The sequence below is a fragment of the Eulemur rufifrons genome, chromosome 7, assembly GCF_041146395.1.
Source record: "Eulemur rufifrons isolate Redbay chromosome 7, OSU_ERuf_1, whole genome shotgun sequence".
NCBI classification, from domain to species: Eukaryota; Metazoa; Chordata; class Mammalia; order Primates; family Lemuridae; genus Eulemur; species Eulemur rufifrons.
The window spans coordinates 67,425,653-67,657,075 of record NC_090989.1 but is presented as its reverse complement, the minus strand read 5'-3'; the positions used below and the strand labels follow the sequence as shown (position 1 = coordinate 67,657,075).

The 231,423-nt window shown below is 39.7% G+C and overlaps 2 protein-coding genes and 2 non-coding genes across 5 annotated transcripts; all 4 read left to right on the top strand.

Moving 5' to 3' along the window:
• The first annotated feature begins 7,764 nt into the window (after positions 1–7,764).
• Positions 7,765–7,869, top strand: LOC138388774 (U6 spliceosomal RNA). The gene has a single exon (XR_011234264.1). It is a non-coding gene; the product is annotated as a U6 spliceosomal RNA (small nuclear RNA).
• A 22,648-nt stretch (positions 7,870–30,517) lies between these two features.
• OSBPL11 (oxysterol binding protein like 11) lies at positions 30,518–109,449 on the top strand. Of its 2 annotated transcripts, XR_011233878.1 has the most exons (14): positions 30,518–31,436; positions 55,125–55,193; positions 62,018–62,193; positions 63,009–63,088; positions 64,601–64,777; positions 69,817–70,018; positions 73,463–73,608; positions 79,347–79,487; positions 85,651–86,149; positions 89,842–90,028; positions 99,210–99,392; positions 102,168–102,321; positions 107,718–107,996; positions 108,102–108,499. XR_011233878.1 is itself a non-coding variant. In XM_069472717.1 (13 exons), the coding sequence occupies exons 1-13, from the start codon at positions 31,237–31,239 to the stop codon at positions 107,781–107,783; spliced, it is 2,280 nt and encodes a 759-aa protein (XP_069328818.1). In that variant the 5' UTR covers positions 30,518–31,236; the 3' UTR covers positions 107,784–109,449. The 2 variants fall into 2 exon arrangements, 1 of the variants encoding a protein (XP_069328818.1); XM_069472717.1 differs by having other exon boundaries at positions 107,718–109,449.
• Positions 109,450–117,415: 7,966 nt separating this feature from the next.
• SNX4 (sorting nexin 4) lies at positions 117,416–175,824 on the top strand. The gene is made up of 14 exons (XM_069472716.1): positions 117,416–117,586; positions 128,691–128,812; positions 132,532–132,667; positions 132,745–132,894; positions 133,363–133,410; positions 141,437–141,492; positions 149,623–149,695; positions 157,722–157,783; positions 161,966–162,031; positions 166,276–166,365; positions 167,790–167,889; positions 170,114–170,259; positions 171,267–171,381; positions 174,651–175,824. Exons 1-14 carry the CDS (start codon positions 117,446–117,448, stop codon positions 174,696–174,698), a joined length of 1,353 nt encoding a protein of 450 aa, XP_069328817.1. The 5' UTR covers positions 117,416–117,445; the 3' UTR covers positions 174,699–175,824.
• Positions 175,825–202,541: 26,717 nt separating this feature from the next.
• On the top strand, positions 202,542–202,648 carry LOC138388760 (U6 spliceosomal RNA). The gene has a single exon (XR_011234250.1). It is a non-coding gene; the product is annotated as a U6 spliceosomal RNA (small nuclear RNA).
• Positions 202,649–231,423: the final 28,775 nt, after the last annotated feature.

Genomic DNA, 231,423 nt, shown 5'->3' with positions numbered 1-231,423 from the left:
CTGCTGGTCAGTTTGTTTCTCCTAGTAGACAAAGCATCTCCTAACATCTATTTCTCAATGGAAACCACCCTCCCGCCCCGACAAAACATCTGTTCTCCTTCCTCCTTGTCCCAGCCTAACAAGTTCTCCGTCATAAATTGTAGTGCGTGTGTCTTTGATCACCATGGGACAGGCTCCAGCAGCCATGTCTGCACGTGTCCCATTTCTCCTGGCTGCAGGACACCTTACCCAAGCCGGGACCTGGGGTCTGTGACCCAGACAACCCTGACTCAGAACTGTTTGAAACCACAGCCTCATTCTCTCAGGAGAGTTCAGTAGCCACATTCTGCCAGGCCAGGGAGAGGGAGGGGACAAGAACCAGCAGGCAGAGCAGGGAGATGTCACAGTGGTTTTGTGGTTCCCTGTTCTGGCCCCTTCTGCAGCTTTGCTGTATTCCTATCTTTGGATCCCATGAGATAGCTCTATACATATCCTCATAAAATTCTCAATTTTCCCTTTAGCCAACTTTAATTGAATTCTGGTATGAAGATTCAGCCTATTTAAAAATAAAGATCTTCAGGGATAGCAGGCTCCAGAATGAACCCAGGAGAAAAACCATTTAATATGAATGCTGTTGTGCACCCTCGCCTCTCCTTATCGCTGAGCCGGAGGCCTGAAGACTTTGATAACCAATGTCCTCCATCATCAAGCGCTTTCTCCCAGGAGGTCTGTGGAAAAGCAGGCAGCGTGGCCACTGCCAACATCAGGCCCTGACCGAAGCATCATGTCCTTTCTTCAAATGTATCCAGAGAAACAATGAGTTCAGGGTGTCCACAACCCTTGCCAAACTCGGGGCGGGGGGCAATAGAAATGATGTCCTTGAGGGTTATTTTCTTCCTTCCCCCCCCCTGCATGTTCTCACAGGCTGAAATTAGCCCAAAAAGAGACACTTTTCAGTGAAGATTCCCCGCCTCCCGCAATGGGTGCAGATGTTGCAAATGACTTGGGAGTTCTTGTTCCCCTGGACCAACTCCCTAAACCTACAGACATTGCGCAGCCAGTAGGAAAGGACCAATGAATCGGGATGGAAACTAAAGTGTGCCGAGGGCCCTTGCTGGCCAGGCACCTGTCTTCTGTTCTTCCTCACAGTCATCCAGGAGGCAGGTGGTGTTTTCCCCCTTCAACAGATGAAGAGCTAACGTTCAGAGAGGTCAAGTAACCCGTCCACTATCTCACAGGTAAAACGTGGTGGATTCCTTCTCATTCTAGAGCTTGCAGTTTTTTTTTTTAACCACACCAGGTTCAACCTTCAATTGCGAAGTGCCCTATTCCCAGAAAAAAGTTGTAAGGTTTTCCCAGCAGATTATAAAGCTCACCTGTGTCAGAGAAACGATCTGAATATTCAAATGATGGGCTTCCTGTGGAGCTGTTGCTCTGAATTCTGGGTTCTGCCCTCAGAGTTCATGCATCAGCGCCTGCTGAGGTGGTCAGTGAGAAGAGAAGAGGCAGTTAGATGGACAAGGCCTTGGGCTGGGGGGCACCCTAGTGTGGGGTTCCCATCTCTGCTTCTGACTTCTGTGCCTCTGTTGCCCGGTTCATAATGTGGAAATAATAATTCTTGTCCATCCCACGACCTCACAGAGGACAAAGAGGAGGGGAAGGCACTGCCAAAGGTGAGTCCCCTGGCAAGCCAGCACAAAGCATGGGTCCAAGGTCCCCGCTCACCCTCAGCAAGGCCCCTGCAATGGCAGAGGAAATGTGATAGATTAGGAAACTATGCAGATTCCTCCTCTGAGGTTCCTAGGCCTCCCATCTACCCTACATACCAGAAGAGGTGCCCTTCCCAGGGTGGCAGAGGGACCTGGCAAGACAAGCCAACCTGCCCAGTTTTATCCAGGTCTCCTCGAGCCAGGACAAGCAAGGCTTCTACCAGCTGTGTTTCCCTGAGCACAGGACCAAAGGACAGGGAAAAGATTAAGTTGCAGGGAGAAATGAATGGCTCCCCCGCCTTGTGGCCTCCCTTAGCACACTGCTGTCACTTACTGCTGTTTGTTTTCATGCCTGTCTCCCGCTGACAGATTGTGAGCAACTTGTAGCTAGGAATCTTTCCATGTTACATAAGAAAAGTTTGAATGCATTTTCCTTGTTAAAAAAAAAAAAAAAGAAATAAAAACATCGCAGAGAAAGTTGACGTCCTCTTTGCCCATCTTTCTGTCCCAGCACGCCCGATGTCTGTCCTCATCCTGGAGGTGACCTCCATTAGCAGGAAGAATGGAGATGTTTTTCTGTGTATTCACTGAATGGGTGTCATATACATATTTATTTGGCTTGCACAAATTCAATTTTAGCCCAAACAGAACAAAACGAAACCAACCCAGAGAGAGAAATAGCAGCTTAAATGCTGCCATTCTGTACAGAGTTGCTCGCCGGCCTGGAGAGCTGGGGCGAGTGGCATGCTCCCTCAGTCCGGACACAAGGCTCTCAGCTCTCCTCCTCGTCTCGGAGGGTAACCGTTTCACCACGCTTAGGGAGGATTTACAATACTTTCAAGGGTAACTCTGACAGTACTTGACTTTTGCCTTAACACTTTCTAACCCAACACCCAACGCCGGGTGGATCTGTATACATCCACCTGGGGGCCATGACATGCCGTGGAGCCCAGTGCAAGACCTGAAACATGGCCGGGCGTGGTGGCTCACGCCTGTAATCCTAGCACTCTGGGAGGCTGAGGTGGGAGGATCGCCTGAGGTCAGGGGTGGGAGACCAGCCTGAGAAAGATCAAGACCCTGTCTCTACTAAAAATATAAACAAAAAAATTAGCCAGGCAACATTTTTAGAAAAAAATTAGCCGGGCAACATTTTTAGAAAAAAATTAGCCGGGCATAGTGCCACACACCTATAGTTCCAGCTACTCGGGAGGCTGAGGCAGGAGGATCCCTTGAGCCCAGGAGTTTGAGGTTGCTGTGGGCTAGGCTGACGCCACGGCACTCTAGCTTGGGCCACAGAGCGAGATTCTGTATGAAGCAAAAAAAAAAAAAAAAAAAAAGACCTGAAACATAAGTATGCTCTGTAGCATTTCAGGACAGAGGAGAGGAAAGAACAAAGGATCCTGGAGTGGGTGGAATAAAAATCCTGGCTACAAATTGATCTGAATAATGGTATTTCTGACTTCGCTGAGCTGGTATTCAGAGGGAGCCACCACTCTGCTTATGTGTGATGTGGGTCTTAAACAGTGGTCATTTGGGGGCTGCCCTGTGGAGTAGAAAGCATAGACTTTCTATTCCGAACTTGGTGTCATGCTAATAAGGGCCTCCATCAGTGGGAAATACCAATTACCTGAGCCTGTCCTTGTCAATTTCATGATTCCAAAGTCTTTCTTTTTTGCTTTTTTTTTTAAATGCAGCCTAAAATGTCAAATGATTCCAAAGTCTGAATAGAGCCAGATGAACTTTCTTTTCCACAGATGCACTTTAAAGGGAATGGGCCTGGCGGTATTTTCTCAGGACCAGGGGACTTTGGGCCTCACTTTTCTCACTGCATTCTTGGGTATCTGGTCTCCTGGCAGGTCCTTGAGTTTTCATGGTTGCGGTTGATGTCACCATCAAATTTCTCCCACCCACCAGCCTTCCTTCACCCAGAGTTTCACTTTACTGTCAAATCTATTGTTTCTCTGGACATTTGGGCAATGATTCTTGCAATGCTGCATCCCTTGCAAAGAAGGAAAAGAAAAGTGAATGGCTGATTTTTATGATGTTAAAGGTCATCCTGGAGTTGGCACAATCAACTCAGACTGCCAGATAATTCCCCTTCTGGCCTGGCCATCTGAGGGAAACAGCTGCAGTAAGAGAACATCCGAGCCCCTGCCCAGCTGCTCCCAGGATGGTCAGGGCAGAGTGGAGACCAAGCTAAGTACCCATTGTGGGAGACTTTTAGCCCCAGCAAAGGCAGGAGAGCCAGAGCTGCTCATCTGTTCCAGCAGGATAGAAAGTGGAGATTGGAAGGGCCATTAGAAATAATCTAATCCAGCCATTGCATTTTAGATTTGTATTTTCAATTCCTTCAATTTACAAATGAGGAATCTGAGGCTTTGAAAGGGGAAGTGTCTGGTGCAAGATCATACATTTGCCTCAGGGCAGAGGGGAAATGAGAACTTGGATCTTCTTTTTTTTTTTTTTTTTTTTTTTTGAGACAGAGTCTCACTCTGTTGCCCAGGCTAGAGTGAGTGCCATGGCGTCAGCCTAGCTCACAGCAACCTCAAACTCCTGGGCTCAAGCAATCCTCCTGTCTCAGCCTCCCGAGTAGCTGGGACTACAGGCATGCACCACCATGCCCGGCTAATTTTTTCTATATATATTTTTAGCTGTCCATATAATTTCTTTCTATTTTTAGTAGAGATGGGGCCTCGCTCTTGCTCAGGCTGGTCTCGAACTCCTGAGCTCAAACGATCCGCCCACCTCGGCCTCCCAGAGAGCTAGGATTACAGGCGTGAGCCACCGCGCCCGGCCTGAGAACTTGGATCTTCTGACTTCTAATTTATTGTTAGTTCCTCAACTCTAGTATGTCCTAAACTGTGTCCAGCTGTGCTTTGGAAGCACGGGGTGCAACAAAGCTAAACAGTTTCACTATCACTAGACTTCTGGGCCTTCAGTATGCCAATATGCACATGTCTTTCTAAGAGGGGCATATTGTTTTCAGACTTTCCCAACTTCTTTGACCAGATTCTTTTTTAAATACTGTGTCTATTTATATTTTCTAGAAGAGGATTAAAGGATTCCTTATAACAGTTTAGGCTGTTATCGTTAAGTGCTGCACAAATAAATTACCTACACACAATCCCTACCATTCACGTTGTGCAGCACTGACGCTGAGACGTAGAGGATACTGGGGCGATGGGAAAGCATACTTGCCCATTTATGTTATGTGGTGGGGACGGGAATGTGGAAGGACACGGGTCACGGTCAGCTCTTCTCTAACATGCAGTCATCTCAGCAGGTCTGGGGTTTAAGGCTGGTCAGCCTTCGCTCAACATGCATTTACTGTGCTTCCATGATATGTCCTAGACCTCTGCCCTCAAGATCAGCCCAGTAGGGGAGCCAGGCATGTAGGGGAGTCATGCTCTGTGATAGATGTGATGACAGTGACAGGTACAAGGCAAGGTAGAGGTACTAAGGAGGGAGAGGGTGAAAGTTAGCCCTGGAGAAGGGGGGCAGGGCTAGAGTGACGTCCCAGAGGGTCCTCTTCTATCTGGTATTTAAGGCCTAGTAGGACCTTACCAGATGGCTGAGTGGGGTGAGGAAGAAAGAACAGCATGTACAAAGACAGAGGTGGGGCTGGACGCAGTGGCTCACGCCTGTAATCCTAGCACTCTGGGAGGCCAAGGTGAGAGGATCGGTTGAGGCCAGGAGTTCGAGACCAGCCTGAGCAAGGCAAGACCCCATCTCTACCAAAAATAAAAGAATTAGTGGGACATGGTGGCACACGCCTATAGTCCCAGCTACTTGGGAGGCTGAGGCAGGAGGATCCTTTGAGCCCAGGAGTTTGAGGTCGCTTTGAGCTATGATGATGCCACTGCACTCTACCCTGGGCAACAGAGTGAGACCGTATCTCAAAAAGGAAAAAAAGGCAGAGGTGGGGAAACACCATGGCATTTGGGGACAGTGTAGGTGATTGAATCTTGTTGGAGGGAAGGGGAGAGCATCCTGGGGGTAACAGGCAGGACTTGAGTGTGAAGAGCCTTTGGCACCACGCTGAGGAGTTGGACACTGCCTGTGAGGCCTGACGGAAGGAGTTAGTCCGGCGCAGCTGATTCGATGGCACTATAGTTCAACTAGGACACACTGTTCTGGGGGTCAAGACTCACACACTCAGCTGGGCGCAGTGGCTCATGCCTGTAAGCTCAGCCCTTTGTGAGGCCGAGGAGAGAGTGTTGCTTAAGGCCATGAGTTCAAGGCTCAGTGAGCCATGATCGTGCCACTGCACTCCAGCCTGGGAGACAGAGAGAGACCCTGTCCCCCCCCTCCCAAAAAAAAGACACATGCAGTTCATGTCAGTGATGACAGGCATCCCAGGCAAAGTTTGCGAAGGAACAGCAAAGACAAAGGGCAGAGCTGCACAGATAGTTGGGGGAGGATAGAGACAGACACAGAGCCAGAGTGGGAGGGAGGGGTCACTCGGGAGGCTGAACTTAACTGCTGCATCACAGCCGTGCTACCGGGGTGGGCTTCAGAGAGATCACCAAGGATCACATGCTGACTGTGTTGTTCCAGCTCTTCAGCTGCTGGTCTAGGTAGATACTTGCTCCTCTAGGAGATGGCCTAGGGGCCTATTAGAGGGAAAATAATTCTTTGGATTGCAACATGTCCTCTTCCCTCCCTAGATTACCTGTTTTAAACTTTCACGTAAGAATAACTATTCCATGTAATCTTTGGATTGTCATGGACTCTCTTCTTGATAGAGCACAGGCTTCAAGGGGAAGAGTGTGGGTCTCAGGAAAAGTGTGACCACAAGGTCTGTCACCACATGGCCCCTGCCTACCAGGCCAGCTTTGTCTCCCACCTGTGCTGATTCTGCGTCCTGACGGCTGCAGACTGCGGCGCTCACCGCGCTGCCGTCAGCTCCAGGCCTTTGCCTGTGCTGACCCGGCCCCACTGCTGGGCTGCCCTCTCCTGCCCTCTCCTGCCCTCCCACAGCTTAGTGCTCACGGGACCTCCAAGCTTCGTCTAGGGGGTCCTGTCCTCCAGGGTGCTCTCACTCTGTCTCTCAGGCTGTCCTTTCCTCACAGTGGCCACACCAGATTGTGGAATTGTTTAGAGGTCCATCTTTGTCTTTGGACGTGAACGCTTGAGTGCATGGCTACTTCTCATTCATGTCAGTATTTCCAGAGCTTATTGCAGTGCCTGGGACATGCTAGGGGCTAAATAAATGCTTTTTTTTAATTTTTTATTATTTTTTTGATACAATGTCTTGTTCTGTCACCTGGGCTAGAGTGCAGTGGCGTGATCATAGCTCGCTGTAACCTCAAACTCCTGGGCTCCAGCGATCTTCCTGCCTGAACCTCCCAAAGTATTGGGATTACAGTCATAAGCCATCACGCCTGGCCAATAAATACTTACTGAATGAGTGAGGTTTAACTGCCTGGGAACTATGTAACCTTGCCAAATCACTTAACCTTCTGGAGTCTAAGCTCTCCTTATCTGCACAATAAGGTAATAATACCTCCTCCCTAAGACTGTTGTGAGAACTAAATGAGATAATGTACATAAAAGCATTTAGCTTGGCACTTGGCTAATAGAAAGTGTCCAATAACTTTTTTAAGAGCTAACAGAGAATTCAAGAAGTTATCTGTTCCAGTGTCCTGCTTTTATCATCATAAAAAACAAAAGGCTGCAAAACAGTCTCCTCATGGTCGAAACTCTAAATACCTCTTTAGATTAAAGGAAGAAGACGGTGACCATGAGGTGCCTCCCTTTAGGGCTGTAGATTAGATTGGGTTTCAGTCCAAAGAACAACTTTCTCAAGGGCAAGGTCTCCAGAATGCATTCTGCCTGGGCCACACCTAAGTAGGTGAGCAGAGTTTGCAGATGAAACCAAGTCAAATGATCTTTTTACCGAGACTCCTGAAACAATAAATGCTCCAGACTTCCACCACTCTCTAAATCAGGAAATAAAAATGAAACGGAATCAATGGTCCCAGACTGATTATGTTCCAAGTTAGGATGTTATTTCTAAATTCTCACCCATCAATCCTTTTTACTTTCCACCCTCAAGACAATATCCATTTGCCGTGCTCACTTGGGCTGTGCATATACTAAAATTGGAACGATACAGAGAAGATTAGCATGGCCCCTGTGCGAGGATGGCACGCAAATTCGTGAAGCATTCCATATTTCTGTAACATTCATCGGGTGTCGAGCAGATGGGAGCGAGGGCGGAGGGGGGGGGCGGGGGGGGCGGGGGGGGGGCGGGGGGGATGGGTATATTCACACCTAATGGGTGTGGTGTGCACCGTCTGGGGGATGGACACGCTTGAAGCTCTGACTCGGGTGGGGCAAAGGCAATATATGTAACCTAAACATTTGTACCCCCGTAATAGGCTGAAATTAAAAAAAATAAATAAAAAGTAACATCCATTTGCCTTTGTAATTGAGCACAAGGAAGGGTGAAGGCACCACAGAGCGAAAGGGGATAGGCTGGATAAACTGGCTGTTTTTTCATTGTAATGACTCAAGTAAAATAAAATCAACATATCATATTAGTACCTTTGTTACCATAAATGTAAGCCAAAGAAGGCTTTAACATCTGGGCATCTGAGCCTCCTCAAGCATGTCAGCTCAAGAAAAAAAAAAAAAAAAAGAAATGAAAAAAGAAAGAAAGAAAAACAAAAAAGTCTCATTTAGGACTAGAGGTTTATAAACCGAAGGAAGCTGCCCAACCCGAGAGCACGGAGGGTCCATTCTCAAGAGTCATATCTCTGGAGAGCTCATTCAATCTGGTTCAACACACATTTTCTGCCTACTCCGGGCCAGGCACTGTGCTAAGAGCTGAGGACACCAATACCAGTAAGACATTGTGTCTGCTCTATTATTATCCTCATTTAACAGGTGAGAAAACTGATGCACAGACAGGTAAGTAACTTGCCAATTATCACACAGTAGAAAGAGGGAGGGCCAGGATTCAAAGCCGGGAGGAGAGGTCTACTTGCAGAGCCCAACCTGGTAACTACCAGGCTACCCTGCCTCTTAGAGAGGCTGGTCAAATGCTCTCTAGGCGCTAACAAGCACAGAACTGCTGGACTCAGAATAGAGGGTTCATTCAGAGACAGATTCCACTGGCTCAGACTTTAGGTTTGGCTAGAGACAGTTTATATTTTTGTCTTCAAACAAGAAAGGCTATGGTAGAAAGACCTGCTGGGTTTGCAAATATAAAGGCTGACATCACATGTAAACTATTTGGCAAAGAGTCTGACTCTTGAAAGCAACTCATCAGATACCAGAAATACAAGAGCCAGAGATCACTTGACTAAGCAGCTCAAGTCTCTCTGACTAAACAAGTACCGCAGGGAACATTATTAAAGTCACCGTCCATTTCCAAGATGATTCAGGCAGAGATTGAGGCACAGGTTTAAAATTTTTAAAAGAAAAGAAATCAGGCCGGGCGCGGTGGCTCACGCCTGTAATCCTAGCACTCTGGGAGGCCGAGGCGGGTGGATCGCTCGAGGTCAGGAGTTCGAGACCAGCCTGAGCAAGAGTGAGACCCCGTCTCTACTAAAAATAGAAAGAAATTATATGGACAACTAAAATATATATATACAAAAAATTAGCCGGGCATGGTGGTGCATGCCTGTAGTCCCAGCTACTCGGGAGGCTGAGGCAGGAGGATCGCTTAAGCCCAGGAGTTTGAGGTTGCTGTGAGCTAGGCTGACGCCACGGCACTCACTCTAGCCCGGGCAACAGAGTGAGACTCTGTCTCAAAAAAAAAAAAAAAAAAGAAAAGAAAAGAAATCAAACCTTAACTTACAAATGAGCCATATTAAAAGGTCTAACATTAGTAACACTCTTAGAACAGTGTCTGGCACCTAGTAAGCACTATGAATTGTCTGTTAAATAAATAAATACTGTTGGCCCTCTATATGTATCCACAAATTCAAACAACTGCAGATTGAAAATACAGTATTCAAAAAAATAAAATGCAAACAATAAAAATAACAATACAACAATAAAAATAATACAAATTTAAAAAACAATACAGTATAACAACTATTTAATTGTATTAGGTATTATAAATAAGTCCAGGCAGGGTGGCTCATGTCTGTAATCCTAGCACTTTGAAGGCCAAGGCGGGAGGATTGCTTGAGGCTGGGGATTCAAGACCAGCCTGAGCAAGAGCAAGACCCCATCTCTGCAAAAAATAGAAAAATTAGTTGGGCGTGGTGGCACGTGTCTGTAGTCCCAGCTACCTCCTGAGGCAGGAGGATCCGCTTGAGCTCAGGAGTTCAAGGTTGCAGTGAGCTATGATGACACTACTACACTCTAGTCCAGGAGACAAAGTAAGACCCTGTCTCAAAAAAAAAAAAAAAGTAATCTACAGGTGATTTAAAGAATATGAGAGGATGTGTGTAGGTTAGATGTAAACACTACGCCATTTTATATTAGGAACTTGCACATCCATGGATCTGGGTATCCACCAGGGAGGAAGGTCCTCAAACCAATGCCCATAGATGCTGAGGGATGACTGCTTATTTATTTATTTATTAACAAAGCTATAATGGCTTGAAACTACTGTATGAACGAGCAAATGTGGGAGATGGCCTCATGAAACACAGCCATGCTCAGGTGGCAGTTGAGCAATATACCCATTCACACCCATTCACATCTATTCCCCCAACTGACCTTAGAAAAAGTATTCATTTCTGAGCCTCAGTTTTCTTTCCTGTTAAATGAAAATTATAACAATGACTAACCTGAGTGTGTTGTGAGTACCAAATGAGACTAGAGAGATATTAGGATTGAAAAATGTCATTACTATTCCTATTAGTCCTTATTGGGAATGCGGGGAGTGACAGGACTGGAGCGATGCCCTGAGGCAGAGTTGAACTCCTGATCCTGCTGCCCAGGGTTCTCTGCCCTTCTCCCCAGCGCCCTTCCTGCCACGGCCCTAACCCTAGCCACTGGCCCAGCCAAGTAGGGAGTAGGCGAGAGCTGTGTCCCTGGCACCCGGAGTTGGAACACAAAGTTCCCTCTCTCGCTTTCAGAATCAAGGTTAAGAGTTACTGGCAGGAGCAGAACAGTACACCCAAAGCATCAGAGCAGCAACACTCTGGATTAGACAGACTCTTATGAACTAACTGCCTGAGGACCCGATGACCCAAGGTAACCTCATTTCTGTGGGAGCTGGCATTATGAGTTTTAAAAGTCTGGCTTTGTAAATATACCTCGGAATACGGAGGCTATTCCAGAAGTCAGGACTGCTTGTACAGACCAAAGAGAACTGCTAGAACTACCCACAAAACATTCCTTTTTCTTTTCACCCTTTTATTTTTTCCTTTGGGAGAGAGTCATAGTTACTCATTGATTTGTCTCTAGGATAAATCAAGGCAGAAAATGAAAGTGACTCAGCAAAAATATGTGAAAGGCAAAACTCCACGAAGTCCTGTGTAGGAAATTAGCTACCATAGAAGATAAAAAGCATAATAAAGCCATCAAGGAGAGACGCAGCTGAAAGGGAACGTGAGTTCAAGAGGAGAGCAGACACCTGCAGGCCGATGGCAACTCCTGTAAATACAGCTTTTAAGCAGCCTTCCAGTCTGCCATCAATAGCAGGGCTTGGATTAATTCTATCTAGAAGTATTTAGAACAGGTTTCTTTACCTGCAATAATGTCAGAAAGTAATCTAACATCAGATGTTATTTCATTTTCATGCCCTAAAACACCAGCAGGTGGGTCTTATTATCCCCATTTCATAGATAAGAGAACTGAGTCTTTGGGATGTTGTGTAGTTTGGCCAAGTTTATGCAACTATGAAATGGTAAAGCCATTTTAGAATCATTTGATTCTAGTCCGTGATCTTTCCACCACAGCATGTTGTCTCCACTACATACCCCTATGAAAGAGCCACACTGCTAAACTTCCAAAAGGTAGACAAGAAGAGCAAGAATCGGTTTGGAAAGTAGAATAACATTTGTTCTCATGCATTTAGAAGGGAAGTTCAGTTCACCTTGGAATGATACCTTTAGCTGTCTGACAACTGATGGATGTTTTATCTGGGAGATGCTGGTCTTTCTGGCTCACTCAGTTATAGAAAAATCATTCATTTATCCATATATATTGTATTTATTGTACTATGGATTTTTCTAGGTAGTAGGGATAGAAAGACAAGAAACACTGCTATGGTCCAAAACTTGCATGTATCTTCTTTTCTATGTATCAGTTATAGACAAAAGAAGCCTACCTGCTGGGGGCTTACTTTCCAGCGGGGCTGTAGGGGACTAATAGGAAGTGCACTACAGCGACTGCATGAGAAGTGTTGGGGGTCACAGAGGGGTCAGTGCTTCGGTCAGCTTGTGCAGCTACTCCTGAGGCAAGTTCACATACATATGAGGATATAGCATCCTAGAGGAATTCATTTTCACCATTTGGAATATTTTCACATTTCAAAATTGTTGTGGCAACAGATTTATACAATAGAGACCCCATATCTGTGCAGCCGAGGGCAAAACCAAATGAGATGAGCAAGGTGGACTGAGGATGGGATCAAATACTGAGATGGTTCCGATCCCCCCAAAACATAGACTATCCCCAGCTGAAGTTCTCCAAGGCACAAGACCACGTGAAGCTGAGGACCACAGATGGGTTTTATTACTGTGAGCAGGGCCAGGCCATCCCCAGGAGGGTTTGAGCCTAAGAGTGAACATTTTGCATGGGACCTCTGTTCTGCCAGCCCAGCATTTTTATATGTGTGAAATACGGTTTAAAGGATTGAGTACAGGCTAAAGCAAACAGAGGGAACTAGTAGATATAACCATTAGAAGAATTGTTCATACATTCATTTATTACTTTATTTATCCTTTCAACATTTAACCTCCAACAGAGTCCTTGCTTCAGTGGGGAATACAGAGATGAACACACCTCTCAGCTCGTAAGAACACACATTCTAGTGGGGAGACAGGTGGATTAGGTATGAATACAGACAGCTTTGTGCAGGTGAGCAGAGCCTAGAGGGGCTGTTGGAGTATATTAGGGTGGGCTTAACTTTGCTGGGGGTGGAGAGGGACAGTAATGCTTGAGTTTGATTTTGGAGAAGGAGGAAGAAGGTGCTGAAAGCAGAGAGCAAGGCAAGCGCAAAGCCCTGTAGCTGGAAAGAGGCCAACAGGTTGAGGATAGAGAAGGCAATGCGTGGTTGGAAAGCACATTCTGGGGGCGTGGGAGATGAGGCTGCAGAGGAGAGCACGGACAGATCTGAAGGGCTGTTGTGCACATTGAGGAGCCTGGAAGGTGATGAATAAACAATGAGGAACAAACCATGAAAAAGCTTTAGGTCTAGAAATGCCACCATCATATTTGCATCTTAATAGATCACTGAGAAAGCAGGGAGAACGATTATAAAAGGCAAAAACAACAGTGTGTGTGTGGGGGGACTTCTTAGAAAGCTACAGCAATAACTTGGCACAAGTAATGTGAAACATTTTTGTTATCAAAAATTTCAATAGTACAAATTCTTCCCAGCAAGAAAAAAAAATTTTTTTTTCAATAGTACAGAAGCTATTCCAGAAGTAACACATTATCTTACGAATGAATATTTAGGTTGTTCCTAGTTTTTTTTATTATAAACTATGAACATGCTTATATAGGTGCTCAATAAATTGCTTATGAAAAAGATGACTTTTTTGTTTTTATTTTATTTTTTTAGCAGTGGGGTCCCACTCTGTTGCCCAGGCTGGAGTACAGTGGCTATCGACAGGCATGATCACAGCTCACTGCAGCTTTGAACTGGCCTCAAGCAATCCTCCTGCCTCAGCCTCCTGAGTAGCTGGGACTAAAAGATGACTTTTAAAATGGTCTTTAAAAAGCTAGATGACCATCTTCTTGACATGACTAACAAGATGTTTAGTACTCTAAACTAGTCATGTAAAAAAAAAATCCGTTTATTTGAGAGAACAGAGGATTCATAAGAAGTGTCTTAAAACCATAGTGGTAGATCCATTTTTGACTTCTCTTTTCCTCCATTCTCAGGCAATACACAAGTAATATGAAAGCATGTCACCAGGCACAGGTGGGGAAGATATGGCTGGAACCTCCTTTACCAAGCAGCACTTAGGTAAGAAACTTCGTCACGGATATATGACACAAACGCCTTCCTTCTTGGCTCTCAGTGCTAAAGGAATGTGGCCATAGGAACTATAATAGCCATCTGGCCCAGTCTCCTGCCAGATCTGTCTTAAAGCCAGTCCATGCCAACTATAACAACCTTTCTGGGAAGGAGTTTTCACGGAGTCTGATTAAAACTGTTTGAAATGATTAACAGCCCATACTTAAAGAAAATATACTTTCTCCAATTTGGAGAAGAGAAAAATCATGGAAAGGAGATGTCATACTCCAAGCAGATTCAGCTAAAGAGGTTTAATCCATCTGCAGCTCTGTTCGTAAGTTTGGATCACGGACTGGTCACTCTGAAGCCCTCCCTTCTCATATTCCTTGTTCTCTCCACTGATGGAGAAGAGCATAGCCCAGTCCTCTTGACTGTGTATCAAGTGGATGTTTCTCATGTCTCCAAATAGACTGGGAGATTTTGGACAGCAGAAATCACAGCGATTCAGCTCAGCCACTAACTTGTTGGGTGATCCTTTAAAATTTAGGCCACTGGATGGTAGGGTAAGGGAAATGCTGTAGCCACAGGAGTTCAGCCAAATCTCTCATGATATCTTTTCAAATTGAGTGGAGAAATGTCAGCTGGGTGAGAATGGAGCCAATCTGCCACACGTCAGTGTTCTGATTGATTGGATGCACGAGAACCCAGAGGGAAGACTCTACGCAGGCTCTTGGTCAAAATTTTGCCCGTGACTTGGCTGAGTACAATGACAACCTGATGACTCTGCAGCTGACATGAAGCCAAAGGAGACAACGAATAGAGAGGATGGCAGAATCAGAATCCAAAGAGACCTCGACAGGCTGGAGCAATGGGGAGAATCCAGCAAGATAAAAGTTAACAGGAAATAAAAGGCAAGTATAGTGCACAGGCACTAGGTGGGCTTTTCAGAGTACACATGGAAGGGACTTAAGACTAGGTTAATGTGTGAGGACAGAGATGTGCTGAGATGATTACAGGCTGTATTTACAGAAGCATCATAATGTCAACAGTAAGGAAGGTGATTGATCTGACCCACTTTCTGCTAGTCTGGCCACATCTGAAGATTTGTTTCCTACACTAGGCACACCATTAAGAGAGCAAACGTATGGCTGGGCATGGCTCATGCCTGTAATCTCAGCACTTTAGGAGACTAAGGCAGGAGGATCACTTGAGGCCAAGAGTTCAAGACCAGCCTGGGCAACATAGTGAGACCCTGTCTCTAAAAAAAGAAAAAGAAAAAAAATTAGCCGGGCATGATGGCATGTTCCTGTAGTCCTAGCTACTCAGGAGACTAAGCCAGAAGGATTGTTTGAGCCCAGGAGTTTAAGGCTGCAGTGAGCTATGATTGTGCCACTGCACTCCAGCCTGGGTGACAGAGTGAGAGCCTGCCTTAAAAAAAAAAAAAAGAAAGAAAAGAAAGAAAGAAAAGGCATAGAGGTATGTACAGGACAGTGAAAGGGCTTGAAATCATGTTTTAAAAAGAATAGTTGAAGGAATTGAGGATTTTCCCTAGAATTGAGGATTAGAAGATGAAAATATTTATGGAAACATTTGTAGACCTGACAGGCAGACATGGAATGAAGCTGTGCCATTTGGCAGGGACTTTATAGAGGGAAGGCGTCCCTTGTAGAATGCTGGAATAGATGGCTGGGGCCCTTCCAGTTCAGAGGCTGAACTTATCCCTCTGGCATGTCACTGAGACCCTCTGTGTTTTAGTTTCCCTGTGATAAAATGATCTCTAAGTATAACTCTGATCTTGAAGCCCTTTTTCTGCTCTGACAATCTGTTTGTGTATCTCTTTTTCTTTGGATTCATCCACAGGGTTGTGTACATATGGATGTTAAGAAATACTTGTTGTCAGGTTACCTGGTTCCGTTAAATGAGAGGAATGGAAAGAGTGTACACTGCTCTAGGAGAGGCTAGATGAAGATGGACAGCCTGCGGTTATGGGTCAAATTGTAGCCATCCAAAATTCATATATGGAAATCCATATATTGAAACTAAGACACACAGGGTCTCAGTGACATGCCAGAGGGATAAGTTCAGCCTCTGAACTGGAAGGGCCCCAGCCATCTATTCTAGCATTCTACAAGGGACGCCTTCCCTCTATAATGTTCCTGCCAAATGGTACAGCTTCATTCCATGTCTGCCTGCCAGATCTGCAAATGTTTCAAGAAAGAGATAATGTTGCCCATGCTTCAGAATGTCACTTTATTTGTATAGAGTCTTTAAACAAGTAATTAAGTTAAAACAGGTCATTAGGGTGGGCCCTAATCCAATATGAGTGGTAGCCCTTGTTAAACAAAAATTATGGGGGGGGGGGGCATTGTTTTGAACTGAGCCCCTGCACTAGACCTCAACAGACCAGATTAAACCAAAATGGAGTCAGTCATGCTAAATGCCACGTAATCAAACTGAAACTTTAAGGAAGCAGATAGATCTCAAAACGGACCAGTTTTTCCTGAAAACAGGAGATTCCAGTCTATCTGAGTCAGCGTCATAAGGAAGTCCTCTCTGCTTTAACCTTTAAAAAAAGTAACCTGAAGTAATCTGATGTTAACCAATCAGTTCTGTTACCTTATTCCCACCTTACAAAACTTGCTGTTCTGACACTGCCCAGTGGGAACTCTCATTCTATTTTTTTTTGTTGTTGTTGTTGTTGTTATTTTGGTTTTTTTGAGACAGAGTCTTGCTCTGTTGCCTGGGCTAGAGTGCCGAGGTATCAGCCTGGATCATAGCAACCTCAGACTCCTGAGTTCAAGTGATCCTGCTGCCTCGGCCTCCCAAGTAGCTGGGACTACAGGCGCCCGCCACATTGCCCAGCTAATTTTTCTATTTTCAGTAGAGACGGGGTCTCGCTCTTGCTCAGGCTGGTCTTGAACTCCTGACCTCAAGTGATCCACCCGCCTCAGCCTCCCAGAGTGCTAGGATTACAGGCGTGAGCCACTGCGCCCGGCCTCATTCTATTTTGTGAAATGGAGGCTGCCCTGATTTATGAATTGCAAATAAAAGCCATTAGATCTATAACTAAATTTGCTAAAATTTTGTCTTTTGACACCTTAAAAGAAGGGGAAATTAGGGCACAGACAGGTACAAAGGGAAGACCCTGTGAAGACACAGGGAGAAGACGGCCATCTGCACGCCAAGGAGAGAGGCCTCAGAAGAAACCAACCCTGCCAACACCTTGGTCTTGGACTTCTAGCTCCAGAATTGTGAGAAAATAAATTTCTGTTGCTTGACCCTCCCAGTCTGTGGTACTTTGTCATAATAGCCCTAGAAAAATACACCTGCTATTTTCACCTCTCCTTTGCCCCTACATGTGTTTGAGGGAATAGGAATGGGAAGGTTTTGGTCATGAAACCCTCTTCTAAAAGAGCCCAACTATAAAAGACACTTCTAAGGTTTACATGTAGATGTTATCAGTCCCTCTCAGAAATATGATGCTTTTTCTCTGGTTGCATATTTTGCAACTAGAACAGACTCTAGATCAGAGATTCCAGGCTAGTACCCATCCATGGGTTGAATCTGGTTCACAAACATGTTTTTTTTTTTTTTCTTTTGGTCTCCACAAATATTAAAAATTCTTTTGAAATAGTGGTGAATATTTAAAACTTGAGGAGCTTTCACATTAACACCCAGATTTCTGGCTTCTCTTAGAAAATAAGATTTGTCTTCAGTAGGCCTTCCTGGCAACAGTCTGTGGGAATGAAGCAATGGTCCTCTCTTCAGAAGAGCCCTGCACCTAACCTATCGTCCCCACCTGGCCCACTGCATTTGTTTACCTGGCCCTGTTCAGTAGTTGTACCTGTGACTCTTGTTGACTAAAAAGACCAAAAATATGTTCTCCTCCACACTTTAGAAGGTCATCACAGAATGTCTTAATAGCAAGAGATATGGCAATTATGATTGTGATATTAACTTTGTATTTTATTCAACTAGCAATGCCTATACTACATTTGATTTCTCGTATCTTGATTAAAAGCTGAGCACAAAACTGGGAGTGCGATACCATAAGAAAGGGTCATTGAAGCATGGAGAGCTGAGGATTAGGGAAGACTGAAGACTGGAAATCGGAGGACTAGCTGAACTTGGCCTCTGGCAGCTGGACCAGAGGTTCCAAGCAATTAGCAGCTTGGTATGCAAGTACTGCATTTGCAAAGGATAATTTATATTGCCAAAACCAACAAGGAAATGTTGCCTGAAGTTCTCCAGGATTGAAAGCAGTAGAATCAGACACAGGGCATGGCCGAGGACACTGTCTCTCTGCCATGCTTCTCTGAGACGAACTGACACTACTAGGCTGCGGACTGCATGAAATGCCTTCATCTATTCTCTTTCTAGAGCACACAAAAAATTGATTTAAGATCTGATCAGTCAAATTCTAAAACATTAGGAATGGCTCAGAAGAGCTAAAATAGGCTTTGTTGCAGGTGAAAGGGCTATGCTTCGTGAGACATGAACAATCTTAATTACCACAAAAGGAATTTACGAGCTTACAAGGAAGCCAAAATCACCTCAAAAGATGGAAGGAAGGAGAATGTCCCTTCACACCACGTCCATTGTATTGAGCAACTTTTCACAAGGCACTATGGTAGTCTAATTCCACTTCAAATGCTGTAGCAATGGTAGGAGGAGAAGAAAGAATCAACTAGGAGAGAATTCACATGCTCCTTTCTGGTCAAAGGAAGAGTCAGGATATTGAGAAAACAGACCCTGAAGAGATCCATCACTTAGCTCTCTTACAGTGATCCAGAGAAGAGGACTTTCTTACTGGAACTTTCTGTTTGTATCTTATAGTTTGCAAGCCCTGGCAGTGAAACCAGGTGCCATTGTTCTACTTGAAATTCAGCAATGTGAAAAGAAAAACAAGTCTTCCCAAGAACCTAATTCAACCCAAATCTTGCAATGTAATTATTTCTCATGACGAGATTAGGGCTGTTTAATATACAAGAATTAGAATTTACTTAGAATCATTCTAGTGGCTCCTCTTGCACTTAGAAAAAAAGTACAATTTCTTGCCCTGGCATCTAACCATTGGCTACTTCCCTGAACTCATCTTTTGAATTCTGTATTCTGACCACCCTACTCTTCTTTAAGTTCCCCTTATACTGTTTCTCTCTCATCTTTGTGAAAGGGCTGGCCTTGCAAAAAATAACAGGAAAATACCTAATCCTACAATTTCTCCAGAAACAGTTAAAGATCAGTCCTATGAGTTCTCTCACTAACACGTACCCTGGCAGGAGTTCTGTCTTGCACAACTTCTGAAAAGAGCTGAATGAATGGAAAAGAGATTCTCTTTCAACATCGGTTTTTGAGAATCTGCTTTTACAGAGTTCCTGAGTAAACAGCAGGAGAACGAGTTACAGCCTCAACTATATCTCGAGGACAGTCACATCTCCTGTGATAATCCCTTCTCCAAGGAAGGCAGGAAACCAACTTTTGGACTTAGACATTCTTTTTTTTTTTTTTTTTTTTTTTTGAGACAGAGTCTCGCTTTGTTGCCCAGGCTAGAGTGAGTGCCATGGCGTCATCCTAGCTCACAGCAACCTCAAACTCCTGGGCTAAAGCAATTCTACGGCCTCAGCCTCCCGAGTAGCTGGGACTACAGGCATGCGCCACCATGCCCGGCTATTTTTTTTCTATATATATTTTAGTTGGCCAGATAATTTCTTTCTATTTTTAGTAGAGACGGGGTTTCACTCTTGCTCAGGCTGGTCTCGAACTCCTGACCTCGAGCGATCCACCCGCCTCGGCCTCCCAGAGTGCTAGGATTACAGGCGTGAGCCACCGCGCCCGGCCTGGACTTAGACATTCTTGCAACTTTTGTTATCTACTGAAAGCCATCACTATTTTCTCTTTGTCCCCTTTAAAATCAGCGAGCCACTTGGCCTCGCTGCTGGCATCTCCCTTCTCTTTCTTTGGGATGCCACGCCAACTCCCTGCTCTCTTCCCCTACCTTTCCCTTCTCTCTTTCTCCCCCTTTGTTTCTCTTTCTCTCTCACTCTCTCTCCACCCTCTCATTCTCTCTATCCTTCTGAGAAGATAAACTTTTTTTTACTTTTATATATCTTAATCTCTGCATGAGAAATCTTTCTCCACCTGCACCATGAGCATCTACTAGCTTTCCCCCCCAACGCTTTGGACATGTTCTTCCCTCTACGTAGAACATTGCCTTACTCTGCCTTTAACCATCCTTTCAGTTATCAGCTTAGATATCATTTTTCTCAAGAAGGGCTTCCCTGGCCGGGCGCGGTGGCTCACGCCTGTAATCCTAGTACTCCGGGAGGCCGAGGTGGGCGGATCGTTTGAGCTCAGGAGTTCGAGACCAGCCTGAGCAAGAGCGAGACCCCATCTCTACTAAAAATAGAAAGAAATTATATGGACAGCTAAAAATATATATAGAAAAAATTAGCCAGGCATGGTGGCGCATGCCTGTAGTCCCAGCTACTCGGGAGGCTGAGGCAGTAGGATCGCTTGAGCTCAGGAGTTTGAGGTTGCTGTGAGCTAGGCTGACGCCACGGCACTCACTCTAGCCCGGGCAACAGAGTGAGACTCTGTCTCAAAAAAAAAAAAAAAAAAAAGAAGGGCTTCCCTGTTCACTGTATCAGGTAAACAACCTTCCCCTCACCCACTCCTTTCTCCATGGGCTCCATACTACATGTCTCTTGACACTTTTCCCTCTTATTCTTAATTTCTTGTTTAATATCTGGCTTCTGGGCTCTATCCGTAGGCTTTGTGAGCAGAGACCATGTCTTGTTTACGGCTGTATCCTTTGCACCTAGCAGAGCACCTGGCATGTAATCCAGGTACAATAAATATTTACTTAATTAATGACCACAGAGAAGATTTTCAGAGAAGAAATAAAAAATAACATTCATGGGTTTTGAAAATCTGAGACCATCTTTTCTCTTTCTTTTGGGCAGACCTCATTTTAGTTCAAGAAGATGGGGATCTTTCTGTATCCTAAACTCCCCTAGGAAAGGAGAAACCATAGCTTTCTTGATAGTTTGGGCTCCACATAGGCAGGGCCAGCCTAGAAAACAACACACAGCTGAGGGCAAGGTGAATGCAGAGTCCTGCCCCAGTGCTGGGGGGAGATGCCAGGCCAGAGAAGGGAAGGGCTTATTTTGCTCTCTAAAGGATCCCACCATCCCTTCACTCACTTCATGCATTTACAGAGGCCTACTCTGCGCCAGGCTATATGTTAGTGCTAACATAGCAATGTCAATGGAAAAGAAGCCAAACTCTATAAAATGATTTAGAGAGTTTTATTCTGGGCCAAATTTGAGGCCCATGGCCTGGAGCCAAGCCCTAGAAACCTTGAGCAAGTGGGCTTGCTGTGGTTGAGTTACAGTTTGGTTTTATACATTTCAGGGAGACAGGAATTACAGGTAAGGTCATAAATCAATAAATGGAAGGCATACATTGGTTTGACCCAAAGAGGCAGGTCATCTCTAAGGGTGGGGGGCTTACAGGTTATAGGTGGGTTTAAAGACTCTGACTTGCAATTGGTTAAAGAAATGAAGCTTTGTCTAAAGGCTTGTAATGTTCTAAGTTAAGATAAAGAAGACTGTTAATCAGAGACAAGCTACTGGGGATATATTTGTTGTATAAATTGAGGACCTGAAGGTTTGTCTTGCATAGCCTTAGGCCTGTTAATGGGTTACAAAGGATCTTTGCAAGAAGGAAGGGGGGCATGATAAGGCGTGTCTGATCTCCCTTCTCATGGCTGGCAACTCAGTTTTAGGGTATCCCTTTGGCAAACAGGGGGTCCATTCAGTCAGCTGGTTGGGGGGAGCCTCAAGATTTGATTTTAGTTCACAGCACACAGATCTAGTGATCTGCCCTGGAGGAGCTCACAGCCTTGTTGTGGGGCAGGGAGGGAGGAGTTCTTATATGAAAGAGATACTGTAATTTCTGTTCTTGTGTTATCAAAGATTGACATTTCATGTGAATGCAAATATAGCCCCACATGAAACAGAGACATTAAGCATAGCACCCATAAGAGAAGATATTCAGCATCCCAGGGAAGAGAAGGACAAAAAGAGAGTCCCAGGGAAACCATCAAATAGGCAATGTTAGGGTGGAAAGGCTGGTGGGTCCTCATGGCACAGGTAGAGAAAGATTTCTCACGCAGAGATTAAGATATAAAAGTAAAAAGTTTATTTTATACTTTTAGAGGAGGGAGACAGAGAGAGAGAGAGAAAGAGACAAGGGAAGTGGGGGAAGAGAGCAGGGAGATAGCGTGGCATCCCAAGGAAAAAAAGGGGGTGCCAGCATTGAGGCCACGTGGCTCCCTGATTTTAAGGGGGATGAAGAGAAAAAAATAGCGATGACTGTCAGTTGATAACAAAAGCGGTGGCAGGTAGATAACAAAAACTGCAAGGATGTCAGAGTCCAAGAGTTGGTTTCCTGCCATTCCTTGGAGAAGGGATTATCACAGGAGATGTGCCTCTGTCTTTGAGATATAGCTGAGGCTCAGAGCTGGTTCTCCTGCTGTTTACTCAGAAACCATATGAAAGCAATTTCTCAAAGAAAACAATTTTTTTTTTTGAAAGAGAGAGATTTACATATCTTTTCCATCCATTCAGCTCTTTTCCAAAGTTGTGCAAGACAGAACTCCTGCCAGGGTACCTGTTAGGGAGAGAACTCATAGGATTAATCTTTAACTGTTACTGGGGAAATTGTGGGAATAGGTATTTTCCTGTTATTTTTGCAAAGCTGCCCTTACAGGCACCCCACCAAGCAAGTAGCCAACCTATTAATACTTCCAATTCCCTTTTGCCTTGAGCCTGTCTTCAATGACTGGTACCCATAGTTCCCTTCTTATTGCAAGTTTTCCACTATGCCACCATCCCGAATCTCCCCACAAATGGAAAACAGATTGCACTAAGTCCAGTTGTACCAGAGCAGAAGGGCAGCGGGTTCCTAGGACCCCAGGCAGGAAGGCATTTCTCTACCCAGTGAGCAGACTAGGTGGTGTTAGGCCCAGAGCCAAGAGAGAGACACGCGAAGCCTCATGTGTAGCAAAATGCTGTTTATTTTGAGCATCTGGGTGCAGATAGATGGAGGCTGAAAAAGGCGTCCACAAGAGAAAAGGGGAGAGCCTTGGGTTTTATAGGGAGTTTTTCCAGGGGGAGTAAATACATTCTTTTCAAATAACCAGGAATGATAAGGAAAGTAAGTTCCCCTCTTGCATTCCATTCCTTTATCTCCCTAAGGGCCTGGCAAAGGCTGCACGCCTAATAATACGCCCCTAGGAAGGGGAGAGCGGTGGGTTTTATAGGAGGTTTGGATGAAAGCTGGGGAGGGTGAATTCTTTAAGCCTAACATTGGCTGCTTAGCACACTAGCAGAGCACATTCCTCCCAAATACCTTAAGTTTGATATATGACATTTCAAAACAGTCTCTCATGGGAGAAATCAGAAATTTGTTGGGCTCCCTTTAATTTTTTGCAGGTTGGTGTTATTTTTATTTGGAATTACACGTGAGAAACACCAAGATCCTTTCACTGTTTCCAGCATCCCAAGGTGCAACTCCTTCCCTGCCTGGGGCACGTCCTCCTATCTCCCTTATGAAGAGTCAGGATGCACATTTGCATATTTAATCCTCCAAGAAGTTCTGCAACAAAGGAACAAGTCTAACTTAAAAAAAAATTATTTCGAGACCAGCCTGAGCAAGAGTCAGACCCCATCTCACCAGCCTGAGCAAGAGCAAGACCCCAGCTCTACAAAAAATAGAAAAATTAGCTGGGCATGGTGGTTCGCACCTGTGGTCTCAACTACTTGGGAAACTGAGACAGGACGATTGCTTGAGCTTAGGGGTTTGATGTTGCTGTGAGCTATGATGATGCCCCTGCACTCTAGCTGGGGCGACACAGTGAGATTCTGTCACACACACACACACACACAAAAACAAACAAACAAACAAATCAGTGTTTTTTTCAAATGTAACTAATCATATCAGAAAAAATTTTAAATGAAATAACAACTCTTAATGTCCGCAGTATTATGTGGAACACATATTGGAAAGTGCCACTGTGGTATTTGCTTTTCTTGGGAGGGGATGCAGTTTTTTCAAGAGCTATTGGCACATGTCCTCTCAAGTAAATCAATGTTCTCCTGTCAATTGACTCATTTCATGGAACAATACATTCACATGCCATTTGGGAAGCTGACCCACAGGAATGCTCCCCAGAATTCCTTCCCCTGTGATTGTATGCTAATAAGCATCAGTTGCCTTTTCTTTCTCTCCTTTCCCATGGCAACCCCTGGCATTCGCCACTTAATGCTCAAAAGGTCATGTGACTCCAGTTGAATGTGCATGTTTATGGACTTTTGTGAGCAAAGTAACTGCCTGCACTAGCCAAATGAGTCACAAAATGAACAAGATAAACATATCACATTGAAGGATCATGTGTTCTCATTTTGTTTTATATTTATTTATTTATAGTTTTTTCTTTTTTTTCTTTTTATATTTAATCTTTTGTAGCCACACACACTTGAGGTTGGTATGTGTTCTTATTCTGAAACGCAGTTTTAAGAGCTCTGTTGCCTGAGCTAAAGTGTGGAGCATAGTGGCACCATCATAGCTCACAGCAACCTCAAACTCCTGGGCTCAATCGATCCTCCTGCCTCAGCCTCCCATGTAACTGGAACTACAGGCACGCACCACCACACCTCACTAATTTTTGTATTTTTTGCAGAGACAGGTCTTGCTCAGGCTGGTCTCGAATTCCTGGTCTCAAGTGATCCTCCCACCTAGGCCTCCAAGAGTGCTGCAACTATGGCGTGAACTACTGTGCCCAGCCTTAAGTGAAGTATTTTTAAGTTCACTAGGGATTCAGGAGAAAGGCGTTGGGAAAAGCAAACAATGGGAGGAAAACATTTCATTTTATCAAAATTTGAGCAAAACACCTACTCCTTTTATTCCTTCCCCATCCTTCCTCTTCTCAAAAAAAAGCACCCACTGTGTCTATTTTTTTACTCCCACAACAAGCTTTGAGCTTGGCAGGGGAGTGTTTCCAGCAAAATGCTGCTCTCTTGGAGCCCTTTAGCTGAATCACCCCATTACAGTGGGAAATTGCTACAGGATTTCTGCCTAAACGGAGGCAGGGGTGAGCGGTGGGGGTGGAGGGACTCCGGATTAATTGAAACTGTTTCACCGAAGTTATAACATCTATTGTGAATGTGAACATTTCGTCTTCTCAGAATTTTTCCTCCCCACCCCCCCTTTTTTTTTTTTTTTAGGAATTGTGGGTTCACAGCCTTATTCTCATAGACAGTGGGAATATATATATATATATATATTTTTTTTTTTTTTTCTGGTTACATTCCTTCCTTTGTTGCCCTCTCATAGATCAGTACTATTCCCCACACCCCCGTCCCCAGTTTCTCTGTGGTCTGTCCTCTTGTTCATTCCAGCTCCCGCAGTTGCAGTCTCAGAGAGAAAGTAGATCTCCCGTCCTTCAGGGAAACAAATCACCCTTCCCTGCACATCGGGGTTAGAAAGAGAAAATAAAAATAGCCATTTGTTCAGTGCTTCCTAGACGCCAGACACTGTGCTAAACACTGTCTACGAGTTTTGTTATTTTCATCCTATTTCCATCTTACAGATGAGAAAACTGAGGCTCACCCGGGTAAGTAACTTGCCCACACACTAAGTGGCAGAGTCAGGATTTTGAAGGCTGATTCCAAAGTTCATGTTCTTAACCACTGTAGTAAATTCATTCACTCATTTAACAAATGTATCAAGCAATGTTCAAATATTGAGGATACCGGAATAGAAAAAAAGAATCAACTCTTTCCTTAGGGAGCTTGCATTATAGTAAGGAGACAGTGCACAGCAAAGCTTCTAATGTCAGGTGCTATGAATAAAACTAAAGCAGGATAAAGGGAGAGAGAGAGAGAGGGGAGAGGGATTGCTGCTCTGTATACAGTGGTCGGGGAAGGCCTCTAGGAGGAGATGACGTTGAAAAAGAGATGGCCCTAGGCACCTACCTGTACTGACTGACACCCACAAGCTAGTGGTTCCAGGTAACGTTCCTAGGACTCTACATTCACATAGTTACCCTGACAGGTCTCTTTTCATCGGAATACTGCTAGAATACTCCATTTCATTTGGACGACAAAGCTGGAATTCTCCCACAGAAATATGTTGAATGTCTTCAGAAATATGTTGGGTGGTGTGTCTTCAGAGCTGATCCGCAGAAGGGGGCCCTCACCAAACACATTCATTTGATTTGGCAGGTAAACTCTACCCTTCTTCTTCTTCTTTTTTTTTTTTTTTTTTTTTTTTCTTTTTTGAGACAGAGTTTCACTCTGTTGCCCAGGCTAGAGTGGCTTCCTCATAGCTCACTGCAACCTCAAACTCCTGGGCTCAAGCGATTCTCCTGCCTCAGCCTCCTGAGTAGCTGGGACTACAGGCATGCACCACCATGCCTAGCTAATTTTTTATTTTTGTAGAGATGGGGTTTTGCTCTTGCTCAGGCTGGTCTTGAACTCCTGGCCTCATGCAATCCTCCTGCGTCAGCCTCCCTGAGTGCTAGGATTATAGGCATGAGCCATCATGCCCAGCCTAAACCCTACCCTTCTAATAACAATGGCTAACAGTTGCTAAGCACTTACCATGTTATGTGTCAGACATGAGACTAAGTGCTTTAAATGACATGAGTCATTTCATTTAACGCTAACAACCACTCAAAGAGGGAGATTGTCTTAGTTAGCTAGCTCTGGCTGCTATAACAAAATACCATAGACTAGGTGGCTTAAATAACAGCAATTTATTTTCTCACAATCTGGAGGCTAGAAGTCCAAGATCAAGATGTCAGCATAATCAATTACTGGTGAGGCCTCTCTTCCTAGGTGCAGATAACCACTTTCTTAATGTGTCCTCACATGGCAGAGAGAGGGGGTAGGGGACTGCATGCTAGCTCTCTTGTATCTCTTCTTATAAGGACACTAATCCAATCATCAGGACTTCATCTAAACCTAATTATTTCCAAAATTCCCATCTCCATATACCATCGCATTGGAGGTTAGGGCTTCATCATATGAATTTTGGGGGGAACACAATTACTCCCATTTTACAGGTGAAGAAACATAGGCACAAAGAGGTTAGGTAACTTGGTTACATGGAGTGGAATCTGCATGTCAGTCTGACACTAGAACCCATGATCTTGACTATGATGCTACACAGCTTCTCTCCATAGGGAAGTATACACTAATCTGTCACCCAGCTGGACTGCAAGGGAAGGCACCTGAAACTCTCCACAAAGATGAGGGGCATGTCCTTCATTGAAGGCTTTCAGATATGTGCATTTCTTTATCTTTCTAATTCAAGTCAGACTCAGACTGTATTGTACAACAACAACAAAAAAGTTTTGGCTTTATATTATTATTTTAGTCCAAGCAAAATAGCTTCGGAAAGGTTTTTGCTTTAAAAAACAAAACAAAACATCCATCCAACCAACTCCCTTGGCTCTGATTCCAGCATCATATAAACTTCTGGTAAAAATTTAGTTTATCTTCTTGAGTTTCTTACACAGAATGTGCTGACACTCAAAGTTGAGTATTCAGACTGTATTTATGTTTTGGGGAACAGAGTCTCCATCTATCACCCAGGCTGGGATGCAGTGGTATGATTATAGCTCACTGTAGCCTTAAACTCCAGGCTCAAGCAATCCTCCCAACTCAGCCTCCCGAGTAGTTGGGACTATAGGTCCACCATATCCAGATAATTTTTTTTTAGAGACAGGGTCTCACTATGTTGTCCAAGCTGGTCTTGACTTTCTGGCCTCAAGCCAACCTCCCACCTTGGCCTCCCAAACTGCTGGGGTCACAGGTGTGAGCCTGGACTGTATTTTTCACTGTTAATTGACACCTGTCTTTCCAGTTGCTCCATCAGTCTGTTGTGAGTTTAGTTAGCATGAGCCATGCCCCAAGCCTTATTACCACTGGAGCAATGACAACATGGTTTCTGAGCCTCTACAGCTGAGGACTCCATGTTGTCCCTCATTCTTGGGTTGGAATGTTTCTCCATCAGACTTGCCATCATTCCAATGAAAACACACTCACAGTCTTTTTTTCCTTGATTGGAGTATGGATGATCATGGATTAGGGTGAGTTATTCTATGGCTGGCTGACCTCATTGATTTTATATATACAGATCTTCATCTAACTCAGCATTGGACTGTAAAAGGATAACTCTAAATCCTGTAGCCTCTACATATCACGGTTAGCTATTACAAAAGCCTCCATACCATTTTTTCTTGCATAGAGGAGTTTGGATTTATTCCTTAAATAATGAAAGTCTTTGGACAATTCTGAGTTTCACAGGGGCGCAATCAGAGTTGTGATCTGTGACATGCGTAGCACAGACTGGCAGTGGAGAGCCCCGTAAGAACATTACTGCATGATTGCAAATCCAGTCCATTTGCAGTAGTGTAGCCCCACCCCAGGCACAGCTTGGATCCATTTACTTCTCTCTGTCCCCACTGCCATCCCTCTAGTCCAAGCCACTATCATTTCTGACCTCATTTCCTCTAATAGCCTCCTAACTAGTTTCCCTGCTTCCTCCTTTTCTCCCACTAAAATCAGTTCTCTATGTGACAGCTAGACAACTTGTTTTTAAAAAATAGCTTTATTACAATATAATTGACCTACCATAAATTCACCCATTTAAAGTGTACAATTAAGTGGATTTTGGTATATTTATAAGATTGTACGACATCACCATTATCTAATTTTAAAACATTTTCATTAGGTTTGGAATGTGTTGCTTTAAAATTTTTTTTTCATTATCTGCCCCCCCCCCCAAAAACCCATACACATTAGCAGTCATTATCCATTCCCCCTTTCTCCTAGCCTCTAGCAACCACTAATTTACTTTCTGTCTCTATGGATTTGCATATTCTGGGCATTTCATATAAATAGAAACATACAATATGTGACTTTTTTGTGTCTTGTGTCTTTCATGTAGAATAATGCTTTCAGGCTGGGTGTGGTGGCTCATGCCTGTCATACCAGTACTTTGGGAGGCCAAGGCTCTTGGTTCCTTTTTTTTTTCTTTTGAGACAGAGTCTCACTCCGTTGCCCTGAGTTGAGTGCTGTGGTGTCAGCCTAGTTCACAGCAACTTCAAACTCTTGGGCTCAAGCGATCCTCCTGCCTCAGCCTCCGAGTAGCTGGGACTACAGGTGCGCGCCACCATGCCTGGCTAATTTTTCTATTTTTAGTAGAGATAGGGTCTCACTCTTGCTCACGCTGGTCTCTGACTCCTGAGCTCAAGCTATCCTCCGGCCTTGGCCTCCTGGAGTGCTAGGATTACAGGCATGAGCCACCTCACCCAGCCAACAAAGGGAAATCTAATGCTAGTAGGCTGAGGCGGGGATACTAGGAAGGCCTGTCTGTTCATTCTTCTTAGACTCTTGAAGCATTCTTTCCCTGAGGCAAGGCCCCTCTGGAATGCGGGTCTTATGACCTACTGTTGGACAAGAGTAGGTCAGAGAATTTCCTTATAGCCAGCTCCTAGATGGAAAGGCGGGGGAAAGTTAGAATAATAATTCTAGTTTTTATACCTGGCATTGGGAAAAAAGGGTTTCTATGACCCACCTTGAGGAAGAGGTATTCAGGTTTCTATGGCTCACTTCAGAGGAGAATGAGGGGTGAGAGACAGGAGGTTCTGAGGCTGCTTCTGAGGTCGTCCAACATCCTTTAGTTCAAAGTACTCAGCATGCCAAAGCACAATACTTTGGGGAATTGTTTTCTGAACCCAAACACTAGAATAAATAAAAATTGCTTTTTCTTAACTCCTTCATCTTTCATGTCTCACTTTAAATGTCATCTCCTCATAGATGGCTCTTCTAGGTTGTTCTCCTAAAGTAGGTTCTCCACACATCTCATTTATTTTCTATGTTATCCTCTTTTATTTTCTTCATAGCCTTAATTATATGTATGTCTGTATTTATTTCACTACTTTGTTTACTTTTTCAGCTTTGAGTAATACTTCCTTTCATGTCCTAATGTTTTGCATATAGTATACATTCAATTCACATGTCATCTTATTAGAAGGTAGAATTTACAATTAGAAGAGACTTGAGAAATCTCCTAGACAACCACACTTATTTTACAAATCCAAAACCAAGGTCTAAAGAAGGGTGCAAGTTTGGGGTTAGGAAGAGTACCTAGCTCCGATTTTGAGAGCTCTCTAATTTCCATGACAGCTTCTTTTTCATTTATAACAATGCTTTGCCTTACTCCAATGTCATGGGTTTTTTTGGTAAAATGACCAAAACGAAGAGGTGTGTTTTGTTTTTATGGTTTCTTATTTTTCTAAGCTTTCTTCCTAAAATGCATGGAATGGGCCCTCAAATGGAAGGAGAGGACCTGGTTAGGAATTGCCGGAAGTCACACACCCCAAGGGCACCATCTCCGGCAGCTCCCTCCTTTGTCTCTCCCTCCTGCACCGTCCCTGTTCCTCAAGCTCCTGCCGCGTCCTCCCTCTCCCTTTCTTTCCCCATCAGCCGCGGGGTTACCAGCCGGTTACCGCCACCCTCGAAGGCTCCGCCCCCTTCAGGGCCCGCCTGCCCTAATCCAAGATGGCGCCAGGCGCTTCGGCTCTGGGGGAAGTGAGCTCACGCTACTCCGGAAGGGAAGGTGGGGAGAGAACAAGGGGTGGGTGACCCGCTGTGTAAGCTGTGGGTGGGGCGGCGGCCGCGGGCCTGGCATTCACGCTTGAGTCTGGAGGCAGGAAGAGAGTCAGCTCCTGGGAACCCAGTCGAGGGCCCAGGGCCGGGGGCGCTGGAGGAAGTCGCCCCGAGCGGCTCGCCTCTGGCCCAAGGAGAGGCGGCCCTGGGAGCCGGCGTCCCGCCCCCGGCGGCCTCCTTCCCCGATCCTTCTCCTGGGTTGCGCGCGCCGGCCCTGGCTCTGTCTCGGGGGCTGCGGCGGGAACCGCCGAGCGGGCTGGACGGGACCCTGCCCCTGAGCACCAGCCGGAGGAAAAGAAGAGGGAACGCGGCGGGTCAGCACCTCAGCCCCGAGGTCGGGCCGCGGGTTCCCTGTCCGTGGTCCTCCGTCCTTCGCCCAGCCCTCCTGGCTAGAGAATCTACGACCTCCCCACGCTCCTGCTTCTCCTTTGAGTATGTCACCAAGCCCTCTAACCGGATGATTTTTCCTCCTTGCTTTTGCCAGGAAGGCGATATCCATATCTAAAGGATATCTGTCCTTGTCGCTACCCTTGCCCTCTTAAAAGTTTAACTTCAGTGGGAATGCGTATCCTCCTTTCTTGGACCATTTGACGGTTCCCACTCCAGCCGCCGTCTGATTTAGCAACTGGGATCACATTCAGATCAAATCTTTAAAAAAAAAAAAATCACCTATAAAGCTGCAGAGTTGTTCTCTCCCGCCCAAGAAGGGCAAATGGACTTTGGAGTTAAGATGCAGGGGGGTGAACCAGTGTCAACAATGAAAGTCTCCGAAAGCGAAGGAAAGCTGGAGGGCCTGGCCACAGCTGTGACCCCGAACAACAAGAACAGCGGCAACAGCAGCTGTAGGGGTGGAAGCAGCAGCAGCAGCAGCAGCAGTAGCCGCGGTGGCAGCGCAAAAGGCTGGCAGTACAGGTAAGGTATTTTCTCCAAGGTGATTTCCTGGGGTTGAGCTGGAGTGAGTCTCTGGAGTCTGCATTCCTGCAGTTGTTGAAAGGTAAAGTTTAGCCACTGGCTTCCAGAAGCAGCTGATACATCTCACTGGAACCTGGGACATTACCCAAGATTTAATTCATTCATTTGTTCATTCAACAGGTATTTATTGAAGGCCTTTTAGAGAATACAAGAAAGGTATCCCTGAACTTCCTCTACAGTTGGAGAGTTAGTTCTTCCTCTGATTTAATTCTGTAGTCACTTCTGTTTTTGCCTGTGTTGTAATTTCGTAATTTGTTTACAAGCCTGTCTTCTCTGATAGACTATGAGGGCAGGAACTGTTTAACTCCGCTCTCTCCAGAAGCTAGCAAATACGAGGTGCTCAACACTTATTCGTGGAGAGATCGGAGAAATTGAATCAGGAAAGATTTTTGCCCTCAGGGTGTTTGTGACTTAGGAAGGGGGATGTAAATGGGTAATTTGAATAGGAGGGTAAAGGTGCAGATACTAGTGCCTCTGATACTGTAAACCTGAGCCTGGAGATGTTTCCGTTTGAGTTGGTGAGGCTACTGCAATGCTCTGTCTTGACGAGAAATTCTACATTTGTTAATTTCCATTAATATGAATGAAAAACTTAACGGACAAGAAGGCAGTCCTGGAGAAGCAACAGAAGTTTTGTTTTTGTTTTTGGATATATGAAGTATAGGGGAAGTAATAACTATCCAGAATCTTAAGAATGAATGAAATCAGGACATCCTGTGGTATTGGAACTAAAGGGATGAATTTTTAAGTTTTAGTTGACTCTGTGCCTAACTGTAGTCCTTTTTGGCCCTTGCACTGTTTGTACTTGTGAAATTTACATGAAACTTGGAAGGGATTTCAGCCAAGATTTTGTGAAGGATATATATTTATCATGAATAATATTCACATATGTGAAACGAAGTGTAGAAGATTATAACTTTTTATTGCTAGTGTTCGTGTAGGACAGGAAAGTATATTTAGTTTCTCTGAGATGCCTAGGCTCACTTTTGGAATCAGTGTGGTCTTTTTTTTTTTTTTTTTTTTTTGTGGTTTGAGATTAACCATATAAGATTATCAATTACTTGGCAGGGATATTTTGATATAATTTACAGAAGCAAGATAAAGTAAAATTCCAGATAGTCAGAGGTCAATCTTCTAATATCCTCAGCTCTTTGAAACCTAGTCTCAAATTGAAAAGTGAAAACAGACTTCTTAGCACTGGGGAGAGTTGTCATAAAGCTTGCACTTCCATACTTTCATTCAGAGCCCAGTGATCTCTTATTTAGGGTATTATTTAATGGTTATATAATTTTCGAACTGGAATCTATTGGAAGCACAAATGAAAAAGGTTATTAGGGGAAATGTAACAGAGGAAATGGCAGCTGACAACAGGGCATTCAAAGAAGATTTGAAAAATTAACATGCAGATTCAGCTATATTACTTCCTAGTACAGTAATCATAGTCACAATAACTTTAATCCAGGAAAGCACACTGTTTACAAAGGCAGAGAACTGTGTGATTATAGTGGTGAACAATTTCAAAGGGAATAGCTAAAATTAAAAAAACAACAACACAACTCAAGTGTCTGGAAAATTCAGTTATGTAGAACTCTTCCCCAACGATGAAGATAAATAAGGCATTACTACATTTACATCCTGACATATATTTTGATTTTAATGTGGCTCGTCCAAGGTTAATCCTTCAACCTAGTTCTCTATCTGATTTATCCCTTTGTCCTCTAGGACATTGATCAGGCCAATTTCCCCATTGTCCTATGTATCTCCCTCTTCCTGGCTTCTTCTCCTGAGGCCCAAAGTTGCTAGATTTTTTTTCTTTTTTAGAGACAAGGTCTCATTCTGTTGCCCAGGCTGGAGTGCAGTGACACTATCAGCTCACTGCAGCCTCAAACTTCTGGGATCAAGCAATACTCTTGCCATAGCCTCCCTGCAGGCATGTGACACCACGCCCAGCTAATTAAAAACATTTTTTTTGTAGAGATAGGGCCTCAGTATATTGCCCAGGCTGGTCTTAAACTGCTGGCCTCAAGCAGTCCTCTCACCTTGCCCTTCCAAAGCTCTGGGATTACAGGATTGTGAGTCACCATACCAGCCATAGTCTCTAGACCTTTAAAAACAAAACAACAGTAATGACAAAAACCAACATAATCCTTTTTTCTTGAAAGCAGTTTATACGCACTGCCTCCATTTCCTTACTTCTTATTATTGCCCAACCCGTGGCAGTTGGCTCTGTCCTCACCAAGGATATGAGTGAAAAACAATGGATATGGATAGATTCTTTTTTTTTTTTTTTTTTTTGAGACAGAGTCTCACTCTGTTGCCCAGGCTAGAGTGAGTGCCGTGGCGTCAGCCTAGCTCACAGCAACCTCAAACTCCTGGGCTCAAGCGATCCTCCTGCCTCAGCCTCCCGAGTAGCTGGGACTACAGGCATGTGCCACCATGCCCGGCTAATTTTTTCTATATATATATTTTAGTTGGCCAGATAATTTTTTTCTATTTTTAGTAGAGACGAGGTCTCGCTCTTGCTCAGGCTGGTCTCGAACTCCTGAGCTCAAACGCTCCGCCCACCTTGGCCTCCCAGAGTGCTAGGATTACAGGCGTGAGCCACCACGCCCAGCCTGGATAGATTCTTAATCCAATTGATTTATCTGTAAGTATATGCTGTTAATTGTTTTGTCAACTTTTTTTTTGACACTACTTTCTTTTTTATTTTTCCTTTTCTTTTATAAATTTTTCCAAAACTTACAGTGTTGACAGACACTGCTTTCTCTTGGTTTCCCCTTAACTCCATCTAGTGTTCTCAGTTTCAGTGGTTGGCTCTTTTCTTTAAAGGCTGATGTGATAGATACTTCACTATCTTCTCAGGCTCTGTGCTTTTGTCTCATTCTCTTCTATAGCCTGAGCTAATAGGTTCTCAAGTCGGGAAACTTCTTTTTGGAACTCCAGAGCCATATATCCAAATGCCCATCTGAACATTTCTATTAGATATCCCATCAGTACCTTTAATTCTAATCTCTGCTGCAATTTACCACTTGAAATGGAGATTTCCGGTTATGTCTTAGTGGTTGAAATTTAGTGAAAACCTTGTAGTTCAGAACCTTGCCTTTGGCTTTGCAGACTTAGAAATTTAATTAACGTAATGTTTTCAAGGTTCATTAATATCGTATATATCATTACTTTGTTCCTTTTTATGGTCAAGTAATATTCTATTATATGAATATACCACATTTTATTTATCCATTCCTGGGTTAATGGACATGTGGGTTGTTTCCATTTTGTGGCTATCATGAATAATGCTGCTATGAACATTTGTATTGACATATATTTTCATTTCTTTTGGGTATATACCTAGAAATGGAATTGCTGGGTGATATAGTATTAATAACTTTATGTTTAACTTTTTAAGGAACTGTCAGACAGTTTTCCAAAGTAGAGGCAACATTTTATATTCTCACCAGCAATGTTGGAGGGTTGCAATTTCTCCACATCCTCACCATCACTTGTTATTGTCCATCTTTTTGATTTTAGCTGTCCTATATTCAGTGTGAAATGTTACCTCATTTTGGTTTTTGATTTGCATTCCTCTGATGACTAATGATGTTGAGAATCTTTTCATGTACTTATTGCTTACTGGCCATTTATATATCATCTGTTTGGAGAAATGTTTATTAAATCCTTTGGTTTTTTTTGAGACAAGGCGTTATTCTGTTGCTGGGGCTAGAGTGCAGTGGCATCATCATAGCTCACTGCAACCTTAAACTCCTAGGCTCAAGTGATCCTCTTGCCTTAGCCTCCTGAGTAGCTGGGACTACAGGTGTGCATCACCATACCTGGCTAATTTGACAAGGTTTCACTCTTGCTCCTGCCAGTCTCAATCTCCTGGCTTCAAGCAGTCCTCCCACCTCAGCCTGCCAAAGTGCTAGGATTTCAGGCATGAGCCACCTCGCTTGGCCCCTTTGCTCATTTTTGAATTGGGTTATTTATCTTTATTTATTATTGAGTTGTAAAAGTTCTTTATATATTTTGGATATAATTCTCTTATCAAATATATGATTTGCAAATATTTTCTCCAGTACTATGGGTTGTCTTTTCACTTTCTTGATGCTTTTGTAGCACAAAAGTTTTTAATTTTCATGAAGTCCAATCAGTTTTTTCTTCTGTTGCTTATACTTTTGTGTCCCATCTAAGAAACCTTTGCCAGGTCCAAGGTGAAAAAGATTTATATCTGTTTTTGCCTAAAGAGTTTTATGTTTTAGTGCTTACATTTAGGTCTCTGGTTCATTTTGAGTTTATTTTTCTTTATGATTAGCTGTATTTTTTTCTTGAATTATTTGCTTACATATTTTATTTGTTTTCCCATTAGATCTTAATATTTTTCTTGTTAAATGCTTGAGATCTCTTTTTAAAATATATATTAACATTTTAAAATATTAACTGATATTACTTTAAAAGTATTTTGTTGACTTTTTTTTTTTTTTTTGAATAGGTAAAAGGAGTATGTATATGCAGTGAAATATTTCCCTTGCATTCTTTCTCCAGCCACTTAGTTTCCCTCCCTGGAGGCACATTTACTGGTTTCTTGACTATAGTTCCAGAAAAGTTTGTATTGGTTCTTTAATAAATATATAACTACATGTAATATAGCTTAATTTTGTATAGTTAAATTCTTTGCTATACTTGCTGCAAAGATTTTCCTAGTCTTTGTATTTTAATTTAATAACATTTTTTCTGACATATATAAAAATTTTGTGTCAGAAGTCTTACTCTTATTTTTTCATTTCCCTTCTAATTATAAAGAGTTAGTTTTTTAAATCCTTATTTTCATGCAGTTTTAAAATGATTTGGTAGTTTTGTATTTAATTTTTTAATCTAACTGGAATTTATTTATTTATTTTTGAGACAGAGCTGCGCTTTGTCATCTGGGCTGGAGTGCAGTGGTGTCATCATAGCTCACTGCAACCTCAAACTCCTAGGCTTAAGCGATCCTTCTGCCTCAGCCTCCAAAGTAGCCAGGACTACAGGCTCTTGGCACTAAGCCCGGCTAATTTTCTGTTTTTTGTAGAGACGAGGTCTCACTCTTTCTCAAGCTGGTCTCGAACTCCTGACCTCAAGCAATCATCCTGCTTCGGCCTCCCAAAGTACTAAGATTACAGATGTGAGCCACCATGCCCAACCTGGAATTTATTTCGATATATGATGTGAGATATTGTGTTATGTATTACTGCATTACAAATTATTCCCAAATTTAATGTATTAAAACCTCAACATTTATTATTTCACACTGCCTGTGTGTCAGGAATCTCAGTGCAGCTTAACTGAGTCTTCTGGCTCTGGATCTTGCTCAGGGCTTGACTGGGAAGGATCCACTTCTTAGCTCATTCATGAGACTCTTGGCACAATTCAGTTCTTTGGCCCATTGGACAAAGACCTCAGTTGCTCATGAACCGATGGCTGGAGGCCTCCTTTGGTTCCTGGTCACATGGGCTCCTCCACACAGCATTTTATAACTTGCCAGCTTGTTTCATCAGAGTGAGGAAGTAAGAAGAGATTGCTAGTTAGAGAGACGTCACAGTCTTTTGTAACCTAAGCACTGAAGTGAAGTCACATCACTTTTTACTATTCATTAAGCAAGTCCTACACAAGTGTGTGAATATCAGCAGGTAGGAATCATTGGGAGCCATTCCAGAAAATGCCTAGACAGTTGTTAGTATAATGGACTCAAGATTGTCATCTGCCACTGAGATAGATTTAACTATTACACAATTGGAAATTTGTTTCTAAAGCGGAACGGTTGAGACTCACTTGATTTGATCAAACAAAATTTTTTTTTTTTTGAGACGGAGTCTTGCTGTTTCACCCAGGCTGGTCTTGAACTGCTGGCCTCAAGCCATCCTCCCATCTCAGCCTCCTGAGTAGCTGGGATTACAGATTCAAATTACCATGTCCAGCTCCAATCAAACAAATTTGATTTGATTGTTACGGCATAAGAGGCAGCTACTAGGAGATCAGTTGCAATGACCTAGAGATGAGATAGTAAAGAGAAAAGAAGGAAACCATTGGCCGGGCATGGGGGCTCATGCCTGTAATCCTAGCACTCTGGGAGGCCGAGGCGGGAGGATTGCTCGAGGTCAGGAGTTCGAGACCAGCCTGAGCAAGAGCGAAACCCTGTCTCTACTAAAAAAATAGAAAGAAATTAGCTGGACAACTAAAAATATATATAAAAAATTAGCTGGACATGGTGGCTCATGCCTGTAGTCCCAGCTATTTGGGAGGCTGAGGCAGAAGGATTGCTTGAGCCCAGGAGTTTGAGGTTGCTGTGAGCTAGGCTGACGCCATGGTACTCTAGCCAGGGCAAAAGGGCGAGACTCTGTCTCCAAAAAAATAAAATAAAATAAAATAAATAAATAAAGAAGGAAACCATTAAAGGAAGATTGACAGAACTTGGTGAATGGTTGGAGGGTGGTAATGAGGAAAGCAAATAAAGATTGACACTAGTCCAGATTTGAAATTCTGAAAAGTCTAGAGGAGAAACAGATTTGGGGAATCAAATTACATATTTGGTTTTAGTTATGTCCAGCTTAAGTTGCCAGAATGTTTCAGTTATATATCTAGTCATCCCTTAGAGATACATGCATTGGAAATGTAGATAAATTGTCTTTATAGTATCCAGAATGTTTTCGCTTCTGTTGCCACATTTAATTCTCGTAACTCTTGGAAGAAGGTGGGGCATCATTATCCTTATTTTGCAGTGAAGAAAACCTAAGTCAAAATGAGTTGGCCAAGGTTACATAGCTAGTAAGTGGACAAACTTTTTCTATTTCTAGGTAGTTATTTGCATAGTGGTATTAAAAGTATATAAGCCCTCTAAAGGAATGAATAATTATTGATAACTATAATACTTTAGTATGTGGTTGGTTTCATAGTGTTGTAACTCATGCAGTAAATTTTTGAGCTTCTTCTATGTGTGAAGCACTCAGTTAATTGCAAGTCATTGTGCACACCCAGAACCATGAAAGTAGGAACTCCAAGGCTTAGTTTGGGAGGATTATCAAAAGAATCAGGAAAAGGAAGTGCTACAGCTGTATTTCCAAAATAAGTTATGATGACCTTTTTAAAAATTAAAGTTAAGCATTGAATTTATTAGGTTAGCCTTAAATTTTCTTCTTTCCAGAATAATTTATATTCATATGATGTGGGCCTTCTTTACCATTAATACCAAAGATAGATTTCTTAATTCTGGATCTTTCCTTCCTTTTTCACAGTGAATGTTCATAGTTTATAAAATGTGCATGTTTCCATTATTTTTGTATTCTTCATGTCAGCTTCCAGGGAAATATATAAATCTGCAAATATGCCACCTGTTTATTAAAATGGGCACAAGAGAACTATGCAAAAGAGGAACTGGAAGACAAACCAGGGTATATGATGGGCCTGCTTTTTCTTATTTTGAGCTCTACACTGGTTAACCATTATTAACGAACAGGCACATCTCTTTTCCTCATGAGCAAATAGTTATTCTTTCAATAAATGGGTAGAAATCTGCAAATGTGTAGTATAGAAATAATTTGTGTGGTCAGACCTGGTATCTTCCACTGTAAATACTCTGTTACAAGGAAAAGTACCTGTTTGCAAATGGGAAAAAGAGATGGGCCTAAATATAACCTAATATTTACTGTCTTAGAGGTTTCATCTCTTGTTTTGAGGTTGATTTGAAGAAAAAGTCATCAGTGTTTGCTTTTTTTCTCTGCAGGGGTGAAAGGGAAATTGAATATATATTTCTGTACCCTAGTTTTTGTTTTCCCTGTCTGAAATCTGTTGTAGATGCTAGTAAAAAGAGGAGAAAGACAATTTATAGGCATATAATTGAAAACTATAAAGTATTGTTCCAAAATCTAGTGAGAACTCTACCAAGCTTTGAGGAGCAAGATTTGGCTTATTGTAGTGTGCCCTGATTTTTTAATTTCCTTACATTTTTTCACTGCATAGCTAAACACATCCTATTTAAGTTCATATTTTCCATAGAAGTTCTACTATATCAAAACTGTACAAACAGGTTAATATTAGAACATGCCAATTAGTCTTTTTAGTCCTTTTCAGATAAATCACATATTTTACGTCCTAGAGGAAATTGTTCATCAAAATAGACTTTTGGGGCTGGGCATGGTGGTTCACTCCTGTAATCCTCGAACTTTGGAAGGCCTAGGTGGCATGATAGCTTGAGGTCAGGAGTTTGAGACCAGCCTGAGCAAAAGTGAGACCCAGTCTCTACAATAAAATAGAAGGGAAAAAAAAAAAAAAGTTAGCCGGGCATGGCGTCATGTGCATGTAGTCCCAGCTACTTGGAAGGCTGAGGTAAGAGGATCTCTTGAGCCCAGAAGTTTGAGGTTTTAGTAAGCTATGATGATGCCACTGTACTCTAGCCTAAGCAACAGAGTTGAAATCCTGTCTCCAAAAAAAAAAAAAAAAAAAAAAAATTCTCATTATAAATAAATGAGATTTTAGCATAAAATTTTGAGTGGCATTTTATCCGCTTTTGCTATCATGGTAAGTAGTGATTTAACTAAAAACAGCAATTGGGAAGATTCTATATATAAAATATAGGACTTAAGCCTTTTGAAAAATAATTTTTTACTGTTTGATTCTTGGTAGCTCAGAGGTACGGTTTTCATTGTAGGGTATACCTTGTATATTTTAAAGTGATATTTTATTTTAAAATTTTCGGATAATTTTATGGTCCTACAAGATATGGAAGCATTTGATTATGCAGCTTTTGGTTTTTTTGTTTTGTGTTTGTTTGGTTGCTTTTTTTTTTTTTTTTTTTTTTTGAGACACAGTCTCTCTCTGTTGCCCAGGCTAGAGTGAGTGCCATGGCGTCAGCCTAGCTCACAGCAACCTCAAACTCCTGAGCTCAAGGGATCCTCCTGTCTCAGCCTCCCGAGTAGCTGGGACTACAGGCATGCACCACCATGCCCGGCTAATTTTTTCTATATATATTTTTAGCTGTCCATATAATTTCTTTCTATTTTTAGTAGAGATGGGGTCTCGCTCTTGCTCAGGCTGGTCTCGAACTCCTGAGCTCAAACGATCCGCCCACCTCGGCCTCCCAAAGTGCTAGGATTACAGGCATGAGCCACCACGCCCGGCCTTGTTTTGTTTTTTTTTTTTGAGACAGAGTCTTGCTTTGTTGCCCGGGCTAGAGTGAGTGCCGTGGCATCAGCCTAACTCACAGCAACCTCAAACTCCTGTGCTTAAGCGATCCTACTGCCTCAGCCTCCCAAGTAGCTGGGACTACAGGCATGCGCCACCATGCCTGGCTAATTTTTTCTATATATATTTTTAGTTGGCCAGATAATTTCTTTCTATTTTTAGTAGAGACGGGGTCTCGCTCTTGCTCAGGCTGGTCTCGAACTCCTGACCTTGAGCGATCCACCCACCTCGGCCTCCCAGAGTACTAGGATTACAGGTGTGAGCCACCGCGCCTGGCCTGGTTTTTTTTTTTTTTTTTTGAGACAAGAGTATCACTCTGTTGCCTGGGCTAGAGTGCTCAACCTCAAACTCCTGGGCTCAAGCAATCCACCTGCCTCAGCCTCCCGAGTAGCTGGGACTACAGGCATGCACCTCCACGCCTGGCTAATTTTTAATATATTTTTAGTTGTCCAGCTAATTTCTTTCTATTTTTTTAGTAGAGACTGAGGTCTCACTCTTGCTCAGGCTGGTCTTGAACTCCTGAGATCAAATGATCCGCCCGCCTTGGCTTCCCAGAGCGCTAGGATTACAGGCGTCAGCCACGGTGGCCGGCCTATGCAGCTTTTTTTTTTTTTTCATGTTATGCTGTTTATTTAACTTCAAAAACATTTCAGTATTCTAAATACAAAAAAATAACAGAACGTTGCAAATGTGTTTAAGTACAGAAGGTTCTTGAACTTTGATGCAGTGGCTTTTCCACTTTGCTGACAATGAAGAGTTCTACAGTTTGTTTTAAAACAGTTTAAAAACTACCTCACTTGACTAAAAAAAAAAAAAAGAATCCAAACACTTCTTATGCCAGTTGACCTTGCTTTGTCTACAGCTAAGAATGGCAGCAGAATGGTATGTCACTGTATACGAAAACAAGACAACCTGAAGCTAAATGGATGCCTGCTGCCATGTCAACAGGTCCAGCTCACAGTGCACACCCTGAGCTATGGCCACTCTAATGGGCATATTTCCCCATGGCCTCAATGCCAAGCAAGGAGCAGCAAGAGTTGGTCTTGGTGGTTTGGTTCTTTTTACAAACTATAGATATGTACAGTTGATAACTCAGGACTCCTAGCCAATAACCATACAATAGCCACCTTACAGATTTAAAAAATGCCAGAAACATCTTTAAATGCTTTGTTACACCAACAGCAAAGTGCACAGAGTGAGGAGAACAGAGAGTGTTATTTCATTTTAAAAATGTTTAGAAATATGTACAACTTTGATACAGTTTCAGGGTACTCCAGACACCCATGGCCACTGCATGTAAACCACTGAAACAATTTTTAGAGAACTTTGAGACTACAATATGATTGTGATCAAATTTTGTAATTAAATCTAATGAGGGCTATAGACATTTCTCAAATAAAAGATGTATTAATTATAGTCCTCTCCTACTCTAAGGTATTCACAAGGAGATAGATCAACAATTTTTTATTTCTCCTTCTCCTCTTTCTCCTCCTTCTCATCTTCATCTTCTTCTTCCACCTTTTCCCAGGCAACTTTAGCAGGACCCTTTGCACCATCAAACTTTCCTTTAGACTTATAGTCAGCAACATCCTTCAGCTTTGCAGCCTTAGTGATATAAGGCTGCTTTTCCCTATCACTTAAGTTATTCCACATGTCACCCAGCTTTTTTGCCACATCTCCATTAGAGATGCTAGGGTTTGTGGATTTGATCTTGGGGTGGAATTCCGAACAGAGCAGGAAGAATCGAGATGGTGGCCTTTTTGGGGACATTAGGGTCCTCCTCCTTTCCTCCCTTAGCTGGTCCATAATCCTTCATTTCCTGAACATAGAGGACTTTATCTGCCTTTGCCATTTCATCAAATTTGGACTTCTCTTTCCCAAACATTGTCTTCCATCTCTCAGAGCACTTATGGAAAATTCTGCAAAATTGACAAAAGGACCTCTGGGTTTCTCTTCATATGTTTTCCTCTGCATGTCTGCACAAAGAAGGCGTAAGTAGACATCTTGCCCTTTGGTTTCTTGGGATCACGTTTAGCCATCTTGACTGTATTTTTCACTAGTCCTTTTATGCAAATATTTGTATTTGTAATTGGGAGATGATCAGCTTCAATAGGGAACTTCAATAGTTGAAGAGTTTGAAGGTGTTATGTTTTGAAAGCAAAAATTATGATGAAAACTATTATTAAAAAATCCAACTCAAGAGGGTGAGGTGGGAGGATTGCTTGAGCCTTGGAGTTTGAGTGCAGCCTGGGAAACATAGTAAGACCCTGTCTCTTAAAAAAAAAAAATGCTTCAGAGATTTTTTTTTCTTTTATTTAAATAATAAAATGAGCTTTTTGTATTTTCTGTGTTGTTTTTTCAATAATTATTTATAGGGATTTTTAAGAAAAAATTTTTTTAAGAAAAAATTTAAGAAAAAATTTTTAAGAAAAAATTTATAGGGATTTTTAAGAAAAAATTTTTAAGAAAAAAAAATTTTTAAGAAAAATTTGGAATATGTTGTTACTTAGATCATAAATACGAAATTTTCAATAGACGAATTGACTCTTCAGTCAGGTAATAAATGTATGAAAATAAACATTGCCTAGTGCTTCATATGGGGTCTTCTCCTTTTTTTTTTTTCCTGTTTATTCAAATATGGGGGAAGGGAAATGCTTTTCTGCTTTTTCTTTTTACTTTGAATTTAGAAAGATTTAATCCAAAGGAATAAGACATTCTTTGTATTCAGTTCTTGGATTATGCTATTATAGACAAAAATTAAGTGTTACTGTAAGTGTATTTTGGAACAAAGTATGGTTTAAAGCCAGTGAGGTATATACAAAGGTAGAATAGACATTCAGATGAGGAAGGTGGCAGTGGGAGTTTTAGTGATCTGCTCTTTGTCTGTGGTGTCTTGGTCTCATTGAAATGGCTACTAGGAGGATGTTTTAGAGGTATATGGGGCATAAATAAATATTATGCCATTGAGATATTGTACTAGAAAAATATTTTCTACTTTTCTCTAAACATTTTTAATGTGAAATATGTTGCTCTTATTTTCAGACTTGACTTTTGAAATAACAGTTTTCTATTTAAAAAAAACTTTAGAATTTTGAGAGCTTTTTGCACACCTTTTAGGCTGAAAGGGGCGTCTAACTAACACAAGAGAAAACTGAGGCCCAGAAACGTGAAATGATTTGGCCAAGGTCACTCATGGAGCCAGTCAGTGAGAAAGTCAGAACTAGATCCTCTGTCCTGCTTAGGAACTCATTCCAGTAATACTGCCTCACACTTAAATTTTAGAAACTTAATTTTGGGCCGGGCGCGGTGGCTCACGCCTGTAATCCTAGCACTCTGGGAGGCCGAGGCGGGCGGATCATTTGAGCTCAGGAGTTTGAGACCAGCCTGAGCAAGAGCAAGACCCCATCTCTACTAAAAATAGAAAGAAATTATATGGACAGCTAAAAAAATATATATAGAGAAAAAATTAGCCAGGCATGGTGGCGCATGCCTGTAGTCCCAGCTACTCAGGAGGCTGAGACAGGAGGATCCTCTGAGCCCAGGAGTTTGAGGTTGCTGTGAGCTAGGCTGACGCCACGGCACTCACTCTAGCCTGGGCAACAGAGTGAGACTCTGTCTCAAAAAAAAGAAACTTAATTTTGAACTTATGGGATGTTGAAAAGCCTACTAGTAATGTCTAAAAGTTCTTGTTGATAGGTAAAAGCTACACCCTGTTTTTGTTGGCAAACAATTGCTGGTGTGAGGAAACAGGCCTCTTTTAAATTGAAGGGTAAGAGTTAAATGAGTGCAACCTCTTTGCAAAGTAGTTTAGCAACATCTGTAAAAACTAAAAATGTGTATACCTTTCACCTGGTAATTTCACTTTTAGCAAATGTACACAAAGATCTGTACAACTCGGTTTGTTACAGCATTGTTTGTAATAATAAAAGCCTGGAAACAAATGTCCATCAGTAGGGACTGGTTAAATATATAACTGCTATACGGCCATGCAGATGTTAAAGATGAATTAGATCCTTACGTGTTGAAATGAAACCATCCTTAAGAAAACTGTTTCTTAAGAAACCTTAAGAAGAACAAGGTGTAGAATACTATGTATAATTGGAACCATTTGTTTAAAAAACAAAATATGTGTGTGTTTTATATGCTTGTGATGCATAGAGTATCTTTAAAGAGATACACAAGAAATTGAGGGAAGTCATTGCCTCTAATATAAACTCAGCCAGACATTAGCTAAAGTGGTGAAAACAGATTTTATTCGGTAATTACTGACAGTAGGGGAAAGAGGTGAGCTCCATTCCAATTTGTGCAGAGGCGATTGGGTGTTTGGAAGGGAGTGTGAGGGAGAAGGGAGAGCAGAGCCTCCACAGAGTCAGAGAAATGAAAATTACAGATGGTTGGTCAGCGTAAATGTGATTAGCCCAGCTGTGTTTGCTGGCTGATGGTTACTGAAGTTAGGATTCTATCCTCTCATAGAGACTGGGAAATAGAGGCCCTATCCTTCCTCATGATTATATTTCAAAAGAATAGTTTTCAGATCCTTGAGAAAGATGCTTCTGAGTTTTAAGAGATACATACTCACAATTGTAAGCCCTTTTGAATAAATGTTCTAAGGCATCAGTCCCCAGCCTTTTTGGCACCAGGAACCAGTTTCATGGAAGACAATTTTTCCACGGACTGGGGTGGGGTGGGGTGGGGATGGTTTCGGGATGATTCAGTTGCATTACGTTTATTTTGTAGTCCAACCTCTCTGCTAATGATAATCTGTATCTGCAGCTGCTCCCCAGCGCTAGCGTCACTGCCTCAGCTCCACCTCAGATCATCAGGCATTAGATTCTCATGAGGAGTGTGCAGTCTAGATCCCTTGCATGCTCGGTTTACGGTAGGGTTTGTACTTCTATGAGAATCTAATGCCACCGCTGATCTGACAGGAGGCGGAGCTTATGTGGTTATACAGAGGTATGGGGAGTGGCTGTAAATACAGCTGAAGCTTTGCTTACTTGCCAGCCACTCACCTCCTGTTGTACGGCCCAGTTTTTAACAGGCCACAGGCCGGTACCGGTCCACGGCCCTGGGGATTGGGGACCACAGCTCTAAGGGATGTTAGGGGCCTATGGTCAGGTGTTGACTTGAGCACACAGTAAATTCTCCTGGCAGCATTGAGCTTTCTCAGGCAGGCATTTTAGTGGGAGGCTGCGGTCACGGCCGCGGTCAGGACGCGGCCTTATGTTGCTAGAAGCCATTGGAGAGTTTTGGTCAAGTCTCTTACTGCAGGGGTTTGGATGGAGTTGTTATGTGCCAAGAGTTCTGCAGGTCTTACCTCTGAACAGGAGGATTGATGGCTGGAGGACAGCGTTGGATAAGAGACTCTTCACTGGAATATGCATGTAATACTTGTTGAGAGAAAATTTTTCATGGCTCTCTCATATTCCTGCATGTTTTATTAGCAGAGATACTGGCTGCTCTTTGTTCCATACTATTTTTTCAAGAATGTTTGTATAGCAGACAGCCTTGGAAGTTAGAGATAGTGTCTCCCTCCTGAACCAAGGCTCAGCTCTTTCCCCTACTGTTAGTAGTTACTGAATAAAATCTGTTTTCACCACTTTACCTAATGTCTGGCTGAGTTTATATTAGACAGAGGCAAGGACTTCCCTGGATTTTTTTTTATCTCTTCAAAGTTAGAGATAGTATCTCCCTCCTGAACCAAGGTCAGGTTTATTTACTGTCCGGTATGATAAAGATAATATCTCCCTCTGACAGAGGCCAGGCAGACTGTGTTTATTACAATATTTGGGTTTCCTAAACTTGAAGTTCCTTTCCTGTAACACAACCCACTACTTATGTAGGCACTGCTCCTCTGCGTTGCCCTGTGTGATTGGGCTGATGATCTACTGCTATTGCTGTGAGTCTTTGCCTCTGACTCAGTAGTTTCATGTCTTCTGCCAGCATCTGTGAAACTGTGGCAGGCTAATTTGTAGGGTAAATCTCAGACCCTTTATAGTTGCTGACAAATACCTACTGGAAAAAATACAATAGTTATTTTTTTAAACAAAAGTAGTGGAAATCTCTGGGCCTTTTAGGTACCATTCTCATTTGAAAGTGTCAGGCTAACAAGGTATACAGAGACCACTGATCTAGAAAATGCGCCCTTTGCCTGCAGAGGCATTGACTTCATGGGGTGGGAGAGAACCAATATTTGTTGAGCGCTTACCATGTTGAAATATACTTTACATATATAGGGGTTGGAATATATTATCTCTTACTCTTTTTCCCCATTATAAGTCTGCAAGATAGATGTACTTATCCCCATTTACAGATGAGGAAACTTAGGTTCAGATGTTTTAAGGTCACCCTGGAATTCAAACCTCTATTTATCTGCTATTAAGCCCATGCTCTTTTCATTGTAGTTAACAGCTTCCTAACTTTGTGGAGATGTTAGAGGTGACTTTCTACTTTTCCATATAGGAGCTTCTTCCATCCTATCTTCATTCAGGCTTTATGGTCAAGTGGCGGGTTAGTTGTCTGCAAAAATTAGATTGTGTAGGATCTCTCTCTCTCTCTTTTTTTTTTTTTTTTTTTTTTGAGACAGAGTCTCACTCTGTTGCCCAGGCTAGAGTGAGTGCCGTGGCGTCAGCCTCACTCACAGCAACCTCAAACTCCTGGGCTCAAGCGATCCTCCTGCCTCAGCCTCCCAAGTAGCTGGGATTACAGGCATGCACCACCATGCCCGGCTAATTTTTTTTTTTTATATATATATATTTTTAGCTGTCCATATAATTTCTTTCTATTTTTAGTAGAGATGGGGTCTCGCTCTTGCTCAGGCTGGTCTCGAACTCCTGAGCTCAAACGATCCGCCCACCTCGGCCTCCCAGAGTGCTAGGATTACAGGCGTGAGCCACCGCGCCCGGCCTCTCTCTCTTTTTTTGATTGGCATAGGCAAACATAGTTCTGTTTCTTAAACTTTGTGAAATATCTCTAAAAGCATAAGACAATACAAGAGATCTAGTTTGTAGTTTAAGCAGCCCATAATTCATACCATTCTTGGAAGCTTTCTATGTCATCCTCAAAATACAAAAGAATTTCATATTCTACTCTGTAATATATTTTATGGGGTTTTTAAGAGGTTAATAAATAATATCCTAAGATCAGGACCAGTTGAGAGGACACAAATATCAGACAGGATACAATCAAATCGTCAGTTTTTAAAGTTGTGGTAAAATATACACAATAAAATTTACCACTTTAACCATTTTTAAGTGAATAGTTCAGTGGCATTCAGTGCATTCACATTGTGCTACCATCACCACTATTCATGTCCTGAATTTTTTATCATCCTCAAATGAAACTCTGCTATTTATGAAGTAATAACATCCCTCCTCTTGGCCCCTGGCAACTACTATTTTACCTTCTGCATCCATGAATTTGACTATTCTAAGTATGTCATATAAATGGACTCATATGATATTTGTCATTTTACATTTACATTTAGCTTATTTCACTTAGCATAATGATTTCAAGGTTAACCATGTTGTGCTTTTGTCAAAATTTCCTTCTTTTTGAAGGCTGAATAATATTCCATTGCATTGTACACTACATGGATATTTGAGTTGTTTCCACCTCTTAGCTATTGTGAATAATGCTGCTTTAAATATTGGTGTACGGATATCTCTGTTTGAGTACTTGCTTTTAGTACTTTTGTGTATATAAACAGAAGTGGAGTTGCTGGATCTTACGGTAATTCTCTGTCTCATTTTTTGAGGAACTGCCATACTGTTTTCTATACTGGCAGCACCATTTCACATTCCTACCATTGGTGCACAGATGTTCCTATTTTTCCACTTCCTCACCAATGCTTGTTATTGACTTTCTTTCTTTCTTTTTTTTTTTTTTTTAATAGAGAGACAGGGTCTCACTCTATCTGGCGTGATCATAACTCATTACAGCCTTGAACTCTTGGACTCAAGCAATGCTCCTGCCTCAGCCTCCCAGGTAGCTAGAACTTAGAGGTACCTGCTACCATATCCAGCTAATTTTTTCATTTTTTGTAGTAACAGGATCTCACTGTGTTGCCCAGGGTGGTCTTGAACTCCTGGCCTCAAGCAGTCATCCTGCCTAGAGGCCTCCCAGTGCTGGTATCATAGGCATGAGCCACTGTGCCCAGCCACTCCTATCTTTTGATGTAAGTTACTTTTTCCTCAGCTAAGCAAGCCACCCCCCGCCCCCTTCATCATGTTATTTGTCATCCAGGGAATGAGCCAAAGGTAAGCCTTTTTGGAGGACTTTTTGCCAAATATAACGTAGGGGTTTTGACTTGTGGCTTGATTGGCACCTCATTTTTATTGATTGCAGCTTACATAAATTGCTCTCTGTAGTTAAATATCTTAAGTTAGCTATATTAGGGTTCTCCAGGGAAATAGAACCAATAGGTAGATATTAATCTATAGAGAGAGAGATTATGAGGAATTGGGTCATGTGATTATGGAGGCTGAGAAATCTCACAGCTCTGCTGTCTGTAAGCTGGAAATGAAGGAAAACTGGTGGTGTAATTCCAGTCTGAGTCTGAAGGCCTGAGACCCAGCGGAGCCAATGGTTTAAATCCCAGTCCTAGGGCAGGAGAAGACCAATGTCCCAGCTCAAGCAGGCAAGCAGGAAGGGAATGAATCCTCCCTTCTGCCTTATTTTATCCACTATGGCCCAGTCAAGCTGACACAAAATGAACCATCACAGTGTCTAATTCCTTACCTCTCCCTCATTTCCCTCTGTCTTTCTCCTGAATATTGAGCCTCTTTCTTGTTTTACTCACTCCTTTGCATTAGGCACTTAGAATTGTCCTGTCTGAAGCCATCCAGCAGGGGTGGGGAACCTGCGGCCTTAAGGCCACATGTGGCCTTCTAGGTCCTTAACTGCGGCCTTTTGACCGAATCCAAATTTTACAGAACAAAACCTTTTATTAAAAGGATTAATTAAGCACCAGAATGTAAGGGCTAAAATCTTGTTATTTTATTTTATTAAGGAGCTCACTTATTCTTAAGGCTGCAGGTTCCCCACTCTGGGATGGCTTCAAATACCAGTTATTTGCTTATATACTGATGACTACCAAGTCTGTATCTCCAGCCCAAATCATGCCTGCCTTATTGGAGATCTCCCTGTATATGTCCTGCAGGTCCCTGAAATTCAACATGTGAAATTGGAACAAATCCAAAACTTCCTCTATGATCCCTATTTCACTGAAGACATTAGTTATTCACCCAGTTGTTCTAGCTGCAAATCTGGGTGTTGCCCTTGTCCCTTTTCTCTTATTCTTGTTCTCTCTCATGTCTCTGTCATCTCTCTTTCATCTTGCTCTCTTTCTCACTTCACATCTAATCAGTTATCAAATCCAGTCATTTCAACCTCCTCAGTCACTGCTGAATCCTGTGTTTATCTTTATTTATGTAATCCCATCGTGTCTCCCACTAGCAGGAAACACTTTTTATTGTCTGTCTTCAAGGAGATATATTTCTCATAGATTATAGATTTGAGATGGTATTCCCTTTATAATTTTTCCCGTCCTTTTCAGTGGGTTTTCAGAGTGCTTTGCATTTAGTAGGTGTCGAGTAATTGTGTTAAATTGAAATGAAAGGATTTGAGACTGTTCAAAAAGTAGCTTAATTTTAAAAGCTTCTATATATCTTAAATCTGTTAGAGAAGAGTTAAGAAATATGTGTTATAGTAATGGAGATTTAAGAATTGGAGTAATCATTATTAAGATATTTAGGACGAGATGAGTGTCAAACAAAATATAATAATGCCACTTGGCATAGTTCAGTTAATCAGCTATTTTTATATAGACTGTCAGCTTCCAGTACTAATTGCAATGAAACATTAACAAGTTTAAAAGATCAGAAATATACCCAATTTATTGAGCAATATAGTTGCTGAAGGACTGAAGAAGAAATTAACTTCTTCATGGCTTATTTTTCTTTTCTTCTTTTGGTGGGGAGGAGTTCAAACCCCTTTACTGAGGGGAAGTGGGGCTCGGCAAAGAAGCACTGAGGATGATGAGATCCACCATCCTCGCCGGGCCAGGACCTCCCAGGCTTTGCAGTCGAGGAAAGCCATGGCTTATTTTTCAACATACTAATTTTTTTGGACCTTCACTTCTAATTCATAGAACATGAAATAGTATAATATAATCAGATATGTGCTTGTTCCCACTTTAAGAATTAAATTTTATTCATATTGACAAGTACATTTAAAATCTTCTATAGATATTCACACATTTTAAATGGAAATAAAGCATGAGGGTTAGAGGTACTACATGGTAACTCAATTATAAGGAAGTAGAAGAAAAAATGTCTACCAAAGATGTTCAGTCACAAAGCTCTTTCTGCTGACCACCAGATGGCACAGTCGTTCCTCATCAGCTGGTTGCATTGAGTAGTGGCTAATTCTTGGAATATGTGGAAAAGAAAGGATGAGGGATGCAACCATCTATTCCAAAGAATAGGATGTTCTTAAGTTGATTCTTTGTAACCTGGAGACACTTGTTTTATATAGTAAAAACAGGCCAGCAGTCTATACTTGATTATTTAAGTTTCTAGTTCTTTTGAATCTGGCTTTATGCTATTATACTATCATATAAATCCATGTCATTCATTATCCCTCTTGTAATTTTTTTCATAAAGTTAACTCTTTTTAAATATGCAAGTCAACAAAATACAACATTAGAAAACTGAACACAAAACATTACGATATTATGAAATATGAAGATATACTTTGGGTTTTTTGCGAGGGTGGGGACAGTCTTTCTCTATTGCCTGGGCTAGAGTGCAGTGGCATCATAATAGCTCACTACAACCTCGAACTCCTGAGCTCAAGTGATATCCTCCTGCCTCAGCCTTCTGAGTAGCTGGGACTATAGGCACGCGCCACCAAACTTGGCTAATTTTTAAAACTTTTTTATAGGGTTGAGGTCTCGCTGTTGCCCAGGCTGGTCTCAAACTCCTGGCCTCAAGCATTCGTCCCACCTTGGCCTCCCCAAGTGCTAGTATTACAGGTGTGAGCCACTGTGTCCGGCCCACTTTGGATTTTTTTTTTAGTGAATGATGCTACTGAAATCGTACACTTTTAAAAATTCATTGGTAGCTATTAAATGACTGATATAAATAGCAGATATGAGCAAAATGAGAAATACCTCTAGCAATATGAAAATAGTGACTGAATAAAGGTAAAGGAGATGATGCATTTTCTTCGATGGCTTTGTAATGAAAATTTTATTGTTTTTCTCAGGTGTATAAATAGTATATGAGAAAGTTTTTTGTCACAGTTCACATGCATTTGAAAAATATATATAGTTTTAGAACCAGAGGACCGAACTATAATTGAGTTGTGATGTTTTTAGTACACGTTAATGGCTGTGGCTTGATACTTACCTAGTAATAGTAATGAAGGCTTGGTATAGAGAACGCAGATTAAAGAGGAATTCTCAAAATGATGAATTATGAACTATCTTGGTACTTTGAGAAAGTATTTCATTTAGGTTGTGTGCCACCTCAGGCCTTTTGTGGGTTGATGCAGAATGTAAATAAATATTTCAAATTTTAGAGCTATAGGACAGAATGGACAAAGAATTAAGTTTTGCAGTCAAGAACAGTTCAGGGAAGCTGAGCTGTGTGTTAAATACCTAAAACAGAGGAAGAATTCTTCGGGGCAGAGTCCAGGGGCATTGGGATTCCTATGGTCCCAAAGGGCTATTTAAGACTTAAGCCTGGGCCAGGCCGTGGCTCATGCCTGTAATCCTAACACTCTGGGAGATGAGGTGGGAGGATCGCTTGAGGTCAGGAGTTTGAGACCAGCTTGAGTAAGAGCGAGATCCCGTCTCTACCAAAAATAGAAAAATTAGCCAGGCATCATAGTGCACACCTGTAGTCTGAGCAGCGCAGGAGGCTGAGGCAAGGGGGATCGATCACCTGAGCCTAGGAGTTTGAGGTTGCTGTGAGCTAGGCTGACGCCATGGCCACTCTAGCCTGGGCGACAAAGTGAGACTGTTTCTCAAACCTTCCCCCCCCCAAACCAACAACAACAACAAAAACCTTAAGCCTGGGGAAGATGTGAAAGACAGACAAGAAAAGTCCCTCTCTGTTTTTCCAAGTACCAAAGGAACTGAAAAAAATAACTTGGTTGTGACCTGGGGCTGGGGCTATAGGAAGTGCATCAAAAATTCAAGAGGCTTTGTTTCTAGACAAGAATCCTTTCTTCTATTTGGGGGCTTTAGTAAATATTGAAATGAGAATTTAACTGGCGCTATAGTTTTAACACAACACAATATATAATATTTGATTATCAGAACTTTGGGTTGGCGTTTTAGAAGTTGACAACCTTTGTCTTCCTGAGATCAGTGGCCTAATGAAACCAAAAGGACTTGAACAACTTCACTTGATATTAATGAACAGTTTGCTTGCTAACCATGGAATAAGAGAAAAATGCAGAAAAAAATTAAATAACATTTACTCAGTCATGGGAGCAAATTTTTGTTTTGTTTTTTGAGACAGAGTCTCACTTTGTCACCCTGGGTAGAGTGCAGTGGCATCATCGTTGCTCACTGCAAAACCTCAAACTTCTAGGCTCAAGTGATCATCTTGCCTCAGCCTCTCAAGTAGCTGGGACTACAAGCTCTCGCCATGAGGCCTGGCTTATTTTTCTATTTTTGGGAAAGACGGGGTCTTGCTCTTGCTCAAGCTGGTCTCAAAACTCCTGAGCTCAAGCAATCTTCCTGCCTGGGCCTCCCACAGTGCTAGGATTATAGGCATGAGCCACGGTACCGGCTGGGATCAGTTCTTTATTTTCAGATTTGATCTTTATTTTCAAATACTCTGAAGAAACAAGATTAAAAAGGCACCAAACATTGAGTTTATTTTTGAGGCATCACCCTACTTGCACTCCAGTAATAGCTACTATAATTTTACAATCAAATTGGTCATTTTGTTTTCCTGAGAAAGTCTTTGTCTTCAGTTCTTTTCATTTCTCCTTAAGGTCAATCTAAACCTTGTTTGAACTTTGTTCTATTGATTATCAACTCTTCCCTGCCTTTGCCTTTGACATGCATGTTTTAAACATTGCCAATTGCCTTTCACTTTAAATTTCCTGGATGCTGGTTGGCTGAAATTTTACCAAATATCCTATGTGACTCAGGGATAGTAGAGAAAACATGTTTCATTCCCATTGCATTTTTTTTTTTTTTTTTTTTTGTTGAGACAGAGTCTCACTTTGTTGCCCAGGCTAGGGTGAGTGCCGTGGCGTCAGCTTAGCTCACAGCAACCTCAGACTCCTCGGCTTAAGCGATCCTACTGCCTCAGCCTCCCAAGTAGCTGGGACTACAGGCATGCGCCACTATGCCCGGCTAATTTTTTCTATATAGATTTTTAGTTGTTCATATAATGTTTCTACTTTTAGTAGAGATGGGGTCTCACTCTTGCTCAGGCTGGTCTCGAACTCCTGACCTCGAGCGATCCACCCGCCTCGGCCTCCCAGAGTGCTAGGATTACAGGCGTGAGCCACCGCGCCCGGCCCCCATTGCATTTTATAGTGTAAAGTTAAAAGACCAGAGTAGAATATGAATGGGAAAGGAATTCTTAATTTAAATGACAAAATGAAAAATGAAGCCTACATATAAGAAAGATACAGCAGTCTGGGTTTAGCTTTACTGTCTTTTCATAAGTAAAAGGAACCTTAAAACGTTAGAAAAGAAATATCAGTGAAATACTGCATTTCCTATGAACCACTTTAACAGAGCATACCTGTAATAAATGAAAAAAGGGGGCAGGAAGTAAAGAAACTCAGTTGTAGTAAGGCTAATGATACAGGTCCGGAATAAAGTCTTTCCAGTGGCAAGACTTGTAGTGAGCACTTTGCCTCATCCTATTTGGGATGAGGGAGTGGGAGCGAGCTGTCACACTCTCATCAAAAGCAGGATATTCATTTTAGAAACCAAGGAATCAGAGACATGACAGATTGGCTTCTTATGTGCCCCAGCGAGGAGGCACTGTTTTATCTAGAGGCCTTTTTTGGTTTATTCTCACATTATAAAACTGGTTTCTATTGTTTAAGTATTGAAAGAGTTATAAATAATATGCTTTTATTTATGGTATAATATACCTATAACACATTTGTTTTATATTTATATGATTTTATATTTGCATAATGATTTTACATTTGGAGTTTGTAATATGATTTATGGTGTATTACGCTTGTTTTGAGAAAATCTGATAAAGTGGAATTTTGGGGATTGAATGTCTCTGTTAACCTATAAATTTTACTTCTGAAGAAATTCGAGGCATTTATAGAAAATATATGTGTCTACATCTACGTTCCAAAGTGCATGGTTATCTTCCTGGAATTGCTCCTAATTTTCACTGACTTTGGCTCTTTCTGTTCTTTTTGAAACAGTGATCACATGGAAAATGTGTATGGTTATTTAATGAAGTACACCAACCTTGTCACTGGGTGGCAGTACAGGTAAGTGTGATTATTCCACATCTATCTCTCCTAGGGCTGATCATTTTATTTTCTGATACTACTGCAGACAAATATGGCTGGGAAACCTTTTAGAGAAGTATTTACCACATTTTCTAAAACTTGTGTGGTGCTTTTGTTCTTAGAGGGTGGGAAGAGTTGAGATCTGTCCAAGTGGCAGCCTCTAACTGCCTCAGAAGTTACCCTGCGGATTAAAATCACTTGTTCACCTGCCTTTGGTGTTTTATATTTGCAGGGGTTGGGCTCGTAGGGGAAGAGAAATAGGGGTTTGGAGACAGCAAACACATCTGTGTCAAGTGCCTGTTTTGTGCCAGATTCATAGTTTCTCTCGGATCTTGGAGAGGTTAAATAATCATCCCGAGGTCACACAAGCAGTCAGTAAGCAGGAAAACCAGCTATCTCAAATACTTTGTGGAATTGGTAGTTGCAGGACAGGGGTAGTAAACTTTATTTTTTTATTGTGATAAAATATACATAACATAAAATTTACCATTTTAACCGTTTCTAACTGTACAGTTCAGTGGCATCAAATACATTTTTACATTTTTGTACAACCATCCCCACCATCCATCTCTAGAACTTTTTTTATTTTCTCAAACTGAAACTCTGGGCCCATTATACAGTAACTTCCTCAGCCCCCGGCAACCACTGTTTTACCCCTGTCTGTATGAATTTGACTACTCCAGGTACCTCATATAAGTGGAATCATATAATATTTGTCCTTACCTGACTAGCTTATTTCACTTAGCATAATGTCTTCAAGCAAGGTTCATCCATGTGGTAGCATGTGTCAGAATTTCCTTCCTTTTTAAGGCTGAATATATATATATATAATATATGTGTGTGTGTGTGTGTGTGTGTATACACAAATATACCCACACGGATATGCACACCACATTTTGTATATGCATTCATGTTGATGGACATTTGGGTTTCTTTCACCTTTTGGCTATTGTGAATAATGCTGCTATGAATATTGGTGTATCAGTATCTGTTCGAGTCTCTGCTTTCACTTCTGTTGTGTCTATACCCAGAAGTAGAACGGTTGAATCATGTGGCAATCTTTATTTAATTTGGGGGGCAAATTCCACACTGTTTCCCATAGTTGTTGCACCATTTTGCATTCCTGCCAGCAATATGCAAAGGCTTTAATTTTCTCACATCCTCGCTAACATTTGTAATTTTGTTTGTTTTTTTTCTTTTATTATTATTTTTGTTTTGGTTTGGTTTTGAGACAAGGTGTTGCTCTGTCACCCAGGCTAGAGTGCAGTGGCATCATCTTAGCTCACTGTAACCTCAAACTCCTGGGCTCAAGCAATCCTTCTGCCTCAGCTTCCTAAGTACTACAGGTGTGCACCACCATGCCCAGCTAACTTTTTCTATTTTTTTTTTGTAGAGACGGGGTTATACCCTTGCTCAGGCTAGTCTGGATCTCTGGGCCTCAAGTAATACTCCAGCCTTGGACTCCCAAAGTGTTAGAATTACAAGCATGAGCTACCATGTCTGGCCTGCTTTTATTGTTATTTTTAATTGACACATAATAATTGTACATATTTATGGAGTACAATGCAATGTGATATTTTGATACATATATATAATGTGTAATGTTAAAAAATCAGGGTAATTAGCATATCTATCACTTCAAACATTTATCAATCATTTCTTTGTATTTGGAACATTCAAAATCTCCCCCCCAGCCCCTGCTTTTTTTTTTTTTTTTTTTTTGAGACAGGGTCTTATTCTGTCACCCAGAGGGTGGAGTGCAGTGGTGTGATCATAGCTCATTACTACCTCTGACTCTAACTCCTGGGCTCAAAGGATCCTCCTGCCTCTGCCTCCCGAGTAGCTAGGAGTACAGATACGTGCCACTGTACCCAAATACTTTTTAAATTTTTTTTGTAGAAATGAGGTTTTGCTGTCTCAAACTCCTGGCCTCAAGCAATCCTCCTGCCTTGGCCTCCCACAGTGCCGGGACTATACAGGCATGAGCCACCACACCTGGCCTTTTGGTTTTGTTTTCTTTTGGTTTTGTTTTAATAATAGCCATGCTAATGGGTGTGAAGTTGTATCTCTTTGTGGTTTTTTTTTCTTTGTGGTTTATAAACTTTTTAAAAAAGTGATAAAACTAGAATTTAAACCCAAATAATTCTGACACCAAAGTCTATGTTTATAGACAAAATTATGTTTGCAAAGTCTATGTATGTTATGTCTTGCTGTTTTTAGTTCACATGTTATTTGGAGACTTCTGCTTTTGGCCATGATGGAATCCAGGAGCTGGATTTGTCTTCCTACCATAAACAACTAGAAAACGGGACATAATGTATGAAAGAATGACTTTCAGACACTTTAAAGAATAGTAGAGGCACTAAAGAAAAATGTGATTTTTTTTAAAAAAGAGAAGGTGATTTGGGCCATGGCTAGTTTAAAGTAACTTTGGGGAATTTGAATAGGGATGATAGTGCAGGCAAGTTGCAGGTCATCTGAAGAGGTCAGAGCTGGATATGAAAACCGAGAAAGGAATCATTCCTGTTGAAGTGAAAAGGGCACTTCTCTAGGGGTCTCATTTTTTACTAAAAAAAAAGCAATGTCAAGGGAGCCTTTTCATTTTGCATTTTTTCACCTTAGTTTTTTGTCAGTTTTTGAAGACTTGTACATTCGAATGATATACGGAATTGATTGTTTGGTTTTTTTTTTTTTTTTGAGACAGAGTCTCACTCTGTTGCCTGGGCTAGAGTGCCATGACATCAGCCTAGCTCACAGCAACCTCAAACTCCTGGGCTCAAGCGATCCTCCTGCCTCAGCCTCCCGAGTAGCTGGGACTACAAGCATGCGCCATTATGCCTGACTACTTATTTCTATTTTTAGTTGCCTGGCTGAGTTTTTCTATTTTTAGTAGAGATGGAGTCTCGCTCTTGCTCAGGCTGGTCTCGAACTCCTGAGCTCAAACGATCTGCTCACCTCGGCCTCCCAGAGTGCTAGGATTACAGGTGTGAGCCACCGCACCCGGCCTTTTCTCTTTCTTAAAACTTTCATTCATATAATGTTATTGAATATTATTGAGAAAGTCTCACAAGTAGAATAGAATAAGAAAACCCCAAAACAGAACCAAGCATTTAAGACTTAGTATCCCAGCCTGGTCAATACAGCAAGACCCCCTCTCTAAAAATGTAAAAAATATTAGCTGGGCATGGAGGTGCATGTCCCAGCTACTCAGGAGGCTGAGGTAGGGGAGGATCTCTTGAGCCCAGGAGTTCAGGGCTGAAAGGAGAAATGATCGTGCCACTGCACTCCAGCCTCGGCGACAGAATGAGACCCTGTCTCAAAAAAAAAAAAAAAAAAAAAAAAGACTGAATATTATGTTTAGACAGCATTTCAGATCAGTAGCAATGTAAGATTGTGGGAAGAAGGGGAAGATGTTTGTATTATTGCATGAGGGAGGCTACAAAAAGATTCATTGAGCCACTGGTTGCCTGGGGAGTTAGCAGATCCAAGAGAATACTGCCTCTGCTGACTTGTTTCAAGAAACCAGTTTTATTAATAGCAGCACCAAAAAGTGTGGGGATGATGACAACCCATCCCTTTTTGCAACTGAGAACACAGAATGCTTTACCAACTTGCGCCATCAGAGAAGTCTCAGCTTGTTAGCTCAACTGCTGTAGGCCCACCTTAGAAAAAACTTCATCTTCTATTTTCTGTCAACCTAGCTGGAGGTCTTGTGGCATAGCACAGATACACTGGGTCCTCAACATGGAACATGTAGATTGAATGATGAGGGGAACAGAAAGGTTAAGAACGAGTTGAAGAGCCCTAGGTCTGTTAGCTTAATCTCTTAGGCTCACCTGGCCACTTTTGTCCAGGTGCTGCTGATGAAGCTTAACTAACAGAAGTACTTCATCTGTGCATCAAGACAATTTCCCTACAACCCATTTCTGTTTTGACTAAGGGCAACTTAGAGCAGTTTGGAGAAATCTGGCATGGATATTCTCTATAATGAATTGTTGAGCTGCGGTCATGCCTGTAGTTTCAACTACTTGGGAGGCTGAGGTGGGAGGTTCACTAAAGCCCAGGAGTTGGAGGCTGCAATGAGCTATAATTGTGCCACTGAACCCAGCCTGGATGACAGAGGGAGATGCTGTCTCTAAAAAGAAAAAAAAAAAAGAAAAGAAAAGAACTGCTTGCTCTGGAATGTAGTACCTTAGGAAACTGCACAAGACCGTCTCCTGGACCTACTTCCTTCCACTTTCAACTCTAATTCCTTAAGGTGAGATTGTTTCCTGTGGGCTTAGGAATTCTATGCACACTGAGCATTAAAGCCCTGGGATGGTCAGAACAAACTACATAGTTGCCTTTCCATCTAAAATTGCCACTAAAGTTTGTTTTTGTCATCATGATATATATTTCCAAGTCAGAATATTTTTTAGATTAAAGTTGCATTTGATGATACTTCACTAAAAGTGCAGGTTGTCCCAAAGATTACTTATTTCCCCAAACTGCCAGTCTTTCTTAATTTGAAATTTCAAAAAAAAAAAAAAAAATTAAACAATTATGTTAATCTTAACAAAATTTTCTTTTAACAACTTAGGTGAATTTTCTGCGTGTAAAAGTTTATGCCGAATCTTAAGTTTCCTTGTCATACCTACCCTTTGTTTCTTCATTTCTTTAGCTTATTGGTTAGGCCAACTTCTGGGTAAAATAGCTTTGTTGTTTCCTTATTATGTGAATTCTCTCTCTATCCCTGATGTACATGTCTTGTAAAATATCTCTACTTACAAGATATCCAGGGAGAACATTTGGATGAATCCATGTGTAATGAAAGACAGCCCAAAGTGCTATATTATTGCTAGTGGGTCCCTAGCATCATCTGAGTGGTGGAAAGATGATCATTTATTGGCTCCTTTCTATAATTTTACCAATCTCTTTTCAGCATTAGTATATATACTTTCTATATATCTAGGTGAGTGCTTCCCATGTTGTAAATTTGAGGTAATGCTTGTGGGATAAGAAATATATATTCACAGCAAACTTGAGATTTCCAAACATGTAGTACTTATAAATTGTCTCTGAATTAACTACCTTTAAGAGAAGACACTAGTTATTTTTCTTATCCTGTTTGAAATGAATTGTACTTATTACTTGGAACAGTGTGAAGAGATTTCTTTCTTTCATTCCTTCATTTATTAATACCTTTATTGAGATAGAATTCACATACCATACAATTCACCCATTGAAAGAGTACAACTCATTGGTTTTTAGTATATTCAAGATACTGCTTTCTTGCTGGCAGAGCCCTTCAGGTTTTTTGATGGGATTTTTTTGGTCAAAGATTCAAATGGGCCTTTAATTTAATTTAATTTAATTTAATTTATGGCTTTTAGAGACGGAGTCTTGCTGTATTTATTGCCCAGGCTGGACTCGAACTCCTGGGCTCAAGTGATCCTCCTGCCTCAGCCTCTTAAGTAGCTGGGACTTTAAGCATTCACCACTGTGCTGGCTCACATGGGCATTTTATTAAGGACGGGTCATATGTTTTAGAAATTTAAGATGATATCCATGGCTATCTTTTGTTAATTCAAAAAATCCTGTTAAATATGTGGAGAAATAAAGATAAGCAACCCTATTAAAAATGGGGTGAACTGAACAGTTTATGGTCAATAAACCATAAAAAGGTTTAACCTCACTAATAATAAAATGTAAATTAAAAGCTCTGGAAAAAAATTTAAATTAATTTATATTTTTATCAAAATATATAAATATAATTTTAAAAATCAGAAGCATGCTAAAAGACTTATGAGAAAAACAACATTCCTTTGCTTTTCAATCTCCCTCTTGGGTAACCACTTTCAACTGCTTTAGCTTTCTTCTTACCAGTTCTTTTTCTTTCTCTGAATAAAATGCTGATTCCATTTTGTTCCTGACTCAGTTTGACATGGTTGCCATGTTGCTTGAGACGATGACAATGCCCAGTTGTCTACCAGGTTCTATTATAAAACAGGCTAGCATGTAGAATGCCAAACTTCTCCAAAACCAAACATGAATTTTAAAAAATTGAAACTTTTTAGAGGTATTATTAGACTACTTAAATTGGGATCTGAATTAATGTATTTCCTTAAGTAGTTAATCTAGGACTAAATCAGAACATCAAATTCTTTTCCAAAGTGTATCAGTATTTCATCAAATTGTTTTCCAAAGTATATCAGTATTTCATCATTTAGTTTCAAGTTCCTTATGTTTCTGCTATCCAGTTGCAGCATTTTCATTTTTAAACGGGACAAGTTATCTTTAGTTGTGACCTATTTAGTGATACATTCAGAAAATCTTTCTCTCCTGATGCTGTTCTCATTATTTATTTCACTTATTAAATCTTAAATCAGATTCATGTCTTACCTAGCATTTAGTTAACCTCAGGGCTCATGTTTTAATTTATTTCCAGTGAATTTTAAATAAAAGTTCTCACTAGCATTTATCTTTGGGCAGTTTACTTTCGCTGTTAATGAATTCTGTAGATAAATCTTCTTGTGAAAGGATACTGTACCTTTGCTTCCTTTTGTGCATTAACTGGTATGCCTCTTCCCTATTAAATGCCTCACCTGAAGATTTTGTGTCTTTTATTAAACTCATTCAATTTTTCCATCATCTTTACTGTCAGGAAATTCAGTCTAGTGTTTCCAAGTACTTTTGAAATGCTTTTAAGCTTTATTTTTTTAATAGCAAAAACCTGAAGTGTATAAGTGATTAAAATTTGCTTGGCTTTAGTTTGCTTAGGGAAAATGTTTAAAAATTACAGTTTTTTTTTTTAATCATTACAGGTTTTTTGTTTTAAACAATGAAGCTGGGCTATTGGAGTACTTTGTGAATGAACAGTCTAGAAATCAAAAACCTAGAGGTACTTTGCAGCTTGCAGGAGCTGTGATATCACCCAGTGATGAGGATTCTCACACTTTCACTGTAAATGCTGCCAGTGGGGAACAGTATAAACTCAGAGGTATGATGGAGATATGAGAATTAATACTGTGATTTTCTTCTTCCTTTGAAAGTTGGTGTACTTACCTGCTTTTATTTGGGATTTGGAAACAGAAACTACTGTCATCAGTGGTGTAGATACAATATCCTAAATCTTGGTATTGTTTTGAAATCTTGATTTTATAAATAGCTTTTTTCAAAAGGGCCAATGAGCAAGTCTGTTTAGGATTGGCCCCTCTAAAATATTTGTGTAGATGAAACCTGGTTACTGAAAATCTAAAAACATAGAATTCTTTAAATGATATTTTTTATGACTGTCATGGAGACGTATTTTGCCCCTTTACTTGGTTTGGTTTGTATGCCCTTTTTGCAGTTTTCAGTGACTAGTGTATGTTATTGGGATTTATTAAAATATCCATATTCATTAAAATCTAACTTCTGTTTAGATTAATTTGTGTAGAAGTTTTTGCTTTTCATTTAATAAATACACAGTATAATATTAATCCTAACTGAACATGCTCCTACAGATCTGAAAGTATTGATTATATGTCAATTATCAGTTTTATTTCTTTAAGAACATATTTTTATGAGACACATAAGACATGTCAGTCTCATATCCTCACCTCATTGCATGTAATTTATCCTTTTTAGAAATATCAACATGCAGCTACTGTGTTCCCTGACAAAGCTGATGCTTTGTCCTCTTTCCTGCCTTCTTCTAGTCAGGGACATTTGCTCTAGTGGGAGAGAACCAGTGATCTATTCTTTATGTCCTAGACAATTAATTGTATTCCAAAATAAATAAATATAAAATAACTTTTGCATTCTTTTTGGCAGCCACAGATGCTAAAGAGCGACAACATTGGGTTAGCAGACTTCAGATATGTACACAACATCACACTGAAGCTATTGGAAAGGTATGTGGATTTCTATATGATATTAATGTACAAAAGTAAGAAAGGAATTTTTAAATTTTATTTTGGTTTTTTACATTTTAAAATTGAGAAACTATTCGCTTACCATAAAAATCACTTTTTTTTACAGTATATAATTCCGTGGTTTTTAATATATTTATAAGGTTGCACAACCATTGCAACTGTTTAATTCCAGAACATTTTCATTAACCCATACCCACCAGCAGTCACTGCCTGTTCTCCCCTTCCCAAGTCCCTGGCAAACAACTAATCTATTTTCTATTTCTATGGATTTGTCTATTGTGAGCATTTAATATGGCATATAAATGAAACCATGTGGTTTCTTGTGTCTGGCTTCTTTGATTTAGCATAATTTTTTCAGGGTTCATCCCTGTTGCATGTTAATCAAGATTTTATTCCTTTTTAAGACTGAATAATATTCCATTATATGGATATACTACTTTTTTATCCATTTATTAGTTGATGGACATTTGGCTTGTTTCCATTTTATAGATGTTATGAATAATGCTGCCATGAACATTTGTGTTTAATATTTTTTGTGTGAACATATGATCTCAGTTCTCTAGGGTATATATCTGGGAGTCAAATTTCTGGGTCATATGATAGTTCTATGTTTAACTTTTTGAGGAATTGCCAAACTGTTTTCCAAAGTGGCCACACCATTATACATTCCCATCAACAATGTGTGAAGGTTCCAGTTTCCCTACATCATTGCTAACACTTGCTGTTGTCCTTTAAAAAAAAAATTATTATGGCCATCCGAGTGGATATAAAGTGGAGTCTTCACAGGTGGAGCATCTTTTCATGTGCTTAATTGGTCAGTCATTTTTATATCTTCTTTGGACTTTTTTTATTTTTTAAGATGAAAAAGGGAGTCTTAGTACTTGAAATCTGAGGTTAGAGATGTCTAAAAAGTAATATATGGGCAGCATATTTTAAGGATTTCATGGTGCTAACTTGACTTTTACTATTTTTTGGTTCTTCCTGGTGGTTTTCCCCAAGTAAATTTCTAAAAATTGTTTGTAATTTAGGCCTATAGCATAGTCTACAGGAAATCCAGCACAGTAGCTTTTCTCATACTGCAAGGTTTTAGTCAATGTCAGTGATCAGAAAGTACTAGTTTGTTCCAACAAATACTTGCATGTTACATTAGGAAATGTATTATATTGCATATTGCTGAGTACATATTTTGCATTATGGTATTTAAGAAACTGAAATTACAAATTTTTAGTTATTCTAATATTTGTAAAATGTGAGATTTTTTTTGACAGCACAGCACAAAATAGGAAATTAATTTTCTAAATAAATTATCAGTTTGCTTTGGAATGTGTCAATACTTAAACTTTGACTATCTCAAATCTTATCAGAAATGCTCTTATAGTCAATTCTGAAGTTAATTTAATTTTAAAAACTGTATGTAAGCCTCAGTGTATGATAGTTTGATGGTTAGGGAACCTAAATTTTTAAAAAAGAATGATTTTCTTTGCCAAACAGAATAATCCTCCTCTGAAGTCACGAAGCTTCTCACTTGCGTCTAGTGGTAATTCTCCTATATCCCAGAGGAGACCAAGTCAGAATGCCATTTCTTTTTTTAATGTTGGACATTCCAAACTGCAGTCAGTGAGCAAAAGAGCTCACTTACCTCCAGACCATCTTGTGGAAGTCAGAGAAGTAAGTATGAATTGCAGTCGAGTTAAAATGCATAAAGTGGTATCTTACATGCTTGGTTTTATCACAAAATTTTTCTAAGTATTGTTTGTGTCTTTGGGGGCCCTCATTGTTTCCCATCTAGGATACTGAGATACTTTTTAAGTCAGAAAGATTCACTGACTATATATAGTTTCCTAAGTTTCATTATGTCTGTCAACTAGGTACCACTGTCAGTTTTCAAAAGTCTGTATCTATCTTTCAATTCACAAGTAAAAGTATAGATTCCTTTTATGTAAAATTTATGATCAAAAGGGTTATTAAGCCTGGTGGGAAAGCTATATAACCAAACAAATGATTTTTAAAAAATTGATATATATATAGAAAATTTTGAACCTACACAAAAATAGAATAGTTAAATCCTTGATGTTGCCTTTTATCACCATTTCTCTCGTTCTCTTTTAATGTGTACCAACTAATGCTAGTTAACAAAGGATATAGTTTGTTAAGTTCTAAATATTCCAAGCATTGTTTAGTGAGTTAAATTTGGTAGAGCTTATAGATAACTATGTAGTGGATTGGTAAAAATATCAAAAATGACACCCAAATGATTTAAGGCATGAGGCTAAGGAGAATGTATACTCTATCAAGTTATTTTGGGTTATGTTTATAGATGAGGAAATTGAAGTTTAGAGAAATAAAGTAAGCATGCTTGAGATACACAGACAATAGCTCTTGATTCACTTTCTAGTTCTGTTTATAAACAAGTTATAGTTATAAAAGACCCTATTCATAAAACAGTGTATTTTTAATGTTCATGACAATGGTATTCAATTTGTAGATAAATGTCAGTGTTTGTCTTTTAAGGAAACCAAGGTGCTTATGTCTTAATCTAGGGTGGAGGAAAAGGAAACATTAAAAATGGTTAAGACAAAAGGGATAGAATAAGTAAAAACATTTAGGGGCAGCCTTGTGTCTTAGTGTGTTCCTTAACCCTTAAAAACTAGGCAGTCATGAAATTCTTTTAACTCTTCAATCATGGCTAATGATGGAAGTTCAAGGGAGGCTTCTGGGATGCTGGTAATGTTCTGTTGTTAGGTCTGGGTGTTGGTTACATGGTATGTTTGGTTTATGAAAATTTGTTAAACCCATACACTTATGATATGTATGTCTGAACACTGTATGTCAGTATACTTTAGTAAAAAGTTAAAAACAAGCAGAAAGCATGTAGTTGAAGTTGTCATGTATTACAACACATTTTCAGGGGAAAGAGACCTTTTTGTGTTTGAGATTCTAGCCTCTGTAGGGACCTTCTGCTTGGTTGTACTTGAGTTTTTGTGACCTGTACTGAGACCATTGTCTTATCTCTGTAAGCTTCTCTTCAGTTGTGAAGGCTTTGATTAACCTTTTCTTTTTTTTCCATCTCTAATGATTGTTTTGGTGTTCTCACTGACCCAGTGGTAATTTCTTACAGTATTCTCACGTTCCATGTTTTTAAAATACACTTTTCATATCATTATGATAGCAAATATTTTACGTAACTCTGGTTCTTCTGTGTAGAGCGAGTGTGTCCCCAAAGTTTCACAACTACTTCTTTGGAAAGTACAGGTATTAATTTACAGAATTGACCAGTTTAATGGCAGTCTCTCCTTGAATTATGGCTCTAATAGTAATTCCAAGGTTTGGGTGGTGACCACTGTTTAGCAGTCCCTGTGCTACTGCCGCCCCTCTCCCCTGTGCGTTAAAAAAAGTCTTAGCTGTGTGTCTGTGTCTTTACTACATTGGCATTTTTGCATTTCAGAACATAGTAAGTCAAACTATAAGATTATGACTGTATGAGGAACGTTTCTGTGTTTCAGTGGAGTAATTCTATCTCTGAGAATCCTTTTGGAGTATTTAGACCATTTTTTTGTTGTCCAGACAAATATCTTCAGAACCACTTCTCACTTTAAAATTTAGCTTATTGCTGATTATTTAAAATCATCATAATCTAGTCTCTGGAGGCATATTGTTTCCTAGTCTTATTTATGATGCCACCTGTTTTAAGAATCTGGTTTCAATTTGTGGCTTAAATGTATTTCACTGTGGGAGCTACAAGCACTTTATGAACAAGTAAAGGCCTTTGGGAAAATTTCTAAGCCTTTCCAAAGCAGTTTTTATTGAAGCCAATGACTAGAAAGATTTGTGTTAAGCTAAAACCATAATTAAGTTTTCACTAGCTGAGAAAACTTTTAAAAAGCTTCTTATTTTGAGCTAATTTTAAATTTACAGAAAAATTGGAAAAACAGTGCAGGGTTCCTGTGTATCCCTCACCCAGTTTTCCGTGATGTTACTATCTTACATAACCAGAATATATAATTATCAAAATCAGGAAGTTGTATTGATAAAATACTATTAACTATAGTCCTTATTCAAATTTTAGCAGTTTTTCCATTAATGTTCTTTTTCTGGTTTTGGATCCTGTTCAAGAACCCACATTGCATTTAGTTATTTCTAGTTAGTCTCCTCCAGTGTGTAATTATACTTCAGTCTTTCCTTGCCTTTCGTGACTTGACATTTATGAAAATTATAGATTGTTTTATTGACTGATTGATTGAGGCAGAGTCTGGTTCTGTTGCCCGGGCTAGAGTGCTATGGCATCAGCCTGGCTCACAGCAACCTCAAACTCCTGGGCTCAAGGGATCCTCCTGCCTCAGCCCCCCGATTAGCTGGTACTACAGGTGTGCACCACCACACCCAGCTAATTTTTCTATTTTTAGTAGAGACGGGGGTCTTGCTCAGGCTGAGTCTTGAACTCCTGACCTCAAGCGATCCTCCCACCTCAGCCTCCCAGAGTGCTAGGATTACGGGCGTGAGCCACTGCTCCCAGTCAAGGAACTGGTTTTATAGTGTCAGGAACAATCACTAAGAGTTTCACAAATCAGTTTTCCATTTCTTTGAATATATGTGATTGACTAACTTGTTTTTTTGTTTTGGAGAAAGCCATTACCAAATTTTAACATTTACACTATAATTATATTTTAAAGTTTATTTTTTCTAGCCAAGAATAGCACTTTCTTAGACCTCTTCATTTCTAGCATCAGTGCTAGCAGGTGGCTTTTTTGGGCCTTTTGCACAAAGAAACACACTTTGTCAAGTGTTGTTACATTGTGACTTCTGATTTTGCTGTGAATATCTTAGGTAAGATTTTTTTTCCTTTATTAAACTTTGATTGGCTTATATAAAAAAGTACACAAATCCTAAGTGTATCTCTTTATGTAATTTCCATGTAATGTCTCCTGGATCAAGAAATTAAATGTTACCAATACCTTAGAAGATACTTTTGTAAGCCTCTCCATCACCACACCCTTCCTCCCTATCCTGACTTCTAACCTAATAGGGTTTTTTTTGCCTATTTTTGAAATTTCTAAAACTGGAATCATGTAATGTGTACTCCTTTGGGTATGGCTTCTTTTCAGTCCACAGTGTATGTTTGAGATTTACTTATGATGTTGAGTATAGCTGTTCTTTTCTTTTCATTGCTATATAATATTCCTTGTATGAGTATGCCATAATATTTTTTTTCCATTTTAGTGTTGATAGACATTTGAGTTGATGAACATATGTATGTATATCTGTTGGTTACATAACTGAGAGTGTAATAATTGTTGGACCATAAATTATATTTATTAGTATTTCAATTTAGTAGATATTACTAGATATTACAGTATTCCAAAGTGGTTGGACTTATTCCTAAATTTGGATTATTGAGAGGTAATCCCCAAATTTATATACAAAAACATTGACACACACACAAAGCACACATATGCATATATAGATACCTTCATATCCACACTTCTCTTTTAAAACCTTTTTTTTCTGAGAAAGGTAAACGTTTGATCCTTATCTATGGTGCATATTTTCAGGGGCTGTTTCATGTATGACACACTTCATTTGCTTGGTGGGATCATTTTGCATCTCTCTTTCACTAGCCATCGGATGAACTGTATTAAAAATCACCTGGAACAGAGCCTCTGAAAGCCAAGTCTGTCCGCTATAGAGTTTCTTTGTTTTTTTTTTTTTGAGACAGAAACTCACTCTGTCACAGAGGCTAGAGTGTGCTGTGTTGTCATCCTAGCTCATAGCAACCTCAAACTACTGGGCTCAAGATACCCTCCTGCCTCAGTCTCCCGAGTAGCTGTGCCACCACGCCTGGCTAATTTTTTCTATTTTTAGTAGAGACAGGGTCTCGCTCTTGCTCAGGCTGGTCTTGAACTCCTGAGCTCAAGCAATCCACCCAGCTCGGCCTCCCAGGGTGCTAGGAGCACATAGGCATGAGCCACCGTGCCTGGTTTGCTATAGAGTTTCTATGTGAATTAAACTAGTGTTCAAAGGATGGACAATTTAAGACCCTTCTGCTCACAACTGTGATTAAGCATCATACATACAGTTTTCATCTAAAAAAATTGGGTGGCTCATCAATGACTGTTATTCCATTGGCTCTATTAGGAAAAATAGACAGGGCTCCTAAACAAAGCAGAGTGTATTAAACTCTTCTAACCCGAAAAGCTTATATCCAGTACTTCCTCCAAAATCAGCCTGACAGGACCAGGAAGTTAGGTTAGGAAAGAGGAAGCAGGTAAACCATCCTGTTCTCAATGTAGGTTCAAATTGAGCCTGATAAAAGGTGTGCAAATAATAAAGTGGTTGAGAGCCCAGACTGGAAATTAATTTTACTTTCAAATGAAATATTTAATGCTGCTGTTAAAAGATGTCTTAGAAGGTTTATTTCTGATGATTTTTATAAATATAATACTGTTTAATACTGTTAATAAAAAGTGGCAAATCTTTTGAACTTTGTTGCTTCTAGAGAAAAATTGTAGCTGCCTAAGGTCACACTCTTTTGCTCAGTTGATAAGACCATTAAATGCTCACTAATTGAAAATAGCCAAATAAACTTAAGATAGATTTCTAAGCCTAATATGTCTTTAAAAATGCCTCAGAAGCTGAAATGGTAATTAAAATGGCAACTATATGTATATAGAAGTCATGAGTAGGACCCACAGAATTGTTGTTTTTCTTAGATGATGTCTCATGCTGAAGGACAACAAAGAGACTTAATTAGACGAATTGAATGCCTTCCTACTTCTGGCCATCTTAGTTCCTTGGACCAGGATCTCTTAATGCTCAAAGCTACTTCTATGGCAACTATGAACTGCTTAAATGACTGCTTTCATATTCTCCAGTTGCAGCATGCGTCACATCAGAAGGGCTCATTGCCTTCAGGTGAGTCATAGATTAAAGGTAGGACTTAACATGAGGGCCAAAACATGGAAAGGACTGCATTTGTTGTAATTCTAACTTCAGAAAATCTTAATTAAAAAAAAAAAAAAAATAGAAAACCGGTGAACCTCTTGGTTTTTAATTATCACATTAATGTACAAATTCATTCTAATTGTGTCCTTTTTTGAATCTAAAATGATTTTAGGACTAATATCTAACATCATTGAATGTTCCCTTAGAGACCTCAAATTGAACATGTCAAAAACTGAACTCAAAACCCAGATCTCTTGTATTTCTGTTAAAATTAGTGGCATCACTATCCATCTATCTATCCAATTGACCAGAGTAGAAATATTGGGATTATTTTTTGAGTTTTGGTTTAGTCTACTATTCATCATTATTCCATGTGTGTGTGTATAAATATACAAATATTTATAAATATATAAATATACACACATATATAACAGTCAATCGGTCACCTTTCAGTTTAAAAAATAATGTGTATATCTAGTATTTGAAAACACCTATTTGTTGAAATTAATTGTACTGGGGAAAAGAATGTTGTATAGGAGTACAAAAATGAATCTTTCTATAAATCAGATGAATACACTTATCACATTGTATTAATAGTAGTAACTTAGTATTTTACAACAACTTGTTCTTCTTTTATCCAACTAACTTCCCTTACTTATAAAAGGAAGATATTTTAGCAAGATATGTGAGTCTCTGCTCAGGAAAAAGTTTCCCTTAAATGGATATGGTATGGATCTCATCCTCATGTATGCCTAAATTCAACATTTTAAGCCAACAAACTATTTTCATTGGCAGTTATGGATGTAGATCAGGACAATATTGAAAGAGGACAATAAGTTATGTATGTTCCCCTTAAAGAACTCATAGTCCAGTTGGGGAGGAAATGTGTAAATAATAACTATAAAATAAATGTAAAGTGCTACTAACAATAGGAACAAAGTACTGTGGGAGAATATATGACTGGATAGAAAAAGGCCTGGGAAAGCTTTCTAGAGAGGCTATGAAGACCAATTAGTTTAAGAGTGAGAGGTAGAAAGGAGGCTATTCCAAAGAGATAGAAGAGCCTAAATTGTGAGTTATGAACTTGTGTTGGTGCCTTGTAGGAACTGTAAGTAGTCCAATATAAATTTTCTCCTGTTATAAAGCAACACACCAACTATAGAAAATTTAGAAAATACATAGAGTTGAAAGAAGAAACAAAAACATGCATTGTCCTACCAACCAGAAACCACCTCTGTTAATGTTATTAGTGTGCTCCCCCTCCCAGATTTTTCTCTTTTTTATTCTTAGTTTTTGTTTATTTTACCCTAGTGTTATTAGAATATACATGTTTGTATGTTTTTCACTTCATATCACAAATATTTTCTGATTATATGGACAATTTAAACATAATTTTTATTGGCTGCATTATATTCCTTTGAGGAGACAGATATACTTTGGTTTACTTATTTTCCTGTGTTAAATAGGAAAATAGAGTTACTCTGAGCTATGAAATTTGGGTTAATTCTAGTGTTGGTAATAATAATTTTGTTAGTAAAATGAAACAGAGTTTGTTTCCAGTTTATATTACTTAATTTTTAAAAGTACATCAAATAGCACAGTGCTAGATATTAGATGCTCAAAAAATGCTTGATTAATTAAATACTATGTAATTTTTAAAATTCTTAGAAATTTCATTTATGTGTTTTAAATTAATATATAATCTTAATCTTAAATGTTTGCTTCATGATTAGGGAAGCATGCATAGTATAAATTTGTATTTTTTAATTACAAAAGTGAAGCACATTGTAAACTTTACAGAAGTGTTTATAGTGAAAGTTGTTCTCTCATATCATTATTTTTTGGAGCACGGATTTGCAGGTATTAGGGGGAACCAATCGGCTGTCCTTGGTATTTCTCACTGTAAATAGCCTTGTTTCCCAGAGTAGGTCTATAGAAATTTATTCTTAAATCACTTGAGAATGAAAATGTAACTGTGGAAAGAAAAACTGAATTGCTTTCCCACTCAAATTTTGAGGTGACAAAAAAAAAAAAATGAAATCTAAATTCAAATTAGTGTTTAATAAGATCTTAATGTCTGTTATCCAAATGCTGATTAGAGATCACAGATTTAGAGGGGACCTGAGACTCATGATTGGCTTGAAAAGAGTTTTGTTATGATTTCCAGTCAGATAAGCAATCACTTTCATTTTATTTTATTTTATTTTTTTGAGACAGAGTCTCACTCTGTCACCCCCCTGGGCTGGAGTGCAATGGCGTCATCATAGCTCCTTGCAACCTCAAACTCCTATCCTTAAGCAATCCTCCTGCCTCAGCCTCCCAGAATGCTAGGATTACAGGGGTGAGCTACCGAGCCTATCTGAAATCTGGATATTGATATTAAAAATAAACATTTTGTTGTAGGAACAAAATGTTTTCATTTCTTTGAAATTTTAAAACAGTCCCTAGGAACTTATCCAAGGCATTCTCCCAATCACGAATTTCCCTAGTACCAAGTAAGACTGAACAAGGGAAAGTGCTCTGGTAGCCTGGCAAATACTTTTTAATTCATTTCTACGTGAAATCTGGGATTTTGTTACAGACTGAGTAAATTCCTTACTCTTTTAAATTTCTGCTGTAGTAGTCTGAGTATCCTTTATTATAGCCCTTTATAACCAAGCTTCTGTGAAACCTAGATCAGCCTCTGAAATCAAATGGAACATTTTCCATTATTGATTAGGCATAGAATCCACTTTGTTAAACTAGTTGAGGGTAACAAGAGACATTTGAATCATTAACTGAGAAGATGACAGGTCTGCAAATGTGACCGCTGTCTTCACTAGGTCAGTTATTATTTATTCAGTAGAAAAGTGTTTCAGTTTTAAAGTTATATGGGGCTTTTTTTTATGATTGCAAAAAAGAAGGACATATATGTGCAGTTCTTGATAGATTCAGGGGATTATTTTGATTGGTTAGAAGATGGCTGCTGAGAATAAGCTTCAATCCCAAACTGAAGCAAATTTTACTGTTTTATGGTCCCAGACTCCTCCTGTAGTTTTGACCCTCTAAAGCCTAATTTGCCTACTTTTTGATGACTAGAGGAACAGGGTTCATACAGAGAGGACAGCAAATCAACTATTAGGTTGGGAATATACGTCATGATTCACAGACTTGCCCAAGAAGTGAATTCAGTTCTAATAAGGGTTGATTTCTTTTAAATAGTATCTGATTGCATGTTGCAAGTTGCTGGGTTAAATATCCAATCATGGTGCTCATGCTAATGAGATACAAGTGGCTGTCTTGCAGGGTCTCTTAACAGGTTGAATTGCTTTTAGTCTTGTAGGGTCAAAACAAAATTGTTTCGTAAAATCCACATCTGCTGAACTTTCCAGATTATGAGCAAGTTTCAGCGAAAGTTTTCTCTTACTTCATCAGGAACGACAATCGAGTGGTTAGAACCAAAGATACCTTTATCAAATCACTATAAAAATGAAGCTGACCAGCCCTTTACAACTGAGCAGAGTAAGCCAGTGGCAGTCCCAGAAGAGCAGTCTGTTGCAGAATCTGGACTATTAGCAAGGGTAAGATAATATGAAAATATGGTTTTGATGTAAAAAATTAGGAATCACTGAAAACGATCAGCTCTCTTTTCATTGTCAGAGCATGCATGTTAACACCAAAGCAGCAGTCTTGAAGATTTCTAAACTTTGTTGTTCTACTTTAAACTGCATTTATTTTGGAAGATGTCTCTTGTACATGTGGCATTTTCCAGGTTAAATTATGTGCCCTTTTTAGTTTGGGTTTACTTTTGCTTGATAAAAATGTATTTTAAAAATTGACATTTGCATGTTTTTATTGTTCTAGAAAATAATAAGATTTATACAATGTTTATCTCTTACATTTCTTACCCCATTATCTTAATTTCACATTGTTTACTATTAAGTTTATTAGCTTAAAAGTTTGTTATTAAGTCTTTTTGATAGTAAGCACTTTACCAAACCAGTTGTTTCAAGTATTACTCTATTTAAAATAGCACATGATCTCAGGGTTAAATATTTTTATAAACCATTATTCATTCCAAATTTCTTAGAAGCTAAAGAGTATTACAGATCTGTCACTTTAACAAATCATACTTTTTTTTGCCTTTTGTGTTAATGTCTATTATTTTATGGCCATGATTACATAAATAATTTTATTTTAAACTGTTTTTACTTGGATACTCTCATAAGCATTTTTCTATGTTGTTCTGGCCCATATAATTAAAGTTTTAAAGGTTAAAATAGGCTATTGAGTTAAAGTCCCTGTTGTTGAGTAACTAGGTTGTTAGTTATTTTTTTTTATTATAAACAGCACTTTATTATCTTGTTTACTGTTTTTTTCTCCTTTTTCTTTGGATCATTTCTTTAGGTTATATTCCCAAGTAGAATTACTGAGTCAAGAGTAATGCACAGTTTATGGTTATTTATATACATATATATATTTATGTAACTAAGAAATATATGACACAAGGTCTTCCAAAGCTGGCAAAGGCATTGGCTTGATGAGGCAGTGGGTAGAGGCAGGGTTGGTAGAGGAGAAGAAAAAAAGGTAATATATGCAATCCTTTTTTCATATATTACTAGCTTTTTTTTAAAACTGGTTTTTGCTCAGAATATTACTAGCTTTTTGACTAGCTCATTTTTAGAGTCAAGCAGTTAGCAGTGTTTATTAAGTTATTTAGTATATTACAAGTCCAATGTTACGAATTGGAAGAGAAGCAAAAAATAGATGACATAGCACTTCCACTGAAGAGACTTATACTCTACTTGGAGTCACAACATGTGTACAGAAATAGTAAGATAATATAAAGCAGTATATTTTTTCTTAATTGATACAGTTTAGGCTATTGGGATGTGAACATTTAGAGAAAAGGGAGACTGAGTTGAGTGGATGAGAAATGCTTTGGAGAGAAAGTGAGATTGGAATTGGGCTTTGAAAGGAGACAGGATTTGAAGAGAGGAGGAGGAGTAATGGGGTCTCAAGGTAGAGGAGTAACATGAGCAGGGACACTGAGGCCATGTATATTTATTGAGGAGAAAGCTTGTCTGGTGGTTTGGAACCTAGGATGTACCATTTACCAACATGTCAGCCAGTTAACCACTGTCAGCTTCAATTTCCTCATCTGTAAATTAGGGCTAATAATACTTTGTAAGATTATTATGTTATGCTAAAATGAATTTAGCGGAGCATCTGACACTATTCATGTTGCACTCAATGTATTCTATAGATACTCCCTGGAGCACTACTCCATAGAATACTTTGTAAATTGTGCCCCCAAAGAACATAAAAATTTTGCAGAAGAGTTTAGTCTTAATGACAACAGCACCATGAGCATGGGGAAGGATGTAATATGTTTAAGGAGATTGGTACATGCAATGACTTGGAATTAAAATGTGAATAGGGTTGGGCACAGTGCCTCATGCCTGTAATCCCAGCAGAGATGGGAGGACTGCGTGACCCCAGGAGTTTGAGAACAGCTTGAGCAATATAGTGAGACCTCCATCTCTATAAAAAATAGAAAAATTAGCTGGGCATGGTAGCGCACGCCTCTAGGCCCAGCTATTCAAGAGGCTGAGGCAGGAGGATTGCTTGAGCCCAGGAGTTTGAGGTTGCAGTGAGCTATGATGATGCCACTGCTCTGTAGCCTGAGTGACCGAGCAAGACTCTGTCTCAAAACAAGACAAAACAAAACAAAAAACCCAAAAAACTGAATAGAAGGCTATGGAAGTAGAAATGAAGACAAATTAATAGTTAAGTGCATTTCAAATGAAAAATCATTTAGTAGTAAAACACAGGGGAAAAAACAAATGAAAAATCATTTGGACTTGTGATTAACTGGATATAGGGTTGGATCAAAGATGACTCCCAAGTTTTTGAGCCTAAATGACTAGATAAAATTGTGATGGCATTCACAAAGCTAGGAAAATTAGGAAGAAAGAGCCTTTGAGAGAAAATGTTTAGTATGGTTCATGTTAAATTTCACATGAGAGAAGGATATGTGATTATAATGTATATAAAAAGCAATTAAGATAATGTAGCCAAAGCTTTAGAGAGAAATCAGGGCTAGAAATAGAATTTGTAAGGGAAAAGTGATAAACTAAAAGTCAGATACTCCAACATCTTCACTCTTCTAAAAGAACACAGAGTATGTGGGAAGTCAGGATAGAGGCATATGTTAGAAATAGGACACAGGGTTAGGGAGGAGATGATTGCTACATTTCCAAATCTTGTGAAATGATGAGTAGACCAAGTTCATCACCTAGTATAAGTGGAAAACAAATAAGCACATAGATGTTTTTTAAAATTTCAGGATGTAAGACTCCACTCAAGCACACCAGAATAGACCTGAATTTTTCAAAAGTTTCTTAGATGCTTTCTTCGAAACATGCATTAATGCAAGCCAGAGACCTCTATTGTAGTAGTGGACATTTTGCTGCCAGGTGAGGGAGAAAATAAACCCCTGTGAGACTAGAATGAAGCCCATAGTTCCTTCATGCCCCAAGTCAGAAATCAGAAAGACAAAAGTGGAGTTAGTATGAATTTTGTGGAATATTGTGGTTTCTCTTTACCATGAAATCTCCAAATAGTATGAATTCCTAGAAACTCATCAGCTCTTGCTGCTGTATTTGCTAACCATTCTGGGTTTGTAAGGATTTTATGCATTTGAGCATGTTTATTTGAATTTTTTCTACTTTAATGTTTTAATTTGAATTTATTTATTTTTATTTTTTTATCTTCCCCTCCCTCCTAAATTTAAATAGTGTATTTTTACCGCAAGCTTTTCTTTAAGAAAGGCATGATGACTAAGAAGAGGTGTTTCAAAAAGAAAGCAGAGCTTCTAAATTCTCATTCACATCAAGATTTAGAATTAGTATTTAATTGTTAATATAATTTCTCTTTCAATTCTATTAATAAATGATTTAACTATTTTTATAAAAACAACAAAACTATTCTTTTAAATAGCTTTTCTACCAGGTAGATAAGTTTTATGTCTTTAATATTATTTTCACTGGAAGAAGTTCTAAACTATAAACTATAGTGTTAAAGCTATATTTACAGCTGGGCATGGTAACCCTAGCACTTTGGGAGACCTAGGTGGGAGGATGGCTTCAGGTCAGGAGTTCAAGACCAGCCTGAGCAAGAGCAAGACCCTATCTCTACAAAAAATACAAAAATTAGCTGGGTGTGGTGGCGTGTACCTGTAGTCCCAGCTAATCGGGAAGCTGAGACAGGAGGACTGTGTGAATCCAAGAGTGTGAGTTTGCAGTGAGCTATCATGATGCTACTGCACTCTATCCCAGACAACAGAGTGGAGACTCTGTCTCAAAAAGAAAAAAAAAAAGAAAGCTATATTTGCTACAACAATTATGTACCCATAATAATTAAAAATAAAAAATTTTAAAGCTTTATTTGCATTATTAATCTGTGTCCTAGGTTTTGACTTCAGATGTAGTGGTACATTTTCAGAGGACTGGAGAACATTATTTAATCAATGCCTAGCAGAGTTTTTTCTAAACATTTAATTTCATATAATTATTACATTAGGTATCTACATGTAGAGAAGAGGATGATCAACTTTTCTGTTTCATAATGAGTAGACATTAACAAGTACACTTAAACTATACTGTGCAGCTGATTTAGGTTCCATAGCAGGAAATACTTTCTGACAGACTGACGAGCCATTGGAAAGGGGAATCGAGAAAGCCTTTGGGTTCTCTTCTCAAGGACGTAAAAACAGAAGTAATTCTGATGTATACAAACATTAGTTGTCTGTGTGATCTGAAAGTAAGGAAATGAACTAGGCCTTTAATTGGTTTATCAGAATGTGAACTGGTACAGATTTTTTCCGTATAAAGGAGGAAGAAAAAGGAGAAAGATAAAGGCAAAAGAAAGACCAGAAACCCGTTATCCTTTAACTTCGTCATTGTATTTATGCACTTTTTTTTTTTGAATCAGTGTCTTGCTCTGTTGCTCTGGATTGAGTGCTACGGTGTCATCATAGCTCACTGCCAACCTCAAACTCCTGGGCTAAAGTGATCCTCCTGCCTCAGTCTCCTGAGTAGCTGGGAGTACAGGCATGTGCCACAAAGCCTGGCTAATTTTTCTGTTTTTAGTAGAGGTGGGATCTTGCTCTTGCTCATGCTGGTCTCGAACTCCTGAGCTGAAGGGATCCGCCCGCTTTGGCCTCCCAGAGTGCTAGGGTTATAGGCATGAGCCATCACGCCTGGCCTATTTTATATTTTGTTTTTAATATTTTGAGAACATTAAGTTCTTGATTTTGTACTTGATCAGGATTGGTTTTCTTTGGCTAGTTACATGGAGCAGGTGAGTTTCTTGTGATAGGATTTGATGTAGGAGGAGAAAATCAAAGACAGAAATATTAACAAAATCATTTCTTTTTTTTAAATCCTCATAACTCAAAATCTAATAGAATACCAAAAGATAGTATACTTATAAAGCTCTCTTGCACAAAGATTCTAACGAGCCATTCCATTGGGAGGGATGGTACACCACCCATACATAAACATGAAAAGTGACTTCAAACTGTTATTTGTTGCTTAAATAGGGATAAATATGAAATTAAGTTTCTCTTAACGAGTTATTAGGAGCTAGGAGCCTATTAAGATGAAAGTAAACATTTTTAGTTTTACATAGGGTTGTTTTATTGATTGGTTGACTGAAGAGAGGTATACAGGGAGCTTTTTGTGGTATTACATCTGCATGAGCAAGTACAAGGTTTTCCATACCTGTACCTAGCCTTCTCTTCAACCCAAAATTTTCTTCCTGGCAACTTCAAGAATGAGTGAATGTCAAAACGTAGGTTACAATAGTTAGACTTGACATGTTCAGTAAATTTAAAATTTTACTTTTATAGTTTTAGCTTAAGAAAAGGCAAATATTTATTCCACAAAATATCTTGAGCTTTAATTATAGGTGGTATCTCCAGGCAGGGCATTCAAAGCGTGCAAGACCTGAGATTCAGATGAGACATTCTTCACTCCTTTTGAAAAATGCTGTTTTTCAAAAAAAATGTATTTTATATGTGATATGTATGGCAAAACCACAATATGTTCAATATCAGCAATAACTGGCTCTTTGAAGGAAATTTATTTGATGGCCAAATGATGGAAGTTCAATTTTTGGAAAGATTGCTGCCCATACTCAGATTCATTTAGATCCAACATAAATGTCTTCAAATCTGATGCTTATACTTTTATTCTCAATGGATATTAGTAAGTAGTTATAACACTAGATTTTTACTTTGATTTACTACATCAAGGAACCTGAAGAGATAAATGCGGATGATGAGATAGAGGACACATGTGACAACAAGGAGGATGACTTGGGAGCTGTAGAAGAACAACGCAGTGTTATCCTACATCTCTTGTCACAGCTCAAGCTGGGCATGGATTTAACAAGAGTAAGTAATGGGATAATCTGGCTACGGAGATTGTTAGGTCAGGACTATACCTGTACTTGTTAATGTTGTCAGGGCTTTTTATTCTTTATGATTTGGTTTCTTAGTCTCTTGATCAGCATTTCTTATTTTCATAAAAAATGTAATGGTTTTACTTATGCAGCGGGAAGTTGTCTGGCAAATAAAGGCCTACAGTCTTCCTGTTTCTGTACAAAATAAAAGGGATCCATTGGTATACTGTACTAGAAAATGTAAAGAAAAGGACATAATCCTACAAAGCTATGAAAGGCATTGACACTTCTACTTTACTCTTACTTCCCATGTGTGGAGAATACAGTTGGGATATTATCTATAATAGGAGCCAGCAGACTTTTTCTGTAAAGAGCCAGATAGTAAATATTTCCATGTAGAGGGAAATATTTGTCTCAGTTGCAGCTACTCAACTCCACCTTTGTAGTATGGAAGCAGTCATAGACAATATGCTGGGTTGGGCGTGGCTGTGTTCCAACAAAACTTCATTTACCAAAACAGGAGGCCAGATCTGTCCCAAAGACTATAGTTTGCAGACCCTTGGCCTATAGCTTTGCTACCTTAAGTGTGTTCTGAAGACCAGTAGCATCACCGTCACCTGAGGACTTTTTAGAAATGTAGACTCTGAGACCCCAATCTTAGTGGACCAGAATCTGCATTTTAATAAGATCTCCAAGTGATTCATATTTACATTAAAGTTTGAGAAGCACGGATCTATAATTTTAAATTTTAGGCCAGTCCTCAATTTATCTTACTAGTGTGCTTAATTTGTTTTAACAATTAATCCATGACAATTTAAAAAGCAAATCAGGTTCAAGACCTATATATATCAAATATTTATTACTGTGAGATTATTTACTTTGAATTACTATTGACACAGTTTTGCATTAGAATGGAATTTCAAAATTGACTTTAGAAGGTAGGTTTCAAATTGAGATGTTTAATGCCATTGAAGATAGTGAAAGTATAGATTAAAAGATTGTTTCCAGTGAATTGGAACACTAATAATGTATTTTAATAGAAAGCATTTTGCCTTTAGCATTCACTCTGAAGCATTTAAAAATCAAAAACACATTTCTTTCTTTGCTTAGACTCACTGTGTTTTAAAGGAAGGTTTAATAGTAAATGGATTGAATCAAAAGCCTACTAAGAAGCAGACATTTGGGGAATTAATAAAGAAACCCATTAACCTTTCCTCTTTCATCTAGCTTCAATACTTCACCTGGGAATCATTTCTGTTCTAGAAATATTTTCATATTAATGGTTCAGAAAAGACTTTATTAGTTCTGATATTGGTAGTAGTCTTATGAGAGGTTGTTTGATATTAGTATGGTGTCTGTAGTGCCTTAATAGATTAGGTTTATAAGACCTAAGAATAGTGTGGGGGTTTATGAGGCATAAGAACATTTGAAAAGAATGTGCTATAATAGTAATCCACATGATAAAATTCTTTCTTGGCATGAATAACTGTGTATAATATACTTTTCCCATTTTTGTGCCTTGGTAATTAAAAAGCTATGTTACACACACACACACACACACACACACACACGTATTAACCAACTACAAATTTGAACATTCACACAACATTTAAAGGGATGATACTTTTCAAGCAATATTAAAGAACCTGGTGACTAAACTGCAGTTACAACTGCCTCTTATCTACAACTGCCTCTTATCTAACAGTAACACTGACTTAACAACTGATTTACTGAGCCCCTGTTACATTCCAGACACTGTGCTAGGTGCTGGGATAGCAACAAAGAAGATAACCACGGTCCTAGCCTTCATGCTGTGAATAAGTAATATACCTTTTCCCCACTGTTCATTTTGTTTCTTTTTAAATAATATTGTGAAAGTAGTATAATTAAACACTTCACAGAAAATTTTAGAAAATAAAAGAAAAAATCTATCATTATATCACCCTAACATAACACACTCTCATTTTGGTATTTCTGTCTAATCTTTCATCGTGTAATCATAGTTTATATGTAGTTTTATTTCCTTTTTTCAGTTAATATACCTCTTGTGAGATGTATTATATACACAGAAGACTAAATAGAATACATATAAACATTCAAAGGACAAAAGTCAATGAGTACCCATACACCCACCTCTGACATTGAGTTTGTAGAAGATTGCCACAGCTTGGAGGCTGTGAGTGCCCCTCCCATTGTAGTCTCCTCCTTTTGCCTAGATGTAACAACTTACTTGACTTTTGTAGTAATCATCCCTCTACTTTTCTGTATAGTTTTACTACCTATATTTGTACCCCGTAACAATGTTGTTTAGCTTAGGAAAAAGTGAATAGCCAACGCAAGCTTAACATAAGGAAAGGACTGTATTGCCATACATAAAAGGCAGCTCCCAGAAGATAAACTAAGTATTTGAGTCTCTGGCTTCAGCTACTGCTGCTTCCCTTTTTTTTTTTTTTTTGAGACGGGGTCTTGCTCTGTTTCCTGGGCTAAAGTGCAGTGGCGTCATCATAGCTTACTGAAACCTCAAACTCCTGGGCTCAAGTGATCCTCCTGCCTTAGCCTCCTGAGTAGCTGAGACTACAGGTGCATGCCACCATGCCCAGCTAATTTTTAAAAAAGTTTTTGTAGAGACAGGGTCTCACTATGTTGCCCAGGCTGATCTTGAACTTCTGGCTTCAAACAATCCTCCTGCCTCAGCCTCCCAAAGTACTAGGATTAAAGGCTTGAGCCACTGTGCCTGTCCGGCTTCTTATAAATTATTGAGAAAGTTTAGAAGAGCTTTTTCTGAAGAAATCAGAAGGCAAAGTTGTGAGTCCTGTGAGATATACATCTCTCAGAGTTAGAGCATTTGGTGAGAGCCAGCCACTGGACATCCAGCAGGAATGCGGGTAGGGGGAGTGAGCTGCTCAGTATTTTTTGCTTCTAAGCAAACTAAGAAATTCATCAGCAGATGGTCAACACAAGCCAAATACAGGTATATTAGAAACAATTTCACCAGGGCTTTCTATGCTCAGATTTGAAAAGACACAATGGCAGCATGAAATATGTAGATGACAGTCTACAATATGTCTGTCTTTCGAGTCATATCACTCTAAAATGGACCAGGATTTCCTTTGCCTTTCTTCTGTGCTAGATCCGTTTATGGTATTCCATTCTTTCTTGGTTGCCTCTCATTTTGTTGGAGCACATCCTCTAATTTCTGAGAAAATGCTATAGGAAGCAAATGTAAAAATGTGTGTCTGAAATGTCTTTATTTTGCCTTCATGTTTGATTGCTAGTTCGGATAGAATTTGTGACTTGTAAATAATTTTCCTTTAGGATATTGCCCCCTTGCTACAGGATTCTGGTGAAAAGATTGAAGTCATTTTGATTCCTCATCTTGTGTTTGTGACCTGTTTTGTTTGTTTTTCTCTCCGAAATTGTTTGGAATTGTCTCTTTGTCACATCTTGGTATTGTGACATATCTTGGTATAGGTTTCTTTTTGTCCATTGTACACTTGGTGGGTCTTTTCAGTGTCATAACTCATGTTTTTCAGTTCTCTGAAAATTTCTTGAATTATTTCATTGATTTTTTTTTCCTCTCTTCCATTTTTTTTCTGTTTTCTTTGAAACCCTTAGATAGTCATTGGATTTGTCTTCTATTTTTCTCTCTTCTTTTTTTTTCTCTCCCTGTCTTTTTCTCTCGTATGTTTTGGGAGATTTCCTCACCTTTATCTTTTAACTCTTCTCGAATTTAATTTTTGCTATCATGTTTTTTTAATTTTCTGATTTAAAAAAGGGATCCCTGTTTCATCCCTGTATGTAGTATCTTCTCAACTCTCTGAAGATATTATTTTTTATTTTTAAGATTTTTTTCCTCCTGTCAGGTCTCTGTTTCCTCCATTTCTTTTTTTTTTTTAATCTTTATATTCCTAATTAGAGGTTTTCTCAGAGATACAGTATTTCTTGAATTTCTACTCGCAATTAAGTTTAGAGAAACTAAAAACCTAATTTTAAGTTTTGAACATGTGGGTAGGGCCTATGTCTTTTATCGTCCAGTAATCTGGTTGGGCCATTTGTTGGGGATGTTGGTGTCAAAATCATTAGGTTTTTCTTCCAGGGTTAGTCAGATTTCCCAGAAGGAAATTTTTCTCATCTGCTACTTGGTGAGTAAAGGAACTAGGAGTTGAAGAAGAGAAGAGGACTGGGTGGGAGAGGGTGTCAGTAGCGAACATTTAATTTATATAGGGGTTATTTAATACCCTTTTTATAATTATGGTATCCATTTTCTTAGAAATCCCTGATGTTCTCCAATCTAGAGAATAAACCACTTTGTTTCTCTCTCTAGAGACTAAACCTCTAGACTTTGAGGTGCAAGAGGGGCAGTTACTAACAGTGTGGAGTTGGGGAGGGGATTTAGGCATCTCATTGCTTTGTATAGAGATTTCACTCAGTTGTTCTTACTGTAGCATTCCTCTAAACCCCCAGATCCTGAGCCTTTTCAGGAATCTATACATAGTGTAAACTACTGCCTAAGATTCAGCTTTTTAATTAACAGCTCCCAAAATTTTGTTGCTTTTTGTCTACTTTCCTGGTATCTCTGGGTTTGTCTTTGTATGAAATTTATTATAATTTTAATGTAATTGAATTAAGTAGAAGTGAATTAAGATGCGTGTGTTCAGTTCACCATCTGAATCTGCATCATCCAATGTCTTTTATGTTACTTGTGTCATCTTCGGAACCATCTTTTTAAGTGACTGGAATAGTCCATTAAGTGAAATTTCCATATTTAAGTAGGTAGAATCATAGTTTAAAATGTAGGTTGTTTTAATTATTTTTTCACATTCCTTTTCCTTCATTCATATTATTTATTTTGTAAGGCTAGGTTCCTGGATAAAAGTACTAGGCTTATCGGTACAAACACCTTGGGGCTCTTGAAACATATTGTCAGTTTGCTTTCTCAAACAGTTGGACTATTAATATTTTGCAGTGTCTCTCTAACTCTGCTTTAAGTAAAATATTTAATCTTACACTTACCTGGTTTTAGGTATCAAAATTTCTCTTCTTGGAAATACTTGTCTTGTACTTAAAATTAAATATACGTTAAAGTTTTTCCTTTGGTCTGTGATCTCTTCAGTCTGTTCTCAGAAGAGTCTCATGTCTTGATCATTCATCTATAATTTGTTCTTAACTTAGGAAAGAATAGGTGTAGCTAACATTGACTTTGACTTTTTTTTTTCTTGAAACAGAGTCTTGCTCTGTCACCCAGGCTAGAGTGCAGTGGCATTATCATAGTTCACTGCAACCTCAAACTCCTGGGCTCAAGCAATCCTCCTCCCTCAGCCTCCTGAGTAGCTAGGAGTACAGGTGCGCTGAACTATGCCAGGCTAATTTTTTCTATTTTTAGTAGAGACGGGGTCTAGCTCTTGATTAGGCAGATCTCAAACTCCTAAGCTCAAACAATCCTCCTGCCTTGGCCTCCCAGAGTGCTGGGATTACAGGCATGAGCCATCGCGCCATTACTTTGACTCTTAATACCATTTCCCTGATGATACTTTTATCCAGTTTAGGAGTTTGAGGACTTCTTAAAAAATTCCTTCTACCTGACTCTATTGAATTTGTGTTTAATCTTAACCACTTGGGTAGGCTTTCATTTCCTTTTAAGCATGCTTATTTTTTAATGAGTTCAAATACTTTTTCTTTGTGACTTTTTTTTTTTTTTTTTTTTTTGAGACAGAGTCTCTCTTTGTTGCCCGGGCTAGAGTGAGTGCCGTGGCATCAGCCTAGCTCACAGCAACCTCAAACTCCTGGGCTTAAGCGATCCTACTGCCTCAACCTCCTGAGTAGCTGGGACTACAGGCATGAGCTACCATGCCCAGCTAATTTTTTTCTATATATACTTTTAGTTGGCCAGATAATTTTTTTCTATTTTTAGTAGAGACAGGGTCTCGCTCTTGCTCAGGCTGGTCTCGAACTCCTGACCTCGAGCGATCCACCTGCCTCGGCCTCCCAGAGTGCTAGGATTACAGGCGTGAGCCACCACGCCCGGCCGTGACTTTGTTTTTAATACCCATCTAGAATGAAATGTTTTCAGAGAGATAAGAGTAGTTGTCTACAGATACACACGAAGATTTACTGTTCCCTCTTTGGTTGATTGATTGTTGTTGTTGTTATTTTAGGTGGTGCTTCCTACATTTATCCTAGAGAAACGTTCCTTGCTGGAAATGTATGCAGATTTTATGTCTCATCCAGACCTATTCATAGCCATCACTAATGGAGCCACAGCTGAGGACAGAATGATTCGCTTTGTTGAGTACTACCTTACCTCATTTCATGAAGGCCGCAAGGGAGCCATTGCTAAGAAACCGTACAATCCTATCATTGGAGAAACGTTTCACTGTTCCTGGAGGATGCCAAAAAGCGAGGTAGCATCCAGTGTTATTAGCAGCTCTTCCACCCAGGCAGTTACAAATCATGCTCCTCAATCAGAGGAGTCTTTGAGCCAGGTGGGATCAGACTGTTATACAGTCAGATTTGTTGCTGAGCAGGTTTCCCATCATCCTCCAGTCTCAGGATTTTATGCAGAATGTGCAGAGAGGAAGATGTGTGTAAATGCGCATGTCTGGACTAAGAGCAAGTTCTTAGGCATGTCGATAGGCGTGACAATGGTTGGAGAAGGTAAGTAGAAAAATTGTTCTCTGATTTTTAATATCAAACTACAATCTTAAATTTTGGGAACCTAGACGAATATTAATTATAAGTTTGAAATGCTATGAATACTACTTTTTTGTTCCAATTCCCAGTGTGTTCCAGGATGCTTTTTGGGAGCAGAGGAGTATATCTATGGACTAATGTAAATTCTCCTTTTAAATTATTTTTTTCTGATTTTAAATATTTATTGTTGAAAATTTAGAAAACTTGAAAGGTATAAAGGAGAAAATAAAAGCATCTCTAATTCCTGCATCTAGAGATAGATAATTTTAGTTAATATTTTAAATCTTTTCTATGTGTGTTGTGTATGTTCATACTTTTAGTTTTATAAAATTAGGATTAATTATATATATGTAAAGTTTTATGTCCTGCTTTTTTTTTTACTAAATATATTCATTTTCCCGTGTTATTGATAAAATATTTTAATGACTGCATAATCTATGAAATGCATTTGCCATCTTTTATTTAACCATTTAGACATTGAATTTGTTTCCAAATTTTTATTATAAAAATCACAAGAAATATTTTCTAGGTAAATCTTTATTGACATCTCTTATATTTTCTTAGGAGTTATTCATAGAATATTTTAAACATATACTGCCAAACTTTAATTCTACTTCATCAGAACGTTATGAAAAAACAATTTGAGAAAACACAGTGGTTTTTGCCAAGAATACAAAACAAAAGCAAAAACCTCCACAGAAATCATTGAAGAATTAATGAAAATATAACAGAAAAAACTACCATTTTAATGTTAATGGAAAACTCTGTACAAAGAATAATTTGTTCTGAATATAAACTTACAATGTAAGTGTAGCATAATTAAGCCTGTGACTCTAATAATTTGAGATTGTGTTATTGTAGCTGTGAAGAAAATATTTTATCCGCTTTTCCAGTTTTCCCCATTTTTAAGTTCTATTGTGGTATATCTTACCAATTTTCAGATAATATTTTAAGCTAATTCAAATTTTCATAACATTAGAAAGTACACGCATTTTATTAGTTAAAAAGAAAGTTTGCCACCTTCAGTGATAAGCTTTATAACATTAGCCTTAGGCTCTTCATAGACCACCTTATTTGTTTATTTTATAGATTAAAAAGCTAAAGTCTGGAGGTGATGAGACACGTCTAGGGTCATAAAAGTTAAGGCATAGCCAGATTTAGGACCTTATTATTCTTTGATACTCTCTCCTCAAGGACAGTTCTTCTTACCAGTTCATGTAACAGAAAGACTCTGGTAATGGTAGCCTCTCACACTCCAAGAAAGAAAATACCTCAGGAAATAAGGAAAAGCCTTAATATCTTAACCATGCTTTACTCATGAAAGAAGAATATAAGTTAATTTTTGATCAATTAAGTGCCATTATATGTTCGTGGATTGCCTTTTGCAAATTAAATTGTTATTGGTACCCACAACAGAAAGTAAATAAAATCAGGGAATGGGATTTGTGACAATTCAATTTTGCTCTTATTACCAATGTTTTTTAACAGGAGGGGGAAATTCTGTTTAATTATTAGATCAGTAAGATTTTAGAGTTCTGTAAATCTCAGTTATCCTAGTCTGTCATCACACATATTTGAAACTGGTTGTATATTTCTTCAGATTTTAAATTCCACGAGGTATGCTATTTATGTAGAATTTGTTCTTAGAAATCAAAGGTCATAAACCAAATTTATAAGATCACATACTTGGCTGGGCATGGTGGCTCACGCCTGTAATCCCAGTGCTTTGGGAGGCCCAGGCAGGAAGATTGCTTGAGGCCAGGAATTCAAGACCAGCCTGGGCAACCTAGCGAGACCTCATCAGTACCAATAAATAAATAAATAAAAATTAGCCAGGCATGGTGGCAAAAAATTTAGCCGAGCATGGTGGTGTGCACCTATAGTCCTACCTATTGGGAGGCTGAGGCAGAAGGAATGCTTGAGCCCAGGAGTTGGAGGCTGCAGTGAGCTATGATGATGCCATTCCACTCCAGCCTGGACAACAGAGTGAGACCCTGTCTCTGAGGAAAACAAAAAAACCAAAAGCACATATTTTTACAAAAGTAATAAACATATAGTATCTTTTCTAACTTAGAATCAATCAACAGTTATTAGTAACACTTAAAATATGTCCAAGTATATTGTCTGTCTTCTGAGAACTACCATTATATATAAATATATTATAGTCAGAACCATGTCTCTTTTTTTTTTTTTTTTTTGAAACAGAGTCTCACTCTGTTGCCCAGGCTAGAGTGAGTGCCGTGGCGTCAGCCTAGCTCACAGCAACCTCAAACTCCTGAGCTCAAGCGATCCTCCTGTCTCAGCCTCCCGAGTAGCTGGGACTACAGGCATGTGCCACCATGCCCGGCTAATTTTTTCTGTATATATTTTTAGCTGTCCGTATAATTTCTTTCTATTTTTAGTAGAGGTGGGGTCTCGCTCTTGCTCAGGCTGGTCTCGAACTCCTGAGCTCAAACGATCCGCCCACCTCGGCCTCCCAGAGTGCTAGGATTACAGGCGTGAGCCACCGCGCCCGGCCAGAACCATGTCTCTTATGAAATGGCTCAGTAATTTTTTTTCCTGTGACCTTTTGTGAATCCAGAGGCTCAGTAATTCTTGATTTATTTTTGCCCTTCGTGAAGACTATTAAGGACAACACAAAAAAATAGTTGATGTTGCTTTGTGTTGTCTACTTTAGGATCTCATTTTGTCTATTTGCTTATTCTACAAATTAACTGTATTAAAATATATTTATCATAACTCTTGTTCATATTTGTGAACATTAAGAACAGGCTACTTGGGGGATGAGTGGGGAGAGGAGGATTAAAAAAACAGAGTAGTTAATGAGCATTTGTTAAGAGAGAGATGCTGTAAGAGTTCAGAGCAGTAGTACATATCCAATTCAGTATTTGGTCTGATGGTGACACAGGTAATGAGCTTGGAAGATTAGTAATGTATCTCAAGTATCCTTAGTGTCTCTTAATTATCTATTGTAGAGCAATTATTCATTAATGTAATCCTCCCTTTATATATGTTTTTAAACCATCTTTAATATAGCATCTCTTAATATGCAACAAGCCCCATTAGAATAATATTTGTTTGAAAACCAACACTAATATATCCTGTAGCTTCAACCTGAATGTTTCAGAATTTGGCAAACAAAATTATTATGACCATAGTTTTTATAATAGAATTACTTTTTCTTTTCCTTAATATGCATAGAATAGAATAGAACATAGAATACTTTTTCCATCATACTGTCTATGACTTTGTAACATTGGACATCTATTAGTAGTTATTCATAAACTGCTGAAAAAGTTATTAGTACTGACTAATGATCAAACATGATACAGTATAGCATGGCCTTAAACTCTGTCTAAAGGCTTTATTTTATTTTTAGGGACATTAGAGGGAACTCTTTAACTGTTTGCACTGTAACATTTATTGGCCCCATTAACCACAAAGGGACAGTAAGATCATAGTGAAAGTAACCCTGATTCACTATTATCAGGAAATGTTGTCAAATATAATTGTAAATGAAGTCAATTTCATCCAAAGTTAAATGAAGATTAGGCAAAATCGTGATATTTATTTACCAGACAGGAAAATATAATACAGATTATTTTGTAACTGTTTCTTTAAAAGGATGTTAACCACCCTCATGTTTTCACATTCAGGTATCCTGAGTCTACTGGAACATGGAGAAGAGTATACATTTTCTCTACCTTGTGCATTTGCCCGGTCAATTTTGACTGTTCCTTGGGTAGAACTGGGTGGCAAAGTCAGTGTTAACTGTGCAAAAACTGGATATTCAGCCAGCATCACTTTTCATACTAAGCCATTTTATGGTGGCAAACTGCACCGGTAAGAACGTTTTGATGATATCTGGTTCTTATTCTTCCAGTTTGACCTTTTATTATAGCTCCTTATTTTTCTGCTTTATTTTATGTGGTTGAAGTTGGATTTTATTCCTGTTTATTTTTTTGTTTATTATATTTCATCTTTCAAGGGATACTGAAAATCATGATCTGTTTTTAATAATAGTGACATTATTAAAATATTTACTCTCATAAAAAAAAAATCCTTGATGATGTAGTAAATGAGATGTAGAATAAGATTTCTAGCAAATACAATCTCTGGCCCAGTTATGCCTATAAGGGATTCAGATTTGGATCTGGACCTCAGTGAAGGTAGCTATTGCTACAGGTTAGGGTGGAAATACATCTAATTTCTATATTAAGAAATTTCGAGACACACAATGATTGAAGCCTTTAGGTGTCTTTAGGTACCAATATAGAATGGTAGCTTTGTTCTAATTTCATCTAGGAATTGGCCAGTTATTATACTCCTTTCTTTGCCTGTTAGTCTCTTCAGCACTAGTCCAAATCACCCAAACTGCATGATCACACTTACTATATTTATAGGTTTTTTTCCCCCACTGTGAATCCTCTGGTGGTATCTAAGGGTCAGATACTGACTAACAGCCACATAGATCACATTTGTATAGTTTCTGGCCAGTATGAATGGTTTCATGTTGTTTAAGGGATGAATGCTTATGGAGAGTTGTCTTAAGGCTTTTTTCCAATGTGTTTTCTCTTATACTGTTGAAGTTATGAGTGATTAATAAAGGCTTTTCTACAGGGTGTTTTTCCAGTGTGAGTTCTCCCATGTATAAGGGGTAAATAATGACTGTAGAATTTTTCATAATCATTATTGTTCATCATAAGATTTCTTTCCTCTGTGAACTTTCTTGGGTTAATGAAGAGATAAAATCCTTTTTAAGGGTTTCCCACATTTATTCCATCCAGATGCTTTATCATGTGTGGAGCCAATGTTGAACTGTGAGTGGAAACTCTTTTATTCCTTGCAATTCAAAGATTTCCTTTCCAATATTAAATCTCTGCTAAGAAGGAAATAAGAGGCTACTAAAAGCTTGCCCACATACATTCATTTGTATTTGTACATAAGGATTTTCTGATATTCTTCAGGTAAAACCTTATTCCATATTTAATACACATAGTATTCCCTTTCTTGCATGTTCAGAATTTTCTTCTTTTGTAACAGCTCAACAATGCAACTATTCTGATTAATTTAAGTCTTAATTATGTTTCAAACACTTGATAAATTAATTACATTTATACAAATATCCCTTTATAAGAGCTCAGGTTATAGTTTTGAGCTCAGGTTAATTTTTTCCCCAAATGCAAAATATCCAAACTTTATTCTTGAGCCAGTGCTTTATCTTGCTTTAAATTATAATAAATATAAATGCTAAGAATTTGATTTATCGTATTTCTAGGACTACCTAAATGTGGAGAATCATAGTTCATCCTCCCAAATCTTACTATTGCATGACATTAGATAGTTGCTTCCTGCAAATATCCTGCATAGAAATTTTCTCTTGATTTTCAAGTCCCTCTTCAGTGGCAGATAAAGAATGAGAAGGGAGTGGGTGGTGAGGTTAGATTAGGAGTTGGGAGACTAGTTAGGCGTTTACAGTGAACACACTTCAAGGAGTAGCTGACAGCCAGTCATGGTGGCTTGTACCTGTAATCCCAGTTCCTTGGGAGACTGAGGTGAGAGGACTGCTTGAGCTCAGGAGTTCAAGACCAGCCTGGGCAACATAGCGAGGCCCCATCTTTTTTTTTTTTTTTTCCTTTCTTTTTTTAAAGGAGTAACTGAGGCCAGGCAGGTGGCTAATGTCTGTAATCTTAGTACTTTGGGAGGTCAAGGCGGGTGGATTGCTTGAGGTCAGGAGTTCGAGATCAGCCTGAGCAAGAGTGAAACCCCATCTCTACTAAACATAGAAAAAAAAAAAATTAGCTGGGCATGATGTAATGTAAATCCCTGTAATCTCACCTACTTGGGAGGCTGCAGTGGGAGGATCGCTTGAGCCCAGGAGTTTGACACCATGGCACTCTAGCCTAGGCAACAGAGCAAGACTGTTTAAAAAATAAATAAATAAATAAATAAAGGAGTAACTGACAGAATGTGGAGGAGTGAAGGGGCATCCAAGATAACCTTGGTTGATGTGCTGGTTATCTACTACTGGTAGTAGACCTCTCTAAAACTTAGTGCTTAAAACAATCATCTGTCACAATTCTATGGATTGGCTAGTCTCTGCTGGGTGATTCTCACTTGGCGTCTTTCATGTGTCTGTAGCAGATACTGACTGGCACTTCGTTCATCTAAGGGCTCAGCCTGGCTGGACAGCCAAGATAAGTTCACTCACGTGGGAGGTGGTTGATCTGGCTATTGGCCAGGGGTCAGGTGGGGTTGTCATCCAGAGACCTACTTGTGGCCTTCCCATGTGATTTGGGTTTTTCCCATCTTGGCAGCTGAGTGTCTAGAGGCACCATCCAAAATCAAGCATTCCAAAGACTTTCTGGCTTTTGATACCTGGTTTTCAAATTTTTTAACATTTCTAATAATTTCAGGTAGACATTCTCATTTTTGTTAATGATCAACGATTATACTTACCACCTCATTTCTGTACATTTCTTACTTAAGTTGACTTCTTTACTACTTTCTACTCTTTACCTATCTGCAAGTCCACCACACTCATTGGGTTTTCTTGTCACTTGGAGGTGTAACACTTTTCTCTAACATGGTATATCTCTCTCTCTCTCTCTCTCTCTCTTTTTCTATCCCTCCTTTCCCACCATTTTCAATCATATACATATTCTTTCCATAACTCTTAAGGGGTCATTTTGGCTGACTCCAGAGTTCTCTCATTTTTTGCATTCTGATCTCCCTTAAAAACCAGTGGTTTCACATAATTTCTCATTTAGGAGATTGATACTATAAACAGACTTTCCTGTTCTCAGCACCTTTCTTCTATGATTTTATAGACTATTATAACTAAGATCTTCTTGTATACCATTAATTAATGGCCATGCCTCCTTCCTCAGACATAGCCTAGTTTTTTTTTTTTTTTTTTTACTGCTATCTGCAATTGGAGCAGACACATTATCTGCTGTCTGCCTTTGGCATAAATATATTATATTCCAGCTGTCTTCCCTTACTTCCTCATTTTCCACATCTATTTCTGATGCAGCCAAACGAGCCTACTTAACTATTCTCCATTCCCTTGTCCTTCTCCTGGTCTCATTTTCCACACTCACTCTAGGATGCTTATGTATATAGTGTGTGTGTGTTATAATATCATCAAGATTTTAGGATAATTATGTGTGTGTGTGTGTGTATCATACTTTTCTTTGCATATTGGAGATACAGAGAAATAAAAATAAAGTCTATTTGTCTTCAAGAAGCTTTCAGTAGAGTATTAGGATTCAGGATACTACTTTTGGAAAGCATTTAGGAAGACTTTTAGGAAAAACTCTTGTATAATAAGAAACAGTTAAAAATAAAGTCTGTCATAATAACTATAAAGATAGAAAAGGAAAATAATACTGTGAAGCTAGGGTTAGGTGATTGCTGTAACTGAAAAAAAAATTAGTTCTTTTTTTCTTTTTTTCCCCAAAGGCACATTAGAAGGGGGAAAAATTAGTTCTAACTTATCTGTTAAAGTAAAAAAAGAAACATGATGCTCAACATACTTCCTTCCCTTTGTCTGATAAAGAACCATATCACTCTTTCAAGAGGGACAAACTATTTTCCTGGCACTAAATGCTAAAGGGATTTATTGCATATATCCTTACATAGTGGCATTGAGTAACATAACAGACAGTAGTTCTGCATAAAATATAATGACCCTTCATGTATTTCTTATATATACCATTAATGAAACTCAAAGATAAATTCTTAACTTGGAATCAATAAAATCTTTTCTATTTGAAGCTAAGTTAATATATCCAGTGGTTTTCTGGTATCACAAATAGCTATAGAGACAGGATCTAGAAAATTTAAAAGGCTGACTTGTAGGCCGGGCGCAGTGGCTCACGCCTGTAATCCTAGCACTCTGGGAGGCTGAGGCGGGCGGATTGTTTGAGCTCAGGAGTTCGAGACCAGCCTGACCAAGAGCGAGACCCTGTCTCTACTAAAAATAGAAAGAAATTATATGGACAGCTAAAATATATATAGAAAAATTAGCCAGCCATGGTGGCACATGCCTATAGTCCCAGCTACTTGGGAGGCTGAGGCAGAAGGATTGCTTGAGCTCAGGAGTTTGAGGTTGCTGTGAGCTAGGCTGACGCCATGGCACTCTAGCCCAGGCACCAGAGTGAGACTCTGTCTCAAAAAAAAAAAAAAAGGCTGACTTGTCAAGTTTTTAGAAAGTGAGAGAGCAAATGTTTTACCAGTTATCAATTATTTTCACTTGAGAGATGAGTGGCATAACACATTTAAGATTTGGCTCTTTGTTAAGTATCTTCAGGGCAGCATATTCTGTATTGTATGTCATTTACTGACAAAAGATCTACATGCTTTAGCTGTTGTGAGTTTGGTCAAGAAACCTTTCTTTTGTCCTTTGAAAATAAAATTTTAACTTGCATTCTCACCCAGGTATAGCACCATCTTATTTCCATAAGCCTGAGATGTGGAGAGAGGCAGAATTTTTGTTGAAGAGAAAATTCTGATCTGCTCAAATGCCTGGGCAAGTGCTTTGTTGAAATCTTAAATTTCTATGTTAGAAATATTTTTAATCTTTATAATTTTAAGAAGGCCTTTAGGCCGGGCGCAGTGGCTCACGCCTGTAATCCTAGCACTCTGGGAGGCCGAGGTGGGTGGATCGTTTGAGCTCAGGAGTTCGAGACCAGCCTGAGCAAGAGCGAGACCCCGTCTCTACTAAAAATAGAAAGAAATTATCTGGCCAACTAAAATATATATAGAAAAAATTAGCCGGGCACAGTGGCGCATGCCTGTAGTCCCAGCTACTCGGGAGGCTGAGGCAGTAGGATCGCTTAAGCCCAGGAGTTTGAGGTTGCTGTGAGCTAGGCTGACTCCACGGCACTCACTCTAGCCAGGGCAACAAAGCGACACTCTATCTCCAAAAAAAAAAAAAAAAAAAAAAGAAGGCCTTTCAATTTCCTCTGCCGTAAAGAATCCAGAATTTAACTTGAATTTTGAGAACTTGCCTCATAGTGAGTGTTAAGATACTGGCATTTAGATAGCAACCCTGGCCAATGCCTTACTTAATCTGTTAGAGGGAGTTATTTAATGTCTTATATTTGAACATCTAACTTTGGTTTTGGCAGGGTTTTTGGAACTTTTTTATAGAATATAATTAACTATTTGGTAACATTGTTTCTTAAAACCATTCTCAGTTCATAAGAATACTCATCAAAAGCAGTGGTTAGATGAGTACAATTTATTTGAAGTGTTTTCATCATCTCAATCAATGATAGTCCCAAATATGTTTACAAAATTGAAAAGCAAACTAATAACCCAATTATTGTCAGTCAAGAGACATGGAGAAATAGTTGCTCTGAGACACAGAGCTTAGGGAAAGAGGACATAGCACTTTGATCATAGCTTTAACTTTTTGTCCCCTATGGGTGGCCACATAGAAAAATTTACTTAAAACAAGTAAGGAAGTGTTTTTATAAACATTATCTAAAATCTCTCTATGAGGGAGAGGTATTGGTTTTATAATGATAGATGAGGAAATTGAGACCCTTTAAGGCCCACAGCAGGACTGGTCTATCTGATTTAAAAACCATGCTCTTTCTACTTTTACCAGACGGCTTTTAAAGAATTATCAAATCTATCAGAATTTCCCTAAGATTAAGAATCACTTACTGTAACTTCTTTTTGCCTCATGTTAATCATTGGCATAACGTTTTAATATACCTTTCCTATAGTGATTTTCAAAGTACAGCTTTGACAGCTTTAACATTTGGTACAGCTTTCACTTCCTAAGTTCCTAAACTCAGCCATTTTACTTCATATTTGGTCAGGAAGCCTGTGCTGCTGCATGGAAACAGAATGACAGAGTTGGCTCTGAGCAGAACTTCATTTCTTTGGGTTATTTCCCCAATTTCCCTCTGTCCTGTAAAGTATTTCTCTAAACTATCTGATTTTTATCTCTATGTCATAGCTAAAAATTGGTGGTAATGTCATCTCCCTGAATGACTGTTTTTTGTGGGGGAAAAAAATGATGGTACTGTCAGACCTGAGGTCAAGTTGTTTTAAGGAAATTTGCACCTAGAAGTATTGGAAAGAAGTTGGACTTTGGATTCCATTAGATTTGTGTTCAAATCCTGACTATAGTATTTACTAGCTACATGATTTGGGGTACTTTACCTAAATTTTTTTTTTTTTTTTTGGAATCAGAATCTCATTCTGTCACCCCAGTTAGAGTGTGGTGATGTCATTATAGCTCACTGAACCTCAAACTCCTGGGCTCAAGTGAACCTCTTGCCTCAGCCTCCCAAGTAGCTGGGACTATAGGCATGCCCTGCCACTACATTTTTGAGCCTCAGTTTCTTCATCTGTAGAAATGGGATAGTCAAAAGGCTTGACAAAGTTAATTTATGTAAAATGCCCAGTATATGTTAGGTGCTCAACGAATGCTGACTCGCCCACCCTACACACACTAGCATTCTCCTGTGTTTGCTTTTGCTCACACTTACTCATTCTAGGAAGTGATATTAATTTGAGCATATTATTTAAACTCTCTGAAGCTTAGTTTTCTCATTCAATTCAAGCAACATTTATTAAGCACCTGCAAGTTATCAGTCACTCTCCTAAGTGCTAACTGGGGATATAGAGAGAGACCCATTCCGTGCCTCTTAAAGAGCTTAATGGGGAAGATGGAAAGCCAATAATAACATTACCATGTGAACTGTACCCTGAGTCCATACAATGGAAGCATGTAGCTGAGGCCATTGGTGACACGTTTTTATAAATGAATTTTTTTGGAACACAGCCATGTCCATTCATTTACTTGTCTCTGGCTGTTTTCATACTACACTGACAAAGTTAAGTAGTTGTGACAGAGACAGTCTGGCCTAAGAATCCTGATGTTAACTTTCTGGTCCTTTATAGGAGAAGTTTGCCAGCTCCCCAGTAGACTGCTGTGAAGAATTGTTATAAGCAAAGTGAGGCGAGGCCCTTCCTCCTTGTGCTCCTTTCCAAATTCCTCATGGCTCACCTCTTATATGTGTGATTCCCGTCTCCTGCCCCAGTTCTCTTCATGCTGCTCTTGCTGTGCAGCTGCTCTAAGCATTTGGGACCCTGTATAACCCAGCGATCATGAAGCAGGGCCCTAGGGTTGTTATTTGTTATGTGGAAAGATTTGTGGGAGGTAACTTGAGAGATTATTCTGTGGCAGTAAAAGAAGGATCCAGTGAGGAACATATTGTCATTCCTGAATTCTCAGAATATAGTTCTGGGGTCTGTGGAGGGAGAAAGGATGAGGTAAGTGTTCAGTGTCATCACACGTCCTATTTGGTAGAGATAAATTTTTAAGGAAGGGAAAGATGTTGGCAAGTGGGATCAGAGAGGAAACATGGACTGACATCATGAGAAACATTCATCCTGGCCAGAGACCCTTAGCAGGGCAATTATTTAAGTTCATATGCTTTGGAGTGTAACCCAGAGTTCCCACCCCTACTGTAATCAAGCCTACTTATATCACGGTGTTCTATATGTCCAGTGAGCCACAGTTACTCCTAACTTTTGATTTTGAATGTGTGGTTTGCTTTTGCATTCCAAACCCTTGTACCCCTTCATCTCTATGATCTGGCTCATAAATCAGTTGCTTATTTGGCTCCTTACATCTCTGCATTGAGCTCTGAGTTTGCAAACCTTTTACTCTCCTGACTAAAAATTGTGGACTCCCTGAATTCTACTTTATCTTTCTCATTCCCTTAGCTTATACCTGACAAATGCTACTTAGGATTCCTGAACTGTCACCTGAACCTCTATGCCGTAATCTCTGCCACACTGATTAGACCCTAACCTTTGAGCACCATTCCCTGAGTTCTGAACCTCTATCTAATCTGACCCTGTTATCGTGTCCTACAGTGAGCATAAAATACTTCATTAAAAATAATTAGGCCTGTTCCTATTCCAGCCTGTTCCTTTTGGTACATTTGAGCTGCATCAGTACAGCTGTCTGTTGATAAGCAGCCGGGTAACTCTTCATTAAACTTCAGCAATGGTAGTATTTGAGTTCTCTCTGAGCTCTGTGGTAATATGATAATATTTGTATTTTTCTATCTTGGTAGAGAATTTAAAATTTTTTAATACATCATTTCATATTTTTCTACCTCTTATTGGTTTGTCTGGTTTCTATATTTAATTTTAAATTAGGCTTATGCAGTTTAATACAGAATTGACATATCTGTTATATGTCCTTAAAATATAAGGACTCCAAATTTTATAATAAATAGAACTAACTAGTAAAAAACCAGGTTAAATAGATTATGTTGTAGCATTTTTAGACTATAATAAAAAGAAAATTAATTTTTTGATATTTCTATTTAGTTTTATATTATGATAGTTTTCTTGGTAGCAGGCATTTTATTTATTTATTATTTATTTTGAGACAGAGTCTCACTCTGTTGCCCAGGCTACAGTGCCGTGGCATCAGCCTAGCTCACAGCAACCTCAAACTCCTGGGCTCAAGCAATCCTACTGTCTCAGCCTCCTGAGTAGCTGGGACTACAGACATATGCCACCATGCCCGGCTAATTTTTTCTATATATTTTTAGTTGTCCACCTAATTTCTTTCTATTTTTTTTAGTAGAGTTGGGGTCTTGGCTTTGCTCAGGCTGGTCTCGAACTCCTGACCTCAAACGATCCACCCGCCTCGGCCTCCCAGAGTGCTAGGATTACAGGCATGAGCCACCTCACCTGGCCGGTAGCAGGCATTTTAAAAATCACAGTTTGATCATTTGTGGTTATGAAGTCTCTAATTTGATTCCTAGTATTCTTTCTAAAGATTAAAATTTATATTATTTGAAAAAATTTTCAAGGAAGCTGTTATGAGATTTACAAAGAATCTGACTATGATCTGACAAATTGAACTGTATAACTAATTTAAACAGGATTCACGGGGTGTGCTCTTGGGTTTTTCATCCTAAGAAACAAATTTGATGTCACTCATTAGAGCATATCTTTATTTTCCATGTGCTTCTAGGGTTACAGCTGAAGTAAAGCACAACTTCAGCAACACTGTGGTATGCAGAGTGCAAGGGGAATGGAATAGTGTTCTTGAGTTCACTTACAGCAATGGAGAGACGAAGTATGTGGATTTGACTAAACTGGCAGTGACAAAGAAGAGGGTAAGACCTCTGGAGAAGCAGGATCCATTTGAATCCAGGTATGTCATCCTCCCATGCATCCAGCAAAGTGTCAGAAGCTCTGGGTCTTAATCTAAGCCTTTTCACTAACTTGTGACCTTGGGCAAGTCACTTCGCTAGTTTGTATCAGCTTCCTCATCCATAAATTGAAAGGGTTGGTCTGATCTGATGCCCTTATCAGCTATGAGATTACATAATATACAGTCACGTTTTAGTAAAAATCAAACATTGTAAACTGAGCAGAAATATTAAAAACATTTAGCAAAGGATTACTATCCTTATCATGAAAGCTCTTACGAATTATTAACAAAAGACAGGCACCCCAATAGAAAAATGGGCAAAGGACATAAAGAGGTAGTTCACAAAAATAGAAAAATCTTACATGCCCACCAAGAAAATGAAAAATTGTTCAGCTTAATTAGAATTCAAAGAGATACAAATTAATTAAGACAAATTAGTTTTTAAAATAATGACTCTTTGGGGAAAAGGCATGAGCAAATGGGCATTCTCATAAGCTGGTTAGAAGTTAAACCAGTATGATCTTCCTAGAGAGTATTTTGGCAATATGTGTCATAGGCCTTTAAAAATAAGTAAAATAAATCTATATGTGTTGATAAGGTACAGTCTCCAAAATGTGGCCACAGTGATTGCTTCTGGAAAAAAGTACTAGGTTCTGGGATAGGAAAGAGTCTATTTATAAAATATCCCTTTGTACAGTGTAAATTTTATGTCATGTGAAAGTATTACTGTATACATTTAAAAAGAAAGGAAATACAAAGAACCATTAAACATCTTAAATTGAGATCACATAAATAGAACCAAACAATTTATAATGAGATGTGTAAAGGGTATAAATAACAACCAAAGATTCAGATTGGGTCAAAAAAATACAACAATAATGATTTTTTAAAAAATTCTTCTAGAGATTTATCCTAAAGGAGAGGTTCTCAAAGTTTCCTTTTTAGACCCCTGCGGATCCATGAGGCTCTTTCAAGGGGTCTGCAAGGTTACAATTTTTTCATAATAATACTAAGATGTTATTTGCATTTTTTACTCTGCTGGCACTTACACTGATGGTGCAGAAGCTGTGGTGGGTAGCACTGGTGAGCCTTACGACTGATCTAGGCAGTGGCACCAAACTGTACTAGTAGTCATTATATTCTTCACTGCTGTGTATTCACATTTAGTGTCCTTTAAAAAAGCAGTACAGATTATTAGTTTTATTAAATATAGACCTCTGAGGACGTGTCTTTTTAGTGTTCTGTATGACAGATTGGGCACGTGCATAAAGCACTTGTGCTGGATACTAAAGAAGTGATTACCTGGAGAAAAAGCACCTGTGCAGTTGTTTGAGTCACAGGTGGAACTAATCACTCTTTTCATGAAACACGCTTTTTATTTAAAAGAATGATTGGCAGACAAACTATGGATATTCTAATTTCAATATTGGGCAGACAGTTTTTTTGTAAATGAAAGGTGAATGTGACACTTCAAGAAAAACAATTGGCGATATTTGTTACTACTAATAAAATTTGAACTATAAGGCAAATTAGAATTTTGAAAAATTTGTAACTGCCACCATAAATTTGCCAGCTTCCCAATTAAAGAGTTTCCTGATGAAGTGGTGGTAATATTAATGAATGTGATTTTTAAAAATATTATAAATTGAAATCTGTCAACATCAGGAAGATCTGCATAACTCAGTGAACCTGTATTTTTCAAATGACTAATGCATGAGATTATAAAATCATGCATGAGTAAATGAAGCATTCAGGGTTCAAGTTAGAACAGCGGGTTTCCATGATTAATTGAAAAATTAATTGACATTTCTTACTTTCCTACATTCCAACTAACCTTTAAAAATCTACCACTTGCCAAGTTTTGATACAGTATGAAAGAATTGAATTATGTGGAAAATCTGTTAAAATATTCTTTTCTAGCTATGTCTGTGTGAGGCCAGATTTTCTTTATATACTTTATTTTTGTTTATTTATCTTTTTAGAGAGACAGGGTCTCACTCTGTCACCCAGCTGGAGTACAGTGGCCTGATCATAGTTCACTGTAACCTTAAATTCCTGGCTCAAGTGATCTTCCTGCCTCAGCCTCTAAGTAGTTGGGGCTACAGGTGCACACCACCACACCTGGCTGATTTTTTAATTTTTTATAGAGACGGGGTCTCGCTATGTTGCCTAGGCTGGTCTTGAACTTCTTTCTGGCCTCAAGCAATCCTCCCACCTTGGCCTCCCAAGGTTTTAAGATTAGAGGTGTGAGCCACTGTATCCAGACTTCTAAATATTTAATGCTATGTATTTCCCTTTGAGGACTGTTTTATTAATATCCCACAATTTTTGATATGTTTACATTTCACAATATTTTCTGATTTCCCTTGTGATTGGTTTTTGGCTTTAACTCATGAAGTGATTTAGAAATGTGTTGATAATGTCTGTATTATTTCATTATGTCCAGAAGCACAGGTGGTCTCACTTACATTTCAACTTTTGGAAAATTTATTTCTCTTTTTACCTGTTAATTCCTAGGTTTCCTAAAAATAAAAATCTATCTTTTATAACTTGGAAAGATACAAATTAATTTTAGTTTAAAAAGAAGCAGAAGCCACGGCATCCTGGACATAAATATCTGCAGCATAGTATTACTGTTCTTGTAATTCATAGGCATGAAATTATAGTTCTGATTTAGAAAATGTAATTTTTAAAAATTACTGTAATTTTAAGTGTGTAAATTGTATTTAGTTATCTTTTTTTAAGAATGTAAAATATGTGGTTTTTGGAATTCAGGAGATTATGGAAAAATGTGACGGCCTCTCTAAGGGAATCTGAGATTGATAAGGCCACAGAACATAAACGTACCCTGGAAGAACGCCAGAGGACTGAAGAAAGGCATCGTACTGAAACAGGCACACCCTGGAAAACCAAATATTTTATTAAAGAGGTATGTCGTCCATGTGTTCAGCCTAAAACTCATCATCCACTTGATGAGAACTTTGGCTTACTAGGCTTTGTTGAATTGCTATCTCTTATACATCTTTATTTTTAAAAGTAGTCCAGTTTAACCATGAACTTTCTCATGTGCTTTTCACATTTTGCGAAAGTACAATGGTTTACCAGTAGTTCAGATGAAATATATTTGGGGATTTAAATTGGCCACAAATGAAAATGCTAATATAATCTTCAATCACAATAATAGAAAATCCAATTTACCATTTACTGCCTTTTGTACCACATCTGAAACTCTGTGTTCACTTATAGGGACCACATTTTAAGGGAGACACGGAAAACTTAATTGGCTGTACAGAGGATAATGAAGTGGCTAGAAGTGGGGATGTTTAGCTTGAAAAACAGAAAATTGAGGCCATTTATTATAAGTTTCTTTCTTTCTTTTTTTTTTTTTTTTTTTGAGACAGAGTCTCACTCTGTTGCCCAGGCTAGAGTGAGTGCCGTGGCGTCAGCCTAGCTCACCGCAACCTCAAACTCCTGAGCTCAAGGGATCCTCCTGTCTCAGCCTCCCGAGTAGCTGGGACTACAGGCATGCACCACCATGCCTGGCTAATTTTTTCTATATATATTTTTAGCTGTACATATAATTTCTTTCTATTTTTTAGTAGAGATGGGGTCTCTCTCTTGCTCAGGCTGGTCTCGAACTCCTGAGCTCAAACGATCCGCCCACCTTGGCCTCCCAGAGTGCTAGGATTACAGGCGTGAGCCACCGCGCCCGGCCTATTATAAGTTTCTTTAAAAATTTGTAGGCTTATCACATAGAAATTTTTTATCTGTTCAAATAGCTGATGTTAGAGATAGGCCCAAGCTACCAGGAAGTATATTTTGGGATTAACATAAAAAGGAATTGTATAACAATCAAAAACATTATTTAATAAGTATATCTTATGTAGTTCCTATCTGTGTGTGTGGGTGTGTGTACAAGACCATGACGTATGTAGAATAGTTTGATGCATCAATTTTTGCAGTTGGACTAAATGACTTCTGAAGTTTTTTCTAAATTTAAAGATTTAAAAAAATTTTTTTTTGTAGTTTATTACTTTCTGGTAGAACTCAGAGTAAAGTGAATAAGGAACCAGTGCTGATATCAAGACTGTTAAAAAATTAACAGTCTTCCTTAGGCCGGGCACGGTGGCTCACGCCTGTAATCCTAGCACTCTGGGAGGCCAAGGCGGGAGGATCGCTCGAGGTCAGGAGTTCGAGACCAGCCTGAGCAAGAGCGAGACCCCGTCTCTACTAAAAATAGAAAGAAATTATCTAGACAGCTAAAAATATATAGAAAATATTAGCCGGGCATGGTGGCACAGGCCTGTAGTCCCAGCTACTCGGGAGGCTGAGGCAGAAGGATGGCCTGAGCCCAGGAGTTTGAGGTTGCTGTGAGCTAGGCTGATGCCACGGCATTTTAGCCCAGACAACAAAGCGAGATTCTGTCTCAAAAACAAAAAAAATTTTTTTTTCTTATTTATAGCCAAGTCTAAGGAAACCCATTGAATTTTATTTATTTATTTTGAGACACAGTCTCGTTCTATTTCTTTCTATTTTTAGTGGAGACGGGGTCTCGCTCTTGCTCAGGCTGGTCTCGAACTCCTGACCTCGAGCGATCCTCCTGCCTTGGCCTCCCAAAGTGCTAGGATTACAGGCATGAGCCACCTCGCCCAGCCAAAACCCATTGAATTTTAATATTAGTCCGTCAGGAAGGAATCTGAAAAAAGTAATCTGATTGTGATTTTTGCATAGTTATTGCCTTAAGAATTCATAGTTTAGGCGAGGCATGACGGCTCATACCTGTAATCTTAGCACTCTGGGAGGCTAAGGCAAGGATTGTTTGAGGCCAGCCTGAGCAAGAGCAAGACCTCATCTCTACGAAAAATAGAAAAATTATCTGGGCATTGTGGCTCACACCTGTAGTCCCAGCTACTTGGGAGGCTGAGGCAGGAAGATTGTTTGAACCCAGAAGTTTGAGGTTGCAGTGAGTTATGATGACACCACTGGCTGGAGTAACCGAGCAAGACCCTGCCTCAAAAAAAAAAAAGAATCCATAGTAATCTTTGGGTTTCTAATATGAATTCCAACTGTTTTAATGGAAAAGAATAACAAAGGGAAAGTATTTTACATCTCTATACTTTTATATGAAAAAATTAACATTTATAATTACTGTTCAGAATCATATTCTGGGCCGGGCGTGGTGGCTCACGCCTGTAATCCTAGCACTCTGGGAGGCCAAGGTGGGCGGATCGTTTGAGCTCAGGAGTTCGAGACCAGCCTGAGCAAGAGAGAGACCCCATCTCTACTAAAAATAGAAAGAAATTATATGGACAGCTAAAAATATATATAGAAAAAATTAGCCGGGCATGGTGGTGCATGCCTGTAGTCCCAGCTACTCGGGAGGCTGAGACAGGAGGATCCCTTGAGCTCAGGAGTTTGAGGTTGCTGTGAGCTAGGCTGACGCTACGGCACTCACTCTAGCCTGGGCAACAGAGTGAGACTCTGTCTCAAAAAAAAAAAAGATTCATATTCTGGCAACCTTGAATTTTTTTTTCCCCAAGCTCATTTGGAAAGCAGATGTACCAGGAGCAGATTCTAGAGACGAGAGTTTCTAAGTGAGGACTTCTATATATTATTTAAAATGAACTCAGAGGGCTGAGGCAGGGAGCTATATTTGTAAAAGATGTAATCGATGGGATTTTACAGGATAGGCACCCTGATTCTTGCTACTGACATGACATGTAAACTTTGTACTTCTCATTTATTCTTTATATGATTGATACTAAGAACCTACCTCTTAATTTTTTTTATTACACTTTGTGATGTTAGACCGATGCAGAAAGTGGTAGCATGTTATGGCAATTGGCCAATAAAATAGTGAATTTCTTTCGACCTAGATGGTCTTAAGTAACTGCCTGATGGAACAATAGATTGGAGATGCAGAACCAGATTTGGGCCCATTTGGGTGGTGAGATATAAGCAGAGTTTCCTGAATGGTGTCCCTGTGGCACAGTGGTTCAAGTTGTGTCATGATATAAATTCCCTAAAGCTGTGGGGCAGCCAGGTTGTGTCCTGTGTGTAGCTGGACCATGATGCCATCACACATGAAAAGCACTGCGGAGTACAAGTCAGGATAATAAGAGTGGCAGCCAAGTTCATAATAAATTTGAAGGTACTGTCATTCTGTATGGCTCTTTGCTAAAAAGAACCATGTTACTGAAAAGTCAATTTTGTCCCCCCTACTTGTCTTAAGCAGAGTGCTGGGCACATAATAAATGTTTCATAAATATAGTTATGAATAACAAGGGCTCATTTGTTTGGTACTTTCATTATTGCTCTCAGATAGATTACAGACCAGTTAGGCGTTGTTGTTAGTTAGATGGAGGAATAAAGAACACTTTTAGTGTAAAAAAGGGATGTAAAGTAACCTGAGAAAGTATAAATGAACTAACTGAAAGTTTTCCTGGTATTGTTTAATCACACCGACCTCCTTTTCCTGACCATTTCTCACTGACATTTAAATTATACATATCTTCCATTTCCTCCTGTTTGTTATTATACATATCCATTAGGATCTGTTGGTTATGTCCTCTTAAGTGAATGTTTAAAATTTCTTGTTGTAATATATACAAGCAGGACAGCTTTTATGGTATAGTAGACCACATTGGAGTCCAACGTGCTAAGTTTGAGCCCCAGCTCTTACCTTGGATAGTTTATTTACCACTTCTAACCTAAGCTTCCTCATCTGTAGATGGCACATCTTAACTTCTAAATCTAATATTCTATAATGTAGTTAGTTGACATATTTTTCAAAAAAACAGTTTAAGTGTTGAGAATTATTGACCAGGTAATTTGATATGAACATCCTAGTGGTTGCTATTGTGAAACAGAAATTATTATTTTTTTATTATTATTTTATTATAGGGGGGAGTGAGGTTCAATTTCCTATGTTTTTCTTTTTTTAAAGACAAAGTCTTATTCTGTCATCATAGGTAGAGTGCCATGGCATCAGCCTCGTTCATAGCAACCTCAAACTCCTGGGCTCAGCCTCCTGAGTAGCTGGAAACACAAGCCCACACCACCACGCCCAGCTAATTTTTCTATTTTTAATAGAGAATGGGTCTCGCTCTTGCTCAGGCTGGTCTGGAACTCCTCAAGCAATCTTCCCCCCTGGGCCTCCCAGAGTGCTAGAATTATAGGAGTGCGCCACTGCCCCCGGCCAAGAAATTATTCTTATGTGAAGGAAGACTTTATTCAAGAGTGTTGCAGTAGGGGAGAGAGTTTGAACTCATTCTGAATGCAGTGGTAACAAGTGGAGATTTATAGCCAATGGGCAAGCCGAGGGAGTGGATGAAAAATTACTAAGAGGAACTTGGTTAGTTCCTCTCAGTGTTACTAAGGGTTACTAAGGGTTGGAGGAGAGGAACTTAATTGGATATTGAAGTTGTGGGATTCTCGGTAAACTGGCTTGTCAGGATTCTTCGCTAAAACTGAACTCAGCAGGCCAAGGCCAAAGCCTGCTCAAGAACACAGCTCAAAGGAGCCTGACAGTTAGGTCAAGGATAAAGTCTTTGTCACAGTGAGTCAAATAATTGCTGGCTTCATATCACTTTTGGAACAAGGTAGAATAAATATATATTTTTAAATTTTTAAATATAAATAAATTGAAAGAGACATGGGAGTTAAGGACAGAGGTTCAAATCTGACTAACTTTGCCTAGTCCCATAAACACTGAACTCCAGTCTTTGCTCCCCTGACCTTAACTGCCAAGTTCCCACCCCAGGATGCTACTTTATACATTTGCCACAGTTCTTTTTTTCTTACTGTGCTCTTTCCCTGTCTTTGGTTTTCTCTTTGACTCTTGCTTTGTCTCCTTACAGTATCCTATTTATAGGAACTAGGAGAAACTAATGGTGGTAAAGTCTGAAAAGAAGCAAAAAACAGCACTTAGATACTAGAGGCACCAGAAGAGATAGGGAGAACAGCTAGTACCTTCGTGACCATTTCTTTGTGATTCACCTGTTTCCCATAACTCTGTGAGTGAGGCTCAGTCTGTAGCATCTTGGCAAAACTGGGCAGAATTGCTACAAATGACTTCTGCAAAATAAAATGTTCATGAGTCACAAACGAGGTCCCCCTGTACCAGACCTTCTCACCTAATCCTAGCTAAACCACAAGCATTGTTTGATGTCTTAAGCACAGAGATTTTATTCCTTCACAAAAACTCTCCTTTTTAACTGTGAATGTAGAATTCCATTTCAGTGAAGGTGTTGTTTCTGGTTTTGGTTACTGATTTTGAAAATATTAGAGGAATAGTTCTTTAATTTATTTTTCTACTTGTTTCAGGGAGATGGCTGGATTTATCACAAACCCCTTTGGAAAATAATTCCAACAACACAACCAGCAGAGTGACACGTGCTATTTAGGACTCAACCAAATGAGATTCTTCTCTGCTTTACCCTAAATCCTCCCACAATGGAGTCATTGCACTGAGTGACCTGCTTCCTGATTGCGCAGACTGAAACTAGCTAAACATGAATGTACCTACTAGGGCACCATGACACTGCAACAAGACCAAAGTGTTAAAGAAACACAGTGGACCTCTCACCAACCTGTTCATGTGATGTGAGCAATACCATCTTAAAATCTTTTATCTGAATTATTAGATGATTAATCTTTTATCTAGTTCTTGCTCCTAAAGCTAAGTTTGAATACCCTATTTTTGCACAGGGGCAGCAGATACACACAACAGTGAGAACTCAGTGACTTTGATTTCTTTATAGTGAAAAGTGAAGTCTGTGTTTCAGAGTTTGTGTTTTGCTTTCTGTCCATAACTGAAGTATTCACTACTCTTATAAACCAACCAAGAGGAAGAGGAAGATGACCCAGAAGTGGATTCAGCCATTGTGCCTGAAATCAGTGTTAAAAAAAAAAAAAAATCAACCAGGTTGTGGTAACAAGGCATTCTATTTCTTCAAAAAGACTTTGTGCCTGTGTCAGAGAAACTTATCCATTATCCACCTCTGTTGGAACTCTCTTTTAAAAAGTATATTTATAAATTGATTAGAATTATAACCATGGAGAATTTTTTCTTCTGAGCATTTTAATATACTTGAAAACAACATTGACTTGAAAAATTTCAGAACATTTTTCAATACTTAGTTTTATTAAATATTACGCTTGAGAGACAATTTTTTAAAATGTATTCATGTCAATATGATGAGATTTTGGCCTTTCTCAAGAACTAAGGCAAATACAGAAAATAGCAAATATTAAAAAATAAAACTGTTACTTTTTTCCTTATCTTTTTTCACCTCTAGGTTAAATCCAGTATTATGTGTTATCCCTCTGGATAAGTATGCTTTATCTTACCTCTGTTCATTCAAACATTAAAACAAATGACTATTCATATTTGTCAGTAATTCAGAAGTTATATATGTAACTGAGTGCATGTAAGGTATGGTTTTATTTTCTTTTCAAGGAAACTTAAATGCTAAAGAAAGAGTATAAGATATAAAGATATCAGGAAGTTGTATTCAGGTACAAATCTTTTTTTAAATAAATATTTTATTGAGGTTGAGGAATTGCTGGCAATTAAAAGAATAGTGCTAATTATGGCTTTCATCATTCATTCAAGTATTTATTGAGCACCTACTTATGGTGCTCAACACTTGTTACTGCAAGCTACCTTAATTTTCCAAGAGTGGTGCCTTACTCTATTTCTCCTGATACGGTCTTCCAATCAGTGTGTGTAACATATACCTGTTATTCATCAGCCACTGTAGATGGCTGTGTCTGTTGCATCATCATAAGAAGTTTCAAGCTTTGTGCCCTGATAAATTGTGTTCTGTTAGAGAGGTTAATAGGATGAAAACAGCAAAACAATAACTTTTTCAATAAATTGTAAATCATAAGAAAAAGAGTTGGTTTGTGTACAACCATTTTAATGATTTCCTTGTTCATTTTTGCTGTGAAATGCACTGAAAAATCTCAAAATGAGTTATAGTTCATGTGTTGGGAAAATTAAAAAATAATAAAACTAGAGAACAATGATGCCTTTGTCTGTTTCGTGAATGGAGAGAAATGGAAAGTTTATAATCAGGGAGTTACAGCTCTGTTCATCTGGGAGGGACATTGATTTTCTCTTTAAATCCTTACTTTCAGGAATCTTGAGCTCACAGAGTAAATTTAATAAGAGTTTTAAAAAAATCAAAATGTTTAACTTTTAAATATACTGGAGATTGAGCAAGAATATAAAATGAAACCAAGGATTTTTGTTTTGTTTGAACCATTTGAGTGCCTGTGTATTTCTTTTTGACTGTTGAGCCATTTTAAGGATTATTGAAATACAGCTGGGCATGGTGGCTCGTTCCTATAATCCCAGTGCTTTGGGAGGCCAAGGCAGGACCATTGCTGGAGGCCAGGAGTTTAAGACCAGCCTGGGCAACAGAGGGAGAGCCTTTCTCTACAAAAAATACAAAAATTAGCCAGGCGTGATGGTGCACACCTGTAGTCCAGCTATTTGGGAGGCTGAGGCAGGAGGATTTCTTGAGCCTAGGAGTTAGAGGCTGCAGTGAGCTGATTGTGCCACTGCACCCAAGCTTGGGTGACAGAGTGAGACCCTATCTCAAAAAAAAAAAAAAAAAGTACAGTCTTACATTCCCACTAGCGGTGCATGAGTGTTCCAGGTGCTTCATATCATTGGCAACACATAGTATGGTCAGTCTTTTTAATTTTTACTATATGAATGGATGTATAGTGGTATGTTATTATGGTGTTAATTTGCATAACTCCGGTGATTATTAATGAAGAGCATCTTTTCATGTGGTTATATGCCATCTGTATATCTTGGTGAAATATCTTTTCAAATCTTTTGCCCATATATTAATTGAGTTGTTTGTTTTCTTATTTGCTTTGTATTTCTCCAAGTCTGTAGCTTCTCTTTCATTCTTTTAACAGTGTCTTTTTTTTTTTTTTTTTTTTGGAGACAGAGTATCGCTTTGTTGCCCTGGCTAGAGTGAGTGCCGTGGCGTCAGCCTAGCTCACAGCAACCTCAAACTCCTGGGCTTAAGCGATCCTACTGCCTCAGCCTCCCGAGTAGCTGGGACTACAGGCATGCGCCACTATGCCCGGCTAATTTTTTCTATATATATTTTAGTTGGCCAGATAATTTCTTTCTATTTTTAGTAGAGACGGGGTCTCGCTCTTGCTCAGGCTGGTCTCGAACTCCTGACCTTGAGCGATCCACCCGCCTCGGCCTCCCAGAGTGCTAGGATTACAGGCGTGAGCCACCGCGCCCGGCCCTAACAGTGTCTTTAGAATGGTAGATATTCTTAATTTTGATGAAGTTCAATTTATCAAATTTTTCTTTTATGGATCATGCTTTTGGTGTCATATCTAAGCTTTCCTAAACTAATAAAAGGCCACTATTATCTTCCTCTATGTTTTATCCTAAAAGTTTTATATTTTTAGCTCTTGGCCGGGCGAGGTGGCTCACGCCTGTAATCCTAGCACTCTGGGAGGCTGAGGCGGGTGGATCGCTCAAGGTCAGGAGTTCGAGACCAGCCTGAGCGAGACCCTGTCTCTACTAAAAATAGAAAGACATTATATGGACAACTAAAAATCTATATAGAAAAAATTAGCCGGGCATAGTGGCGCATGCCTGTAGTCCCAGCTACTCGGGAGGCTGAGGCAGTAGGATCGCTTAAGCCGAGGAGTCTGAGGTTGCTGTGAGCTAAGCTGACGCCACGGCACTCACTCTAGCCTGGGCAACAAAGTGAGACTCTGTCTCAACAAAAAATAAATAAATAAATAAATAAATATATTTTTAGCTCTTACATTTAGGTCTGTAATTTATTTTGAGTTAATTTTTGTTTGAATTGATACTAAGTATGTATCAAGGTGGTTTTTTTGTGTGTGTTTTTGCAAATGGATATCCAATTCTTCCAGCGACATTTGTTTAAAAGACTATCCTTTCTCTATTGAGTTGCCTTTTCACCTTTGTCTAAAAGCAGTTGATCTTAAATGTGTGGGTCTGCTGTGGACTCTGTTTTGTTACATTGATCTATCTGACTATCTTTATGACAAAACTACACAGTCTTCATTATGGTAGCTTTATTTTAAGGTTTAATAATAAAACCTTAAAGTCAGGTAGTGTAAGTATCGCAACTTTGTCTTTCTTTTTCAAAGTTGTTTTGGCTATGCTAGGTCCTGTGCATTTCCATGTAAATTTTACCCCGCCTTGCCTGTTCTTTCCCACAGAGACAACAGTAAAGTCTCTTGTTCATGTTTTCCCCTCTATCTTTCTGTCCCCAGACTGATCCTGGTGTTTCCCTGCATGCCCTCCCCCCGCTTCGTGGCATGAGGTGCCTCCTGTTTCTAGGGATCTGGGAGTATAAAAAACTTTTCCTGTCATAACAGTCATTTCTTTGTGTGTCTTGTCTTACTATACCTGATTAAAACAAATCTCAGGCCGGGCGTGGTGGCTCACGCCTGTAATCCTAGCACTCTGGGAGGCCGAGGTGGGCGGATCGTTTGAGCTCAGGAGTTCGAGACCAGCCTGAGCAAGAGCGAGACCCCATCTCTACTAAAAATAGAAAGAAATTATATGGACAACTAAAAATATATATAGAAAAAATTAGCCGGGCATGGTGGTGCATGCCTGTAGTCCCAGCTACTCGGGAGGCTGAGACAGGAGGATCGCTTGAGCTCAGGAGTTTGAGGTTGCTGTGAGCTAGGCTGACGCCACGGCACTCACTCTAGCCTGGGCAACAGAGTGAGACTCTGTCTCAAAAAAAAAAAAAAAAAAAAAAAAAAAATCTCAGTTACCCTTAAAAGAGTGAGTATATATGCATGTACCTAGATCTCCCCTACTACTTGCTAATTTCATTCAGTATAAACAAACACAATTGGATGAGATTTTGTTCTGGCAGCCACACTATGACCTATTATCTGATTTCCCCCAATGATAAAATATTTTATCCTTCTCAGAGTCTCTACATATTTGTTTAGAAATTGTCTTAATGTGTCCAGGCAGCTATAACAAAATACCATAAACTGGGTAGCTCATAAACAACAAACCTCCTTATGTCATCACCTTGGAGGTTAGCATTTCAACATGTAATTGGGGTGGGGGGGTGGGGGGACACGCACATTCAGAGCATAGCAGGAGTTTTGTTTGAGAGATTGGATGGAGTTGGGATTGGTTACTGGTGAAGGTGGACGAATTGGGGATAATTATGACTTCCTTTGATGAACTCCTAAAAGAAAATCCCCCCAAATAAAATGCCCAAATGCTTAGTAACTTTTAGGCAATCCTAGTTTTTAAACAAAAATCAGGTAGTCTGACAGCTTCTTAATACCAAAGAAAATTCTCTATTTCTAGAACCTCAATTGGCAGGCTCTTCTGAGTTTGCAAAGTGCCCTTACAGGTAAGCTGTTGTTACTTACAGGTACAATATTAGTTGAGAGGTGCCACAAGACTCACTTGTCCTAAATACCTTGGCCAATCTTGCTTCCTCCCAACATATCTGGTTTAAGTTTCCTAGCTGTAAACAACTAATTGCCTCAGAGAGCCTTTATCAAAGTGTATTTAAGTTATCCGGCAGGGGAGAAATATTTCTATCCTGTGACAGCTTTAACGATTTTTAGCTGCTGAAGATTCTAGTGGCCAGCTGTAGGACTTTGGGAGAAGTTTCTCAAGCAAGAGGGGTTTAGAACATGGTTCTGCTGATTCTGGGTCTTCTCCAGGCTTCTCCAAAGGCATACAGCCACCAATCAGTTTGGATAATCAACTTGGGCAGACATTGAGATTGCCAGGGACATGGTAGATGTTTAATAAATGTTTACTGCATGTTTAGGTGAATAGATGGGAGTTTCACTGCATCAGTTACAGCTCTGGGTTGCACAGAACAGAGACCAACTCTAGTCATGTGAAGCAAATAGAGAAATAGAAGGATATCAGTTCACAGAATTAAGGCTGGTGATTCTGTAGGAAGTTGCAGAATCAAGGCGGCTCCAGAGACATGGCACAGAACCCACAGGAAATTAACGACTTAGGAAAAATCTGGCCCTAGCACTTCCACTGGCTTGACCTCCAGCATACTATCTGGCCCGAGATTCAAACTCCTGGGAGTTTAAGGGTCTGAGTTGCTAAGTTGGAATATTTTTCCCAGAGGTAGTAAAGGAAGGATCTGAGCCCTTCAACTCCTGTGATTGGAGGCTGCAACAAAGACATATACTGAGAATTGCTCTGAAATTAAGGCCTCACACAATGGGGATTTTGCCCCAAAAGAATATGGTGGTAATAGGACGGTAGCAAATTACATCTTGTGCTTGAACAAGGGCAAATGTCATTCACCCTGACACTCAAAGGAAAAATTGGGTGGGGTTGGGTTTGGTTGCTGGTAAAGGAGGGAGAGGAAGGGGATAGTTTCAGAGGAAGGAGAAGAAGGTGACCTTCACAGTCCCTGGGTGGCCAGCCAGACACCGGGAGGAAAATCCTGAGGTGTGGAAGGAGAAGAACAGAACATGGACAATGAGGAGCAGACAATAGGTATTTCATGGTGTTCCCATACTAATGCAGAAGCTCAATAAATATTTCATAAGTTAACAACAAATGGAAATGTAAAAACTTGCTTTTCATATACAAGGGACTGAAGTTCTTTCTGCCCGGCTAGTCACCCCTGCTCCTGAGACTTTTCCCATTCACTCTAGAGCGGGTAACTGCAGGCTCTCCCCCAGTGGGGGGTGGGATGGGGTATCCTGTCCATTCCTGAATTAGATGAAGGGGAAACAGCTGTATCCATAATCTCCATGGAGTTGGCCTTGGGCTTTCCCAGAATTCAGGCAGACTGGATTGACTTTATCTTCATACTCCAAGGAAATGTACTTCTCTTTCTGGGTGTTCAGGTAAGGAATCAACCCTTGATTCTGCCAATTATTTGCCTCTTTTCTAGAAGAATCTCTCTTCTTCCTCTCCCCCAAGCAGAAAAGCAGCATGGCCCAATAGCTTGCTTGGGTTTGGGGTGTCCTACAAATCTGGGTTTGAATCTCAGGTTTTTCCCTTATTTAAATGGCTGTGCGACCTTGTCAAATATTACCTGAGCCTACTTCTTCCTCTGTGAAATGGGAAAATAATGCCTGTCTTACTGGGGCATTGCATAAAAACATATGTGAAGTACCAAACATATAGAAAACTACAGCTATGATGCTAACCATTGGCCAGGGTGTCCAAAAGATGGACCTATTAAAAATGTCAAGACAGGCCCTACAATGTGGCTCATGCCTGTAATCCTAGCACTTTGGGAGGCCAAGGTGGGAGGATCGCTTGAGGCCAGGAGTTTGAGACCAGCCTGAGTAAGAGCAAGACCCCATCTCTACTAAAAACAGAAGAAATTAGCTGGATATGGTGGTGCGCGCCAATAATCCCTGCTACCCGGGAGGCTGAGGCAGGAAGATCACTTGAGCTCAGGTGTTTGAGATTGCAGTGAACTATGATGATGCCACTGTCCTCTAGCCAGGGTGACAGAGTGAGACTCTGTTAAAAAAAAAAAAAGGAAGGGGGGGAGGAAGGAAAAAAAGAAGGAAGGGAAAAAATAAAAATGTCAAGACACACCTCCCCTCCCACAGGAAGGAAGGAAGGCAGGCAGGCAGGCAGGCAGGCGAAGGAAGGAAGGAAGGAAGGAAGGAAGGAAACAAAAATGTCAAGGCACCACCTCCCCTCCCACTCCAGGCTTTTTACATAAACACTAGTTCCTGTCTCTATCAAAAAAATTTTGTTAGCTTACAGGCAGCCTCAAGAATAAGGCATATGTCTAGTGAATACAAATAATAATTTTCTAGAAAATTAGAAGGATTACTTCATTTTTGAGATAATTATCCTTGGCTACAAGGATCAATAACAAGGATTACGACAGTGTGATGTTGGACAGGCAGTTGCTGGGCACATGTCCTCAAATCAGTATTTTTTGTGTAAGGTTGTGATGGCCTTACAAGGTTTGTGTAAGATTGCAGTTTTTCCAGAGTTGCAGTTTTCCCAGAGTCTTTTGTGATATTTTTGTTATCAGGCATTATGCATGAGAACTTTCTTCTTCATAGCCTTTCCCAGCTCTGTTTGTCAGTAGTTTTTTTTTTTTTTTTTTTTTAAACACAAGTGACTCCATTTTGGTTCTGGCAACTTTCACATGTAGAAGGATAGTCACTGCAGAGCTGTTTGTAAAACTAAAGCCTGGAATTAAATTATAACTATACAGGATTATAGGATCAAATAAATTAATTTTTTATAATAGAATTCTATATAGCCATTAAGCAGATTCTGTAGGAATATATTTTTTTCACATAGAAAGGTGTCCTTGATGTATAAAATAAAATAAATTATAAAATAGCATAATAGTATCACATTTTATTATATGTACATATGAAATATATGTATATATCTATAATATTTAAAGGGATATATGATAAATGTTAACAGTGTTTATCTTTGGATTGTGAGTGCATGAATGGCTTTTTTTTTTATACGTAACTTTATTTTCCAATTTCTCCATAATGAAGATGTATAATATGTATATAAAATTGGGAGAAATAATCATCTGATCATTTTTACCTTCATTTTAAAATCTTCAAGCACTCTTTTGATTTTTCAAATTTGGTTTCTTTAAGTCTATCTCTTAAGAAGATATAGGGGCAAAGTTAAATCCAGCTGAACAACTTAAAATAGCTATCAAAAGCAGTCTTGAAAGATTTTTTTCCCCTGCAAAAAAAGAGGTGTGAATGAACAGCAAACAGCCCACTTGGTTTGTTTTTTTCTTTTTTCAGAAACAGCTGACAGTACTGGGGCCTCCCTCAGTAACTGCTTTCTAAAGTCCCCAGTCCTTTTCCTTGTTTCCACTCACTGCAGGGTGAGACACTCAAGTCACCTGCCCACTGCAATTATCCTAATGGCTTTAAGATCTAGTTTCCTGTGTATCTCAAAATTGGGAAAAGGGCACAGGATAATAGGGCACAGGATAATGGATGCAGATCGGTTCCTGGAAAGATACCTCTCCTGTGACAAAATAAAATAGTCTTCTGATTTAAAAATATGTTTTCTGAGAGTTTGCCTGGCATGAATAATACCTGATAAACTGATAAAAAGCCTTTAAACAGTTATAGAGTAAATGTCCTAGGTTTAGTAGAGAGAAAGGGGAAAAAAAGATAAGGTCCTTGCCATAAAAGAGTCCAAAGTCTAGCTGGGGAAGATGGACATTATAAAATTATATGAGAAAGGTCATAACAGATTTATGAACAAAGTGATATTAGCACTTGGAGATGGAAACTGAGTTGAGTTTTAGGGACGAATGGAAATTTGCTCCCAGACAGAGCATTCCAGGAAGAGGATATTGTACGTCACAGCTTGAAATAGCTAAGTGGGCAGAAAGATCAATTTCTGTCCTTGCAAAATTGGGACCAGACTGCATAGAAAAAACTTCAAGTTACCACAGCCTGTTACAGGCGTCGAGCATTTCCCATCAGGTTGTAGAAAATTATCAGAGATCTCCAGGGCTTCATGAAACATTTACAAAAGAACTCAAGCCCTGCTTCAGTCAAATGCTTCCCTTCCCTGAAAACCTTGCAAGTGTTACTTTTTGCTGAATGTGTTACTCAACCTGCTGAAAGTTAATAATTTATGCAGCTCTGATATTTCCGGGAGAAAATGGAACCAATAATGGCAGGCAAAGCAGAGGCGTAGAGGGAGTCTACAATTTCTTTGGAGTTTCAATTTTTTTTTTGGTGATCAACCAGAATAGTCCCCATACCTACTTCTGGTGTTCACCTTCCCCTTGCCTTTCTCTCCGTCTTTCCCTCCACCAGTTCTCGCAGATTTCTGGGTCTCCGGGCTTAGGAACTTACCAGTTCCTCCGCAGACCCGCCTTTCCCCCAACACCCAGTTCCTGGTCCCGGAGCCTCTAGGTCTACTCGACCGCGGCTGGCGGGGCGCCGGGACCAGCCGAACTCGGGCAGAGGGGTGGGCGGAGGGGCGGGGCGGGCCCGGCGGCGCAGGCGCACTAGGTGCGCCGCGCCGAACTGTAGCCATGGAGCAGGCACCTCTGGACCCTGAGCGGCAGCTGCAGCCTGCGCCCATTGAGCCGTTGGGCCTCCCCGACTCTGGGCCGGAGGCTGCGGTCGGTGAGGAAGCGGAGGGGGCCCGGGACGCGGGTTCTGGGGTCGACACGGTGAGGAGAAGTGGCAGCTGAGCCCTCGGGGCCTGTGTCGGGGCCTAGCGGGCCGGGCTGGGCTGAGCTGGCCTGAGCTGGCGGGAGCCGGTGGGCTTGGCCGGGGAGGCCCGGTGGTGCGGGGGAAGCGAGGAGGAAAGGAGGGGGCCGCAGGTGCAGTGAGAGATGGGGGTGGGTGGAGGCTCAGTGAAAAAAGGGGGTCCTGGGTCGGAGGACGAGGGTCCAAGCGCTGCGGTTAGCCCAGGGAAGGGCCCTAGGGCGGCGGCCAGGGGAGCGGGTGGGATGCGTGGGTGTGGTCCCGCGGGCGCGGGAGTCGGGGCCTGACCGGCGAGGCTGGAGGAGGGGCAGTTTTCGGTGGTCGCGTAACCGGCAGATCTGGAGCAGAAGAGGAACGCTGATGTTTCTGGCAGCCGGGGGGTTTGCTGGGGAGATGTTTTAAAGCGGACACTGGGGGCTGGCGAGGCAGCGCTGTTTGACAACGAAGAGAATGGGGGACTAGAATCAAGAACAAGTCTGGGGCGATGGGATGATTGGTCTGGTGCTGCCATCAGGAAATTGAAGAAAGTGTCAGGTTCAAATGAAAAAACATTTTTGAAAACTCTATTTGGCTGTAATTTTCTTATTTGGGGGGAAGTGCCATGTTTCTTATTGGAGGCTTTCTGTATCCGTTGTACTTCATGAAACCCCTTTGGTAATTGGATTTTCATTTGCTTGATGAGAAGGAGAAAAATGTATCATCTTATATTCGTAAGTGCTTTCATTTTAAAATGTTTTTGTGTAGAATGCAAGATTTGTAGACCAGGTTAAATTGAAGCATTTCACAAACTCAGTGTAGTGTTCCAGGTTGGACCACCTGCCCAAAGTCTCCTTCTGTGTGTATTGTCATTTGTATCCAGTCATTTTGTTCCTTTTTTTTTCCTGGAGCAGGTGTTAGGAGCAAAATTTAATAATATTAACTTGCCCGTCCTTGTGCTATATGGATAAAGAAAAGTGCAAGTTGTTTGCTGAATGGAATTAGAAAGACTCTTGACCTTAAGTTTAGAGACCAGCTAACCAGGGGCTTCAACACAGGAGTTGAAGGTTTTTCCTATGTAGGAAAATATCAAGATAAATAGGGAAGAATGAAGACTGTTTTGGCTGTACTTTGAAGTTGTTTTTTTTTTTAAGTTAAGAACTTAATTTTTTTAGAGCAATTTTAGTTTCACAGCAAAATTGAGAGGAATGTACAGAGATATCCCATATACTCTGGGCTCTCTGTCATTATTAATGTCTCCCACCAGAGTGATACATTGTTATAAATGATGGACCTACACTGACACATCATTATCACTCAAAGTCCATTAGGGTTCACTTTTGGTGTTGGACATGTATAATGACATATATCCACATGTATGTATGACATACATGTATCATAATATCACACAGAGTGTTTTCACTGTGTTGAAATTCCTCTATGTTCTACTTAGTCATCCTTCCCTCCCCTTTAATCCTTGGCAACACTCATCTTTTTACTGTCTCCATAGTTTTGCCTTTTCCAGAATATCATATAGTTAGAATTGTACAATATGTAGTTGTTTGAGATTGGCTTCTTTCACTTGGTAATATGTTTTAAGGTTCCTCCATGTCTTTTCACAGTTTGACAGCTCATTTCTTTTTAACACTCAATAATATTCCAGTGCCTGGACATACTACAGTTTATCTCTTAACCTGCTGAAGGACATCTTGGTCGTTTCCAAGTTTTGGCAATTATGAATAATGCTACTATGAATATCCATGTACAGGTTTTTATGTGGATGTAAGTTTTCAACTCTTTTGGGTAAATACCAAGGAGTATAATTGCTGGATCATATGGTGAAAGTATGTTTAGTTTTGTAAGAAACTGCCACGCTGTCTTCCAAAGTGGCTGTACCATTTTGCCTTTCCACCTGCAATGAGTGAGAGTTCTTGTTGTTCCTCATCCTCACCAGCATTTGATGTTGTCAGTGTTCTATGTGTAGTGGTATCTTGTTTTAATGTGCATTTCCCTGATAACAAATGATATGGAGCATCTTTTCATATGCATATTTGCTATCTGTATATCTTTGTATCTTCTTTGGTGAGGTCTCTATTAAGATCTTTGCCTGTTTTTTTAAAATTGGGTTTATTTTCCTTTTGTTGAGTTTTAACTTTGAGTTTCCATTTCATTTATTATTATTATTATTATTTTTTGGAGACAGAGTCCTGCTCTGTCACCCCGGATAGAGTGCAGTGGTGTGATCATAATTTACTGCAACGTCAAACTCCTGGGCTTAAGTGATCCTCCTGCCTCAGCCTCCTGATTAGCTGGGACTACTGGCGTTAGTCACCATGCCCGCCTAATTTTTTCTATTTTTTGTAGAGATGGGGTCTCTTCCTTGCTCAGGCTGGTCTCAAACTCCTGGCCTCAAGCAATCCTCCCACCTTGGCCTCCCAAAATATTAGAATTACAGGTGTGCCCATTTTTGCTATTTTGAAAAGTTACTATTATACTACCATGAACTTCCTCTGCGTATGTCCAAGAGTCTGGTATAAATTTAGGAGTAGAATTGCAGGATTGTAAGATAATAACATGGTCAACCCTAGTAAATAGGGCCAAATTGTTTTCCCAAGTAGCAATATCAGTTTATACCCTCATCAGAAGTGCCTGATGTTCTATATCTTTACCAATACTTAATATTTTCAGACTTTAAAATATTTGCTAGTCTGTGGTATGCCTCTCTTTTTGTGTTCAAGTGGTTTTAGATTGTTTCAAAAGGCAAGATTCATCTTGTGTTGGCATATCATGAAGACTTTAATTTTTTTCCTTTTTTTTTTTGGGCCATGCTAATCTTCTCTGTATCATTCCAGTGTTAGTACTTGTGCTGCTGAAATGAGCATGAGGACTTTAATTTTGAATGTGATGATAAAATTTTGGTAATTTTGTGAGAGCCATTATATATTTGATTAATATGAAGTCAAAACTAGAATATAAAATCCTCATATGTTAATTTAAAAGTGATCATAATGTCTCATTAATTAAAAAAAACTCCCATGTATATTTAGTTTAAGATACTTGAAAACCCAGAGATGCTATCTATACATAGAATTTGTAGTTATATACTATTACCTGATGTTTTTGGAAAATGTTTGTAAATAAATGTTACAACAGGCCATCACTTAATGACCAAAAGTTAGAAGGTTTCCTAAAACAACTCCCTAAACTAGTGATTCATAAAGAAACACAAGCCATTTCGGCAGATATTTCAGAATCACTAGTAGTTTAACCACAAATACATTCAGTACACTCCTGCTTCTCCCCCTTGTCCCCCTCAAAAAGAAAACCAGACTAAGGGTCATCTAATCCTTATCCCTCTTTCTGTCCTCTCTTCCACTCAGTCCATCTCCAGTTGAGAATTGTTGTAATAGCTTTGTAGCCTCATTGCTTCTGTTATTGATAGGACTGTGGCCAGGGCAGAAAGTTAAGTTAGATTTGTGTGTGCTACGCACAGTGGGGCACTACTTTTCATTTAATTCTCAAAATTTCTTCCAACAGATAGGTAAGGATGGGGAGTCAGAGGCTCAGAGAGAAGTAATTTGGCCAAGGTCACAAGTGCTGGCTGGGATTTGAGTTCAGGTCCATCTGGCATTGAAATCAGTGTTCTTTCCATTAAGCCATTCTGCTTCATGAAAAAAAAAAAAAGTTAAGGTAGTCTTGTAAATTGTCTTGTAAATTGTTCCAATACTATATTTTAAAGTTTTTAGTTTAGTTAAGATTAAGTTGTAATTTTGAGAAGGAAAAAAAGGTATAAAAGATGTGTTGATTTAGCAAACAAAATATCTATGCAAATCATGTTCAGACCTGGCAAAATTAGCCTTATTTTTGACTCTACAAAATTTAGGAGGGAGAATAATTTGTACTAATTACTACCCAAGAGATAGTGGAAACAGCACTGCCTAAGAACCACAAGAGTTTTCTGGTTTTAAACATCACTGATCAGGAATCTGTAAGCTCTTTTTCTGTGTAGTCTCTTGTTTTTCTTTCTGTGATTTTTCAATCCTCTTCTTTTCCATTGTCCAATTAGGAGTCTCTTATCTTTTCCTTTTGTACTTTTTCCCTGTGAGGAAGAATGCATTCATTTTTTTAAGCTATAGTCAGTTCTATTTAAAATAATTTGGAAGATGGAAAGAATGAGAGGAGAATCCAGTCTCTAAGAAAGTAGTAATTAGTCCTAGCAGAAGGGAGAGGAAATAGCAAGGGAATGAAGGAAAGAATACTTTTTTAGGCTGAAAGATTCCATTGAGTTGGCAGTTAACAGGGGTAGGGGCTTACAGTATTTGTCAGAGAAAAACCATTACCTGAGGAATTCATCAGTGATTTTTAAGGGGGAACGCTCTAGGCCTGGGAGTGCTGATGGGTCAAATAGTGCTTGAGCAACTAGTGGTTAAAAATTCCAGTGCGCAATGAGCACTTTCACTGATGGGCAGCAGAGAAACTAAGTGGAGTAGACCGGAATTGTGAGTAAGGTTTAGGGCATTCCGTGGGTGAGGATAACATTAAAAAAAGAAAATTTATAGGCATAGTTACAGAATTATCAGTTTAGCAGCAGATGATAATGTCATGCACAAGAATTTTTTAGCTGAGTTGGGAGGAATGCTTGAGCTCAGGAGTTTGAGACGAGCCTGAGCAAGCGTGAGATCACTACTATAGAGTGAGATCTCTACTAAAAACCAGAAATAATTAGGAGGGTGTAGTGGCATGCACACGGGAGGCTGAGGCAGGAAGATCACTTGAGCCCAGGAGTTTGAGGTTGCTGTGAGCTAGGCTGATGTCACAGTACTCTAGCTTGGACAACAGAGTTGGACTCTGTCTCAAAAAAAATAAAAAAATAAAAATAAAAAAATTGTTTTCTACCTCAGTGGCTTTCAGATATTTTTTGAAGGTGACTCACAGTACAAAATATTTACACTTTTACATCATAATTGGCATACGTATGTATATGTAATTACATATACAAGTGTTTCGGGAAACAATAATCATGACTTCATGCAAGATCCTCTGATACTTTTCTTTTTCATTAAAAAGAAATGTTGGTCACAACCCACCAAATTAATTTCTAGAACCATGAATGTGTTGTTACTCAGTTTGGAAGCCTGCTCAAACTTACATATTATTTTATTTTAAAGAAAAATTGATGTTTTCTGAATAGCTGTGCTGTTATTTTTAAAGTATTTTTATAGGGAAAAAAAGCACAAGAGAATAGGTCATGTATTATAACCCTCTTTTTCTTAGTTATTGCTATGGAGTGAATGAAATGTTTCTTCCCCGAGAATTCATATGTTGAAACCTAATCCCCAAGATGATGATGTTTGGTGGTGGGACTTTTGGGAGGTGATTAAGTCATGAAGGGAGAGCCCCCATGAGTGGGATTAGTGCTCTTATGAAAAAGACTACAGAGAGCTCCTTTCCTCTTTCTGCCACGTGAGGACAGAATGAAACATGGCTATTTATGAACCAGGAATCGAGCCCTCAGGAGACACCCCGTCTGCCAGTGCCTTGCTCTTGTACTTTCTAGCCTCTAGGACTGTGAACAATAAATTTCTTTTTTTTTTTTTTTTTTTTGAGACAGAGTCTCACTCTGTTGCCCGGGCTAGAGTGAGTGCTGTGGTGTCAGTCTAGCTCACAGCAACCTCAAACTCCTGGGCTTAAGCGATCCTACTGCCTCAGCCTCCCGAGTAGCTGGGACTACAGGCATGCGCCACCATGCCCGGCTAATTTTTTGTATATATATATATATATATATATATATTCTAGTCCATATAATTTCTTTCTATTTTTAGTAGAGACAAGGTCTCGCTCTTGCTCAGGCTGGTCTCGAACTCCTGACCTTGAGCGATCCACCCGCCTAGGCCTCCCAGAGTGCTAGGATTATAGGCGTGAGCCACCGAGCCCGGCCTAACAATAAATTTCTATTGTTTATAAACCACCCAATGTATGACAGTTTGTTATAGCAGCTGGTACTGACTAAGACAGTTATCTACAGCTGGAATAAGCTTCACTATTAGACCTAAGTAAACACATCTTTCTTTTTTTTTTTTTTTTTTTGAGGCAGTATCGCTCTGTCACCATGGCTAGAGTGTAGTGGCATCATTGTGGCTCACTGCAACCTCAAACTCCTGGGCTCAGGTGATCCTCCTGACTCAGACTTCCAAGTAGCTGGGACTTCAGGCATGTGCCACCAAGGCCAGCTAATTTTCTACTTTTTGTAGAGAGGCGAGGGGGTCTCGCTCTTGCTCAGGCTGGTCTTGAACTCCTGACCTCAAGTGATCCTCCCATCTCAGCCTCCCAGAGTGTTAGGATTACAGGCATGACCACTGCACCTGGCCATCATTGTTAACCCAGTACCAGCTATCTGATCAGTGTATACATAACCCCCCAAAGAAGTCAATTCAGTAGGTGGTTCTTAATCTTTAGCTCTCTGACCTATTTTAGTAACAAAGAAGCATCATGCCTAGAAAAATTGTAAGGAAGTACACCATTATATTGACAGTGGTTAACTCTGGATTGTGAGATATAAATGATTTATATTTATTTATTTTTTTCCTACTTTTTCAATTTTTGTACATTAAGCATATGTTTTTATCATCAGAAAAACTTAAACCTACAATAATGTGAGATAAGTAATACTTGAGCTCTTGCTACGTGCCAGGCAACTTTTCGGACTCTTTACATACATTAACTTATTTAATATTCCCAATGACTTTGTGAATTAGGTACTGTCCATTCAGGGTTCTATAACAAAGTATATAATACCATAGACTGGGTGGCTTATAAATAGTAGAAATTTATTGCCCACAGTCCTGGAGTCTGGGAAGTGTAAGGTGCAGACACTGGTAGATTTGGTGACTGTTGAAGGCCTGCTTCTTGGCTCATTGTAGTCTGCCTTTTCACTGGGTCCCCGCGTGGAAGGAAGAAAGGAGCTGTCTGGGGTGTCTTTCATAAGGACACTCATCCCACTCATGATGAGGGATCCACCCTCATGACCTAATCACCTTCCAAAGGCCCTACCTCCTGATACCGTCACCTTGAGTGTGGATTTTAACATACAAATTTTCAGGGGACACAAACATTCAATTCATTGCAGGTACTGTTATCTTCATTTTACATTTGAGGAAACTGCAGCACAAAGAGGTTAAATTTCTGGCCCAGAGTTGTCTATCTAATCTGTGGTGGAGATGGGATTCAAATTCTGGCAAGCTGGCTACTGATCTGAGGGAGAATTGATCTGAGGCTTTTGCAATTTTAAACTTTTTTTCCTAATTATTGTAGTCTGCTTGAACTGATGCCATACTGTTTTTTTTTTTTTTTATTTCAATTTGCCTTATTTGTGTATTTGTCCATTTTTATAATTTTTATGCCTTGTGTTATAAGTCTTTCTCTTATTTACCTTAGGGAATTTAAAACATTTGCATTTATTATCTTAACTGGCATTTTTAATTGATTTTATTTTGTTTATATTTTATACTGTCTTATTTTGGTTTGTTTTTAGGTTTTCCTTTATAGAGCATAATTTCTTTGGTTTTGTTCTCTATGATGATTTGGAAGGCATGTATCTTTGCTTTTTTCTTCCCCAAACATAAGAGAGACAAAAATTATTTATGTAACATTATGATCATTTTTTAACATTTTGAAATAATCACATATTTATAGAAATAAAATTTAGAAATAGAAATTTATAAGTACAGTTCAAAGAACTATTCCCTGAACTACTTGAGAATAAGTTGCAAACTTGATGTTGCCTTATCTGATCCCCAAAATCTTCAAGTGTGTATTTCGAGGACAAGCAATGACATTGTCCTATATTACCACAATACTACCACCAAAATCAGGAAAGTAACATTGATAAATGACTACTGTCTAATCCTCAGTCTCTATTTAAGTTTTACCAATTGTATCAATAGTGTTCTTCAGAGCAAAAGGATCCAGTCCAGACTCTCCTATTGCACTTCATTGTATTGTTTCTTTAGTCTCCTCCAATCTGGAAGAGTTTCTCAGTTTTTACTTTTGTGACCTTGACCCTCTTATAGATTGGAGACCAGTTATTTTGTAGACCTTCCCTCAATATGGGTTTGCCTGATATTTCCTCATGATTAGATTCAGCTTATGCATCTTTGGCAGAAATTGCCACTGATATGATGCTGTTCTTCTAATTGTATTTTTTCTTTACACATGATTTTGATCTATGCCAGTACTTTGATAACTTTGATCACTGGTATCTGTCAGGCTTCTCCTATATAAAGTTGTTCTTTTTCCCTTGGTAATGAATTTTGTGGGGGTATGCTTTGAAACTATGAAAATATCTTGTTCCCCATCACACTATTTATGTTAATAGGGACTTTGGATTTTATGTTGTTTTTTTAACAGCTTTATTGAGGCATAATTTATATGCCATAAAATTCACCCATTGTAAATGTATAATTTAATGATTTTTAGTAAATTTATAGAGTTGTGTAACCATTACTACCATCCAGTTTTAGAACATTTCCATCATCCTAAAAAATTCCCTCCTTCCCCTTGGTAGTCAATCCCCTTTCCATCCTCAGCCCTAGGCAACCATTGTCTGCTTTCTATATCAATTTGTCATTTTGGGTATGTCATATAAGTGGAATCATTCAGTCTGTTATCATTTGAGTCTGGCTTCTTATACTTAGCATAATGTTTTTGAGCTTCATTTGTGTTATACCACATATTAGTAGTTCCTTTTTGTTGCTGAGTAATATTTGATTGTATGGATATATCACATTTTATCTATTCATGATTTGATGGATGTTAGGGTTGTTTTGAGTTTGTAGCTATTGTGATAGTGCTGCTGTTAACATTTATTCACATGCAAGTCTTTGTGTGGTTATATGTTTTCATTTCTCTTGGGTAGATTTGTAGGAGTGCAATTACTGGGCCATATGGTAAGTTTATATTTAACTTTTTAATTTTTATGTCTTTAGAGATGGAGTCTTGCCATATTGCCCAGGCTAGACTCAAACTCCTGGGCTCAAGTGATCCTCCTGTCGCAGCCTCCCAAGTAGCTAGGACTACAGATGCGCGCCAGTGTGCCTGGATAATTTTTAAATTTTTTATAGAAACAGGAGCTCTCTAAGTTGCCCAGGCTGGTCTTGAACTTCTGGCCTCAAGCAATCCTCCAGCCTCAGCCTCCTGAAGTGCTCAGGTTACATGTGTGAGCCACGGTGCCCGGCCCAGTATAAGCAATTTTATATCATCTACCGACCCTACTGGTATTATTGTTGTGTACCTGTTTGCATTCTTTAGCTTTTATGATAGCTGATTTTATGCTTTTATGTTTTTTTTCCTTCTTTGTAAGTGAGTGGTATGACAGGGTAAATTTATGACTCATATGCCTTATCTGTTTGGCTGAGGAGATAATTTGCTTCATCAGTATGTGCTTTTAGAATTCAGGGAATTTTTCACTGGAGCAGATGGTGGTAAATCAAAGTGCTTGGCTGTGGGCCAAAATGTATCTCATATATGTATGTATGTATATCTTAACCAATGGGGGCTTTGTAATCCTAATGTTAAATAGCTTGTGCTTATATAATTTCTCGAGCTTTCTTTTGGTTGAATGATTTCCTTCTACTTATGCCTAAAGTATCACAGCTTATACTTTATAAAAATACCTTGTTTGAAGACTGAGTGATTTGTTTTTCATGGCTAATAACAATGCATCCCATTGGGCTGGCTCTTAGTTCTTTGTCCTTTATCTTTTAGCAGTTTTACCTTCTTCTGCATTTTTCCTGTACATTTTGGGAGAACTCCTAAGTGTGTCATCTTTTCTCGTCACTGATTCAGTGTTTTGTACTGTCACATATCTCTTTCTGGCCTCATAGTGCCTGGGTTTGATTTTCTGTGTATAACCATGGGCATTACCATAGCTTTTTCTTTTACTTTTTGCTGCATTCATGTTTCTACTTGTATCTTTCTTTCATAAACTGCCCCAACTATAATATAGTACAGTGTTTTAAATTAAAACCCACCTCTGAATTTTGACCATGAGCAAGGGAGAAAAAAGCCAAGCACAGCAGTTATCACATGATCTCACTTTCTCTTCCTTGTTTAGACTTAGAATGACTTTGGGTCTATTCAAGACTTTTCCTCAGTGGTGCACTTCCCAAACATACAGCCTGTGAACCACCAGTGGTGTGTGTATTGTTCTTTTTGGTCCTTTGGTATAGACCTGGGGATGTTCTAGTCACAGGGAAAAGAAAGGAATCTGCTCCTTTCTGCTCTTAAACCCTGCTGGTCTCTCAGGAGTGGAGCTTATTAATCATTGCCAAAAAGTTTAGGCAAATTTAAAGTTGAATATAAGATGACTCCTGATTTTTTTTTTAAATTAACCTGCCTGTTGAAAAATCTTAATTTTGAGACAGAGATTTCATTTTGATTAAACCAAAAATTAGATATCAATGTTGAGGATTATCTTTGCGCAGAATGTGTTTTTAAGATTTTTTTTCGTATGCATTTCTTCGTAGATTTATTCTTACTCACTTATGTGAAGTGTCTAAATTTTAATCATCAAATGTACCTGTTAAAATAACTCTGGAAAAGTTAGTGTTGATAAAGAGAGGCTATCATTTGCTGCTGTCAGCCAGCAACCCCCAGCAACTCAAGAAATGTAAGCAATTGGCTGGATGCGGTGCCTCATGCCTGTAATCCTAACATTCTGAGAGGCCGAAGCGGGAGGATCACTTGAGCTCAAGAGTTTAAGACCAGCCTGAGCAAGAGTGGGACCCCGTCTCTACTAAAAATAGGAAAAATTAGCCGGGTGTGGTGATGCGTGGCTGTAGTCCCAGCTACTCAGGAGGCTGAGCAGCAGGGTTGCTTGAGCCCAGGAGTTGGAGGTTACAGTGAGCTATGATGATACCATTGCACTCTAGCCAGGGCAACAGAGCAAGACTCTGTCTCAAAAAGAAAGAAAAAGAAATATAAGAAACTATTTTGAAATATGTATAATAATGGGTTTTATTTAAATAGCTTGGGTTCTTTTCAATACTATCTATTATAAAAGGTTGTTTTTGTTATTTGTTTATTTTTGTCCAGATGACAGAAAATAATTTTGGATTGAAGAAGATAGAAATCAGTGTTTCGGAAGCAGAAAAGCGAACCGGAAGAAATGCCATGAACATGCAAGAAACATACACTGCTTACCTCATTGAAACAAGGTGGGTGATGAAAATTGCACCTAAGTTTAGATAGAAAGCTTTTTCTGATAGCTATTAATGCAAACTCTGTTATATAACAGAATTTTTTACCGGTCATTATCTTTTTTTGGGATGGATTGATTTTGTTTCTTTTCTTTTTAACAGGTAAACAGCTGTCTTTTGCTGTGGTGATCTTGTTAGCTCTAGCTATATTTTAATGTATTTGTTTTGAGAGGAGAGGGCAGGTTAGTGGAATACTTTTGGGATCTGGGATGTTACTTGACACATGCTTTAGTGGAGTTCTTGGTCTTAGAATCCCTGTGCAATTTTGTGGAATACCAAGATTCCTGGGATTGTGTGAAGTAAACTTGGATAGATGGAGATGCTTAACAGAGAATCCTAGGAGAAGAGAATATGGCCTGAGTCATCTTAGGACAGTTGGGAGTTACAGAGAAATTAACAGAAAGAAAAATTGAGATTTGTGCTTTAGAACTTGGGGTAAAATAGAAAAGACAAAGTAAATACGGAGTAAGAAATCAAACTCACCAGAAAAATTGTCTTTTAACCTCATAAGGAAAAAGTTAAAGAAATTAGAGTTTTGCCTAGAGAGAGGCAAAGGAAGACTCAATTTATTGTTGCCAATTATAAACAGTTTATATAAAGAATCTACTGTTTCTTTTCTGTCTTCAGAGACTGAGCAAAAATGCTTTCAAATTAAAACAGATATGAAAGAATTTTTGATAGTAAAATAAAATAATAGAATTATCAAACCCAGTTGATTAAGTGTTAACCATGTTTTAATGTAAATACTCTTTTAAGAAAAAAAGTTTTTAACCCACCATTTTCATAGGCTTTACTGAAAGTCTCTGAGCTTACCTTAATGCTTAACCCTGTGACTTTTCAAGTCTTTTTCCAGGTCTGTGGTTCTACCCAATATGAAAGATAAAATCTTGGTGAAGGTTGTTTTCAGACAATTCTGAAAACCTTCTTTATAAGTATAGTTTTCTTGTTTCCACCAAAAAAAAAAAAAAAAGAGAGAGAGAGAAAGAAAAGAATCTTCTAAAAACAAGAAAAAAATTGTATATGATAGGAACTTTAGGAAAAGAGGGAGGTAAGGTGGTTCTTTTTAGAATTAGGCCATTTTTTTTTATATAAACCTGCAGGTGTTTTTGATACATATGGGCCATGGAACATGATTTTGATTATTTTTTAAGGTACAAAGTCTTTAAATTTTAAAATAGTCAGATTTGTCTCTGTTTTCTCTTTATGATTTGTATTTTTTCTAAAGAAATTCTTGCCTACCCAATATCATATAGACATTGAATTTGAGAAATACTAATTGTGTAAGTATACTATTCCTAAGGTTAACTGACCTTCAGCAACCAGAACCATCAGATTTCTTCATTTAATCATGTAGTATTCTTTCTGTAATTCAGTGTTAGGCAGACAATTGCAGACAATATGAATATTATTGAGCCTTCATAATAACTGAAAGTTGAAGTTTTGTCATGTAGCTTACCTACCTACCCTTTGGATAAAAGTAGAAAGCCCATTTAGCAATTATCCCATGAGAGGGTTTTTGTTTTTGTTTTTTGTTTTTAAAATTAAATTAGCCACTTAAAAAATAATGCTTTTAGAAATTAGTGTTAACTCTGGCCTTCTAAATAAATTCTTAAGTTTAAAATTAAAAAGGGGGGGTCAGGGAGGGAAAAAAATAAAAATAAAATAAAATTAAAAAGGATATTTTTGGTATGATCCTCTTCTATAATGTTATAGTTTAGTAGGCTAAGATTGAATAAGGCTGAAGTCATTGGTTTTTAATTCCCCAAGAGATTTTTTTATGTGTTCCTGTTCATAGATTATGAACTCTTTTAAAATACTTACAAGAATATGTCTTTTTTAGAATAGGTTGGAATACCTTGATGGCTTTTGGGACGCAATATGATGTCATTACTTAATTCTTCTAACTTATAAAACAAGGTTAATGATAATATTTACTTTATTGTGAGGCTTAAATGTTGCATCTAAAACCAATTATGTGCTACTAAATATTTGTTGAATAATTAGAAAATGGGGTAGTTTCGGGGTCCAGTGGAAGTCTTCTGTGTGCTTTTAGTCAGTTTCTAATGACTGCATCATGCCTTAATGGTTTTTAAAAAAAAAAAAAAAACAAAAAAAAACCAAACCACTAAAGCAGGTCTTCTACCAGCCTTGTAAGAATGCTGCTTATTGGCTTTATTTATTTACTTATTAGCAAGATACGGGTTTTGTTGGTAGTGATGTTTAGGTCAACTCTTTAAAACGAGTTATGATTTATTTATTTTTATTTTTTTTTTGAGACAGAGTCTCACTCTGTTGCCCAGGCTAGAGTGAATGCCATGGCGTCAGCCTAGCTCACAGCAACCTCAAACTCCTGGGCTCAAGTGATCCTCCTGCCTCAGCCTCCCAAGTAGCTGGGACTACAGGCACATGCACCACCATGCCTGGCTAATTTTTCTATGTTTAGTAGAGATAGGGTATCGCTCTTGCTAAGGCTGGTCTGGAACTTCTGACTTCAAGCGATCCTCCCACCTTGGCCTCCCAGAATGCTAGGATTACAGGTGTGAGCCACCATGGCTGGCTATGAATTGTGATTTAATTCCTATATTTTTGCCATGGGAGCCATTTGTGCATTTTGTATTTCATATTTTGTTTCCTTGTTATTAATATGCAATGAATAAATTTACTGGCAAACTTAATATATAAATAATAAAAACAAGTATCTGTTGTGCTAAGCATGGCATGACATAAATACTTTTTCAAGACTTGGTTTTATTCTAAGACTGATTTAGCTTTTATGTCTTCATGTCCTAAGGTGCAAATGCACACTGTGGTTGTATGTGGAGGGCAAATAAGTTATTGTCAAACAAACAATTAGAAAATAGGAAAGTCCTACTAACATTTAGAAGACTGATGCTTTCTAACAGTGCTTATGCTAGCAAGAAATCTTAAATAGTCAAGATAGTTTTAAATATCCTATATATGATTTTACCTTAACTTTTCACCATCCATAAGTTGAACTTTTATATGGATGAGACATGGTATTGCCTGCCAGGTCTTTATAATTAACAGTAAGTCTAGGGATGAATTTTTATGACCCCTCTTCCTCACTCTTTCAGAGCTAATTAATGTTTTGCTCTTGTGGGTATTTCCTGGTACTTGGATTAATCTGATTTATTTATAACCTGAATTGAGGTTTTGTGGTGTCTTGCTCTTTGTCATGGAAGTCGTTCTTTCATGGCAGAAGTGAAGTTAAAAATACTTTTTATTTAATGAAGCACTAGCAAAACCAGATTTTATCATATTTTAAAATCAATTATTATACATCGAGGCTTTTAGAATGTTCCTAAAACATCTATTTCCCTTGAGTTCAAATAGGTTTTTTATAAGGGAAGGAAAGCAGTTAGGAGTGAGGGCTTTGGAATCAGATGGATCTGAGAGCTCCACACAGATCTTTGTGATTGTGGGCAGAGCATATACTGTGCATTTGCTTCCTCATCTGTAAAAAGGTCATGACAAATCTCTGCTTCACAGAGTTTGTTGTAAGGATTCAATAAGAAAATACATGAAAAGTTCTTTACTCAGTACCTGGTTCATAAGCATTCAGTAAACAGAGTTACAAATTTTAAAGGAGGTTGTGTTTATGTGTATGTATTTTTATTTTTAAAAAATAAAATAAATGTTCTTCTATTCCCTTTCAGGTCTGTTGAACATACTGATGGTCAGAGTGTCCTAACAGACTCACTGTGGAGGCGATATAGTGAATTTGAGTTGTTGAGAAACTACCTTTTAGTTTACTATCCACATATTGTTGTGCCACCTTTGCCCGAAAAACGGGTAAGGAGTGAAATGATGGTAGCAGTTTAGAAGTATTCAGCATTGAGACTATTCCTAATGGTTGTTTTGTTTCCTAGGCAGAATTTGTTTGGCATAAACTGTCTGCTGACAACATGGATCCGGATTTTGTGGAGAGACGACGGATTGGTTTAGAAAACTTTCTATTGAGGATTGCTTCACATCCCATCCTGTGTAGAGATAAAATCTTCTATTTGTTTTTAACACAGGTATTTTTCTTTTATTCAGTCTTTTTAAAATATTCATTTGACTTGGGTTTTTTTTTTTAACTGTAGAATGCTTATCTTAAGGATTTTTTTGTTAATTTATATTCAATTTATTGTATTTTTTGTCCTGATTTCAAATTATTGGATTATATCACTCTTCTCATTAACATATTTATACTTAAAAAAATACTAAAGACAGTAAATTTTGGTATCACTTAAATGATGTCAGAATTAGTCTTCAGTTTTTTGAAACCCAATTCTGTAAAATCTTGGGTCCATTTTTTAGTAATCTTTTGGAATCTGGAGTGTATGTTTAATTTTGAAGTGAAAAGAATTTTTTTTAACCTTTCTCTCCCATCTCCCCTGAAATAAGAACCGAATGATAGGTATATAATTTATTTAACTTGGAATATTCTTTATGGATTATTTTGCTTTACGATAATGATTTCTAAAATTAACTTCAATTTTTAGGAAGGTAACTGGAAGGAGACCGTGAATGAAACTGGGTTTCAGATGAAGGTAAGAATATTTGTGTGAAATAATTCGCCATGCTCCTTTCTAGTGCCCAGCATGGTGCCATGCACTTAGTGGGTACTTGGCATTTACTGAATGAGTGAATGTTGAAAATTGGCTTCGCATCTAATGTCATTAGTGAGGTTTTCAAAGAAACACTGCATTTAACTTTTAATATGTGTAATTGAAATTTTAGCTTGGTTAATAGACTGTAATTCACTTTTAGTTACTAGTGAGACTATAACAAGCAAATTTATTAATTTATTCTACTGGGAAAGAGCATTTTGAAGCAGTAATTTAAATACTAGCTGTTGATTTTTTCCACAGTGTACTCATATTATACTTTGCATCTTTTTTTCTTCCTTCTGACCTGACCTTTCCACTCATATCCCTGCCTGACAATTGCTCACTCTGTATCAGATATGAAGAACACTTCTAAAGAGTCAAGCTTGGGTTTGCCAGCCTTAGTAGACTGAAATGCCTTTGGTTATGCTTATTCTGTCTATTGAGACATGGTGGCCAGTTTGAAATGGGCACAGGAGTCATTTTGAAATAGTTTGTTTCATCTGTTAGTGATACTGGCTTATTTAGTTTTTGTACAGCTTTTTAAATTTAGTCTTTGGAATTAGGGTTTGGTAATGAGATTTTTATCTGAAAATTGAACAGCATGGTGGTGGTGAGCTGGCTAGCCTAACTCTACCCTGCTGTCCCTATCTTTCCTAAAAGAAATACGACACAGATTATTGCAAACTTTTTAAAGTTTTCATCTCCGGTGTAAACTGAATAGATAAGTAGACAAATGTAATATCAATTGATAAATCATTCATATGATAATACAGTGCTAAAGGTTTAATATATCTAGACAAGAAGAACAAAACATCTTTACAGTAATTTAAGAAACACCTGCTAGAGCTTTATGCATTGGTGTATAGGTATTTGAAATTTAGCACAAAGTAAACTAGAAAGAGAAAATTTTTTTCTGCAAAGAAAATTTAATAAAGTAACTAATTCTGTCATAAACTCATTCTAATTTATAAATAATTTTTTGCGAGCTATACATGAAAAAATTAAAATTTTCTCAACTGCATTTCGTTGCTTTATGGCACTCGGGAATGGTGGAATTTTAGTTTGGGGATAGGGTTGAAATAACTTGAAATTTTATAAAAATGATTTATATTTTGATAGGATTTTCTGAGAAATAGTTCAAGATATGTTAGAAGCAAATAATAAGAACAAGATAAAACTAAAATATAATTGTTCTGGTGAATTCTGTTTATATAATAGAAAATAAAAAACTTTTTAGTCATTGATTCAGTCATTAGTTTAGTCACAAGTTATCAGTTGTTTGTCCTTCAACCCAGTTTTGGCCATAACTTTGGTGACCCTGAGAATGCTTGAGATTCTCCATCATATTAGGTTATTGAGTATGGAGTGTCCGATTTCCTTAAGTACTAAGTTTGACAGTTGATGTCTCTTGACATTTCATTTTGACATTTCTTTCTCTCTTTTTTTTCTTTTTTTTTTTTTTTATTGTGAAGGTACATCCCCATTCTTTCAAACTCATGTTTTGGCTTGTGATTATCTTTCAAATTTTTTTTTAGAGCAATTTTTGTGAAACCATGGATAAGTCTAAAATTTGTGTTATTTTTGAATATGAGTTCTGTCATGGAACCAATGTAGCGCAGACAGCTTGAAATAGCAGCAAAGTGTTTGGGAAGGATGTGGCTAATGAATGCACAGTATGTCGATGGTTTGAGAAGTTCCATTCTGGTGATTTTAATCTTGAAAATAAGCTACATGGGTGGCCTGAGACCAAGGTGGATAATGATGCGCTGAAAGCCATAGTGGAAGCAAATCCATCTCAACCTATGCATGAATTAGCAGCAAGGTTTGACATTACTATTCCAATATTGGACCATTTGAAACAAATGGGCAAGGTAAAGAAGCTGGATAGATGGGTACCACATGAATTAAATGAGCATCAGAAGAGAAATCGTCTCGAAGCTTGCCTTTCTTTGCTGTCACCACATGAAGAACCATTTCTACACCATATTGTTACATCTGATGAAAAATGGATTCTTTTTGACAATCGCAAGTGTTTGGCACAATGGTTAGAATAAAAATGAAGTGCCAAAACACAGTCCAAAACCAAATATTCATCAAAAAAAGATAATGATGTCTGATTGGTGGTCTAGCACTGGTATTTCCACTACAGCTTCATGAAACCTGGTCAATCAATTACAGCGGATGTCTACTGCAGCCAATTTGATACAGTGATGAGGATGCTTGCGATTAATCAGCCGAGATTGGTCAGTAGAGACAGGCCAATCCTCTTGCAAGACCACATGTCACAAAACAGAGCACTGCTCAAATTACAGAAGCTGAACTTGGAAACTCTCTGTCGTCCTCCGTATTCCCCAGACCTTGCACCAACTGACTGCCACTTCTTCCAGGCTTTGGACCACTTCTTCCAAGGAAAAATGTTCAATTCTCAACAAGCTGTGGAAAACGTCTTTGGAGATTTCATCACCACTTGCTCTCTAGGCTTCTTCACTGGTGGCATAAACAAGCTACCATTAAGATGGTAAAACTGTGTTGATAGTTTAGGCATGTACTTTGATTAATTATACTGCTTCTTGTTTGAGATGTAATAAACTAACCTTTTGATTCAAAATCAGACATTTCATATTTAATGACCTAATAGAATATGTTGTTCATAGAGCGCCTTCAATCTAACATGTAGGTGCTATTTAAGTGTTTAGATAAAATGTTTTGTATTTGGGTAGCCTGATGGTAAAAACTTGGGGTTTCACTTTTATAAAGTATTTGAAAGGTAATGCATAATGTACGGTATTAATCAAAACATCAGACTTTAATGAAGTGGACCAGAAATAAAAGTAAATGGAGAGATTTCAGAAACCCATGTGTCTCTCTATATATATCCCTTATTTTGTTGTGGCTGTTTCTTGTTTTAAGTCCTTCCTTCCATCAAGGAAATGGGACCCTTTTGGACAACTTCACATACATACGTACAAGCACACATACATACAAACATGAGGTTGTCCACATGCACATATATATAAAAAAATATGTATATATTTATATATAGTGTCACATTTCACTTATCTGGAGATCATGTATTTGGCAGTTAAAACTAACCTGATCACAGTTGAAAGCTGGGATTTAAATAAAACTGACTTCTGAGATGTTCAAATGAATGTAACGTGCCTTACTGCTATACTTACAGAAATACTTTGGTATGCTCACATAAGACCCACAGAGTTTTATTATAGTTATTTGGACAAACTTGACTCTCTTACATATTAAGTAGAAAATTTAAAAGATCCAAAAGTGAGTACTACTGGAGACAGGTATGCTGTGACAGTAGTGACAATTGACAACTGAGCCTGATAGTAACAAAGGAGGTAGCAATGGTATGAGAGACACTGCAGTACAGGTGCATTTGGCTTGAGGCCAAATCTCCACACACACCTGTGTAGCCCCTAGGGCTTCACTGTATTTCAGATGGGTTCATTATTTGTTGTTTATAGTGGTTAGCTATAGACCTCAAGAAAGAGTGGAATTACGCTTATTGTGTTCTCCTAATTTAGTGTGTGATCAGTGGACCGAATGCATCTCAATTGTTGGCATCATTTGTTCAGAATCCTGAATTCATCCCAGACATACTGATTCCTACTAGTCTGAAAGTTGACAAATACTGCCCTAAGATGATAGAGAAAACTTTTAGGAAGATAATTTGAGAAATATTGTTAAAAATGGTTAAAAATAAAAAGACTTTTTTAGAATATAAAGCAGTAAGTTTCTTACCTGAATAATCATCATCATACATGCTTACTATATGCTAAGCACTATACTATAATTATACTGTGTTTTATTTTGCTGTATATTGCCTCAGTACCTTTGAAGTTAGTCGATATTCCCATTTTTTTTTTTAGACAAGGAGCTCTAGAAAGTGACTTACCCAAGGTCACATAATTATAAGTGATGGAGGCCGAATCCAAGTCTACACCTGTTTAACTCAAAGCTCTTCCTAATTACTGCCTCATGTTACCTCTCTTTTTGCTTATTAATTATGTAAATTAATATAGGCAAAGATGATTGGTAAAGGAAGTGTTGAAAGCTATATTTCTGTGAAAATGAGATCATTCTGAATCAGACCAAATTTTTTTTTTGGAGATAGGTTCTCACTGTATTGCCCAGGCTGGACTCAAACTCCTAGGCTCAAGTGATCCTCCCTTCTCAGCTTCCTGAGTAGCTGGGACTACAGGTGTGTGCCACTGTGCCCATCTGAAAAATTCATATTTCATATTTTGTAAGAATATTTGATCTTGGATTATAGTTCTCAAATTGAAATGTTGTCAGCTTACTTTGATTTTCCTTTGTTCAGACACCTTTAATCTATAATTTTGGCCTACTAGGTTAATATTTTCTTACATCTTTTTAGAGTGATTACTACACCAGCAAGGTAATTCCAAATTTAGTTTCTTTTTATTAGTGTTCTATTTAACATAAGCATGAATAACCAATTAATCATTGTTGATTACTGGCATTCCTTCTTTTTTTGAATATTTATGTAAATACTCATGTTACTTAATTCAGTCTGAAAGGAGAGCAAAGTGTTTATCCTAAAGTAACGAACTTATAAACTAGTTGCTTTAGTATAAAGTAATGTTTTAACTTAGTTAACTCAGTCATGAAAGTAAACATCATTCCAAATACCCAAACCTTAAATGAATTTAGGCTGATTCAAAAGAATCTGGAACTGTGTCTGTTCTTTGAAGCAGGGACCTCCAGAGCCAAGGTCTAGGCCCCTAGGATCTCTACTAATCTCTTTATTGCACAGGAACTCTGAGAGAACGATGGAGATTCCAAATGCTGGGTCCCTACAGAGTGTGAGGTTCTCTTCTAAGTGTTATGGATATGGTAGTGAATGAGCTGCAAATACTCATAAGTTGCATGTTCTTGTGGGCTTATATTTAGTGGTTAGAGAAATTAAATTAGCATCTAAATAAAAAAGATACTTTAAAATAGTGATAAGTGGTATAAAGGAAATAAAGCATCATCATTGTTAAGAATAGCAGGGATTATTTTTTAGGAATTACTTTGAGTTGGGTGACCATAAAGTTTATTGTCCAAATGAGAATTCTTTTGAGAGGAAAAAGGGCACTATTAATAATAAGACTAGGACAACAGCCATAAAGCAGAACTGTGCTGGGCAAACCAGGCCACATGATTACCCTTCCTTGAAGAGATAATGTTTGAGCTGAGACATGAATGATAAACCTGCTGTGGATGCCAAGAAAGAGGGATAGTGGACCAAGAGAGAGGAATGTTCCTTGAGAGAGAGAGGCCCTAGACAAAGCAGATAAAAGTGTTGCCACAGCAGCCTTCATAGAACTCCAGGGGCCACCATTCTCATTGTGCTTTTTTATGGCTCCTATATTCTTAATGGGCAGCCAAGAATCAAGTAAACCAGATGATTTCAGATAATGCTGTTTTAAAAGAAATAGGGTAGTGTGAAGCAATGATGAATTAAGACAGTGGTCCCCAACCTTTTTGGCACCAGGGACTGGTTTCATGGAAGACAATTTTTCCACCTATGGTGGAGGCGAGGGGTGTGGTTTGGGGATGATTCAAGCACATTACGTTTATTGTGCACTTTATTTCTGTTATCATCGTCACTTGCCACTCACTGATAGGATTTATGATGGTCTCTGCAGTGAAACCTCTCTGCTAATGATAATCTGTATTTGCAGCCACTCCCCAGTGCTAGCATCACTACCTTAGATCATTAGGCATTAGCTTTTCATAAGGAATGCACAACCTAGATCCCTCGAATACGCAGTTTACAATAGGGTTCAAGCTGCTATGAGAATCTAATGCTGCTGCTGAACTGACAGGAGGTGGAGCTTATGTGATGATGCCAGTTATAGGGACCTGCTGTAAGTACAGATGAAGCTTTGCTTGCTTGCCCACTGCTCACCACCTGCTGCGTGGGCCTGTACCAGTCCGAGGCCTGGGGGTTGGGGACTGCAGGATTAAGGGGCATCTTTAGATGTTGAATGGGGTATCTGACTAGGTGGATGGTAACCTGTCAGATTTGGAACAGTCCTGGTAGGTTTTCAGAGGTCTAGCTTATGGGAGAAGTTTCTGGTTTGGTGACATTTTAGGCAGCTTCGCTTATATGGGATCTTGAGAGTTGGGTGTGGTTTTGGATCTGATCTGGCACAATGTGTGGTAAGCAAAGGTTAGGGTGATGATCTTTTATATTTAATGACTTCTAAATTGGTAAGTTAAAGATGTTAAAAACTAAAAAATTAATTGGTGGTATTAAAAAGTGTGAGATTCAAGAAAAGATACAAATGAAAGTTTTCTTCTCATGGTTTTCATGTAATTTCATCCTCATGTAAATAAACACATTTTATGGCCAGGTGCAGTGGCTCACTCCTGTAATCCTACCACTCTGGGAGGCCGAGATGGGAAGACTGCTTGAGGCCAAGAGCTGGAGACCAGCCTGAGCAAGAGCGAGACCCAGTCTCTATAAAAAATAGAAAGATTAGCTGGGTGTAGTGTTGCACACCGGTAGTCCCAGGTACTCAGAAGGCTGAGGCAGGAGGATCACTTGAGCCCAGGAGTTTAGGGTTGCAGTGAGCTATGATGATGTCACTGCACTCTAGCAGGGATGACAAAGCAAGACTCTGTCTCCAAAAAAAAAGTATATTTAAAAAGAAGCACACTTGCATGTGACTAAAGTTATTAACACTTATGAGATCCTTTGGTGTTAAGTGATTTTTAATATATGCCTTAAATTCGTAGGTGCTTTTATTTTGTAAGTACTTCAACATGTATTAGCTCATTTGTCCTTGAGATGCAAGAAAGATCAAGAATTGGTGAAATACTGATTTTAGAAATGAGATAATTCCCTGAAATCAGTGATAAATTAAGCTTTTAAAGATATTCTTTAGAAAGTTCTTTGAATCTCTTTTTGGTCTGTAGGTATAGGAGGTTGGGTGTGTGGAGTAGCATTTATTAACGTTTGTTTTTATTTTCTTAAACAAGTAATCTGGGAAGCCCTGGTAATGTTTTTGTTGTGTTTGTTTGTTTTATTAGCTGACAGTATTTGTAATTATGGGTCAGAAGCTAGAATAATGTAAAATTTTCAAGCTGATTGGGATTTTGTAAGCCAAACCACATTTTGAAATTGATTCCTGATTGAGCTATCTTTTATGAGCCCTGTAGTTCTTGGATCTTGGTTAGAAAAGTTACTTGGTAGTCTTCTTTTTTAAAAAAATGAGAATTTAGGGTAGGATTTGGATACGTTAAGTATATATTTCATGCAATTATTACTTATTATGATTTAGTGTCTATCCCTCTGTCCCTCCTTTGAGAGCAATTATCTAGGAATAAGTAAAGATAGGTAAAAAGTTGTGTTGTCTTGTACATTTTCTGCTAACTAGAAATAATTGATGTTATCTAGCTTGTTTTATTTAGTACAGTATTACTTTAGTATATGTATTTCCATATTTCTTCTTCTTTTTTTTTCTAAAATAAAGATTATGGAAGTGAAAACAACCAACATACGTTTGCTTTGGATTCCATCTGAGAACTACCCTCAGTAGTGCATAGGCCCTAAAGCAGTAGTTTTTATTTAGTTTATATATACATATAGATCATTGCTTTTTTTGGCTCAGAGAAAAGGTAAACTACTTTTTTCAAATGACCTATTTTGAATTCTAATAATGTAGACCTATATGCCTGTTAGTATGGTGTTTACAGTTGTTTTACTTTAGTATTGTCAAATGCCGTGTATTCAGTCTAATTTATAATATGTTTTTGTAGACTTTTCAAAAATAACTACTAAGCTGTTTTTTTAGGCATGTTTAATGTGTTTATAACAATTAATATGAAGAAAACTATACTTGAGCATCGTAATTCTAAAGGGAAAGTAAAATTGTTTGAATTTTATACCCTGAAATGTAATTGTATTAAGTGAACAAATTATTTTTTCCAGGCAGACTCCAGGTTAAAAGCGCTTAATGCAACATTCAGAGTGAAAAACCCAGACAAGTAAGGTTTTGTTTTAATAACAGTTACAATGTTGTTTTGAATGATGCTTCTCAATCTATTTAATTTTTCATTTCTGAATGTATGCACTTTATTTGCTAAATATTTAAAATAGTAATTCACATTTAGTGAAATACTTTTAAAGTCTAAAACTGATCTTGAAATTTGGTAACTTAATTGGATTTAAAGTTGTAAGTAACTGAAGTTTTAGAAATTTAAAGCATTGCTTTTTTCTAGGAGAATTTATTAAATGTTGAAGATATCAGAAAAATGAGAAAAGTAATTTTGATTTTATATAGTTTTTTCTTTTATCACTTTGCTTGTTAAATATGCAGAGTTCAAGATAAAGTTATATATATTTAATAATTTGTCTATGCTGTATACCAAGAAAACTTGATAGGTAAATGCATATGGGCCATGTGTGGTGGCTCATGCTATATCCTAGCACTCTGGGAGGTAGGAGGATCACTGGAGGTCAGGAGTTCAAGACCAGCCCAAGCAAGAGTGATACCCTGTCTCTACTAAAAATAGAAAAAATTAGGTGGGCATGGTGGCATGTGTCTATAGTCTAGCTACTCGGGAGGCTGAGGCAGGAGGATCGCTTGATCCCAGGAGTTTGAGGTTCCTGTGAGCTAGATTGACGCCACGGTAGTCTATCTGGAGCAATGGAGTGAGACTCTGGAGTGAGACTCTGTCTTAAAAGAAAAGATAAATGCATACTAGCATAATAGTTTCATGGAAATATATTTATATGGCAGGTACTTGACTTTGTTAATGTCAGCTGATGTTTGTGAGAGTATTTCTATGTCAGCGGAAGCCAGTGTATTCAGAAATGACTTTCCTTAGGATGGGACCTAGGTATTTAAGATTTTGATTTTGCTCAGTCTCTAAATTTGGTGAATAATTCAGGCTGTTCATCATATGGATCTTTACCTGGTAAGTTGGTTCAGCTACAAGAGTTTTTCAGTTGGATAAGTGCTTAAGCAAATGAGGCTTTTCTGTTTTGAGAGACCAAATTTACGAGGTCTGTTAGAATTTCTTTAGTGAGTCCTTCACCATTAACTCCTGTGTAGTGTAAATTCTCATCAAAGGCCAAGTTTGCATATTTTGGTGACCTATCATGCCTGACTTTATAAACTGTAACATATTAACAATAATGCCTCTGATTTTTACTGTAAATTTTGAATATAAATGAATATTTTTAAATTTTGGCAGTTAGGAAGTTGTGATGGTAACCATTGAAGTTTTTAAATCTTTTTTTAAATATATTTTATTTTTTAGAGTAATTTTAGGTTTAGCAGTTTTTGCAAAATAGAGCAGAAAGTACAAAAGCACAGCGTTCCCATATACCCTGTCTCCCCACGCACACAGCCCTCCCCACTATCAACATCCCACACCAGAGTGCTGTATTTGTTACAGCTGATAAACCCAGATTGACACAGCATTATTACCCAAAGTCCATTGTTCACCTTAGGGTTCACTCTTGATGTGGGACATTCTATGGGTTTGGACAAATGGATAATGACATGTATCCACCATTATAGTATATCATACAGGAGAGTTTTACTGTCCTAAAAATCCTCTGTGCTCCACCTGTTCATCCCTCTCTTTCCCTAACCCCTGGCAACCATTGATCTTTTTACTGTCTTCATAGTTTTTTTTTTTTTTTCCAGAATGTCATATCATGCAGTATATAGCCTTTCAGATTAGCTTCTTTCACTTAATATAAATCAAAAGTTCCATTGCGGTTTTTGTGTTGTTATAATATGCATGGTCTATAAGAGGTGTTCTCTAAATTAAGAACTAAAATTGTAAGTCACTCTCACACAAAAAAAACAACTTTACAAAGCAGAAAACTTAATAAGCTAAGTTCATGACCTTGGTGGCTGTTCATTCATTAGAGAATGATGTAGGTACTATTTTTATTAATACTTTAGTATTAACATTTTTTCAGCATTTTCTATTGAATATTTTTCACCTTAATGAAAAATATTTTGTCAATTGAATGTTTTTCTTCCCTTTTCTGACCTAATCAGGTTTTTCTGAATAGCTGCATTTTATTTACTATCCATGTTGTATGTAGAATTTTAAATGTGATATGACCAATAATATTACCAAGGCAGTTTTTTGCCCTTATGTTCTTATTAAAGTGTATATTTGGTAATAGAATTTGCTTATCATGTATTCTAGATAAGAGAATTGTGTACATTGTTCATTATTATAACAGATTCTTTTTTTTTTTTTTTTTTTTATTTATTTTATTTTTTTTGAGACAGAGTCTCACTCTGTTGCCCGGGCTAGAGTGAGTGCCGTGGCGTCAGCCTAGCTCACAGCAACCTCAAACTCCTGGGCTCAAGCGATCCTCCTGCCTCAGCCTCCCGAGTAGCTGGGACTACAGGCATGTACCACCATGCCCGGCTAATTTTTCGTATATATATATTTTAGTTGTCCATATAATTTCTTTCTATTTTTAGTAGAGACGGGGTCTCACTCTTGCTCAGGCTGGTCTCGAACTCCTGACCTCGAGCGATCCACCCGCCTCGGCCTCCCAGAGTGCTAGGATTACCGGCGTGAGCCACTGCGCCCGGCCAGATTCTTTTTTTTTTTTTGAGACAGTCTTACTCTGTTGCCAGGGCTAGAGTGCCGTAGCATTAGCCTAGCCCACGACAACCTCAAACTCCTGGGCTCAATCAATCCTTCAGCCTCAGCCTCCCGAGTAGCTGGGACTACAGGCATGCGCCACCATGCCCGGCTAATTTTTCCTATATATTTTTAGTTGTCCAGTTAATTTCTTTCTATTTTTAGTAGAGACGGGGTCTCACTCTTGCTCAGGCTGGTCTCGAACTCCTGAGCTCAAACAATCCTCCTGCCTCGGCCTCCCAGAGTGCTAGGATTACAGGCGTGAGCCACCGCGGCTGGCTTGTAATAACAGATTCTTTTTTTTTTTTTTTTTTTTTTTTCTTTTTTTGAGACAGAGTCTCACTCTGTTGCCTGGGCTAGAGTCCCATGGCATTAGCCTAGCTCACAGCAACCTCAAAATCCTGGGCTCAGGCAATCCTCCTGCCTCAGCCTCCTGAGTAGCTGGGACTACAGGCATGCGTCACCATGCCCTGCTAATTTTTTGTATTTTTAGTAGAGACGGGGTCTCACTTTTGCTCAAGCTGGTCTTGAACTCCTGAGCTCAAGTAATCCTCCCGCCTTGGCCTCCCAGAGTGCTAGGATTATAAGCATGAGCCACCATGCCTGACCTATAAATGCTTTTTATATTGCATTAACTATATATTTTTCTTAAAAGAGATGTGCCCAGGGTTTATCTCCATTTATTGAGCTCCTTATATTGTAGTTGCAAATAAACTACCTAGTAAGACAATATGTAGGTGGTAAACTGACCAGTTTATCTAACATTATTTACATAGTTATTTTTAAATCTGTTTCTAGTAGACATAAACAATACAAATCACTCATGTGCTGTGCTGCCTTACACAGTAGAAGTTTCATCTACTGGGGCTTTAGTTGCCAGTTTTTCTTGGCAAAAAAAAAAAAATCCATGTGACTTTAGTTAATTCACGTATAAAATCATAGTTTTCTTCTTTTAAAAGAAAGGTAGGCCACACAGATTGTTAAGATTATGATTTGCGTGGGTTATTCCTTGAGTTTCCAAACTATCAGGTTATATAACCTTCTTCTTCTTGTTTTTTTTTTTAAATATTTTGTAGAGAACAGGTTTTTCTCTGTTGACCTGGCTAGTCTCGAGCTCCTGGCGTCAAGCAGTCTTCCCACTTTGGCCTCCCAAAGTGCTAGGATTACAGGCATGAGCCACCTTGGCCGCTCATATATACCTTTCTTATGCTGAGTTTGAGGTCAGGATGTATGGATAGAGAGAAGTTGTATACATAATAAATTTATTTCAGGGAGCTCACGGTACACAATATTAACTCTCATAGGCAGGGAGGCAAGAACTGGAAATGTAGCCACTGAAAGAAGAGGAGGGTGGGGAGTGGACTGATACATTTATTATTTCTAATCATCACTCAGAATACCAGAATTCATTGTTTCTTTTCTTTCAAGACTTTATCTTAGGTAATGGTTGTACAAGTTGTAAAGAAGCATAAGAGAATCTGTATGGCTTAAAATACTTTCAGTGTAGCAGGGTAGAGAAAACTACAGCCATATGAAAATATGAAAGCCATATGAAAATATGAAAGCCATATGAAATAGATAACAGATCTCAAACTGTTCGTGCCATTGGACTTTCAAATTGGAGAGAGGCATTTAGAAAAAGCCTTGATAGAGATTATTTTCACATGAGTCTTGAATAATTGATGAGATTTGATTAGGAGAGGAACCTGTCCAGGCTTAGTGAAAATACTAAAAGTAAGTAAAAGTAGAATATGAAGAATTAAGGGAAACATAAAGTCTATAGTGGTAATAGGAATGTTTTTAGGAGAATAGAAAATAAAATTGGTTGAGGCCATGGGATATATTAGATATAGACAACCTCAAACTTACAGTCTTGTCAGAATCTGCATTTGCATGTTTATTTTTTCATGCTTCATAGGAATTTTTGATATTTAGTATTCTGGGAGGGAAGTTTTATAACCTCATCTCCCTAGTCTGGAGGGTCTTTTTAAACTCTCCTTTTGTGTTTATATGTGGTTTTTATATTTAATCTCTCTTTAAGAAAACATGTAATTATTTAGGGTAGGATGCCTCTTTTTTTTTTTTTTGGAGACAAGAGTCTTGCTCTGGTGCCCTGGCTGGAGTGCAGTGGCATCGTCAAGTGATCCTCCTGCTTCAGCCCCCCGAGTAGCTGGGACTACAGGTGCACACCAGGACACCTGGCTCATTTTTCTATTTTTAGTAGAGACATGGTCTTGCTTTTGCTCAGGCTGGTCTCAAACTCCTGAGCTCAGGTGATCCTCCTGCCTCAGCCTCCCAGAGTGCTAGGATTACAGGCGTGAGCCACTGTGCCTGGCCTGAATTCCTCATTTTAATATGCAGACGTTACTAGATTTTGACTTAGGCAAAGAAAATTCATTCCTTCATTTCTTAAATACACATTATTATCTAGAGCCTGATGGATTTTTCAGACTTCACCTTTAGGTCTTCTGATTTCCTAGTAACTGATTTTTTCCGAAGATGTACATTTTGTCCTTGTCAGCTAGGTGTTCAGAATCTTTCAGCCCTGATGTCTTGGTGATGTGATCACCTGGGAATGCTTTCTGTGTTGTCACCACCCCCTACCCCCCAGCCTTTCAGAAGAGATAGTACCCCTCTGTTAGTCAGATAGAAAATTATAGTGTGCTTTATACTTTCTATGACCAAAGATGTCAGGATCTCTTCAACTCCAGAAACCTCTGGTTTGCCTTATTTAAGTGTTCTAAGGTTTACTATTTATGTTCTTATAACTTTTTCATAAACATATATGACAACTAAGAATTTTATAGTCATGCCAGCTCCATAGTTAGAAAGCTGGAAAAGAAAGGTCCTTAGGGGATCTCATCAAGTTGGAGAAGCTCCAGAAGACCTAGTCTTGTAGAATTTCTGGCTCCTGGCCCCCAATACAAGAAAATCTGATCAAGGATAGATAGATAGAGTTTAAGGAACTATTTGCCTCTTGAAACTCAAATTCAAATCTTAACTTCTAAGGGAAAATTGTGCCAGCTTGATTCTGGTTGGCTCTTCATAAAGAAAGCAGCTCATAGTTACCTGAAGTAATATATATTTTTAAAAATTTAATCGTACTTAAATAAAAATCTTTAACTAGGTAATATATTCTCATGGTTAACCAGATATATATGTAGATTGATAGATACAGAAAAGCTGTACAATGAAAAGTCCCACTCCTGTCTCTATCTATCCATTACCCTTCCGTCTCCCCAGAGGTTAAGACCTTATTACTTCTTAGATTTGTATTCCTCCAGAGTTTTATCCTAAAAATGCAAGCAAAATTGAAGAGTACTTTTACTACCTTCCATGTAGGATATAAAAACGATGATCAAACATGGGTGTGCACTTCACTTAATTGCAAGCCAATCTTGCCAGCCCTTTTATCCCTGAATTATTTTCTTAGGTGAAAAATACTGCCTTTAGAGGAAAAAGAGTGGTAGAAGTTAAGTATTTTATCTAATGATTTGATGCCCTCAACTTTGGTAGCTGCGTCTTTATTTAGATGAACCACTGTTATTGCATATATGGGGTCTGTGAAAAGTTTTGTAAGCCACATTTAGTAGTTTGGACTTTGACTCAGGATCAGTGGATAACCTTTGCAGCAGAAAGAAACCTGCTTAAAAGCAAGGGTGTGATGTAGATTTGGACTTTAGGAAGATCATCAAAGCAGAGTGGACAGTAGATTAGAGTGGTGTAGGAGTGGGCAGGAGACTAGTCAGGAGGACACTATGAGAATTCCAGGTGAGAAGTAATGATCCTAATCTGAATGTAGGGCATTGGCAGATGCCAGAGAAGAGTGAATGGATTTGGGCGATATTTAGAAGGTAGAATCAATAGACTAGGTGATTAGTAGAGTATATGGGGTGAAGGAGAGGAGAAGGAAATACAGATGGCACTCAGATTTCATTCTTTAGAGTGCTAGGGAGCACAGGGGAAACAGATTTTGAGGGGTAGTGGAAGGTAGGTTGAGCTTTGGATATAAAAGCAAGTGCCAATGTCTGCTAAATCAGTTAGCTTCATAGTTTAGAAGTGGAGTTTAGAAGAGAGATTTGGGCTGATGGTAGAAATTTGGAATTCAGCAGCATATAGATCATAATTGTGAAACTTTGTGAATAAGTCACATAAAGAGTGTAGACTGAAAGATTGATTGGAAGATGGCTAAGGATTTAGCCCTGAACCCTGAAGAATGCCAACACTTTTAGGGTGTTTTCGAAGTATAACCTGAGGATTGCCAGCATCCTATGGGTGAGCTTGTTATTATAAATATAAATTCAGATTCCTGAGCCCATTAGGGCCTCTGTATATAGTTGTTGTGGTAATTCACACTCCTCTCCTACTGAGATACCCTCAGTAGTGTTTTTAACAAACATTTCAGAATTCTTTGTGCACCACAGTTGGGAGATTTAAGAGATGGGTGAAGGAAGTACTGCCAAAGAAACTTCAGCAGTGACCAGAGAGTACCATGAGAAAATGACACTGGCAAGGGAACACATTTTTTAGCAGGGTGATGTCAGCTCTTACATTGCCAGGAAGATCAAGTAAGAGGAGAACTAAAATGTATCATTGGCTTTTAGCAACATGAAAATAGTTGATGACTTTGTCAGGAATATTTTTCCACTGTATACATATAATACAGTGCTGGAGGCAGAAGCTAGATTCTGATAGACCACGTAGTCAATGGGAATGGAAGCAGTGATTACTGTTAGGGAGATGATGGCTTGGGAAAGCTTGGCTATAAGAGGAGTGGGTATTGAGAGGGTGTTAATAGTGAGGTGTGTTGTCAAGGGAGTGTGTGTGTGTTAATCTAAGAGAGACCTGAGTTAATTGGTATGCTAGTTAGAAGAAGCTTGTAGAGAGAGGGAGTTAGGAAATAGAAATATGGGGTGTAGCTGGATGTGAAGAAATCCTAGAGGGAGAGAAGAAACAATGTAGATATGGGGAAGTTTGCAAATTACTTGGCAGGAGGTGAAGGTGGAGGTTACTCCCGTGTGATGACTTCTGTTTTATTTATGAAGATTGGTTGTTTGGAGAGCACCAGGTGTTGTATTAGAAGTTTTTGGTCTTCATGGAGAATGGCAGTTAATTGATTAAGGAAATAAAGATTACTGAGCAGAATTAAGATTGAGGTTACACTGTGAGTTTACGGTTGTACCGTATGATTTTTTAGTACCATAAATTTTTTCGGTTTTTTTTTTTCCCAAAGTAATTTTTTATACCAACAGATTATTTTCTCTACCTCTGCCCCAGGATGTACATTATGAAGTACAACATTTTGGCTTTTAAGATAGCAAAAGAAAGTATCTTATTTTAGAATTTTTAAAATTTATATTGGTATATAAATGTTTAAGGCCAGCATATGGTTAAATAGAATCAGTTTTATTATTCTCAGGAAGGACTGTTTTGTCTTTGAGTTTTTAACTGCTTGTTTTCATGAGAGAAATGATGTTTTATTTCCTGTTTCAGGAGATTTACTGAACTAAAACACTACAGTGATGAACTACAGTCTGTCATCTCCCATCTTCTTCGAGTCAGAGCTGTAAGTGTTTCCCAAGAGCTTTTTGACACACATTTATAAGGAAGTGCTTCTCATTTAATCATACGTGTTTAAGTAATGGGTGGTATCTATGTGAATAATTGATTTTTACATTCAAATTTAGTATGTTCATCATCCAAACTGTATTTTTTTTTAAAAAGTGAAATATTTTCTGTCATAAACACTTGAAGAATTTTAGCATATTGTTTTCCCTGGTTTGTAATGGCACAGTTGTCTTACCACAAGGCCAGCCATTTCAGTGTTGAAATGTAAATAAGTGTAGGATTTTATATCTACATATAATATCTTATTCTTTCAATTTTTTTTTAAGGTCTGTGAAATAGTTTATGGATGTTAGGCTATCTTGTGTCTGTGCTCTTAAATTCTACTAAATTAACTTGGGGCAATAGTCTGCCATGAAAAATGAACTAGAAATTAAGGAATAATCATTGTACTTGGCCATATAGACATGGAGAAAAGTACTTTTCAGTAAATTAATGTACCTGGGAAATGTTGGTAACCCACTTTGGTCTTTTGGGGTAACATAGAGGGAACCTTAAACTTGCCTGTGCTAAAGACTTCGAAAGAGACTGAGTTACCAAACCCAAGATCACATTTTATGCTGATTGGAATTCTCTTGAAATGAAATATGTTGTCTGGGATTTGCTTTAATAAAAGAGTCCGCTGGTAAGGAATAAAAATGGGGGCAATTCAGGCCGGGCGCGGTGGCTCACGCCTGTAATCCTAGTACTCTGGGAGGCCGAGGCGGGTGGATCGCTCAAGGTCAGGAGTTCGAGACCAGCCTGAGCAAGAGCGAGACCCCGTCTCTACTAAAAATAGAAAGAAATTATATGGACAACTAAATATATATATATAGAAAAAATTAGCCGGGCATGGTGGCGCATGCCTGTAGTCCCAGCTACTCGGGAGGCTGAGGCAGGAGGATCGCTTGAGCCCAGGAGTTTGAGGTTGCTGTGAGCTAGGCTGACGCCACGGCACTCACTCTAGCCTGGGCAACAGAGCGAGACTCTGTCTCAAAAAAAAAAAAAAAAAGAAAAAAAGAAAATGGGGGCAATTGTAGATGAAACTAGATTGGCCATATAACAACTGTTGAATCTGGGTGTTGGGAAATGGAGATATATCCTTCTGGTCTGTATATTTTTGTGTGTTTAAAGATTTCCTTAGGCCGGGCATGGTGGCTCACGCCTGTAATCCTAGCACTCTGGGAGGCCGAGGCGGGTGGATAGCTCAAGGTCAGGAGTTCGAGACCAGCCTGAGCAAGAGCGAGACCCCGTCTCTACTAAAAATAGAAAGAAATTATATGGACAACTAAAAATATATATAGAAAAAATTAGCCGGGCATGGTGGCGCATGCCTGTAGTCCCAGCTACTCGGGAGGCTGAGGCAGTAGGATCGCTTAAGCCCAGGAGTTTGAGGTTGCTGTGAGCTAGGCTGACGCCATGGCACTCACTCTAGCCCGGGCAACAGAGCGAGACTCTATCTCAAAAAAAAAAAAAAAAAAGATTTCCTTAATAGTATAGAAGAATAGAATAAAGGTAGAAAATCCTTCTGAAGATCCTCATATTGGCCCAATCTCCAGTTTTACTGTTCAGAATATTATTTGGCTGCTTAAATAAATTATGAGATATAATACTTTGTAGGAAAAGCAAAGGCACCTGTGAGAATTATTAGGCTAGAGTCAAGATCTGGGTATTGGAAAGAGCTATGGTTTAATGAGGTAAAATTTCTAGGCCTGTGGTTGCCTTGAAATTACCCAGATAAATTAAGCAACAGTTCTGTGGAAAGTGGGGATGGGGGACAGAGACACCCCAGAATGCTGGAAGAGCAGTTCACACTGCTTTGTCTTCTGTGCCAGAGCAGTTGGAGAATCTGTCTAACTTAGACCTCTGGCTGATTATGAAAGCTGTGTCCCTCCTTAAAGGCCTTCAACCAAAGGGAAGAGGAACACTGTAGAATGCTTCATTTAGCAGGAAGGTAATAGTTGAGGAGTCGAGAGTAGACAGAGGTAAATTATTAATATTAAGCAGTTACATGACTAACCGAAAATATTGAGAGATTATCAAATAGTCTTTCATGCTTAGAAGGAGGGACAAAACAGAAATACCTGAGATTTTTCAGGAATCTCAGACGTGGAGTGGAGAATTAAACAAAGTATACAGTTAAACACTCAGAAAATCCATGAAGCAAAGGGAATAAATTTAAGTGAGATCTAAGGGGTCTAAAGGAGGAAGAACCCGATGTGGTGGCAGACACCTGTACCCAGCTGCCTGGGAGGCTGAGCCAGTAGGATCACTTGAGCCCAGGAGTTTGAGTCCAGGCTGGGCAACATAGTGAGACCCTGTCTCTATTTGAATAAAAATAAAAAAGAAAAGAAATAGAGAAAAAGTCATTGTCATCATTGTGAGACTGTGCTATACTCAGACTGAGAGAAGAGATGGGTGATTGCTTTTGTAAAGAAAGCTATCACAAAACAAGGCATGGTAGTGATTATGTCTGCTTTTGTGCTGAAAGTATATTTTAAAATGTAATTATTACTTAAATTACCTTTAAAGATTATGACAAAACCATCATGTTAAAGAAAATTTTAAACAGATTCTCTCACACGCTATTTTTATATTCTTTTTTACTCTGTGCCCACTCCACTTTAGCTCTATTATCCTTCTAACTATTCTCAACCATGCCAAACTTCTTTCTGCCCTAGGGCTTTTATTTGCTCTTTCCCATGCCTGTACCATTTTTACACTCACTCCTCACCTTCGAAATCCTCTCTTGGCATGTTCTTGCTTATCCTTCAGTTTTTGGCTCAAGTGCCTCTTCAGAGAGATCTTTCCTGGGCATCTTACATAAAATAAGGTGTCATTGTTTATCATTTTCTGTCACTTCCCATTATTGCTATTGTCTTTGTAGCAATACTCTCTGACATTGTATTATGTACTTACTTGTTAATTACCTCACCCGCTAGTATGTGTGAGTTCCACAAGAGCGAGTGCTTTGTTTTCTTACTTCTAAAGCCCTGCAATAGTGCCTGACACATAGTAGGCACTCACTTAAACATTTATTGTATAAATGTGTATGATCACAGTTTTATGTTTAAAAAGATCTGGAAAAAAAATAAATTGTTTCTTGAATTTAATTGTAACCAACCAGAGGGAACTGGTTGGTAATGTATACGTGACAAGTACTTTAAAGAAGGTGACCCTTTTGCCACTGCTGTTGTGGGGAAATAGATAGATAAATTTTCTAAAAAAATGACCTTGTTATCAAAGACTTTGTAATAGCCAAGTAAGAGAATTCTGGGTACTACACTTGTTTATCCTAAACTTTTTGAAAACAGGCTTCAGAAACTTTATTGACGTAGAAGACAGCTTGAGGTCTTCAAAGGAAATGCAACACTTGATCTGTGAGTCCCATTGAAATTCTGACTCTAAATGAGAGAAATGCCAGTGAAAAACACATGATGATTTCAGATTAGCTTATGCTTTAAAACCCTGTGAAATTGGATGAGAGGCTATTTAGTTAGTCATGGGCAGTAACAGGAGTGATGTGAAGTAAAAATGGAAAGGTAAAGCCCCACACTGACTGACGCCTGCCAACACCACAGAAAGCGCCACAGGAAGGATCTGTGCACAACATCCAGAGTGTCAAGACTAGGAGGAGGCCTGGACACTGTCGGAGACACGACGAATTGTTAACAGATGAAGCGTATATAGAATTATTTGACTATCTTTTCTGTCAAGAATTCTTTTGAAACTAGAAAAGACACAATATATTAGTAAGTTACAGATGGGTTAAGGAGTTAAATATTTAAGAAGTCGAAACAGAGCAACCAGAAAGGGCAGGTGGCCTTAGACTAACAAGAGCTGAGTTTGGGACTTGTCTCTGCCATTTACTGGGTCCTTCAGACAAATCCAGTAGCCTTTCAGAGTTTGTTTTCTTTGCTGGAAAATGAGAATAATATCTGTCTCACACATAGTAGGTACTGAATACATTTTTGTTATATTAATGGGTGCTTTACTCACAGAGTTATGAGACTCAGATGAGATTATTTATGTTTAGTGAGCTAAAACAAATGGAAAGTTATACTGATCTCTAACATTCATTACCACTGTGTATCATGCATGCTACTCAAGCATATCATACTTTTCTTACTTAATTCCCACAGTAGCCCTTTGAAGGTAGGTACTGTTACTGTCCCCATTTTACAAATTAGGAAACAGATGCAAATGAAGTTAAGTAATTTGCCCAGTAACACAAAATAAATAGATACTTGGAGCCAGAATTTAAACCTTAAACCTGACTTCCATAGCCCATGCTCTTAACCACCTACAAATGATACATTGACAAAGGATGGGAATTCAAGTAGGGTGAGGAAGAAGAGAACTGATATTCATTGAGCCACCCTGCCTGTTGCCCTTAACTTTAGAAACATTATTTAATCCTCACAAAGTCATGTGATGAAGGTCATTTCCATATCTTCAAAAGACAGATATAATAGTGAGGCGTGGAGTGGTCTAATAAATTCTCCAAAGTCAAACCCTGATGTAAAAAGGACATAGAATATGAACTCATATTTGTCTGTCTCCAAATCTCTTGTTTCCTACTATGCTATGCTGTTTCTCAATGGGAAATCAAATTTACAAGGGTGGGTGGGATGTTTAACTGCTAATATTCTAAAAATGCAAACTACAATCTTTGAGATACATTTAGCATTTCATTTGTAGTCACTTTTATATTTTACTTTGTTTTTCTTTTCTTTTTAGAAAAAACACTTGATAAAGATGTAGTCACTTTTACAAGATGATGCTACCTAGTGTTTGTGAAATGTTTAGTGATGGTGGCAGTATAAAGCATTATATATAGCTCCTTTGGAAACCATTTGGCAGAAAGTATTAGGTGTCTTGAATCTCATAATCTTTGACTTCTCAGGAGAATTAAGAAAAAAAGTTTATGTGTGTCTCAATTTTTAAAATAACATCATCTCATAGCATGTCATAGAACTTTGTCCGTCTCAGCATTTAATCCTCTACTACTTCAGTGAGGATAGAAAAGACACTCTTATTTCCGTGATTCGGAGCTGGGAAGGATAACTGGATGAGGCTGCCACATTTCTTCTATTTTCATAGAATTTGCTAGGTGTCAGTCCTCTCGTGTCAATTGTCTGATGATGAATTTTCAAAAAGAAACACTTGTCAACAGAAATGAAATCGATTAGCAGTTTGAACTAAACATTAGGTATATCCCCTTTTCCCTGGCCCCAGTATTGTTGATTACCAACAGCCATTTAATCAGTCTGGTCTCAGGTTTTAATCATTCATGCTTTATTTCTCTGACATTTTTTTTCCTTTCCTTTTCTTTAGAAATGATAATTTTTGCTTTATAATTTATAGTTTTTCTTAGCTTGATTGTCTTTCTCACAGCCTGATAATCTAGATACATTCATTTCATGTTTTAGTTGGTTGGAACAGTTTATTTCCATCTGTGAAGAGGTTATACCAGAAACATTGTGGGTCTAGTAGTAACTGCTGAATGTCTCTTGGTTGCCTAGTTCATGAGTAGAGTAGAGTACACATACGCAGTTGCTCAGCTCTTTGGTGTATGAGGACTCTTGCTTCTTTTGGTTATACCCGGTGGACCAATATATTTTCCAGAGCTCTAATTGCTATGATAAAAGCTCCTCCTTTTTTTTTTTTTTTTTTTTACCAGCTGCCAGGAGCAATATACTTTAAAGAAACAAACTTTTTAGTATCTGGGATTCATAAAATTTTTCTTTGAATGTGTTGGATCTGCATTGTGTACTCACATTGCTTCTGGTTTCTGTTGTTAAGTGATTATTTAACAAGTTCTCATTCTCTCTCCCATGCTTATAGGAAGGAGGTTTGATATCTAAAAGTACTGGGATCTAGAAAAGTTAGTGGTCTAGAATGATATTTTCTATCATGTATTTTTTGGAATGCTAGCACTGTAAGATGTTCCCTACTGCAAACCATATCTTTCCCTTGAACACTCATGATTCATATGTGGTGTAAAAGGTCAAAAAAGTACTGTAGAAAGCTGGGCATGGTTATGCTTACCTATAGTCCTAGGTACTCAGGAGGCTGAGGCAGGAGGATTGCTTGAGCCTAGGAGTCTGAGGCCAGCCTGGACAACATTGCAAGACCCCCATCTCTCAAAAAGTCTATAGAAAAAAAAGCCTGTTAAACTTTATTATAATAGCTCAGTGGTTTCCAAACTAACTTGATGATGGAACCACTTAAAATTTAACACTCTATAGAATGCTGAAAAAATAATTGAGAAATGACATCCTAGAGAAATTAGTTTAGAGATCTGGGGATAACCCTGAAGAGTTTCAAGCAGAAATAGGGCTATGAGCTTTGTCCTAAAGCTGAGTCCAGTGCAGGGTCCGGCAAACTTTTTCTGAAGGCTAGATAGTAAATGGTCCAGCTTTGTTGCCTCTGTGGTCCCTGTCACATCTCTTCAGCTCTGCTGTGACAGATAGACAATACTAACGTGAATGAGCATGACAGTGCTCCAGTAAGCCTTTTTCTTTTTGAGACAAAGTCTCGCTCTGTTGCACGGGCTAGAGTGTCGTGGCGTCAAGCTCACAGCAACTTCAAACTCCTGGACTTAAGCAATCCTTCTGCCTCAGCCTCCCGAGTAGCTGGGACTACAGGCATGCGCCACCATGCCCAGCTAATTTTTTTCTATATATATAATTTTAGCCGTCCAGATCATTTCTTTGTATTTTTAGTAGAGACGGGATCTCGCTCTTGCTCAGGCTGGTCTCGAACTCCTGACCTCGAGTGATCCTTCCGCCTCGGCCTCTCAGAGTGCCAGGATAACAGGCGTGAGCCACTGCGTCCGGCCTCCAGTAAGACTTTATTTACAAAAACAGGCAGCAGGCCTGTAGTGTGCTGACCCCTAGACTAGTGGATATGTGTTCCTTCAGAGCAGGCCAAGGCTAGATGGAAAACATTTTATGATCCTCTTAGACCTGTTCAGGTATTTACAGAGATGATTCTTTAACTTTAAGCTGAAGTCTTGAAAGGGTTAAGATTCATTATAGGGTTAATACCTAATTCCTCAAGTTACTTACGTTTGAGGAATCAGGGAGGTAATTTATCCTCAGAGCTTACATTTAGAAACTGTATACCGGAAATTTTTTTTAGGGTCTTATGTGGGATTAGCTTTTGGTCTTCCAGTTCATATCCATAATACTTTGGAGGAAAGTAAAGCAAATTAATTACCATATGTGGTATTTTGTTGTAACTTTTGTAAAATTTGTGTGAATGGCTTGGCAGTACACAATGATCTAAATGGTAATTCTGTTGTTATTAAAATATTTAATATGTTTGTTGGTTAGGAAGAGTTATCTCTTGACAAGTAGCATAGAAGTATATTGCATATATGCAGCATTTAAATGTAAAACTATATATCAATAGAAATGAAAATGTTTGTATTCCTTCCCTTTGTAAATTCCAATTTGGGGGCTTTACATAAATAATCAATCTGAAGGAAGGAGCCTTACTCTTAGATATGCTTATCACATTATAATACTAAAAAATTAGGAATAACTAAATATCCAACAAAGTTATCCAACAAGGAATGCTTGTGTATTTTATACACTACTCAGTGGAATTTGATGCAACTATTTAAACATATTTATTAAAGGTAATAATTAATCTGCTAGATAAACATACCCTTGCTATAGGAAATTTTAAAACAGTAATTAACTATGCATAAAAAGAAGTATGGAAGCATAAGATATAATAAATATGGTAAGAGCACTAGTTTTGTTTTTTTGGGAGGGATGGGGTTTTTGGAGATTAACTTTTTTTTCTTTTACATATTTTCCAAGTTTATTGTACTAGGCATTTTTGTGTTGTTTTGTTTATCTTGTTTCTTTTTGTTTGTTTGTTTGTTTGTTTGTTTTGATGAGGATGGAAATTTTTTAAAGTAACGTGTGTATAATTTTGACCTAACAGCAATTTCTGTTAAATGTTTATTTCAGAGAGTAGCAGATAGACTCTATGGTGTTTATAAAGTGCATGGGAATTATGGGCGAGTCTTCAGGTAAGCGTTATACAAACTTTTAAAATAAACAACAGTTGGTTCCAATTAGCTCTTTGCCTAAAAGCAGTAATTCTTGGAAATTTATTTTTTTTAAATGATGTCCCATAGTAGTGGTTTTCCTGCTTTCACGTATCTGCTTTTCATTTTAAAGCCTTCCTTTAAAAAAAAAACAGTGAGGAAATTCCATATATTGAGCAGATAAAATGAAACTACTCTGATTGAAGCAGAATGCCTAAGAAGATTCCATTGGAAATTACTGTCTTATAGAATTAGTCATTTTCTCTTTCTCTTATTTCTTTTTGTTGTTTTATAATTTATAAAGACTTTTGCAAGATGAGTTTTTTCAGTCTTGGGATAATTTTAATGATAATTAGAATATTTGTGTATATAACTTCCATATTTTGATTATTTTTAAATAATTTTCTTTTGTGAATTTTCATGTGTTCATTATTTTGGCTGTGATGTTTTAAAGTTATTATCCAAATCTTTTTATAAGAAAAATGTTCTTGCAAATGTTCCATTATAAATTTTTGATTGAATTAATTTAAAAATATGGTTCATTTTACATTTTTGAAAAGTTAGTACATTCAAATAGAACAAAATTCAAAAGGAACAAAAGCTATACAATGAAAAGTCGCCTTGCCCCTGTTGGCCAACCACCCAAGTCTCCTGCTCTTAGACAACTAATATCACTTTCTTAGTTTCTAGTATATCCTTCTAGTGAAATGTAGCACTATAAACATAATATATTAGCATACAAACAAATGCATTTTTCCATTTTTTAGCACAAAAAAGAAGCATGTTGTATGCATTGCTTTGTTCATTTGCTTTAGCTTGCTTTTTTCACTTAAAGAACTACTCTCCAAGATATAATGTTATCAGCAAATATAACTGTATTGGGTTTTATTGAACAGAAGTATCATAATTCATCTAACCAGTCTCAGTAATTATTTCCAGTCTTTTGTAATTGCATTCAATGCTGTAATATATATTCATGTCATTTCACACATATATGAGTATATGTGTAGGATAAAATTCTCAAAGTGGAATTACTGAGTCCAAGGATAGTTATAGTTTTGATAGAAACCATATTACCCTCTTCCGAAGATGTTAAATTCCCACTAGCAAAGTGTTAATACCTGTTTCCTCACACCCTTGCCCAAACGCTGTATTAGCAAACTTATTTTTACCAGTCATATGGTGAAGAGTGGTTTCTCATTGTACAGATGGTCCCAGATTTACAATGGTTCCACTTATGATGGGTTTATTGGGAATGTGATCCCATTATAAGTCATGGAGAACCTGTAGTTGTAATTTTTATTTCTCTAATTATGATTAAAGTCAAATATTTTCTTATGATTAATAGTCATTTTTTCTCCTATCTCATGAGTTCTCTGTATGTATCTTTTGGCCTTTTCATCTGTAGGGCTGATAGCTTATTTCTTATTGATTTGCAGGAGTTATCTTTTAGTGAGATTAGGTCTTTGTGCAAATTTTTTTCAGTTTGTCATGTGTCTTTTGACTTTTCTTATGGTGGCTTTGACATATAGAATATTCTGTTTATTAAATTCAATTACATATAAATGATTAGTTTTTCTCCTTTTAATAATAATAGTGTGTGATTTTTATATATATCTTAGTAAGGCCTTCCCCACGTTGGATTATAAAAAAATTTTCTCATTTCTTATACATTTTTATGGTTCCATATATCCCCGCCTCTCCTCTGTTTCATCCTTTTTTTTTTTTTTTTTTTTTGAGACAGGGTCTCACTCTGTTGCCTAGGCTAGAGTGCCGTGGTGTCAGCCTTGCTCACTGCAACCTCAAACTCCTGGGCTCAAGCGATCCTTCTGCCTCAGCCTCCCAAAGTGCTAGGATTATAGGCGTGAGCCACTGCTCCCAGCCTAAGAATACCAAGATTTAATTTGAGGGCAGCTGAGTTACTAGGAGGATTGTGATAGACATTGTAGGTGAAATAGCAGGTTTGAGGGATGAGTGAAAGGGTTCTGTTGTGGATAGATTGCATTTGAATTAAAGACTTTTGTTAAGCAATTGGAAATTGGGATCAGGAATTTAAGAAGCTAGTAAGAATATGAGTTGTCTTATGTTGACCTTGAGATGGTAGCACATAATAAAATGCTCAAAAATTAGATGAGTGAAGTATGTGTGGGTCGACGATCAGTTAATTATATTAACATGATCTACAGTTACATTAACTGTGTTTACTACAGCACACATTTGGCTAGTTATGCTTGTAATCTGCTAGAACATCTGGATTTTATTTCCCATGTGAAGAACTGGGCTTTAGATATGTTGAATTTGAAATGAGAGAGGTGCATAAAAGCAGAATTGTCTTGTAGGTAGAGAAATGTGGCTTTGGAGCTAGAGATGCTAAAAAGCCATTTTGCAAACAGCAAAGCACTAAAAAAAGGTTAACTGTTGCTACTATTTTGAGAGTAAACATATAATGAAAGAAAATTATTGGAAGGAGCCTTACCTATTTTGTCTTTTAATCATAACTGTACAGTTATATAGGTGAGTTATATGTTTGTTTTGCTTACTTGACAACATTAGAAACCATGCCATGTGAGGTTTTTTTTTCTTCTAGTGCTATAAGCATATGATCTATTTCAAGAACAGTTTATAAGCTGGGTGCGGTGGCTCATGCCTGTAATCCTAGCACTCTGGGAGGCCGAGGCAGGAGGATCACTCGAGGTCAGGAGTTTGAGATGAACCTGAGCAAGAGTCAGACCCCGTCTCTACTAAAAATAGAAAGAAATTAGCCGGGCAACTAAAAATATATAGAAAAAATTAGCTGGGCGTGGTGGCGCATGACTGTAGTCCCGGCTACTTGAGAGGCTGAACCAGGAGGATCGCTTGAGTCCAGGAGTTTGAGGTCGCTGTGAGCTAGGCTGACGCCACTGCACTCTACCTGGGTCACAGAGTGAGACGCTATCTCCAAAAAAACAAACAAACAAACAAACAAAAAAATCACATATTAAGAGAATATTACTACTGTTTTAAATTTTCTTCTCTTATGATATGTTCCAATTGAAGATAGAAAAATTGGCAACAACCTGTATGACCAGGAAAATGGTTAAAAAGGTTATGAGTTGCCATATAAAATGATATTTAGAACAAATTATTCTAATAAAATGGGAAAATACTGTAAAAAAAAGCAGGATACAAAATTGCATATACAATGTGATCTCAGCTGCATTTGAGCAAACAAAAAGACTAGAAGGAGATACATCAAATCATGTCCTGTCTTGGTATTTGGAATTATGGATTTATTTTCTCAGTTTACTATAATAAGCATATGTAATTTCCCACTAAAAATGTTTTATCAGAAGCATTTCACAGAAATGACAACAAAATGATCTATAGTTCTAGTAGGCTTTCTCATGCAACATGCAAATTATTATTAAAGTTTTGCTATGCACCTGTACTGTTTTTGTACAATTATCTTTTTCTGTTAGCTATTAGAACAGCAGCGTGTAATCAGTTGTGTTCATCAGAACCATCCATAGAGTATTTAAAAATAAACATGCCTCAGCTCTATCCCCACAGATTCTGACTATGTAGATCAAGAGTAGGGCTAGCTTCCAAATTTTTTTTAAAAGCTCTGCACTTGATTTAAATAGGCATCCTAACTAAGAATGTTATCTATAAGCAGAAGCTGTTTTGTATGATACTTATCTTACACTTAGCAACCACAGGTATCAACTTTACTTACATTTAGTTGTTAAACTTAAGGGAAAAACAGCAAATTGAATCACAGAAAATAAATCCAAATATGGGTACATTGTTTAAAAGCTAGCTAGAAAAGAATCTTGAGAAGAGTCCACTTAATATTCCAAGCCTGGCACTGTGGCTCACACCTGTAATCCCAGCACTTTGGGAAGCTGAGGCAGGAGGATCACTTGAGGCCAGGAGTTCGAGACCAGCCTGAGCAACAAAGCAAGACCCTGTCTTTACAGGAAAAAACAAACAAACTCAGCTAGGGTGGTTGCTAAGGCAGGAGGATCGCTTTGCTTGAGCCCAGGAGTTAAAGGCTGAAGTGAGCTATGATCATGCCACTGCACTCCAGCCTGGGCGACAAAGTGAGACCCTATTTCTAAAAATAAAAATAATATTCCATAGCTCTAATTCATAATGCTTTTAGTTTTATCTTTTTCTTCCTAGTGAATGGAGTGCCATAGAAAAAGAAATGGGTGATGGACTGCAGAGTGCTGGTCATCATATGGATGTGTAAGTGCCTAGAGAACTTAATGTGAAGCCTAAGGTGAAGTCCTATGGTAAAGTGTTAGTGACTATTCTGTTCTTCGGTTTTTATCAAGTTTACTGGCATTTGTGTTGTGTTTTGTGTGTACAGATCTGACTTAAATTTATATTAGGAATGCAAGGTTAGTTTAACATTCAAAAATCAGTGTAATTCATATATTAACAGAATAAAGGTGTTCATTTCAATACATGTAGAAAAAGCATTTGATGAATTTTAACACCCATTTTTAGTAAAAATTCTCATCAAACTAGGAACAAAAGGGAATTTTCTCAGCCTAAAATTTACAGCTAATATTGTACTTAGTAGTGAAATATTTTTTTTTTTTTTTTTTTTGTTGAGACAGAGTCTCACTCTGTTGCCCAGGCTAGAGTGAGTGCCGTGGCGTCAGCTTAGCTCACAGCAACCTCAGACTCCTCGGCTTAAGCGATCCTACTGCCTCAGCCTCCCGAGTAGCTGGGACTACAGGCATGTGCCACTATGCCCGGCTAATTTTTTCTATATAGATTTTTAGTTGTCCATATAATGTCTTTCTATTTTTAGTAGAGACGGGGTCTCGCTCAGGCTGGTCTCGAACTCCTGACCTTGAGCAATCCACCCGCCTCGGCCTCCCAGAGTGCTAGGATTACAGGCGTGAGCCACCGCGCCCGGCCCCGAGTAGTGAAATATTAATGCTTTCTCCTAAGGTCAACAACAAGACAGGTTTGCTCTTACCACTTCTAGTAAACATTGTACTGGAGGTCCTACTCAGTGCAGTAAGGCAAGGAAATTAAATAAGAGGCATAAATATTAGAAAGGAAGAAGCAAAACTATCTTTATCTGCAGTTAACAAGATCTTTTACATAGAAAATCATAAGGAATCAACCAAAAATATTGTAGAACTAACAATTAAATTTAATGAGGATGCAGGATACAAGATGAATATCTAAAAATCAATTATTTTTACATATTAGTAACAAAAATTGGAATATAAAAATTTTGACAGTGCTATTTACAATAGCATCAAAACATAATACTTAGATACTAATTTAATAAAAGTTATGAAAGACCTCTGCACTGAAAACTATATGAAACATTGCTGAAAGAAATTAAAAAAGACATAAATAAGTGAAGAGAGAAACCATGTTCATGGATTGGAACACTTGATATTATTGAGATGTTTATTCTCCCCAAATTGCAGTCCGAATCAAAAGTCCACTTTTTAATGGAAAGTAATAAGCTGATTTTAAATTTATTTGGAAATTCAGAGGATCTTGACAATCTTGACAAAGAACAAAGATGGAATATATTACCTGCTTTTAAGATGTGCTGTAAAGCTATAGTTATAAAGATAGTGAGAGGTATTAGCCTAAAGATCAATGGAACAGAATAGTGTTCAGAAATAGACCTACACTTCTATAGTCCAATTTCCACAAATGGTGCTGGAATAACTGGATATCTGTGAGGGAAAAAAATGAACTTTGAGCCATATCTCACACTTTATATAAAAACTAATTCAATTTGGATCATATACATAATTGTAAAAGCTGAAATTAATAGCTTTTAGTAGAAAACATAGGAGAATATTGCTGCAACCTTGAGATAAGCAAAGATTTTTTAAAGAGGACATGAAAAGAAAATTTTTTTTTAAATGGTAAATTGGTCTTTAGCAAAATTAAAAAAATTTTGTTTCTCAAAAGAGATACCGTTGGGTGAGGGAGGAATGGGGAGTTAATGTTAAATGGGGTACAGAGTTTCAGTTGGAGGAGATGAAAAAATTCTGGAGATGGATGGTGGTAACGGTTATACAACGTTGTGAATGTACTTAATGCCACTGAACTGTACACCTAAAAATTGTTAAAAAGGTAAATTTTATATTGTGTATATTTTACTGTTAACAAAAAAGATACCATTAAGATAATGAAGAGGGAAGTCACAGACTGGGAACAAACATTTCTAACCATAGTATAAGTATAAATATAAAGATATATATAAAGATAAAAGTATAAAGAATTCCTACAACTCAATAATAAAAAGACAAAAAATAGATTTTTTTTTTTTTTTTTTGGAGACAGAGTCTCCCTCTATTGTCCAGGCTAGAGTGCCATGGCATCAGTCTAGCTCACAGCAACCTCAAACTCCTGGGCTCAAGTGATCCTCCTGCCTCAGCCTCCCAAGTAGCTGGGACTACAGGCATGCGCCACCATGCCCAGCTAATTTTTTTTTATTTTTAGTAGAGATGGGGTCTTGCTCTTGCTCAGGCTGGTCTCGAACTCCAGAGCTCAAGCGTTCCTCCCAGCTCGGCCTCCCAGAGTGTTAGGATGTGAGCCATCTTGCCCAGCCCAAAAAATAGATCTTAAATATTCTTACCACAAAAAAAATAAGCATGTCAGGTGATGGGTGTGTTAATTAGCTTGATTTAATCATTTCACAATATATGCATATATCAAAACATCATGTTGTATACTGTAAACATACACAATTTTTGTTTGTCAATTATACCTTAATAAAGCTGGGAGGAGAAAAAATGTTTGTTTCTTCTAAATGTTAGTTTTCTTTAGGCCATATTCAAGCTAACTGGCTGTTTTTTTCCAACTGATTCGTTTAACCCTAAGTCTTATTGCATTCACTTGATTTAGCATTTCAGTAGTTACAAGAATTTAGGATTATCCTTTCAGTTGTTATATTAAAGTGTTAAATAAAATTATTCTCAGTACTGATATCCAAAATTTTTTATTATAGCCAGTTGCGGTGGCTCACACCTATTATCCCAGTGACTTAGGAGGCTGAGGTGGGAGGATTATTTGAGGCCAGGGGTTTGAGGCCAGCCTGGGCAACATAGCGAGACCCTGTCTCTTAAAAAATGAGAAAAACTAGCCAAGCATGGTGGTGCATGCCTGTAGTCCCAGATACTTGGGAGACTGAGGCAGGAGGACCACTTGAGCTCAGGATTTCAAGGCCACAGGGAGCTATGGTCACACCACTGCACTCCAGCTTGGGCAACAGAGAGAGACCTTGTCTCTAATAAAAATAAAAATCCTTATCATTTGTACTCCTGGATGTGCCAATTTATCCCTATACTGTTTCTTATCTTCAGACCACCAGCCCTGTGGCTCCTCTATTTTTGCTTATTTTCTTAACATTAACTCTTTCAGAATCACGGACTTAAGAACTAAAGGCAGATTTTCCTTCTCTTAAGGGTAATTCTCAAGACATTTTTTTAGTCACTTATAAGGAATTCTTCACTCTCATAGATGTAAGTTTGTAATTACAGAACGTGTACTTTGAGTACTTTTATAAATCCTGTAAGAAAGCACATTGCTTTTCAAATGAATCTTAACATAGTTTTATTTATTTGGTCTTACAACTTCAGTAAATTTTGTTTACTTGTATGGATGCAGCAGGCTTGGAGACATAAATATATGTTTTTTTAATTTTCATGCTAAAGAATCAGAATTAATTTGAAAGAAGGACACTTATCATACCACACAGAAGTAGTACATATGCTTGTCCTTATGGAATTTACAATGTGATCAGAAAAGTAAAACCAAAGCACGAGACATTATTTTTATAAAATTTAAGTTCTAAATTGTTGATAAGAGATCAGAAGTAGGATGATGGATAAAGACTGAAATAAAATAATCTGGGAAATTTCATGGAGGTGGAGAGAGATAGAGCACCATCACATTTCTGTGTAAGTGAAGATTCAGGTGCAGGAATGAGACTGGCATGATGGGATGTCTCAATCAAAGTCGAGGTTGCTATTGAGAATTAGTATAAAATAAGCTTCTAAAATGTTGTATAATCTTCATTTACTCTACTTTCCTTTGTAGATTTTTGGCATTACTATAAGTAGTTGCTACCAAGAACATGTGTGTACCAATTATACCTGACTTATTCTTCTGTAGATTTAGTAGCCTTTTTATAATATCTTTGAATAAAAGGTATTACAGTTTTACAGTGCTTCTTAAGCTACCTATAAGAAGGACCATATTTTCTTTGTTTTCTTTTTTTAATTGTAAGCCATTGCTAACTGAAACATTTTGGTAAAATTCAATAAAATCATCATGTTAATTACCAATTGCTATAAATTATTCTAAATGCTAATTCTCACTTTTTGTGCTTCATCTCTGCTGGGTAGCAAATTATCAGTGGACCACACTTTGAGTAGCACTTCTTAAGAACATTTGTGTCCCAATGAAAGCACTCTGTTTATGCAGTGTTTTTTAAATAGGTATGCATCTTCTATTGACGATATTTTGGAAGATGAAGAACATTATGCAGATCAGTTAAAGGAGTATCTTTTTTATGCAGAAGCACTGCGGTAAGTATAATAAAAGTTCCACATGCAGCCAGGTGGCTGATCACCACTTTCTTCATATACCACTGTAAAATAGGTAGATAGATGTTCTTTAATTGAATCCATTCTCTCAGATATTGAATGAGGTCTCCTTGTATTCCTCTGTGTTGCAGATTGCTAGGCATAAAAATTTAAGATGAGGACTGCCCTTTAAATACGATATTGATAAAACGTGCCAGTCTCAGGCATCAGGTCTGTCTGTTGTTCTTTCTGCTTTTTCCAGTTTGAGGATTAGAAGCCAAATACAGATTTAGTGCGTGTATCAATATCTGTCAATAGGTTGTATATTAGCATTTTTATTCTGTAATTTTTTCCATGTCTGCATGTCTTATCAGTAGGTTGTCAAGGACTTTGTATTCTGTTTTTATGGCATCTCCTACAGAGCCAAATAAAATTCTCTGCTAGATAGTCATATTTGATTAAGAAAAAGTTAATATATATTTTTCTGATCACTTTAGAAAAATGAATCATTTTCCCAGAATAGATGGCATTTGGTCAGTTTTCCTATAACTTTTGAAAGCAGTATTAGAATTCTGTTAGGAAAACAGAAAAGCAGTATTCCTTTAGCTGTCCAGTAACTGGTGTGAAAGCATCTGCACATTGTTAGCTTTTTTCTTTCTAGAGCTTTGAGTAGTAAGAAATTTCATCAGGGTATTTTGAAGTCACCAAGCACAAGTTGGTGAATACAGTGGAACTCTGTGCAGCTCTTAAAAATTATAAAAAAAGATTAATGTGTGTTAACATGGAAAGATGTCCATGGTATATAGCTAAGTGAGAAAAGATACAGAACCATTTGGGGTGTGTGGATATGTGTATTTGTAAATGCCCAGCTAAATTCTGGAAGGATATGCACTATCTAGACACATGGATTATGTCTGGATAGTAGGATGGGCAGAAAGAGAGGGTTCTTGAAACTTTCTTTTTATTTTGTGCGTTTCTATATTAGAATCTTTTCTTTTTTTACAGTGAACACAGATTACTTTTATGATAATAAAAACTAATGGACATTTCTAAATAACCAAGAAGTAAATTTTGAAATACTATGCTTTCTAAGAATACTGTTACTGTGTAAGATTACAACATTAGTTCTATGTTTTATGAGAAAACATTTCATATGTATGTGATAATATGTTTATTGAAAGAAATGTAACAAGTATATAAAACATAACCTTTTTTGTTTTAATTATATAAAGTTTTTATGCTTAGGTTCTGCTAGATTTAATTTTTAATGGTGGGCTACTACATCTTAAACTTGAAAATTCTGGGCACACAAGTTTTGGCCCTAGTAAGACATTGTGAATGCCTTTTCTCTACCCCTGAAAAAATGTCTTGACATGTATAAAGAGAGGCTAGAAAAGTTAAATGTCAGCTCATTTTTTCATCCCTAGGGCTGTGTGCAGGAAACATGAACTTATGCAGTATGATTTGGAGATGGCTGCTCAGGACTTAGCATCCAAGAAGCAGCAGTGTGAGGAACTGGCAACTGGGGTGAGTATTTTTCTTTAGGTTTCTGGGATTATCGTAGCAGAACTTATGTGGAATCAGTTGCAGTTATATTAATAATATTCATTATGTCTGTTCCTTTTACAACAGAATAATTTGTGAATGGCTTTATAATTCTTTGGTTGTTATCCTGATATAAAAAGATGTAAGCTATTAAAACCATGTACTATATAGATACTGTAAGAAATTTTGGTGACATTGCTGTCTGTAACAAGTATTAGCCAATTTCTAAGGTCCAAGTGAAAAAACATTATTCTTTGGGATTAAAATAATGATTTTTCTCAGGTTTAATTTTATAAGGTATGTTATATTATAGAAATTTTAGTTTCCTTTAAAAGCCAGCCAGGCATGGTGGTTCACGCCTGTAATCCTAACACTTTGGGAGACTGAGGTGGGTGAATTGCTTGAGGCCAGGAGTTTGAGACCAGCCTGGGCAACACAGCGAGACTCTGTCTGTACAAAAAATAGAAAATTAGGCAAGCGTGGCAGCGCAAGCCTGTAGTCCCAGCTACTCGAGAGACTGAGGCAGGAGGATCGCTTGAGCCCAGGAAGTGGAGCTTCCAGTGAACTATAATGATACCACTGCACTCTAGCCCTGGGAAAAGAACAAGATCCTGTCTCAAAAAAAAAGGAAAGAAAAGCCTTCCCCAGTTAGAATCAGTACATCTGTCCTAACAAAGGGCTTTTTATGTACTTTATTCTTTAATGCTTAGTGAGTACTTGTGAAGAAAATTGCCTATCTGACTGCATTAGACTTAGATCATTTTTATAATCAGCTTCCTACTGCTGTCCAGCTATTTCATTGGAATAAATTAGCTGTCATGGTGAGAGACACACTCTGGAAGTAGTAAAGCAGAGACTATGTCACCATTTATCGGTCGCTTCATAGTTAACAAGCACTATAGTTTTGAAGTGCTTTTCACATTTATTATTCACTTGCTACATTTATCAAAAATCATAGATATATGTGGGGGAAAACCTGTGACCATGAGACACGATTAGACTAGGCCCTTGGTTTATTTTTAAAATTCAGAGAAAGTTCCCAGACCATTTTCAGGGAGCTTGGTTCTCTACTCCTACATGTGAAAGGGAAAGTATTTCCCTCAGTCAACTCCAGATAGTGTGGAAAAGTTAAAGCAGTGAAACTTGAGGCTGCCTTGCAATGCTTGGCTTTAAGCATCCTGCTTTATTCATAGATACCCAAGTTTCAGGGTGAATTCTGCAGATTTTAATATGACCTTTTGGTCTGTTGAATTTTATCTATTTTTTATATCATAGAGTAATTTTTAAAAATACGACCACTCTACTCGTATAAGGTAAGAAACAACTTGTCTAATATTTCACCTGGAAGTTTTCCAGTTGATTAAGAAATTCAGTTAGAATTTTTCCCTTTTTGACTGTTCCATTATTTCAGTATTAGAATCATATTAGGAGTCCTCTAGTTGTGAGGCTCATGGTGGTTTTGCCTGAGATCTGTTTCCTTTTTTTGTGCATCTGGTAAAATATACTTGAATAAAATTTACCATTTTCAAGTGTACAGTTCATAGTACAGTCGTCCATCGGTATCCACTGGAGATTGTCCCCAGGACCCCTCCATGGATACCCAAATCCACAGATGCTCAAGTCCTTTATATAAAATGATGTAGTATTTGCATATAACGGGGGAGTTGGGGACCACAGACTTATAGCACCTAATACAATGTAAATGCTATGTTAATAGTTGATACATTGCACTTTTTAAATTTATATTATTTTTTGTATTGTTTTTTTTCCCAAATATTTTTGATCGTATTGTTTTTTTTCCCAAATATTTTTGATCTGTGATTGGTTGAATCCATGGATGTGGAATCTTCAGATATGGAGGACTGACTGTATTAAGTACATTCACACTATTGTGCAACCAATCTCTAGAACTCAAACTCTGTTCCCCTTAAACAACTACCCATCCTCCCCTCTCCCCAGCTCCTGGCAACCACTATTCTACTATCTGTCTCTGATTTTAACTACTCCTGGTACCTCATATAAGTGGAATCAAATAGTATTTGTCTTTTTGTGACTGGCTTATTTCACTTAGCATAATGTCCTCAAGGTTCATCCATGTTATAGCATATGCCAGAATTTCCTTCCTTTTTTAGGGAAGAATAATGTTCATTGTGTGTATATGCCACATTTTGTTTATGCATTCATCTGTTTGTATATTTCCTTTTAGACCGTGAGAACATTCTCTTTGAAGGGAATGACTACCAAACTTTTTGGTCAAGAAACTCCAGAGCAGAGAGAGGCCAGAATAAAGGTGCTAGAAGAACAAATAAATGAAGGAGAGCAACAGCTAAAGTCTAAAAATCTGGAAGGCAGGTAAAAATGCTAAGATGTTTAACAAAGTTAGACTTGCAGACTATATTTCGGATTATTTTTATTTATTTATAACAATTTCCAGCTTCACGAACATCCCTGGGTATAGCCTGTTTCTCTAAGATACAGTGATTGCAATCCTAAGAAATTTGTTATTAAAAATCATATTATAGAAACAATTGTTTTAGAGTGGGGGAAAGGAAGAACAGATAGAGTTTCAGCTTTGTAATATTATTTTCCTGCTCTTTTCATGATTTCTATCCTTGCACATTCCCTCTGCTCTTCACTCCCATTTAACAAAAGCCGTCCATCCTTCAGCACCCAGCTCAAGTGTTACTTCATTGTGAAGCCCCCCTTATTTTCTCAGGCCATCACAGCACTCGGTTCATCCCCCTACGGCATGGCAGTTGTGGATTAGGTGATTGGTTGTTCTGGTTGTTCTACATGACTCTTTCTGGCTAATCGTCCTTCAAAGTCAGTGACTGTGTCTTTTTCATCTTAATGTCCCAATGCCTTGCATAGAGCTTGGAATGTAATTGTTCCATAAATGTTTCTATAAATTCATTTCTCAGTGATCTCCTATCACTGTTTGGCTCATTTTCCTTATTGTTGTCATTTAAAGCAAGAACATGCTAAATGTGATTTGTAATCCATCTTGTCAAAAGAGTGTGTGTTTCCCAACGATCCTAGGAAAATACTTCATTTTGGCATCTGTTAGGCTTGTGAGCTGGTTCCAAGAGTCATCTACATCTGGTTTGTAGGAATAATTTAAAGGTAGAATCCTTGTGGCAAAATGTCGATTATTAAAATGTAGAAGAATGTATGACATTTTGCTTTCCCCCTCACTATAATTTTCAGGAAAAGAAAAAATAGAACTGTCTTATACAAGCAGTACCTTTTTATTCTATATAGACAATTAAAAATGAACTAAAACAAGAATGGGTTGCTTAAATTATAATATACAGTTAATTTAATTTAAATAATAATAATGCCTATACCTTTTATTTCAGAGAATTTGTGAAAAATGCGTGGGCTGATATTGAACGCTTCAAAGAACAAAAGAACCGTGATTTAAAGGAGGCCCTCATAAGCTATGCAGTCATGCAGATCAGTATGTGCAAAAAGGTAGGCTTTGGTTTCAGTGAATATAACAGGTGTACTCAGAGTGCTTACGAATTTCTTTGAACTCTCTTATTTGGACCAAAAGGTTTTTCATTTTCTTTTTCATTCTCTTCCCTTCTAAAACATTTCTCAATTTGTTTTCTTAATTTTGAAAGAAGTGTTACAACCAAAATATCAATCACTGAGTCTCCACTCATCTAAATTTCCAAATTTGTATCCCTCATTTAGAACTTATATTTGAAAATATGTACCAACAACATTATTTTGACTATGTGATGTTCTTAGATAGGAACAAAGCATCCCTAATATATGCTTTGAATGGAAAATAGCTTAAACATTATTTGGGGAAAATGTGGTTATGCTGTAGTTTGTTGGTAAAGTAAATCCTTCATGTTGCTGATATCCATAATGAAAGATACAAACATTAAAGCTTATTCTAGTTTAAAAAAAAAGATTTGACACTGGTGGAAGTGTTTCTAAAATGCTGCTTTGAAAACAAAATATGGGAGGTGGAGGCAGGAGGATTGCTTGAGGCTAGGAGTTTGAGACTAGCCTGGGCAATATAGCAAGACCCATCTCTACCAAAAAAAAAAAAAAAAAACCCAAAAAATTAGCCAGGCATGGTGGCTTGCATCCGTAGTCCTAACTGCTTGGAAGGCTGAGGTGGGAGGATCACTTGAGCCCAGGAATTCAGTGTTACTGTCAGCTGTGATTGCACCACTGCACGCTACAGCCTGGGTGACAGAGTAAGACCCTGTCTCTTTAAAAAAAATTAATAAGTAAAAATAAATAGAAAACATTCCTTAACCTCTTTTTTATAGCTTGAGACCTGTTGATGTGACTATTAGTAACAGTGCTTTCCACTTGTCTAGCATGTCCTAACTTATCAAGCAATTTACTTGTATTATCTCAGTAAATCATATAGTAAGATGAATTCCCATATTTATGAAGACCTTCTTAGAAGGAAAAATCGTACTCCTATGAATACATATATAATTCTTATGCTTTAATTTATCCAAAAGTTTTATTTTTTGGCTAAGAGCCATCACTTTCCTTCACCTTTTCATTTGTATCACCAACATTAGCAGTAGAGAACAAAGATACTTTGAGGCATAAACACCAGACCCACTCACTAGTTAAGTGTGCTTCTTTTGACTTGGGTAAATTCATGTTTATGCCTCAGTGAATTATAAGTTACATTATATGTGGATCTTTGGCGTCACTTAAAAGAAGTTAAAATCATGCCTGGTGAGACTGCAGGTGCTAAAGGCTGAGTATGTTGTAGTTTGGTAGCATCTCTGTATCTGCTGCTGTCATTCTGTCAGCTCCTCCTCCTTGCCTGCTCTTGGGTGCTGGACATTTCTAGTCCTTTCTCTAATCTAACTTTTTAACCTTGGGAATTCTGAAAGATTGGATAAGAAAGGTTTTTAGAGTTAGTTTTTTGTTTTTCCTATGAAAGACTCAATAAACTCCTTGTGATCTCTCATTCACTTCTTTTCCAGAGTAACATGCAAGACTGTTTTTATTATGGCTCAAAGGACTTTCCCCTCCACTTTGTTTAGGGTGGTGGGGTGGTTGAGGGTGCTAGAAATTTAATCTCTGATTTTAAAAAGATATTACAGTAGATGTATTTGGATATACTGTTGGGTTATCTTGTATGTTAACTCACGTACCCTAAGATAATAACTGTAGTAAACAAGAGCTTAATAGGAGTGTATTTTTGCCTTATTTCCTAAGAACAGTAGGATAAAATTTCATCATGTTTTATTTTCTTGCCTAAGTGGAGGAGATTTTTCTATTTGAAAATCTGTAGTGTGCTTTTCTTTAGATACTTAAGTGCCATAAGTCAAGGGTAACATCAGTTTTTCTTGGATAAATGTGGATGTCTGTATTTTGTATAATTTACTTGCATATTAACTTTTAAACTATATCATGCTTTGTTATAATGTCAGCTATTCAAAGTGTTAATTGAATATAATCAGATGACTAAATTGTAGTAGTAATAAACCAAAATAAAAAAATTGGCATTTTAAAAAACAAGTAACACTTCATACACAGTGATAGTGAATTGTCTAATTTATTGAATCAAATAGGCTGAAGCTTATTTAAGCCGCTTTATCTTTGTAGATTTAAAAAATTAGTTATTATTATAAAAATAACACATATACTCACTGCAAAAATTTCAAATAATCCAGAACTGTATTAAGTTAAAATTCTCCCCCTCTTCCCCAAAATCCTTTTTTAAAAACTCACCAGTGTTACACCTTCATGTGTATCCTTCCAGATTTTTTGCATATACAGTCTTTAGAAAATAGACGCTTTTCTCCTCCCCACAAAAACAGGACCACATTTTATGTGCCAGTGTGTAGTTTTTGCTTTTTCATTTGATGTCTCATGGACACCTCACTACGACAGTACATAAGGCCTTATCCTTTCTAACACTGAACCTGCCGTTAGAAACTACTTTATCCAGCTGATCGGAAACATTTTAAAGGATTTTTGTTTTTTATTTATCTGCTTTGTATATCCTATCAGGGAGAAAGGAAACTAAAAAGATTTTTGATTTTTTAAAAAAATTGTTTAAAGCCTCAATAAATATTTATACATTTTAATGCTTAAGTATTAAAGAAAAATTTCCTTTCTCATAGCTTAGCTATTATTGGAGAATATGTACCTTGTTTATTGAAAAAATACCTTTATTTCTACCACTTCCTTGGTTTTAGTGTTACATCTTTACAAACGTGTTTTTGTCTAAGCATAGTAGCCCATCTATAGCTTTGTGCTAAGTAGACTGCCAGACCTGCTAAGAGGGATTTGGTAATTTAGTACATAATTAGTTTTTTATCAGAACTTTAGTTATGAGACTAATAATTTAATAACTCAATTTATATTTAATTATTAGACTAATGAAGTTTTTGTTCCAAATATTACATTGAAGAAACTGACTGAAAACTTGTATAGTTTACAAATAGAAATGGTAGGAGTATGTGACAGGAGTAAATGAGTTTATGATATGAACCTTGAAAACTCAGTTTTCCAGCAAATTGTCCCATTCTTTCTCCATTTTAAAGATAAGGTCATACAAGAGATTCTCTTACTCTTTTCAGAAGCATTAGACATTTGCTTATATTAGCCATTTTCTGAAATAGTATCATACTTGCTGGGCTTGTTGGTTATTCCAAAAAGCAAAACTTAGCATATACCACTAAGCCAAATATTTAGGTTTCCAGATTTCCTTCCAGAATCACATTTAAACTTATTTTTGTTTTTAGGGAATTCAAGTTTGGACCAATGCTAAAGAGTGCTTTAGCAAGATGTAATCCTGTGAAATGAGTTTCTCTTCAATCAAAGTACCCCAAAACAGAAGCACAAGTAAACAAAAGAAATTTAAGTTGCTACCCAGTATACATAAAAATATACAATAAGTTGAGTAAATTCAGCTTTCTTTAACCTAATTGTAGTTGTGTTAATATAGCACAAAAAGGATGTATTTTAATGAAGATTAAATATTATAATTTGATGTTTTGGGGACTGGTGCTGATTCCAAAAAGTTAATTTTTTAATAATATATACCAACAGATTATTTGTCAGGCTTCTGAACCAATGACTGAATGTCAAGATGTTAGTTAATTTCTAGATGTTTGTTTCAGTGCCAACTGTTTCAGATCTATTAATGTAGGAAATTTTTCCCTAAGATTGAATTCCTTTATTTTCCTGGTAGATTCACTAATCTGTTATAGGGGGTTGTTTTCTCTTGCCTTATAGTTGAGCTGTTTGGTTTGACAAAGCTCAGCAGAGACTTAGTGTAAAAAATCTAAGATTTTCTTCCACATTCATTGAGGCCCCTTATAACATTTGCATACACTAGAAAATGCCTTCAATTTGTGTTTTACCAGAATTTTGATACTGGTCAGAAATTTTATACTGCCAAAAAAGAAGACTCAACTTCTCAGATAGTGGAATGTAGTGGGATAAATACATTGTTATGATCTAGCAGTTGCTCTATAGAAAGTTCTAACTGAGTGTGTTCTAATTCTTCTCAAATAATTCTTAACCTCAGTGATGAGCCTAAATTTACTCTGCTTGGCTCTCTACACATGGCATTTCAGGGTACAAGATGTAGCATTTCAATGTATAAAATACATGTAGTAAATATACGTGTTAGTATTTTCATTAACATCCTTCTTTTCTATTGCTTGGCTGTAATTTTTGTAAAGATAAATTATATTGTTTTTTTTATGTGTTTTTGTGGTATATGTTCAGAAGCCAGGCACCCTCATTTTGCTAGCTTTGCAGAATCTTAAATGTGTACTCATTATTTCTAATGAAGTAAAAAAAAAAAAACCAGTACTGTTTAGCATTTGACTTTTTTACATGTTTAAAATGTTGCTGGATTTTTGTGCTGTTTGCCAAACTTATACAATAAATAAATGAAATATGTGCTGATTTTAAGATGATTTTTGTTATTTTAACAAGATGAAACACACGTTAATATCTGTTGCTCTGTGAGAAAATAATACATGCCATATTGTTTTAAGGTGTTTAATAATATAAATTTGTCTTCACCAAAATGTTGGTTTTTTAAAAAATAAGATGCTGAAATGAAATATGATTTTTTAAAATTTTACTAGGGTTTTATAAAAGATAAAATTAGTAGAAGCAAAAGCCATCTGTATGGATACACATTTCATTCCACTGGATTGTATCATCTCTTGACAAATGAGATAATATACCTTTCCACTTGGCATTTAAAAATCAAAAGTCTTCTCAAAAACGTTAACTCTACACTAAATGTAAACTGTATTAGGTTTTTTTCTATTAGTGAACTTAATTTGAGAAGGCCATTGTTAACTATATTTTAAAAGATGAATTAGGAAAATAATTCTATTATCTTCTTTAAAATATACAAACATGTACTTGGTTATATGTATATTTAGGGTTGAATTTGAAAATTGAGCATTCCTTTAAAAAAAACTCTTAAAGGAATTTTATGATGGAAATATTTTTTTTTACTGTCCAGAATAAGTATAAAGAAAATAATCTTTATTCAGTAACTCTTTTCAGTATTTAAAAATCAGAAATCAAAATGAATTATTAAAAGGGTAGAGGAGTTCTCCAAAGATAAAAATAAAAAGAAAATACAAGCAATAACTAAAGAAAAATGACTCATTAATGTAAATATTTAGTAATGAAGGAAGATTTCAGCTTGACAGTATATTAGTGATGCAGTTGGTATGATATAGTTAAAGCGTTAAAATTAACTGAAGTCATATTTAACCTTCATTTACATCTAAAAACTTGAGTATAGATAAATGAGTCACTGGTGATTACAACATAGCATTCAAAAAGGAACTGAGTGTACTTAAAATTCAAGCATCTTTAGAGTAAACACAGGTATCCAGCTTGGAAAGGAATGAAAACTAAAGAGCTATGTAACAGGAATGTTAGACTTTTTATATCCTTGTAATCATTCTTTAGATTCATATGCATTCTCCCCCCATGGGTAATATTTACTGATTCTCCTAGAAAGTTTTCCTAAAAAAAGAATTAGAAATTTATTTCAAGGTTGAGTAGCCAAGAGAAATAAAGTAATAAAAGGCTTTAAATTAGTAGAATTGTACTTGCTTCGTAAAACATATAGGTTTAAATATTTACATATTTTAAAGGAAGAAGCTAGAGGAAAAAAGGAGCAAATTAAATCTAAAATAATAAAGGAAACATTAAAGGAAAAAGCAAAAAAAAATCAATGATATTGAAAACAGATAAAGTATAATAGAGTTAATAAAGCCAGAAGTTGGTTCTTTGAGATGATTAATAAAGTTAAACCCCTAGCAAAACTGTAAGAAAAAAAAAAAGATAAAGCACAAATTATCTCTATCAGGAATAAAATAGGGGACATTGTTATAGGTATTATAAACATTTGAAAGAACACTAAGGAAATATTATGGGCAACTTTAAACCGATAAATTAGAAGAAATCAACAGATTTCTTTAAAAACAGAGCTTACTAAAACAAGTTGAAATGGAAGAACAAAATGAAACAAGATGAACTAGAAAATCTGAGTAACTCTATAGTGAAGAAATTTATTATCAAAAATCTTTCTGCAAAGAAAACTCCAGGTCCAGATGACTTTATGAGTTCTATCAAACATTTAAGTAAAAAAAGTTCTAATTCTACACAAACTTTCAGAAAATAGGGGTTGAAAGAAAAGACTTCCCTTCCACCTCTTTTTATGAGTTACAGTATTACCACAGTACCAAAACTGGTCAAAGACATTTCAAGAAACAAAAGTGACTACCAATGTGCATCATAAACATAGATACAAAAATCATTAAACTATTAGCTAAGTAAATCCAGCAACATGTAAAGAACATAATATATAATGAACAAGTAGACTTTATCTCAGAATGTGAAGTGGTTTTTACATTAAAAGTAAATTATTGGCCGGGCATGGTGGCTCATGCCTGTAATCCTAGCACAGGTGAGAAGCCAAGGTGGGAGGATTGCTTAAGCTCAGGAGTTCAAGACCAGCCTGGGCAGTATAGTGAGACTCCATCTCTACAAAAAATAGAAAAAATTAGCCAGGCTTGTTGGCATGCACCTGTAGTCCCAGCTACTTGGGAGGCTGAGGCAGGAGGTTCGCTTGAGGCCAGGAGTTTGAGCTTGCAGTGAGCTAGGCTGACGCCACGGCACTCTGGCCTGGGCAAGACCCTATCTCAAAAAGATAAGGTAATGTTTCAGTCCATTCCTGCTGCTATAAGAAAATACCTTAGACTGAGTAATTTATAAACAACAGAAATTTATTTCTTCTAGTTCCGGAGGCTGGGAAGTCAAAGATCAAGACACCAGCAAATTTGGTGTCTGGTGAGGGCCTGTTCCTCGTAGATGGCACTTTCTCTGTGTCCATATGGTGGAAGGGACATCGGTAATAAAAGTGGCAAAAGCATACATCTCTCCAAAAGTGGCTCCCAAGTGAATTTTAACTAAAGAAACTTATGTCAGAAGATCGAAAAATAAATATCAAGAATTAGGTTATCAGCAAAATGTGACTACAGCATACTGAAATGAAAAGGCAGTGTCTATATCTGCGCCTCTCCGCTTACTAATAATATGTAATCTTGTAAAATTATGGTTTCTCATAAGTACAGTGAAGTACACTGCCTGCATGTTAGGAACATTGCTTAGGACACAGACGCTGCCCTCCTATGCATGACATGGTGAGGAAAGGAGAATCATGTGAGGCAAAAGCCAATTCAAAATGGCCTGGGTGACAGAGCAAGACTCTGTCTCAAAAGAAATTTTTTTTGTTTAATTTTCTATTGAAATAGTAAGTATGAATTTCACAGTCTAAACGAGACCGTAATAGGTCCTTTCCCATATGTGTTTATAATACAACGGGTCTTTGATTTGAAATTTTACTTCCATGTCTATCCTTTCTGTACTTATTGTTTGAAACTATTCTCTGCTTATAAATACTAGGAGAAAGTATAATTATTTACATTTTTATTACACATTTTTTGTTTTTTGAGATGGGGCCTTTTTATGTTGCCCAGGTTGGTCTTGAACTCCTGGGCTCAGGTGATCCTCCTGCCTCAGCATCTGAAGTAGCTGGGACTACAGGTGCATGCCATTGCACTTGGCTAATTTTTTTTTTCTTTTTTGTAGAGCCGGAGTCTCACTATGTTGCCCAGGCTGGTCTTAAGCTCCTCCTCTCAAGTGATTCTCCTGCTTTGGCCTCTGAAAGTGCTGGGATTATAGGCATGAGCCACCGTGTCCAGCCACATTAAAAAAAATTGTTTGTATATGAAGATGGTAAAAAAAAACAACAAAATTCAAATGGCTTTAAAGGCTTATACATGAAAAGTTGTGTCCTTCCTCTTATCCCCTGTCCCTCCTTCCCCCCTTTTTCTCCAGAGGTAACTACTGTTATCAGTTCCCTTGTGTCCTTCCAGAAATTATCTATCATATACAAGTGTATACACCTCCACCCACACAGTACATACTTAACATATCTTGAATATTGGTCCATCTCAGTACACATACTTCAGGCTCCTTTTGGCTGTGTGGTATTCCTCTGTATAAATAGACCGTAATATATTTAATTAGCCTCATATTGATGGAAATGACAGTGGTTCCCAGTTTGGGGTTATTACAAATGATGATGCAATGAATATCTTTGTCTCTGTGTTCAAATATGAGTGTATCTGCAGGATAAATTTGATAGGAATTTTTAAAAGTAAGGTTTTATACTCTTACATAGTGTATTTCCAATAACGTAGAGTGAATTTCGTGTTGTCTTAGTTCCAGTTTGAGCATGTAGTTCATAGGGAAAAACTCTGGATTATCTATGAGAGGTCACCCCCATGAGCATTTTTACATAGAGAATCTGGCTGAGCCTCCTGCCGAAGCATCAGCCAAGATGCGGTTGAGCTCGGGGAACGGTGTGGGGAATAGTGTAGGTGACCAAGGGGAGCAGCTGAAGTGGGACGGAATGGGTGCATTCCAGCACATGCATGTCTAATTAGATTTCCGTGTAAGTTTAAAAATTTTGGCAATGACCTACCATTTAGAATTGCCTACATCTTAATCCGCACCCCCTCCCCGTGAGCTGGGCATGACCATATTTTGTTTATTCAAATGGAAAAGCTACCAAATGTACAGCAAAGCCTCCAAGCTTCAAAATGACAGTTTCTTGTCAGGAGAACCAAGTCTTAGGCAGGAAATTCAGGGCCACACACAAGCTAAAGGGCAGGATTTGAGCTGGTCCAAAGTTGGCGTGGGCTGGTGTGGACGTTAGTGCCTGTCAGCCACTGTGCTGGCTGCCCCACCCTTTCTTCCCTTCCCGAGCTTCCAAGTTGGAAAGAGAATCGTGAGAATAAAAACAAATACGGCCGGGCGCGGTGGCTCACGCCTGTAATCCTAGCACTCTGGGAGGCCGAGGTGGGCGGATCGTTTGAGCTCAGGAGTTCGAGACCAGCCTGAGCAAGAGCGAGACCCCACCTCTACTAAAAATAGAAAGAAATTATATGGACAGCTAAAAATATATATAGAAAAAATTAGCCGGGCATGGTGGCGCATGCCTGTAGTCCCAGCTACTCGGGAGGCTGAGACAGGAGGATCGCTTGAGCTCAGGAGTTTGAGGTTGCTGTGAGCTAGGCTGACGCCACGGCACTCACTCTAGCCTGGGCAACAGAGTGAGACTCTGTCTCAAAAAAAAACAAAAAAACAAAAAACAAAACAAAAAAAAAAACAAATACTGTGCAATCAAGCACCTGATGGCCAGACAGGCCAAACGAAGGGAAGATTCCATCTGGGAACATCAAGTTAATCCTTCCCAAGGAGCAAAATTTTAAGAGAATGGTGGCATGGAATGAGCAAGTAGTGTGTTTTCTGGTTAAGGGTGGTAACAAGGGCCAAAGCATTCAGTTCCTCAAAACCAACACATGATCTTTACTACTGAGCATAATAAATGTTATAAATAAGTTTTTAGTGGTGAAATTTATGGCTTGTTAATTAGCATAATAGGCATTGTGGATTGATTTTCATGGATAACATTAGTGGGATTGAACTTTTGAAGACATTAGTTAAAATTACGGGGTTTCTAATATTGTTAAAATCCCAAAGCAATCTACACATTCAATGCAATCCCTATCAAAATCCAATGATATTTTTTGCAGAAATGGAAAAACCCATTCCAAAGTCATATGGGACCTCAATCCAAAACAATCGTGAAAAAGAACAAAACTGGAAGAGCCATCCATACTCCCTGATTTCTAAAGTTACTACATAACTAGAATAATCAAAGCAGTATGATACTGGCATAAAAACACACATACAAACTGATGGGATAGAATAGAGAGTCCAGTATAAACTCTCACATATGTGGTCAGGTGATTTTTGACAAGGGTGCCAAGATATTCAATGGGGAAAGGACAGTCTTCAACAAATGGCGCTGGGAAAACTAGATATCTATGTGCAAAAGAAGGAAATTGGATCCTTACTGTGATGGTTAATTTTATGTGTCAACTTGATTGAGCTAAGGGATGCCCAGATAGCTGCTAAACATTATTTCTAGATATGTCTATGAGGATGCTTCCAGAAAAAACTAGCATTTCAATCAATAGACTGAGTAAAGAAGACCCGCCCTCACCAATGTGGGCAGGCATCATCCAACCTTCCTTCATAAAATAAAAATGGCGAAGAACAAATTCTTTCTCTGTCCTTGAGCTGAGACATTCATCCTCTCCTGCTCTTCGACACTGGAGTACCTGGTTCTCGGGCCTTCAGACTGGGACTGAATTACGCCACCAGCACTCTTGGTTCTCCAGCTTGCAGGTGGCAGATCCTGGGACTTCCTGGCCTCCATAATCACATGAACCAATTCCCATAATAAATCTCCTCGTATATATCTGTATACATCCTATTGGTTCTGTTTCTCTGGAGAACCCTAATACACTTACCTAACACTATATACAAAAATTAATTCAAAATGAATCAAAGACCTAAATGTAAGACCTAAAACTATAAAACTCTTAGAAGAAAACATAGGGCAAAGTCTTCATGACATTGGATTTGGCAATGATTTCTTGACTATGAACCAAAGGCATAGGCAACAAAAGAAAAAATAGACAAATTTGGCTTCATGAAAATTTTAAAAATTTGTGCATCAGAAGACACTATCAACAGACTTAAAAAGCAATTCGCTGAATTATTGAGAAAATAATTGCGAATCATATCTGGTGATTAATATTCAGAATAGAGTAGTCCTCCCTTATGCACAGTTTTGCTTTCCGCAGTTTCAGTTACCCACAGACAACTGCATTCCAAAAATATTAAGTGAAAAATTCCAGAAATAATTCCTAAGTTTAAAAATTTTTTTTAGTGTTGGGGTCTCACTCTGTCACCCAGGCTAGAGTGCAGTGGCATCATCATAGCTTACTGCAGCCTCAAACTCAAGCCATCCCCCTGCCTCAGTCTCCCGAGTAGCTGGGACAGGTGTGCACCCCCATGCCTGGCTAATTTTTTTTAGAGGCGGAGTCTTGCTGTGTTGCCCAGGCTGGTTTTGAACTTTTAGCCTCATGCAATCCTTTCAAGTAGTTGAAATTACAGGTGTGAGCCACCGCTCCCTGTGGCTAAAAGTTTTAAATTGCATGCCGTTCTGAGCAGCATGATGAAGTCTCAAGCTTTCCCACTCCATCCTGCCCAGGACATGAATCATCTCTTTGTAGTCACACTGCAAATGCCACCTGTGCCCATTAGTTACTCAGCCATCTCAGTTGTCAGATTGGCTGTCTTGGTATCACAGTGCTTGTGTTCAAGGAACCCTTATTGTATTAATACCTAATAGCGGCCCCAAAGGGCAAGAGTATTGATGCAGGCAATTCAGATATGCCCAGGAGAAGCTGTAAAGAGCTTCCTGGAAGTGAAAAGGTGAAAGCTTTTGACTTAATAATAAGGAAAGGAAAAAAATCATATGCTGAGGTTACTAAAATCTATAATAAGAACAAATCTTTCATCTGAGAAATTGTGAAGAAAGGAAAAAGAAATGCATGCTATTAATAGTTTTGCTGTCACACCTCAAACTACAAAAGTTAGGGCCACGTGCATGGTAATAGTAAGATAGTATATTGTTATAATTGTTCTATTTTATTATTAGTTATTAATACCTTACTTGCTTAATTTATAAATTAAATTTTATCATGGGTGCGTATGTATAGGAAAATGTAGCATATGTAGGGTTGATACTATGCTCGGTTTCAGGCATCCACTGGGGGTCTTGGAACGTGTCCCCCATGGATAAGGGGGACTACTGAAGATAGAGAACTGCTAAAACTCAACAACAAAACAACCCAATTCAAAAATGGGCAAAGGACTTGAATAGACATTTTGCCAAAGAGGACATACAAATGGCCAATAAGCACATGAAAAGATGCTCAATATCACTAATCATTAGGGAAATGCAAATGAAAACCGTCATGAGATACCACCTCACACCCATTAGGACACCTACTATTAAAAAACAAAACAAAACAAAAAAACAAGAAGATAACAAGTGTTGGTGAGGATGCAGAGAAGTTGGAACCCTTGTGCACCATTGGTGGGAATGTAAAAATGGTATAGGTGCTATGGAAAACAGTATTCCTCAAAATATTAAAAATAGAATTACCCTGTGATCCAGCAATTTAACTTCTGGGTAGGTACCCAAAAGAATTGAAAGCAGGGTCTTGGAAAGATATTTCTACACTCATGTTCATAGCAGCATTATTCATCATAGGTAAAATGTGTAAGCAACTGAAGTGTCTATTGCCAGATGAATGGACAAAAAAAATGTGGTGTATTTACACAATGGATGTCATTCAGCCTTACAAAAGAAGGAAATCCTGACACATGCTACAGTGTGGATAGTTAAAATAGAGACCATAAGACCAACAAAATGGACTCTGTAGCAATAATATAACAAATTATAAACAAGACCTAAGGCCATGCGCGGGGCAGGGGTTAAGTCACGCACCCTGGTACTTAAAGAATAAACTATGTTCAGTAACTGCTGCAAAGTTTTTTCTTTTTCTCTAGCAGCTAAACAAGCACTAGCCTTGACATAAGCAATGTTAAAACAATTGCAGCTCACCAACCGCCAGATACTAACTGATCCCACCGTTCCACAATCCATAACCACAGCTTTGATTGGACAAGAGACTGGCTTTAGTAACTTTCTGCTGGTAAGAGACCACAGAGCAGGGCCTGGTTCTGCATGGTTTACAGAAGCTGCCCACTGAGTGCCTTTGTGTCCTGAACAGACCTTTTTAAGTATAGAGCCTAATTTTAATGCATTTAAATATTACAGATCGCACGTCTGTAATACCAAGCACTTTGGGCGGCCAAGGCAAGAGGATCACTAGAGACCAGAAGTTAGAGACCAGCCAGAGCAGCATAGCACCACCCTGTCTCTACAAAAATATAGAAAAATTAGCTAGATGTGGTGGCGCATGCCTGTAGTCCCAGCTACTTGGGAGGCTGAGGCAGGAAGGAGGATTGCTTGAACCCAGGATTTTGAGATTGTGTTGAGCTATGATGACTGCACTCTAGCCTGGGCAACAAAGTAAGACTCTGTCTCAAAACAAACAAACAAACAAAAAAAAAACCAAAACAAACGAAAAGTTAAGTCTCCATTCCAAAGTAAGCATGGGATATATGTAACATGCATGTTTTCTTACTACACATGTGCACATCCCCCTTAGTGAATATTCATAACTCCTCCTATAACCTGTTGAATATGTATATTTAGTCAATCTGTTTGGCATAAATTTCCTCAAAATACCTGCTTTTGGTCTCTGCCAGAGGCCATACTTCCCAGTCTACCAGATGCCCAGCCTGCAGGCTGTGACCCTTTATAAGAAATAAAGCTTTCTTGGCCGGGCGCGGTGGCTCACGCCTGTAATCCTAGTACTCTGGGAGGCCGAGGCGGGTGGATCGCTCGAGGTCAGGAGTTCGAGACCAGCCTGAGCAAGAGTGAGACCCCGTCTCTACTAAAAATAGACAGAAATTATATGGACAACTAAAATATATATATACAAAAAATTAGCTGGACATGGTGGCGCATGCCTGTAGTCCCAGCTACTCGGGAGGCTGAGACAGGAGGATCGCTTAAGCCCAGGAGTTTGAGGTTGCTGTGAGCTAGACTGATGCCACGGCACTCACTCTGGCCCGGGCAACAGAGTGAGACTCTGTCTCAAAAAAAAAAAAAAAAAAAGAAATAAAGCTTTCCTTCCAAGATGTATAAATTTTTTGACTATTTCTGTGGACATAATGAACTTTGAGGACATTATGCTACATGAAATAAACCAGTCACAAAAAGACAAATACTGTGTGGTCCCACTTATCTGAGGTACCTAGGGCAGTCAAAAATCATAGCTGTAGAAAGGAGAATGTTGGTTGCCAAAGGCCGGGGGTTGAGGAGGTGGGGAAGTGGGTAGCTGTTCAGTGGGTGCTGGGTTTCAGTTCAACAAAGCGAAAAGAGTTCTGGAGATGATGGTGGTGTTGCACAGCATTGCGAGTGTATTTAATACCACTGAACTGTACATTTGAAAATGGTTAAGATGGTAAATGTTATGTTATGTGCATTTTACCATGATAAAAAAAAAAAGGGGGGGGGAAATTAGTGGGATTCTGATTCATGGAGGTTTGGGCAGGGGCTGGACATCTGCACTTTGTGAAAACGTCCCAGGTGCTTCCGATGAACAACCAAATTGCAGACACTGCGTTCCTTCTAGGGACAGAGGCAGCGGGAACAAGAACCACCGCCCTGGAGTTTGGTTATAATCTCCTATGTCTCTCCTTGTCTTCCAGGGACGGCGGTGCAGCCAATGCAGCTCCTAAATGTTATAGCTCTTCCCCACGTGCGCCCAGGCCATGGATGTGGCCTGAGCTCACTGTAAGACATGTCGAGCGTGGCGTGCGTGAGAACATCCAGCTGGAGGTGGCCAGGAGGGAGCGGGCTGTGCAGTGTGAGGCGCTGGGGAAGGGTCTGGGCTGGAAGGGGGGGGGGGCGGGGAGACACAAGCAGACAGCTGGGAAGCGAACCCTGCGAGGGAACGAACAGAGTCACTGAGAGGACCAGGCTGAGTGAAAAGACACCCAAGGCTGCAATTATGTGTGTGGATATGGGTGTGACCACTGTCATTAACCTCCCTTCCTTCTACTACATTCTGGTAAAAATTCAACTCTGTGTTTCTATCCTGATCCGTATGTCCATTGCCTTTGTGCTCTGTTACGACCTCCCCTGTCCGCTCCTTCAACCATCACTCCTGTGCCTTCCAGATCCTTCCCCACCTCAGCGGAGGTTGGCTGGAAGCCTCTGGTTTGGAGGATCCCTCTCAAAACTTAGCAGCCAGACTTAGGTCCTGCCCTCCAGAGGCCAGGCCGGCGTGGGCGGCGCAGCTGCCCTCTGCACCCCGAACATCACCCCGCGGGAACTCGGGTGTCTTCATCGTTTCCCTTACACCCCTAGAAATGCTCAAGAACCATGTTTGTCACATAATTCTCCTACCCTTGACTCACAGTTTATGAATGTGTGTGTGTGTGCAGAGAGAGAGGACAGCCATCACAATTCTCTCTCTCTCACATTCTCCCCCGTCCCCCGCCCCAATGCCAGTGTTATCCTCGTGCTGCTGTGTGTGAGGTGGGGTGACCGCAGAACACTGGCCCTGTTGCCCCAAGTCCCAGTGGCAGCTCCTTGCGAGGTCTAACTCCTAGTCGAGGCTCAGCCGGCTGGAGGACGCCCACCTCCACTTCCTTCCACCTTGCTGCAGCCCCAGAAAAACAAGGAAAGGGATGATGTCCTCCGATTAAGAACTTACTGAAAGTAGGCAAGGCGCAGTGGCTCCCACCTGTAATCCCAGCACTTTGGGAGGCCGAGGCAGGAGGATCACTTGAGGCCAGGAGTTTGAGACCAGCCTGGGCAATAGAGTGAGACCTCCATCTCTACAAAAAATTGAAAAAAAAAAAATTAGCTGGGCATGATGGCTGCATCTGTAGCCCCAACTACTTGGGAGGCTGAGGCAGAAAGGTCCCTCGAGCCCAGGAGTTTGCGATTAGCCTGGGCAGCATAGAGGGACCTTGTTTCCCTCTATGCCCCCCCAAAACAAATTTATTGAGTTGACCGTTGGAATAGACCCAGTACTTGCAATGATAGGATCCCTGAATCTCCAGCTAGAAGTGAGCTTAGAGATGATTTCCTTTTGGTTTAGAAATGAGGAAACTGAGGACCAGAGAAGGTAGGTGATTTGCTCATGGTCACACAGCAGTGAGTGCAGATGTCCGACTTCCAGACACAGCTCCTTCCTTCATGCGTTCCCTCTGCGCATCTGCTGAGCTAAGGGGTCTGTGTGGCTTGCCCGTTCCACTGCCTGCTCAGTAGCCAGGGAGGGCGACTTGCAGGAGGATAAAGCAAGGCCCCACACCGGGTCAGAGGCTATGTTGAGAGTGGCTCTTGGGGAGAACTCGGGAAGGCAATTGGCTAACATGAAGGTTTGGGATAAACATTCCATTTCACTTATCCAGGGACTTCGGACAGTTACTGTTGCAAACACCTCTAGAGTTCCCTCCTAAACATGAGCTGGTGTATGCGACACCTTGGCATGGTGAGCGGGAAGCCAGTGATAGCCGTGTTAACAGGTGGCCTGAGCCCCAGGGAAGCTACGTGTGAGCTGGGTCACAGAGCAGGGGCTGGACCAGGTCGGGGACTCCACTTTGCTTGACTCAGCCTGCAGGGAGGCCCTCAAGGCTTTTTAGGGGTACACATCGAAGACAGGGAGAGGGTTCCTGTAGGAGTTGGCAGAGCCTCAGGAGTCCTGTGTCCTTCTCACCTTCAGGGAGCTCCCCAAGCCTGCCTGACACCAGAGCCCTGGCTCCTTTTCGGGCCCAGCTCATGTTCCTCTCTGGGGGACATGCCCTGTCTTGGTGGTAACTGAAGACCACTGTTTGCTGTTAGAGATGGAAACTGAATCATAGCTTCTGGTGGGGCCACTGGATATTCATGACAGGGTCACTGCCTGGAAGCAGGCAGACTGAGAGAGCAAGGGATGTGAGATCTGGGAAGCAATTTGCGGTTCCCTGAATGCATTCTCTTTGGTTTGCCTGGAGGCCCTTGGACCGGCTGCCTGCCCTGCCTGGGACAGCTCAGGCCCCGGCCCCACCTCCTCTAGCTGGATAACTTATCCTCACAAACTCTTCTTAGTCATAACCTTCTCCTCTGGGAGATCTTGCCTGAGCTTCTAACTGAAAAGGCTCTGCCTCCCAAAACTCCCTATTTTAGAATTTAGCACCAGGTACTGAAATGGCTGGTTTGCGTGTGTGCTGTTAAGTTTTATAGCCATCCCTTGTGTGTTTGAAAAGAACGTGTCTTCTCCAGCTGTAGGGCCCGGTGTACTATGCAGAGCCATTATATTAAGCTACTAAACTGTGGTGTTCAAATATTTTTTCTTAATGTTTTTTTCTTTTTTTGGTCTACTTGATCTATTAATTACCAGGGGACGTATATTAAAATTTCCTATGTCAATGTTGTACTCGTTAAGTTCTCCTTGTAGTTTTGTTAATTTTGCATGATATATTTTGAAGCTATCTTATTAGGTGATTATAGGCTTTTAATTTTTATCTTTTTATTTAATTCTGCCTTTTATCAATGTGTCCTCTATTTCTAATAATGGCCTCATTCCCATCTCCCTCCCAACTCATCCTTTGAAAAATTTTAAAGACTGCATGGATAAACCACAATTTAATTAATTTGTCCTCTATTACTGGGCATTTGTTGTTTCTAATTTTTCACTTTTATAAATCACATGGTAATGAGCATCTTTGTATCAATTATATCCGATGATTTCCTCTTCTAGGTAGATTTCTTGTAATGGAATTATGAGGTCAGGGTATACGAACATTTTATTTATTTTTATTTTTATTTTTTGAGACACAGTCTCATTCTGTTGCCCAGGGTGAATGCCATGGCATCAGCCTAGCTCACAGCAACCTCAAACTCCTGGGCTCAAGCAATCCTCCTGCCTCAGCCTCCTGAATAGCTGGGACTACAGGTACACGCCACCACGCCCAGCTATTTTTTTTTATTTTTAGTTGCCCAGCTAATTTGTCTCTATATTTAGAGAGATAGGTCTCGCTCTTGCTCAGGCTGGTCTCGAACTCCTGAGCTCAAACTATCCACATGCCTCGGCCTCCCAGAGTGCTAGGATTACAGGCGTGAGCCACCGCGCCTGTCTTGTACAAACATTTGAAAGACTTTTCATATATGTTGCTCCTTCATGGCTGTTGATCAGATTGGAATTTGAGTGCCTGTGTCACCCAGCGGGCTCCTGTTGAGCTTTATCTGTTCCTAAAATCCTTCAGTGGTTTTGAATTGGTCTTTTTTTTTTTTTTGTCACCCTGCCAGCCTCCCCCCACCCCAGTATTTGTGCACTTGGCAGACTTTATATGTAATTTCGAACCTGTGTTACGCCTGTGAAATTTCACCCGTTAGGTTTGGCCCATCCCCCCACCTGTCAATCGCTCTCAGCCTCTGATCCAGCAGTGTCAGGCACCGACGAGGGACACGTCCTCTGCAGCTTCACTCGAGTCAGTGATGGCAACGATGAGAAAAGAACTCCGCAGCAAAACACTGGAAACCACCCCACGGGGATATCAGGTTCTTTTCCAATAAGACTAATAGTTACAGTTTATGAAACATTTATTATGCACTAGGCACTACATACATGTTAACTCATTTGATCATCACCACAACCCCCAAAAGTAAGTATTATGGTCTCTATTTTAAGACATGCAGATTGAAATTGACAGAGGAACTCCGTCACCCTGCTCCTGAGTGAGCAGATCGGGGATTCCAACCCCAGACTAGGGTTCCGGCCTGTAACCCAAATGGCCAGCCCTGCTCTATGCGAACCTACCACCAGGTGGCAGTAGAGCCAACGGGCCCAGGAACAAACTCCAGTTTGTGATCTGAAATTAGCCACAAAATTGCATTTTTTCCCTATAAATTAGCATTGACTTATATTGACATAACTAAAATGAGATCATTCAATAAAATAAACATTAACCCAACAGGCACATTCCTCGGGGAAAAAGATAGTAAAGCAAACAGACCTTTGAACTTGGACCTTTCTAGCCTAGACTTCAATACAATTCCTCAGGGGAAAATCTCCCGTTTTTGTAGCTCACCGACCCTCGGATGATTCTCCCTGATTTTCTGCCCACTCTGTGCTGCCTCTGCTCCCTGCGCTACCACACCCCTGGCAGTCTTCAAGGCTACAGAGCGATCCTCACTGGGAGAGTGTGCCAGAATCTGGGGCAAGGGGTTAGAGACTGGCAGGTTGGCGGGCGTGAAAGCCCCCCCGCGGGACTCGGACATGCTCTTGGTGCGGGCATTCCTGGTTTTGAGGAATCCCTTTCTCAGCAGCCACCCCTCCATCTATCCACCCTGGGAGGAAGGACATGCCTCTTTCTGATCTAAGGGCCCCCAAACAAATCTCATTTCTTCAATCTTCCAATCATGTTTTGAGATTTTTTTTTAAAGGTTTTATTCTTTAAACATCTCTAAACATCTCTCCCTTGTTTCAGTGTTCCCGTACAAACACGATGGCTTTGCCTGCTGATTTCCCCTTCCTGGTTGGCAGAATCTTCGTCAAACCATTTGGACATACATTCGAATTGTTTAATCCCATTCTATTTCAACAGAAATAGAACATAAAAAGGACTTTTTAAACATTCCACCACACCTGGGTTCTGCCTGGATGGTCCAGTGTTGAACTCCAACCCACTCCCGTCAGTGGCCCAGGCTGGGAGCTGACAGCCTCCCAGGCCCAGCCCTCACGCTTAGCGGACAGGCTCTGTCCCACACACAAGGGGAGCTCCTGGCTGGCATCAGAGTTAGGGACCTCCAGGTGGGGCTGGCCTTGGAGAAGTAGCCAGGAGTGGGGCTGTAGGCTGCAAATCGGGGGATTCTGAAGTCAAGTTCAGGCCTGGTTTGACTCCTGCATCTACCTCTTGTAAGTTACATGACATACAAGTTACTTACCTTCAGATTCCTCAGGGCAAAGTGAGGCAAATATAGCACCTGCTCTGCAGAAATGGGTGTTATGTACAATAATGCACGTCCGGTGAGCTTGGCACACTGCTAAGTAAATAATGTTGGCTATTGTTCAATTAAGTAAGCTCCCAGAATCACGGAACATTGTCGCTGATGGGCCCATATGATCATAATCTTGTTCTCTCAAATAACCAGAGGTCTTGCTTTACTGGCTTGAATGAAAATAATGAACTATTATTTAAGGTCCAAGTAAGTGACTCCAAGCTCCCAACTTACTACTTACTAGAATTGTCCTCCCTGGAACTCTTCCCACAGCTGATCTAGAGACCCCGGGTGCTGCCCAGTCATGGTTACTTCACCTCCCTGAGAAGACACAAATGGGCCTAAAAGGCCACTCTTCACTGTGGCAGCTGCTGACAAAGCCGATGGCCTAGCAGTACTATGTCCACTCAGGCACTGCCCTAAGGACAGGAGCCTTGTCTACCCAGGATGCTGCCAGGCCACCGAGGCCTGCCTCCCATGCCACAGCTGTTTCTCAGGGCTCAGGATGGGGCCCAGTACTTCTCTGCAGGGTTTCCGTCAGCCTAGGGCCTGCCTGGGCCCCTGGCCACAGTGTTTTAGAGACTGAGCTCCTTGAACTTATGTGCACACAGTGGGTCACAATCTTGGCCCTGGTGAGCCTGGGCCGTTTCTCCCCACGGCTCAGAAGCTCCAAGGGCTCTCGGCATCACTTTGAAGCTGGAGGCTGCCCCTCACCTCAGCTGCCAGCAAAAACAAAATGGTGGCGCAGTGACTGGCCAAGCCTCCCCTACCTGGCCAGGATCAACTCACCCCCACAGCCAGAGCTGCTCACTGCCTTCCCAATGCCTCCAAGTCCAGTTCCTGAAGCCCCAGAGCAAGTCCTTCCTCTCCCAGTCCCAAGGGCCACTTCATTCCCTGCCCTGAATTCCTCTGCCTAGTGGGGCCTCCCATTTCCTTCAGGAGACACCACCCTGCTGTTGCCCTGGTGTGTATGCAGATGAGAAAACTGAAGCCTCAGAGAGGGCAGGTGACCGTGCCAAGTACTTGCAGCTAGTCGGTGGGTGAGGCCACATGTCCTGACACCCAATTTAGAGCTCTTTCCCCAAAGCATAATGGGCCCAGGTTCCTTCCATTGGGAGGAAGAGGCAGGGGCTGAGGGTCAGGGTCGGTGGGTTAAGTCACCGCACGGAGGAGGGCTGTGTGGGCGGCGGAGTCTGCAAGTGGCGCGGCGGAGGTGAGTGGGGTCCTCCCAGGCCCTCTGGACACTGGGTTTTCATTTTTAGTAGGAACTTCCCTCACGAGCTGTGCAATTAGGTGCTCAATGAATCAGAAGCCCTTTTCTGAGGATTAGAAGGAAGTACCCAGTGTGCTGCCCATGGGTTCAGGCTGCTTAAAAACCAAACCCAAAGCCAGAAAGTCTGGGGACGGCGAATTCCGCTCATTTGTATGTGAGCTGCCATTAATTTGTAGATTCCCTTTTTGGGGCCCTAACTAGGTGCACATTAAATTAAATTAACTAATTAGTGCGAATGTCTATAACTACTCTCTGGACAATTACTCAAGGAAGGAGCAATGAGAGCCTAGTGACTTTAAAATCAGGTTCTTCTTTTCCCTAGTCAGCTGCAGAAGCACAAAGACAAACTCCAAGGCAGCAGCGCCGTCCCAGAAGCCCCCATGCAGGTGGATGGGGTCGACGCGGGGTGGTCAGAATCCAGAGTCCCTATTAGTCCAGACCCTGGTAAGGCCTGAGCTCCGCCTGCCAGAAAACCTTGGACCCTTCCCCCCTGGGGTACTCTTTCCTTACTGAAACCGGGAGCAGCCCAGCACACCTGGCTTGGTGCTTGGGTGCAGGTGAGTGATGGGGGACTTAACTCCAGCCTGGAGTGTCTCAGGACGGAGCAGGAGTGTCTGGGGCAGAGCACGTTGGCACAGACCCTTAGAGAAGAAATCCAGAGAAGGGAGCTATTGCTGTAGGTGCCGGCTCCTCCTTCTACCCTAAGGTGGTGAATGTCAAAGTGCGGGATGTTGTTAGAAAGGTAAGTTCTCAGCCCCACCCAGACCTGCTGACTCGGGACTCTGAGGGCAGGGCCCAGCGCTCCAGGCGACTCTGACTCAGGCTCAAGTGTGAGAATCTCTGCCCTGAGGCATCCCGGGGCTGTAGTAGCTTTGTGGCTGAGGGTGAGGACTCTGCACAGACAGACCTGTACCCCAGTTCTGGCTTAGCCGTGGGTGAGCGGGGGTGAGGCCCTAGGGCACAGGTGGGAAGGAGGCCAAGCAGGCAGCCGGCATGTGACAGCGAGGCCACCTTACATTTTGCTCGCTGGCCAACTGCCTGCCTCACCCTAGTCCCAGCTCTGTCTTCCTACTGGGGAGGTGCATGATCTTGGACCCTGCGGTATTGAGGTCTGGGGATGGGGCCTGGGAATGTGCATCTTCAGAGCTCCCTAGTTACGCTGCTGCTCAGCCAAACTTGGGGGTTACTGGTTTAACCTCTCTGAGCCTCAGTTTTCTGACCTGTAAAAGGGGTAATAGTCTCTACCCCAGGGAGTTGTTTAGGGACTTAGTAAGCTAATGTATGTGCAGCCCTTAGCAGCCCCCCACACTGACTGTGAGGGAGGGGTGCCCTGGGTTGTGGGGTGGGGCTGCTCAAAGGACCCAGGTTCCCCCCAGCATTTCTGTGACCTCCATCCACTTTGCCTTTCAGCCTGTGGGGGGCTGTGTGAGCCTCTTCCTTCCCCGGAGCGGTAGGCTGTGGGGTGGTCTGGACACTCTAGAAGAGGAGCTTCGAGTTGTTCCTCCCAGTGACGTTCTGCAGTGGGGGAAGTCAACATGAAAGGGAAAGACAGCAGACGTTTGTGGAATACTGAGTACAGATGTGCTTGCGCTCATTGTCTCACTGAATTCCAGTAACAACCTACGAGGCAGGTATGATTGTTTATTACCATCGTCCACGTTTTACTGATGAAGAGACTGAGGTGCAGAGAGTTGCACCTGCTCTGAAGCCCAGGTTCTTTGCCTTACATTAGTGGTGTTCATATTGTGTTCTGTGGAACCCAGAGCCTTTATATCATTTCAGGGGTCACTATGGGATGCAGGGAAGAGTTCCCAGGTCCAGCTTGGGCCTCCCACCCCCTCTTTAGCTAGAGCATGGCCTTTATCTAGTTCGGGCCTTCAAATAAAATTCTGTTGAAATTTTTCTGTATTTAAAAAATTTGAACAATCACTGCTCTGTACGACACATCTGCCTGAAGTCTAGCCAATCCCGGACTCAGTGTCACAGGATCTGAACATGAGGTTCTTTGGGCCTCAGCTTTAACTGAGGAATTAATATGAAAGATATGTGACATCTAAGTGATCACGAGACAGAATTTCCATACACCTTGAATTTTAAAAGGAAATGTTAGAGAACTGGTTTCCTATCTTTTGGACTCCCCAGGCAGATCAGAAATGGAAAAAGGAGGTTGAATGTGGGGAGGGAGGATGATTTGCAGAGAGATTTCCTTGGACAGACCTGTGGCCATGCTGAAGCCCCCGGCCTGCCCCACGCGGGGAGGAGGGGAGGTGCTCTCTACTGGACCTAAGCCTAGTGGGCAAGGCTTCCATGGGCTACGTGGAGAGCTTGCCAAGTGTGTCTGTCACCTGTTGCTGCAAAACGTCACCTGTTTCCCTCACCTGGTGCCGGTGGGCACAGTGCTGTGGAGCAGGGAGGGGAGGAGATTGGGTTGAAGACAGAGGCCAATTGTAACCCCTGTCACGGAGACAGCAGAGCCAATCACAAGTGTTTTACATGGAGACCGAAGAGTGACTCATATAACTATTGAATTGAAACCGTCTTTCTGACTTAAAGTGGCTGAGAGGATCTCTACAACTCGAAGCTGAGCAGGAGAAATCATGAGGCCTGCTGAGTTTTCAGTCGAAGAAAAGCTTCCCCCATGAAGAAAGTTTAAAGGGGCAGCGGGAAACAAAAACTAGTGTGATGTGGTCACAAACCATGCTTGTTCATGACACAGATGCAATCAAGGAATGCCCACACCCGCCCAGCAAGTCGTGGACCCAGACCTGGGCTTCACCTCCCCACGGCTGGAACGCCACTACCACCCAGCCAGCCATCCGAAGGCCACGTTGTGAGGCAGGCACCACACTAAGTGCCACGTGGGTTATTTGTTCCTATGACCTTTCTTTGCTGGGGGGGAGGAAGGCTCACCAGAAAGTTCGCCCAGATCCTGGGGAAGGCTTCAGAGGTGGAGAGGATTTTCATTTCTCTGCAGGGCTTCCTGTCAATCCGATAGAAACCATCTCCAGCCCTGGGGTGCCAGGTCTGGAAATGACCGCACACCTCCATCACAGATGGCATCCTTGGGCATCTGCACCCACAGGCCAGGATCTTCATATTGCCTGGATTCCTGGGCTGCTGTGTCAATGGTGGGGTTGCAGAGTCAAGCAGATTGGGAAAAGCTGGCAGTCAGGAAATGGCAGATGCATTAATAAAATACAACCCAGAATTTCCACGTCTAGTCAGGAGAGCAGAATCTCTTGGCAGGAGAGGGCAGCTGGACCATGTGGCCGTAGCTTGGAGCTGGGCCCTTGTCCTCTACCTGGGAGTCTCTCTTCAGCTACCCCTCCTCCCACTCACTGCTCCCTTGCTTGACAGTTGTCCCAAGGGTGAATAGATAACCTTTCTCTTATGATCTGCACACTGAGACAAAGCCAGCCCACTTAAGCAAGATTTCACCAAAAGCTAAAGATGTACAAATGAGAAATGAACACAAGGAGTGATAGGAAAGTGGCAATCTGGCTCACAAGGCAGGGCTTGCTTTGTGACTCTGTCCAGAGGACCCTCTCTCTCATCTGGACCTCCAGATACACAGGTGACACCACCTTGGTGTCCTCTAACAAGGAAGTCCAAGGTCAGGACAATGAAGCTGATAGAAAGAAGTGAAGTCTCCACTCTGGCCTGCCTGGGGCCTCATTTAATGATCCAGTGAAGGCCACCTTCTTAGGGAAGCACCTCCTCTTCCCAGGGGGATTCGCCCCAGGAATGACATCATCTCAGGGAAGTCCCAGACGTTGGGCTGTCCCTGTGCCCACCCCAAGGATTTCTGGATGGGGTTCTGTGGTATAATATAAAATATATTTAGTCTTTGCCCAGGTTCCTATCACAGAGCATCTAAAATCCTCGGAATTTCCTGAGTGATAGGAGTGTCTTTTGTTATTCATAATGAGCACCTTTAAAAAAATTTTTTTTTAAATTTTTTTGTAGAGACACAGTCTTGCTATGCTGCCCAGGCTGGTCTCAAACTCCTGGTCTCAAGCAGTCCTCCCACCTTGGCCTCCCAAAGCCTTGAGATTACAGGCATGAGCCAGCATGCCTGGCCAGTGAGCCCCTTTTGATCACATCCAGGGCCTGCACTCACTCTAGAAGTCTTGTTCGTGAAGATTGTAACCTCTAATTTCAGGAGAATACATCTTTTCCCAGATGACTGTGAGCGTTCCATCTTACCTTAAAAACACATGGAGGGCCCTGCCCAGCCCTAAATCCAGCCAGAGGATTTGTAACCACCCCCCTCCCTTTACAGCTGCTTTAACTAACCCTGGACTTTTCAAACTCAAAAGTCCTAGCCAGAGAAAGGGCCAACGAAATAGGGACTGAGCTTACAGGATAAATGACTCAACGTGCAGAAGTTCTCAGAGCACGCTTGCTCTCCCAGCGCGCCTTGCCAAGTGGGGGTTCAAACCTCTCATTTAGAGCCTTGTTATTTCAGCGAGGTCAGCCCTGCCAAGTGTCTACCACCCAGATACACTTTCCTAGGACTCCAGGTAAGTCATGAGCAATCGTGAATGCTAGCGCATAAGAGATCTTGCTTGATCCCTCAGCTCTTGCCCAATGTGGTCACCCCTGATGTTTGTACCAGTGTAGAATGGTGGCTTTCTCTACTGTCTGTATAGGAAGTCCTACTTATAAATGTTCTCCAGCTAGTGTCAACTTTTTAAAAAACACCTGTCAACCAAAGCTTAGGTAGACCCTCTTCTCTATATGTTAGAATAATATATGATGTTCTATTCCAAGACATCTAATATTGGAAAGGAGCAGTTAGCTCATCTAGACTCCGGGAGTACTGGCCCAACATCAGGTTGAAATAATGGTGTGTCTGTGGAGGTGGGGGACTGGGCGGGGCGGTCCGAGACAGCTTGCCAAAAGATACTCAAATAGGATAAATACAGCTCATCCTCCTGGAGCACCAATTTTGTTAGAAGTTGGAAAGGGGAAAACACATTTTTATCTATAAACACATTATGAAACAGACTGTAAAATTCACATGGGTTTTAAATATAAATTGCAAATTTTCAAAGAAATTTTTAGCCTACAGCTGGCCTTTTTGGGCTACAACCTCTTCTCGTCCGCCCCCAGCTTGTGTTCACGGGAGGGTGCTTTCGTGGGGAAGCTGGAGCAGCAGGGGGTGTGAAGTGCCTGCGGGAGGTGGAGCCCCACAGACGAACTGCGTGGCCAGAAGATGGTACCCAGGCCCCACCTTTCAGCGGGGTTGCGTAAACACCTCCCCCTGGGTAGGAGCTGATGCATCACCGTGTGCTTTGATGGCAAATTCATAGAGAGGCATCCAGGTGAGTGGGTTTAACAGGCTTTCTTCATCAGTTGTTTAAAGACAGTCCTTAATGTCCCTCGATACCCTTTACATGAGGATTCACATAATAAATTCCTGCTTAATTTGAGATCCCAGATAAAGCTGCCTCCGCAGAAGAATTACTTAGAATTCTTTGTCTTATTGGACAATGAAAATTATGTAACTTATTGTGTTTCTTTTGGCTTCATTGCCAGACATCTTAGAACCAAATTTCCCAGTCTATTAATATGTTCAGCTCTGGTGCCAGAAAATGCCTGTCCCTTCTGCCACCTTCAGATGGACTCTGAGCTGTCCCATCCCTATACTTCAAGTCCCGTTCTGTGTCGTAAACAGCCAGCTCAGGCAGCAGGCATGGCACACATTTTCATGTAAATAGTGTTCAATCAACTTTTAAAAGAATGCGATTACAACCAAAATTCATATATGAGACTAAAAACTATTAACAGGCTCTAAGACAAGTCAAGCATTAAAGAGGAACAACTGATTGGTGTTTTTTTAAGAAAGGAAAATCTCTCGTAAGCTTACATTGTTTTGGTATTATAGAAAATGCTGCAGTGAGTACCTGTGGGCATAATTTTCTGATTAGTTCTTTAGGATGGATTTCTAGAAGTGGAATTATTGCCGATATGTTATGACTATTTTCCAGGGTAAGTTAATTTTCTATGTCTATTAAGATGCTGTGAGTGTCCAGAGAGGCAGTATAGCACAGTGGCTGAGGGTGTGGACTCTGGACTGCCTGGGTTCAAGTTCTGGTTTCACTACTCAGTAGAATTCAAAGCAGGCTATCTATCTCCAATTCATATCAGGAGCTAATGGTAAGTACAATAGTCTACTCAGCAAAAAAATAAAATAGACAAGAAAGAGCAAGGGAACATAAAAACTAGAAAGCATAAAACAAAATGAAAGAAGCAAATGCAAATAAAACCATCATAAAAATAAATGTAGATGAGTTCAACTTGCCTAGTAAAAGACAATGATTCTAAAATTGAGTCAGAAGTCAAATGAGAGACTGAATGCTTCCTCATCTTCAGTTAGGTGCCTCTTCACCGTGAAATCTGGTCACCACACCAAACTTACCACTGTCACTGCTCTTGTCACCATGACCAAGGTCATACAGGTGGTCACTAAATCCAGTGGAGTCTTTTCATCCCTTGTCTTTCGTAGCCTCTTGGAAATATCTGGTGCTGTTAGCCAAGCCCTTCCTCTTGACACAAGCTCTTCTTCTGGCTTCTGTAAATCTGCATTTGCTATGTTTTTCTTCCTACCCCTCTGGCTACTCTTTCGAGTCTTTTCCCTTTGCCCACGCGTTCAGTGTTGGTGCTCTTCCTCAGGGTTCTGCCCTCGGAGCTTTCTCTTCTACCTCTGTACATTCTTTCTGCAAGATCTCAACCATTCTTCAAAGTTTCAATTATAACCTGCATGCCGATGGATCTCAAGTCTAGAATTCCAGTCCAGACTTTTCTACTGAGCTCCAGATCTGTATCTTTAACCACATAAGGGGTATTTCCATTTAGCAATTTTGTAGGAAACTCAGACTCAACCAACTGAAGTCATAATTTCTCCCATATCTTTCTCCTGTTACTAGTAAAAGGCACAACCTGGTTTGCTAAAGTTGGAAACCAGGGAGCCAGGGCTTTGACTCCCTCTCCCCTACCACCCACACCAAATGAATCAGCCTCTCCTAAATGTACTTTTCAAGTCTATTTGCTTCTTCACATCCTCACTGCCAATACCCTCCACTAGCCCAGCCCCTCTTCTTGCCTGGGCTATTGAATCTCTTCCTAAATGGTGTCCTCACCTTTAGTCATGATAGGCTACAATGTAATGTCCGTTGTGCTCCCAAGTTCTTCTTCTATAGCAAAACATTTGACCATAACACTCTCATGCTTCAAATTCTTCAGTGGCAAGGCCCTTTGTGAGCTGCCACTGAACTTCTTTCATCTTGAGTGTGCCTTGCTCTCATTCAGGTCTCTGAACATGCTGTTTTCTTACCTTAAAATACTGTTTTGCCTTTCGTTTCCTAGCTTAACTCCTCTCATTTTCAGGTCTCAAATTAAATGCCACTTTCTCAAGTTAGGCTTCCTGGTCATGTGCTTCCTTAATCCCATACATTTCTTTTTTCTACCCATTTACCACAAAAATATTGGAATTTCATACTTAATTGTCTTATTTCCCTGTTGGACCACAAGGTCCATGAAGATGGGAACTGGATCCATTTTCTCACCACCATGTACCCCAGCACCAAGCGCTGTGCCTGCTAATCATTAGGTACTCAATGATTACTGAATTCATGGGCAGATGTACAAAGATGTGCCCTTTTCCTGTTGCTCATAATGGCAAAAAAATAAAATAAAATAAAATAAAATAAAAATCTAGAAAATACCTAATCTCAGGCCGGGCACGGTGGCTCATGCCTGTAATCCTAGCACTCTGGGAGGCCAAGGTGGGAGGATCGCTTGAGCTCAGGAGTTCGAGACCAGCCAGAGCAAGAGCAAGAGCAGGACCCCATTTCTACTAAAAATAGAAATTAGCTGGACAACTAAAAATAGAAAAAATTAGGTAGGCATGGTGGTGCATGCCTGTAGTCCCATCTGCTGAGGAGACTGAGGCAGGAGGATGGCTTGAGCCTAGCAGTTTGAGGTTGCTGTGAGCTAGACTAATGCCATGGCAGTCTAGCCCAGGCAACAGAGAGAGACTCTGTCTCAAAAATAAAAAACATTAAAAAAAAAATAGCTGATTTCTAACATGAAGGGATAAGTTAATGAAGTGTGACTTTTCACATGTTGAGTTCCCCATGCAGTCAGTCATAGGAATACCATGGGAAAAGATAGTTAATGACATGTGGAAAGATGTCTCCCATCTATTGTTCACATCACTATTGTATATGTATATGTATATGTATATGTAGAGTTTGGTTATGTATTTTTGCTCTTGGAATTCTTCATCTCCTCCATCCACCCTTCTATTTATTTTGTTCTTTTTCTTCTCTACTTGTTTTCATCATATGGCTGACTGCTCATGTTTTATGAAAGACAGCTCTTTGTCTAGTCTTTTGAAGATGCCAAGCAATTTCCCAACATTTTGCTCTTGTTTCCTGCAGTAGTCTGTATTTTCAGTAATTTTCCCCTTTTTGTTGTTCTTCAGGGAGGAAGGGATTTGTCCTTTTTCTTATTCAGTAGCATTTTTTCCTGGGCTCCATTTTTTTTTCTCTTTTTTTACTTATTTGGAATGAATGAAATGAAGTTTTGCAGCGTGGCCCCTCACTGTCTGCTTGGGAGATAATAGCATCCTTTTCTTAGATCAACAGCTTGAGAGGAGGTTGGTGTGAATGGTTCCCAGTCAAATTCTGAGTTCTAGAGGACTCTAGTACAGCTTTGCTCACTGAAGTGACGTCTCCTTCAACACCTACTGCCTGGCTTTTTGATTCTGTGACCCCATATGGTATATGACAACTTTAATTCGTTTTCCATTAAAAGAAACCAGGGCTTCTAGGGGAGACGGCTGATTCTGGGTCTGGGTAGGAAATATACAGGATAAACCTGAACATCTTCTCATACCAGATAGTGAGGATTATGCATCAAAAAGATTCAGGAACCAGCCTGAAGGGCCAATGATGGATAATTTGAGCATTAGTGAAGATAACTGGAATGGATTGAAACACATCAAATAATTAAATCCATGTATGCATAATTACCCCTCCCCAAAAAAAGCCCTAATTGGTTTCTGTGGGAAGATGTTAGAAGCCAACTTATTATTTTGAAAATTGATAGATAAAGGTAAGAAATCAAGTATATATGGTTGCCTTTCCTGTACGAATTGCAACATTGAGAAGCCACATATGGATTATGAGGAAATTTCTCTTTGTAGATGTATTACAGTTAAATGAAGGAAAGGTAGAGTTAGAACCATTTTGCAACTGCTCATATAATAATGGGTCTAGGCTTTGATCATCAACAGCTACCATCATCACAAAAAGAGACACAACCAGGGACTCTTGGTGTAAGAAAACAGCACACCTATAAAGTGTCTTGCCAAAAAATATCTGAGAAACCTGATCAAGCCCCTCAATTCAACTCCCATTTTACAGGAAATTCAGAGGTAGAGGAACAAGTTAAACATTTCACCACCAGCCAATATAAGGATGCAATCATCAAAATGCAGACTGTGGGAAACTCTAATAGTGGCCCCCAACCTTTTTGGCACCAGGGACTGGTTTCATGGGACAAATTTTCAATGGACCGGGCGGGTGGGAGGGGAGGGGAGGATGGCGAGTGATGGGGAGCGGCTACAAATACAGATGGAGCTTGCTCACTCGTCACCACTCACCTTCTGCTGTGTGGCCCAGTTCCAGTCCATGGCCTGGGGGTTGGGGACCACACCTTTACAGGACAAACAACCTGCTCTCTTCAACAAATGATTTGCCAGGAAAAAAAAAAAAAATAGAAAAAAATGATAGAAAGGGAATGTATAGAGACTTAAAAGATATATCCCCATTCTCAATGTATGGACCTTATTTGGATCCTGATTCAAACAAACTGTTAAAAATTATAATATTTATCAAACAATTGACATTTTGAGCACTGACTGGATTTCTTGTAATATTAAGAAATTATGGGCTAGGTGCAGTAGTTCACACCTGTAATCCTAGCACTTTGGGAGGCTGAGGCAAGAGGATTGCTTGAGCCCAGGAGTTTGAGGTTGTAGTGAGCTCTGATGACAACACTGCGCTCCAGCCTGGGCAACAGAGCAAGATCCTATCTGGAAAAAAAAAAGAAAGAAACAAGATTGCCCATGAGTTGATAATTGTCGAATTGGGTGATGGAAACATAGAAGCTCATTGTTCTATTCTGTTAATTTCATATAGCTGATATTTACTATAATAAAAATCTTTTAAAATTACAATTATAAAAAATGCAGTGCTCGCTTCGGCAGCACATATACTAAAATTGGAACGATACAGAGAAGATTAGCATGGCCCCTGCGCAAGGATGACACGCAAATTCGTGAAGAAAAAATAAAAAATAAAAAAAAAAAGAAAAAATAAATAAATAAAAAATGCAATGAAATAAGCCCCTATCACTTGACTCCCCATTAAATGCCACCTTGTCCTTCTAGTACTTTGGAGTCCTAATGGCATTCCATGACCTATGGTGGGATCCCATGCAACCACAAATATATTCTTCAGCCAACACTTAAATTACTTTGAAAATCCTTTATATTTCCCATGAGAGAAGTAAATAGGGTATTGTGTATATACCTTGTAGAGCGATTCCTATGCACATTAGAAGCTCTAATACCTTGGAATACTTTCTCCACTTGTTTTCCTGGGCGCTGCTCTTTTTTCATTCTCTTCCTACCTTATCGCCCCCTTCTTCGTTGCTTTCCCATCATCCCCTGTTGCCTCTCAATGTTGGAGTGTCGTGGGCTTCAGTCCTGGACCCTGAGACCTCTTTTCTATCTACCCTAAATTCCTAGTGAATTCATTGAGTCCCAAGGCTTTAAATGGTGTCTATAAACTGATGAGTCCCACATTTATATCTCTAGCCCAGAATCAATCCCTGAACTCCAGATCATTTATCTAATTTCTCACTTGACATGTGCATTTGGAATTCTAACAGTCTCTCAAATTAACATATCTGAAACAGAATTCCTGATTTCCACACCTTCCTGACTTGCTCCTCCCCCAGTGTTTCTCTCTCCTATAAATGGCACCACTTGCTCAGGCCAAAAACTTTAGAGTCAGCCTAATGCCTCTTTTTCTCTCACATCCCATAGTCAATCTTTCTACCTTTAAAACGGGCCCAGAATCCAATCACTTCTTGCTACCTCCACTGCTTCTTTGCTGGTATAAGAGATCAGTATCCTTTACCTGAATGTTTTCAATCGTTTTCCAAGTCTCCCGGGCTTTCATTGTTTCCCTCAACCCAAATGCCCATCAATACATGATTGGATTAGTAAGCTGTGGTATATGTATACCATGGAATATTACTCAGCTATAAGGAATGATGAAGATACGACATCTCTATGGTTCTCCTGGAGAGAGTTGGAACCCATTATATTAAGTGAAGTATCCCAAGAATGGAAAAACAAGCATCACATGTACTCACCAGAAAATTGGTTTCCCTGATCATCACCTAAATACACATCTGGGAACGACACCAATCGGATATCAGACTGAGGTGGGGGGTGGGGGAGGGGATGGGGGTATGCCTACACAATGAGCGCATTGCGCACCGTTTGGGGAATGGTAACGCTTGAAGGTTCTGACTCGGGAAGGGGGCGGTGGGGAAGGGAGGGATATATACCTACATGATGGGTGCAACGCGCACTGTCTGGGGAACAGACACGCCTGGAGCTCTGACTTGGGGGGAAAGGCGGTACATGGGCAACGTATGTAACCTGCAATTCTGTATCCCCCATAACAATAAGATGAAATAAAAAAAAAAAAAAAAAAAGAAAGTTACTTCTCAAATGTAGCAATTCAAATGATCTGACATTGGATCATGTCACCCCTCTTCTCCAAATCTGCCCATGGTGTCCCATCTCAGGGTAACATCCAAGGTCTTAAAGGATTCACAAAGCCCTTCCGCTTATTGTGTGTAAATGCCCCTGCTCCCCGTTAACTACCCCTCTGACCACGTCTTGCTGTTCTCCGCTTCCCTGACTGTGCTCAGCCCCCCCAACTGTACTGCTGCTCCCTGAACCTGCCGAGAATACTCCCACCCCAAGATCTCTGTCTTCATTTGTCTTCACAAACGTCACCTGATAACCTCCCACGGTGCGCGTGCTGCACACGCACATACACACAATTTGCAGCACTTCCTCTCCCGTGTACTGCCCCTTATTTTTTTCTATAATGCTTATCCTTTGCTATACTATACATTTCTTATTTATTTATTACCTGTCTTCCCTATTGGAGTGTAAACTCTCTAAGAGTAGGAAATTTGTTTTGCTCACTGCTGTGTTCCTGCTACCTAATACAGTGTTTGGCACATAGAGAGTCCCAAAATGTTTATTGAGTGGATAAATCAGCGAAGGAAGGAGTGAGAAGAAAGTCTAAATGCAGATGGGTAGGTACTAAACATTTAAGATGCTCACCAGATCCCAGCAGTGCGTGGCGGACAGGTAGGAATTAGGAAGGGTCCCTGCTTGCCTCCGGGTTTACGCTGCCGTGTTGTGATATGTTCGGAGGCCCGTGTCTCGAGGAACAAGGGATCCTCAGTCCAACACCCCTGTGGACCTGAGTCTTACCAACAACCTCCTCGGGGAGGGAGGAGGATGTGTCCTTCCTAGTTGAGCTTTGCGATGCCTGTGGCTTTTTGAGAACTCCAGAGTCAAGGGACCCACCTAGGATGTGCCTGGACTCCTGTCCCACAGAAACTGAGACAACCAATGTGTGTTGTTTTAAGCCACTAAGTTTGGGTAATTTGTTATGCAGTAATAGTCAACCTATACAGAATTCGGTTTACTGACTGGACCATAAGTTCCTTGAAAGCGGTGACTGTTTACTCAGCACTTGTCAGATGAATATTTTTTAAATGTCTGAATGACTTAGAGTTTTTAATCTTTCTCTGCGTCTGCATGTATTTTAGGGGGAAGTTGAGAAAAGCTGCATCAGGCGGCTGCTAACCAGATGCTACTTTAAATGTGCTGTCTGTCTCTCAGCCTCGCCTCTCGCCCCGAATCCACCATCCCGCCGCAGCGAACCTCCCAGGGCTGCAATAATGTGGAACAGAGTGAAGTTGCCTAAACAAGCGATCACTTTCCACACATAGAATGCATATCTCAGAGCTGGGGATAAGCAGGGAGAGAGTCATTATTATCAGTCACAATGGCCCCTTGATTAGAAATTTGAATGCTGCTCCTCTTAGAACATTAACCTGTAGTTAACAATCACAGATTATTGCTGGAGATCAAGCTGTTTGAATCACAGGTTACTGCTGGCGATCAAGCCCTTCAACCGATGCACATCGCTAGAGGTGTGGTCCATGGGGAACAATCTTCCAAGTCTAAATAATGCATACAGGGGACTTTTCCAGAGCCACGCATGTGGCTAGCACCCAGGTCGCTGGCATCCAATCCCTCATTTTGAATCGCAGCCAGAGAATGTGATCAATACAAGAGATTCAGCACGTTAACTTTTGGGTCCAAGCATCTGCTTTGTCCACGTGCACACTGACACAGGCAACACCTACCCCGAGATACAGTGCATTTCTTTCACCAGAAAGCTGACCGAGGCTCAAACTAAAAATTCCTTAATGCAGCTGCTTGGCTTTTATTACTGAAATGTATGTACTTCCCCAGCAGATGATTGCCAACACTGCTGGGGCTGGACAAGCCTAGTGCTAATTTTTTGAGGTAGCAAAAAAATGTGTTTTTTCCAAGCTGCCTTCCCTGAGGAGGAGAAGGGCTTGGTGATGCATCACCCAGCTGGGCAGCGCAGGGTGTTCTATGCTTGGTAGAACTGGAACTATGCAAGGGCGTGGGGGTCGGCCTTGAGACCCGTGCAAAACAAATAGATTTGAGAGGGGTTCTCCCTGGGAGGGAGTGGGTTAGTTAGTGGAGACTTTAGTGCAGTGAATAACAAGGGACTCCCTGGGTTCTGGGAGGCAGCTCTGTGTAGGGGGACTTTGATGATGATGAGGGACTTATCGAATGAGATGAGGGACTCTACCAATGAGACAGCTTAGGCTGGTGATTTAGGAGATCCGAGGCTTCTTATGGACTGACTTGTCTTTGTTCTAGCCATGCTGTTCCTCCCAAGGTCAATGTGTGAAGATGTCCATAAGGCCTTCTGCTGGTATCTGTGCTCTTCCATAAAGCTCTGGGGAAACCAGAATGTGAAATAAATATTTTATTTATTTACTTTTTAAGTGATCTTAGTAGTCTCTGCCATTCTATCTGGGACCTGATTATCATTTGATTCATTCATTCATTTATTCATCCATTCAATACATTTTCCGAGCATCCACTTTGTGTCACGTTTTTCTGGGCTTTGGAGTTACAAGGGTGGGCAAGACCCATGAGGTCTGTGCCTTCATGGAGTTTACTTTTGTGCAGGGATGACAAGGGTCTGGCATCCTCCAAAGGGGTGGGTCTGCAGGCTCATCGGCTCCCGTGGGCAGTTGTATTCCAATAGTTGGCATGGGTGCGATTGGCCCAGTTGACAGCTGTTCTGGAACACAAAAATCTGGAATCAGCATGTCAAAAAGCCTCCCGAAAGGATTGCTCTCTCTTGTCTGGGACTTTGGAAGCTTCGGAGAAAGATGTTTTTGTCCAGGCAGAAGGAAGCTGAGTCTTGGCAAGGGGGCATCCAAGGGAAACTCAAAACACCTGGAAGTGATCTCAGCTTGAGCCTCAAATCCTACTTTTGTCATTAGAGATGTAAAAACATCCCTCAACCTCCACCCCATGAAGAGCCCACCAACTACAGTTGGGTCTAGTAGACTGAGGCACAAGGCCCACTGAGGATCAAAACAACAGAGTACAAAGAATTTATCCGTTTGTTCCTGAATAATGTTTTGGAATATGATAGTACTGTGAATCTTCTAGAAGCCAAGTAAATTGGCTTGATCTGAAACAATGTCTGAGAGGAACATGGGTCAAATAGTGACTCTTAATCCTTCAAGAGCTTCTCACCCTTGGCAACACATTAGAATGACCTAGGGAATTTAAAAAATTATTCATGCCCAAGCCCAATCCCAGCCCAATGAAATCCATAGCTCTGAGTGTGGGGTCTGGGCAGTTACTTTTCCTTTGAAAGTTCCTGGTGACTCTGATGTTCAGCTGGGTGGGGAACCGCTGCTCTAGAAGGCTCTGGATTGGAGGCAGGCCTCTTCTTCCAGAGAGCAAAGGTAAGTTAAATAGGCTTCTGGTACATGCCAGAGGGACTTTCAAGCTAACCAGTAAATGGGTCAATAGGTCTAAATTTCAAAAGCAAATTTCCAAAGTTCAAGTCACTTTTCCTATGGCTAGAAACCTTTAAAATTGTAAAAGCAAACCTTTATTTCCAAAGCAGCTTTGAAGTTTAAAATTTAAAGCTGGCAGTCTGGATCACTCTGCAGAAGGGAATGTTTTAAATTCCTGGGGAGCATGTCAGAATTTCAAAGGGTAATAATAATAGGTGAAAGCTGACTGATGTCTAGAGCCAAGCAGGCAGCAAGGCTTAGCAGGATTATAGTCACCAAAAACCTCTGGGCCCTTTCTGGGTCTTCTTCATAGAAACAGGCAATTATGGAGTTGGAAGGCCGGCCTCCCATCCAGCAAAAGAATCCATTCTAGAACATCTCTGCTAGAACAATTTAGGTAAAGAGGCACTTACCATTTTTCTAGAACGGTCTACACCACTTTAGCTGGATTAGTGTAAGAAAGGTGTCCTTTCTGCTGAGCTGAAAACAGCACGTTTCTCACCAGTCCTGGTTTGGCCCTGTGCCAGCCTTGGAGCACCTATGACAGCATGTCCACTCCACGGGTCCTCTCTTCTCTGGCCTGTGTCCTCAGTTTCTCAGACCATTCTTGATGTAAGATGGTTTCCAGACTCCATACCACCTGGGTGTTCTCTTAAATCTGTCAATGTGCTTCTTAAATATGACACCCAGAACCAAACACTAGGTATGAAATATCAGATGCACCAAGAAGTGCTGGGGCAAGATTCAGACACAGAAGCACCACAGGCCGGCTTCTCTGTAATTAGAAAGGCAGGCCAGCCCTGGCTGGGTCAGCGTGGGGACTCTGGCATGGGCTGGGATGGACCCTGCAGAGGCACAAATCTTGGGTGACCATAACCACATGGTCAGAAAAGGATGAACAAGATGTAGTATCAATTTGTAACCAAGGATTAGACACAAATGCTACGTTGTAATTTTAGTACAATTACTCCTTTTATTTTTGTTAGTAAACATCTTGAAAACGTGTGAACTGCTCAGTGTGTAGACTTCGTAGTATGGAAAAGAGGGAGGTCATAGAAAAAAAATGAAAAGCAAGGTGAGAAAGTGCTCCCTGTGCACTGGGCAGGAAAAGCCCTGCTGGCCACTTGGGGATGCTGGCTGAGAATCAGAGGCTCTGAGGTCAAACAAACATGATATGGGGGCACCAGGTGGTCCCCGGCTGAAAGCTAGTAGAATAATCTAGAGGGCAGGGCAGGATTGAGACCAATAGTGGGTGTTAGTGTTGGTGCCCTGCTTCCCTGCCCAGAACATTGGGAAGCTCAGTGTTCTTAGGGAAGCAGAGAGGAGGCAGAAGTAGTGCCCCAAATACATTCATCAAAAGCCACTCCCCTCCCGGAAGGAAGACAGCAGCTGTCTTTGCTCCCTTGCACACCTGCTTTCGTCTTGTGCTGGAGAGTCAGGGCTATATAGAGTGCTCTAAAGCATGTCTTATCTGGAAAGAGACAAGTTCAGAGAAATTTCAAAGGGTAGCAGACCAGAGGCAGCGCTGCCCTTCAGAAGGTGAAGGCTGCTTAGAGAGCTGGCAGTCTGAAGGTGAGAATAAAAGCAGGCACACTGCTTCCTTGTGCTGGAGCCAGAAAGAGGAATTGTAACAAGAAGTGGTGTCATCATTCTGCAGTTGTCCTAGCGGAACCTGGAGATTCTCCCCCGTAGTGAAGATGTCCTCTGTCTGACCAGCGGAATAGCCTTCTTTCAGAAGGAAGCTCAGGGGAGGCCAAGGTCTCAAGTGGTCACAGGGAGGGGGACAATCTCATGGGAGGCAGCCTTCAAGTGGCTGCAGCCGTCAGTTCTTTTTTTTTTTTTTTAATGTTTTTTATTTTTGAGACAGAGTCTTGCTCTGTTGCCCAAGCTATGGTGCAGTGGCGTCAGCCTAGCTCACAGCAACCTCAAACTCCTGGGCTCAAGCAATCCTCCTGCCCCAGCCTCCTGAGTAGCTGGGACTACAGGCATGCGCCACCACGCCTGGCTAATTTTTTCTATTTTTAGTAGAGCCGGAGTCTTGCTCTTGCTCAGGCTGGTCTCAAACTCGTGACCTCAAGCGATCCTCCCGCCTTGGCCTCCCAGAGTGTTAGGATTACAGGCGTGAGCCACTGTACCCAGCTAGCCACTAGCTCTTTATCATTTTGTTTGTTTAGTCCTCGGCACATCACCACACACAATGACTTAATAAAAGGCTTCCTGATTTTGTGGCTGGCTAACAGCTGAGAAGGCAACATCTGATCTGTTTTCCTACTTCCTGTGTCACCACCTTCTCTGGCAATGATCTGTACAGAAGAGACCTGAGAAGCAAGTACACAAACTGAGGGTGGGAGGTGGGGGTGAGAAGAAGTTGTTTCGTTTTCTTTGTCTGAAATATCTGGATTTCTGAGCTCTCTGCCTGATATCTGAAATGATGTGACATTACAACAATTGGAAACAAATACAAAGGACTTCCATAAATGGATATTTTCCTTTTAGAAACCAAAAAAAAAAAAAAACCTATTACTGATACTATTTTAAACTAGAGGACATCAACATTTAGCTTGAGTGGATACGCACAACCTCCTCTAACAACTCAAACACAGACCTGGATGCTGCCTAGTGAAACCCCCAACATCTCAGAAATTCCCGGGAACACCTAATTCTCATGTTTTAGAAAAGAAGGGAGCAGATTTGGAAATAGAATCTGTAGAAATGGATGTCGGCCTGCAAAGAATCGCACCACCTGAAGAGGAATTTAAATGTTCTGAACATGTGCAACTATCCAAAGTCACGGAGTATGAAATGCGTTCATTTATGCATTCAAGTGTTCATTTATTTAACAAATGTTTATTGAGGGACAGTTCTGCGTCCACAGCGTGTATTTGACTTTCCAGGTTAGAGGCAGCTCTGCCAGAGGGCTCTAACTCTCAGGAGGGAGATACTGCATATTCATGACTCTCCTCCCGAGAGAGGCAGGGGCCCCAGGCGGTCAGGCAGATGGAGCATCACTGTTGGATTTCATAAGCTCCAGCAGCCTTCACATTTGGAAGCGCAGTTTATGGAGGCAGATGATCTCACCTACATGGCTGGGATTGGGGCCACCTGAACCCAGGCTTGCTAAACCTTCCTACTCTCCACATTAAAATGGCTCTGTATCTTTACTCATTGTCTTCTCCTTCTGTCTTGTTTCAAGAAGGAAGTGTCCAAGGCTAACTACTCCAACTGCACCCTCAAGCCCTTCTCATTCCAGTGTCTTTGGAGCCTCGCCCCATCAACTGTCCTCACCCTCTCCAGCATCAGGTCTCTCCCTTCCCTCTTGATTTTTCCTGCTCTCCACAAACATACCTACTTCCCCCCTCTCTTGTACAAAGCATCTCTCTGTTCTGCTACTCCTCAAACTACCATGAGTTTCTCTCTCTGTTTGCAGTGACCACCAGCCTTCTCAGATGGTACTTCTTTCCCTCTATTCACTCTGTCATCTCCCTGAAAACTCCTTAGGTCCACTCAATGGAACCATTACTGCAAAGGGGACCAATGACCTCCGTGCTAGAGAGTCACCTTCTTCCTTTAGAAATAGAACCCATTATCCTTAGCTGGGTACCAGACCGCCCAGCTAAAGACTACATTTTCCAAGTGTCCTTGCAGCTAGATGTTGCCATGCATATAACTTCTGGATCATCCCCTTAAAAGGAAGGGGCATGCTTTTCACTTGCACTTTTCACCTTCACCCTGGCTAGACTGTGGAGGGATGCCAGGGACGGTCACTTTAGACCTGAGATGGAAACCTCATGCGAAGATGGCAGAGCAAGAAGAGAGAGGGAACATGGGTCCCCATCAGTGCGGCTCTTCCAAGTAGCCCTAAACTGTTCGTGCTGGACTGTTACAGGAGGGCAATAGACTTACACTGTTATTTTGGTTTTCATTGCCATAGCCAAATCTGTATCCTTATAGAGTAAACTGTATCTTCATCAACACAAGCTTCAAATTGCCACTTGCAATGGCCTTTTCTCAGGCGCCCCTCCCTGACGTCCCTGCAACACTGGAACTTACTGTGGATCACCCTCCTCCTCCTCCCGCTCCCCTGGTACTGCCCAAGACTGGCTCCTTCCTGCCCCTCTGGCTGGTCCTTGTTTGTCTGCTTCAGTGGCTTTCCCTGCTCCATCCCTCCTTTCTCCACGGCCTTTCTCCACTGACGTTGTCCTCTGCAGTGTGTGCCCCTTTGGAAAGCTGATCCCAGTCGTGCTCTCGGCCCTTTCCTCAAGTCGTGCCTCCGTGCACTGCTCCTGACACGTGCAGATACTGCACAGCAGTGAGGCCTGAGGGTGAAGAAGCCCAGCTCAGCCACCTACTCAATCTGGGATCTTGGGCGAGTTACTTAACCCCTCTCTGCCTCAGTTTCCTCATCTATGAAAGGAGGATAATTCAAGCACTTATCTCAAAGGGTTGTTGTAAAGATTAAATGAATTCATGCATATCCAGCATTCAGAACAGAGACTGGCACCTGGGAAGTTGTATGCCAAGTGCTAGCTCTTGTTGTTGGCATTCACACCTGAGGACACAGGTCCCAGGCCCTGACCATGGCCGGCCCAGACATTACCTCAGAATCACAGTGACGTCATAGTGCGTTGATGGTTAGAAATGAGATCAGATTTCTCCGCCTGCCTAAATTCCTGATCTCCTCCCTGCTCTGGCAAATACAAGATAGCTTTACTCCCCTTTGTGTCTGTAACTTTTGGACACCAATCTCCAGTCCTGACCCTTCACTCAAGTCCCAAAGCCACCCCTTGAACAGTCCACGGCTGTGGCACCGCAAACCTGTCCTTGCGCCACTGTCGGAGCTGTCCAGATGGGTCTGCTTGGTTGGTGGAATCACAGGCCTTGTACCAAGCAGCTGACCCAATGTGATAATTCCCAAATGCTACTGAGCATTTTCACTGGGAAGCTTCTCTTTCCTTCTTCTCAGTCATTGTGGTATCAGACTTCTGTGGATTAGGAAGGGGATCCCTGATTTCAGAATCAGACCGATCCTAATTCAAATCCAATTTACCCACTAGCATTGGGCAAATTACTAAACTATTCAGAGTCTCATAACACACAATTCACAAGTATGCCAGGGAAAATTAGACGCATTTAGGTAATGCACATAGAGACCTTGGCACAAAGGAGGTATTCAATAAATATTTCTTCTCTTATGTTAAGTAACGTTTGTCCTGTTTACTTTTACTTATATTTTGCATTTATTTTCCTGTAAACCTTACCCGTGGGGCCAGAGGGTCTGAATTTGCTTGTGCCCCTTACCTGTAGGGGAAGCACACTTTAGTGGGTTTGGTAGCCAGTGCAACAACAACTAAAAAATATGAAACTTAAATGAATGAATTTATATTAGGCTGGTTCCAGCAATGAGTTTAAGAGACCCTTTAATAAAGATGACCTTGCTTCCTGCCCTAGCCATGCCGTGTCAAACAGCCCAGGCAGTCAGCTTTTCATCTGACTGTACACAGAGCGAGCCCAGGAGGAGCTTTGCTTTTTTGTTTTTTACAGGGATTGTTCCTGAAAGGTAGGTCACTGCCATCTAGCTCTGGTCCTTTATACTTCTAAAGTCTCATGACTGACGCAGAGGTGGGGAAAGTAAGTAGTTGCCTCTGAAAACAACCAAGCATAGATCTAAAAGAAATCAAATAGGTTCTTGTCCTCTTCCCAAATAAGCACTTGACTTCCTTAATAAAAATAAACTAGCTCCCCTAACATTGCCAGTGGAGGGAGCCTCCAAATATTGTATGGGATATACTTATCCTAAAAAATTATTTATCATTGATCTGAAATTCAAATATAACTGGGTATCCTGTATCTTATCTGGCAATAATAACTAGGAAGCAAGGGAAAGTGGTAATGATGGGTTCCGTGTAGGAAGAGGGAGAGGAAAACGTGGACAATGTGGGCAGGGCCAGTGCCCACTTGCGAAACAAACAGAATTTTTATGGACAGGCGATTTTAGTAAGCGAAGCAATATGCTCTTGCTGGGTTTGAGTCCAAGACTCCGAGCCGTCGAGGGATGGTGGGTTTTGCGTTCTTTCCTTTCCTGCTTTTGAGATCATGCCTGAAGGAGGTCTCTAGCACCCCACTGTCCTCAGGGAGCGAGACTCTTCACGCTCGCCTGGATCTGTTTGTTCTTTGAAGAACAAGCGTTCAGAGAAATGGAACACTGAGGGGAAAAAGAAGAGATATGCAGTGAAATGCCAAAAGTATAACCTAATCTGGGCCAAATGTAGCCCACAGGATCCTAAAATGAGACACGTGGGCACCTCCAGCCTCTAATTACATAGGGAGGATGACGCAGATTGGCTGTAGCTTGGGTTGCTAGAGAGTACACAAAACCAGACGTTTCTCTTCTTATGGGAAAGGGGAAACAGTCGCTTGGGAGGTGGTGGGGTGGAGAGAAGGCATGCATTTAATTCTTGTCAGTACGAACATGTTTATTTCTACCCACCTAATATAGTTTTTGTGAGATTAAAGCACGCAAAATGGCCTATAGGGAATAAAATGAAATCAAAACAAAGGAGCTCAACATTGCTAATTATCAGGGAAAATGCGAATTAAAAACACAGTAAGATACCACTACCTACCTGTCAGAGTAGCTAAAATTAAAATACAAAACAAAACAAAAACTGACAGCACCAAGTGCTGACGAGGATTTGGATCAACAATACAAAATGACAGTCACTTTGGAAAATGGTGGCATTTTTTTACAAAGTTAAACATACACTTGGCATAGGACCCAGCAATCCCACTCCTAGTGAGTGAATAGCCCCAAAGTCCATCCACTGGTGAATGCATAAACAAACTGTGGTACATCCAAACAATGGAATATTACTTAAATGAAAAGGAACAAAGCCACTTACACATACAAAGACATGGATGGGCTGGGTGCGGTGGCTCACGCCTGTAATCCTAACATTCTGGGAGGCCGAGGTGGGCGGATCGTTTGAGCTCAGGAGTTCGAGACCAGCCTGAGCAAGAGCGAGACCCCATCTCTACTAAAAATAGAAAGAAATTATATAGACAGCTAAAAAATATATATATAGAAAAAATTAGCCAGGCCTGGTGGCACATGCCTGTAGTCCCAGCTACTCGAGAGGCTGAGACAGGAGGATCCCTTGAGCTCAGGAGTTTGAGGTTGCTGTGAGCGAGGCTGACGCTATGGCACTCACTCTAGCCTGGGCAACAGAGTGAGACTCTGTCTCAAAAAAAAAAAAAAAAAAAGACATGGATGAATCCCAAAAGTATTATGTAAGTGCAAGAAGCCAGACTCAAAGGCCAACATTCTTTATGACCATGTTTACGTGACATTTTGAAAAAGGCCACAAACTATAGGGACAGAAAGCAGATCAGTGATTGCCTGTGGCTGGGAATGGATACAGATTTTCTACAAAGGGGCATGAGGGAATTTTGGGAGTTGTTTGATACCTTGATTGTGGTGTTGGTTACACAATTGTGTACATTTGTCAAAACTCATTTAACTAAAAAATTAAAAAGGATAAATTTTACTCTATGTAAATTATACCTCAATAAATTTGACTTAAAAAGAAAACACCTTAAGGTATTATTTTTATCAAGATATTGCTATCAGGCTGGGCGAGGTGGCTCAGGCCTGTAATCCCAGCACTATGGGAGGCCAAGGCCAGAGTATCGCTTGAGGCCAGGAGTTCAAAACCAGCCTGGACAACACCCTGAGAGTCCCATCCCTACAAAGAATTTAAAAAATTAGCTGGGCTTGCTGGCATGCACCTGTAATCCTAGCTACTTGGGAGGCTGAGGCAGGAGGATCACTTTAGCCTAGGAGTTCAAGGTCACAGTGAGCTATGATTGCACCACTGCACTCCAGCCTGGGTGACAGAGTGAGACCCTGTGTCAAAAAAACAAAAATAAAAGCAAAACAAAACAAAAATAAAAACAAAAGATACTACTATTACCTATGTTAATGTGAACTAATATTTACTGAGTAATATATGCCAGTCACTGTGGCACACTTTATATATTACACGTTTTATATGATGATTTTAAATATATATTAGATGATTATTGAATGTATCACATTATTTTATATACATATGTATAGATATTACAGCAATTACTAGATGAAGAAACTAAGGCTCAGAAAGGTTAAGGAACTTGCTCAAGGTCACAGAGGTGGTGAGTAGCGGAGCTGGGATTGGAACCCAGGTCTGTCTGATTCCAGAGCCAACATAGCTTGCTGCCGTAGTTCAAGGCATAAGCATAGAAAACTCATGTATCTCTTAGTCAGGGTTTCTCAACCTCAGCACTATTGACAAGCGGGGGCTGGATAATTTTTTGTTGTGTGGGGCTGTCCTGTGCATTTAGGACATTGAACAGCATCCCTGGCCTCTACCCACTAGATGCCAGTAGTGCCCCCCAGATGTGACAACCAAAAATAGCTCCAGATATTGCCAAATGTACCTCGGGGGCAAAGTGGCTCCCTTTACCCATTAAAAACACTGAGATTCAGCAAAGACTACACACACAACAAAGATCCACATGGAACCACTAGTAATACCGAAGGCCCAGAGAAGAAATATGGCATATTTGGGTAGCTGGGGCCCTGACTTAACTGGAGCATTTGGGTACTGGGTGAATCCCCAGCAGTTAGTTAATTCTGCATAAAGCTCATGTGAAGAAATACATATGCACCTGGCATAGAAACACAAAGATGAAATTATAACTTTTCATGACAAATGCCCACGTCAAAATGCATCTTTTTCTCTGTTATGCAGTCACCCTGGGAAGGTTTATGCTGCTGCCAGAGGTGCCTCATCGCCCAGGACGGTGCTGGGTCTGCCCTTGGGAACTGCCTCTGCTTTAAATTCTCCACCTGCGGCAAGTCTTCATCCTCCTGGAAACAGCCAGAAGTTACCAAGGATGGTGAGCAAAGTGGGCGATCAAACTAGGTGATTAAGTTATCTTTTTTTCCCAAAAAACTGCACATAATATGTACAGCTTATTCAATGATTATTGTATGTTTGGCAGTTTTTTTAAACAAATTATATGATAATAATACAAGCTACCAGTCCCTCAGAGCTTGCTAAGTGCATTGTAGTCTGCAATAGTCATCTTATTGAATCATAACTGTATGACCCATCACCATATACAAAAATTAATTCTAAATGATCAACTATCTAAATGTAAGAGCTAAAACTATAAAACTCTTAGAAGAAACTAAGTGTAGATCTCTGTGACCTTGGATTTTTTTTTGTTGATGTGATTATGTGCATGTGTGTCATATAAATCATGTTATGCCTATCATCCTATACTTTGCTCTTTTATATTATAATTTACTTTAGAGATTTTATATATATAAAATTATTATATAATATATATAATATAAAAATATATAATTATATCTATATAAAATAGAGAGAGACAGAGAGAGAAGAGCAAGAATGAGAGAGAGAAAGGAGTTCTTATTTTGTACTATGAACACATCATAACTTATTTAACCGTTTCCCTTTGTCGTAGCTGGGGCTGCTATAACAAAGCACCATAGACTGGGTGGCTTATAAACAACAGAATTAATTTCTCGTGGTGTTGAAGGCTGGAAACCTGAGATCGGGGTGCCAACGTGGTCAAGTTCTGGTGAGGGCCCTCTTCCAGCCTGCAGACTTCCAATTTCTCACTGAATGCTCACGTGGTGGAAAGATACCAGGCCAGCTGTCTGGCTTCGTCTTCTGAGGGCACTAATCCCATCCATGAGGGCTCCACTCTCAGGACCTAATCACCTCCCAAAGGCCCCATCTGCAGACACCATCACATTGGGGGTTAGATCTCAACATTTGGGGGGCATAACATTCTGTCCATAGTACCCTATTTCTTCTATCTATTCTGTGAACATTGTTTTGACTCCCAGAGTTCCCTCCTTGCTGTCGCTACTCTTCACTCCGCCACTCTTCCTGGATTATTCTCATCCACTCTCACGTTACTCCCTGTGCAGGGGGACCTACTGAGCACATTTAGACCTAGATAATAGGGTCCTGTCCTAGATTGTGCACTTTAATGATCCCTGCACATGCCAATGCACACAGTGTAAATTAATGGAAGACCACCTGGGCACCTCTGTCACTCGGGATCCAGTACTCAGCACAGGTACAGTGTGACCCATAACTTTGAACATAACTCTACTACACTAACCCCATTCAGGTCCTAGGAAAACACTTCTCCACATCTCAGGACCTGAGTCCTCAAGGAAAAGGCAACTGCCTCCAAATTCCTGCTGCTGACAGCAGACAGATGCCGCATCGGAGCCGGGGGAGGATGTGAGCAAAGTAAGTATTTAGACAATCAGCTTGTCCAAGTCTTCCTCTCAGACTGTGTGAGGATAAGGTGTTATTTGCATAACAAGGTGTTTCCCAGGAACGCTGAACACCCATTTCTTGCTTCTCTTCAACAGTGGTACAGAATGGCTGAGGAACATTCTATAATATTACACAATATTATTATTATTAATCTATATCATATTATTTAATATATCATAATATTTTACATTTTTATAATAATATGTATATCTAGGCATAACATAGGTGAAGGGATGTAAATAACCGATTTCTTACATTAGCAACAGACGGACTGTGGTAAATTGTCTGTAAAGACGGCTGCCAAGAGTCCTTCCCTTCCCTGTCTTTTTACTCTCCACTTGAATCTGGGCTCGCCTGTGACTTGTTTTGACCAACAGAATGTGGCAGAAGTGACTGTGCCAGTTCAGAGGGTAGGCCTGGGCCTGGCAGCTTCTGCCTTCCTTCTTCTGGGACCCAGCCACCGTGTAAGGAGCAGCATCGTTCAGACTCCTGAATGATGGGGCACCATGTGGACAGAGAGTTTCTAGCCACCTGGTCAGCCCACAAAGGCCCCAGACATCTGGACAAGGTCACCTTGGACCCTCCAGCTCCAGCTGAGTCACCACATGACTGCAGTCTCATGAATGAGCCCAGTAAGGACTAGTAGAAGAACCAACAGCTAATCCACAGAATGATGAGAAATGATAGATCGTTATTTTAAGCCACTAAATTTTGCAGTGATTTGTTACGTCACAAAAAGTAACGAAAACACGAGTGTTACTAGAGTTGCTAATGGTTTTGCCATTGTAAAAATATTCAATAAGATTTAAATTGTCAAAGAATTAAAAATTTCAACTTTAAGGGCGGTTGGGATGGGTCACGCCTATAATCCCAAGACCTTGGGAGGCTAAGACAGGAGGACTGCTTGAGGCCAGGAGTTTGAGATCAGCCTAGGCAACACAGTGAGACTGTGTCACTACAAAATTTTTTTAAAAAATTAGCTGGACATGGTCGTATGTGCCAATAGTCCCAGCTACTCAGGAGGTTGAGGCGGGAGGATCACTTGGGTGCAGGAATTCAAGGTTACAATAAGCTGTGATCGTGTAACTGAACTCCAGTTTGGGCGACAGGGCAAGACCCTATCTCTAAAAAAAGAAAAGAAAGAAAAGCATGGTAGACCTCTGGCCACGCCACCGCTTCCACAGATTGACCTGCATTCGCGCCCACCCTCTCTTCCTACCCCTTTGCCTAATACTTCTACTTTCTTCAGGCCTAGTGCCTTTTAAAAATCGTTCTTTAATCTCTTCCTTTCTATTCATGCCTGTCCAATAACTTTTAAATGCATTCAAATCTCTTCCAAATTTTAAAAAACCTGCAATCTGGCTTTGACCCCATTCCGTCCTGCAGCCACCCTATCTCCGTCCTTCCCTTCATATCTAAGCATCTTGACAGTCTTGTCTGTGCCCACTGCCTCTACTCCTTCCATTCTGACTCACTCTTCAGTCCGTCACGGTCTGGCTTTTGCCTCCACACTCTCCTAAGCCAGCTCTTTCCGAAATAACAAATGGCTGCTTCTCATTGCCAAATCTCCTGGACGCTTGGCCACACTGACTTTCCACACTGCCGACACGGCTTCTGGGGGAGGCAGTTTCGAAAATGGCTCCCCGTGATCCCCACCTCCTGCTGTTCACATCCTTTTGTAATCCCTTCCGCTTGTGTGGGCTAAACCTGGTAACTTGCTGCTAATGAACAGGATGAGACAAAAGTGATGATGACATAGCACTTCCAAGATGAGGTTATAAAGGACTTGCTTGTGCTCTTTCTCTGACTGTTCTTGTATGTTTGCTCTGATGAAGCAAGCTCTCATGCAGGAGGTGCCCTACGGAGAGGCCCACGTGAGAAGGATCTGAGGCCCTCAGTCCCTCCCATAGACCTTGGAAAACTGAATCCTGTCAACAATTGGAACAGTGGCTGACAGTTTGGAAGAGGATCACTTTCCAGTCAAGCCTACAGATGAGACCACAGCCTTGGCCAATACCTTGATCACAGCCTTGTAAGAGACCCTAAAACAGAGGACGCAGCTAAGCAGTGCAGGATCCCATACCCACAGAAAGAGTGTGTGGGAACAAGAAAGGTATTTGGTCTTTGTCCCTGGTTCCTGGCACAAAGCTCGTAAAGCCCTTGGGATTTCCTGATAGAAGTGTCTTTTGTTATTCATAATGAGCCCCTTTCTGATCACACTGGAGTTTATGCTAATGTGGTCACTTGCCCCTAGATAGCCTCCTGGTGGGGCTGGCCACCAGAAAGACCACGTTATTAATAACACAGAGTTGGAACTTTCAGTTCTACCTACTGACCTCTTGGAATGGGCTAGAGATTAAGCTCTATAAAAACTCTTGCACGGAAGTTCAATGAGCTTCTGAGTTGGTGAACAAATTCACATGCCAGGAGGGTATTGGACCCAAACTCCATGAGGACGGAAGCTCCTACACTTGAGGCCCTCCCAGACCTCACACTATGTGTTTCTTTATCTGGCTGTTCATCTGTGTCCTTTATAATATCCTTTAAAATAAACCAGTAAACATAAGTAGTGTTTCCCTGTGTTCTGGGGCCATTTTAGCAGTTATCACATGGAGCAGAGGGTTGTGGGAAATCCCGATTTATAGCTTGGCAAACAGAATTACAAGAGGCCCAGATTTGGGATTGGTATCAGAATTGGGGACAGTCTTGTGGGATTGAGCTCTTAATTTGTGCGATCTGATCCTAAATCCAGGCAAATAGTGTGAGAATTGAAATGAATTGAAGGACACCCAATTGGTGTCAGAGAATTGGTTGGTGTTGAAAAAAACTCTACACATTATGTTAGAAATGTTCTCTATGAGACTACAGAGAAACAGTGTGTTTTTTCAGATAGTGAGATGATATGTTTTGTTTTAAACCACTACGTTTGGGGGTAATTTTTTTTAATTTATTTTTAATTGACACATAATAGTTATTCATGTTTTGGGGGGTAGGGGTAATTTTTATATGGCAATAGATAATAAACATAGCTTCCTTCTTAAAACCACTTCCCCTTGGACTTCCACGACTGCTTTTCTGCCTAACTCCCTGTCTCCTCTCTTTCCTTCCTGGGCTGTTCTGCTTTTGTTGTCTCTTAACTCCTGCTGTTTCTCAAGGTTCTTCTCTGTGTCTCTACATACACTTTTTTTGCCAATGTCACTCATTCAAATGCCATCTGATGCCAGTGACCCCCTAAATTTATATCTCTAGTTCTTTTGAGTACCAAATCCATATATTCAGTTGGCTAAAGGGCATTCCCACCTGGACGCTGGTCTCACAAGACACTGAGACTCAGCACATCCAAAACCGAACTTGTCACTTCCCATCACATCCTACAGCCTCCTGTTTTTCCTGCCTCAGTGAGCCACCATCACCCAGTTGCTCAAACCAGAAACCTGGGAGTCGTCTATTTGTTTATTCAACAAAGACTTAGGTACCCACAATGTGCTTAAGGAGAGTTATATTCCTGTGGGGAGAGAGACAATGAAGGTAATACATTATATAGCATGGTAGAGTGCCGTGTGTGTATGTGTGTGTGTGTATAGATATATATGGAGAGAGAGAGAAAGAGAGAGAGAGAGAGCACAATAAGTGATAGCAGAAAAAAATTGAGCCGGCAGAGGAATGAACGTCATGGAATGTGAGTTGTAGTATTAGATGGGGTCGTGATAATAGATCTCTCCAAGAAGGAGACGGTTGAGGGAAGAGAGGTCTATGCCATATGAGTATTTGGGAGAAGAGCATTTCAAGAAGGGACTGTTAGTGCAAAAGCCTTGACCAGGACCTTAACTGGGGATTTGAGAAGCAGGAAGATGGCCAGTGCGGCTGAAACAGAGACAGACAGGGGGAGATTGTTAGAGATGAGGTCAGTGAGTTACCCAAGCCCAAGTCATGTAAAGCCTTATTGGCTATTGTAAAGATTTGAGCTTTTACTGAGTAAGATAGGCAGCTGTGGGAGGGTCTGGAGTGGAGATATCACATGATCACTCTGGTTATTATGGTTAGAATAGGCTGTAGAGAAATCATTCCTCTTCTTTTTATCTCTCAGCCCCCCAAATCTATTTTTCTCAGTAAACCTTGTTTACCTTTCAAATATATTTTGAATCCACCTACTTGTCTTAATTTCTATTGCAACCCCCTAAGTCAAGCGAACAACATCCCTCATTGATTGATTGATTCATTCATTCATGTGATACTTAATGAGCCTATTCTCAGTGCTTGGAACTGAGTGAAAAAAACAGCCTGTGTGGGGCCTGTATTTCTCCCTTGGATTTATTGCTTTTAAGAACTTGCCATCCTTTCAATTGTCTTATGAATTTATTCGGTTAATTGCTCATTGTATCCTTGCCTCACCAAAGTGTAAATATTATCAATTTTGGTTCACCAGCTATATTCTCAGTGCCTAAAACAGCACCTTTCATATAATAGGTGCTCAATAAATACTAGCTGAATAAATGAACAAAATTATGCACCAATCTCCTAACTGGTCTATTTCCAGTGGCTTTTACACTTTCCTTGACCTTGACCCACAATGAGAAACACATTTACACTGTGACCCAGTAAAGACTCACATGCATACACACATGTATGCAGACACACATATAAAATTGAACGTATTGTTAAGTGTGATGCCATCTGACTACATGTAAAACTGTCTGATATTATTTATTGTATTCTGTTTTCCTGAACAAATCCTGCCAGTTATAACTTTAAATTTGATTTCAGAATCCACTAACGGGACTTAACCAGAAGTTTGACAAACACTGTCCTAATCTATTTTCCACAATCAGAGTGTTCTTTCTAACTCAGAGGTCCTGACATGTTATTTCCCTACATAAAACCTTTCGATGGCAATCTGTTGGCCTCAGGCAGTTTTGCCCAAACATCAGTCACTCATGGTTGTCCATGAACAAATGAGGGCTGACTATTTTGTCTGTCAGTGGAATCACCTTTGTCACCCAGCCTCATCTTAAGCAATATGAGAAGTAATGTGTTGAATGTATGAAATATATATTTTTTCTAATGCATATTAAATCCATTATCTATCCAAAATAAAAAAATGTTGTCTTGTGTACCCTCTAAAATCTTTTTACTTACCACTCAGCCACACTTTGGGGAAATCTGTTCTTGGGATAAAGTTCGGATGCCTCGACCTAGCCCATGAGGCACTCTGGAGCTTGCTATGCTTTCCACCGCAATATCAATTTTTTTTTTTTTATCACTTCCTGCATGCATTCATTCCAAACGATTGGTAGGTCCCCGAACGCACTGTGCTCTCCTGGGCACAAACACTCTGCATGTACCATCTCCTTTCTCTGCTCAGAATGCCACCAGTACTACCTCCATTCAGGTATCAGCTTAAATGTCACCTTGGGGAAGCTGTCCTGCGCACCCCCCAGCATCCTGTGCTCACCCCTATGTTAGAGTGTATCACTCTGAAGCAAAGCAGCTTGTTCACGTTTTACTTCTCCAACTGATGACTGTAAGCTCCTTTTGGGGTAGAGTTATATTTTATTTACTACAGAATTTCTAGTATTTGGTATAGTACCAGACATTTGGTAACAATTTGATGAATAAAAGAACAAATGCATGGATTTCTCAATGGCCTGAATATCCCTAACAGCACATGGCCTGACACACACTAGGCATTCAAAAAGTACTGTTGAGCGACTGAAAGAGAGGAGGGCTGATCCTCACCCTAGCAACATTCTCTTTTTTAAAACAAATTATTTGGAAGGTGGTCTCGAATTCCAATGTCTGCTCTTTGTGACATTATTCTCTCTGCCCAGGAAGTGGTCAGAAATGAGGTCAAAATGTGGATCTGTGGCCTAAGAGACTTTTGGTCCCTCCATAAATAAACCTGCTGTGACAGAACACAGGATCTGTAGGGAATGCCACAGTGCAGTGGGGATATATATCTGCACGTTTCTCTTGATGTATAGTAGCTATAAAGTAAATATTAGACATCTGAATTAATATTACAATCCATACTTCATATATATTAATGATATCACTACTATATATTCAGATTTTGATGCCCTCATCTCCCTTTTCTGAGGTTCTAGAATATAGCTTCTGCGATTTTTTTAAGACTGATGTTAACAGTGTTTCTTACCGCAATGTGTGTAATAGGGATATACAATAAAGGTTTTTACAGTAACTAAAGTGTACTCAAAGACATTTATTTTTCTTTTCTCTAATAGCTCTACTATCTGGCATGTTGCGGGACATGGTATTTGGGATAAATGGACCTTCCAAATAACTGATGTTTAATCTTATAAACACCAAAACATTAAAAACTGAAAAGGACAGGGCTGGGTTGCTCATACCTGTAATCCTAGCACTTTGGGAGGCCAAGGCGGGAGGATCACTTAAGGCCAGGAGTTCAAGACCAACCTGAGCATCATAGTGAGACCCCCGTCCTTATAAAAAATAAAAATTAGCCAGGTGTGGTGGCAGATGCCTGTAGTCCTAGCTACTTGGGAGGCTGAGGTGGGAGCATGCCTTGAACCCAGGAGTTTAAGGTTGCAGTGAGCTATGATGATGCCACTGCACTCCAGCCTGGGCCACAGAGCGAGACCCTGTCTTAAGCAATAACAACAACAAAGATAGAAACTTTCCCAATATACAGCAAACTTCCCTGGCTTTTTAAACAAGACACTCTAAATAGTAACAGTCCTTGCAGACTTGGGACTCTTTTTACGGATATCAGTTATTTGGATGACATCTGTCCATGCTAGAGGTCTAGGGGTGAACACTTGCAGACTTAGATGACATGTAGCCTGAGTCTAGATGGGTGATGACTTTAGCAGTGATATTGAGACTTATTTTCTTACAAACAAAACCCCAAATCACCTGATTTCTGAGTTGTCCCCCACCTCCCTCCTTTTTTTTTTTTTTTTATAAGGAAGAATAAAGCCTGTGTATCTGTATTATTTTCTTTGGAAAAGTGTAAAATGATTGCCTTTAGGAAACATCTACTGCAGAAAGAAAAGTTAAAGCAGTCTCCTCTCATCAGAAAGTTATCTACTTTATCACATATGCTATGATATCATTTATTACCATGGCTGTAGATGACTTTCACCTAATTTTCAACTTGCTTTTCAACCTTACTGGTTCTTATCTTGTTCAAGGAATGTGGAGGATTATTATGCAATCATTTCAAGATGCATGTGTATTGGAAAGGACTTGCCTCAAAGCTTATACATTTTTTTAATTATCAGTTGACTTGTTTTTTTTCTTTTGTTGAGACAGAGTGTCACTCAATTGCCCTGGGTAGAGTGCAGTGATGTCACTGTAGCTCACTGCAAGCTCCAACTCCTGGGCTGTAAGTGATCCTTCTGCCTCAGCCTCCCTGGTAGCTGGGACTACAGGTGAACACTACAATGCCTGGCTGGGTTTTGTTTTGTGTATTTTTTTCTTTTTCTTTTTCTTTTTGGTAGAGATGGGGGTCTCACTCTTGCTCAGGCTGGTGTCAAAGTCCTGAGCTCAAGCAAACCTCCTGCCTCAGCCTCCCAGAGTGCTAGGATTACAGGCGTGAGCCACTACACCCAGCCACATTTTTTTAATTATCAAGAAATAAATGCTTCTCTCGAGAAAGTATTTAGAAAGTTCTGCATAACGTTTGATATTTGAACAGAATTTCAAATAAAGTTTGTAAGTTTTTAGTTGTATAAACAAGGTGGAGAGTAGTGCTTTGGTATCAGAAAGTTACGCCAATCCATACATAGGCTCCATTAGTGAGGGAACCCAAAGCACTGTTGACATCATTCTATGTTATGACAGCACGTTCTGCTGAAATTGTCTCACTTTCTATCTGTCTCCTCCATTAGTTTAGAGTTTCTCATGCGCATAGGCCACGTCTAAGTCTTTTTTGAACCCTAGCACTTGTGTTCTTATGTAGCCACATAATCTTTCTCGAGAAAGTGTAAAATGGTTTTCTTTTTTTTTTTTTTTTTTTGAGACAGAGTCTCACTTTGTTGCCCAGGCTAGAGTGAGTGCCGTGGCATCAGCCTAGCTCACAGCAACCTCAAACTCCTGAGCTCAAGGGATCCTCCTGTCTCAGCCTCCCGAGTAGTTGGGACTACAGGCATGCACCACCATGCCCGGCTAATTTTTTTCTATATATATATTTTTAGCTGTCCATATAATTTCTTCCTATTTTTAGTAGAGATGGGGTCTCGCTCTTGCTCAGGCTGGTCTCGAACTCCTGAGCTCAAACGATCCACCCACCTCGGCCTCCCAGAGTGCTAGAATTACAGGCGTGAGCCACCACGCCCGGCCATAAAATGGTTTTCTTTATGAAAAATCCATTAGGGAATGAAAAGGTAAAACAGCCTTAACTCCAACACTTCCTTTTCACGTCCTTATATATCTTGACCTTTCCCTCATGTCTTCCCCTGTATCCCTCCAACCACAGTCATCTCACGGAGGAGGGACTGTAGAGCAACACAGCACCTCTTTCACCCTCTTGTGGTGCCTTTTGTAGTGCCTGGCACATGAGTTTTTAATAAATATTTAATTTAAAGTGAACATCGGCAGGTAGAAAGATGACAATTTTTGGGTGGTGAACCAATCCTTCTTCTCTGTGTTGATCTACACAATTATTTCATAACAGGGTAGTTTTAATATACTTTTATAAGTCTAGAATTCTGACATGCTTTTCAAGTTATATGAAAATAGTAAAAACAAGAAAGAAAATATTCATTTCTGCATTGTATTGCACTATCTAGGCAAGAAACAAGTGAAACCTTTGAAAGCTCTAAACTGATAAAAATTTCCAATTGCCATTTATTATTACTATTATTGTTGTAGAGACAAGGTATAGTGCTACGTTGCCCAGGCTGGTCTCAAACTCCTGGCCTCAAGTGATCCTCCTGCCTTGGCCTGCCAAAGTGGTAGACTTACAGGTGTGAGCCACCGTGCCCTGCCTGGCCATTCCCTCTCTCTCATAAAAACCCACAGCTTAAATATATGAGTAGTTAACTTGTCTTCATTCTGGTTAAACTTTGGGAAAGAAGAGGTAGGCAGTTGATTTACTGGTACTTTCTGGATAGAAAGCGGCAAGCATCCTTATAATAATAGACCAAATGCATCAGCTTTTATAAAATTGTTGAAGTGAAGATTATGCTCAGAAATAAATTCTCTGAATAAGGGTACATATTTTTTCCTAGTGCCATCTAGCTATCATATATCCCTTTTATTCCCCGTGGTAAACATTTGGAGATATTTTCCCACCTAATTCATATCTCTCATATATTTTTTTTTTTTTTTGAGACAGAGTCTCACTTCATTGTCCGGGCTAGAGTGAGTGCCGTGGCATCAGCCTAGCTCACAGCAACCTCAAACTCCTGGGCTCAAGTGATCCTCCTGCCTCAGCCTCCCGAGTAGCTAGGACTACAGGCATGCGCCACCATGCCCGGCTAATTTTTTCTATATATATTTTAGTTGTCCATATAATTTCTTTCTATTTTTAGTAGAGACGGGGTCTTGCTCTTGCTCAGGCTGGTCTCGAACTCCTGACCTTGAGCGCTCCACCCGCCTCGGCCTCCCAGAGTGCTAGGATTACAGGCGTGAGCCACCACGCCCGGCCCATATCTCTCATATTTTTATTTTATTTTTTGTACTTATATAGTTTCTATCCTTTCCCTCACCCCAATCCACTTGTTAGAACTGACTTTTGGCCGGGCACGGTGGCTCACGCCTGTAATCTTAGCACTCTGGGAGGCCAAGGCGGGTGGATCGCTCAAGGTCACGAGTTCGAGACCAGCCTGAGCAAGAGCGAGACCCCCGTCTCTACTAAAAATAGAAAGAAATTATCTGGACAAATAAAATATATATAGAAAAAATTAGCCGGGCATGGTGGCGCATGCCTGTAGTCCTAGCTACTCGGGAGGCTGAGGCAGTAGGATCCTTTGAGCCCAGGAGTTTGAGGTTGCTGTGAGCTAGGCTGACACCATGGCACTCACTCTAGCCCGGGCAACAAAGCGAGACTCTGTCTCAAAAAAACAAAAAAAACAAAAAAAACTGACTTTTATTTCCTATTCAATTTTACTTTTAGGAAATTTCATTTAGTACCACCTTTAAGTTCTTTTTAATAATGATAATAACAACTATAACACCACATAGAACATTGAACTATGTGCCAGATATTATTCTAAATACTTTACATGTATTAACATTTAATGTTCATAATAACCCTAAAAGGAAGGTACTCTTCTTATCCCCATTTCTGAGACATGCACTAGACAGCACAGAGAGCTTAAGTAAGTAAGGTCACAAAGCTAGTAAATGGTAGGGTCAGGATTCAAACCTAGGAGGCTTCAGCTGCAGTCTGTGGACCTAATCACCAGACTAACCTTAGGCCCTAAGAAACAGTAAAATCATAATGCTGTTTTATTTCATTTTTTCCTTGCCTGCTGATATCCTGGCCCAAGGCCTCATTTTCATTCATTCTTTTATTCTTGTGTATCTAGACCTTTCACTGGTGTCTTCCCTTGTATCCCTCCAAGCCATAGTTATTTCATAGCTGATGAACTTTGGTGCAACCCAGTATCTCCCTTAGATGATTCTGAGAGGCGGAGGGCTATTTGTTCTCTCAGACTCAAGAATTTATCTACACTCTATATTCTAAGTAGAGGAGAATAGGCTATTCATTAGTTTTGGAATATACCAGTGATCTGGAAGTGCCCTTCAGATCTGAAGCAGGAACTCAAGGGAAGGTGTCCCAGGAAAAGAAGCCCCTTAGGAATAGGAAAAGCCTTGTTTTTCTGGGTATAGTAGGAGTGACAAGATATAGAGAGGCAGACTCTTGTGTACCAATCTCTGACAAGGCTATGAATTTAGAGATTTGCAAAAAGAAGCCAAGCTTCTCTGTGCCTCCCCCCCCCCTTTTAAAGAGATGGAGTCTTGCTCTGTTGTCCAGACTGGAGTGCAGTGGCATGATCATAGCTCACTGTACCTTGAACCCCTGGGCTCAGGTGATCCTCTTGCCTCAGCCTCCTGAGTAGCTGGGACTGCAGGTGTACACCACCACACCTAGCTAATTTTTAAATTTTTTTGTAGTGACAGCATCTTGCTATGGTGTCCAGGCTGGTCTCAAACTCCTGGCCTCAAGCGATCCTACCGCCTCAGTGTCCCAAAGTTCTGGGATTTCAGGAGTGAGCTACAGCACCCAGCTAGAAGCTAGGTTTCTCCTTACAGTAGAACCAGTCTTGATGAATGGCTAGTGCTGCAGGCGGCCACATATATGGGTATAGAACATAGTACTTTCACATATTCCTGAGCTTGAGAATTCTAGAAAAAAGGAAGGAAAAAGAAGGTTACTACAGAAGGGTCTGAAGACCTGGTGAAGTCTTTGGGGGCAAGAGATGGAAGCATATTCCTCTCCTAAAGAAATCAGAGGGACCAGGCGAGGTGGCTCACGCCTGTAATCCTAGCACTCTGGGAGGCTGAGGTGGGTGGATTGTTTGAACTCAGGAGTTCGAGACCAGCCTGAGCAAGAGCGAGACTCCCGTCTCTACTGAAAATAGAAAGAAATTATCTGGACAACTAAAATATATAGAAAAAATTAGCCGGGCATGGTGGTGCATGCCTGTAGTCCCAGCTACTCGGGAGGCTGAGGCAGGAGGATTGCTTGAGCCCAGGAGTTTGAGGTTGCTGTGAGCTAGGTTGACACCACGGCACTCTAACCCGGGCAACAGAGTAAGACTGTGTCTCAAAAAAAAAAAAGTAAGCCATAGGGCCAAGACCGCGAGGAACACATTCCAGAGCCGGAAGAGAGGAAAAAGGCCCTGGGAGGCACTGAGAATCCCACCCATCAGAGCTGTGGGGCCCGTTATCTACAGGTTAGGCCACATCAGAGAAGATAAACTGGTGTCTGGGGCACGAATCTGGCTCATCACATATTTTATGTGACATGGCTTTTTTTTTTTTTTTTGTCTTTCTTTGTAAGGTTCATTGACATGCTTTTGTGTTCTAGAAACATGGAATGAGTTGCCAAAATTTAGTATATGCAAGAGTTCACCCCAAAACTTGGATTACTGATTTCTCTTATTTCCTGATCTTTGCAGTCCCAGTTGGAAACCATCAGCTGGAAGTGGCTGTGTCCTTTAGACTGGATTGAGCTCTTTGAGGTTTCATATTTCGGTAAAAACATGAATCTCAAAAGGTTATATGCAGCTGGGTGCAGTGGCTCATACCTGTAATCCTAGCAATCCGGGAAGCTGAGGCAGGAGGATCACTTGAGCTCAAGGAGTTCGAGACCAGCCTGAGCAAGAGCAAGACCCTGTCTCTACTAAAATAGAAAAAATTAGCCAGATGCGGTGGTGCACACCTGTAGTTCCAACTACTTGGGAGGCGGAGGCAGGAAGATAGCTTGAGACCAGGAGTTTGACATTGCAGTGAGCTACGATAATGCCACTACACTTTACCCAGGGTGACAGAGAGAGACTTTGTCTCAAAAAAAAAAAAAATGGTTACATGCCTTATGACTCCACTTATATATTTGATATCGAACTCCTGACCTCGAGTGATCCACCACACCTGGCCTCACTTACATATTTGAAATGACAAAACTACAGAGATGGAGAATAGACCAGTGGCCACTGGAGGACAGGAATAGATTTGGGAGGAGTAGAGTAGGGAGGGGATTTGTGAATACAAAAAGGTAATAAATGAAGGAGTTCTTCTGTGGTGATGGAATAGTTCTATGCCTTGATTGAGGAGTGGTTACACAGATCTATATGTGGGATAAAGTTGCATTGAACCACACACACACACACACACACATACAGAGAGAACAAGGGTTAAAAAAATATTGAGTAGGTTCTGTAGTCTGGTTAACAGTAATGTACTACTGTCAGTTTCCTGGTGTTAGAACGTTATCAGAATCAAAATGGAGTCACTAATGTTAAAAAAACCCAAACCCTGAGAAATAGAGCTGGGAAAGGCTATGAAGATGGGTTCTCACACTTCTGTGCCTGATAACAAAAATTATCACAGAGGACTCTGCAAAAACCAAAACCTTGCACAAAAGCCATCGAAACCTTACACACAAAATACTTCTATGAGGACATCTGCCCAGCAACTGCCTGTCCAACCTTGAACTGGAGTCACTCTTATTATTGATCTTTGTAGTCAAGGATAATAATTATCTTAATAACAATTATGTGATCCTCCTCATTTTTTCCTTTAAAAACCTTTGTTTTCCTTTACCTCTCCAAATATGCCCATAGTTTACTATGGCACTCATATTCCCACTGTAATGCTCTATTCCTAAAAAACATCATTTTCTTTCAGAAAGCCTCTCTGTTATTTAGGTTGACACTGTTTTGATGTTTTAGTAGAGCTTTGTAAGATGTCACCATTGGGGGAAGCTGGGTGAAGGGTAATGGAACTCTTTGTACTGTTCTTGCAACTTCTTGTGAGTCTATGATCATTTCAAAACAAAAAGTTAAAAAACAAAAAGGAAAGGAAAGTAGGCTGAA

Coding starts and splice junctions, on each gene's coding strand:
- SNX4 (XM_069472716.1), top strand. CDS start 117,446: ATGGAGCAGGCACCTCTGGACCCTGAGCGGCAGCTGCAGCCTGCGCCC. Junction 170,260..171,266: donor TCTAAAAATCTGGAAGGCAG/GTAAAAATGCTA, acceptor CTTTTATTTCAG/AGAATTTGTGAAAAATGCGT. Junction 171,382..174,650: donor AGATCAGTATGTGCAAAAAG/GTAGGCTTTGGT, acceptor TTTTGTTTTTAG/GGAATTCAAGTTTGGACCAA.
- OSBPL11 (XM_069472717.1), top strand. CDS start 31,237: ATGGACTTTGGAGTTAAGATGCAGGGGGGTGAACCAGTGTCAACAATG. Junction 79,488..85,650: donor TGGGCATGGATTTAACAAGA/GTAAGTAATGGG, acceptor TTGTTATTTTAG/GTGGTGCTTCCTACATTTAT. Junction 90,029..99,209: donor TATGGTGGCAAACTGCACCG/GTAAGAACGTTT, acceptor ATGTGCTTCTAG/GGTTACAGCTGAAGTAAAGC.